This window comes from Oryctolagus cuniculus, chromosome 15, assembly GCF_051225735.1.
Source record: "Oryctolagus cuniculus isolate XC-2025 breed Fujian yellow rabbit chromosome 15, ASM5122573v1, whole genome shotgun sequence".
In the NCBI taxonomy this organism is placed as follows: domain Eukaryota; kingdom Metazoa; phylum Chordata; class Mammalia; order Lagomorpha; family Leporidae; genus Oryctolagus; species Oryctolagus cuniculus.
The window spans coordinates 32,048,133-32,308,614 of record NC_142881.1 but is presented as its reverse complement, the minus strand read 5'-3'; the positions used below and the strand labels follow the sequence as shown (position 1 = coordinate 32,308,614).

The window sequence follows — 260,482 nt, the reverse complement described above, 5'->3', positions numbered from 1 at the left end:
AATGGATTCCTATTGGTGCTCTGGAATTTTGGCTTTGGGCGGCAAAGCTCTCAGGGTCTTTATCACAGGTGCCCCCCACCCCCACCGCCCACCCCGATCACTCTGGACAGCTCTCCCTCCCTCCCTTCCTTCCTTTCTAGATTGATTTATTTATTTGAAAGGCAGAGTTACGAGAGAGGGAAAAACAGGTACAGGGTTGGGTGTGGTGGAGAGACAGAGCAACTGCTTCCATGTGCTGGTTCATTTAACCAATGGCTTAAACAGCTAGATCAGGGTCAGGCTGAAGCCAGGAGCCTGGAACTCCACCCGGGGCTCCCACGTGGGTGTGAGGGTCCCGAGTACTTGGGCCATTTTCTGCTGCATTCCCAGGCACATTAGCAGGGAGCTGCATTGGAAATGGAGCAGCTGGGACTCGAACTGGCACACATGTGGGATGCTGGTACCGCAAGTGGCAGCTTTACCCGTTGCACCACAACGCCAGCCCCTGTCTTTCTCCCCTGACTTTGGGGCCCTTCCCTGGGGATCGCCCCTGACCTGATAAATCTGGTCTCTCGCCTTCCTGTTCTTTCGAATGGTTTGCCTCACTTTCATCATCTGGAATTGGAAGCGGCAGGATGTGGGGGACTCACAGTGGAGCATCTTCCAGGTCTCTCCCAGCCCTAACACCGAGCATCACCCAGGGCATCTGCCTAGGGCATGAGCACTGTGCTAACTGCCTGGGTGTGTGGGTGTGCGACATGGCCCCAGTGTAGTCCCCAGCCTCAAGCAGATCTGATGCATGCATTAAAAAACTGACGGGTCCAGCGCTGTGGCATAGCAGGTAAAGCCGCTGCCTGCAGTGCCAGCATCCCATATAGGTGCCGGTTCATGTCCCGGCAGCTCCACTTCTGATCCAGTTCTCTGCTATGGCCTGGGAAACCAGTAGAAAATGACCCAAGTCCTTGGGCCCCTGCACCCACATGGGAGACCTGGAAGAAACTCCTGGCCCCTGGCTTTGGATTGGTGCAGCTCTGGCCATTGCGGCCATCTGGGGAGTGAGCCAGTGGATGGAAGACCTCTCTCTCTGCCTCTCCTTCTCTCTCTGTGTGACTCGGACTTTGAAGTAAATAAATAAATCGTTAAAAGTAACAACAGCAAAAAACTCTGATGACCCAAGGTAAATATCCTATCAGCGAGGTGCAAAGTTACTGGAGTTCGTCCAAGGAATTCCAAGGAGAAGGAAGTCTTTCTGGAAGCAGAGGAGGTTGCTGAAAGAAGTAGAATTCCTTCCCAGGGCTGGCCTGATGCCCAGAGTGCCAGTCATCTGCCTCACTCCCAACCCTGCCCACAGACCACCCCTCTCAGGCATGGCACTGGAGGAGAGGCCTGAACACCTCCTCCCAGATTCAAACCTCTGAATCAGCATCTTTCATTAAGTCCTGCTGCCTTCTAGACCACACTTTTTTTTTTTTTTTAATTTTAAGATTTTTTGGGTCTGGCGCTGTGGCACAGGAGGTTAAAGCCCTGGCCTGAAGTGCCAGCACCCCATATGGGTGCCGGTTCTAGTCCTGGCTGCTCCTCTTTCAATCCAGCTCTCTGCTTTGGCCTGGGAAAGCAGAAGATGGCCCAAGTCCTTGGGCCTCTGCACCCACGTGGGAGACCCGGAAGAGACTCCTGGCGCCTGGCTTCGGATCAGCCCAGCTCTGGCTGTTGCAGCTATCTGGGGAGTGAACCAGCAGATGGAAGACCTCTCTCTCTGTCTTGACCTCTCTCTGTAACTCTGTTTTTCAAATAAATAAAATAAATCTTAAAAAATTTATTTATTTATCTGAAAGAGTTGCAGAGAGAGAAGGAAAGATCCTCTATCCACTGGTTTACTCCCCAAGTGGCTCCAATGGCCGGAGCCAGGTCAGACTAAAGCCAGGAGCCAGGAGCTTCTTCCAGGTCTCTCACATGGGTGTAGGAGCACAAGGACCTGGGCCATCTTCTGCTGCTCTCCTGGGTACACTTATAGGGAGCTGGATTGGAAGTGGAGCAGCCGGGACTTGAACCGGTGCCCATATGGGATGCCAGCACTGCAGGCGGTGGCTTTACCTGTTATGACACAGCACCGGCCCCTTCTTGAATTTCTTGAGAGCAGGTGGAGGACAGAGGGACACAGTAAGAGTCAGACTGGGAGTACAGATTAGGACCGAGAAAGAGAGAGGGACAGAAAGTCCAGGCTCAAAGGTCAAGATTAATGCTGGGAAAGCCTGCACATCAGAGAAGGGTGACCGAGCAGCAGGAGCCCAGAGAGGGGACGCCCTGAGAGCGAGTGTTCTCCGAAGGCTTCCGCCTCCGTGCAGGGCAAGCCCAGAGCTTGGTCAGGAGCCCTGTGAGGGCACAGCCTGGGGTCCTGAGTCTTAGGGAGCAGCTTTGAGGTCTGAACGGCTTTCTAGTCATCCAACTCTATCTTTTTCCTGCTACCAACGAGGAGGACGACAGAGTGCTTAGCAGGTCATTGTGTTACCGGAGAATGGCAGGGTTCTTGTCTGCGCGCAAGAAAGAATTCAGGCGTGAGACAGAGAGTAGTGGAAAGTAAAATAGCTAGGTTTATTAGGGAAGGGACATCAGTAAGAGTGGATGGGCACCTCTCCAGACAGAGCCTGAGAGAGAGTGCCCAGTTGCTCAGACTGGGGTAGAGTGGGGTTACATGGTTGAGTGGAGAATACACCTGGGCAGGCCAGGCGGGCGACTCAGCAGAGAGGCAGAGGGCTGAGTGCGCTGTCTGGTTGAGGCTGGGTTTTTTTTTTTTTTTTTTTTTTTTTTAAGGGGATGGGTCTTTGTCTTCTCACCTCTGCTCCTCTTGGAACAAAGGACTTCTTGGATGTAAATAGAAAAGTCCTATCTGAGTTTTCCCCCTGAAGTTATCAGACAGGAGGAAGCCACCCCAGATAGAGGAAGGGTGAGCAAGACCCCCTGGAGGATCAGGATGGGAGACGGATATTTGAAGTGCAGATACTGGGCTGCATCTGGAAGATTATCAGGCAGAAGGGGCGGGACCCCACCACACCCTGGCAGGTTATCGGGTAGAAGGGCAGGGCAGGATGCAAACGCTGGGCTACCCCCCCCCCCCCCCCCCGCAAGGTTATGGGGATGACTTTGAGATGCATATACTGGACCCAAATGTCTCCTTAGGCCTTTGTCACACACACATAAGCTCACATCTGACTTCCTACCTAACAATTGGACTTCCTGGGTTGCAGTCTGGCTCCCCACCCCCTTCCTAGCTGTGACTCTGCACACAGTATTTCTCATCCATGGAATGGAGCTATTGCGGTACCCACCTTGTATGGATGGCTGGAGGCTTGAGAAAATGATTTAATTACTCTTGGCACACTAAAGTCTCACAAACAGTAGCCATTACTGCCACTTATCTTCAAACCAGGCGTAAGGGTTTCGGGTCACGTTGTCCCCAAATTGCTTTTTCTCTGCTTCTCAAACCCTCCCCTTTCTTCAAGGCTGATCAGTGCTTACAGCACAACAGAAATGTGCAGGCCACAGAGCCAGTGAGGGCAGGGCATGGGCTTGGGAGCCCCGGTTCCTGTGGCCTTGGGCAAAGTACCTCAGTTTCCTCATCTGTAAGTGGGGAAAATGATAGCTCAAGATATGAGGATTAAATGAGTTATTGTCTGCAGTGGTAACACGCCTGGCCCTCACAGAGGCCCTCTGAGTGCACATTAAAAAAACCTCCCCAGAGCAGCCTGCTCAGATAAGCAGGTACTTAACACGGCCAGGTCGGGCTACAACTCACCCCGCCCCTGCTCCTTTGAAGGGACCTGAAGTTTGCTCTGATTTTGGAAGCCTGGAAGCGTTAACCTGAGGCCGCCAGGGGCTGTGGCCAGAACTGGGATCAAACAGCCTCGTTGTTGCGATCCGCAGGGTCAGTCAGTTCCTAAGCAAAGATCACTGTCCTACTGAGAGGAGACAGCAACCGCGACCCTTTACCGGGGCCTTTCAAGCAGACAATATTTGATTTATTTTTCCCGTATTCCTCTAGTCAAGCTTGGCTGCCACAACCAAGCAGCCCCAAGGCTTGAGGACATTTTTCTTGCATCCGTAGTGCAGGTAAGAACTTACTATGTGCATCTTAAAACTGAGGTTGAGAGCGTGAAGCGTGGACCACAGGTGTGTGACCCAAACTGTACGGATGGGACGGGGACCCGGCGGAGCCGAACGACGGCTCAGACGCAAGCGCCCATCTTCCAGGCGGAAGCCGCCCGGCTGCACGCGCGCCGCTCGCGCGCCCCCACCCTTCGCGTGCTTACGTGCGCTCCGTGACTGCCGCGGCGGACGCGGCACCGGCGGCGGACGACGCATGCGCTCTGGCACGCCGGCGCGCGCCCCCTCCCCTCGGCGGCCGCCGCAGAAGGAGGGGGCGCATGCGCGCACTGGGCGGCGGAGGGGCGTCACCGGAGAGTGGAAAGATTTGGCAGAGAAAGTGCGCGGGAGCCGGGCGGCGGAGCGCGAGCGCGCAGGCGCGGCCGAGGGGCGGGTTGCGACTTCGGAATCTCAGCGAACCCCAGTCGGCGCCGCATCTCTGTCTCGCCGCCATGGCCGCCTACAAGCTGGTGCTGATCCGGCACGGCGAGAGCGCCTGGAACCTGGAGAACCGCTTCAGCGGCTGGTATGATGCCGACCTGAGCCCGGCGGGCCACGAGGAGGCGAAGCGCGGCGGGCAGGCCCTGCGAGGTACGGCGTGGCCGTGGGGGGTGCGGCGGGCCGCGCAGGGCCCGCGTGCGGGGACGACGCCTCGGGCAGCGCGCAGTTGGGAGCGTGGGCGCGGGTACGGAGTCTGTCTGCCGGCCCAAGGTCATGCAGCGGAACGAGAGGGCCCGCGCCGCGGGGCTCACCTGGGGCGGTCGCCCCGCCGCCCTTCGCGCTCTGCCGACGTCGCCAGTGAAATCCTCCACCTTTAACCCGACCATTTACTAACTCGGGGCCGCGTTGCCCTGGATGGAGCCACCTCTGGTGGCCAGGCCATTTTAGGTTCTCCTTGGCCAGAAGAGTTGGTCGCGGTTGGGGCCCCTGGAGCAGGATGGCCGATGTCTCAGCGGCCGTACCCAAGCCTGGGGGCGGCTGCAGACCCTCACGGTGGGCTGTTGTAGTGCGCTGGGGGGCCTGACGGGCTTCAGGACTGCCCGAAACCCACGTGCTTGTGTAGGGCTTTGCTGTTCAACCGCGTTCCCCAGGTAGCCTTCGAAACGCACTTACAGATGGGAATGAATGAATGAATGGAGTCGGTCCTGTCCACAACCCCACGGAGCAGGTTTTATCGTCCTCCCCAACCCGCCCTGGCCTCCTTTTCTAGTTGGTTACAGTGACGATTGGAAAGATGGTTTGTCCAAGGTCATACCTTTTCCCAGTCCGGTGTCCTTGCCCCAGTTCTGGGTGGAGGAACTTGTGGGCTGTTGGCCACGGAGGGGCAAAGGTGGAAGTGACCGAGAGAATGCCCATTCAGGCCTGCCCCTCCTCCCTCTGGGTTTGGAGGCTCCTGCACTGAAGAAGTGCTCCCAGCCCCGCCCTTCTGCCTTCTAACTTTGAACGGAGAAGCAGCTTCATGAAAGGGTCATTGATGCCTGGTGGGTGAGGCTGATGGTCGGCCTCGGGTCGCTTTCCCTGGCCTCTTGCCGTCATACATGCTTCGGAAATGAAGCGGAGCTTTGGAAAGACTGGGCAGTGTCATCCTGCTGGAGAGGACTGGGTGCGTTGCGATGGCCCGTGGTGACCCCACGCCCCTGGGAGAGGCCAGGATAGGGACGCACTGGTCAAGGAGGCCATTTTCTTTAGCTGTCTGGCAGGAAGGGCTGTGTGGGTCTGGTGGGTTGCTGATGACTAGCCCGGGACACATCTATTGCCTCTGTCCTCCAAGACAGAGCAAGTGGCTAAACTTGCAGTCTCTGTAAAATAACAGACTCTGTTTCTTTTTTTTTCTTTTTTTTTTTTTTTTAAGATTCATTTATTTGAAAGGCACAGTTACAGAGAGGCAGAGAGGGAGGTCTTCCATCTGCTGGTTCACTCCCTAAAATGGCCTCAATGGCTGGCGCTCTGCCAATCTGAAGCCAGGAGCCAGGATCTTCTGGGTCTCCCACGTGGGTGCAGGGGCCCACGGACTTGGGCCATCTTCTACTACTTTCCCAGGCCATAGCAGAGAGCTGAATGGGAAGTAGAGTAACCAGGGCTCAAACTGGCGCCTGTGTGGGATGCTGGCGGCTTTACCTGCTATGCCACAGCGCCAGCCCCCACCAACTCTTAATGCTGGGGTGAGGATAGAATTCACACCATAGCATCCACCTGGCTGTCCTTTTGTTTCGTGGGCAAGAGGCTTTATGCCTCTCTCCTTGAGCATTCTCTGGTAATAGTACTTAAGGGAACTGCTCTTCTCACTGGGGACGACTTGTGTATCCAAAGTAAGAGGCCCCACTGCGAGTGGAAATGGATGCCATGAAACAGCCTGTGGCCGCTCAGCATGGAGCTGGGGCTTGCATGTGGGTATCCCTCCCCGTGACGGGACTCAGCCTTTCCTTGAGCCATTCCTCCTCTTCTGGTTAGGGAGGCGGCCATGACCTAGCTACCAGGACTTGTCCCGAGGCTCAGCGACGAGCTTGGTGTCTTCCTCTTGTGGGTGGGGCTGGTGTTCCCTGGTGATTAATCCTTCCTTCCTGGACTGGTGTAGTTCTTAACTACCCTTGTTCTCAGTTGAATGACTGGTAGAAAAATTCACTCTACTTTTTAGAAAAGTTTGTCTTTCTTTCTTTCTTTTTTAAGATTTATTTATTTATTTGAAAGTTACAGAGAGGCAGAGGGAGAAGTCTTCCATCTGCTGGTTCACTCCCCAAGTGGCCACAACGGCCGGAGCTGGGCTTACTCGAGCTTCCTCCAGGTCCCCCCACGTGAATGCAGGGACCCAAGCACTTGGGCCATCCTCTACTGCTTTCCCAGGTCATAGCAGAGAGCTGGGTCAAAAGTGGAGCCAGCTGGTTCTTGAACCCGCACCCATTTGGGATGCCAGCACTGCAGGCGGTAGCTTTACCCACTACACCACAGCACTAGCCCCTCACTCTACATTTTATTACCATTGCTAACCTCAAGATGAAGCGATTTCTAGGAAAGCTTGTAAATTTTGAAGTGAGCCTGCTAGCCTCTTGTGAAGCAGGGAGGTTTCCTGGCTCGCTCCCAAAGGAAAGAGCCGTCTCCCCTTTAAGGTAGAGGGATGGTAGTCTTTTCTTGAAGCGTGAAATGAGACTGACTCATTGTAAGCTATGGTTGGGTCCGCAGTGACTACCACGTGGGGAGGAGAGAATCTGTGCACAGCATTGGTGCTTTCCTCATTGGGCATTGGGGGCTTCCCCTAACCTTGACTGAAGTGGGTGGGGAAACAGGCTGGTGCGATGACCCTTATAGAGAGGGACCGGGAGTTAAGAACTTGTGTGATTCCCACGCTACATGCAGCAAACTGTTTCATCCACACCCCCTGCATTTTCTAGACAGAGGTCTAGCAAATACCTATCAGAAGGGGCAGTGCACCCACATGGGTGACCGGAAGAAGCTCCTGGCTTTGGATCGGCGCAGCTCCTGCTGTTGTGGCCATTTGGGGAGTGAAGCAGTGGGTGGAAGAGCTCTTTTTCTCACTCTGCCTTTCAAATAAAATAAATCTTCAAAAAGTTGGATTTTTGAGGGCCAGCATTGTGGCACAGCGGGTTAAGCTATCACCGAAGCTCTAGCATTTGAGTCCCAGCTGCTCCGTTTCTGATGCAGTTTCCTGCTAATGAACCTGGGAAAGTAGCAGATGAAGCCCAAGTGCTTGGGCTTCTGCCACCCATGTGGGAGATGAAGCTCCAGACTCCTGGCTTTGGCCTGGCCCTGCCCTGGCTGTTGCCGCCATCTGGGGAATAAACTAGTGAGTAGATGAGCTACCCCCTCCCTCTCTCCATCTCCCACACCCTCCATGACTCTACCTTTTTCGCTAATAAATCTTTTTAAAATGTTGGGTCTTAGAATGACTTTTAGTTTACATAATCCTTTAATTCTTTCCTTCATCTGGTAAGATGGGTTTTGCTATGAGGAAGACTAAATAAAACATATAAAATATTTGGCCCAGTGTGGGACAGATGGTAAGCTTGCTATAGAAGTTAGCTACTATTATATAGGAAGAGATCCCAGGTTTTTAGGGTCATGTTCTCTATAAAGAATGGAAACTTTTTTTTAGCATTTTTTAAACAATTTTTTAGATTTTATTTATTTATTTGAGAGGTAGAGTTACAGACAGTGAGAGGGAGAGACAGAGAGAAAGGTCTTCCTTCTGTTGGTTCACTCCCCAGATGGCCACAATGGCCAGAGCTGTACCAATCTGAAGGCAGGAGCCAGATGCTTCTTCCCGGTCTCCCACGCGGGTACAGGGGCCCAAGCACTTGGGCCATCTTCTACTGCTTTCCTAGGCCACAGCAGAGAGCTGGATTGGAAGAGGAGCAGCTGAGACTAGAACTGGCGCCCATATGGGATGCTGGCACTGCAGGTGAAGGATTAAACTACTGTGCCATGGAGCCGGCCCCAACACTTTTGTGTGTGTGTGTGTGTGTGTGTGTGTGTTTTTAAGATTTATTTAAGTTACAGAGAATTTTTCCTAAAGAACAGATATGAGTTCACATTTCAAATTTTAACCATCTGTTTGTGATTTCTGTTGGAAGTATTTTGTGGTTTGGTTTTTTAAATTTTGAACAATATTGAATTGGAAATTTAATAGGTTTTAAGACAAGATCTAATAAATGAAATATATTCTGTTAAAAAAAGATTTATTTGAAAGGGAGAGAGAGAGAGAGAGATCTTCATCTGCTGTTTCACTCTCTAAATAAATGGCTGTAACAACTGGGCCTGGGCCAGGCCAAAGCCAGGAGCCAAGAGCTTCTTCCAGGTCTCCCATGTGGGTGCAGGAGTCCAAGTACTTGGGCCATCTTCTGCTTTTCTAGGCACATTAGCAAGGAGCAGTACTGGAAATGGAGTAGCTGGAACTCAAACAGGTGCCTGTATGGGATGCTGGCATTGCAGGCAGCAGCTTAACCCATTATACCACAATGCTGGCCCCAGAAATACTTAAACTATGCTTAAGAACAACATTCTGGAGGATAGGATAAGCAGCACAGGTCTTAGCTGTGCATTTAGGCTTTGGGGTAAATAAATGATTGGAAAAACCTCTAGGGGTTACTGTCATCTGTAATACATATCAACAAAAGTTCCATGTTCCTTGAAGGCAGGATATTGTACTTGTAAGAACATACAGAATTAAATATCTGGTCAAATGGCTTGCAGTTGAATTACCTATGTAGGAGATCCACATACAAGAAAATTCTGGCACAGAGTAGATCTGATGAGCTTATCACTTTGCACTTGTGATTTTCAGACGCTGGCTATGAATTTGACATCTGCTTCACCTCGGTGCAGAAAAGAGCCATCCGGACCCTCTGGACGGTGCTGGATGCCATTGACCAGATGTGGCTGCCAGTCGTGAGGACTTGGCGCCTCAACGAGCGGCACTATGGGGGTCTGACCGGCCTCAATAAGGCAGAGACTGCTGCCAAGCATGGTGAGGCCCAGGTGAAGATCTGGCGGCGCTCCTATGACGTCCCCCCGCCCCCCATGGAGCCTGACCATCCCTTCTACAGCAACATCAGTAAGGTATGGACAATGGCGCTTTCCCCTTGCCATGGCAACCAGCCTCGGGGCTCAGAGTCAGAGCTGCTAGGTAAAGTTTTTACAAAAGAGAGAGAGAATCTGTGATCCCATGGTTCAATACCCAGTTGCTGGCAGCAGCCAGGCCTGGCAAGGCTGAAGCTAGGCGGTGGGAACTCAGTCTGGGCCTCCCACATAGGTGTCACATACTTTAGCCATCATTTGCCTCCCAGAGTATGCGTTACCAGGAGCCTGGAATTGGGACTGGAGCTGGGGCTTGAGCACAGGCACTCAGATGTAGGACACTGGTCTCTGAAGCAGCATCTTAACCCGGTGCCAAATCAGCCCCGCAGCCTCTTTCTGTAGCTTTCATCTGTGACTTCCCAGTCCCATTGAATTTATAATCTATCACCAAATATTTCATTGTTACCTCCCCTTCTCCAAGGTTTGACTTTAACTTATTCAAGATCTAGTTGATAGTTTATGTTGTTTAATACCTCCACCACTATATTTTATAAAACCTATTCAGAGCCAACTGCATGTTAAAGTGAATTGGGAAGAACACTGCTGCACAGCTTTTTTTCCTTTTCTACAACTTTTTTTTTAACTCTGAATCTTCCCTGTAGTGAATAACAGGGGAGGCAGAGGCAGGCTAATGACGGTCTCCTTTCCCAAGTCCTCAGCTGTGTTCTGGACCCTGGCGGGACCCTTACCCACCCCTTGGGAATTGAGAAATGTGCTAACAGAGACAACTCTGAGTAACTGGTGATGCCGGGTTTTTTCTTGTTTAGGATCGCAGGTATGCAGACCTCACTGAAGATCAGCTGCCTTCCTGTGAAAGTCTGAAGGACACTATAGCCAGAGCCCTGCCCTTCTGGAATGAAGAGATTGTGCCCCAGATCAAGGAGGGCAAACGGGTACTGATCGCGGCCCACGGCAACAGCCTTCGGGGCATTGTCAAGCACCTGGAGGGTACGTACATTTGGTACAGTGCTGCCTCTGATCCGGGACTGACTTAGAAGGAAGGCGACCTGGACGTCCAGTGACGTATTGGTAGCCTTAGAGACAGTCAAGACAGACTCAGACCCTCAGGCGTCTCCAGGCCTGACTCAGTTGGCGTCTACCCCCAGGTGGTCCCATACACGGTCAAGTTGAGGTGCCCGCTCACCTCTGGACTAGGAATGCCAAGTGCAGCTGCTGATAAAAGCTTCCTATTACAACTGGTCTCAGCCTCACACAGGAATCTGTCTGTATCTGAAGTTTATAGGGCCTTGTGCCCTGATGCTGAGGTTTGGCAGGTGTGTAGATATCTAGATGTCTGAGATGGGTACTGGCTGCCTCCACTGTGGGCTGCTAGAACCCATGGTAGGGGACCAATGGTATACACCTTTCTGCACCTTGTTGGTGCTCCATGTTGTGCATTTTTCCTTATTTGCTTTTGAGGTGTAGAAGTGGGGTAATGTCTGGCCCATGGGCTGTATAAGCCTGTGAAATCATTTGATCTGGCCCTGCCAAGGCAACTGCAGGTGGGACTTAAATGTAATAAATCTATGGCAGGCTAATTTCTAAGTGCATAATTTAGGATTGCCTGCAGATGATGTTAACCGGAGCCCATATGGGATGCCGGTGCTTCATGCCAGGGCATTAAGCTGCTGCATGCACCACAGTGCTGGCCCCAGTGTTATAAATATCCAAATGCCCCCTGGCAGACTAAGGTTTCTCCACCCCTGGTTTAGTGGCTGAGAAATAAGTGTTGGCCATTCCTTCCATAGTGGATCTATTAATACACTACAGCTCAGAATTATTAATGAAGATCAGAAAGGGTATGTGTTCTAATTCTTACCAAATTCCATTATCACCTGCAGCATAAACAGTAAATCTAGGGGGGCGATGTGGATTTACACTTTTCATGGCTGATCATGGTGGGTGTTTTCAGGTCTCTCTGAAGAGGCCATCATGGAGCTGAACCTGCCGACTGGTATCCCCATTGTCTATGAACTGGACAAGAACTTGAAGCCCATCAAGCCCATGCAGTTCCTGGGGGATGAAGAGACCGTGCGCAAAGCCATGGAAGCTGTGGCTGCCCAGGGCAAGGCCAAGAAGTGAAGGCAAGCAGGCGGACCACAACCCCCAGGACCACCCTCCCTGCCTGCCCATCCCTCTGCACCTGTCCCCTGCACATGTCACACTGACCACCTTGTAGGCACCTTAGGTTGTAGCTGCAGGGGGGGACTGGTGGCTCCTGCTTTTCTTTTAGCTATTTTGTCTCTTGCACCACTCTCTTCACACAATCTAGTCAGGACAGCACCCCTGGGGTATGGGCTGTCAGCCCAAGCAGAGGGAAGGGTCCTCTCTCCAACAGAAAGGTTAAAACGCCCATGTCTGATAATGCTCTTCATTACGGGCCTGCTGGAGTAGGGAGAGGGAGGAGCCATGCTAAAGCCTGACCAATGAGGAGAGGGAGGAGAGTCTGCCTGCCATGTTCCTGGGAGCCAGTCCTGTGGCTTCCACAGTCAGCTCACTGCCCCAGGGGCTCTAGTCATTCCAATGGAGGCGAATGTAACTGCATGGGGATTTAAAAACACCACCGCCACTGCCTCCCTCACCCCAGAGGAGCTGGCTCCAGAGGTTGGGATCAAGCCTGAAGTTTGTGATGCATTTACTTTTACAAAATGTGTGTGTGTGAGTGAGTGAGTGAGAAACTGATACTAGACAAAAGCCCTTCTGGGTTCCTAGTGGCGGTCAGATAGTCCCCAGTGTGGTCACCAGAGAATTAGCCATTCCTCATACAGTATGGGATGAGCCTGGCCTCTAAGGGGTGGGAGCACCTCCTGCTGCGTCTTAGGATCCCTCCCCTGCCTGTTTTGTGGCAGTGAGATGCCTCTTGATCATGTCCAAGTGTGACTTTCGCTGTCTGATTCTGAATCATGTTTTCCAGTTGCTCGGCCCTGCCACGTGTGCCCAGTGCTCATTCTGAGCATAACTGTACTGAATCCTTTTTCCAGATCAGAGTAATAAAGGAGTGATGTGCAATATTTTCCTGTGTGATACTTCTTGTCTGAGGAAACCTTAGCGTCCAACTTGGAATGTCCCATGACCCAAGTCCTGTGTGACTGATTAAGATTTTTAGGAGTTGTCACAATTTTACACTTGGGTCTAAAGCCCAGGTCTCTAGGTTTCCTGCGGAGCCTGGAGAGCTGAGCAGGGCGGCCAGGCCCTGCATTCAGGTTGCTGCCCTGAAGCTCCTGCTCACAGGTCCTGGCTACTGAAAACCCCTCGACCACAAAGTCAGATTCTGAAACTCCATTCCCCTTTGCAGTAAGGAAGGGCTTCTCATTTAACCCTTTTCTGTCAATAACTTACCAACTTGGTTCACACCTTTCCTTTTGGGTCCTAAAGGTTTTTTTTTTTTTTAAATTATTTATTTATTTATTTATTTTTTGACAGGCAGAGTGGACAGTGAGAGAGAGAGAGAGACAGAGAGAAAGGTCTTCCTTTGCCGTTGGTTCACCCTCCAATGGCCGCCGCGGCCGGCGCGCTGCGGCTGGTGCACCGCGCTGATCCGATGGCAGGAGCCAGGAGCCAGGTGCTTTTCCTGGTCTCCCATGGGGTGCAGGGCCCAAGCACCTGGGCCATCCTCCACTGCACTCCCTGGCCACAGCAGAGGGCTGGCCTGGAAGAGGGGCAACCGGGACAGAATCCAGCGCCCCGACCGGGACTAGAACCCGGTGTGCCGGCGCCGCTAGGCGGAGGATTAGCCTAGTGAGCCGCGGCGCCGGCCCAGGGTCCTAAAGTTTTAACCTTGCCAGTCAACTAATATCCTCAAAAATCATACACCTCCCCAACATGACTTGGTGTAGAGCAGGAGGAGTTTTTTACATTTATATGTACCACCAGAAAGGGCATTACTCACATTTGCCTTCTCTTCCCCTAAGGCCTTGGAAGAGACTGCAAGGTAAAGAACAGGCCTTTCCTTTGCGGCTAGAGCAAGTAAGAGCCTCCATCTACGAAGCTCCTAGGAAGCTCTGTGCCAGCCATTGGGGGGTATTACATACGCTGCCTCCAACAGCTCTCTTGAGCAACCTGTGGAAGGGCTGGTAACTTCTTGATTAGAGAGGAAACAGGTTCAAAGAAATGTAGGTAGCAATGTGCAAAATGGCACACTGTTCCATACTGGAGCACAGATGATGGGTATTCAAAGTCCTTATGCTTCTAAATGCCTGCTACAGCCAGGGCTGGGCCAGGTCAAAGCTATGAACAAAGAAAGCAACTCAGTGGCGCTGGCCCCCATGTAGCATCTTAACCACCAGGTCAAACACCATCTAAAATGAGTCTCATTTGATCTGGACAGTAACCTTACAACCTTCAGTAAGTCTAAGAAGCCTGGTGGATGTTATTCTCTTAACCTGTGCTGAGTCCTAGACTAGAAGTTTGACCAGGTGTTCTCACCAGCTGGATCAGTTTGTTCACGGCATCCAACTCCAGCTGCGGACGTGTGGGAGCCTGGCCTTCCTCTGCAAAGGGCAGGTGTACTGCAGGAGTGGTGGATGTGTTGGTGAAAAACCCTCTGCTTGGCTGGCACCGCGGCTCACTAGGCTAATCCTCTGCCTTGCGGCGCCGGCACACCGGGTTCTAGTCCCGGTCGGGGTGCCGGATTCTGTCCCGGTTGCCCCCCTTCCAGGCCAGCTCTCTGCTGTGGCCCGGGAGTGCAGTGGAGGATGGCCCAAGTGCTTGGGCCCTGCACCCCATGGGAGACTAGGATAAGTACCTGGCTCCTGGCTTCGGATCAGCATGGTGCGCCGGCTGCAGTGCACTGGCCGCGGCAGCCATTGGAGGGTGAACCAACGGCAAAAGAAAGACCTTTCTTTTCACTGTCTACTCTGCCTGTCAAAAAAAAAAAAAAAAAAAAAGTAAGGCTCTGGACGGACTCCCTGTACTCCTCCATTTGGCAAAGAGCCTCAGGATTTGCTTCTTGTTGCCCTCTACTGCCGCCCAGAGTAGAGAGGTACTGGTGGGAAATGAGGTAGGGGTGTCCCATACATAGAGTTAAAAATTTGTTGAGTGTGAGTGAGGCCAACTTTGTTCCAGTGACTCAACCTATTTTTACAACCTAAGGTTTCACATGGAACAAGTGCTAGATCATGTTTTTTTTTTTAAAAAGATTGTATTTATTTATTTGATGAAAGAGTTACAGAGAGGAGAGGCAAGAGGTCTTCCAACTGGCCCCAACAGCTGGAGCTGCGCCCATCAGAAGCCAGGAGCTGCTTCTGGGTCTCCCGTGCAACTGCAGGGGCCCAAGGACTTGGGACATCTTCCACTGCCATATCCAGGCCATAGCAGAGAGCTGGATTGGAAGTGGAGTAGCCGGTGCTTGTACAGGATGTTGGCACCACAGGCGGCAGCCCCTTAGATCATGTTTTGAACTTAGGTCCTTCTCAGGTGACACCCAGGCCAGACTCCCCTGCTTGGGACTGCCCCACAGGGCAGGGGTACAGTTAGAAGAGCTATACCCACCAATTCTCCCAATGCTGAGGGCCTGCTGTCTGGCTGAACAGTGTGAAGCATGACTCCAAAGTGAGGCCAGCTCTGGAGGACACTCCACGTAATCCATGGTGTCGTTAGCTGGAGTCGGTCCTGCCACAGCCAAAGTGCTTTCCTGTAGGACAGCAGAAGCAGCTGAATGAAGTAATCCACGTCAGCTGGGAACTGCCTCATGTTTGGCCAGTAACAGTGAAACAATGGAGATGCTGTCGTGAATCATGGGAGTGGAAATCTGAGGTCAGAAGAGAGCAGTTAGAGAAAGGCTGGGGTTCATTTATCCAGCCCTGGAGGAAGACGGGCAGCTCCAGAGGAAGTTAAGCTCCTGATCCCTGAAAACAGCCTGTGCAGTGAAGCCGGTGGAGGCTCCAGCACAGGTCACAGGACAGAGCCTGCAACCCCCCGGACTCACCGTTTGTTCCCTGTCCTCACCTTTTTCAAAAACCCCGTGTAGTCACTACTGTTTATCACTTCCTTGACAGGTAGTGTCTTACAGAACATCGATAGCTGAACATTTCTTGCTGGGAATTAACAGAAATGTGTATTTTTGTTGTCAGTCTTGTGGAAATTTAGAGTGGATCAATTCTCTAAAATACGATTACCTCTAAGACATTTTTACTAGGATGTGGCAAACTGGGATGGCTCTTTAAGTGTGGGAGGTGTGGGCAGTAACACTCAAGGTCCGGACTGAGGCGAAAGACAGTACCCTGCCAAGTCCTGCCCAAATCTAGCCCACAGACTCCACCCCGTGGACCTAGGAGTCTGGGCAGTGTCTCGCGTGTTTACTTACCTTATGGATCCAAGCTGCACTTTACTCTCCAGATCAGCCTAACTTTGGGGAATCTGGTAAAATTAAGTTCTTGAGTGAACAAAATACAGGACTGGGCCTTGGAATCCACAGGTGACCTAAAAGGTGAAGCCCTCCCAAGTGCTCTCCACAGTCTGTAAACTTACTTAGGGTGTCTGTTAACCCTGGAGTCTGCTGTGTACCCTGCAACCATTCTTAAGCCCCAGCTGCTAACTCACGCTAACTCATGTTAGCAGCTCCATTCCTTGCAACCAAGAGCCCTGCCGAGCGGTAGGTCAAGTGGTCCGTCATAGCAGTTACGATGCTCATATCTCACATCTGAGTGCCTGAGTTTAAGTCCTGGCTCCACTCCCAATTCCAGCTTCCTGGGAGGCTCAAGTGGTTGGGTCCCTGCCACCCAAATGGGAGACCTAGAGTGAATTCCTGGCTCCTGGTTTTGGCCTGGCCCAGCCTGAGCCATTGCAGGCATCTGAGGCAGTGGGTCAGTGAATTGGAACTTGGTCTCTCTCTTTGCCTCTGAAAAACAGAAAAAGAGCCCTACCTAATGGCAGGAACACCACAGACGGCTAGCATCACCTGCCGTTGTCACTGAGACAGCAACCGACTCCGAGATGGCGCCTCTCTGCCACAGAAGCACATCAGGTCCCCCGGGAGGCTACAACACAAAGACCTACTCTGGGTTCACCCCACCGGATTCAGATCCAGAGGCCAGGAAGCAGGGCTGGGACACCTGCCTTATTTCTAAGTTTCACAGGCAATTTTGAAGTGTACCTAAACTAGGCATAAAACCTCCATTCCAAAGCACAGAAAGAACAATTTCTTCCTTGTTCTCAAAAATGAGTTTCTGAGCAGCAATCTGTCCTGTCACTCAGCCATCCCGAACTGTTCAGTCCACCATGAGAACGCCCAACACGAGTTTTATTGAGCAACTGCTACAAGTCTGTTAGGCACAGTTCTGGCACCAGTGAGTCAAAGATAAGTAACCCAGAATCCTGCCCTAAAAGGAGCAGAGGCTACTGGGGAGATGGGCACGTAACTAACTCACAATGCAGCACCCGATGGCAGAAGGGAGAAAGTCCAAGGTGGTCTGCACCCAGGTGCTTCAAATGCTCTTTGGAAACTTGCTTACAGGTAGCCATCCACGCTCTGCTTCTCCATCCCGACCAAAATGAGCCCATGCACATACAGGATGCCCTACTGAAGTCCTCCACATGCTAGCCAGAAATTCTCCTGGGATGGGGAACACTCTAGCTGGGTGCAATTTGCAGCCCGTTTGTGGTTATCTTTAGTACTGGTAGACAGGGAAAATACACACAGATAACACAGCCTGCTCCAATAAAGCATTACAGAACTGCTCAGGCTAGACTATGCTACTTGGGTGGCCCTCACGGGCCCCCAATAACTTTCTATCATCATGTTCTGCTTCACTTCTCTCGACAAATTTCTAACTTTACAAATTATGTCTTTCCCCACTAGACTGTGTGCTGTACAAGGCCAGAACTCTGTCGTTTTTACTGCTTTACCTCCCAGCTCCTGCAGTAGAGGTTGGCTGAGTTGCTCAGTATATACTTATTGAATGAACAATGTCCAACATGCGCTCATGACCAGGGAGCCTGTCTGACTATGAAGGCTCTCTAACGGCACGCCTCTGGTTCTGTTCAACAACGGCTCAGGGGAGAGAAGCTTGTCAGCTTAACCTAAGACTTGTTTGAATACAGCTCTGCTACTTGATGGCTAAGTGACTCGGGAGTAGATTCATTTGTGAAATGGTCTTTCCAGGGTCACTGTGAGGTGCAGAGGAGCATAAATACAATGGTTACCCTGATGTTCAGTTGCTAACACCAGGAAAGCACTGGAAAGAACTGAACTGAAATTTTATTTTATTTTATTTATTTATTTATTTTTACAGGCAGACTGGACAGTGAGAGAGAGAGACAGAGAGAAAGGTCTTCCTTTTGCCGTTGGTTCACCCTCCAATGGCCACCGCGGCTGGCGCACCACACTGATCCGAAGGCAGGAGCCAGGTGCTTCTCCTGGTCTCCCATGCGGGTGCAGGGCCCAAGGACTTGGGCCATCCTCCACTGCACTCCCGGGCCATAGCAGAGAGCTGGCCTGGAAGAGGGGCAACCGGGACAGAATCTGGTGCCCCGACCGGGACTAGAACCCGGTGTGCCGGCGCCGCTAGGCGGAGGATTAGCCTATTGAGCCGCGGCGCCGGCCTAAACTGAAATTTTAAGTGTCTACACAGTCTTTAATCAGCATTTTGCTTCTAGAAATTGTCTTGTGGAAGAATCACAGGCCCACACAAATAAAAATGGCTAAGGGTTTCCTCCCTAGTGCCATCTAACAAAATCTGTAAAGTCTCAAAATACCTATCATTAGGGAACTGATGAAACAGCTACATCAAAGCGGCACAAAGCCTGGCATTTAGTAGACACCTGAAAAAAGGCAATCAGACAATAAATATAACAAAAACAGTAACATGTCTTGGGTACTTTTTTTTTATTTTTTTATTTTTTTTGACAGGCAGAGTGGACAGTGAGAGAGAGAGACAGAGAGAAAAGTCTTCCTTTGCCATTGGTTCACCCTCCAATGGCCACCGCGGCCAGCGCGCTGCGGCCGGCGCACTGTGCTGATCCGATGGCAGGAGCCAGGAGCCAGGTGCTTTTCCTGGTCTCCCATGGGGTGCAGGGCCCAAGCACCTGGGCCATCCTCCACTGCACTCCCTGGCCACAGCAGAGGGCTGGCCTGGAAGAGGGGCAACCGGGACAGAATCCGGCACCCCGACCGGGACTAGAACCCGGTGTGCCGGCGCCACAGGCGGAGGATTAGCCTAGTGAGCCGCGGCGCCGGCCCACTTTTATGCATTTCTTCCTCATGATCATACCATTCAGATGAAGGAAAAGTCTTAAAGAGATAAAAACAATTTGCTCAAGTGTCAGCGCCAACATTCTGGTTGTTATGGAAAACTGGGCAAAGTGTAAGAGGGATCACTCAGTATTATTATTATTATTATTATTATTATTTTTGACAGGCAGAGTGGACAGTGAGAGAGAGAGACAGAGAGAAAGGTCTTCCTTTTGCCGTTGGTTCACCCTCCAATGGCCGCCGTAGCCGGCGTGCTGAGGCCAGCGCACCGTGCTGATCCGAAGGCAGGAGCCAGGTGCTTCTCCTGGTCTCCCATGCGGGTGCAGGGCCCAAGCACTTGGGCCATCCTCCACTGCACTCCTGGGCCACAGCAGAGAGCTGGCCTGGAAAAGGGGCAACCGGGACAGAATCTGGCGCCCCGACCACGACTAGAAACTGGTGTGCCGGCGCCGCAGGCAGAGGATTAGCCTAGTGAGCTGCGGCGCCAGCCAGTATTATTATTATAGATTTATTTATTTGAAAGGCAGAGGTATCTTCCACCTGCTGGTTCACCACCAAAATGGCCTTAATAGCTGAGGCTGGACCATGCTGAAGCCAGGAGCCCAAGACTCCATCCTGGTCTCCCTTGTGGATGGCAGGGGTCCAAGTACTTGGGCCAGCTCTGCTGCCTTCCCAGGTGCATTAGCAAGGAGCTGGATTGAAGCGGAGCAATTGCGACTCGCTGGTGCTCATATAGGATGCCGGCATCACAGGTGGCGGCTTAACCCACTGCACCATGACACCGGTCCTGCTGTATTTAAAATTGCACCTGGATCTATCATTATCACAATCAAATTTTCAATTAAACAAATGACCCAGCCTCAGCTGCCTGTGGCTAGCAACTAGGGGATGTGAGGACACACCCAGCAGGCTGACTCCAAAGCTTGCCCTCAGCCTTTGGGGGGTGAACACTGAAAACGCGGCCCCGAGGGATGTCCCCAGCAGCGCCACTTGAGGCCCGCCCTTCCCCTCCGCGCTGCAACCCCTCCATCCTTGACTCCATCCCTTCCTCACTAGAGCTGGGCCCTGCATTTCGGCTTCTGCACTTTGCTAGGGCTGCTGTCTGCCTCGAATATCTTCACTTTACTCCAAATTCTGTCATTCCTTTCCCGGCCACCTCACGTGAAAGCTCTGTCAGTCTTTTCAATTCCGATGGGTCACCCAGTCCTGGAGTACCCAGTACATCAGAAAACCTATTTTCTTTTTTTTTTTTTTTTTTTTTTTTTTTTTGACAGGCAGAGTGGACAGTGAGAGAGAGAGACAGAGAGAGAAAGGTCTTCCCTTGCCGTTGGTTCACCCTCCAATGGCCGCCGCTGCAGCCGGCGCACCGCGCTGATCCGATGGCAGGAGCCAGGATCCAGGTGCTTTTCCTGGTCTCCCATGGGGTGCAGGGCCCAAGCACCTGGGCCATCCTCCACTGCACTCCCTGGCCATAGCAGAGGGCTGGCCTGGAAGAGGGGCAACCGGGACAGAATCCGGCGCCCCGACCGGGACTAGAACCCGGTGTGCCGGCGCCGCAAGGTGGAGGATTAGCCTATTGAGCCACGGCGCCGGCTCTCAGAAAACCTATTTTCACCAAATACTCTGCAGACCTATTCACGTGCTACCTGGATGAGCCCATCCGTGCTACAGTTTTCACTGTGCCGTAATGTACTGAAGTGAGAGGTGTACCTAGAGCCTGGAGCAGTTAGCAGAAGCATTTAAAACAGAACTCAAAACAATGCAAAAGAGGCTGGTGCTCAGGCTTCGTCTAAGCAAATGACACCCGTCGATCAGTGGGCGCCATCGGCAAAGCCTTGCTCTAAACGTTATGACACATTCAGGGGTTTTTCCCAGCTCAAGACAACAGCAGCCTGTAATAAAATCCTTTTAGTAAAAAATGTTTTCTTGATCACAGCAAAATATACACATTTATAAAGATACACTGTCGGGAGGAACAGGCTATTTCCCACAGGCCACAGCTTGCAGTTTACTGAGCCCCCGGAGGAGGAATGTCATCACTCGAGGGAAGGAAATCCACTCACAGGGAGGCTTCATCTGCACAATGAGTTTCCTGGTCGAGTCTTCTCGGGCAGTGCTGGCTGACCCTGGCCTTTGACGACAGACAATGCATCCGGGTGCTGTTTTCATACCTATGCTCTCAGAAACAGCTGAGCCCTCCGGGGGGTCAACATGGCCTCCTAGGTCTGCAAGAATTCAGGCTGCACGCGGGCCACCTTCCGGAACTCCTTAGTGTGGGTCTTAGGGCACTGCATCTCACACCAGCTGATGGGAACCATCTGGACACCTGGAAGGGAAAAGCTGGGTTTGCAGCTGGGACCTCAGATGTTTGCTTGAAGCCCTTTTCTTTCAGATGGGTACGAAGCTGAAGTATTACCAGGCTACCAGCAAACCTCCCCTCATACGGGAAAACCGTGTTTATCTCATGATTTATGAAGTGAGTCCCACCTCCTTAGGGCTAGCAGAATCTCTCTCATCTCTGCAGTAAGCACAGCCACGCATCACCTGATGGGGGCATGCGATTTCATAGTTGTGTGAATATCACAGGATGTACGGCTGCAACATCACTAGGTGATAATCTCATGCGACCACCAGCCCAGATGCAGTCTGTCACTGACCAAAATGCTGTTATGCAGTGCATCATGGTACCTACACTTATATTGCTTCCCAAACAATGACAAACTAGGGAAAGTCAGAAAATTAATGCATTGATCCCAAACCATACCAGCCAAGGAAGAATCAGAATGTAGAAGTGTAGACCAACTCACCTGACTCACTATGGGCCACCACCACTCCCAGCTCATTTTCAGCTGTGGTCAGCAGGTAGTTGGACTGGGCGTCACCTAGAGAGATCTAGTCACACAACAGCGGTGAAGGAAAATGAGAGGTTACAAGTCTTCCCCCCTTAGCCACTTGGGTTGTTTCTCTAGTTCCATGTCTTCTTCACGAAGAACCAGAAGTCTGCTGGGAATAAAGGATACCACTTTGGCCAAGACAATGTCCCCTGGACGGAAACTCTTGTATATTTCAACCTGTGAAGAAAGCATAGTGGTGTTAAGTGAAGCTCTGGATCAGAGCCACACAGAATCCTTAGCCCCTCTGGGAGAGCTTGTCGCCTATCTAACCCCAGCGGGGAGAAGGCATCATAGCCTGTCAGTCAACATCATACAAATCAGATTTTGAATTCAGTAATCCAATCAGGAATCAGACTACTGAATTTACTATAAAAAGGTACTATAGGGGCTGGCTTTGAGGTGCAGTGAGTTAAGCCACCACCTGCAACACATATCTGTATCCCATTTGAGCGCCAATTAGAGTCCCTGCTGCTCCACTTCTAGTTCAGGTCCCGCTAATGTGCCTGGGAGAACAGCAGAGGATGGCTCAAGTATGTGGGCCCCTGCCACCCACATGGGAGACCTGGAGTTTCTGGCTTCTGGCTTCAGCTTGGGGAGTGAACCAGGGATGGAAGACAGCTCTCTATGTAGCTGTCTTTCAAGTAAATATTTATCTTACAAAAAAAAAAAAAAAAAAAAAAAAAGGGCGGGGCAAGCACTGTGGCGCAGCACGTTAACGCCCTGGCCTGAAGCGCTGGCATCCCATGTGGGCGCTGGTTCAAGACCCAGCTGCTCCATTTCCGATCCAGCTCTCTGCTGTGGGCTGGGAAAGCAGTAGAGGATGGCCCAACTACTTGGGCCCCTGTACCCGCGTGGGAGACCTGGAAGAGGCTCCTGGCTCTGGATCAGCGCAGCTCCAGCCACTGCAGCCATCTCAGGAGTGAACCAGTGGATGGAAGATCTTTCTCTGTCTCTAACTCTCTCTGTAACTCTTTCAAATAAATAAAATAAATCTTTAGAAAAAGAAAAGATATAAGAGGTACTGCAGTTGGTTCTGAAAGATCCAGGACTACATCTGAGGGGACAGCAATGAATAAATACTTGGCTTTAAGGGCAAACCTAGCCCCACTCAGGTCAGATGAATTAACATAAATGTGAGTAATTGTAAAGGATTTCAATTGCTTCATTCATGGAAGAGAAAAACGAACCAACCAACAACCTTGTCTTTTTCAGTGGCTCGAACATCTTCCTTCCTACAAAAAAAAAAGTTCACCAAAGGTTAATTATCTTCGAGAAAAACTGTCCTGAAGGTTCCTAGCAGGTGAAGGACTCTCAGAGCAGATGGAACAAGTCTTGACGGGAGCCAGCTGCCACCCAGAACGAGGGGGGGAGGCATCCTTATCTTCGCCCACGGGAGAAAGCACTTGCCCATTGTCAGGCCACGCAGAGCAGCAGGAGCAACACCTCTGAGTACAGAAAGAGATCAGAGGCGGCAGGAAAAGATAAGGAACTTTGCTGCTTCAAGAGGACTGGAATGAAATGCCACAGAACCACACCAGACCCTGCAAAATCGAATTATCTGAGGTGGGTGTTTGGTGCAGTGGTAAAGCCGCCACTTGGGATTGTCCATGTCCTATCCTGCACTGCCCGGGTTAAGAGTCCCCACTCCGCTCTCCATTCCAGCTTCCTGCTAATGTGCACCCTGGGAGGCACAGGTGATGGCTCAAGTAGTTGGGTCCTTGCTTCCTATGTGGGACAATGGATTGAACTCCTGACTCTCGGCTGCTGTAGGCGCTGGGGGAGTGAAACAGAGGATGGGAGATCGCTCTGTCCCTGTGTTTCAAATAGATGAAGCGAATAAATTTAAAAAACCCTGTTATCTGGCCTGTAATAATTGTTTGTCTTTTCTATAAGGAATCCATTGGAAAAAATATACCACCTCACAAACAAATCCTTTCATTATCTTATAACCTTTGGGATTACTCTATACTAAGTTCAAGAAAAAAAGTACTGGGGCCGGCGCTGTGGTGCCATGGGTTAACACCCTGGCCTGAAGCACCGCTGTCCCAAATGGGCACCAGTTCAAGACCCAACAGCTCCACTTTCGATCCAGCTCTCTATTAGGGCCTGGGAAAGCAGTAGAAGATGGCCCAGGTCTTTGGGCCCCTGTACCCATGTAGGAGACCGGGAGGAGGATCCTGGCTCCTGGCTTTGGATCGGCACAGCTCCGGCCGTTGCGGCCAACTGTGGAGTGAACCATCGGATGGAGGACCTCTCTGTCTCTCTCTCTGTCTCTCCTCTCTGTGTAACTCTGACTTGAAAATGAATAAATAAATCTTAAAAAAAAAATAAAGAAAAATACTTCTTTAAATGCTTTGTACTTTATTTGGTTCAAATCAGCCTAACATTGTCAATCTTCAGCTCTGCTTAATCTTTTTAAAATCCTTTTTAGTATCTTCCTTTCATCCTAGCTCATATAACATGTTCTTTGGATATTAATGGGGAGAATCAAAGTACAAAGAAGATAGAAAGATGGCATGAGCAGGTATTGTAAGTGTTCCTAAAAATTCCAGTTGTCCTGTCTATCCTAATCTCATTCCAGGTGTTGAGGCAAGTATCACAACAAGGATACTTCTTCTTACAGATTTATTTATGTACTTGAAAGGCAGCGTGTGTGGGGGAGGACAAGGATACTTCTTACCGGATAGTTCCTCGAAAAGAGTTCTTAAGAGGTGTGGATCCCACGTAGAGGATGTGTACTTTGGCAAAACGTGAATTGATGCTGGAGACCTGTGGAATTCAGAGAGGATCAGCACCGGAGTATTCACAATTGTCAGCTCAAGGAGGCAGCAATGAACAAGGCTTTACTAGGACTTCAGCCCAAGATTCTAGTAAACATACAATTGAAGACAAGCTAGCTTCTACTTATCTCTGCCTAAGTGAGATTTGTGGATTAAGAACAACTCTGGCCACCTGACAGGGTGACTATGGGAACCAAATGACATGTTATACAGATATATTTTCTTATATATTTATTTGAGAGAGAGAGTTAGAGGAAGACACAGACAGAAAGGTCGCCATCTGTTGGTTCACTCCCCAACTGGCCACAATGGCCGGAGCTGTGCCAATCTGAAGTTAGGAGCAAGGAGCTTCTTCCGTGTCTCCTACACAGGTGCTGAGGCCCAAGCACTTGGGCCATCTTCCACTGGCCATCTTCCACTGCTTTCCCAGGCCACAGTAGGGAACTGGATCAGAAGTGGAGCAGCTGGCATATGAAAACTAGCACCTTACAGAGAGGGCGAGAGAGAGGGAGAGAGGGAGGGGGAGGGAGGGGGAGGGAGGGGGAGGGAGGGAGAGGGAGGGGGAGGGAGGGGGAGGGAGGGAGAGGGAGAGATCTTCCATCTGCTGTTTCACTCCCCAGATGGCTGTAACAGCCGGAGCTGAGCCAATCCGAAGCCAGGAACTTCTTCCGGGTCTCCCTTGCGGGTGCAGGGGCCCAAAAACTTGGGCCATCTTCTTCTTCTTCTTCTTTTTTTTTTTTACAGGCAGAGTGGACAGTGAGTGAGAGAGAGAGAAAGGTCTTCCTTTTTGCCGTTGGTTCATCCTCCAATGGCCTCCGCGGGCGGTGTGCTGCGGCTGGCACACCTTGCTGATCCGAAGGCAGGAGCCAGGTACTTCTCCTGGTCTCCCATGGGGTGCAGGGACCCAAGCACCTGGGCCATCCTCCACTGCACTCCCGGGACTTGGGCCATCTTCTACAGCTTGCCCAGGCCATAGCAGAGAGCTGGATTGGAAGTGGAGCAGCTGGGTCATGAACCCTTGCCCATATGGGATGCTGGCATTGCAGGCAGTTGGCTCTATCCGCTATGCCACAGTGCTGGCCTCATTATTTTTAAAATTTATTTTTTATTTATTTCAAAGGCAGAGTTATAGAGAGAAGAGGAGAGACAGAGACAGAGAGAGAGAGAGGCAGGCTTGTTCATCTGCTGGTTCACTCCCCAAATGGCTGCAATGGTGGGGGCTAGTTCAGGCCGAAGCCAGGAGTCACTTTTTCTTCTGGGTCTCCCACATGGGTACAGGGGCCCAAGCACTTGGGCCGTCTTCCACTGCTTTCCCAGGCACATTAGCAGGGAAATGGATCAGAAGTGGAGCAGCTGGGACAGGAACCAGACCCTATATGGGATGCTAGTGTCACAGGCAGAGGCTTAACCTACTACGCTACAATGCTGGCCTGTTAGATTTTTAAAAGTCACAGTCCAACATAAATAGACACAGGGCATGGCAGCAAATCTAGACCTTTAGAAATCTTACTAAGAGGTATGTATAGCAAATGGCCGGCGCCGTGGCTCAATAGGCTAATCCTCCACCTTGCGGCGCCGGCACACCGGGTTCTAGTCCCGGTTGCCCCTCTTCCAGGCCAGCTCTCTGCTATGGCCAGGGAGTGCAGTGGAGGATGGCCCAGGTGCTTGGGCCCTGCACCCCATGGGAGACCAGGAAAAGCACCTGGCTCCTGGCTCCTGCCATCGGATCAGCGCGGTGCGCCGGCTGCAGCGGCAGCCATTGGAGGGTGAACCAACGGCAAAGGAAGACCTTTCTCTCTCTCTCTCTCACTGTCCACTCTGCCTGTAAAAAAAAAAAAAAAAAAAAGAGGTATGTATAGCAAATGGAAAATTTTTTAAATGTTTATTTATTTGAAAGGCAGAGCAACACAGATCTTCCATCCTGTCTCCTCAAATGCCTACAATAGCTGTGGCTGGGCCAGGCCAAAGCCAGGAGCTCCATCTGGGTCTCCCTGAAATGCCCTAAAGTCTACACTTGTGGCATGCATTGTGACACAGTGGGTTAAGCCCTGCCTGCAACACCGGCATCTCATATGGGTGCTCCTTTTGGGTCTCAACTGCTACCACTTCTGATCCAACTCTCCGCTAACGTACCTGGGAAAGCAGTAGAAGATGGTTCAAATACTTGGGCCCCTGCTACTCACATAGGAGACCTGGATGCAGTTTCAGGCTCCTGGCTTTGGTCTGGCCTAGACCTGGCCATTGCAGCCATTTGGGGAGTGAACAAGCAGATGCAAGATCTTTTCCCATCTCTCTCTCTCTAACTCTGCCCCTTCAAATAAACAAATAAAATCTTAAAAAAAAAAAAAGACTCGGCCGGCGCCGCGGCTCACTAGGCTAATCCTCCGCCTGTGGCGCCGGCACACCAGGTTCTAGTCCCAGTTGGGGCACCAGATTCTGTCCCGGTTGCCCCTCTTCCAGGCCAGCTCTCTGCTGTGGCCCGGGAGTGCAGTGGAGGATGACCCAGGTGCTTGGGCCCTGCACCCCATGGGAGACCAGGAGAAGCACCTGGCTCCTGGCTTCGGATCAGTGCTGTGCGCCGGCCGCAGCATGCTAGCTGCGGCGGCCATTGGAGGGTGAACCAACGGCAAAGGAAGACCTTTCTCTCTGTCTCTCTCTCTCACTGTCTACTCTGCCTGTCAAAAAAAAAAAAAAAAAAAAAAAAAAAAAAAAAAAAAAAAAAAAGACTTTACATTTAATAGGAATTCCAGAGAATAAAGTCTTTTGCTTCTCTGCAGAAAAAGGCCTCAGCCACAGATGTTCAAAATTAGGTCTCCTTTTCACCCATTTCCTAGATGTTGGAGGGAACCACAAAGTCAGGGAATCGGCTCAAATAACTATGCATACCCAAATTTTGTTCATTTTCCTAGAAATCTCCAGACCACTCAGTCCAGTGAGACATTCTGTGATGATAGAAATACCATGTGCTGACCAAATTAGCAACCACTAGCCACAGTAGCTACTGAGAGCTGGAAATGTGGCGAGTGGTTAGTATGCTTAATGAAATGTTAGTACTGTCTAGCATATTTTGAAATATTTATTTGAGAGACAGAAAGAAAGAGAGAGAACACTTCCACCCACTGATTTATTCCTTAAGTGCCTGCAGTGGCTGAGGCTGGGAGTCAAGTACTTAATCCAGGTCTCCCACATGGTGGTAGTAGCCTAACTACTTAGGCCACCACCTGCTGCCTGCCAGAGACTGCATTAGCAGGAAACTGAAGTCAGCAGATGGAGCCAGGGATCAAACCCAAGCATTCCAACATGCGATACAGGTACTTCAACGATGTCTTAGCCGCTAGGTCATATGCTTGCCCTGACACTGTTAAATTTAAATAGCCATATGAGGCTAGTGGCTATCAGACTGGACAATGCAGTTCAAGAATGATCATGCTCTGTGCACTGGGTTGGTGTCCTAAGCATGGAGACTGGTAACAACTTACCTTACATGTTACAATAGAGCCCACATCTGGAAGTAATTGGGATTCTGCTTCTCTCATCACAGACACTACCGGGAGCTACAAAGAGAACAGTAAAAAATGAATGTTCTGGCTAAGCCCTGAGTAAAGTGTGGCTGGAGAGTTCGACAGGAATGCTGTGGCAGAGTTGAGGTCACAAGGCAGATGGACTATGGATTCATTTACAGTCCAGGACAGAGGGTCTTCCATTAGGAAGAGCCCCGGGGGCCCTGGCAAGGCTGCTGTAGAAGACATAAGTTAACCATTCCAGAGCAGAGTTGGTTTTTTGGTGACTTGGAATTTCTCAGTACACCACTATATTACCTGTAGCCATGGATTTGATTCTGACCTCCAAAGTCGCACTGTTTCTATTTCTTATTTTATTGCCCGACTAACATTTCTAAGTGTTTTATAATACTGGATACTGGTTTCCTTCTATCTTTAGAGAATATCTGTAGGGCTTTCTTTCTGAGCAAGCACGTTCTAATTCTGAATCCTTTTTCTCCTGTGCTACCCATCTTTAGCTGCTCCTTCCAAGACTGCGTATCTGATCGGGAGCTGGTCCTGGTTTGATCTCTGGAACTGGCCAGGACAACATCGCTCATGTATTCAACTGACCATCTGCCTTGTGCCGGGCACTGCAGGTAAGGTGGGTGGTGCGGCCTGCTTGCGTGGAACTTTGGGCGTTTGCAGGCTGAAACAAGTGCTCGGAAGTGAGTTTAACAAAATAAAAACAAGACTCAACCTCCCCCACCCCCACCCCCGCCAAAATCCCTTCCAAAAAGTGATACGAGAGGCTAGTTGAACGAGGTCAGAGTTACATAGACCGAGGAGAGGCGCGCGTTCAGGCGGATGGCAGGAGACACGGGGGAAGCAAGCCAACTGCACTGCGGGCAGTGCCGCCGAGCCGGATGAAGACGGACAGGTCGGGGCTACTCGGGCGGGATTCGGCTGGCTGCCGGATTGGCCGGGGTCACTCTCAGCTCGCAGCTGCCCCTAGGGGTCGGCAGCCCCAACCGCGCGAGGTCCACACGACCGGTGTGCGGCGCCCACGGCCAACCGAGACCAAGTCGTTCTACAGGGACGCGCCTGCCCTACCCGGGCCTAAGGGCCGGAACTCAAGGGCAGTCCATGACAAAGAAGGGAGATGGCCAGCCGCCCCGCGTACCGCGCCGTTCTCGCTGGTCTTCGTTAGACAGCCGGCGAGGGAAGAAAAGATGTATCCGTGCCGTGTGTAGGTGCCGCTGCCTGGGCTGCCCTCCTCCAAGTTACACAGACGTTCGCCTGCGGAAAGAGCGCTGCATCGGTCACTGGTCCCCAGAGGCTGCTAGGCGTCCTGCCTTCCTGCCTCTGGCCCTAGCCGGGACTCCGTACGGGAGCCGTGCACTTACCGGGGATGCAGTACCTTACAGGTGGCGCCATGACTGCCACTGTCCCAGAGCCCGGATGGAAACGAAGCCGACGTCTCGTTGGCCGAACCCAGACACAGTGCTGCAGTAAGGAACGTGCCAATTGGCGGGCTTTGTCACGTGCCCGGCAGACACGCCTCCTGCAGGGCAAACTCCATTTCCCAGGTTTCCCTGGGAGAAGGCCGGGGGCGGAACTTCGGGCTCGTGTGCCTGCGCCTGCGCCTGCGCCTAGGGTTGAGGATGGGCAGGCGGCGGGTCCGGGTCCATTGGCAGGCGCTGCGGCTGGCGGGGCATGGTGGGACGGATTGAGCCAGGCCCGCCCGGGGCGCCAGGCTGGAGTAGGTGGCAGTGAGCTGCGGCCGAGGCTGCGGGGCGTGATTTCGATGATCGAGGAATTGGCAGGCAGCAGGTAGGGGCGAAGCCGTGGCCCTTGCTCCCTCTCATAGCCCCTGTTTTGTAGGGTCGGGCCCTGCCCCAGGGCCCTGTCTTGAGTCTGGTTTCTTGCTCTCCTCGCCCCGCCCTGCAAGGCCGAGCAGTCCTCGGGCGAGGCGCACCCTCTGGGCAACCATAACGCACAGAGCAGAAGTTAACCAACCCAACTTGCCCATTTCTCAGATTTGGAAATCCAACGCCAGGGTTTGACTTGTCCCGAGCCTTGAAGATAATTCAAGATAGAGCGCAAGCCGGATCCAAGCTTTCGGCTTCCAGTGCATCGCGGTTTGACCATGCCGCCCTACCTGAAAGATAAGGCTCGTTCTGCAGCTGTAGTTGTCCGGGCCCTTCTTTAACTTTTGACGAACTGACCCGTGAGAAAGTTGCTACCCTTTCTCTTAGCGGGTTAGCCAGGAAGGGAAGTGGGCACGTGAGTAAGTTGCTATTCTTTACTGACTTCTGACATCTCTTGCATGAGCTTGCACACATCCTGAGAGCAGCATCTTTGTCTAGATGAGATTGGCACGACTTTGATATTTTTTTAAATTTATTTGACACAGAGACAGAGATCTTCCATATGCAATGGAAGCAGGATTTTTTTTTTTTAATTAATTAATTTGAAAGGAAGACATGGAGAGGAGGAGAGAGATCTTCCATCCACTGGCTCATTCCTTAAATGGCCGCAATGGCCAGGGCTGGGCCAGCCAGGAGCCAGGAGCTTCTTCCGGGTCTCCCACGTGGGTGTAGGGACCCAAGCACTTGGGCCATCCTCTGCTACTTTCCCAGGCGCATTAGCAGGGAGCTGGAATGGAAGACTGAGAATGAGAGGCCAAGGAGGGTGTTAATCACTGCCAGACGCCTGCCCCTGACGTTGGCTGCTTCATCTCCCTTCCAGTGGCTTTGGAATCTGTCCCCTCGCCTCCCCCCATTGGTTTCCCCTTGGGAACAGATGGCGCTTTAGAGCCCTGGGAAGAGGGAGGTGCCTTGGCCTGTAGTCTCCTGTAATATGATGGCAGATGGCCACGAGAGCCTGTGGCTGCTGCTGACAGGAGGACTCCGGTTGGTGCTTGGTGCAATAGTAGAACTGCCCTTTGCTCTGTTTCCCTCTCTCTGCACTGAGATTGCCCCTTCCTCAGACGCACATGATGTTTGGAATTTTGCTTCGCCTCGGGGGAGAAGTCCATTTCGTGGTGGTCCATGGGTGTTTTCCCTGGCATCTTCCTACCTGCACACCCCACCAGCTACAGTGAGGAAGTGAGCAGGTTTCAGAGTTTGTGCACCCACCTCTGCATCCGCAAGCTCTCCGTTTACGAGTTTGGCTGATTTCTGGTTGGATTTGTTTTCTGAGATGCTCTCAGTTCTTCAGTGCTACGATTCTAACAGTGGTTTCTGTTTCTCTGTTCATCAGGAACAATGGTAGCAGCAGATACTTACTTAGTGTTACTGCATTGGCAGGAGTGTCTCTGTAGGTGTCTGTAGGACAGACAGACATCTGACCAGCCTTTCCGCTTCACCATCCCTCCAAGTCATTCATCCAACAAGTATTTATTGAGTACTTCCATGAGCCAGGTATTGTGCTAAGTGCTTTATGAATATTTCATTTGTAACTTGCTGAGTATGTACTAGAATCATAGAGGGTTAGAGCTGGGAGGAACCTTAGCATCTAATCCATTCGCTCAGTGAATGGGAGCACAAGGAGACTGAGTTCCAGTTGGGTTCAATAGTTTGCCCAGAGTCACAGGAGTCTGTAGGGGCACAGTTGAGCCCAAGTGAGTGGGCAGTTGTAAATCTAGTCCTGGAGGGAGGAATTTCCTGGAGAGCTCAGTTGAGGATAATTTAAAACGTAGTCTGACAAGGAGGGTATTTGTTTAAGAGTAGGAGTGATGGCTGTGAGGTGGCATATAGTTTATGCTTATTACAGATGAGAATTGCATGCTGTTATAAATATATAATTTTTAAAGATTTATTTATTTATTTGAGAGGTAAAGTTACAGACAGGGAGAGACAGAGAGAAAGGTCTTCCATCTGCTGGCTCATTCCCCAAATGGCCAACGGCTGGAGATGCACCCATCCGGAGCCAGGAGCCTCTTTCAGGTCTCCCACGCAGGTGCAGGGGCCCTAGGATTTGACCCATTCTCCATTGCTTTCCTGGGTCATTAGCAGAGAGCTGAATCGGAAGAGGAGTAGCCGGGACTTGAACTGGTGCCCATATGTGATGCTGGTGCACAGGTGGTGACCTACCTGCTACGCCACAGCGCTGGCCCCCCAGGCAGTATCTTAACCATGGAGCCCCCCTCCCACCCTGAGCTTTTTGTTTTCTTTTCTGCTCTCCTCCTTAACTCTTAACTTGCTAAGTGGTGATGGGAATGGCCAGTTTCTTTACCCGGTGCAGAGCATAGGTTCCTACTGAATTGTCTTCTCATTTTCTGTAGGCCTTGTCTGCTGGGTTTCTTTTCTTCATAGGGCTTGTGGAAGGCAGTAATTAAGTGTTTTGTTTGAAAGGCCTTTTGTGGGGATGAGCCAGGGTGCAAAGAGAGCACATTGCTCCAGTTACTGAACTGAAACCTTGCCTCCAGTGGAGCAGCCTCCTCCAGTTTCTGCCGGATCTGAGCTGCCTGTTAAATAAGTCAGTGGAGTCGCTGCAAACAAAGCAGCCCTCCCTGGCTGCCTTGTGGGAAAATGGGATAACTTCCTTCCCGGGAAGGACCCCCTCTGCAGGGTAGATGAGAGTGTCATCAGAGGATTCAGAGCCTGAGTGTCCTCTGTTCTGGGCACTGCCTGGGAAGCCAGTTTCCTCCCATGTCTGTTGAGTGAGGGAGGAACCAGAGAGATGAGTAGGAGGCACTCACAGAGGAGCATGAATGGGGCTAAAGAGCTGGAAGCTGGATGGAAGGCTTGGGACTAATGGCAGCGATTTGGAGGGGAGACCCACTACAGAGGGGCAGGCCCTAGGACCAACATGGAGACCCCTGCCCCTCCCCTGCTGCTCCGCTCTGAATTCCCAAAGCTGGCCACTCTATCCTTGGGGTGGAGCTGGGAGTGGAATTGGAGACAAAGCATCTTATATCCTGCAGCAGGGAGCTGATGTTCCTGCCGGGAGCCCGGCTGAAGCCTGCGGGCCTGTAACATCAGCCCAGAGGGAGCAGGAGGAGTATCTTTTGCCAAGACTCAGATAGTGCTGGGGAAGAACTAGTTGCAGGATCTGTAGGCTGTGTGCTCTCTCTTACACTGGCTGCTCCGTGGTGAGGAGGTAGGTCAGCGGGTCAGGGCAGGCTGGAGACCCTGGGGTTTGGTGGCTGAAGTGGCCATGCCCAGAGATGTAGAGGGCAGCTGTGTTGGCTATGCTTCACTCAATGGCCTGCCTACCCAGATAGCTCCAAAGACTGCTGTGGTGTGGGGCCACTTGCCTCTCGCCCCTTTACCATGGCCCTTTACCCTTGGATTTGCTATACACTCACATGCCATACCGCAGGCTCAGAATCTGCAGGCCCTACTCCTGTAATCTGGTTGGGACATTGGCACTGACATTCCATAAAGAGTGAGGGGAACTTGCTTCACACAGCAGGTGACTGGCCTAGCTGGACCTGTCTGAGGCCTTTGCCCTCCAAGCTGGTGCTGTGGGCCTTCTCATTGGTGGGGTACAAGGAGCTCAGGCTGGACCTTCACGATGGTGTGCTCTCCTAGGAGCCATGCGGGGCCAGCGGAGCCTGCTGCTGGGCCCGGCCCGCCTCTGCCTGCGCCTGCTTCTGCTCCTGGGCTATAGGCGCCGCTGCCCTCCTCTGCTCCGGGGCCTGGTACAGCGCTGGCGCTATGGCAAAGTCTGCCTGCGCTCCCTGCTCTACAACTCCTTTGGGGGCAGTGACACCGCTGTCGACGCTGCCTTTGAGCCTGTCTACTGGCTGGTGGACAACGTGATCCGCTGGTTTGGGGTGGTGAGTGACGTCCAGGGAGCAGGAAAAGGGGTTTGTGGGGAGCAGAGGGATGTGTCTGATGGAGCCACACTGCACTTGGGAGGCCTGCCCCTCCCCCCAGGGAAATGGGCGTCCTCTCTGGGTGCAGCCGGCTCACCCTCTCTCCAAACCTCCCTGGTGCTGGCAGGTGTTCGTGGTGCTGGTGATCGTGCTGACAGGCTCCATCGTGGCCATCGCCTACCTGTGTGTCCTGCCTCTCATCCTCCGAACCTACTCAGTGCCGCGACTCTGCTGGCATTTCTTCTACAGTCACTGGAATCTGATCCTCATCGTCTTCCACTATTACCAGGCCATCACCACCCCACCTGGGTACCCGCCCCAGGTGGGTCCATTTGGGGGAAAGGGAAGGGGAGGGCTGCAGGCTGTGGGAGGCTATCCCAAGAGTTGGGGGAGAGTGCCTTGATGTCTTAGAAGGTGCAAAACTGGTGCCACTAGTCGTGATACTCTTCTCCCTTTGCACAGGGCAGGAATGATATTGCCTCAGTGTCCATCTGTAAGAAGTGCATTTACCCCAAGCCAGCCCGCACACACCACTGCAGCATCTGTAATAGGTGGGTCTTGGTTTTGCTGTCTGTGAACCCCAGCTGGGGCCCTTTTATTTATTTGAGGGGCAGAGAGGTTGATCTTTATCCACTAGTTCACTCCCCAAATGCCCACAACAGCTAGGGTCAGGGAAGCCTGAAGCCAGGGCCCTGGAACTCAATCCAGGTGTCCCACGTGGATGGCAGGGACTCAACTACTTGAGCCATCATCTGTTGGCTCTCAGGGCGCCCCTTAGCAGGAAGTTGCATTTGGGGGCAGAACTAGGACTTGAACCCAGGCTCTCCAGCATGGGGTGCAGGCATTCCAGGCAGCATCTTCACTACCATGCCAAATGCTCACCTCTGCCTGTGGGCCTTTTGCTGTAGTCCTAGGGCAAAACATAGGCCTGGTGTCTTCTGACATCCATGAAGCCCCCAACATATCTAGGCAGTGTGTCCTGTACCTGCTGACGTGCAGTGCTGGGATGGTCCTGTGCTAAGGTATTATTTCCCCTTGTGAAGACTGAGGCTCAGAAAGATGAGTTAGCTTGTCCAGTATCATATAGCCAGTCACCTGCAGAGCTGTGGTTGAAGCCAGGCCTGGCCACCTTCAAAGTCTGTGCCCTTTCCACCTCAGCAGGATGCTGGTCCTTGTAGGAAAGGATTGGCACTGACATCTCAAGAACCTTGGCCACCATAACAGAGCCTGTGTCCCTCCCTCACAGGTGTGTGCTGAAGATGGACCATCACTGCCGTATCCTTTTGCTGTCTCCTGCCTGAGGCCTTCCTTAGCTCCAGAGCACTGTCCAGGGTTGATGGCCACAGACCCAAGGCTTCTAGCGTCACCCTGCAGAAAACACTGGGCTCAGAAGTTAGTAGAAAACTTGTGGGGGCTAGGCCCTGGGGGACAAAGGAGGTTCACAGGCTCGCTGGGCCAGATTTCCTAAAGAAAGGGAATCTTGGCCGGCGCCGCGGCTCACTAGGCTAATCCTCCGCCTAGCGGCGCCGGCACACCGGGTTCTAGTCCCGGTCGGGGCGCCGGATTCTGTCCCGGTTGCCCCTCTTCCAGGCCAGCCCTCTGCTGTGGCCAGGGAGTGCAGTGGAGGATGGCCCAGGTGCTTGGGCCCTGCACCCCATGGGAGACCAGGAAAAGCACCTGGCTCCTGGCTCCTGCCATCGGATCAGCGCGGTGCGCCGGCCACAGCGCGCCGGCCGCGGCGGCCATTGGAGGGTGAACCAACGGCAAAAAAGGAAGACCTTTCTCTCTGTCTCTCTCTCTCACTGTCCACTCTGCCTGTCAAAAAAAAAAAAAAAAAAAAAAAGAAAGGGAATCTTTAAGTCATGCTGACGGTTACTGGGTAGAGATGTTTGAGTTTCTGTGGTTGTCCAGTGGGTGCCAAATAGAACCACAGGTCCTGGTCCCCTTCGGCTATCCTTTACAGATGTCTGGATTAATTTTACTCAAGAATTTCAATTTTTAAAAAAGATTTAATTAATTTATTTGAAGGAAAGAGTTACAGAGAGAGGTAGAGACAGAGAGAGAGGTCTTCCATTTGCTACTCACTCTCCAGAGCTTGGCTGATCCGAAGCCAGGAGCTGGGAGCTGCTTCTGGGTCTCCCATGTGGGTGCAGGGGCCCAGGGACTTGGGCCATCCTCTGCTGCTTTCCCAGGTGCATTAGCAAGGAGCTAGATCAGAAGTGGAGCAGCTGGGACTCAGACAGACACCCATATAGGATGCTGGTGCTGCAGGCCGGGGCATTAACCCACTGTGCCAAGCACCAGCCCCAAGGATTTCAATTTTTATGATTTCCTGGTGACATGTGAGGGCTCTGAGAAGCATAGAGCACTTTAATTTCAACCTTGGGAAAGAGTTCTGTATTATTCTATGATGGAAAACAGTTCGCGGTAACTAGAAGCTCAAGGCTTGGGAGAATGTCATTATGAACCAGGGATGACCAGAGAGGTCTGGACATACTCTGAAATGATTGCTCTTGTCCTTAATCATTGACCCACCAGCCTGGCTAAACAACTGTGTGGGCCACTATAACCATCGGTACTTCTTCTCTTTCTGCTTTTTCATGACTCTGGGCTGTGTCTACTGCAGTTATGGAAGCTGGGACCTTTTCCGGGAGGCTTATGCTGCCATTGAGGTGAGCTCGTGGTTAGGAATAGGGTGGCTCAGTAGGGTCCAACTTTAGGGGTTGGAACCTGTCCTTAAGGAATGGGGCTGGTAGCACTCCTATATAGGGGCCTGAGAGTATAACCAGCACTGTTTTCCATCCCCTTAGAAAATGAAACAGCTCGACAAGAACAAACTACAGGCGGTTGCCAACCAGGTGGGCCGTCCCCACCCCACTGCCTCCTGCTGCTCAGGCCTGGGGGTACAGAGTTGCTCAGGCAACTGGGGCCCACCTGTTAGTTTGGTTGTAGAGACAGGAGTGTTCAGGAGGCTGTCTGTGTGGGTAGACTAAGCAGCCTGGGCGCATCAGGCACTTCCCTGGCATATGGGTTTTCCACTCTTCCATCACCATCTCTTTGGGCTGAGCAAGGACTCCGCCTTTGTGACGGCCTGAGCAGCAAGGAGTCTATGTTTGTGTGGTGGGATTCCAGGGTCAGAGGTCAGGCTGGGCCAGTCTGCTTGTTTCTTGCTCCTGGTCTGTCTGCATCTGGGTCACCCTCCCCCCACCCCTGTGCCTTGCAGAGCTCCATATTCTGAGCACATCTTGGGTTCCTAGGATTATACCTCTGCTGCCTTTCACAGTCCTCAGTGGAGCTCATGATCCTCTCCAGTTCATTTCGGGTGTGGGCCTGGTCTCTTGGGATCCAGCCACACAGTGAAGGAGTCTTGGCTGGGGATTGGAGTGGCTTCCCCTGGAGCCCCATGTGCTTTGTCAACCTAAAGGCTCAGGGTCAGCTCCACCTGTGCTTTGCCATCTTGTCCAGACCTGCTCTGCCCAGTGTTTGTCCACGTGGTGCCGCTGGACTTGGTTGGTCCCACCCATCTGGCTGCTGCCTTGACTCCTCTGTGGCTTTAGCCTTCCCCCTTCTCTCCACCTCGGATTGGATCACTTCCTGCCTGTAGGTGCTGGGGCTCCGGGGGTAGCTGCTGGAACCCAACAGAGCGAATGAGCCAGGTTTTGCCATTTTCTTCCTCTAGACTTACCACCAGACTCCGCCACCCACCTTCTCCTTTCGAGAGAGGATGACTCACAAGAGTCTCGTCTACCTCTGGTTCCTGTGCAGGTACTAAACTCTCACTGTGACGGTTTTAAGGGGGCAGGCAGCTTCAGGAAGACCTTTTGAGGTGCAGGCAGGAACCCACCCTAAGAGAACTGGCACTGTTGTGGTCTGACAGGCTGGCAAAGAGGCAGCACTTAGTTTTCTTCAGCATTTTGAGGCACAGTGTGAGCATATATCGGTCATGTGCCAAGGTGGGTTCAACTCCTTATTCATTTAATCCTCACAGCACCTATGTAATGGGTAGGCGTTGACTACATTTTATGGATAAGGAAAACTGGAAGTCAGGGGTAAAGTGATTTGTTCCACAACATACAGCCAGTACTGGCAGAGCTGGAATGGAAATTTTATGCCATCCCACTCCAATCTCTATGCTTTTACTGCCCTCCACTATTTCCCAAACATGGGTCTTAGGAGATACAGAACATTATTTTATTTTTTTTTTTTTTATTTTTATTTTTTTTATTTTTTGACAGGCAGAGTGGACAGTGAGAGAGAGAGAGAGAGAGAGAGAGGTCTTCCTTTGCCGTTAGTTCACCCTCCAGTGGCTGCCACGGCCGGCGCACCGCACTGATCCGATGGCAGGAGCCAGGAGCCAGGTGCTTTTCCTGGTCTCCCATGGGGTGCAGAGCCCAAGCACCTGGGCCATCCTCCACTGCACTCCTGGGCCACAGCAGAGAGCTAGCCTGGAAGAGGATCAACCGGGACAGAATCCGGCGCCCTGACTGGGACTAGAACCCGGTGTGCCGGCGCCACAAGGCGGAGGATTAGCCTATTGAGCCGCGGCGCCGGCCCAGAACATTTTTTTTTTTAATTTTTTTTTTTTTTGACAGGCAGAGTGGACAGTGAGAGAGAGAGAGACAGAGAGAAAGGTCTTCCTTTGCCGTTGGTTCACCCTCCAATGGCCGCCGCGGCCAGCGCGATGTGGCCGGCGCACCGCGCTGATCCGATGGCAGGAGCCAGGAGCCAGGTGCTTTTCCTGGTCTCCCATGGGGTGCAGGGCCCAAGCACCTGGGCCATCCTCCACTGCACTCCCGGGCCACAGCAGAGGGCTGGCCTGGAAGAGGGGCAACCGGGACAGAATCCGGCGCCCCGACCGGGACTAGAACCTGGTGTGCCGGCGCCGCTAGGCAGAGGATTAGCCTAGTGAGCCGCGGCGCCGGCCCAGAACATTATTCTTAATAATATCTCATTTCTTTTCCCTTTCCATGCAGTTTATTCCCAGCCCTTTCACTGATGCTATTTATAGATGCAGTGAAATAAAAGCTCTTCTAGGATATTTGCCTGGAGAGATGGGGCAGAGGGCATGAGCCAGCCATTACTGCTTAGCAATTTCAGACCAGCACCTCCAGATCTCTAACCTGCTCACCAATCTTTGCCCCTTTTCTTAGTTCTGTGGCACTTGCCCTGGGTGCCCTAACTATATGGCATGCTGTTCTCATCAGTCGAGGTGAGACCAGCATCGAAAGGCACATCAACAAGAAGGAGAGACGTCGGCTACAGGCCAAGGGCAGAGTGAGTAGGATTAAGGGCTTGGGATGAGCAGGTGGGTAAATGAATCTATAAACAGAGGTTATACAAGGTCAGAATTTGCCTACCTGAGCCTTAGCTTAGCTAATTTAGTCTCAAACACTAGAAGATTCATAGAAGAAGTTTGTAGAAATGTATGTTTTTCTTGGCCCTATAGATATTTAGGAACCCCTACAACTACGGCTGCTTGGACAACTGGAAGGTGTTCCTGGGCGTGGACACGGGAAGGTAAAGTAAGACATGTAGATCAATAGTGTCCAACAACTGTTGTGAGTAAAGTGTTCTGTGCTGGCAAGCTCTTGGATTGTGGCTAGTCACCTCCATGAATTTAAGTTGTAATATGGGCTAGTGCCTACTGTCTTAGATAGCATGTTTCCAGAGTTTAGAGTTCATTTGAGCCAAAGAAGCTTGAGGCCCGAACTGTGTGGTTTTGAGTCCTCAAGATGACTACAGAATCCTGAAAAAGCTTTTGTCAAAGGGACCACCAGGTAGGATATAGTGGCCACTAGTTGCCTCTCAGTTAATGGCAGTGTCTTCTTCAGTTCAAACCAATCATTCCTGAGATGAGGCTAGCCGTCCCACCCCAGGGGAGATCACTGCTTCCAGTGCAGTTCCAAGGGAGTGACAATCACATGACCACCAGTGCCTTCCAGCCTCCCTATCCCATCCTCATTACACTTCTGCCTACCACTGCGCTTGCAGCAGCCCCTTCAGAGCACCACACAACTGGATAGGGAAAAATAGGATTCTGTTATTTTTGTGCTTGGTGTTATTTGCTGAAGAATTTTGAATAGTAAGGATGACTGAGGACACTTGAAACTCATACATTTCTTTCTATTTTGCAGGCACTGGCTTACCCGGGTGCTGTTACCTTCCAGTCACCTGCCACATGGGAACGGAATGCTATGGGAGCCCCCGCCCTGGGTGGCTGCTCACTCAGCCTCTGTGATGGCAGTGTGAGCTGCCCTGTGTCAGCCTCCATTGGAGCATTCATCTTGCTTCCTACGTTGACCTTGTCTCATAGGCCACCAAGGGCAGCGTTTCTTGGAATCCTTGATCAAAAAGAGCCAATGGGCCTGCCTTAGTGTACCAGGCAGGGACACCTCCAGGACCAACCTTTTGGCCCCTGCAGAAGCAAGACAGCATGGAGAAGTCCTAGGAATGACACCCCTTTACTCAGGCAAACAGAAACTCCAGCCCCACACCAGGGGTCAGGCAGCTAGCTACCTTGCCGGTGCTGACCCTGACTGCCTCCAGGCTGCAGCGCTGGCCTCGGGCACCACCTCTTCCACTTGCTGTCTGAGAAAATATCTGACTGGTACAGCTGAGATTGTGGCTTTCAACAGGGCACATCACCAGGCCTGCCACTGGGATCACTGCCGCTTCTCACGTTGCCGAAGGGAGCAAATAAAGGTGTTTGGTTTGTAAAGATATGTAGCTTTTCACTCTGCCTCCCTCAGTGTAAGGCAGGGAAGGGGGAAGTCAGGGTCAAGGCCTGGTGAGCAGGTATCCTGGCCATGCCTTCTGTGCCTTTACTTGGAAGGGATGGATGGTCCAAAGAATTCTTTTGCTTTTGACAGGCAGAGTTAGACAGTGAGAGAGAGATCTTCCTTCCGTTGGTTCACCCCCCAAATGGCTGCCACAGCTGGCGCGCTGTGCCGATCCAAAGCCAGGAACTAGGTACTTCCTCCTGGACTCACTCCAAAGAATTCTTGTCTAGTCCTTATCACTATTTTTTTTTTTTTTCTAGCTTAGGTCACAGATGCCTGGTTATGTGATACTGAGGCATATGGAGGGTAGGGAAAATATCTGACAGCCCCATTACCAAAAGAAATGTTTATTCTCCAGCAGGTACACACATATCCACCATCCCTGGTCCTTGGGCCATGTTAATCTGCATTCACACCTCAGCAGCACATCTCCCTTTTCTTGACCTAAGACTTTTTCTCCAAACCCAAGTGGTTTTACACTTGGCTCCATCAGAAATCCATGAGAAACCAGGACTCTAGGTTTCTTATATAGCCATGCAACAGAGGGCCGGCATTTGTGCTGTGTCCTTGGGGAAGGCAGTCCAGTGGTCTCCCTGCCTTGAGCAGGATAGCCAAGAATTAGTAATTCCAGGTGAGATTGTCTGACAGAACAGTCTAGACCAGGACCAAGGGCTCAGCTGCCAGGGCTCCCCAGCAGAAACCTGTAAGCAGGAAGAATGGTGGCAGTATTAGCGTGGGGCTTCTTCTAGTCCCTTCTCTCCCCAGACCTAGAAACTCACCACTCTCCCCTGGCTGCTACGGCCTCCTTGCGCACCAGTCTCTTCTTATCATCCAAGGGTTTGGCTAAGGCTCGGATCACCTGTGGTTTGTAGGGGAGCAGCTGTGAAGACAGAGAGATAAGCTTAGCCTTATTCAATCAAAGCAACTGGGTGTCACTTCTCTGTCTTTATACAATGAATGTTATGAGGAAAACCAAATGTGATTCCTTAGTGATGCAGAGGAACAACATGGTCATTCTATTATGAGACAGTCAGGATTTACTGGGTCCATTCTAGGCCCAAGGAACAAAGTTCTTGCCTATCTAAATGCATTTGTGGTAACATGGCTAATCCCACTTGACTAAGGCAAAAAAAAAAAAAAAAAAAAAAGCTTTTCGGTTTCTCCTAAGACCTTGCCAAGCCAGGGAGGGATACATGAGGCGCTTACCACCGGGGTGGGCAGGCGAGTGAGAGCGTGCATGCACTGCAGAGCCGCGATCCGGACAGCCTGGAACACAACCACGAGGAAGGAGTGAGGGGAAATCGAGGAGAAGTGTAGCTGCCGGAGTTGCTGGGGCCCAACGCACCATGGAAGGGCTGGAGCTGAGGTTCAGAAACTTGGTGACGAGGGTATCAACATGAAGACTCATGACCTGGGGTGCTTCCAGCAGGAGAGGCTGAAGGCAGCTGAGCGTGGAGAGTTGGACCACACAGTCAGAGCAGGACAGGGCCTCCAGCAGCAAGGAGAGAAGCTAAGGAGCAATGGGAAGGGTACAGATGAGGATACTGTGCTGGCTGATTCTCTCTCCCCTGAGCCCCAGCTATGGGAAAACAGCTTTGTTGCCTGCTGCGAGGCTCCCACTGCAGGACTTACTGTGGGCAGCTCTGGCAACAGCACAGGCTTGGGCAGCCTGTTAAGGACATGGGACAGGCCCTTCAGGTAGTTTGGCTTCACATCTGTAAAATGAAAAAGTTGAGGGAAGAACCTGGGCTTAGACATTCAGCTTGAGAACTCAACTCCAATCTCTGACAAGGCTGGGCTATCAGCCTACAGAGACATGAGCTGGGAGAGGGGAAGCACTTGAGGTAGACGCACTCACCAAAGGAAAAAGTGGGACAAGAGTCAGGGTATTGTGCTTTCTCTGTAAACACTATAGCTCTAGGGAACCACTCAGGGCCTAACTTAAGTCAGGGGATGTGGCTGTGCAAAGAGGGCCTTTGAGATTCTCTTCACCTTGGGGAGCAGAATGGAAGCCCTGGACCAAAGCAGGCACGTTGTCTGTGAAGAACCGCTGGCGGAACATGATCCGCACCTCGGCGTGGCCAGCACGAGTCAACACATCAGTACAGTCAGACATGAGCAGAGAAAAGCCATCGGCTGCTGCTGGGCCTAGTTCTGGATCACTCAGGAGGCCCATGAGCTGAAGAAAAGAGAATCTTTGAGGTACGTCAGGGAGGACAATGTTAAATACCAAAGTGGAAGATGCAAGTTATTTCTGGGAAGAATAAGATCAACAGCAAATTCTGTTTAGGTCCTAGGTTCTCCTGTTGCAAGAGGACTTACCCGGGTTGTAAGGCAGGAGCTGAGAGGATGGTATCTGAGCACTAGCGCCTTTGTTACCTGCAGAGAGAACACACAGTTAGGGCAGGACATTTGAACTCCCTCCCAGCACCCCGCGAGGCAGCTGCTTATGGCTCAGGGTCAAATAAGGGCATTATATTGAATGAGATGCAACTGCCTGGGTCTAGCCAGAGTCCATCCCGCCTCCTTACCCACAGCAGCAGTGTGAAGGCCTGTCTACGCGAGGGCCCAGAGCCCAGGCTCGCCTCCACTGTGTCCATAGCCAGCTGGAGGAATTCGTCCAGCTGCTGCCCTAAAAGGGAGGGAGGGAAAGCTGATGCACAGGCTACAGAGTTTTTCCTTTAACAATGAAAGATATAAATTATTTAAATGCAGAGTCCCCAAGAAGCCATTAGAAAAAGAGAGCAGCATTTTGCCTGGACAAAATGATTGGATACCAGCAAATGCAAAGATGCTAGTATTCAAAAGGATTGTCTGCTTCCTAAAAAGCATTATCATAGTAGCTCCACCAGGATGGCCAATCTAGAGCATTTCTTCTCTCTCTTAGGTTCCATTATGCTTTGCCCACCCTGACTCTTGGTCATGACTCTCGACACAAGGGCTGTCCAAGGATAGTGCTTGAGCAGCTGATGTCATTAGCAAGCTCCTCTTTCAAGAGAATGAGAACAGAGCTTGAAGCTTTCATAGTAGACGATTCAGGAAGTCTCCTGGCCCAGTCTCATTGCAGTACCTGCAGGATGCTTGTTTAGGAGTCCTGCAAAACACTTGGCAGCAGCTGTGGAGGAGAAGGGGCAGCCGTGGCAACAGCTCAATTCCAACAGCTCCCGCATAAGTTGGTTCAGCTGAGGGATTTCCACCTGTAGAAAAGCTGGCCATGTAAAACAAACCCAGAGAACACTTGAACTCCAAGACCTACTCAGTAGAAAGTGGTAGCAGGAACCACAATGGACAAGATTTGACTTCTCTGGAGGATCAACTACAAGATCAGCTCAGCCCATGGCAAATTTCAGCCCAGAGATCACCTAGGATCTACCTCTCCTTGGTGAGGGTTAAACCAGGGACCGGTCCAAATGTGCTCACTCACCTCTCGAGGCAAGGAGCAGACAAAGGCCATAAGCAGTGCAACCAGCCGCCTTTGCTCCACAGAGCCATCCTAGAAAGGAAGAGTAGCCCCATCAGGCCTGTCCTGCCAGCAGAGGGCTTGTCTGACCTTATACCCAGCCTAGATTAGCCTAGGAGGGTTAAGTTTGAAAGATCTAAGTTCCAAGATTCTCCCCGATCTAACCCATCAGACTCACGTGGAATGGCTGGAATCTGCTTGGAAAGCTGTTTTCAGGCAGAAAGGAGGTGTTGCCATCCAAGAAGAGGGGTACAATGCAGGTAACACTCTGGGCAGCTAATCTGGGGTAGAGTACTAGGTATTATCAAGGAGCCAGGATTGGAACACAGCCCTCCCCTCCACAGCAGTGCTTTTCAACCTGAGTGGGAGTCACATTAGGGCCGCTGAGCCAGTGATCACTTGCGTATTCCACAAATGTTAACCTAGCTCATAGTATGTGCCAGGGACCACTCCTATACTAGACCCTGTTGATAAAGCAGTGAACTGAACAGATCTAATTCCTCTTACAGCTTCTAATCTAGTAAGAACTCAATGTAGTTTTAAAAATCCACAGCTGATTTTTAGGCACATCCACTGCTAAGAACCACTGGCCCATGGCTTACCACCCCCATGGTCCATTTTGATTTGTTAGCACAACTCGCAGAACAAGTAACTGCCTTCACATTTAAATGCCTGTTAAAGGACAGATGACCTTGCTAGTGCTTCTTCCCAGGAATGCCATCCTCCCTGGGTTCAAGCTGTGTTTAGGATTACACTCACTCAGGGTTCAGGTGGGTGGTGGCAGTGCCAATAACAGACACCATAGCGACCAACACCTCATCCTCCAGCAGCACTTTTCTCAGGACAGAGGGCTCCTTCTCTGCAAAACCAAACCAACACAACACATGTAACACAGAATCCTGTGGTGATAACTGTGGTTCAGAGACCCAAATTATTAGGTCCTGTCATCCTGATTTGGGCTCAACTCTAGCCAGAAGAGCAGTCTTCTTTTTTCTTTAAAATATTTATTTATTTATTTGAAAGTCAGAGTTACATAGAGAAGGAGAGGCACAAAGAGAGGTCTTCCATCCACTGGTTCACTCCCCAACTGGCCGTAACTGCCGGAGCTGCACCAACCCAAAGCCAGGAGCTTCTTCTGGGTCTCCCATGCAGGTACAGAGGCCCAAGGATTTGGGCCATCTTCTACTACTTTTCCAGGCCACAGCAGAGAGCTGGATTGGAAGTGGAGCAGCTGGGACTTGAACTGCCACCCATATGCAGGCAGTGGCTTTACCCGCTACACTACAGCGTCGGCCCCAAGAACAGCAGTATTAATGTGCCCCTGGTAGTCCTGAGAACCAGCAAGACAAGACACCAGAAGCAGAAGTGACCTGACTGAGGGCCAGATAGAGTTTTTGAGAACACTGAACACAGTCCTTAGATTAGGCAGCCAGGGAAAATAGAGTAAATCTGTTCCGAACATCAGAAACAATACTGTTAGTGGCAGCGCTTGGGATGCCTGCATTCTATACTGGAGTGCTTGGGTTCGAGTTGCAGGTCTGCTCCTGATTCCAGCTTCCTACTAATATGCATGCTGAGAGGCAGTGGTTGGGTCCCTGCTATCCATGTGGGAGACCTGGATTGAATACCTGATTCCTGGCTTCAGCCTGGCCAGCCCCAGCTGTTGCAGACAGTTGGGAGAGTGAACTAGCAGATGGGAGATCTCTACCTGTCTATCTCTCAAATAAATAATTTTTTTTAAACAAACTAGTAGTACTGTTAGTCTTTTGCAATTTAACAATAACATGGGTTTACCTTTATGGGTTCTTTTTATAGCGACCACCACACAGAACACTTACTGTGTGGCCAGGCACTACACACGATCTTATTTAATCTTTACTAACTACTCTGTGATGCACATATTACTCTAGCCTCGTAAGTGGGAAAGTGAAGCTTAGAAAGGCGGAGTTATCTTCAGTTGAGTTAGCAAATGGCAGAACTGAGAATAAACCCCAACTAGGTCCACTTGACTCCAGAGCCCAATTCTAACTAAACTAATTACGTTGCAATTAAAGGGAAACACAGTGTGCATCCTTTTGGATAATGCTAACACTAGTGGATTCTGGGTTTTTGCCATTAGTCAGGTTGGAATCCTTTGCTCTCAAATGGGATCTCACCCTGATAATAAGGGATTCAGAATGGGCCTCTGGTGGTATAAAACACAGTACTACTGATGCCCAGTGGGTTGCAGTGCTGCTTAATACCAGTGAAAGGCAGAAATTCCAGAGGATGGGAGGGAAGACAGGTGGAGAGTTACCTGGCATGGAAGCCTGCACAGCCAGGGCAAGCAGGCAAGGGATAGCTGTCTGGTGGAAATACCAGCAGCTCTCAGGGTCCTGCTGGCATTTTTCTGCCACCTGCTGGAGGCTCTGACAGATGGCAATAACTTCATTTGATCCTGCAACCATATTTCCTGTAGTGAAAAAGTCAATGTTCTTATATACGGTTTGCTTAAAAGCACTTACAGGAAATGAGAAAAATAATCAAAGATGAATGGAGAGACCAAGAAGATCTCATTAAACAGTTGAGTCATTTTACTTTCTTGGTTACTCTTCATCTATTCAGCAATAGAAGCATTCACATGCACATTCTCATTTTTCTTCACAACTCTAGAAGTATCATTTCTTTCACTTTAGAAAGGAGGACATGGAGGTCCAATAAAATATCAGTGGATTTTCCAGGGTTGTAGTAAGTGTAGAGTCCAGAATCAAACAAGTGTTCTTTCTACTATGTAACAGCTGATGAATCAAGTGCTGTGGAACTGGATCTACCATGAGGGCCAGGCATACAGAGCAGGGAGCTTAGGTTAGTGAGGACCATGGTGACCACGCATAGGTTCCCAGGAGCAACAACTATTTTAACTTTTGCCTGGGAGGAATGCTTCTCAAACTGGAGGGCACTTATACGTTAGCTGGAGATCTGTCAAATGCAGATTCTGATCAGGGAGGGCCTGCCCTTCTGCATTTCTAACAGGCTTCCAGATGAATCTCACACTGCTGGCTGACCAAACGTTGAGTACCACGGCCTTAACAGTGATGCTTTTCAATTCTGACCTCACAGGAAGATCACCTGGTCATTCACCAGTTATGGTTCCTAAGTCCCATTCCTTCTCAGAGACTGGCCCAACTTCACTTGAGGCCCTGGGATCAAGTGGTTTTTTTTTTTCTTCAGTTTATCTAGTAAGAACCAGATCAGGTTTATTTTTTTAAAGTTGACCATTCCACTCTTTACCTACAGCTACAATTAGAACCACTGTCTTAGAGCCATCAGCTTCAAACCTGGCTATAGCTTTCCAATTGGCCTAGATCCTTGCTTATTATTCCTGGGAGGTTACCTTTGTTCATCTGGCAGAGATGCTGCAACAGCAGAGGCAGTGTCTCCTTGACAATGCTGGGATGTGTTGAAACAGCTGACAGAGCTTGCAGACAGCGCAGATGCCGGCAGGGCTTGGTGGGCCCATCCCCTCTGGCCAAGTCTGACTCCCCTGAAAGCAACCAAAAGATAAGGCTGCATTGTGATTGCAAACCTGAGGGCTTCTGGAGCCTTGGTGGGAAGGGGTGGGCAAACAAAGCTTAGTGACACATACCTACGTGTAGCTCCTCAGCAAGCTTAGGTACTAGGTGGCTGCTGAAGGCCACAGGGTAGAGTGTGGCCAGGGCTCCTGATGCTTCCAGTGCTGCCACCCTGCTCGGGGCACAGAGCAGATGAGTGTTAGCTGAGCCTTGGCCACCATTCTCTTGCCTAGTCCTGCCATAGGCAGGGAGTGTGGGCTCCCAAGGCAACCTTGCTAAAGAGCAAGACTCAAGTACCTAGAGCTCTGAGTTGGACAGGGCTTCTTAATGCCCAAGAAAATAGAGAACAGTCCCACATCTCTCCAACCAGTTAGCAGCCAGAGCCAAACAGCCCACCTTCCTTAAGGAGAGACAAGGGTCAGAAGCACAGAGCCCTGGTCCTTGCTGGATTTGTTGGTGCCAACACAGAGGCAGGGAACAACTTGCTCTATCTCACTGCTTTAGATTCTCACCAACTCTGGGAATCCTCCTCCAGGAAACTCAGTCTGTACAGGTGACCCACTGCCAGCTCCAAGTCCTCAGAAGATAGGAGATCTATAGTTGGAAGGAACATGAATCCCACTTTTCTTCCCCTGCAGCCACCAGAACCCTTCCCAAAATCCCTTTAGAAATCCAAAATCATCCAGAGTTGCAGTCAGAATAGGGAATTGAGACTGCTCTTAAGACAGAAAATCGCAAGCAAGGGACCAATACGCTTATCATCTTCTTTCCGTTAGAATGTACCTGGCTGGGCACCCAAGACTGTGAGTGCACGGATGCCAACAAGCTGAAGCTGAGTGCTGGGGTCTGATAGGGCCATGAATACCAGTGAACACAGCTGGTCCTTGAAAGCACTCAGAGGCCTTTCATCTAGGGAGAGACAGAGGACAAGTTATATGGGATATGAGGAAGCCCTTATATCCCATACCCCTCATCAGCAGCGAGGCAAATAAAACTTGGGCCAGGCTTAAAGATCCTAATCCTTTGAGTGTCCAGGAAACACACTGAAATAAACACACATCTCTGATCCATTAAGTGTTGTCCGTGCTTCAACCTCAGATCAGCAGGCCCACTGTTCTAGACCACTCTGTAGCACGCTGCCTTGCTATCCTTTACAGGCAACAGTGCTCACCAGGACACCACAGCTTGGGGGGTGATCTCACCTTTGTCTTCATAGCTCCATTTCTGCTGCAGCTTCAAGAAACCCAGGATCATTTCCAGGATTGTCCGCCTCTGGTTGCTCTGTAATGTTTCATGAAGTACTGTAGTCAAAGAACGTTTTTTGGTAAAGGATTTCAATGCTGCTAATCCGGAAGTAGGGAGAAGTAGCCTTTAATCAAAGAGTGAGTCAGGGAAAGAGTGAACAAATGAACCAGGATCAGGGAATTAAGAGCAAAACTCAAGATCTACTGTCTGGCCCAAGCAAACTTAAGGCTCTCCTGGAAAAAGGGATCCTAGTATTGTGGTGCTGTCGCTCCCCGTGACACCTGATCCCCTTACCTGACTGTGCTTGTGGAACTGTTCCAGCAGTAAAGGCAGAATGTTGCTGGTGATGTGGTCACAGGCCCGCGCAGATGCACCTGCAGCTGCCTGCAACAGTTTGGCACTAGGCCACACCAATTTCATGTCCGGTTCACAGAGATGATGCCTGCAGTCTAGAGAGGCAGCAATCACAGACCTGTGAAGTAGGTCTAATATTGTCTGATTCCCCTAAAGGCCACAGTTTGAAGACTGATACTTGGGATAATTTGCTAGCAGTTGCCACTTAGATTATTTTCAGTTCAAAGGAGGACTGCAGCCCCCATATCATCGAACGTTTGGGAGCCACACATGAAAAGTCACTGGCCCCTAAGGAACATTAACTCTACTGTGGTCACTCCCCTCTCTGGCTGTCATGGCCCCGTTACCCTGTAGAATGTTGCTAAGGAAGGAGTCAAGGAGGTCCTCAGCATCAGCCCTCAGCACAGAGCGAGACAAACACGCAGTCAGGGAGTGGAGGGCCGCCAGGCCCTCTGCCTCCACCCGCTCACTTGCCGTCTGGAACACCTGTCAGGGAGGGATCCCATGGCTACTAAGATGACCTTGTACCAGGTGAGACCCCACCCATCCTATACCTATTTCCTTGGGGTGGGGCATGGGGTAGGGCTTTAGCGCATACCAAAAGAAATTAACATCCAGACTGAGGGTCTTTTCAAACTGGTATATTTTCACCAAGTCCTTAGTCCCAAGAAGATATACTTTTTGAAACAGAGAATGACACCTCTCAGCAGTGACTGTTGGAATCCCTTTTCCTAAGTCTTCTCTTCCCTTCTACTCAGCACAGTGCCAGAGGCACCATGACCTATGCTTCATGCCACAGAAGGGCAGGAAGTGGGCATTGTGCAAAGGTGGTGAAGTGCTTTCCCCAAGCAGCTGACCCTCACACTGGAACACTGCCCTTTGTCATTCAATTAGAAGCATGTCCCTTTGCTTACTGAATAACCAGGCCTACGCAGGACCTTGGCCCTGGAGACAACAAAGGGAAAAGGACAGGGTGCATTATTTCCCCTCATGCCTGACAATTGGGAATTAACAGAAGTGCGATTATTTAAGTAATACCTCTCTGCGGATAGAAGCCCAAAGGCTGGGGAGGAAGTCCTTCAGTTCCTTCTGTCCATACACAGCACAGCAAGCATTCTGCCAAGGGAAGCACAGGTATAAGCTGGCTACACACACAGACATGCTATATATGCAGGTACCTCAGTGCAGTGGCACCTGCAGGAGTTTGGCTCTCAGCAGAAAAACCAGCAGGACATCATCACAGTGCTACCCAGGGTACAGGAAAGCAGTTTAACCTGACTGATGAAAAGCTAAGAAGGAAGCCCTGTCAGCCTTTGCTTCGTTGCCATTCAGTTACAACAGGGCAATACTATGTGCAGCTGGAGACTTTAGCTCAACACATAGACCTAAATCGTGGGTAATCTTCCTGAGGCCCATGAACCATTTCCTGGCTGTCTGAGAATCTATATCCATAGAACTCTTTTTTTTTTTTTTGACAGGCAGAGTGGACAGTGAGAGAGAGAGAGAGACAGAGAGAAAGGTCTTCCTTTTGCCGTTGGTTCACCCTCCAATGGCCACCATAGCCGGTGCGCTGTGGCCGGCGCATCGCGCTGATCCGAAGCCAGGAGCCAGGTGCTTCTCCTGGTCTCCCATGCAGGTGCAGGGCCCAAGCACTTGGGCCATCCTCCACTGCACTCCTGGGCCACAGCAGAGAGCTGGCCTGGAAGAGGGGCAACCAGGACAGAATCCGGCGCCTCAACTGGGACTAGAACCCGGTATGCCGGCACCACAGGCAGAGGATTAGCCTATTGAGCCGCGGCGCCGACCCACAGAACTCTTAACTTGTTGAAAGGCAGCTGGATCCTCCAAGGAGAAAAATTACTTACCAGAGTCTGCAGAGAATCCAGCTTGGCACTGAGAATCTCAGAATCCACCTTCTCAATTAGCAGGGGCAGCAGGAACTGTGAGAGAGAAGTTGAGCCTGAGAGGTAGTGTCACAGTCATATCAAGGAGCTAAACTCCAGTCAGGAATTGTGTCTGTGCCAGAGCACCAGACACCAAAAAATGAGCAAGACAGCAAAGGTACAAAATTTCAAAAAGATTACTATCTTAAAGGAAGAGAAGATAAGTTTTCTATACCAAAGGCCTAAAGATACCTTCCACACAACACACTCGCAGGATGTCACATTCTAAAACATTACCAGATCTTTTGTTTACCCCCATGCTTTCACTGTTCTTTCTTAGAAAAACTTTTACTGTTCTTTCTTCTATGTGCATGGGTTAAATACCCTCACCCTGCCTAAACCCACCTCAGCAAATCGTGATGTAGAAGCCAGCACAGCTCGAAGACTCAGGATGAGATCCTCTCTCTGGATTCCATGGGGATCATTAGGTGGCTGGAAAAGAGAAGGGCCATGGGTTTGTATAACTCTTCAGAACACTCCTGGGCACAGACTTGAATCTGCCTACTCTAGCTCACACCAAACTCTGTCTTCTCCGAATAACTACAGTACTACTCATTTTGGTATCTTAACTTCATAGTGCTCCTTAAATGTTCCAATCTCCAAAGGCAGGGGCCATGTTTTATAATCCTATAGTGCCCAGCACTGAGTACAATGGTTAAGGAGCTTAAGGAGGTCCTCAAATACATGCTGACTTGAAACCTTCCACTGATGTCAAATACTTCTCCATGAGCCTGTTTCCTGCAATGTAGATTCACAGGGGCAGTGATTGTTGTTCACCTGGACCCTCAGTGCCTAGAACCGGGCCTAGCATATGGCAGATACTCAACTAGTATTTGAATGAATGCAGGATGGTGTTTACTTACAGGGGTGAAATCAACAGGGAAATAGCAAGAAGTCACTTCAAACAACTCCTCCACAAAGGGTCCTGTAGCAACAGAGAATGAGGCTGACTGTCTAGCTTCATTTATTTGACAAACCCTAATCACCTAATTCACATCTACCAAGACATACCCAGGCTATAGTCCCTGGAGATGAGGTCATGGACGATACGGAAGGCCACCAGAAGATTACGGGGATCTTTTTCCCCATCCATCACCTGGATGAAGCCAAAGGTGAAGTCAGCTCCTAGGCCCTTTAGCTCTGGGAAGGAGAGAACAAGGTCACTACTGTTTCATGAGATAGGAAGCTTGGGGTTTCTCCGGGCTTGTGCTGTCCCTCTGCTACCAGCCTTTCCTCTCTTGCCTTTCAGAGCAGATCCTTTTTGTTTTCCTAGTCCAAAAGAAGTACTTGGCTAGATGTGTAACGATGCACACACTGTTACAGAGGCAGGAGTTTAAAACAGTGCCTCAAACTAACTCTACTCTGCCTTCATTTCACCAGGGAGAGAGTGGTTCTCTAGTTTCTCTTTATCATTCTCTTGAAATCTCGGCTCTTCCATATAAACCCTAGACTAAAATGAGTTCCATTAATGGGGGAAAAGTATGACATGCTTGCTTTTGAGGTTTTCCAGAGAGCCCTGCCTCTTACCTTCTTCCCGGATTTGCATGAAGTTGGTGATGATGCTATAGACTGTGTGTCGGTCCACCTGTGGCAAGGACTTGGGGTGGGGACGGGGAAGTAGGTGAAAAACATGTTCAAGGAATATTTCAACTAACACAACTACTTTCTGCTTCACAGTCTCTAAGTATAAGGTCAACCTAACAGGAACTATAGACCTAGGGTATGGCTATTGCCTCAGCACTATGGTGGTGGTGCCAATAACCCAAACCCGTCTGAGGTTTGCCTTACTTTCTCTAAGTGCAAGACAAATGGCACACAGCCATCTCCGTAGCTGGTGGCAAGGAATAAAGCATAAATATGGCCACAAGGCCTACAAGAGTTCACAACTTGGAGGGTAACACTTTCTGCCATCTAATTCTAGTATATCAATGGGTTGGAGACAGAGAATATGAAGACGATTGTTAATCACTCACTTGTACGTGTACCTCTTGGAAGATGGCCTTAAGCACAGAGACGGCCAGCCCTGGGGGCAGGGTTACACACAGGCTCTGGAGGAGAAGGGAAGATAAATGAGCATGGCTTTCAAGACAAAGCTCTACAGTAGGCTTCACTAGCTACAGTGGGGAGCACAGCATCCTGGGTAACGAGGAAATGCTAATAGTGAGGGAGTTTCTCAAGCTGATTGGTCCTGTGCAGCTCCTTCCAGTTTGCTCTGAATTGCAGTGGCTCAAATGATAAAAAGCAGAAACAGTGCTACTAACATTAATGTAGTCCCACATTTGGTCCTCTACTCCTGTTGAGGCCTCACCTCCCCAAAGAGCAAGGACAGAACTGGACAGGGGGCCCCACTGTCACCAATAAGCAATGAAAAGAACTCACAAGTGCCCTCAAACCTTGCAGGACAGATGGGATCACAAGATGATGGTCCTTCAGTCGATTCTCATAGAACAGGATCAGGTGTACAACTGCACAAACCAGATTCAGCCGTTAGCTGACAAAGCCATGAGGAGGGCCCACTAGTTTGCTCCTTCCCTAAGTTTGTAAGGCTGTTTTAGTTTGGGATGCACTAAATTTTTCTCCTTCAAGAGATACCCCATGCCCCCTGAACCAAAGGTATTGACTTGATTAATCAGGAAAACAGAGGGACACCTCTTACTTTCCATTTTCACAAAGGTCCACAGTAAAATCAAACCCATTTGCAGACCCAGAACTGCCTAGCTACGGAACTGATGGCCACAAATTTCCCTCTTTCCCTCCCTCCCTCCGGAACTGATGCCCACAAATTTTCCTTCCTTCCTTCTTTCTGTTTTCTTTTCTTTTCTCTTCCTCCCTTCCTTCCTTTCCTTTTTCTTTCTCTTAAGATTTACTTATTTGAAAGGCAGAGTTGGAGAGAGAGAGAGGCAGAAGTAGTCCCTGAAAGCCATGTCGTAACGTCTTGATTCTAATCATCTGATACTTACACCAATGAGGAATGAAGACCCTGTGCCACCCCACCCCACCTTCCAAAATGGTTTGGATAGACACAGGAGGCCTTTGTACAGTAATCCAGGAAGCCATTCCTCCTAATGATGCCAGTACCTTCCTTCTCCAGGAGCAGAGAGTGACACTGGAGTAGCACCTGTGACAAAAGCTGGATCCCTCGTGCCCGAGTCCTGGGTTCTGGGTTCTCCAGAGAAGATCTGAAAATAGGAAGTAAAGAGAGAGTCTGCCATTACCCAGTTCAAACCTCTAAAGAAGTAAGTATTTTGCAATTAGTCAAACTCACCCTCTGCACATGGAAGCAAAGCCAAGTTCTGTTAAAAGAACAAGAGTCCAGGAAAAATGGTGCCCTCTAGTGACGCCTGATCCCCAGACTAACCAGGCATCAGCAGAGGCACTTGAGAGCCAAGAGAAATCTCACTTCCAGGTCCTCCCAGCTGGGTGCTGCATGGGCACTATGCTCCCTCTTTAACCCCAGTGCTATGATTGTGATGTTCTTTTGACACAAAGCTTAGCAGCTACACACAGCATTTCTGAGGTGACTGGAAGCTACTGCTTACCCAAGACAGGCAGAGAAGACATGTATTTTTGTAAGTTACCAAGGAAAAGATGCTGACAACAACCACAAAGGCCTAAGGGAAAAAGAAACAAACAAACAAACAAACAAAAAAACAAAACAAAAAAACCACAAAACTTTGCAACTGGAAGGTTACAGAGTGAGATGGCCAGAATAAAGGTTCTAACTGTGTTAGGCGATTGACATGGGGAATCCGGACTGAAGTGACAAGGTGGTTTGTCTTCAAAAGAGCTCTACAGAGATTATACTTTAACGTACTAGAAGTAGTTTAACCAGGAATGAGTAGGAAGCAGATTTCTGGAGGAGAGCTGGCCACACAGTTATGTTAAACCTCAAAGAAAATGCTAGATATCATCAGGAAAATTGGGGCCAAAATTAGATGACTCTAGTCAGAATGCTTAGGACATGAACTTATAGAAGGTTTCTACTCAGAAGTAGAAAAATGTGCATTCAGAGCATTTAAAAATGGAACAAGGCACATAAATGCTCATAGTAGCATTATTCAGAGTAGCTAAAAAGTGGAAATAATCTAGATATCCACTAACCAAGGAATAAACAAAAATGTGGCATATCTATACAATGGAATATTATTCAGTTAGGAAAGAAATGTAGCTGGGGCTGGTGTTGTGGTATAGCAGGATAAGCTGCCACCCATGACACTGGCATCCCACAGGAGCACAGATTCAAGTCCCAGGAGTTCTACTTCTGCTCCAGCTCCCAGCTAATGTGCCTAGGAAAGCAGAAGAAGATGGCCCAATTGCTTGGGTACCTTCCACCAATGAGAAAGACCAGGATGGAGTTACAGACTCCTGGCTTTGGCTTGGCTCAGGCCCTGGCATTGCAGCCACTTGGAGAATAAACCATCAGATGAAAGATCTCTTTCTCTCTCTGTCTCTCCCTTTCTCCCTTGTAACTCTGCCTTTCAAATAAAGAAATCTGTTAAAAAAAAAAAAAAAAAAAGAAATGTGGAACTGATATACACTTCAACATGGATGGACCCTGACAACATGTTAATTGAAAGAAGCCCATTATGAAGGTCATATATTATATGAAATTTCCAGGTTAGGCAAGTCCATAGAGATAGTAAATGGGCCATACTCTGCTATCTTCCAGATGCATTAGCAGAAAAATGGATTGGAAGCATGCAGCATCCAGGACTCAAATCAGACACTCCAATGTGGGATGCGGGCTTCACAAGTGGCAGGTTAACCTGCTGCACCACAATGCTCTTGCCAAAGCTGTTATTTATAAAAAAATGGACCTGGGGCTGATGCTGTGGTATAGCAGGTAAAGCAGCTGCCTGCGGTGCCGAAATCCCATATGGGCACAAGTTCAAATCAGGGCTGCTACACTTCCAATCCAGCTCCCTGGTAATACGCCTGGGAAAGCAGTGGAAGATGGCCCAGGTGCTTGGGCCCTGCCAACCAGGCAGGAGACCTGGAAGAAGCTCTTAGCTCCTGGCTTTGGCCTGGCCCAGCCTGGTTGCTGCAGCCATTTGGGGAGAGATCAAGTGGATGAAGATCTCTCTTTCTCTATCTCTGTGTAACTCTGCCTTTCAAATAAATAAATAAATCTTTTTAAAAAAATTTAAAAAATGGACCAAGGTCATAACAGTGTGAATAGAAAGGTAAGTCTGTTATGTGTCAGGAATGCACAAAAGTTTGTGTTATTTTCTCCCAATTTTCTAGTTTTCTGTTTCAGAAGACATGCTGGCTGTGACAGGGAACAACCCTTGCTAATAAGACTTGCCAGCTTCACTGGTCTACATCAAATGAAATGAGGAAAGCAGACATTAGCCTATAAGTGTGTATTTCCTCTGCTGCTCAGAATTCCAGGTTAAAATACTGCTCTTCTGTTTCTCACGCCTTCTTCCTCAGTGGGGATCTGGGACAAGGTCATCCTCCTGGCAATTCAGCTTATCTAAGTCAGCTTGGGCTGCCTAGACAAGGGGGCTGAGTAGCTCCCAGCTCTAATTAAATGACAGTTGATGGCCTTCACCCACCTGTCTCAACCCAAGTCTGAAGGCTAAGCCAGGAACTGACGTGGCTCACAGGCTGTGTGTTCCCAAATACTATCTGAAGGAACCTCGGTTGGGTGGTGTGAACCCTTCTTTGGGAGAAAAATAAAAAAGCATAGGTTAGACTGAGTTTCTGATATGGAGGGGGAGTGTTGGGCTACCAAAGAAATTCAGGCTCCAGGAAGGTAACAATGTAAAAGTAACTTATTTTCAGAGAGCACAATCAGGGTTGGAGAAGAACATTCTTGAACAGAGGCTCTTACCCAAGGGCTTCCACCACTTGCAACACTGAATAGCTGCCGGATTTCACATCTAGAGGAAACAAAAGGAAGAAATATGAACATATAGAAAAACTTCCCCCATCAACTACCTTCAACTACCAACGTTTCCTGCCTACCCTAAGCCTTGTGCTGTGGAGCCCGTTACGCTTGCCAAGATCCCCTCCTAAACAAGCAGCATTATTGCAACACTTCAAAAATGCGGCTTCAGGTATTAAAATTGAGAAGTTAATATACCACTTGTAAATGTGTGACTGTATATTTTCTCTGGAAAATATGAAAGAAACAAAATATTATAAATGAAATAACTTATTAGGTGGCTGGGTACAAAATTAATATAAAATCAAATACCTTCATATACATACACATAACAGTTTATAAAATGACATACAAGAAAAAAAAAGGTTTTATTTATAAAAGCAGAGAGAGAAAATATTTGGCTATAAACTTAACAAAAAATGTACACCATCTCAATAGTGAAAAGTTTAAAGCACTAATGAGCTAATACTCAAAGCTTGACGGGAAGGGTATTATCACAAACACAAGAGATAGCAAGCTCTGGTGAGGATGTGGGAAAAGGGAACCTTTGTACATCAGCTGCTGGGAATGTAAATCATTATGGACAACAGGTTTCTCAAAATCCTAAAAGTAGGACTACCATTTGATAACGCAATCCTACCTGTGGATCTATAGCCTAAGGAAATGAAGCCAGAATCTGAAGAGATGTCTGCAATATTATTCATAATTTCAAAAATCTAAAAAATACCTGTGTTGAACTCATCATAGAGTTCATAGACAACATGCATCATTAAAAAACTATGTATGGGTTTTCGTGAAATAATCAGACTTCTTGCATGCGTGGGCTTAAAAATTTTTGCACCAAAATAAGCTTGTTATTTCTATTTTCCACAAAATTTCTGAAGTACCCTCTGTGTAAGTGTACACAATGTAATATATAATTATGTATATATAAAATGCAGCCATAAAAAATAAGAAAATCCTGCCATTTGTGAAAGGATGAACCTAGAGAACATTACTAGAAGAAATAAGCCAGATATAAACAAATAGTGTAAACTCTTACTTATATGTAGACTCCAAAAAAAAGAAAAGATGGCCCAAGTCCTTGGGCCCCTGCACCTGCATGGGAGACCCAGAACAGGCTCCTGGCTCCTGGCTTTGGATTGCACAGCTCTGGCCAATGCACTGGGGCCATCTCGGGGGGTGACTGGAAGACCTCTCTCTCTGCCCTGTCTCTCTATAACTCTGCCTTTCAAATAAATAAATAAATCTTTAAAAAACAAAACAAAACAAAACAAACCCAAGTGAGTAGGTAGGCATGTCATACTCTTCAAAGACTTAAGATGAAAGATGACAAATCCCCCAAGTTAATATATAATTTTAGGGGCTGGCACTGTGGCATAGTGGGTAAAGCTGCCTCCTGCAGCTGCAGTGCCGGCATCCTATATGAGCACTGGTTCAAGTTCTGGCTGCTCTACTTCCAATCCAGCTCCCTGCTAATGTGTTTGGGAAAGCAGTAGAAGATGGCCCAAGTCCTTGGGCCCCTGAACCCACGTAGGAGACCTGGGAGAAGCTCCAGGATCCTGGCTTCAGATCGGCTCAGCCCAGGCCATTGTGGCCATTTGGGCAGTGAACCAGCAGATGGAAGACCTCTCTCTGCCTCTGCCTCTCTGTAACTCTGCCTTTCAAATAAATAAATCTTTTTTTTTTTAAAGAGATTAATTACAGACTTAGATAATTTTTTCACTTTTTTTTTTTTAAAGATTTGTTTATTTGAAAGTCAGAGTTACACAGAGAGAGGAGAGGCAGAGAGAGAGAGAGGTCTTCCATCCAATGGTTTACTCCCCAGTTGGCTGCAACGGCCGGAGCAGCACCGATCCGAAGCCAGGAGCCAGGAGTTTCTTCCTGGTCTCTCACGCGGGTGCAGGGGCCCAAGGAGTTGGGCCATTTTCTACTGCTTTCCCAAACCACAGTAGAGAGCTGGACAGGAAGTGGAGCAGCCGGGTCTCGAACCGGCGCCCATATGGGATGCCGGCACTTCAGGCCAGGGCATTAATCCACTGCGCCACAGCGTCGGCCCTCTTTTTTGTCTTTAGCCTTGCAGTTTCCAAACAAAATGCTGTCTCCCCAAATTATAAGGTCAATCCTTTTTCTCACTCTACTCCCTTCAGCGCAGGTATGTCTAACACTAGTGATATAGCAAGATTCCTGTCCCACCATCACAGTCCCATTCTGGGAAGCAAGACCTCTTTTAGAGAGAGGTCGTCCTTCTGCTGGTTCACCCCCCAAATGGCAGCAATGTCTGGAGCTGGGCCAATCCGAAGCCAGGAGCCAGGAACTTCTTCCAGGTCTCCCACACAGATGCAGGGGCCCAAAGATTTGGGCCCTCTTCTACTGCTTTCCGAGGCCATAGAAGAGATCTGGATTGGAAGTGGAGCAGCTGGGACTAGAACCGGCACCCATATGGGATGTCGGCACCACAGGCAGTGGTTTCACTCGCTACACCATAGCGCAAGCCCCAGCAAGACCTCTTGCTATGTGTCCTTTTGGACTTTCCCAATGTGTACAGGTGAATAGATCATTTGGCAATTTTAGCAGCACATCAGTAACTCACAAAGATCTAATAGATAAATAAATCTTGCGCTGTAATGTAGTGGGTAGAAGCCGCCGCCTGCAGTTCAGGCATCTCATATGGGCTCTGGTTCAAGTCCCAGCTGCTCCATTTTCGATCCAGCTTTCTGCTATGGTCTGGGAAAGCATGGGAGACCCAGAAGAAGCTCCTGGCTCCTGGCTTCGGATTGGCTCAGCTCTGGATGTCCAGGCCATTTAGGGAGTGAACGAGCAGATGGAAGACCCTTTTCTCTCTCCCTCCCTGCCTCTCTGTAACTCTACCTTTTGAATACATAAATAAATATTAAAAAAAAAAAAAAAAAGAAATAATGGTGAGTTGAGCTGGAGCACGGAGAAGTCTAATCAGAAGAGGAAAAGGAGAGCTCTAGTTAGAATTCACAGCTTGTGAATGGCATCAGTTTAGACATCAGGCACCCTTAGCCATACTTATACCAGGAAGTGGAAGGCCGAGCCGTTGCTCCAGCTCCTGAGAAACAGACAAGGGAAAAAGGAGCAGGCTATAGGTTGGAGAAAGGGGCAGTAGTCAGACCAACCAGACAAACACACCAAGGAACTGATGGTTGTGTTACATACGTAATTCCTTAATGGCAACCCTTTCATAAAAATAAATACCCGTTTCTGTGTTACAAACCGTAAGAATACTGCACCATTTTGGAAGGCAGAAAAAGGGCACTTCCTTGGAAACTTCTGGCTATAGCCTAGAAAGCTCTATTAAAAGATTTATCTAAAAATTATTTCAGTAGTGGCTTCAAGAGTTAGCAGTTGTACACAAGAAGCCACAGGGAACTGGTAACTGTTAATTGCAAAGGACAACACTGAACTGAATAATTTTTCTTCTGCAACATCATTAAAGTCTTCTGGATGGTGGGCTAGAGTCTATCTTTGGAAATACTTTGAGTGCTGTGCAACAAAGACCTCACAGGCTCCATTCGGTTGCCTTCAAAAAAAAAAAAAAAACCATAAACATGGTGAAATGCAAATATTAAGTGCACAATTAGATGAGTTCTAACAGAAGTGCACACCTGAGTAACCAATGCCCAGTCAAAATACGGAACATTTGCATCACCAAAGAAATTTCCACTACACCCCCTACTGGTAAAGTTCCATTCCCATAGGTCGCCTCAAACTTTATAATTTAAAATTATTTCTTCAGCATTTGCTATACATCAATCTGAAATTGGCTGCTTTACAATCACCAAGCAGCATCCATCTGCATGTGACTCCTTAAATCCTAGCACGTGGGCAAACTCCTGGTGCAGCCCTCCAGCATTCCTATTTTTCCTAAGGATCCTATCTTGAATTCATGTAGCACAAACATAAAAGAAATGAGAAATGTAAAAGCAGAATACAATTTTGGGGGAATACAAAATAATAAAGCCATCACAGAATAGTAAAGAAGAGTAAAGAAAATAGAATTGATTTTGGGGGATGTTTTTACAGAAGTGAGCAAATTGAACATCTTATTCTATTTCTGATGAGTTTGCCTCAGAAATGCCTTTCAAATCTTACTCCTTTTTTTGCAGTTTTTTTTAAGATTTATTTATTTATTTGAAAGAGTTTCACAGAGAGAGAAGGAGAGGCAGAGAGAGTCGACTCCTCCTTTTCATCCCTGTGACAATATAGTAACTGCCTTTAAAAGGCTTCCCACTTTTTGGTGTGGTGACAATGTTCTTGGGGCAGGCACTGTGGCATAGCGGGTTGAGTTTCTGCCTGTATCACATACAGCCAGTTGCAGTCCTGGCTGTTCCCCTACTGAACCAGGTCTCTGCTAATGCTCAGAAAAAGCAGCAGAGATAGCCCAAGCACTTGGACCCCTTCCACCCACTTGGAAGACCTGGTTGCAATTCTGGGCTCCTGGCTTCAACCTGGCAAAAGCCCAAGCCACTACACCCATTTGGGGAGTGAATCAATCAATGGATGGAAGCTCGCTCTCTCTCTCACTCTCTCTCTCTCTCTCTCCCTCTCCCTCCCTTTCTGTAACTCTGCCTCTCAAATAATAAGTAGATTTTTCAAAAAAAAGGTTTTGAATTACCATTGAATGTGGTAATAGTTGAGGAACACATTGAATATACTAAAAGCCATTCAACTACTTACTTAAGAAGGTTAAAATATTGAGTTTTACCTCAGTTAAAAACAATCAAATCTTTCAATCCATTCGTGCTCTGAGTACACAATAGCTCCCCGACTCACCAAGCTCCATTTGCTCCTTACTGCTTAAGACTTGACTCCTTGGCTTACTGTCCTTCACCATCTAGTCCCCAAATTCCCTTCCCCTTCCCCTTCATCGTGATTCCTGTCATTCGGTCCCATGAAATCCCAGTGTGCAACACCCTTGTCTGGAGATACACAGTCTGAGTCTGCAGTGGCCCTTCCCAGCCCTCTATCTCAGGGACTTCAGCTGTCCCTTTAGGAGCCAGATGCAATGCTGACTGACTTCTGCGATGCCTTCCTTGCATCCTTCAGTTACTTCCGCTTTGGGTTCCCTCCAGACTTCTCTATAAAGTCACTTATGTGTTTTCATTCAACACCTATTGGATACCTATTATAATCATACTATGTCCAGGCTTACAATAAAAGTACAGACAAGGAGCTTCTAATGAGCTCACAATCAAGGTGTCACAAGTGACACAGTGACAGAAACAGGCTGAGTCAGCATTTGAATACAATTCCTGGGTTTGTGGATCACAGGTCACTAACTTTCAGTGATTCTCTCTTTTTTTTTAAGAGTGAAAATCTATTTTATTTTTTAGAAAGCTTTTATTTAATAAATATGAATTTCATAGGTACAGCTTTAGGAATATAGTTCTTCACCCTATACCCGCCCTCCCAGCCTCACTCCCATCCCACCTCCTACTCCTTCTCCCATCCCATTCTTCAGTAAGATCCATTTTTTTTTTTTTTTTGACATGCAGAGTTAGACAGTGAGAGAGAGAGACAGAGAGAAAGCTCTTCCTTTTTCCGTTGGTTCACCCCCAAAATGGCCACTATGGCTGGCGTGCTGTGCTGATCCGAAGCCAGGAGCCAGGTGCTTCCTCCTGGTCTCCCATGGGGTTCAGGGCCCAAGGACCTGGGCCATCCTCCACTGCACTCCTGGGCCACAGCAGAGAGCTGGCCTGGAAGAGGAGCAACCGGGACAGAACCGGTGCCCCAACCAGGACTAGAACCCGTTGTGCCAGCGCTGCAGGCGGAGGATTAGCCTAGTGAGCCACGGCGCCAGCCAAGATTCATTTTTAAATATCTTTATATACAGAAGACCAACTCTATAATTCTCTTAACATTATAAATTCTCCTAAATAAAAATAACTGGAATATATGGAAATACTATGTACTTAGGACTCCTGGGATGAACAAAGAGTTAACTTTCCTAAGGATAGTTTCACTGGTATTAAGGAAAAATATGAATAAGTTCTTCTTCCTTTATAAGCAGGCCCAAGTTTTTCCAATGTATTCAAGATTTGCTCTCTAAAAATGGACCTCCTAGCACCTCCTGACCATCCACAATTTCCTCAACAGGGCACCCATTCGTGTAGGACACTGTAAAGAGGTCAAAGGGATATTTATATGAGCACCTTCACAGAATGCACAATAAGACCTCTGTCTGGTGGACTTACAGCCTCTTGAGAATCCAGAGTAGCTGCCAAAAAGGGCAGGGAGAGGGGGTGGCAGAGTGTGGGGTAGGAGGATAGGAAGGAGCTGGAGAGAAAATCCCAAATAAGACTAGATCCCAATCACACTCTCAAAATGCCCTTTCTGCTGTTGATGCCATAGACATTTTTCAAAACTATATTCTAGCAAACACTAAATTTTTCTACAATCATTTGGTTTCAGGAATAGTGATCTTCTCAGAGAATTGCAAATGTGGGGAAATACAATATAATAAAGACTGAAATGAGGCTGGCGCCGCGGCTCAATAGGCTAATCCTCCGGCTGGCACACCGGGTTCTAGTCCCGGTCGCAGCGCCGGATTCTGTCCCGGTTACCCCTCTTCCAGGCCAGCTCTCTGCTATGGCCCGGGAGTGCAGTGGAGGATGGCCCCAGTGCTTGGGCCCTGCACCCCATGGGAGACCAGGAGAGGCACCTGGCTCCTGGCTTTGGATCAGTGTGGCGTGCTATCCGCAGCACACTGTCCGCAGCGCGCTGTCCTCGGCGGCCATTGGATGGTGAACCAATGGCAAAGGAAGACCTTTCTCTCTGTTTCTCTCTCTCACTATCCACTCTGCCTGTCAAAAAAAAAAAAAAAAAAAAAAAAAGACTGACCTGAAAGAAAAATTCACATAACTAAGTAGAAAAAAACTGATATCCACACCTACAAACACAACATGTCCAAAATTTACTGTCCAAATCAGCTCCTTTCTTAATCTCTTTTTTTTTTTTTTTTAAATTGAGATAGGTCCCATTCATTGATTTACTCCCTAAATGTCTGCAAGGAAACAGGAACTCGATCCAGGTCTCCTAGGTGGGTGGCAGGGACTCAAACTACTTGGGCTTCTTTCCAGGGTCTGCACTAGCAGAAAGGTGGAACAGGATCTGGCTATCAAATCCAGGCATTTGGATTTGGGATGCAGGCATCATATCTGCCAGGCCAAATGCTTGTCCCTCAAATTTCATTTCAGGGCAAAGTACTTCCTTTTTCCTCATATTTTGTTCAAAATCTTGATATTATCTTTTGAGTCCTCCCTCTCCTTCAAGTCCTAAAACTACAAAGGTATTTCAAGTTGTGGAAAAAGGGAATTAAAAGGTAAGCTGAAGCAGGCATTCGGCAGTGGTTAAGATGTTGCTTGATGGGGCCAGTATTATATGTTAAGCTGCCTCCTGCAATGCCTGTATCCCATACTGGCGCTGGTGTGAGTCTCAGCTGTTCCACTTTTGATCTAGCTCCCTGCAAATGTGCCCGGAAAGCAGTGGAAGGCAGCCCAAGTCCTTGTGCCCATGTACCCATGTGGGAGACCCAAATGGAGTTCCTAGTTCTGGGCTTTGGCCTGGCCCAGCCTTTCTGTTATAGCCATTTGGGGAGTGAATCACCGGATGGAAAAATCAACTTTCTCTCTCTCCCTGTCACCTTTCCTCTCTTTTATAACTCTGCCTTTCAAATAAATAAATAAATCTTAAAACAACAACAACAACAAACAAACAAAAAAAAAAAACAAAGAAACAAACAAAAAAAACGCTGCTTGGGCCTGTGTCCCCTACCAGAGAGCCTGGGTTGGAACCCTAGCTGTGCTTCCAGTTCTAGCACTTACTTGTCAGTGCTGTGTTTCAACAGCATTAGGCTGCAGCTTGGGACACCCAAATCCAGTATCAGAGTGACTTGGGTTTAAGTACTAGCTCTGCTTCTGATTACAGCTTCCTGCTTACGCATACCCTGAGAGGCAGCAGATGGTGGCTCAAGGTAGTGGGTTCCTGCCACCCATGTGGGAGACCTGGATTGAGTTCTGGGTTCCTGGCTTCCACCTGGCCCAGTCCTGGCTGTTGCAGGAATTTGGGGAGTAAACAGATGGGAAAATATCTCTGCCTTTCAAATAAATAATTTTTTACAAGTTTACTTTGGTGTCCAAAACTTTAAAATCCATATAGATTTTCCACAATATGGATTTTTCATGAACTTTCTGAAGACCTTCTGTAGTTAGATCTCAAATCACAGAATCTTTCTTCAACTCTCTCAAGCCATTCACTTAAGTAGTTTTTATTGCATGCCCGCTTATGAGATTGTGGTAGAAATGGGAGGGTAGAATGTAGAGATGCATACAGACATAGCTACTAAAAATGTCTCCCTACTAAGTACAGGAGTGGTTGAGAAGTAAGTGTTACAAAGATTCTGAATTCTGAGGTGTGAGATGTTGGCTGCTGAAATAATCTGAAAACTCTAGGTGTGAGGGCACACTTAGTCTTGGCCTTGACACATGAGTCTATCTTGGTTTAGACAGAGCTAGTGGAGAGAACTAGAAAGGAAAACACTCAGGGAATAGGGAATAAAGGTGACTACATGCAACTAAAAGTTAGGGAGGAGCAATGGGGCTGGGACAGGTAACAGCAGCCTTTGAAAGCCTGGACTGCCAGGCCCTTTTCATTCTATCACCTGCACCTTCTTTACAGCTGAATCCAGATGTAAAACAGAGTTGGTGGTAGCTGCCTTTCTGATCACAGTGGTCTGTCTGCATTTACAATTTGTAGTAAGCTGCTGCTACTGCTGCATGTGGCCTGCACAGCTAGCTGGCCCCTTTAGCACTAACAGAGCTTGACTTAGGAAAGAGGATTAGAAAGCACTCCTTATTCAGGGGTGCCCCAAAACTGTGTCAGCCTTCAACAATTCTAACTAGGGCTGTGATCTAAAATGGAGAAAACTAACTTAATCCCCTCAAATTCACTTTCATTTTATGGCTCCCTTCCTCAAGGATCTACAATGACTCCTATGACCTAAAATGGGTCATTCAAATTCCTCTCCCTGGAATCCAAGGTTATGCATAGTCCAATCCCACTAAATCCTTTCAAATTTACCTGTTACGCTTTCTCTGTACAACCGTCTTTTTTTTTTTTTTTTTTTTTTTTTTAGGAAGGCTATATTACAACAGGGCTGTTACAATATCTTTGCTGAGCTGAGTTGAATTTAAAATTTACAATAGTTTAGGCCATTTTTTTTCAGACACGAATAAAAAGACAAATTTTTAAAAATGTTTTTCAGGCCGGCGCCGTGGCTCACTTGGCTAATCCTCCGCCTGAGGCTCTGGCACCCCGGGATTCTAGTCCCAGTTGGGGCGCCGAATTCTGTCCTGGTTGCTCCTCTTCCAGTCCGGCCCTCTGCTGTGGCCTGGGAAGGCAGTGGAGGATGGCCCAAGTGCTTGGGCCCTGTACCCGCATGGGAGACCAGGAGGAAGCACCTGGCTCCTGGTTTCACATCGGCACAGTGCCAGCAGTAGTGGCCATTTTGGGGGTGAACCAACGGAAAAGGAGGACCTTTCTCTCTGTCTCTCTCTTTCACTGTCAATTCTGCCTGTCAAAATAAAAAAATGTTTTTCACCTACTTGGAAGGCAGAGAGAGAGAGAGAGAGAGAGAGAGAGAGAGAGAGAGAGAGAGACCTTCCATCTGCTGGTTCATTCTCTAAACGCCTGCCAGGGCCTGGAACTCAATCTGGGTCTCCTACATGGGTGGCAGGGTCCCAAGCATTGGAGCCATCATCTGCTGCCTTCCAGGATGCATTAGCAGGAAGCTGGGTTGGAAGCAGAGAAGCCAAGTCTCAAATCTGCCGTCTGATATGGAATATGGTGTCCCAAGAGGAGGTTTAACCTGCTGTAGCACAGTGCCTGCCCCCAAAAATAAATTTCACAAAAATGTTTATGAGAATTTAGCAGTTCTTAATCAAGCTGCTTTCTCAAAGTATGTCCTGAACCAGAAAAAATTATTGTTTTCACAATGTACAAATGTGAAAGAAATGTTACAAATGACAGGGATATAGTCATGTACTATTTTCTTGATAGGAGATTGGATTAGACAGGCGGATGCCTTTGTTAGAATCAGTGAATGTACATTTAAGATTTGTGTACTTCACTGGATTTAAATTTTACACCAAACTATACGATAAACTCTGGTCAATGATCTGCATCTCAAGTTACTTAGAGGGAAGTGTATTGATATCTGCAACTTAAGTGGTTATCTACAATTTAAATGGATGATAGACATTTGATAAAGCAAATTCTATTAAAGTATTAATGGAAGTATCTAGTTGGAGAGTATGTGTGCTCCTTATAAAATTCTTTATAGACTGCTAAATGGTTGAAAATTTTAAAACATTGGGAAAAATGACACTGATAACACTACTTGTAATTGTAAGCACTGTTAACATAGTACACTTTTCATAGTTTTTTTTTTTAAGATTTATTTATTTGTGTGAAAGAGTTACACAGAGAGAGGAGGAGAGGCAGAGAGAGAGGAAGAGAGAGAGAGGTCTTCCATCCACTGGTTCACTACCCAGTTGGTAGCAATGGCAACGGCTGGAGCTGTGTTGATCCGAAGCCAGGAGCCAGGAGCTTCTTTCAGGTCTCCCACGCGGGAGCAGGGGCCCAAGGACTTGAGTCATCTTCTGCTGCTTATCCAGGCCATAGCAGAGAGGTGGATCAGAAGTGGAGCAGCCGGGACTCAAACTGGCACCCATATGGGATGCTGGCACTGCAGGCAGTGGCTTTACACACTATGCCACAGTTCCGGCCCCAATTGTAGAGTTTTAAGATGTTAAGTTTAGAGGCCAGCGCCGTGGCACACTAGGTTAATCCTCCGCCTGCGGGGCCAGCATCCCATATGGGCATCAGTTCTAGTCCCGGTTGCTCCTCTTGCAGTCCAGCTCTCTGCTGTGGCCTGGGAAAGCAGTAGAAGGTGGCACAGGTCCTCAGGTCCCTGCACCCACATGGGAGACAAGGAAGAAGCTCCTGGCTCTTGGCTTTGGATCGGCGCAGCTCCGGCCGTTGCGGCCATTTGGGGAGTGAACCAACGGAAGGAAGACCTTTCTGTCACTCTCTGTAACTCTACCTGTCAAATAAATAAATAAAATCTTAAAAAAAAAAAAAAAAAAAGATGTTAAGTTTAGGGGCCAGCATTGAGGTACAGTGGGTTAAACTGTCACCTGTGATACCAGTATCCTGGCTGTTTCATTTCTGTTTTAGTTCCCTGCTAATGTGCTTGGAAAAGCAGCAGATCACCCAAGTGCTGGGGCCCTTGCCATCTACATGGGAGACCCAGATGGAGTTCCAGGCTCCTGGCTTCGGTAGCGCCGGGCCATTGCAGCCACTTGGAGGGTAACCAATAGATGGAAGATCTCTCAATCAATCTCTATCTTTCCCTTTCTCTCTGTAACAGCCTTTCAAATAAAAAAATAAATAGGGGTAGCATCAGACATTTGCTGTGTGATGTTTGCAGACCACCTTGCATTTACCTCTTATAGCATGGCTGTCTCTCCCCCCACACACACGCACTGCAAGTTCTTGGTGGGCACAGATCTAATTTGTATTTATAGTCCTGCTCTGCATCATTTTTGGAGACCGTGTTCAATAATGGTGGAATGACTGGTTGAAAGTTTTAGATTTTTTTTTTCCCTAAATGAGCTAAGTCTCAGAACCCAAGCAAGTCTAGGATTGTTTTTATTCCAATCTTTAACAAACTGCCAGAACTAAGAGATTCCCTGAACAGGTCCAAAGCAGAGGAGACAGGGGATCTGGGAAAAAGATAAAAATAATGCCGCACAAAAGTCACGATGCAAAAGTAATCAAGAACTTCACCAAGACACAGAGGGAAAGTCTGGAGGAGGATGCGACACCACCTCCAGTTGCCCCGACTGGCCGCTCGGCTCGCTCCGACTACAGCCACTCCCAAGATGCCGCGCGCCGCGAGCGGACGCGCCCAGCAGTCACCTCCCCACGTCAATCTCCACAAACAACGTGGTCTCCCGGAGCCGGCAGCCCGAGCCACCTGAACTCCCGAGTCTGAGCCCCAGCTCCCCTCCCGCCCGCGCCGCAGCTCTCCGGGCCTGCGTCTCCTCGTCAGTGACATGTAATGACGGTCTACCGTTGGCTGTGAGGAGACGTCGAGAGTAAAAGCGCTGTATGGAAGATGCGCGCGACTCTCCAACTTGTTACGCTTCTTAAGCTCGATGCTCACTAAGCAGCCCTGAGATTGATCTCTCAAAGTCATCCTGCCCCTCACTCCCTTCCCGCCCCGCGCCTGTGCTGAGGCCGCTCCCTCCTGTCGGCCCCCAAGCGGAAGGGGCCCGGCGCTGTCTGCCGTACCTGCAGCCACCTGGTCAGCGGGGCCCTCCTGCTGACCCATGACGAAGTCTTGCACGAGTCCCCACAGGGGGCCCGTAGGCGCCGCCGCCTCCTGGGGAGCGGCGGCGGCGGCCATGACGCTAACGAGCGACCGTGGGAGGGGAAAGGCGGAGGCGCGAGACAGGCTTGTCTGCGCACGCGCCCCCTGAGCCAATCGCTGGGTGGATGCCGCGGGGGCGGGGCGCTCCCTGGATCACGTGGCCGCCAGCTCTCGATCGGGCAGTTCCAGGGAGGGGAGGGGAGGGGAGGGGAGGGAAGGCCCCTCCCCGAGGGGTGGGGCCTGAGGCCGGGGCGGTGGCGCGGAGAGCGAAGGCGGCTCGCTGGGCACGCAGCCGGGGGCCATTGAGGGCGAATAATTCCCGGCCCGGCTCCCCGGGAGACGGGCTGCGGGGAGGACACCTGGTTGGGTGGGGCCGAGGGGCGGTACGCACCCTGGGGGAAGCCAATGAGAAAATCAGGCCCGGCCCAAGGGGGCGGTGCCGTCGGTCACATGCGCACCTGGGGCGGGTGGCGGCGGCGGCGCGGGCACCGCGAGCCGGCGGAAGGGAGTGGGGCCGGGCTGGGGCGGGGTTAGGCAGGTGAGTGACAGGCTGCGGGGGGCCGGCCCCAGCTGGGAGCCCCAAGCGAGCCGGGAGTAGCTGCGGCGGTGCCCGCCCCCTCTCTCCGCCCCTTCAGCGGGGCTGGTCTCCGGCCGGGCACCGTCGCGGGCCCCCCTGGCCCGGCCACCTGGGACTGAGCAGGGGAGTCGGCCACCTCCCTCCCTCCCTCCCCGGGTCCGCAAAGTTTGTGGCGAGGCCGGCGCCGGGGCAGAGCGCGCCCCCCGGGGGGAGATCCGGAGCGTCAGATGCCGGGCGGCAGGAGCCGTTGACCCGGGACGCCGCCGTCCGGGGCAGGGGCGCGGAGCAGCCGACCACCCCGCCGCCTCCGGTGCATGGGGGCCGGCTGAGGAGCCAGCATGGGCAACTGCGTGGGGAGACAGCGCGGGGAGAGGCCAGCCGCCCCAGGACACCCCCGCAAGCGAGCAGGTAACCACGGGGAACGAGCAGGGCCACGGGCACCTCGCCGGTCGGCCCCTGCTCGCCGGGGCCCTGGGCTCCTGGCGCGACCTCCCACGGCCCCTGGCGCCTGGGCTCTCCCAGCGCAGCTCCGAGCCTGACGAGGCCGGGGACGCCGACCGGGCTGCGAGACCAACTCGCTCCAACTGGGAAGCTCCGGGTGGCCGGTGGGGGCGGGGGCAGGAAATGTTCGCAGACCGCAGCGGGGCCGCCGCGGGGAGGAGGGCCGGGGGCGAGGGCGCCGGCGGCCTGGCAGCCCGGGCCGGGGTCGGACGCCTGCCCGTCGGGGCGCGGCGCGAACTGCCGGGCGGCCCCACGACTCGGCACGGTCGGTCGCTCCTTCCCGAGACTGACTGTGTCATTCTCGGGCTGCGGATCGCGTCTGCCGGAATCCGACTTGCAAAAGCAGCGCAGGACTCTGGGAAAGAAATCTTTATTTTTTTTCCCCCCGCAGGGCTTTTTAGAGCCTCCTGGCCGTCTGGGAGTTGTGGCGAGGTGGGGTGCGGAGCGAGAGGCGCCCTCGGGTTTGCGGGGCTCCGCGCCAGCGCTGGGAGGGGGCCGCGCCCTCTGGGGATCCGCGGGACCGGCCGCGCCGTCTCACTCTCGCCGTGCGCCCCTTCAGTCCTGGCGCTCGGCCCCTCGGAGAGGGCCGGCGGTCATTCTGGGTCTCACTTCCTTCTCCGAGGGTGTTGCAAGGACCTTCTGAGAATGATAAAATCATAGACTGTAGTGCTCGGAGGAGCGCCGAAACTTGTCTGGGTTCCAGACAGATCCGCCTCCTCCGCTCTGAGTAAAAGGCTGGGTCCCGAAAGGCTGGCGGGTTTGTCCAAAGTCACACAGCGAGTGAGCCGTGCGAGTGGGGCTGGCGGCCAGCGTGCTCCTCCTGCCCGTTGCCACATAGCCCTTGGTGGAAGGGGAGCCGGACGCAGAGTTGTGAATGAAGTGGGAACTTCAGTTTCCCACCTGCTCCGACGCGGAAGCCGGGAAGGAGGATGGGAAACCGTCGGGGAGGCAGGGAAGGATGTCTGTGCGGTGCACAGGATGGCTTGTGGCGGAAGAGACGTGTTTTTATAGGATGGAGGGGTGAGACTTAACTCCGAAACCCCGGTGTCGGAGGGCAGCCCGGGCCATTCTTCTGACTGAGGAAAGTGGATGGGCAACTCAAGGGCTTCCTGCCTTCCTTCCGTTCTTTCATTCATCCCACAAATATTTGTTATTTTTGCAGTGAGCCCTGGTAACTGATTTTGTAGCATTTTCCTCTGTTGACACCTGCCTTTACTTGAAACTCTGCCCCCTTGCCTTCTTGGTTTTCCTGTCTGGTCACTCCTGCCCACTGGCGCTGCCACCTCAGAGGAGCGGGACTCCTGCGGTGCAGTCTGAACACTTTTTCTCTTACTATGCTCCTTCCCATGGCTTTGTCCACTGGGAAGACTTTTTTTTTTTTTTTTTAAGATCTATTTTATTTATTTGAAAGTCAGAGTTACAGAGAGGGACGGAGGGAGGGAGAGAGAGACAGAGTGCCCTTCCATCCACTGGTTCACTCCCCAAATGGCCTCCACGACCCAGGCTAGGGCAGGCGGAGGCCAGGAGCCAGGAGTTTCATTCAGGTCTCCCATGTGGGTGCCCAAGCACTTGGGCCATCTTCTGCTGCTTTCCCAGGTGCATTAACAAGGAGCTGGATCAGAAGAGGAACAGCTGGGACTCGAACCAGTGCCCATATGGGATGTTGGAGCGGCAGGCGGCAGCTTAACTCATTATGCCACAAAAGTCGGCCTCGACTGGGAAGACTCTTACACTTGATCTTCAGCTATTACCTCTCCCCTGTACCCCGGACCCACATCTCTAAAGGCCCCCAGATGCTGATGTTGACCTCAGATCTAATGCAAGTCTGCATCTCTCCCTGCCAGCCACTTGCGTTCTTTCCTTACATTCTTCAGCTGCCTAAGCTGTGCCTCTCAGGACTGTCTAGATGACATCTTGGCTTACTTGCTTTCTGTCTACCTGCCAGTCACTGAGGCCTGCAGGTCTTGCGAAGCTGCTCCTTCCCACTCGACTTCACACCCCTGTCACCGGCTCAGGTCCAACTCTTCTTCTAGGCTGAAGTGCGGTCTCCACCAAAGGCAAGTAAGTTTGTCTTCATTCATCCATTACCCACAGCTGGTAGTCCCCTCCCAGAAGGTGTTTGTGAAATCAGCCACATGGGAGACATAGGAGAAGCTCCTGGCTTCAGATTGGCCCAGTTTTGACCGTTGCGGCCATCTGGGGAGTGAACCAGCAGATAGAAGACATCTCTCTCTGCCTCTGCCTCTCTGTAACTGCCTTTCAAATAAATAAATAAAGTCTTTTTTTTTTTTTTTTAAAAAACCACCCTGTCCCAAACTCTGTAGTTTCTATCTTCAGAAATCTTTCTGCACCTTCTATTCATGCAAGAATTTTCCTTGTCAAGTCTGGCTGGGACTTTTAAGACCCGATTTCTTTTCCTTCCTGATGTTAAGGGCATCAGTGTTTGCTCTTGCCATTTCCCCTTCTTAAGGGTAGACTTTCTTCTTTTCATGGTCCACCTTGAATCCTGTGTCTTTCCTGAAGCAGCCTGCCTGACAGCCCCAACTCACCTACCCTTGCCCCAGCCCTAACCCCAGGAGAAATGAGTGTCCCTTCTGAGAACTCCTGCAGAACCTTAGCCATGCCACTTAACAATTACCTACTCTGTGTTATTAGTTATGCCTTTGATGTTTACAGTCTTGTATCGAAGACCTGGGTTCTCTCTTATCGTTGTGTGTGTGTGTGTGTGTGTGTGTCTCTGTCACTCAGCATACAGCCAAGTTCATACGTACTCAGCACAATATAGAGGAAGCACTCAATATTTGTTGATTTTTAGAAAGCTAACCAGCTTTATCCTTCCATCTTAATTTTTCATGTAGACGTTTTACTAAAATATATGTTTGCATTTTTTCAACCTGCTAGTATATTGTTATTTTAATTCTGTGGGTCTGGCTGTGAATAGCTTTATTCATAAAGTCCAAAGCTAAGAGGAGCTCTGTGTGGTGACAAATTTGGTAAAAGCGAAGGAATCCTTCTTAACTTCACAGCATGCACCTGGCATTGCTATAGCATCTGCAGCTTACCTTTGACAAGGACACAGTGTTATTTGTAAGAGCAATGCCCAAAACTCCAGCAGCTCCCCCTGTAACTCTTACCTTTCCTTTGTCACTGGCATGATGGGAAGAAGCCCTTTGCAGAGAGCTAGATCCTGAGTTCTAGTCCTGGGCCTGTAGCTCAGTGAGCCTGGGCAAGCCATCATATCTCCTTGAGTCATACTTTCAGTATCTTGGAAAGGCAGGGGGTTATCCAAGGCCATTAGAGGTGTTCTATCATCTTCACAGAGGCATCTGTTCAAAACTGGGAAAGTATTGAAACAAAATCCTACACCTTGTAATACCACCGTTATCCTTAATTCCCTGGTCTGAGTTACTTGCCGTCTGAAGCTGAGACTCTGGTTGGAGGATTCCCTGGTCCTCTCATCAAGTTTTGTGACTGTCACTCTTCAAAAACATTTTTTTGTTGTTACTCTTAATGCATCCCCAGGGGGTCTGTGTTCCTCCCCTTCAGGTTCTAGTGGTCCTTGCACAATTCAGAGAATACTTGCAGGTTTATCCCTTTGAATTGGCTCCTGCCACCTCAGAGGTATATATCGCTGTCCGTGAACTGGGCAAAACAGCCCCTCCCGCAGCCACTGCAGGGAGAAATGGAGGTGGTCAACTGGCAAGTCTCTAGCCCAGCTCCACCCTTTGAGAATGTGGTGGGGCTGAAACCCAAATACCTGACGCTGTGATGTGCCAGGCGTATCCACTTACAGGGTGGACAGTCAGCCCCAGGGCCCTGTTTTGGGCTGGTTGGGCTTGGCACTGTGGTTGCAGGAGTCTGTTTCTCGTGTGGGCTGTGTAGCTATTCTTGAGGGAGTAATTGGGCAACTTCTCCCTTTGCTCAGTAAATATTTACTGAGTGCCAGGCACTTTTTTGGCTGTGAACAGACATGGTCCTTGGCCACACGGAGCTTACAGTCCTTGCAGGGGGGACAGACAATAAAAATAGTCATACAGATTACATGTGATCATATACATGAGTGCTGTATGATTCTACGTACAATATTACAACTTATTACCTATGCTGGTGGCTCCCACATTTATAAGTTCAGCTCATCCTCTCCAGCCCTGGCCTTGTCTGTGTCTGCCACCTACTCAGCACGTCTAGTGTCTAAAAGGCTTCTTAGTTTTATGAGTCCAGGACAGAATGAACCGCACTGCTCACCCCGCCCCCTCCCATCTTTCCCATCTCAGTTAGTGGTGACTTCACCCTTCCACTTGCCCAAGGCCCCCCACACTCTGGAGTCATCCCTGGCCTCTCCCTTTCTTTCACATCCCACTTCCCTCTAATCAATAAATCCCGCTGACATTGCCTTAAATATATCGCGAACCTGACTCTCACCACCTCCACCGTTTTCACCCTGGTCTAAGCTACCATGAACCTCTTAACTGACCTTCCTGCTTCCTCCCTTGTCTCCCGCCAGACTATTTTCATCACAGCCGCCAGAGTGATGCTGTCAACTGTAAGTGAGATTTTGTTACTCTTGCTCAAACCTTCCTGTGACGCGCCATCGCGTTCAAAGTCCTTGTGTTGGTTGGCCTTTAAGACGCAATGAGGTTTTTGCCCGTCTACCTTTCTTAGGCCACCTCCTGCTCTTCCTCCCGATTATCCCCCTGGTATCTGAATGGGTCCCTTCTTCCCCTCCTCCCAGTCTCCTGTTTAGAGTCAAACCCTACTTAAAATTGATCTCTTCCCTCTGCTACCTGCTGTCAACGTCCGACTCCTTCTGTTTTATTTTTCTCCGTAGCCTGTATCATCTTCTGACTTTGGCTGTCTCCCTTTTCAGAGATTTCTTGTTCACTCCTTGGTACTGAATGCAGTGTCTGACATAGCTGGTGCCAAATATTTGTTGGATGAAATTAGTCTGTCTAAACAGAGTTGGTAAGCTGTATAGAAGACCAGGAAAGAGCACACCTGCTGATGGATCTCACACCTCGGATGGGTGTTAGGGCATTTATTGTAATGAAGGGACTTAAACTGCAACCTCAGAGTGATAGCTAGCTCTGTGCCTATGGCATATCTCAATACCCATTCTCCTAGCGAGCATTCAACCACAACAGATCAAACACTTAATTAGGCTAAGTCTTAGTGGTGTTTTTGTGCCCTAGGATTACCTTTTCTCTTGCCCCAGGCTTGGGTAAGGTCTAAATACCTGGGATATGATTCTCTGTGGTTTGAGAGCCTTTGGCTGGGAGATCCTGGGGCTAAAGCAGGAAAGTAGAATGATGCCTCTCCCTGCTTAGGGTTCTAACCGACAGTAGCCCTTTCTTGTCATTTTGTGTGTGCATCTACGTAAGAACACCAGACACACGTGATGTCCTCAGTCTCCAACGAGCAGGCAGGGATGAGGTGGCTTAATAGACCCTGAGGCAAGAAGTAGGGTCTTGTGGATTCTCGGGCTCTCATGGACTTGCTGGATAATTTTTAGAATCATAGAATTTTAGAGCTGAATAGGAACCTAAAGATTTCTTTAACCTCTTTTTCCCTTATCCAGCTTTTAAAAGGACAACAAAGATATATCCACTCCCTGCCTAGTTCACAGAGATGTGGTACAACCTATATAAAAACTGGACAGGCTCCTTTAAGTTTTGAGTGTGCTGAGGTCAAGATATTGTAGGCTAGTGTTCAGGGCCAAGGGTATTCAAAGAGGGAGGGGGTCTAGTCTCTTCTTTGCCACTTGCTTGGGTGGTGATCTTGGGCAGGTCGTTTGTGTTGTACTCAACTCATCCTCTATATAAAAAAATTATGATAGTATTTCCAGAGATGTTATGAGGTTAAAATAAGCTAACTGTTAAAATGGCTTTCATGGACTTCAAATATGTGGTCCCAGCCTGGAGTTTTGTCTGGCATTGGTGGGAAATGAAGCCTTGGTTTGCCACTCCTTCTAGCTGTTTGTGATTTTGGACTTGCCTGCAGATCTCTGTGTCTCGGTCTCCGCATTTGTACAGTGGGGTGACTGCCACCCTGCTCGTCTCTCAGATGGTGGGGATCAAGTAACTCTCTGGATGAAAAGAGTTTTTGTGAACTTGCAAAGTTTCTATTATTCAAAGCTACAGGATTTTTACACACAAAAGCCATACCCAGTGACGTGTCCCCCACCAGATCATTGAAGCTTTACTCTTTTTAAGAAACAAAACTTTAAAAGGTATGTTTTAAAACTATTTTTGGATGGGAATCTTTCTGAAACGAACGATATGCTTCCAAGCAAAAAATACAGAGCATGAAGAACGTGCTTTTTGTGAATCAGGGTTGGTGAGTTCATACGTGTGTCCAAAGGCCCTGCTTGGCTAGAGGGGGCCACAAAGGTTCTTCCTCTGAGAAGCAGTATCTCTGGAGGGAGAGAGGGGGGGGTGAGCAGGAGAAAATTGCTAGGGGCGACCCATTCCCAGAGTGCCCAGGCCGAACAGCCTGACTGACAACAAGGGGTGTGTGTGTGTGAAAGAGAATGAGAGGGCGAGAGAGACCAGTACTTACTGTGCTTATATTACTGTGAGCCCCAAACTAAATGACTCCTGGCTGCTGGTGCTTTGGGGTTCCTGTTTCCACCTACAATCATTGCTCTGTCTTTTCTTTAGAAGTCAGTGGTCACTTTCATTCCTTTCCCATTTAAAAAAATTGTGGTTAAATGCTGCACATAAAGCGTACTGTCTGAACTATAAGGGTACAGTTCCATAGCAAAATACATTCGTGTTGTGTAACAGCCATCACCACCCTCCATCTTCAGAGGTGGTTTTCCGTTTATCCCACTGAAACTACCCCTTTAACACTACCTTCCATTCTCCCCTCCCCTGCTCCCAGCAACCGACATTCGCCTGCCTGTCCCTTGACACCTGTGCACTTGACCACTGTGCTACCTCATGTGGGTGGAGCCCGGCAGTGTTGGTCTTCTTTCCCCAGCGTCTGTCTTCAAGGTCCATCCAAGCCGTAGCACAGATCAGTGGCCTTCCTTCTGGAGACTGGGTGCTGTTGCCCTGCACATGTCGACCGCGTTCTGCTTATCCTTTCACCCACTGATGGACTCCGCGGCTGCCTGCATCCTTGGGCTGTTGTGCAGAACGCTGCCGTGAACGAGGGGGCCCCTGCTTTCGGCGTCGTCGGGTATTTACCCAGAAGTGGAGTGGCTGGGTTGAACGGTAATTGTACTTCCAGCGACTGTGCTGTTTCCATTCACACCAGCAGGGCCAGGGTGGTGACTTCTGCACGTCTCGCTCGGCACTTGTTATTTTCTGTCTGTTTGCTGGGGTTTGGGTGTGAAGCGGTTTCTCAGGTGGCGGTCATTCCCACGGGGCACACACGGCAGCCCCTCCTCCTCTCTGTGGAAGCAGACAGCTGGGCTTGTTAGGGTCGTGTCCAGAGAAGGAGCACGTAAGTGTGAAGTGGCGCCTGAGGATTGTCCAGAGAGTGAAGTCTGTGAGCTCGGGTGGACCGAGCCTGCCTCCCTTTCTGGTCCGTCTGGTCCGTCAGTGTGGCCGGCGCCTGGGTTCTGCCCATAAGGTCGCCGGTGGAGTGGATGGATGCATGGCTTCTGCTCAAGCAGGCGTTCGGCTTGAGGCCCTTTGTCCTTGCTCCCACCGCATGCAGAGGCTGCTCTTTCAGCTCCCTTTTGCAGAGCTGGAGGACTGCGGCTCAGAGGGGAGAGTGCAGGGCTGTTACGGTGACATGGCAGCTTGGGGGGTGTCGGCCACTGGAGGCCATGTGCTTTTCTGTCAGCCTCCAGGAACACGATCTCTTCCTGCTGCCGGAGCCTGCAAGGAAAGGAGATGGAGCTCAGTGTGCCGCACCCCTCTGACCACCCTCAGCCCCTCAGCTCCTGGCCCTGTCGCCCTCAGCGGGGGAGCCTGTCCCAAAAGGGCTGGAGCACCTTCTGCAGGGCGTGGGGCCCAGGGAGAGGACGGCTCCCTGGTTCCCGAGTGTGAACAGTACGCTCTCTTAGAGGAATGGTGGGGCAGCCAGTCAGTCACGAAGCAGCCTGGGTCTTAGAGGTGTGCCCGTGAGCTTGGCGTTTTGTTGTTTCCAGGGACTGGGAGGGATGCAGCACACAGCAGCTCTCTTGCTGGTGTTTACTGTAGGTCAGAAGCTCGCAGGGTTCGTCGTCGGGACCACTGTAGGCGTAGATGTGCTTCTCACCTGTTCACAGATGAAGAAACCGAGCCTTAGAGAGGCCAGGAGTGCCTGCTGCCTGAGGCCACACAGTTTGTAAACTGCAGAGCCATTGCCGGACCAGGGGCTCCAAACTCTGAGCCCAGACTTTTGCCCACTGTACAGTTTATCCTCGTTAGAATGAAAGGAAGAGAACTTTTTTTTTCTTTAAATGAGAGTTTATTCACTCTTTTAGGCACCTTGCTCAAGCCATTGTAGTGCTCACCTTATCCTCCCCCTTTCCCTATGGTAACGTTTCTCACTGGTTTCCACTTGGCAAATCTGGTGGTCAGGAAAGTAAATTAGTTGCTGGGGGTCTCTGAAGCTGAGATGAGGCAGAAGCAGAGCTCAGCTTTAAGGACTTTGACTTGAATTCCCGTGCTCAGAGCTCATTCTGTTCTGTGAGCCATGCCCCGTTCTATGAAAAGAATCTGAGAGGTCTGCAAGCTGCCTGGGACTGTGGCCAGCCCCGTTCTTCCCGTTGCTGTCTCTCCCCAGCTTGCTTGCTTATTTATTCATTTATTTATTTGAAAGGCAGAGTTATAGAGAGGCAGAGGCAGAAAGAGAGAGGTCTTCCATCCACTGGTTCACTCCCTGAATGGCAAGAGCTGGGCCAATCTAAATCAGGAGCTTCTTCCAGGTCTCCCACACAGGTGCTGGGGCCTAAGGACTTGGGCCATCTTCTGCTTTCCCAGGCCATAGCAGAGAGCTGGGTTGGAAGTGGACCAGCTGGGTCTCAAGCCAGCACCCTTATGGATGCTGGCACTGCAGGCAGTGGCTTTACCTGCTATGCCACAACACCAGCCCCTCCTCCTGTAGTTTTCCCAGCACTCAGACCACAGCCTCCATACTTTTTTTTTTCCTTTTTTTTTTAAACAGATTTATTTATTAGAAAGAGAGAGAGAAAGAGATCGATTGATCTTCCCCAAATGGTTACAATGGCCAGACTAGGCCAGGCTGAAGCCAGGAGCCAGGAGCTTCATCTGGGTCTCCTATGTGGGTACAGGGGCCCAAGCACTGGGGCCTTCTTTCAGTGCTTTCCCAGGCACATTAGCAGGGAGCTGGATCGAAAGTGGAGCAGCCAGGACATGAATTGGTGTCCATATGAGATGCTGGCACTGCAGATGGCAGCTTAACCCACTGTGCCACAGCACCAGCCCCCAGCCTGCATACTTAAGAGCCATGTTGAGTACATCCTCTTGGATCAAGATGCTTGGCACATAGTAGGTGCTCAATAAATAAGTGTTGGCTGTTATTTGAGGGCCAAGTGTACTGCAATAGAATTCCAGCCAAGGTTGTATTCCTAAAGAGAAACACAAGTAGAATGCAAACAGCATCGTCCCTCCTCTGTCCCTAGAGTGAAGCACCACTTTCCAGCTCCCCCATGCCAGGCACTTGCAGAAACGAGTGTCCGTGCTCTGCAGGCTTGGAACGATCAGCACCTTCCCCGGGGGGAAAGAGGCACCAGAGAGTCACGTGAGCAGAGTGCTGGCAGAATCAGGTGTCACTCTTTGTAATTAATAAGACTAGTGATCCCTTGCTTTGCTCAGCACTTTGTGGCCGTCGGAGTGCTGTCTCGGGTGTTGTGCATCAGCTCTTCCCCACAGCCATCCCGTGAGACAGGGCCGCCATGGTTTTTTCTGTTTCACAGATGAGGATCCCGAGACGTGGTGGGGGTGTTAAGCTGCCCAAGGTTGTTGCCTAATAAATGGCAGAAGCTGTAGGGAGGCTGTGGCTCTGCTATCTTCCGGTGCTCAGAGCCTCAGTTTCCCACCCTATAAAATGGGGACAAGGATACACCACTTAGAGTAGTCGAGGGCTAAATGTGATGTGTGCCAAGTGCCTAGGATGGTGCCCATGCTCAGAGCAGATGCTAAGCAAGTACTAGGAGTGGATTGCTAAAGATAATAACCAAGGCAAAGCTCCTTGTCCCTTTAATAACTTGCCTTCTACCAACCCTCATTCAGCACAAGGTCGCCTGCCCTGTTGTTACCTGGGTAGTCTGGTTCTGGCTACCTCTGGCCCTTTGGAATCAGAGTGTACAGAGAGGGCTTGCCTTGAGTTGCTTTTAATCCACAAACTCTGAGGTCCTTGAAAGAGGATGTTTCTAAGATAGTATTCCCTTGGTGACAGGTAATTACACCAAGTATGTGATAAAGAATTTTATTCATTTGGTATCTATTTGCATTTTGTTACCCCAGTGCCTCGAGCTTATTAACTCTCTAACCTTGTTTTGAATTTGGGAGCCCTCAGTTTCCTCATCTGTAAAACGGAGACAACAGTACCTGCTCCATAGTCGTTGTGGGGGTTAAATGAGCATCTGCATGTAAAGCATGGCACCCGGGATGTGTTGTAGATTCACTGGATGTTGGTTATTGTTGCTTGCTGTTGTCACCTTGCATAGCACTGTATTTCAGCCCACTCCCAGTTGGGATGTATGGCCAAAGAACTTCAGACACAAGACCTAACTTCCTCAGTGCACCCTGGGTTATCTACGATTCTTACAGTTCCTTTCATTCAGGAAGGTGAATCGGAAACAAGTAACAAGACAGTGATGTTTTTATAGAGATAGCCTTGAATCCAGCTCCATTTTTTTAAAAAACTGTGAATCATTCACAAAAAATGTGAGAACTGCCAGTCTCATTAGTAACAGATCACTTGCAACACAGCCCACAACTCTTGCTGCTGATTCAGCAACAACCAGTGGCAACTTTTCCAGGCTGTCTCCAACCAGAGTCCCACGTCTGTTGCCCACTGGGTCAAGGCTGGTGAGTGCTGGCAGCTTGCTGTGGCCCATCTTCAACTGGACAGAGTGTCTCTGCATCCCCTAGGACTCCCTTCCTGAGCTGTCACCCATGAACTCCTGCTCTGTGAACTGCCAAGAAGCTGATGATGATGCTGTCTGCCTGTGACACTGTCGCACACGATAAGCTGCCCTCTTGCACCCAGGCCTGAAAGCTCTTGTCTTATATTCACTGTATACAGCTGTTGATTTTTTTAAAAAAAGATTTATTTATTTATTTGAAAGAGTTACACACAGAGAGAAGGAGAGGCAGAGAGAGAGAGAGAGAGAGAGAGAGGCTTCCATCCACTGGTTCACTCCCCAGTTGGCCACAACCGCCGGAGCTGCATGATCTGAAGCCAGGAGCCTGGACCTTCTTCCAGGTCTCCCACACGGGTACAGGGGCCCAAGGACTTGGGCCATCTTCTGCTGCCTTCTCAGGCCATAGCAGAGAGCTGGATTGGAGGTGGACCAGCCGGGACTTGAACTGGCGCCCATATGGGATGCCTGCACTGCAGGCTTTATCCGCTACGCCACAGCGCTGGCCCCACAGCTGTTGATTGAGTGCACATCTGACCCTCCTCAGCAGCCACCCAGCTGCAGCCCTGGCTCCCCTTCCTTCACTGAGAGTCCCGGTGCCATTCACTGACGGGGGGGTCACCAGCATGAGGGTCACACGCTGAAAAAGGGAAGATTGTGCATTGCTGACCACTGTTTGTAGCTCTCAGCCTTGGGATCTTTCCATGCCATACCTACCTCATTGTGAATTTCAACTAAGTGCTCACTGGGCCCTGAACAGGTACGGCTGGTTTGCTGACGTCATTGCCACCTGTGACTGGCAAGTGAGCTACTTCTGCCAGTGCTTGCACTACACATCCTGAATGTGCCAGAAAGTACACTTGGGACAACCTTCATGCGTTTGTCCTTCCTCTTGCTTCTCCCCACCCACTATGCAGTATCTGGGAAACGGACCACACTGTTCTCTGTAATATAAGATAGTGCACATAGTTGCATTGGTTTCTGTACTTAGTGAAAATGCTCTCTTCCCCCTGAATAGACTGCCACACGGCACAAGCATTTCATTCCATAAGCCCTCACAGGAGTGTCAGGGATCATTGTCATCAAGACCAGAATCATTTATTGATCTCCTGCCACGTGTAGTAGGTATTTGACCTCACTGTCTTCAGTTTTTATTCAGTCTGCAGTGTAGGCACAATTCCCTTCACTTTAATCAAGGCCTGGGCACCTCCATTTTACAGATGAGGAAACTGAGGCTCGGGAGGTTCAGATACTTGCCTGTTTGAAACCTGGCAGTTGTGTTTTGGGGAACTGTACCTAACAATGGTGAACCCCCTCTGCATATTTATTGCATTTGCCTTGTCCCAGGCATGATGGTCAGCCAGGGGAGCACTATGTGAAGTCAGTTTCTGTCCTCAAGCAGCTCATGGTGGGATGGACCAAATTTGCAGTCTCTGTGATTCTGGTTTTTCCAAACCCCTTTCCACCTCTTATCCCGCCCCCCTTTCCACAGACCCGTCACACACGATGCCAGGGTCCAGAGCAGTGACTGCTGTGCGTGGCCGTCTCCTCTGTCTGCGTTCTGCCCTGCTGCCTCTGTACCCTCACAGCAGCTCACAGAACCCCGGTGCATCAGTGGGCTCAGTGTGACGTGCCAAGTCCAAACCTGGCTTCCGAGGGAGGAGACGGGCAGCCTTGTTTGGCCAGCAGTTCACTGCTACTGGGAGTTTTTATAAGCCCCAAGTGAATTCTTTAAAAAATCTGGAGTTGGTGTTGTGGCACAGCGGGTTAAGCCACCTCCTGCAACACCTGTATCCCATATTGGAGCATCTGTTGGTGTCCCAGCTGCTTCACTTCTAATCCAGCTCCCTGCTGACGTGTCATGTGGGAGACCGGGATGACATTTCTGGCTTCAGCTTGGCCCAGCCCTGGCCATTGCTGCCATTTGGGGAGTGAACCAGTGGCTGAGGCTGCCACCTGCAGTGCTAGCATCCTACATGGGTGCTGGTTCGAGTCCCGGCTGCCCCACTTCCCATCCAGCTCTCTGCTATGGCCTAGGAAAGCAGTAGAAGATGGCCCAAGTCCTTGGGCCCCCCTGCACCCACGTGGGAGACCTGGAAGAAGCTCCTGGCTCCTGGTTTCTCATTGGTATAGCTCTGGCCGTTGTGGCCATCTGGGTAGTGAAACAGTGGATGGAAGACCTTTCTCTCTCTGCCTCCGTCTCTCTGTAACTCTTTCGAATAAATAAGTAAATCTTAAAAAATAAATAAATAAAAAGTTCTATGTGTTGGAGTTGGAGTAGAAAATGTGCCAGGAAACCCAGAGAAGGAATGGTTCCCACCCCAGGGAGAGCCTCTATTCTCATTTGGTGTTTATCCTTCCAGTTTTTCTTTTATTTTAGGCACAAGGATCAAACAAAATGTGTGCATCAAGAATATGGAAGGGCTTGAATAGTGAATGGGGCCAATTAGGTAAAGGGAACCTCTCTTCTGTTTTTTAAAATTTTTTAAAAGATTTATTTAGGTGGAAGGTAGAGTTACACACACACACATACACACACACACACAGAGAACAAATATAGTGGAGCTGGTGCTGTGTTGTAGCGGGTTAAGCTGCCACCTGCAGTGCTGGCATCCCATGTGGACTCCGGTTCGAGTCCCAGCTGCTCTACTTCCCATCCAGCTCTCTGCTATGGCCTGGGAAAGAAGTGGAAGATGGCCCAAGTCCTTGGGCCCCTGTACCTGTGTGGGAGACCTGGAAGAAGCTCCTGGCTCCTGGTTTTGGATCGGCCCAGCTCCAGCCGTTGCGGCCAACTGGGGAGTGAACTAGTAGATGGAAGACCTCTCTTTCTCTCTGTCTGTAACTCTGACTTTCAAATATATAAATAAATATTTAAAAAATTTTAAAAAAGAGAAAAAGAACAAATATAGTAATCCACTGATTCACTCCCCAAATGGCCCCAATGGCCGGGGCTGGTCCAGGCAGGAGTTAGGAGCCAGGAGCTTCCTCCAGGTCTCCCATGTGGGTGCAGGGGCCCAAGGGCTATCTTGTGCTGCTTTCCCGGGTGCATTATCAGGGAGCTGGATCAGAAATGGAGCAGCCAGGCACTCGTGGGATGCTGGTGGCAGCAGCTGAACCCGCTATGCCACAATGCTGTCCCCCCCGCCCCCCCCCCTTTTAAAGATTTGTTTATTTGAACGGCAGAGTGATAGACATAGGGAGAGACAGATTTTTTTTTAACCACTGATTTACTCCCTAGAGTCTTACAATAGCCAGAGCTGGGTCAGGCTGAAATTAGGATTCAGAAATGGCATCTGGATCTCCCACGTGGGTGGCAGGAGCCCAAATACTTGGGCCGTCTTCTGCTTCCTCACAGGCACATTAACAGGAAGCTGGATCGGAAGCTGAGACTCGAAGCAGTTCTCTGATATGGGATGCAGGGTTCCCAAGTGGTGGCTTAACTGCACCACAATGCCCACCCCCTCTGCTGGGTACAGATGAACTGAAGTGGCATGGGGAGAGGCACCCAGCATCCGTGGGCAGGCAGGGTTGGAGCCTGTGCCTCTCGCCCTTGGAGCCCATTTCATCACCTACTGTGCCAGTGTCAGGTTAACTCTTCTCGGGGGAGGCTCGGGGAGGAATTTCTCCTGGGTTGTGGCCCAAGCTTGCTCCCCACCCGCTACCTCCAACCTCCCCTGCCCCAGACTCTTGTCTTTCCCCTTCACCACCTGGGCTCTGAACCAGTTCTCCTTGGGCCGAGACGCGGAGCCAGTTTTGCCACGCCGCAGACCTTTGCCGCTGCACAAGGACGTTCCGGGGGAGAGGCTATATATAGCGGAGGACTAGCATCAGGACGGCTGCACATTGTTCAGGCCGGGTAGCATCACCCTTCCGCTGATGCAGACAGGGTCGCCCCGCACTGAGCATCCGCTGGTGGGGGTGCGGTCAGGAGCAGTGGGGAGCCCGGGGCAAGTCCAGGGCAAGTCAGCTGTATCATCGTTGCCCTGTCTGCAGACGCCCTGGGCATCTCTGGTTCCCCGTCTGAAAGTGGATCCCTTTCAGATACAGGCTTGCGAGGCAGCCGAGCGTGTTCAAATGGGCACTGTGCTGGTTGAAGCCAGGGAAAAGCACCCCCTCCCCACTGCAGGGGTTCCATTTAAGTCTTGCAGGAATCCTGTGGAGCACACAGTTTGAAAACCACTGGGCAGGAAGAAGCTCTGATGTTTCCTCCAACCTTAGAATTCGTGGGTCTGGCCTCACGCGTGGTCTCTGGCACCGACGATGCATCAGCAGGATTGCAGGCTTTGTGACCTCCTGGAGAATCTGCTGATCGTCTTGGGTGGACTGGGAGTATGGCAGAGGGCAGCAGTCGCAGGGCGAAGTCGCCTGGAGTGGGGAAGTGGAGCATTTGCAGATAAACTTTGACTTACTGGCCTGCGCTTGGAAAAGCAGCTTTTTCTGGCCTGCTTCTGCCTACCTTTCCTTTTGGTACTGGTTTGCCCAAGGAAGAGATGAAAATGAGGATATAATGCATTTTAGGCCAGGGAAGTGCATTTCATTTAAGTTGCCTGGGGCTGAGTTCTAGGGAGCGCACTTGTAGAGCGTGAGTATGCCTTAGGCAGAGTAGGAAAGCTGGGAGCTGGGGCCAGTTTTCCTTCACCCAGCAAGTGTTTGTTGAGTACCTGCTTTGTGCTCATGGAGGAACACGAGGGAGACCCCAGCTGTGGAAGGACCCCTGTTGTCAAGTAATAGAAACCACCCAGCAAAGGAGGCGTCTGCTACAGGGCTTCAGGGGGCTCGGGAACCCACAGGCAGGTCGGCCTTAGGTGGGCAGTGGATTAGCCTTTTTAGATTCTCCTTCTGGCTCTCAGCTTTTCTCTCTCTCCTTTAAAAAATATTTATTTAATTGAAAAACAGTTACAGAGAGGCAGAGAGAGAGGTGTCTTGCATCGCTGGTCCATTCCCCAAATGTCCACAATGGCTGGAGCTGGGCGAATCTGAAGCCAGGAGCCAGGAGCTTCTTCCAGGAGCTTCCATGTGGGTTCAGGGGCCCAAGCACTTGGGCTATCTTCTACTGCTTTCTCAGGCCATAGCAGAGAGCTGGATTGGAAGTGGAGCAGCTGGGACTCGAACCAGCACCCCTATGTGATGCCGGCACTGCAGGTGATGGCTTTACCCTCTACACCACAGTGCCAGCCCCTTTCAGCTTCTCTTTGGGTTTCCTTTTCTGCAGCCTGGCTCCCTCCCTCTTCAGCTTACAGGATTGAGCCAGACTGAGATGGCTGAGGTCTCCCAGCCCCAAAGCTACATTCGCAGGCCTGCCCATCCTGAGTCACGCCTCTGGCTTTCGTCTCCTCAGCTCTAGCCAGGGGAAAGGGTTACACAAGAAAAAGAAGGCCTGGGCAGATGGGGGCAGCCCCAGAAAAGGAGAACTTTGAGCTGCACAGACAGCCCAAACTGTCTACTTCCCTGGGCCTTAATGCGTAGCTCTGGAGGGTCCCAGGGAGGAAACCAAGCGTACCTGGAACATTCTGTAGCTGCACAAGGAGACGACAGAAGAAGCGATCCTCAGCACAGCCTGTTTGTTGTCAAATACGCGGCCTCTCCAGTTAGGGTAGTCGGACAGTAAGAACAGGGCTCCCACACTTGGTGTCAGCAGGTCCCACAAGGGGGCAGAAGCCCATCCAGGTTAGCTCAGGGAAAGTGGCTTTGTTGAAGGATTAAGGCAAGGTGGCCTGCCTCCCGTGAGCTAGGGCTAGAAGGCAGTCAGGATTGGAGGTGGCTCTCTTTTGGGGGCATGAAGCCTCTCTACTTTTATCTGAGCATCTGCTCTTGGCTTCTGTCTTGATAGACCCAGCCTTCTCCTCTCACTCATCTGCTCAGTCCATGGCCAAGCACACCAGGATTCTGGCAGTCAGCAGACTGGTGTGTCTGCATCTCAGGCCACCACAGCACAGGCAATGCATCGGGGCTGGGTCACGCGCTGTGCAAGGCTGCTGCTTTCTGGCTTTTGTGCAAGGTGGGTGCTGAGGCACAAGCAGAGCCTTGAAGGATGGCCTAGGGGAGAGATTGTGGGAAGGCTACCACCCTGAGCAAAGCAAAGGTGCCAGGGGAGAAGGGGGTATGTTGCTTCCAGTAAGGGGAGTCAGAGGTGACACCTGAGATCTGAGCAGCGCCTTGACTGCTGAGCTATGGGGCAGGGCTGTGGAGGTGATGTGGAGACACTGGAATCATGACCAGGGCCATGTATGGGGCATGGAAAGGGTGGCTTGGCAAGCGACAGGGCAGGATGGAAGACAAGGATACCAGCTAGGAGGCGTGGGCGTTCCAGGCAGACAGGGAGGGATCAGGAATGGAAATGCAGGGGGGTCCTGAACTCCCTCTGAGAAAGAGCACAGGGCTCAATGACAAATTGGCCAAAGCACAGGGTGGGCCAGAGATGTCAGAGGTGGGTGGTCGGAGCGTTAGGGAAGCCCAGCAAACTGGGGGTGTGGGAAGAAGAGCAGCTGGGCTGCTGCAGAGCTGGTGGTGGTTTGCACTGGGAGAACTTTGAGTTGGGAGTGGACTTAAAGTGGAAAGAGAAGACCTGGGGTGAAGGAAGAGACTGCGGAGAACAAGTCAGGAACCGTGACCCTGGCCAAGACTCCTCAACTTCCTCATCTTCAAAATGGGAACTACAGCTGCCCAGTGCCCTTGCACTGGGAAAAGTCAAAGGTTATGCATATGACAATGCTGCTTTTTTAAGGTAAATAACTTCTTTAAAGTTTTATTTATTTTTATTTGAACAGCAGAGTGACATAGAGAGATCTGCTGGGTCATTCCTCAGATGTCTGCAACAGCCAAGGCTGGGCCAGGCTGAAACCAGGAGGCTGGAACTCAACCTGAGTTTCTCATGTGGGACCCAAGTACTTGAGTTCTCATCTGCTTGCTCCCAGGTGAACATTAGCAGGAAGCTGGATTGGAAGTGGAGCAGGGACTTGAATTCAGGCACTCTGATATGGGACACAGGTGCCCTATATGACATCTTAACTACAACCTGTGCCACAACTCCCTCCCTGACTGATTTATTTATTTATTTATTTGGGAGGCACAGACAGAACCCCCATCTGCTGGTCCACTCCCCGGATGTGCACAACAGCCGCAGGCCGAGTGTTAGAGCCAGGTCCGAGGAACCCGTCCCCAGTTTTCCAGGGACCCAGCCAGCCACATAAGCCATCACCTGCTACATGGGAACAGCAATCTGGGCTTGAGAGCTGAACTGGGATTAGAACCCAGGCACTTTGATGTGGGGTACAGTCTCCCAACTGCTTGGTCAAATGCCTACCTCCCTGACAGTGCTTTGTGTATCAGCAAGTGTCACACAGACACAGGTGGCACCATTGTCATGGCCTCTGTGGGTGGCAGTGCACAGACCCTCTGTGGGATCAAAGAGGCTTTCTTGGGCCTGGCATGTGAGTCTGGCTCCGCCACTGCTGCCCCAGGCTCCTGGCAGGTGACATTGCTGCTGGCTTGCAATTGCCCCGGGTGAGGTAGATGGAGAGCAGCACCCATCTGTCTGCAGCTCACATGCAGGGAAATCCGAGTGATCTCCCCAAGTGACGTCAGAAGCCCCTGCCCAGTGCTGTGTGTGTAGAGACCAGTGGGCAGGCTGAGGAGGAGGAAGAAGGCTGAGCTCTCCTTCCCGGGGGAAACAGAGGCAGCTGGGCAAGGGCCTGGGTGTGGGCCAGCTCACTCCACTGACACTCCAGAGTGGCACTGGGTGGGCTTCAGCCCCCACACTGCCCTCCTTGGCCTGTTCCCCACAGAGAAAACCGTGGAGCACTTGCTTCAGAGACACCAGGAAACAGGATGATGAAACCTGTGTCCCGTTTTGCCTCTGCCTGGGGAAGAGAGCCCTGAGGGGCAGTAGGTGGTGGCCATGACTAGAATCCTGGCTAAATCTTGGGGCCATGGAGGAGCCAGAGAGTTTGAGGAGGAGAACCTGTGGCCTGCCTCCTTGGTCTTTCCTGACCCTTCTCTGTCCAGGAAGGCACAGCAGCCTGGTTCTTCCCCATAGCTGTCCTCCCTCTGGGATGGGGCCATGCTCTCTTCTGTGGCTCACATCCTGTGGGAGCCAGTGGCTGGGGCCTGCCATCTGGGTCACCAGTAGCCTCCTTTCTCCAGGAGGCTCCGCTTCGGGGTCCCTGCCAGTTTTCCGTGTGTGACTTCCTCATCCTCCGGCCCCTGTGGACACCCCATATGTGTCCATTTTCCTTCCCAGAGCCCCTCTCCCGGCTACTGCTTCCTTGGTATTCTGCCTGCGCATTTCCACTCTCAGCCCCTCTGAGTGTTCCTTTTCCTGAAACGGGGCAGCTGTACATTCCCCGGGCTGTCCAGCTGCTCTTGTGCTCAACCACAGAGTCCGTGTTGCTGAAACAATAACGAGGAAATGGGAACAAGAGGGTTGCCAGGTGCCTCTCGCCTGCCCTGCCAGCTGCCAGAGCTCCTCCTGGGAAACGCGCTGGTGACAAACATTGTGAAGCCGGTCCTTACAAATCCCTCCTGTGTTCACTTGCTGTTCTCTAGACACTGTGCTAAACAGCGTGCGTTCGTTATCTCGTCTTCATCATAGCCCGGTGAGGCAAGTTTGTGATCATCCTCTCAGAGTTGAGGGAGACTGAGGCATGGAGGGAGTCAGTGGCAGAACCTGTGTCGTGGCCTGCCACGCCCATCCTCCTAGCCAAGGTGAAGAGGAGAGCTGCCATAGGCCAGGCATCTCTGAAACCTAAACTTGAAGTTCTCCTGTCCCCCAGCGACCTGTTGCAAGGAGGAATCAGCCCAGATAAGGAAACCCCACGGTGTCGTCCTTGGAGCTGTGCTTCGTGTGTCTTCTCCACACCCCAACAACAACAAAAAAACTTTGATGCTAAGGCTCCTAAGGGTGTCTCTCTGCTGTGGGCTCCCCCGTACTAGTGTCACATTCTGTGGCTGGGAAGACAGCTTAACAGCCTTAAGCACTCACTGGACACAATGCTTGTAAAGGGACTCAGAAGTAGAACTAGTAGTCTACTCTCTCGACTTAGCTTTGATGATCTTCCCTCTTCGGCTGCAGCTCCGTCCTGTTCTGAGTACCTGAAATGGCCCAGGGTGGTCTGTTCTACACGTTCTGTATGGACTTGGAACATTTCCACTCTTTGTGGTGGGTTCTTTGTGTTTATTATTGTCTAGCCATGGTGATTGTCAGTCAGGGGGACAGAGAGAGAGAGAGAAAGAAATCCTGGATTGGGGTGTATGCAAAGCTTGAGAAGCATATTTAATATCACAATCACATTTTAGGTTTGAAAAAAATACTGTGGTTTTTTTTTTTTTTTTTAGAATTAGTTAATTATTTGAAAGGTAGAGTTACAGAGAGAAAGGGAGAGACAGAGAGATCTTCTGTCTGCTGGTTCACTCCCCAGATGCCTGCAGTTGCTGAGTCTGGGCCAAGCCAAAGCCAGGAGCTTCATCTGAGTCTCTCATGTTGGTGGCAGGGGCCCAAGTACTCGGGCCATCTTCTGCTGTTTTCCCAGGCCATAGCAGAGAGCTGGATCAGAAGTGGAGCAGCCAGGATTCGGATGCTGGCACTGCAGGTGGTGGCTTTACCCACTATGCCATAGTGCTTTTTAAATATAAACATTGCAAGTGGAATTTGACAGACTCTTGAGTGTGTTCCAGTAATTCTCCAGCAGGGCATGGCGGCTTTAAGTGGGGGTGTCTGTGTGAAGTCTATGTGTTTATCACTGTGCTTTAAAACATTGTCTCCCAACCCTGTGTGTCCTGTCATTCTGTCTCCTACAGCCCTGCAGGTGTTGACTGGTGGTCTTTGAGCATGATGCCTACCATATGGGGTCCAGGGAAAGGGGCAGGAGCTCAGAGCAGGTGCAGTGAACACTGCATTGCTAATGGGGACCAGAATCCTCTAATGGAAAATCTTGTGCCTTGATGGTTAAGAGAACAGGTTGGATCAGACTGAGGCAGAGTTTGTTTTGTTTAGTTAATTATTTTAAATTTGCATTTATTTTCATTTTTGATAGGCAGAGAGATAGAGATCTATCTTCCATCTGCTAGTTCACCCCCCAAATGCCTACACCAGATAGGTCTGGCCCAGACTGAAGCCAGGAGCCTGTAACTCAGTCTAGATTTCCTACATGGGTGTCAGGGACCCAAGTACTTGAGCCATCATCTGCTGCCAGGTGTGCATTAGCAGGAAACTGGATCAGAAGCTGAGGAGCTGGGGCTTGAATCCAGGCACTCTGATATGGGATGCAGGCGTCACAGGCAGTGGTTTAGCTACACCAATGGGCTGCCCTGCCCTGCCCTGCCCCTGGCAGAGTTATAATCCCTGTTTTACTACTTAGTGTAGTATTCCTTAACCTCTTTAACTAAACCCAAGCTCCTTCATCTGTTACGTGCGAGGTGGGTAGTACCTACTTCATAGTGCAGTTGTGAAGGCTAAATAGAATAATGCATGTTGCCTGGCACCAAGCTGAGACTCAGTCAACCAGGGTGGTGGAGGCTGTTCCTGCCCACCCTGCTTGCCTTTTCTGGGATGAATCAAACCCTCTTGGAGCTCTGGGAGGGCTGACCCAATAGCTTTGCCACTTGCTTTGCCATATGCTCGGGTGAAGGTATTATTGGTCCTGGAGAGGGCAAAGCTAATCTGAAGCATATGCGTCATTATGTAAAAGCCTCAGAAGCTCAGGCGTGCATTGAGTTCCTACACTCCGGGCTCCATGCCTGGTCCTGTGTGTGCAGCTGAACGGAATCAATGTGGCCCAGCCCCAGTGAAATGCACAGGACCGTGGGGAATAATCAAAATGTAATATTTGCTGCAAAGGAAAGAATATTCGGGCAGGAGAAATGAATTGTTTTGGATGAAGGGTCAGGAAGATGACCCTGAAAAAGAGACAGCTAAGCTGGCACCTGAAGCCTGAGACTGGGGCAGCTCTTTTCTTATGTACCCTCCCCACCCCTCAGCCCTGATCAGGGCTGCCTGCTGGGCCATGCGCCACCTTCGAGTGAATTGGAAAACGGTTTCTCAGGGCAGGGCAGCCCTGCCAGGACCCAGGGGGTGGTGAGAGAACATGAGCCAGCCCCTGGTCCTGGTTCTTAACATGCTAGGCATGGCCTCAGGGGTGGTAGGTGGAGGGAACTGTGTGAGAAGAAGCCACTGGCAGAAGCTGGAAGCCGCCTGAGTTTTTGCCTTCCTGGTGAGGAGGTGATTGGCCTTTTGAGGAGAGGAGGCCACATCTGGAGTTCTGTCCAGAGCTGCTGAGCTGGGAGCAGCAGGCACCCAGGGGCTGGTGTCCACGGGGCTGTAGTTGGTGACTTTTCTGATCGTCTTCTCACAGCACATGTGCCTTCCTCATGTTCAATGAACAGAGGGCCATTAGGAGGGAGGGAAAAGAGAGTTCTGCTGGGGAAGCTGGGCCTAGACCGAACCTTTGGTCCTGGCAGCTCCTGTTCAGCCTTCCTAGAAGAAGTACTTTGTGCTAAGTTCTGTGCTAATCTCGTTATTTAATCTGGAAAATCGTGGCCCTTTCTTTGCCTTCTATTTTTTTTTTTTTTTTTTTTTTTTTTTTTTTTTTTTATTTGAAAGAGATCTTTCATCACTGGCTTACTCCCCAAATACGTGCAACAGTTGGGGCTGGGCAGCTTGGAATTCCATCCAGGTCTTCCACGTGGGTGGCAGGAACCCAAATATTTGAGCTATCATCTGCTGCCTCCCAAGGTTCCCATTAGCAGGAAGCTGGAACCAGAAGCAGAACCAGGAATCAAAACCCAGCACTCTGATATGGTGTGCAGGTGTCCTGAGAAGCATCTTAACTGCTATGCCAAACACCTGCACCAGTCAAGGGGTCTTTCTAGCTTTTTGTTTGTCTTCTCACCTAGGGCACACAGCCTTCCATTCCACAGGCAGGGATGATGGGCACAAATGCGAGTGATGGTTAGTAAAGGAAGACTGCTGGACAGACAGGCCTCTTCCTGGGGGAGGGTAACAGGGCCTGCTGGAGTTCAGTTCTAGGTTTTTGAGTGCACATGAATCCTTGGGTTATGGCCTAAACTCTAAGCCGTCTTGTTCAGCAGTGAATCTGCAGTGTGTGGCGCGGTGCCTGGCTCATCATAGGTGCTCAATACGACTTGGAGATTGCAAAGCCAACCCCCTCCCCCAGCACCTCACCAGGAAAGATGGCCAAATTCTGAGGTTTTCTGTCCCCTTTCCAAGGCCTGCCATTGTGCTGCAGCTGCCTAGTGACAGAGCAACCAAGCAATGTTTAGGGAACTTGGAATCAAATCATGAAGAACTGGGACTGCTTAGCAAGAAAGCACAAAGGCTTGGGGAGAGCAGGAAGCCTGTCTCGAAATCCCCAAAGAACCGTCATCTTGATGCTTTTCCATCTGTTACCTGGTACATGGGACGTGCCCTTCCTGCGGGTCAGGCACGGTGCCGGGGCTCCACGACACTACCTCATTCAATCCCCTCGATGGTCCAAGGAGGAGGATGTCCTCATCTCTGCTTATTTAATAAAGGAGGCAACTGGGGCTTAGATGAAATGACCCGCCTAGGATCATTGACCTGGGATTTGAAGTAGGCCTCCTGGGCTCCAGGGCCTGCGGAGCACTGGAGTGAGTGATTGAAGCCGCCACACAGCGCTTGCTGCCTGGAGATCCGGCATGTCATCTCAGGAGCTCGAGCTGGCATTCACAGGGAGGAGTTCCAGGAAGTTAGTTTTCTGCTCCCCATAAGGGAGGCAGCTCTCTCTTGCTAAAGAAGAGCTGTCGGAATGGGAACGGGCTGCCGCTGAAAGCCCAGCCTCCAGGGAAGGCCAGGGTTGGCATGGAGGGGATGTGTGCGGCAGCCAGGGCAGAGGCGCGGGCCTCCCAGGGGCACTTCGCTCCTGCGGGATCTGGTTCTGCAGAAGGTAACTCTTCTGCCATAGCCTGGATCAAATTGGGAGGGCTGCATTTTCCAGACTGCCCAGGTCAGCCCATCAGGGTTCTGGTTCCTTGTTCTTGAAGCCTCAGCTACAGGCCTTGGTCCAGGTTTCCCCCAACAGGAGCTCAACAGCAGTGCATACCTAGCCTCCTTTGGAATGGCTCACGCCACCACCTGGCCAGGTCTCCAGACCCTGGCATGGAGGCTGGCCACTGGTGTTTGCTTTGTTAGACTGATGGCCCTTGACTTTGGCTTTGCCTCACTGACTCTCTGTGGCCTCTGGTTGGCTCTAGGTGTAGAGGGGTGTGGTAGGGTCCCAGAGCCAGCCCCCACCGTAACATCAAATGCGCTGGGAGGAGTGGGAGCCCTTCTGCAAACCTCAGAAGGCTGCAGGAACTGGCCTGGCAGTGATGGACTGAGCCCTGCAAGACATAGATGAGATGGCCTCTTGAGTGCCAGGGTGCTAGGGCAGGACAGCAGGGCTGGAAATGCCCTCAAGCTCATGGTGCCCAGCTGCCTGTTCAGTGTAGAGTTCTCCTACTTAGCACCCTGGGCAGCTGGCCAGCCAGACTTGCCTTGCACGAGACCAGCTTGTGAACCTGCTGGAGAGTAGAAGGGCTTCCTTGTGTTGGACTCTACACAGCATGTTTCTGGGCGCCTCTTTGCCCCACGCCATTGCCATGTGAGAGCAGCTCCTACCATTCATAAAACTTGGGTGAACCCAGAGTGCCACTTCCGTGTCTCCCACACACTGGTCCTGCACGAGCAGCTCTGTTTCCCTGGGTGAGGTTTTCCTGTTCCTGCTCCTGGGATCCAAGTCAGGATGAGCTTTGGTGACCTGACAGCACGGTGAGGGTCAGAAAGGGTGTGTGACTTACCCAGGTCATCTCAAGTTTGTGGCCAGGCCACAGACACAACCCCAGAGACGCTCAATCTTTTCCTTTCACTGCTTGTACATATTGTGCCTCCTTCCTGACCTCTAGAATGTTTTATGGGCAGGATTCTGGGAGCTCTCCCCTCCCCTCCCCTCCCCTTCTCTCTCTCTCTCTCTCTCTCTCAGAAAGCTTTTATTTAATAAATATAAATGTTATAGGTACAGCTTTTGGAATATAGCAGTTCTTCCCCCCATACCCACCCTCCCACTCCAACCCCACCTCCTACCCCTCTCCCATCCCATTCTTCATTAAGATTCATTTTTAATTATCTTTATATACAGAAGATCAACTCTGTACTAAGTAGAGATTCCAACAGTTTGCACCCACAGACACACAAAGTATAAAGTATTGTTTGAAGACAAGTTTTACTGTTAATTTTCATAGTACAACTCATTAAGGACAGAGGTCCTACATGTGGAACAAGTGCACAATGACTCCTATTTGGGAGCTCTTTCTAACAGCAAGGTCAAAGCCTTTGCCATTCTTCCTTTTTAGAATTGTATGCAGCTGGTGGGGTGGGGGTGAGTGGGGAAGGACAACTAGGAACCATCTGGCTCCAGGAACAGGACATGGAACTCGGAGCAGGGACCCTGGGGGCCAAGATGCGATGGCTGAGTGCCAGGCACTGGGCCACCGTGGCTGCTCCCTCCTTTAGAGGCCTTTTCCCTCCCTCCCTCTTTCCTGGTCTGCTTTTCTCCTTTCTCTCTCCCAGTGAAGCATCCCTGAGCTTCGCTCCCTGCCAGCTTCTGCCGCATCTTCAGCCCTGCCCACCTGGGGCCTCCCAGGCCCTGAGATGCAGCTCCTGACAGGTCGTGTGTCTTCCTCAGCTAGACAGCCAGACCCACCACTGCCGAGCGACCCCAATGCACTGGCAGCAGACACTCTGGGTGCCCACCTGCCCAGAACACTTACTTGCCTGTCTCAGGAGGTGACAGCTCACTCCACAGGGACATTTTATAGACAGTGCCTTAACCCTGAAGGACAAGTCCAATGGCAGGAATTTCATGGCTCATGGCGGCCAGCAAGGAGGACATTGGCGTTGGTGCCAGGCATATCCTGTGTTTCCTCCTAACACCATGTGAGGTGGCACCATCATCCCCGTGTGACAGATTCGAGGGTCGCAGGGCCCGTCGCAGGGCCGGTGGGGTCAGAACGTGGATCATGTTCTGCTTGGCTTGTCTGCAGTCTTTGCTGCCTCTGCAGGCCCTCTGCCTTCTTCACCATTTCCTACCTTGTGTGTTACACATGTCCTGCCTTGTTACAGTCCCTGCTGTGAGCAAACAGTGATGGTTGTGGAAGGTGGGCTGGAGCTGTCAACTGGGGGCTTGATGAGCCAGATAGAGCTGCCGTGGTTGGGCAAGGAAGGGCAGTCACTGTCCCCCGTCCCTGCCTTCTGGTTGGTTGTGTGCACTGAAGGAGACAGCAGACCCAGAATTAAGGCACAGCTGTAGCCCTGCGTGGACTTCTGATGCTGCTGAAGACACAGCTTGCCTGAGCCCTACTTCCTGCTTCCTAAGTGGGAAGAGGCATGGGTGGGGTGGTGCCCCCTCCCTCCGGGGCCAGCGCCTTCCTTTTTCTTTTGTTTGGTGAGTATGAGGAGACCCACCAAGTGGGCTTGTGTGCATTTGCATTGTTTCCTTAACCCTTTCTTTTTTAAAAGCAATTTTTATTTATCTTCATTTATTTGAAAAGGCAGAGTAACAGGAAGGGAGGGAGGGGGAAAGAGAGAGAGAGAGAGAAAGAAAGAGAGAGAGAGAGAGAGAGTATCTTCTGTCCTCTGGTTCTTCCCCAGTTGCCTGCAACAGCTGAGTTGGGCTGGTCCAGGTTGAAGCCTGGAGCCCGGAGCTCCATTCAGGTCTCCCGTGTTGGTGACATGGACCATCCTCTACTGCCCCCACTCAATAATGCACACATTAGGAGGAAGCTGGATTGAAAGTGGAGGCAGGACTCGAGTCTTGGCCCTCCAATACGGGTGTGGACATCCCAAGCCAGGGCTTACCCACTACACCACAATGTTTGTTGCTCTGTTCAGTGACAGGCTTCTGTACCCTTTCCTGGCTCTGATGCTACCTTTCCCCCTTCCCACAGCACCCTGCGCCACCCCCTCATGCCCCTTACAGGTTTCGCCCCAACATGTGATCCCTCTTCATCTCCCCTCCTCTCCTGACCCTCCCAAAGCTCAGTGGCTTGGCTGGGAGCTGGAACTCCCCAGGCCCTCCAGCTGGCACCGGGAAAGGCTTTTGTGGACAATGACGACTTCAGTTCCATTGGCACCCCGCTCACTCTGTGAAGGCAAAGTGTGTTCAAGCTACACTGCTGTGTCACGGAGGCCTGAGGACACAGTGGCCTCAAGAATGGGAAGGTTTGGGGGGTTTTCTGTCTCATATAATATGCCTGATGTCCTTGATGTGAACAGGTTAGAGGAGAGGTAGCTCCACTTCTGGTGGTAATTTGGAAATCCAGTTCCTGGGAGTTGTTGTTCCGTCATAGAGCATTGTCGTCCACATGATTGAACCCAGGGTGCTGCCATGTATGGGTTTCAACCGAGGGAATGAAGAAAGAGGGGGAGGAGGCATGAATAATTAGACCCCAGGCCTCTGTGGCTCCCAGCCCTTCAGCTCACATCCCATTGGCAGGAAGGTAATCACATGGCCACCCTGACTGCAAGGGAAGCTGGGAAATACAGTCCATGTGGGCTGGTATGTGCTCAAGAAGAAGAGGGAAATCCATCTGGGTGGACAGCTAACATCTGCAAAAGGTGGGAAGTGGAGGCCAGTGCTTTGGTGCAGCAGGTAAAACTGCCTGTGATGCCAGCATCCCATATGGGTGCCAGTTCAAGTCCCAGATGCTCTGCTTCCTGATCCAGCTCCCTGCTAGTGTGCCTGGGAAAAGCAGCAGAGGATGGCCCAAGTGCTTGGGCCCTGCACCCATGTAAGAGACCCAGATGGAGTTCTAGTTCACCCATGTGAGAGACCCAGATGGAATTCTAGTTTCCTGGCTTTGGCCTGTCCCAGTCCCAGCTGGCAGGGTGAATCGACAGAGAGACCTCTGTCTCTCTGTCTCTCTTTCTCTCTATGTAACTCTGCCTTTCAAATGAATGAATAAATAAATCTTTAAAAGAAAAAAAAGGAGAAGGGATATATTTTCATTTGCACACACTGAGACAAGAATGTATCCCCGCCAGTAATGTGCCTGCTCTCTGGGGCAGCTTGCACACACATCCCCTCCTTGGCAACTATTTGTATGCCAGACTCTACTACACAAACCCGGTGAACCTGAAGCCAAGTACGGCAACTTTTGCCTTTTAGCAAAGGCAGCATAGTCTAGAGAGGTGCGTGTGGAAAGCAGACAGTGTGAACATGCCAGAACAAAGATTCTCCTTTGTTGTGGGCAAGGCAGTACAGGTACAGAGCAGGAAGACCTCACCAGGCCCTTGGTCTGCTCGCAGCCATGTGGACTGGAATGTGGAAGGAAGTGCTGACAGCAGGTCTGCCTTGGGGATTCAGGAGGGCTTCTCAGAAGCGGCGGCATTCAGTGGGTGCAGCAGAGGGGGATCTTCACAAGGGAAGAGCAACAGCAGACGCAGGGAGACTTGGAAGCCATGGTTGGTGGTCTGAGCACTGTGGAAGGGAGTAAGAGAGGCATGTGGCTCCCTCCCTCCTCCCTCTGCTCTGCACCTGTCTCTGTGTTAGAGGCCTTCCTTGGTTGGCCTTTCTAAAACTGTGTCCCTGACATTGCTTTATTTTCAGAAGAACACATCTAGATACCTGGCACACTCTGTCTCGACTTGTGTGTTATCTTTACTCCTGCCAGACTCTGTACTCCATGACAGCAAGGACTTTGCTTTGTATGGCAAATAGTAGGTACTCAAATATTTGTTGAATGAATAAGAATATGCACTGGCCATCGTATTTTTGGAAAGTCTTGATTTCCATGTCAGGGAGTTTGGCTTTTATTTAAGCAGCAGGGGAGTGAAGGAGGTTGCGGGCAGCAGCGAGGAAGACGGATTGGACCAGGGAGAGCGTGGGCCTTCCTTGGCTCTGGTCCTACTCCAGAGGACTCCCCCTTCAGCACAGGGTACTGTCTGTGTGGTCTGGTTATGCGTTGATGGGCACAGTTATTTGGAGCCAAGTGTAGGATTCCATCTCTGACAGATCTTTGTCTCTAATGATGGGGTGACTGGGGGCTGACCTCTGCTCTGCTTATTTGGGGCCCAGGATGATCTAACAGGCTCTCCTGTGTGGAAGTGAATATTGATAGTCTTTCTGGAAAGCAGTTCGGCAAGAGATACCAAGAACCTTAAAAATATCCCTACTCTTTGGCCTAGAAATTCCACAACGAGGGCTTTATCCTAAGGAACCAAGCCAAAGTGTGTGCAGAGCTTTATGTACAAAACCTTGCATCCCAGTGTGAACAATTGGAAACAGCCTGTGTGACTCAGATACCACGCACATCCATCCCCTCCTCTCTGTCCCCAATAACACCCTGCCTGCCACAAAAGAGCCCCTCCAGAAGATCTGAGTCCAAGCCTGTATCATTGCTCCTTTACTGATGCAGCAGCCTCCTAACAGGTCTTCCTGTCTCCAGCCTAGGTGCCCTGGCCCCACCCTCCACCTGAGGTCCGAGGTGAGCCATCTGAAATGCCTGTCTTCCTCCACCTCTCCTCTGCAGAGGTTGTCCCTGCTCCAAGGGGACAGAGTCCCAGCCGAGTCACCAGCTTTGGGGCCCTTCCTGCCTTGCATGGAGCGCTGTCAGCTCTCCAGACCCAACTTGCCTAAGAGCACCCACGGGCTCCCACTGTTCCCCTTCCTGTGAGTGCCCCTTGCCCTCTGCCCGGCTAAGCTCTCCATTAGCACCAAGCAGACTTCAGGGCCCTCCACAGGCTGAGACCCCATCGCCTGTGGTCCTTGTTCTGTTGTACACTGGTCCCTCAATGTCCACATGGAATTATTTCAGGAGCCACTGTGGATACCACAGTGAGGATTCCTGAGTCCCTTGTGTAAGGTAGCATAGTGTTTGCATATATATACGTACATCCTCCAGTGTACTTAAATCACCTCTAGATTACTTACAGTGCCTCACACATTGGAGATGTATTCAGTTGTTATATTGCATTGTTCAGGGAATAATGTCAAGAAAAAACCTTGTACATGTTCAGTTCATTGTCTGTTAATGCTTATTTATTTTCATCTGCTTGAAAGGAAGAGCAACAGAGAGAAAGAGAGAACTTCCATCCTCTGCTTTGCTCCCCAGAAATCCACAATAGCCAGGGCTGCGCTGGACTGAGGCCAGCAGCCCAGAATAGCGTCCAGGGGCCCGAGCACTTGGGCCATCATCCTCTGTTTCCCAGGTGTGTTAACAGAAAGCTGGGTCCGAAGCGGCACAGCTGGGATTCTAATCAGCTGTACCACAACATCAGCCCTTTGGTACTTTTTAGAGGCTTTTTGATCCACAGTTGATTGAATCTGTGGATACAGACAGAACCCAGGCATTGGGGCCATATATTACTATCCTTGTACATTTTTAAAAAAATACTTACTTATTTGAAAGAGAGGAAGAGACAGAGACATCTTCTATCTGATGGTTCATTCCCCAGGTGGCTTCAACGGCTGGGCTAAGCCAGGAGCCAGGAGCTTCATCCAGGTCTCCCATGTGGGTAGCAGGGGCGAAAGCACTTGGGCCATCTTCTGCTACTTTTCTCAGGCCATTAGCAGGGATCTGGATTGGAAGTAGAGTAGCCGGGACACGTACAAGCTGGGACGCCAGCATTGCAGGTGGCGGCTTTACCTGCTGAGCCACAACACTGGTCCCGTACATTGGTTTCCAACTGTTCCTTTACTTCTTGTCTCTGTTCCCCAGTGTGGGGCCTGACACACACTAAAAGCTTGATACATGTATCTTGAATTAATGAACAAATGAATGATAAGAAGAGATGCATCCTGTACAGTTCCCAGCACAGAGTAAATGCTCAGTAAACCTTTATTGGATGGTTCTGTGTGACGTAAACAAGCAGAATTTTTTGAAGTTTCTTATTTATCCTGGATTCCTTTTCCTGAGTCAACCTCTAGGGCAGAACCTGGGCATCTGAATTTTTATGAAGCTGCCGCAGGTGACTCTGTTGAGAGTCACTGGTATAGCAGCTGGTGTAGGATTAAAATAAAAATGGGGGTAAGGCTGTGTGATAATGGTGGAAGCTCCGATCGTACCTATCATATGATCCCAGCAATGTGTATGTGCATTGAGATGAACAGAAAATACTTCCACGTGCTATTGCTGGTTATTTTTGGGTGATGGGATATGAATGACTTACTTTTTTTTCCTCTCTGTATGTTTCTATTATGTAATTTGTCTCCATTTTAGCATATGTCATCTTCTAAATAGCATAAAAGAAAGCAGCAAGGCAGTTAGGCCAGGGGTTCCTGATTGAGCTTGCATTGCTAGGTCGTGGCGTCAGTCCTTGGGCTGCAGCCTGAGCCTCTGGCCCTTTCTGAGCGCCGGCCTTCTGGTGCTCCAGGAACCTGCTTGGTGATGCTGGAGACGGATACTCCCTAGGCCCAGAGCAGGCTGCCCATGGTTTCCAAGTTCTCAGGGGAGGGAGGAGGTTGAGGAGTATGATAGACCTTAATGAGATGAGATTTAAAAAAAAAAAATTATTTTTATTTATTTGAAAGAGTTACAGAGAGAGGTAGAGACACACACACAGAGAAGTCTTCCATCCGCTGGTTCACTCCCCAAATGGCTGCAATAGCTGGAGCTGAGCCAGTCTGAAGTTAGGAGCTGGGAGCTTCTTCCTGGTCTCCTACGCGGGTGCAGGGTCCCAAGCACTTGGGCCATCATCTTCTACTGCTTTCCCAGACCATAGCAGAGAGCTGGATCCGGAGAGGAGCAGCCGGGACTAGAACCGCTGCCCATATGGGATGCCGGGGCTTTAACCTGTTGTGCCACAATGCCCACCCTGAGATGGGATTTTGCTAAGAATTTGCCACTACCAGGTAGCCTCTAACTGGGACCCAGAATAGCAAAGCTGGCCTGAAGTGAGATACGGGGAGACCCCAGATCTGGGCCTCAGCCAGCAGGAAGGCTCAGCCAGCAAGGTACTGTGATGCCGGGGCTGGGTGTTCCACCACCCTGGCAGGCATGTGGGGCAGGGTGGGACAGCCAAGTGGGACGCTGAGAGTTAGAACCGTGAGACAGATGAGAAGCGGACAGTGAGAGGCAGCCAGCCAGATGGAGCCCCTTGAAACTAGGTGCTCAGGCTGTGATCCTGGTGCTGGCCTGGGGACATGTGTTTACTTGTTTGTTGTTTTGGGCCTTCTTCCTCCCAGAGCCTGTTCTGAGTCCACCTAATTGGGAAGCTCTTCCCCTCCTTTAAGCCCTGCTGGCTTTTATTCATGCCTCCGTAGCCCTCATCCTTTTCTGTGTTCTTGTTTCCCTGTTCTGTCTTAGGCCCCTCCTGAGTGCAGAGTGCAGACTCAGGCCCGAGCAGTGCCCAGCCCGTGGCCGGAATCCAGGGAAGGAGGAGGGCTTTGCGTTCACTCTCCAAGCTGGAAAGGTCAAGGCCCAGTGCTAGAGCAGAGAGGGCTCTGCTCCTGGCCTTGTGGCTGGCTCTTGCCTGGTGCTTCCCTGGGTCACCATGGCAACGAGATGCTCACTGGCAAGCAAATAGCATCCCCCATGCAGGGCTGCCAGCCTCAGCAGTTCTTGACCTCCAGCTGAGCTGAAACTGAGCGGATGCCTTTTCACCAGCTGGGAGCTGAGCCCACAGGGCTCTGTCCCTGTCCCTGTGGTGGCTGTGCTGAAAACAGATACCTCCTGCTGTCCCGGGTTTGCCGCCTCCTCTCCCCACCAACCTCCACGCTGCCAGAGCCTGTCTGGCATCTGTGGGGGGAGGAGTTTTGGGGCAGAACAGGTGGTCTCCTAGCTGGTCGCCTCCTACCAGCTCCATCCTGTCTGCAGGGAAGCCTTCTTCCCTGGGTCCAGCTTTCTCCTGGGTTGTAGCAGCTTGGGAGGCCGCCTTTCCCTGAGCTCCTAGGAAAGCTGCCCCTGCCTGGCACACCTGAGAGAATGAGGCCTGACCTGTCTGCTCTGCCTTTTTACAGCCCCACCCCCCACACCCCAAGTCTGACTCAGCTCTTGCTTGACACAAATCTTAGGCTCTCGTTGGACTGGTCTCAGGAAGGGCAGGTGATACAGGCCTTGGCCCAGCTCTGCCGGGCTAACCAGGCCTTGCAGCCAGGACTTGCCTGTCTGCCTGCGTTCCCCTGAGACAGAGGCCTAAGGAGTTCCACTCTTTCCTGCCCTTTTGTGGATGTTCTCTGTTGGCCCCTTTCTCACACTCACCTGTACCTTTTTTTCAAAAGCCTTGAGCTGATCCACTCCCTGGTTCATTCTCTTAGGTTTTATTGAACCCCTATTGCGGGCTGGGCACTGTCCTGAGTCCTGGAGCTCCTGGCTTGGGTAAAGCCTGCTTATTTTCAGTGCAGCTCACACAAAGTGGGTTCATTTTGATTCAGAATAGCTAGGGACAGTCTTTCCTTAGAGGTATCTTGTGAGAAGACAGCCAAAGTCCCAGCTGAGCTGTCTGAGCCTTGTCATGACAAGGATCTCTTATTGCCTTTCCCAGTAAGCTTCAAGATTTTCTGCCAAATGACATTTAAAGAAAAGTTTAAGGAACACATGTGTGCATACATACAGACAGTTCCTGCTCTTCAGAAAGGCCAGTACATACACAAACCCGTATCCTAGAGAGTCAAAGCCCGCCACCCTCCCCTGGCGGCAGAACTGGTGTGTATTCCTCCAGGCCCTCCTCTTCATGGATGCTAACGCTGTCCTGGCAGCCTTGGGCGCCTGCAGAGCTGCCAGTTTTCTTGAGAGGCGCCCTGGCAGTTACTGCATCCAGACCTCTGGCCAGTGTAGACATGGCGTCTGGTGCACAGGCATCCTTGCTCACTTCCCCACCGCATCGCGCCAGGTCAGCAAACATAGCCCTCAAAAGCTCTGGTTGGCCAGGAGGGGTGGCCTTTCTCCCTCCTCCACACTGAGCCCCAAGCTCCACTCCATTGGAAGAGGACTTGAGTGGGGAGCTCTTACCTGACCACCCAAAGCGGGGAGACTTCTGGGCATTTCTGCCTGTTTACTCCCACTCTGGCCGTGTCTCTCACCTCTTTTTATCCTGCCCCATCTCCTGGCCTTGAGAAAACAGTCCCAGAGATGTCACAACCTTCCAAGTTTACTACAGCGTCTCCTCTGGGCCGACCTCCTATCTGCTTGCTGTGAGCCCCCGATTTCCACGTGCTGGCTGGAGGTTTTCATTGATAGATATGCCTTAGCATTTCCATATTTTTTAAAAAAGATTTGTTTATAGATTTGAAAGTCAGAGTTAGGGAGAGAGAGGTCTTCTGTCTGTTGGTTCACTCCTCAGGTGGCTAGGGTTGAGCCAGGGGAAAGCCAGAAGCCAGGAACTTCTTCTAGGTCTGCCACATGGGTGGCAGGGACCCAAACACTTGGGCCACCTTCCAGTGCTTTCCTAGGCCAGTAGTAGGGAGCTGGATTGGAAGTGGAGCAGCCAGGACTTGAACCAGCCCTGTATGAGATGCTGGTATTGCAGCTGGGGGTTTTACCTGCTGTATCACAATGCCGACCGACCCCCAGCATTCCTGTTTTTAAAAAATGAATCATCTAAATGTAGTTGGAAGAAAGTTCTTTGGAGACCTAGGGAGAGGTAATAAGTCTTCGTTGTGACAGTGTTGAGAGCGGCTCTTCACTCCCAGCGTGGCACAGCTAGGGAGAGCTGGAGCCCATCGGCCGGGGCAGAGGGGCTAGAGGAGAGCACAGGGCTGTCCTGTGGTGCCACAGCTGCAGTGTACTTTAGAATGACCCCTGCCCACCACACAGAGCCTTGTGTTCAGTGTTCATGTGGTCCCGACTTGGTCAATGAAGAATGAAGACCACTGTTCAGTGGGAGGCCTCGACAGGATCTCAGCCTGTCCTGCCGGCCTGCACTCGCCGTCCCAGCCCAACTGCAGGCCTTTGCTGCTTCCATACCTGCCAGCTGGACCACCTCCTTTCCCTTACCTGCTTCCAAGGCCATGCTCACAGGTCATACATCCTCCAGGAAGTCTCCCCATGTGTGCTCTCTCCCTGTGTTGCTTCCCCACATCCTCTGGAGTCCCCTTGATGCCATTTCCTGCTTGGTAGCCATTCATTTAACTAACACTGAGCCCCTACTCTGTGTAAGGCAGCAGATGTAACTGGAGGAGAGTCCCAGGCCCTGCGTGGAGAGACTGGCATTCTAATGGGAGAAACAGAAAGGCAAAGAAACACCTGCAGAGAGGGACTCACCAGACAGAGAGCTGGGACTGTGTAGGGAACGGAGGAGCCTGCTTGAGTTAGGTTGGCAGGGAAGGCCTGTCTGCACAGCTGCTTGTTATGCATTGAGACACACGTTAAAGTAGTGAAAATGACCCTCATTTTCTTAGGCCCCTTGAGTGCCCGGCAGGGCCTTGGGCACAGTGGGTGCTCAGGAATTGTGTGTTGAAATGAAGCTGGGCTTGAGCAGCCTGGGAGCCAGTAATCCTTGCCCTCTCCCCCCTTAGGGCTCGCTAGCCCCGCCTCCAGCTGTCATTTGACCCTGAAGAATTGGGTTACCTTGGGGGTGGGGTGGCAGGGTCCTGTGAACTTGAGCATGGGCCAGCACAGCTGCTCCAGGGCCAAGCCCATCGGCACTGGGGTAGGCTAGCTGGAGAGCAGACAGCCTGGAGACTGCCCGGGACTGGACCTCTTGCATCAGAGCCTTTTTCATCACTGTCATCATTCCAAAGGGAAACTGAGGCCCTGAACTCACACACCATCCCCCCGTCTAGCAGCCACAGAGGCCACTGTCCATGGGGAGGATAAGACGGGAAGCCTGTGCAAGGGTGAAGGGGACGTTTGCTGCTACCCAGGCCCCGCCAGCCCTATCGAGCCTGTTTATTCCCAGAGCCCTCACCCAGAGGCAGCCTTGGCGATGATCTCGCCCAGCTCCCTCCCACCCCTTTGGCAGCTGCATAAGTGAGTCCTGGCAGGTCTGGGTGTGTGCACCCAACAGACGCCGCACGTACCTGCATTCTAGGGCACCAGTTTGCCTGCTTGTTTTGTTTTTTAATTTGCATATTGATTGATTTACTATGTATTATTTGTGTACTTTAAAAAATGTACCATGGAGTAACACATTACAAGGACTTCCTGAATCATACACTGGAATATTTTCAAAATAGTGAGCATGAACAGAATGTATCGGAAAACCAAAAAGGGATGGTTCTACACCCTTAGTGTGATTCAGCTGCGGCACAGACAGTGACATGAGTTCGTCTGGTCAGGGCCTCGTCCTGCTTGGGTGGGCGTCCAGCGTGCCTGGCCCAGGCATTTTAATGGTGAAGAGTTTATGAATGACTGTGGCAGTAATTGGAACAGTTTCCCCTGTAACAGGGTCCCCGTGGATTTGGGAGCGTCTCTCCCTGCTGGGTGCCGAAGCATTTTTTTTTTTTTTTTTTTTGCATGGAATCATGTATCCCTCCTGGCTGCGTGTGCACGTAGCCTGCCATAGCACATGCAGCTCGTGCCTCCCGGTTCTGAGCGGAGGCTGTGAGTGTTGGGAGCTCCAGGCTCCTTCCCGAGCTGCCTTTGTGCTTTTAGAGCACCACACAGTCTCTACAGAGTGGGTCAGAGCCCAGAGGGGCCCTGGGACCCCTTGTTCAGAGAGGGCCCAAATGAGGGGCCCCTGGCAGAAGACCTGCCCTAGTCACATGGTGTGGTAAGGGCCCTGCCAAGCTGGACTCCTGCTGTCCTGGCGTAGCTGAGCTGGAGGCGTCCCAGGCCTTTTCCCATGGGTAGCTTTCTCTGGGAGGCTGTGGTGGGCAGTGCCTGGTAGGGGCGGAGCTGGTCCTCCGGAGCCTGGGGTCTCATGGATGTGTGGACAAGGGTGGGCATGCGGTGTGGTACTTCCCCTCCCCCCAAGAGCTACACTTACCTGCCTCAGGGAGTGGCCTCCTTTGAGAGCCCTCACTACTTCCTTTGAAAAAGTTTTGCTGTTTAAGAAAAAGTTCAAGATTCATCATTACCACAGACCATACCTTTCTGTGGGGAGACCGCAGAGGTGAGGAGACCCCTCTGTGTTTAGTTGGGGGTCCAGCCTGTGGCCTGGCTGAGGATGTGCTGTGCAGGAGGGCTCTGGAAGCACCAAGGTCAAGGCGTCCAAGAGGCTGCGCAGCCGCTGTTTGTCCCTGGCCTTCCAGGTCTACCTGCCTTGTCATTGGCAAAATAAATAGCTCAGGACGCCTGGGCGGTCCCTGAGGCCCTTCCATGCCACCCCCGGGGGGCCCAGCTTTTGGCCATTTCTGCCCCCTCCTGAGGCCCTTCTGGAGGAAGGAACTGTCTCTGAGGACAGAGGAGGCGCCACCTGCACCAGGCAGCCTGCAGCCTGCTGCCCTCCTGTGCAGGGGGCTTGGGTTCTTACTTTCTATTCCACAGCAACATCACATAACTCAGGAAGGCCGTGGAATGGGACTCAGTAATAAACGCTGGCGGGTGGAAATGACACTCGCCTGCAAGAGTCTCACTGAGTCACCTTGAAAATGCCTCCTGGGCACTGTGCACCGAGCGCTCACCACCTTCCAGGCTGCACCTGTGGGGGTCACGATGCGGCTCTCAGAGCCAGCCGCCTCCTGGCTGCATGACGACTTCATACATAGCGGGTGCTGAGAGGGTACCTGTGTGTGTCGTGAATGCTGTAAATGTTGTTAATGTGGTTATTGCTGCCCTCCTCATTGCCGTCCCAGAAGGCAGTCAGTTACTGTCCCTCTTGTCTTTCTTTTTTGAAGAGATATTTATTTATATGCAAGGCTGAGTTAGAGGAAGTGAGACAGAGCGAGCGAGCGCTTCATCTGCTGGTTCACTCCCCAAATGGCTGCAGTGGCTGGACTGGATCAGGCGGAAGCCAGGAGCCTGGAACTCCATCTGGGTCTTCCGTATAGGTGGCAGGGGCCCAAGCACTTGGGCCATTTTCCGCTGCTTTCCTGGTTAGAGCAGCAAGGAGCTGGATCAGAAGTAGATGGCCAGGACTCGAACTGAGGCTCATACAGGATGCTGGCGTCGCAGGCTGTGGCTTAACTCCCTGTGCCATGATGCTAGCCCCTGTTTTCCAGATGAAGAAACTGAGGTTCTCAGAGATTAAATAATATGCCCAAATCAAGCAAGTAAGTGGCTGGCAGAGCCAGGGCTGTTTCAGGTCTGGAATCAGAGGCTTTTGGCAACTCCAAATAGCACTTATCTGGCCCTAGACTAGGAGCTGGGCAGCCAGGCACCAGCACTAAGGGGCTGGGTGCTGCCTTGAAGAGCTCGCAGCCTGGCGTGGAGGCGACTCGGGCCCCAGTGGGTTTGAGCCGAGCCAGGTGTTGGGAGGCGCGGCAGGACTGGCGAGCAGCATCAGCGCAAGCTTCCCTCCAGGGCTGGAGGCAGAGGTGGTTCTGTGCCTGTCATCTCTGTCTGTGTCCAGGGTGGAGGGGCACCGGGGAGTCTCTGCCCTGGGCACATGGCAGGCAGGACAGGATCTGGACAGGCAGCTGACTGGCAACGAAAGGATCTGAGGCCACTGGATTCTTGCTGCTGCCTTGGAGTCTCTGAACCTCAGTGTCTACATCTGTAAAATGGGAATAATAATACTTGCCTCACAGGGTTGTTGTAAGGATTAAGTGAAATAAAGTATGTGAACAAATTTCTTGATAACCCTAAAATTAGTTCCTTTTAAAATTTTTTTTAAAAACTTTTAAATTAATTTTCTGCATCTCCAATGGACCCAATTATTTCCAGTAAAGAATTCTATTTTGTTTTCATTTGAAAATTTCTTCCTCATTTTTTAAAAATTTATTTAAGTTATACAAGTTTCATGTATTTCATAGATACTGTTTTTTTTTTGTTTTTTTTTTTTTTTTTTTTTTAGAGAGAGACAGAGAGATCAATCTTCCATCCGCTGGTTTATTCCCCAAATGGGCACAGTGGCTGGGGCTGGGCCAGGCTGGAGCCAGGAGCCAGGAGCCTCTCCGGGTCTCCCATGTAGATGTAGGGTCCCAAGCACTTGGACCATCTTCCGCTTTCTCAGGCGCATTAGCGGGGAGCTGGACTGGAAGTGGAGCAGCTGGGTCTCTAACTGGTGCCCATATGGGATACTGGCATTGCAGGCGGTGGCTTAACCTGCTATGCCACAGTGCCGGCCCCCTAAAACTAGTTCTTACACAACTGGTAATAATGGCTAGCAGTTTTGAGTTTCTCCCCTGTGCCCCACCCAGGACTAGATGACATACAGTATCTGCATCGTCACAGTTTTCTCAGGTGGGCAGAGTTGTTCCCATTATATGGAGGTGGAAACTGAGGTCCAGAGATTCAGCTGCTGCCCAGGGTCACTTGCAGGTCCTCTTGGATTCCAAAGCCACTGCTCCGTGCTTCAGATCCTCCTACGTTTTCTCCTCTTCCCAGCCCCTCCCCACATGGCGGGGTGTGGCTGAGTGAGGCGCTCCTGACCGGTCAGCCACCCAGGCCTGGCAGCCAGAGGGAGGGTGGAATGGGCTTCACCTGCCCGCGGACTCCAGGTTGTGAGCCCCCGGCAGGCTCCCCTCCCTACCAGTCAGGCAAGTCAGTCTTGCTGGCCTGTGAGTCACACCAGCACTGATGAGTCAGGTTGTTCCTTGCTAGTGCCCACAGCAGCTGGGGAGGGGACAGAGGGTTTCTTAGGAAGTAGACCTCCCTTCCTCTGCTCTCCCACTCATCCCTGTGCCTTAGGGCTGCTCATTTTCCATCCAGAGGGCTGGTGCTCAGACACGGAGGAAGAGTACTTTGTGTCCTCACACGGAGGGTGTCCTGGTGCTGACCACACTGGGCACGCGAGATCAGGCCTCGGGCTGCGTTGAGTCAGGAGGTGGGAGGGGTGAGGAGGCCTTCCTTGAGAGTAAGGAGCATACCAGGCCAAGGCTGCCTGACTGCAGAACCCGTGCACTTGGCCTCTGGGCCTGGCTTGCCCTCTCCTTTGTATGGAGAGGGGGTTTTCTCTGCACAGTGTGGCGGGGCTCCCTGTGCAGAGGGTCTGCTAATTCATCTCCGTCTTGCCTTCTGAGCAGCCTGGCCGCCAGCCTTCCAAGGGCTGTCCAGATGGTCAGCTGCAGGCAGCACGGGGTTCTCCCTCAGCAGCCTCTGCCAGCCTCTCAGAGGCCTAATTAAACGCAGCCAAAGCAGCCAGCCAGCTAGGCAGGGCAGCCTAGTTCCAGATCAGTGCCTCTCGGCCCAGGCCACTGTGAGAGTCACCTGGAGAGCTTTTAAACCCCTCTGATGCCCAGCTGCCCTCCGGAGCAATGCAGTCTGTCCCCGGGGGCAGGGCCAGGCCCCATGTGTTCACTGCACCACGCCGTATTGCCCCTCAAGAGCCTGCCCTCCAGGAGTTGACAGTCATGTTGCAAGGCCAGCACAACACAAGGGAGCACACATGTGAGGCAGCGTGAGACTCGGGGCCAGTGTGGGACGGGTCAGGGCGGCGGGTGGGGCACTGGGGCCAGAGGGCTCGAGTCCAGCATCCTGATGGCTGGAGGTCTGGACCCTGCGGTGCAAGGGCAGGAAGCCAGGGAGGACACTGGCCTGCCAGGGCTGGTGAGTCACGGGCTGTAGAGGAGGAAGGGGAAGGGATGAGTCAGGCACAGCTGCCTGCAAGGCCCAGGCCAGGCTTGGGAACATGCATGTGCCCAAGCGCAGAGCTCTGTGGATCCGCAAGGCGAATGCCGAGCGTCCCGAGCTGTGCCGCATGAAGAAGTGGGCAGTGAGCCTGAAAAGCCTGGCGTCCAGGTCTCGAGAACGTCGGGCATCTATTTGTGCTCTCTGCACCGCCCACAGAGCTCCCTGGGCATGGTGGCACCTTCGTGAGGTGGCGAAGCCAGTGGCATTGGCACCTGGCAGATGTCGCAGAAGTCAGGATGGAAGGGACCCAGGTCCTCTGACTGCAGGTGCAGCCCTGGGAAGACACAGGCCAGGAAGACAATTCCTCAGGGCCCCTTGCTGGGGTGTGGACTAAGTGACTGCTCTTGAGAGAATTTGGAGCCACAAGCAGGGCAGAGACTGTGGGGCCCTTTCTCACTCCAGCTGTGGGGCCCTTTCTCACTCCAGCTGTGGGTGCTGTACTGCCTGCTGTGGGACAGAGGGCTGATGAGGTGGGGCATGCAAGACCCCAGGGGCGTGGTGCCAGACAGACCCACCTGGACTGGTGAGTGAGTTAGGTTGAACACAGACAATAGGTTTCAGGTCAGAATAATAATGAAGAAATAACTGCCTAGTCTGGAGCAAGAATGGTGCTCTTTTTAAGAAACAAGACAAAACAAAAAAGATTTTATTTATTTTTCTGAAAGGCAGAGTTACGGAGATGGAGAAAGCAAGATCCTCCATCCACTGGTTCATTCCCCAAATGGCCGCAATGGCCAGGGTTGGGCCAGGCTGAAGCCAGGAGCTTCTTCTGGGTCTCCCTTGTGGGTGTAGGGGCCCAAACACTTGGGCCACCCTCCATTGCTTTCCCAGGTACATTAGAAGGGAGCTGGATCTAAGTAGAGCAGCTGGGACTCGAACCAGCACCCTTATGGGATGCCAGCGTCACAGGTGACAATTTTAACCCACTACACCCAATGCCAGCCCTAAGAACAGTGCTCTTGTGTGTGAATCTTCAGATTGAGGAAGCAGGAGCCTGGGGGTTCCATGCTAGGAGACCTCCTATGTGCTTCATAGGTGGTACCTTCTTGGCCCTATGAGAAGGCGTGCATATGTATGTCTATGCATATTTACAGTCATACCCCGGTATTGGTAGGGAATTCGTTCCAGGACCACCCCCCCATTCCAAAACCTGGAGGTGTTCAGGTCCCTTATATAAAAGGCTGTAGAGTTTGCATAGCACCTGCACACATCCTCCTGCGTACTTACATCATCTCTATTCACAATCCCTAAAACAGTGTGAATGCTGTCTCGTTTAGAAAATGACAAGGGACAAGTCTGCACATTCGGCACAGGTGCACGTTTTCTCCTGAAGGCTTTAGACCCAGGCTCACTTGACTCGGCCCAAACAGAACCCACAGATGCGGAGTGCTGGCTGTATGTAGACGGAAGAGTAGAGGAATCTATCATGAGAACATGATAGAGTGTACTTAGACTAAGATAGCTGCAGCGTGATCTTAGAGGCCACTGTCACAGGCATCCCCTCCTTGACTGAAACATCACCACACAGCGTGTGGCTGTGTTCAGTCCTCCTTGCCTCCCTGAGAGGTGGGGCTGGGCCTGTCCCCAACCTCCTGGAAGATGGGACTAGAAAGCTTAAGGCATTTGCCCAGGGTTACTTAGCAAAGTAGTGAGGGAGCTGAGGCACAAACCTAGGTCGCTCTGACTGCAAACCTGTACCCTCAGCTTCTGTGGGCCTCTGTCGGGGGGCTTGTGTTCCAGCTCAGGGTCTCCATAGCTACTAGTACCTTTCAAGGGCACCACAGGCTGCCTCGTGGCATAGCAGGTACATAGCAGTGTCCCAGCTCAAGAAGTGCCCGGAAGCTGGATTGTCCCCAGCAGGGGTGTTGGTCTCCACCACTGAGCCCCACACTAGCCTTACTGAACCAGAGTCGTGGGCAGGTGCCCAGGTCTGTGTTTCTGTGAAGTCCACAGGCGACGGCCCAGGCGACCTGGGAGGGTGCTACTCTGGGATTCTGTCTGTCCCTAGTGGGCGCTGAAAGGTCAGGCTGGACTCGTAACCCCTGTGCTCTCGTTCCCTGCATGTTTCAGCTCCCGCTTTTTCTTTCAGCATAGTCGTCACCTCCGTGTGTTCAGCTCCTGACAGCATCTAGTTCTGGTTATAATTCAGCTGTCTCTGGTAGTAGAGTGGCCTGGTGGGCAGAGGTCACTCCCTAACCCTAGCACACGTGTGCGCACACACACACACACACACACACACACATGTGCTTGGGAAAGAGCCAGGGGGTCTGGAGCAAGTCTGCTCACCTCTCAGCCTCAGTTTCCTCATCTGTGGAGGGGAGTGGCGAGACCCAAGGGCTTTAAGGTCCCTTCCAGCTTCAAGATTGTGCAGTGCCCAGGGGCACATGCCTGATGGAGTATAGTGTCCGCCTGTAGCAGGGAGGGGCTCTGGGCCCCACATTCGGCCTCTGGACACTTGGCTGCCAGCTGGTGCTCACCCGGTCCTCCTTGACAGCCCGGGTGGCTGCTGTCTCTGCCTGTGGAGGCACAGTGCCAGAGAACCTGACTCCCCGCCCCTTGGAGTCTTGAGGTAGCGAGGAGGCTGCTTGGAGACAGCAGACCTTTCTAGCCACCTCCGGGGAGTTCCTGTCTCATTCATCAGCTGCCGACCTCCCTCTTGTGCCCCAGGAAAAGTGCTGACCCTATGCTGTGTGGCCGGCACCGGGAAGCAGACATCCATCAAGGCCACTCTTTGTCCCTGTCGAACTTAACCTCATTTAACCCCTGCATTCTTCCGCACACTGAGATAAAGACCAAGATAAGACCAGCAGGACTTTTCAAAATCTGAGCAACTCCCTGCAAAAGCAAAAAGATGGTAGTGAGCATTCTTACCTCGGCTTGGTTGTCAGTGACAGTAGCTACTGACCGAAGCGCCAGGCCGAGTGCTCTCACTTATTCCTGCTGGGGGTCCTTGAGGTGGGGTTAGGTCCTCTTTTTACTGATGGGAACACTGAGGCTGAGGTCCCGCGGCTGCCTTCGTGAAGGTGGTCCCGGCCAGGGAGAACCTGTCCGTGTCGGAAGCCCCGGAGGGAGGAGCCAGATCGCAGAGAGAGACCACAGCATCCCTTTATTCACAATCATCCGTGTGCCACGTTGCCAGAAAACACGTGCAATCAGTTCCCAGCCAGAGCTGCCCACACCAGACCTGTCCACGGTCAGGCCAGAACCCTCGGGCCTGCTCGGGAATGAGTGTGTCGGTGCCTGGTGAAGATAAGGATGTGCTCACTGCAACGAATGGGCTGTGCTTCAAAACAAAACAAAACAAAACAAATGATTCAGGGTGGGTCTTGGCACAGCAGTCAGGTCACTGCTTGGAGCACCAGATCTGGCGTAGGGTGCCTGGTGCCGGTCCCAGCTGCTCCGCTGCCAATCCAGTTTCCTGCTGCTGCACAGGCTGGAGGGCAGTGGTGATGATTCAAGTACTTGGGTCCCTGCCACCCACATGGGAGACCCGGATTGAGTTCCCAGCTCACAGCTTCAGCCTGGCCCAGCCCTGGCTGTTGCAGGCATTTGGAGAGTGAACCAGCGGATGGAAGATCTTTCTCTCTCTTTCTCTCTGGATTTCAAATAAAATGAAGATAAATAAGTAAATAACAATGTAAAGAAAAGAGCGATTCATAGGAGCTTAAGGACTGCTGGCCTGTGGCTACACTCTGGGGGTGCAGATCCTATCTCCAGCAGCCTCAGGACAGGGGTTAGAACCCCAGCATCAGGCCTGGGGTTCTCTCTTACCATCAAGAGCAGGTAGGCCAGGAAGTGGCTGCGGGGGCGGGGGGAGGGGTGCTGGGTTGGTCAGCAGCCAGCCCTGGGATGCCACCCTCCCCGCTGCCCGGTGAATGTGCACGTTGTATGCGGTGCCGTGAAAGCACACCCTGTCTCTGCACTCTTGTGTGCTCCCTTGTCCTCACCCTCCAGGGTTCTGCCAGAGTCTGTTGCTCTTGGCGACACTTGGCCTCCCTTGGCCACACAGGTACCGGGCCCTCGCGGGGCTGGGGTTCTGGGCTGCAGCCCCGCATCCGGAGCCTGTTTCCTGGCTGCACACCTTGGTGACAGGTTCTGTCCCTCCCTACCCACTTCACTTTCAGTGAGATTTGTTCACAAAACGGAGTGCCCTGTTCCTCGCTGGCAGGGGCTTCTTCTTGGCAGCTCCCCTGCTCTCTCACCTGACCTGCCTCTCGCCTCTCTTGTTGGACATCAGCTGTTACCAGGACCTGCAGTATACCAGGCCCTGGCAAGGGGAAGATGAGCTGGAGGTGGTGAACCGGAGGTGGTCCCAGCCTCAGGCCCACAAACGGATCCTTGCTGAGAACTGTGGCTGCCCTGGACTGGGCACCATCCCAGAGGAAAGGCGCCAACCTGCCTTGATCCTCAGCTCTGCCCCGACCACCTGGGACCCAACAGCCCCAGGAGGGCATACAGGTTAATAAGCCCTGCCTGTCGCTTAGCAACTAGCCTCACCCCTTCACCTCCCTGAAGCCTGGAGCTGGGGCCCCAGGGACTGCAGGGGGAGGAAAGGCCACCGAATCCCAGGGTGTGGGAGGTCCCCCGCTGAGCAGAGCTGGGCCAGCACTTTCCCATGGAAGGTTACTCAGGCTCTGAGGGTCATCCCGGGCTAAATCGAACTATAAATACCACGCTTCCTGAAGGGATTACCTGGGCCCCTTGTCCCCTGGCTGCACCCGCCCCGGCTGCTGGGCTCATCCTCTTCTGGGGCCTCTGACCTCTTGTCCCTTCTGCCAAGTGGGGCCCTTGTCCACCTGCATCGCCCTCTGTGGCTGCTGGCTGTGGGAGGAGGGGAGGTTGAGCCTCACCCTGGCCGAAGGGCACTGAGACCCAGGTTGTCAGGCAAGCCGGCCCTTGTTCCTGCCTTCTTCTGCCTGGAGCCTCATCCCTCACATCAGCAGAGCAAGCTCAGACTTGTCCCTCAGTCAGGAAGGACACTGCTGACCCCATCTGCGGAGCAAGGCTGGGGACAGAGCTGGGGAAGCAAGTGTGGAAGCAGCATGGGGATTTGCTGTGGCTGTACCTAGGGCCATCTCCTGGCTGCGGTGGGTGGACCGTCTCAGGAAATTGCTGCTCCCTTTGGCTGCTCCCAGGCCTCCTGTCACATCCCTGTGGCTGAGTTAGGCCAGTCCCTGAAGCCGCAAGAAGGGTCTCCTGGGTTCCCAGGCCAAGAAATGAAAGGACTGCCTGACTTCTCCCCCTGCAGACCCCGCCCCTGCTGTCAGCAGTGCGTTCACCGCTCCCCGCCCACCCTGTGCTGTCAGCTCCTTCTCCCTTCTGCACACACATGCTGAGGCCCTGCAGGGGGTTAGGCAGAGGGAGTCCTGCCTTCCGTGTGGTCTTTCCCAGTGAAGCCCTGTGAGCCTCTCTCTCACACACTACACTCACACTCACACACACACGCTTAGATGCACACCCGCTCCTGGCAGCTTGGGAAGGCCCTTCGGTGCTGTCTCTCCCACTCTCCTGCAGTGCACTCCCTGGGGGTGGTGTCGCCAGACACCATTCATTACTGAGGCCAAACCCCTGCGTCCTCCATCATTATCCTCCCCCAACCCAGATGCGGTGCCCTTTTGCCCTCAACCCTCCCTGTCCCCTCCACGTCAGCTTCCACAGCAGCTTGGGAGGCCATAGGCTGAGCTCCTGGGTGTGAAGGCGTGCTGGAGTGTGCCGTTGCCACTTGGGCCTCTCTGTGTTTATGCAGGGTCTCAATCTGGGTCAGGCACGTACCCCAGCTCGGCCCCAGGACTCAGTGGATCTAAGAATCTGCCTTTGAACCCTCGCCCTGGGAGACCCTAATTCACACTATCCTTGGCGACCCCTACCCGGATGCATGTTCTCTGCTCAATGCAATAAGATCTTTTGCCACCCTCCCCACCCCCACCCCCGTTGCTGTCACAGAAACTCACACTTTCGGTGGGTGCTTTGCCCCCTAGCCTCTCCCTGTAGGTCGTGTACCTTGACTGCAGAAAGATCTCCTAACTTTTTTAGTTCTCTCTCATGCCAGCTTCCTTAAGGACAAGGACCAGAGGCTTATCTAGGACAGGACAGGCTTATCTAGATGTCAGTCAGAGCCCAAAGGCTCAAGGCTGCCAACAGCTGACATTCTAGCGGCCTCGGGGGCTTTGGGCTTCCCAGCCCCACTACCCTCAGGCCCTTCTCTCGGTTCTCCAAACCCTTCGGGCTCTGCATGGCTGCTCCCAGAACTGGCCCCCTTCCTCATTAATACCTTCTGTTGTGTTATTCTTAGTACTAAAGTATTAAGTTCCCTTTGTAGAAAACTTGTCCAACAGAAGCCCTCCAGAAATCATTGGTAGCTGCCCATCAGAGGTACTCAACTGGTGCCATTTTGCTATAAATCCTTCCAGTGTTTCAATTATATTTAATCATACATACTTTTTAAAAAAATTATTTTGAAAGGCAGAATGACAAATATAGAGATCTTACATCCACTAGTTCACTCCTCAAATGTCTACAATAGCTGAGGCTGGGGGCAGACTGAAGCAAGGAGCCCAGAACTTCATTCAGTGTCCCACGTGAGTGTCAGGGACCCAGTTACTTGGGCTGTTATCTACCTCCGAGGCACATTAACAGGAAGCTGGATCAGGGGCCTATGTTGTGGCACAACAGGTTAAGCCATCGCTTACAGCGCTGTCATCCTGTTTTATAGTGCCAATCCTGGCTGGTCTGCTTCCCTTCCAGCTTCCTGTTAATGTGCCTGGCAAAGCTGCTGCTACTGGCCTAAGTCCCTGCTACCCATATGGGAGACTGGGATGGGGGGACAGAGTTCTAGGCTTCTGACTTCAGCCTGGCCCATCCCAGGCCATTGCAGCCATTTGGGAAGTAAACCAGCAGATGGAAGATCTCCCTCTCTGTCTCCCTATTATTCTTCCTTTTTTTTTTTTTTTTTTTTGGAAGGGGGGCTGGTGAAGGGAAGCTGGATTGGAAGCAGAGTAGCCAGGACTTGAACCAGGCACTCCAGTATGGGATGCGAGCATTCCAAGGGTGCTCTAACCCACTATGCCTCAACACCTGCTCCTATTCATACTTTTCTAGAAGGGAAGCTGGAGCCAAGAGCACTTGCTGTTCTGGAACCTTTTCGCAGTGTGTTTCAGGCATCTCCGTGTTACTCGGCACCCTTCCTCATAGTCACAGAATGGCTGCTAACAAGTGCCTTTGACAGATCTTACAGCCTCGTTCCGATGCATTCATTATGTTTTCTCTCCCACACCTGTTAAAAATCATGCTGAGTCAAACACAGTTGTGATTATTTTCTTAGAGTAGATTCTTAGAAACCAAAATAGCTAAGCCAAAGGGGGATACCTTTTTCAGTGTTCCACACCTTTCCAAAAGCCCTCCCAAAAGCTCTGCGTTTGTGCGGCCTGTGAGTTTTCAGAGCCTCCCTGCTGCCCAATTTGTTTTGACTCAGCTAACCATAAATTATTTTTAAGTGAATGAAATTTATTGTTTTTTAATTTTTTATTTTTGACAAAATTTATTTTTTAAAGATTATTTTATTTGAAAGAGTTACAGAAAGAGGGAGGGAGAGAGAGTAAGGTATCTTCCAACCACTGGCTTACTCCCCAAATGGCCACAACAGCCAGGCCTGGGCAGCGCTGAAGCCAGGAGGCTGGACCTTCATCTGAGTCTCTCTCTCTCTGAGAAGTGGCAGGAGCTCAAGCACTTGGGCATCCTCTGCCGCTTTCCCAGGTGCATTAGCAGGGAGCTGGATCGGAAGTGGAGCAGCCGGGACTAGAACCAAACCAGCACCCCTTGGGATGCTGGTGTCGCATGTGGTGGTTTAACCCACTATGGCACTCTGCCAGCCCCAAGTGAATGAAATTTAAATGTTCATCATCAATTTGCTTATAGGCTTTGATTTTCTGTGTATGTGGCCAAGATTGTCAGCCACAGTGCATAGGGATCAGATGTTTGCCTGGTGTCTTCTATGGGCTTTCCGCTGGGGCTGGAGAACTGGGTCTGATACATCCATGCTGCCTTGGCCCCTGCATGAAGGGGCCAACACCAGCCCAGAGGTGCCGTGTTGCCCTCTGCTGGCCACAGGTACATTGAGAACTGAGAATGAAGTGGTTGGGCTCCTGCTGTTTTCTTACATTCACCCTGCCCGTCCCCTGCCCCCTGCTTGCCATGCCCATTCTATTGTAGCACAAAAGGCTCCATATCGAAGGTGAGGATTTCTTAAATCATTGTGTCCTGGCTCCCTGCAGCTGCTGTCAGTACTTGAGGTGGCTCACTTGCAGCGTGCCCGGCTGTGGGTGGGAAGTTTATGAATGGCAGGAAAGCCAGCTGCTGTCCATGTGGCAAGGGAGGTGACCTTGCAGGCTGCCCCGAGAGATCTGTGAGCAGAGGGAGTGTCCCTCAGGGGCATGCCCAGTGAGGGGATGGCTTTGAAAGGGGCCTCCATTTTAAGATCAGTTCTTTTGCTTTCAGGAGAGAGTGAGATGTGCGTCCACACGGTCACAGCTCAGCTGTCCTTGGAGTCACAGTCCAGCAACCTCAGTTGTCAACAACAGAGCCAGAAAGTGAATATTTAAAAATGTCCCAAGGCCTTGTTCTCTTTCCTGTGGGAAGTCTCTCAGACGGCGCCACCTTGTGTCCTGTCTCAGCCCTCAGGTTAGCAGAGGTCACTCTACCTATGTTAGGGGCAGCAGACAGGAGACCAGCGAGAAGGAACATGAAAGGAAGAGAGGCAGGAGGCAGGAAAACAGCAGAAATCAGCTCCATTTTTAAAAAGCTGTGTGTGGAAGGGCCCCTGGGGTGTCACTGTGTAGAGACGGTGATCCGATGCATCGGAGCCCTTGCCTGGACGTCAGGCCGACTGAGGAGCCAAAGAGAGGAGGAGCTCAGGGGTCAGTGTGGACCTGCGTCCCCGGGCGAGGCGGAACCCCTTCCCCGCCTCCCCAGGCCGGCGCGGATGAAGCTGGGATGTGTTTCTTCAGTGCCTCCTTTTTGCCTTTCACACTCTGGTCCATCTGCTGTTGATGTGTGTGGCTGGTGTGAGTGAGGGACTTCCTGTATGAGAACCCGCAGCCCAACACCTCGATCGAGTGGCTCCCATCCCAGCCCTGCCGCCCCGTCAGCGATGCACGTTCCCATGGATGCGCCGTCCGTTCCCTTGGCTCGTTGGGCCCTGCTCCAGCACTGTGCTAACTGCATAGCTTTGTAAGTAGTGTTGATAATGGCAGGACAAGTCCTCCTACTTCATTCTTCTCTAGGAATATCTTTGCTCTTCCGTATAAATTTTAGAATCATCTTGCCAGGATCCTTGGAGGGGCAGAAACAACTCCCAGCTAAGAATTTTATTGGAAGCACGTTACATTGGTCTGTTGAGGGGAGAATGGACATTTTGGGGATTGAGTGCTGCCTCATTCCCTTCTCACTGCGCCCTTCTGGAAACCCACTCCACATGTTGGACCATCTGAATGTCAGTTACTGTATTTTTTTCATTTCTGAAAGTTCTATGGGGTTCTTCTAAAATCTGCTTGGTCATTCTTTATAATCTCTTCTTCCTTACGGTTTTAAGTCTCTTATTTCTCAGACTTGTTACTTCATAATCTGTCTCCAATAAACCCCATGTCTGAAGTCTTGTTAAGTCTGATTCTTCTGCTGCTGTTTCTGCTGGCTCTCGCTCATATTGACTTGTTTCCTTGCATGTTATGAATTTTTTTAAACTATGACCTTATTGTTTATTTTCCTTGAAGCTGTATTTTGGGAGTTTTTAAAGGCCTGGTTTGAAGTTGTTTTCCTCCAAAGAGGATTTGCATTTCTTCCTGCCAGCCCAGGAACACTTGAAATTAAATGTTTGGCTGCAGTTTTCTGCCCACACAGGTAGCTGTGAACTCCAAGGGCAAAGCACAGGATGGAGTCAGGCCTGAGGGTGACCCCTCCCTGTCCTTCCTCATTACGTGACCATGGGGGAGTCATGTGACCTCTCCATATCTGTCCTGTCATCTGTGGAATAGCCATCCCCATGATGAAATGAGGTGACTTAACAACAGCGAGCCTGTGTGGGCTCACCGTCGCACAGAGTAAGCTGCCAGGGAGTGCCGTTCTGTTCTCGTTCTCTCGGGCTGAGGAGCCCCCTCCCACCTGGCCAGTGGGAGCAGCCTGGTGGCAGGCCCTCCCTCTCGTGGGTGTGAGTTGTTGTGGAAGCAGAGTGGCCTCGCTCCCTGAATCACTGGAGATGCTTCTGGCCTCTGTTCATGACCACGGTCTGGAGTTGTCTTGCATGTCACTTGGAGCTGGATGACAAGGAAGATGACAGTACACAGAAATGTTTTTCTTCTTCAGATGTCGCAGAGTTGTTTGGTTGGTCATGATGTCTAAAAATATACATACGGTATAACACTAGTAGACGTTACAATTGCTTATCATATTTAATCATATAGGAAGTTGACAGTAATACAAAGGTTACTTGAAAAAATTCATAAAAAATGGAATTAAATGATAAGTAGTTTGGGCAGTTTTGAGCTCTGCATTACTTCTTCATAATACATGTTTTTCATTAACTTTTTTTAAAGGATTTATTTATTTATTTATTTGAAAGTCAGAGTTACATAGACAGAGAACGAGAGGCAGAGAGAGAGAGAGGTCTTCCATCCGCTGGTTCACTCCCCAATGGGCTGCAATGGCCGGAGCTGTGCCATTCTGAAACCAGAAGCCAGGAGATTCCTCAAGGTCTCCCATGCGCATGCAGGGGCCCAAGCTGCTGCTGCTTTCCCAGGCCATAGCAGAGAGCTGGATCAGAAGAGGAACAGCCAGGTCTTGAACCGGTGCCCATATGGGATGCTGGTGCTTCAGGCCAGGGCTTTAACCTGCTGCACTGCAGTGCCAGCCCCTTTCATTAACTTAAAAAAAAAAATAGATTTATTTATTTGAAAGGCAGAGTTACAGAGAGAGAGGGAGAGACATACAGAGAGGGTCTTCCATCTGCTGGTTCACTCCCCAAATGGCCTCAATGGCTGGAGCTGGGCCAATCCGAAGCCAGGAGCCAGGACCTTCCTCCAGGTCTCCCACGTGGATGCAGGGGCCCAAGAACTTGGGCCATTCTCCACTGCTTTTCCCAGGCCATAGCAGAGAGCTGGATCAGAAGTGGAGCAACTAGGACTTGAACTGTCACCCATATGGGATGCTGGTGTCACAGGCGGCTGCGGCTTTACCCACTGCATCACAGCACCAGCCTGTCATTAACTAGTATGGATGAATTTCAAAATTGTGTACAGCAAGATAAACATCTTGTAATTCCATTTTCCATGCACTTTTGGAAATACCCTCGAGTAAGTGTGACTTAAGCAGAAAGTTGCATGTCAGCGTGAAGATATCTTCCATCCTCTCTGGAGCCAGGAATGTCAAGAAATACATTTAATGATGGGAACCCGACCCTCCTGAGGAAAACAGGGACAGAGAAGCTGATGGGACATGGATCATGGGGTGATGGGGGTCCCTTCTGAGGGATGGGCTCTGAGTCACACTTTCCCCACGGGCAGTATGGCGACAAACTGCGGTCCGAGTGGAGCTTGTGGTCAGAGTGCTCGCACCTCCGTGAAGCCGGTGCCGCATGGATTTGGACAAATGATGGGCTCTGCGCCCCGGTTTCCTGGCTGCTGGGTTGTGCTGGGGAGCAGGTGAACAACGAGCCCCAGGTGCCTCCCCTGTGACCTGGCACAAGCCGGCTCCCTACATGGAGGCAGTTAATTTTTATGCATCCACATCCTTCCCAGGATTTTTATACTGCACCCATGCTGCTTTGCAATCAAAAGTAAAATTAAAACTTCAGCAACAAAGGCAGTCCAGGCGGTCCCCGCTTCTGATGATTTGATCTGTGGTTTTTCAACTTCTCTGGCAGGTACTCCTTCAGGGGAAGCTGAGCTTCGCATCAGAATGTGTCCCGTTCCCAGGGCTGGCCGCGGGTGCTGCAGTCCTCTCTCATCACACCAGGCGGCAGCACCCGCAGTCCCAAGTCAGCCGAGGAGGGTGACAGCTGCCACTCTGCTACCATGTGCTGTGTTGTTGAGCTAGAATGTTCTGTAGGCGAAGTGTATAAATGTATTTCCAGCTTATAACTGATAGTGTATTCTCAGGACATAACCTCATTGTAAGTCAAGAAGTACTCAGGTATGCTTTGCTGGCAATATAATTTGAAATACTATTAAGATGGGATGCTACGTACTTCCCTGTTACTGGAAAGGGACCCCAGAGACCTAAATATTTAGGGGTCAGCACAGCAGAGTGCCAGGCAGGCCAGGGCCCAGCCCAGGGAGGTAAGGGGCTGGGAGAGGGCAAGCCGCTGCTCTAATCTGGCCTTGGAGATACTCAACTGCCCTCTCTGTCCCACCCAGGCCGCAATGAGCCCCTGAAGAAGGAGCGACTCAAATGGAAGAGCGACTACCCCATGACCGACGGGCAGCTGCGGAGCAAGCGAGATGAGTTCTGGGACACAGCCCCCGCCTTCGAGGGCCGCAAGGAGATCTGGGACGCCCTCAAGGCCGCCGCCTACGCTGCTGAAGCCAACGACCACGAGCTGGCACAGGCCATCCTGGATGGAGCCAGCATCACCCTGCCTCACGGTGCGTGGTCGGGGCCAGTGCCTGCATGTCCCTGGTGCTGGGGGTGATCAGCATGGCTTAGGGGTGGAGGAGAGCTGGTGGCCAGCCACGTGCCAGGAGTTTCTGTCTGAGTTGGAGTTTGGGGCTAGTGGGTGGCTATTCACTGTCCGTTCAGACAATCCTTTCTGAGCATAGACCAGGAGTGAGGGCACAGAGGACAAGTAGACTTGGGCCCTGCTTGCCTAATGAGGGAACAGGCTGGCACTAGCAAGGCTGTGAAGTGGTGTGGTGCCTGCAAGCTGAAGACCTGCTTGGGGCCCTTTGGGCTCCCAGAGCATCTAAGACACTGACCTCCTCTTGGGTTACTATGTGCTGGGCGCTGACCTAGAAACTCCCACTGAGTTATCTCATTTAAGTTCTTAGCAGCCTTACGGAGCCAGGTAAATCAGCTGTGACCATGTGGAGCTCTAGAGTCATGGATATGGGTCTTTTTGTTTTAAGATTCCTTTATTTTATTTGAAAGATGGAGGGCAGAGAGAGAGAAAGGGAGAGATCTTCCACTTTTCCCCCTGCTGGTTCACTCCCCAGATGTCCACAAAGTAGGGCCAAGGCCAGGATGAAACCAGGAGCAGGAACTCCATCTAGGTTTCCCAAGAATTTGGGGCATAATCTGCTGCCTCCCAAGGCACATCAGCAGGAAGCTGGATCAGAAGCTGAGTAGCTGAGACTTGATCCCAGGCGTGCTGTTACAGGATGTGGACCTCCTAGGCCATCACCTTAACCCTCTATGCCTCAGCACCCACGCCACAGTCCTGGATCTAAACTTGAGTGTTTCCATTTCTCAGCGGTGTGACCTTGAGTAAGGAGCTTTGTGAATTTAGAGCCTGAAAATCTTGTTGAGAAGAGGAGGTGGTTTGACAAGATGTGCAGTGTTACCTTGTCCAGTGCAGCACTTAGGACATGCTCCAGGCACAGACAACACTTCCGCATGCACTGCATAGTACAGTAAGGGCCCTGACTTCTAGCTCCAGTGTCCAGGGCATGTGCTCAGGAAAGATGTGTTGAATGAACCAATGAAAAGTTAAGGATTAAGGGGGCTGGCATTGTGATGTAGCAGGTAAGGCTGCTGCCTGTGATGCCAGCATCCCTTATGGGCACTGGTTCAAGTCTCAGCTGTTCCACTTCCAAGCCGACTCCCTGCTAATACACCTGGAAAAAGCAGTGGAAGATGGTCCAAGTGCTTGGGTCCCTGTATTCACATGGGAGACCCAGAGGAAGATCCTGGGTTCTGGCTTTGGCCTGGCTCAGCTCCAGCCATTGCAGCCATCTCGGGGAGTAATCAGAGGATGGAAGATCTCTTTCTCTCTCCCCGCCACCTCCCCCCCATAACTCCGACTTTCAAATCTAAAAAAATCTTAAAAAGAAAAAGTTAGGAACGAGCTAGTACCTGCTGGAGCCAGGATGCCAGCTCAGGTCTCCCTGACACCAGCCCTGTGTTCCTCTGGTCACAAGGCTGTAGGGTGAGCTTGGAGCCTGGGGGCCGCATGGTGGGTGTCCAGGTCTGCTGAGGCTGCCGTAACAGACACCACAGGCTGGGCGCCATCAGCAGCAGAGGTAGGTTTGTCAGCTGGAGAAGCCAGGAAATCCAAGATCAAGGCGCCCACTTCGGGCTTGCAGATGGCAGCCTTCTTGCTCTGTCCTCACACAGTGGGGACAGCGAGCTCTCTGGTGTCTCTTCTTACAAGGCTGCCATCCTATGCACGCATAGCCCTACCCTTGTGACTTCATTTAACCTTAATGAGCTCTGCATGGGTCCCATCTCCAGATTGGGGGTTAGAGGCTCAGCATGTGAGATGGGGAGACAGGGACATTTGACAGCAGGTCCCCGAGCCCACTCTGACCGCCCTGCCTTTCCCGCAGGCACCCTCTGTGAATGCTACGACGAGCTGGGCAACCGCTACCAGCTGCCCATCTACTGCCTGTCGCCGCCCGTGAACCTGCTGCTGGAGCGCATGGAGGAGGAGAGCCCGGAGCCCCCGGAGCCCACCCCCAGCGTGCGTCGCGAGTTCCCACTGAAAGTGCGCCTCTCCACGGGCAAGGACGTGAGGCTCAGCGCCAGCCTGCCTGACACAGTGGGGCAGCTGAAGAGGCAGCTGCACAGCCAGGAGGGCATCGAGCCCTCCTGGCAGCGATGGTTCTTCTCCGGGAAGCTGCTCACAGACCGCACACGGCTCCAGGAAACCAAGATCCAGAAAGATTTTGTCATCCAGGTCATCATCAACCAGCCCCCGCCACCCCAGGACTGACGGGTGCACGGACTCCTGGGAGGAGAGGCTCCGGCCCGGAGCACTAAGCCCCGACCCTGCTGCTGCCTTTGAGTGCTGTGATTTTTCCTGAGGGTGCCTCCCTGCTGTAGGGCTGCTGGGTGAGCGAGAAGGGACCCTGCCTCCCAGGGGCGCTGTGGGCCATCAGTGCCTGGCGCCCAGGGAGCAGGACTGCCGCACACGGGCCTTGCCAACCTTGTCAGAAAGAAGGCCACGCGGGGCCTGCCACCCCGCCTGTCTCCCGCAGCAGGCATGAGCCACCAGGGCAGCCTGGAGGCCTCGGAGCCCAGAGCCGTCATCTGCTGCCGCCAGCCGTGCTCACTCCAGTTTTCTGCTCAGGGTCTGACGCAGCTGCTGTCTCCCTCCTCTGCCCCGGACATGGTGCCAGTCCCCTGGAGGGGAGGGAACCACCGGGGATCCCCAGGGCTCGGGGAGCCTGAGGCGGGCCTCTGCCTCTCCCTGCCCCAGCACAATTGGCAGAGGTGAGGCGGGTGGCTGGGCTTCGCGGCAGGGTCTACACAGGGCTGTCTCCTCGCTGTAACCCAAGCGGTGGGGGAATCTGCAGCCTGCTCGTGGCCCCCACGGCAGGTCCTGTCACAGACATATCTGCATATTTATCAATAAAGCCTTTTGCTCCTTCCCTTGCGCCTGATGTGTGACCTCTGGAAGCCTCCTGCAGCTCTGTTTTGGGTGGGAAAGGGTGGGCACAGCCTCCCAGGTGCTCTGGGCACAGCAGAGTGTACAACAGTGTAAGCCTTGAAATGCTCGCCTTCTGGGCCCTGAGGCCAGCTCCTGTCCTGTTGTCACGGACCCTTGGGAACAGCTACCTAGCCTCAGAAGCCCCAGACTTCTCTTTAAAGTGGAGGTGATACCACCTGCCTGGCAGCCTCCGTCAGTTGCCAGGAGGGCTAAGTGGGAAGGCGATGGCAAAGTGCTCTGCAGGTGGAGGTGGCGTGCCAGGAAGGTGCACCAGGCGCTGCGCTCTGCTGCTGCAGCAGGAGGAGCCTGGCTTCCAGCTGCATTCTGCAGGCCAGGCCATCCTGACGGCGGCCTGCGGGAACCCTGGAGGCACACCCCTGTGCTGCTAAAGCAAAACCCCGACAAACTGGGACTGTAACCATGTGTCAGGCTTCTCTCCACTCACCGACAAGGGACCCGGTGGTGGGGGGAGGGGGGCAAAGGAAGTGCTCCCTGTGCTTCCTTAGGGGTGGGTGTGCGCTTGGGCGGGGACAGGAGTCCCGGGGAAGGTTGCCCAACTCAGGACAGCCAGGTGAGTGTCAGCGAGGGCAGCCGCTGTTGCCGGGCAGGATCAGCCTGGGTCAACCTGGCTCGAGCCTCCAGGTTCCAGGTGTGGTACTGAGCAAGTCCAGGTCTGCTTTTCCTCCGTGTGGGAGTGTCTTTCTCTGTGGGCATGCCAGCCCCTCTCATGGTAGTCTGGCACTGCCTCGGCCTGAAAGGGAAACCCGGGGAGGGAGGATGATCAGGAGCAGCTGGGGCCCCTCATCAGCTGGGCTTGGCACTGAACCCGGGCTTTCTCGGAAGACCCTGCGAGTCGTGCCAGGCCACCTGCAGAAGCTGAGGCGCTGAGGGAGTTCATATGCCTGACAACCGTGACAAAACGCCCTGTTGCTTCACCAGGGGGCGCTGTGGGGCGCAGGGAGGCAAGGGCCACAGGAGCCTGGATTAGAGGAAAGCGGCTGCCCATAATCCCACCAGTACCCTGGTTCTCCAGCCTGGACGAGGCAGAATCTGCCCCCTCCCCAGAGCCAGCAGGGCCTGTCCAGGTTCCCTGTGTTTGGTTTTCCTTGCACTGGCTGGGCAGGGTTTCCAGGCATCCAGCAGGTGGCGGTGCCGTCCAGGTTAGGGGATGCATCTGGCGGGTCCCTTGTGCAGCCCGGCTGCCAGGGCGGAGGTCCAACCAGGCCCAAGCACTCAGGACACAAGCTGGACAGTCTCTTTCCTGCAGCCCTGATCTGCGGGCGCTGTGCCCTCCAGCTCCAATAGGCCAGGGGTTGGGGAGGGGCCACTGTTCCTATTCCCTGGCTCTGGCCTACCCACCCCTGCTCCCTGGGGCTGCCCGAGGTGAAGGTGACAGGTGGGGGAGGCAGGTGGAGAATCGGGCCAGTGAGCTCATGGCAAAAGCTCCCAGCTGGGCGGGGTGAAGGGGCTCGGGCCTATAAAGCCCCCAAGGCCGCGTGGCCGGGAGTGGCAGTCATGGACGGCACCATGGAGGGCTCCGAGGCTGTGCAGAGAGCCACGGCGCTCATCGAGCAGCGGCTGGCGCAGGAGGAGGAGAGCGAGGTGCGGGCAGGGGCTTGGGGGTCTGTTGGGAAGGAAGAGCTTGACTACCACACCTGGGTGGGAGGACAGGTGTCCCCCCGAAGGGCTCACCTGGCCCCATTCCCTCCCCAGGTGGTCCTGGCAGATGGCTGGTGGTGGGAATCTGAGGCTTGAGCCCTTAATACTGAGAGTGTGGGGAAAGGGAACCCGGTTGGGCTCCCCAGACCCTGCCCACAGCACTGGCCTTCCAGAGATGGGCCATGCAGGGCAGACAGCTGGGCGCCGCCTAGAATGTCAGGAATGTGTAGCCCTGAGATCCCCCAGCTGCCGGGTGGGAGACTGGGGCTGGGGCACCTCCAGAGGTTGGTCATCCAGGAAGAACATGGACAGGGAACAGAGTGAGGAAGGAGTGCTGGGAAAGGAAGTGTGGATTTCCCCAGGACTGGCGGTCGCACTTGGGGAGGCCTTTGGGGTCGTATTTTCTGGGGCCGTTGGCTTGTCTTACTCACCATATGATTTAAAGCAACACTTGCCCAACTGCCTGCTCTGCCAAGAGCCGGGTGCTGTGACGAGCCAGAGGACCCGTGAGGGCCAGAGCGTGCTTTGTTTTCACCAACCCAGCATTCGTTTTTGTCAGTGTTTGTCAGCTGCACAGACAACCAAGGAACAAAGCAGATGGAAGACACAGGCAAAGCAGGATGTGGATCGCTCCCACGGTGGGCCCAGGACCACTGTGGGCAGGATGAGTTTTAGGTGGAGAGGGGGGCAGAAGCTAAGGTTTCACGGGTGAACAGGGGGCCGGTGTGAGAAAGCCCGGAAGCAGGGGATCAGGCTGGAGAAGGGAGGCAGGGGCCAGGCCAGAGGACCCTGTAGGAGACACACTGTGGGCCGTGGGGAGCTGCGCCGTGTTGTCAAGGGAGGGATAGCAGTGCCATCCGACCTATTTTAGGAGAGCAGCTCCGATGGCCCTGAGAAGGGCTTGCTGGAGAGGGAAAGGTTATCCTTGGCAGGAATGGGAGGGAGAGATAAATCAGTATTAGAGGTAGGCGCTGTTCTCAAAAACCAAGTGTGGCTGAATGAGGGGGCAAGGAAGAGGGAAGGATCAGGACTCCAAAGGAAGAAGAGGTCAGGTTTGTCAGGGGAGCACCTGGGCTGCACCTGCTGAGGCATCCCTGGATCTCCAAGAAACCCAGCGCCCACTCCCCCAAGGGCGTGTGTGCATGGGCCAGGCATGGCGGTGTTGTTTCTAGAGTGCTGCCACTTCAGCAGTGGACACAGAACAGCCCGCCATTCATTCATCCAGCAAATACAGCCATGGGACCGTTAGGACACAGGGTGCCCCAGAATCAGCCTTCCCATAGTGTCTGCTCCATGCCAGGCACTGCACATGTACCACAGTCTACCAAGTAAGGTGGAAGTGTGTTTTGTGAACTAACATCCAATTCAACAAATACTTATTGAGCCCCTACTGTGTGCTCGCCCACACATCTGCAGTGAGGGTTTATAGATCCTGGTAAGACCTGAGTGGGCATTCCAGCCCCCAGTAGTTTCCACCAGGCCCCAGCCAAGCAGAGTTCTTGGAGGAAAGCCCCTGCTGGTCTGCACCCCTGCCCTGCCATGGGAGGGTAGGGAGGGCCGCCAAGGCCAGCTCAGGGGCTGGAGCGCACATGTGGGGAGAGCACTTGGTTAGGGTGAGTTGAGAACTTGGGCCATCTTCCGCTGCTTTCCTAGGCCATTAGCAGGGAGTTGGCTGGGAAGAGGAGCAGCTGGGACTTGAACCGGCTCCTGTATGGGATGTCAGCACTGATGGCAGGGGCTTTACCCCTACGCCACAGCTCCAGCCCCTCGAGTCATCTCACACCCCGGGAAGAACAATGTTTCAGGAGAGACCAGCACCGGGAGACCCGCAGCCATGTGCAGCCGGCGTGCAGGGGAGAAGACCTGGGAAATCTGCCCTCAGGCCAGTGCTAGAAGAGGCTAGTGCCAGAGCCCAGGGAGCAGCTGAGTGAGCTGTGGGGGACATTCCTGCTGGCCACCATCTTGGCTTGGCCCCCTCTAGCCTAAGCAGATGTCCCTGGACTCACATCCATACAGGAGGACTTCCAAGAAGGTGAAAGAAGCCAGCCTTTCACCCACAGGGACCCAGAGCAGCAGGTGGAGAGGGACCTGGCAGGCAGCGAGCAGGCTGAGAACAGGCTGAATCCCCTCACTCTGGAAAGCAGCTCTTGCTCCCGCCCCTTGGCTTCCCAGGAGCCACAGTCTGCAAGCTCTAAATGTCACAGATCAGTGAAATTGGGGCGGGGGTGGGGGTGGGGGTGGGGGTGGGGGTGGGGAGGCTGTGCCTGACAAAGCTGCCAAACTTTCATATTGCCAACTACAGCCATTTTTAAAGCTATCCTCTCCAGTTACAATTATTTCATCAAAGCGACATTTAAAAAAATTTATTTGAAAGGCAGAGTTACTGAGAGAGGGGGAAAGACAGAGAGAGCACGCAAGGTCTTCCATCTGCAGGTTCATTCCCCAAATGACCACAACGCTGGAGCTGGGCCAATCTGGAGCTAGGAGCTTCTTCCGGGTCTCCTACATGGGTGCAGGGGCCCAAGCACTTGGGCCATCTTCCACAGCTTTCCCAGGCACATTATCAGGGAGCTAGATCTGAAGTGGAATAACTGGGACTCGAACTGGTGACCATATGGGATGCCCGTGTTACAAGCAGTGGCTTAATCCTCTAGGCCACAATGTTGGCTCCCAAAGAGAATTTTTAATACTAAAAAAAAAAAAATCATCTTGGTGCGTGGCAAAAGGAATATACTTACTGGCAGGAAGCACTCACTCCAGGTCCTGGTAGGCTGGGGACCCAGGGTTGGGTTTGAGGCAGAGATGGGGGGCTGTGACAGCTGCCTCTTTTTGGGGCTGGGGCCTTGGGGTGGTCGGGGCAAGGGCCACCTGCCTCCCCTGGTGCTAGATTCTGGTGCTCTGTTTGGTCACAGAAACGGCGAGGAGCCACCACGCGGAAGCTGCCCATGGACTTGCTGGTGCTGGAGGATGAGAAGCACCAGGGCGCGCAGAGTGGGGCTGTACAAAAGGTTAAGGTGAGTGCGGGACAGCCCAGGGATGCACAGCTCAGCAGCTCAGGGATGTGTAGCACCGGGGAACTGCAGCCCCAGGCCCCACGCGCAGGACGGCCCCAACCTGAGGCTTCTGTTTCCTCTCTCGAAGGTCTCCCTCCCCAGCCCACCCCTACCTCCAGCGTAGCCAAACAGTCCCCCCCCGCCCCCCAGTCTCTGGGCCCCACGCGGGGGTTGATGGGCCATCCCCACGCAGGGCCAAGAGCGCGTGCGCAAGACCTCCCTGGACCTGCGGCGGGAGATCATCGACGTGGGCGGCATCCAGAACCTCATCGAGCTGCGAAAGAAGCGCAAGCAGAAGAAGCGGGAAGCCCTAGCCGCCTCGCAGGAGCCGCCCCCGGAGCCCGAGGAGATCGTAAGGGCCCCGGGGAGCAGCCGAGTGTGCATGCGCCCGCGCGTGTGCGGCGGGGTGCGGCCGGGGAGGCCACGGGTCACCCGCGCGGCCCTCGGTGATGGGCTTCGTGCCGGCAGACCGGCCCTGTGGACGCGGAGACGTTCCTGAAGGCGGCTGTGGAGGGGAAGATGAAGGTCATCGAGAAGTTCCTGGCCGACGGGGGTTCGGCGGACACCTGCGATGAGGTGATGCCTCCCTCGAGGGGCTGCCGTCGGTGCCCCACCCTGCTCCAGCCTGTTCCAGCACAGGCCGGGTGTCCTTTGGGTGAGGCGGCAGAGTGTGCAGAGTGGGATTTACCTAACTCCTTCTCAAACCTGCTCCAGAGCAGCAAATGGCCCTCGCCTGTTTAGAGAAGAGGGGCGTGGAGTCAAATAAAGAGCCCAGGACCAGGAGACTGGACTCAACACCCATCTCTCCCACCCACTAGCTGTGCAACCGTGTGGGCTGGGCACGGCTCTGTGCCTCGACTTCCCCCGCTGTGACATGGCCTTCTTTCCTTGCAATATGTTAAAAATGGAGTATTAGCACCTTGATTAGTATCACTGAATGAATGGAAAAACTGTAAATTAGCTTGTGGCAAAATGTAACGGGAAATATGCCATTCTAACCGTTTTAAAATGTCCAATTCGGTAGTATTAGTTACATTCACGATGTTGTGCAATATTTGCCATTGTTTTTTAAATGTCTAGATTTTTCTCCCTGAAACTGCCTCTTTCACACGGCATGGGGTGCTGTCTTAAGCACACGTGGTTCCTCACCTTCGGTTTGCATTGCTACAGGCTTTGAGCTCGTGTCCTTTCTGTTCCTTACACCCCAGGGTCTTGGTCCTCTTGGCCGGTCCAAGCACTGCCTCCAAGTACCATGCTAGGTGGGAGTACAAAGAAGAAAGAGAGGAAGCGGGGCCGGGGGGGGAGGGTCTTGGGGAGCTGTCCCCAGAGCAGTAGAGTTATGTGCTGTGGCCTGCGTGTTTCGAGTCCAAAGCAGGAAGCAGCTGCCCTAAGAAGGGCGGAAGTTCATTTCTCGCTCGCGGCTATCATCGGTCATCAGGGAGCAGCGTGACCTCATCCTGGCCCTGTGCTAGGCACTCGGCAGGACTTGACTTGCCCGTGAACTCTCTCGCGCACTCAAGGTCACCTGAGGCCCTAGGGCAGCGCTGGCCTAGAGGTTTCCAGTGAATGATGCCCATGAGCTGCAAATTGAAGGAGAGCACATTTTCCTCAAGCATATGGGGTGGGCGGAACGGGCACGTCCAGCGAAGCGAAGAGCCTGTGCCACGGCATGGTTTGATGTGGAGGTCAGAGTCCTTGGGCCACACGGCTCCAAGACTGGCCTGGATAGCACATAAAGGAGCTGACAGAACACAGAGGACGCAGGGACCCAGCGCGGGGTCAGAATCAAGCCATGGCAAGGCCATGGGAGATGGGCTCGGTCCTGGGGTCAGAGGCCAGGCCCTGAAAGTCTCTCTGGGGACAGTTCCGCCGGACAGCACTGCACAGAGCATCCCTGGAGGGCCACCTGGAGATCCTAGAGAAGCTTCTGGAAAGTGGGGCCACTGTGGACTTCCAGGATCGGGTAAGTGAGAGGGCAGGTACTGAATGGAAGGCGGGAGGTGGACCCAGCACCAACAAACCCATTTCCCTGCAGGCCTGGGACACAGACGGGCTGCACAGGGCCAGGTCCCACCTCTAGTGGGTCGTGGGGCAAGCCCCAACTCCCCCTTGTGCCTGCTGTGCCTCTGGCTTGGACAGGCGGGGCCCTGCAGGTTCCTCTGCCTCACAGGAGTGCCTCTGCTGATCCCCAGCACCTCCCCTCGGGCTGTCCCCCATCCTCATGGTGAGGCCCCATTCTTCCCTTCTAGCTGGACTGCACAGCCATGCACTGGGCCTGCCGCGGGGGCCACCTGGAGGTGGTGAAGCTCCTGCAGAGCCGAGGAGCAGACAGCAACGTGAGGGACAAGGTGAGACAGCGCCGCCAGGTGCAGCAGACACCGGGCGGCTATGGGGAGGAGGTGTGGGCAGAGAGCAGGAGAGCCCAGCGAGCAGGGAGGAGGTGAGCAGGGCTGCAGGACAGGGAAGCCAAAGCCATGAACTGCTGGGCCTCTCAGCCAGGGACGGTCCTTGTCATCGCTGCAGCCATGAGGGACCACCATCTGGGCATGGGGGCAGGAAGAGCCGTGGCCAGGACGGCAGCCCCACTTTCCTGGGGGCTTTGAGACCCTGGAAAGATGCGGGATTGGTTCATCCATGCAGTCCTGCACCATCTGCTGTCTGTATGTGTCCAGCCATCCTCCCACTCAGCCGTCTGTTTATTCTCCATTCATTTGTTTTTCCACCATCCTTCTCGTGTAGCTTTAAACAAGTGACTTAGTCTCTGAGCCTCTAAGCCTCATCTGCAAAATGTCTTGCAGAGTTCCAGTGTAGATTAGGTGGGAAAACCCATATAACAAATTATTTATTCAACATAAGGCTGAAGTTTTTTTTTAAAGATTCATTTGTTTATTTGAAAAGCAGAGTGAGAGTGAGAGAGGGAGGGAGGGAGGGAAGGAGAGGTCTTCCATCTGGTGGTTCACTCTCCAAATGACCACAATGGCTAGGGCTGTGCCAAGCTGAAGCCAGGAGCCAGGAGCTTCATCCGGTCTCCCACGTGGATGGCAGGGGCCCAAGCACTTGGGCCATCTGCTGCTGCTTTTCCAGGCTGTTAGTAGGGAGCTGGATTGGAAGTGGAGCAGCCAGGACACAAACACATCCCATATGGGATGCCAGCACTTCAGGCAGCAGCTTTACCTGCTATGCCATAATGCCAGTCCCCAAGCTAATGTTTTATAAGCTTTTGTCATGCCCATCAGATATCATCTCTCAATAAATGGTGTTTATCATAATTATTAAAAGAAAGATGGAGGAGTGAAGACTTGCTCACAGGTGGGTGAGAAGGGAATCACAGACAGCTTCCTGGAGGAGGTGGCATTTAAGGTTTTAGAGTTCAACGACTGGGCTGGATGATGGGAAACAGCACCAGTCCCTGCTCCTGCTTGGCTCAGGCTTTGGCATAAGAACTTGGGAGCTGGGTTTAGAGCAGCCCCTATCCTGGGGCTCCGTAGTTTGGACAACATCGGCCAGCAGTTCCTGCTTACCCCTCGTCCAGTTGCTGAGCACACCCCTGCACGTGGCGGTCCGCACAGGGCAGGTGGAAATTGTGGAGCACTTTCTATCCCTGGGTCCAGACATCAACGCTAGAGACAGAGTGAGTGCCGACACCCCCTGCTTGGCCCCCTCGTGGGTGTGGTCCTTCTCTTCCCTCTGGGGCCCGCAGGGTGGGGTCTCCCGTCCCTTTCCCGTTGCCCCGTGCCCCATCCTGCTGCCCCCAGGGGCCGTGCTGAGTGTCAACACGGCTCTAGGAAGGGGACAGTGCCCTGCACGATGCAGTGAGGCTCAACCGCTACAAGATCATCAAGCTGCTGCTCCTGCACGGGGCTGACATGATGGCCAAGAACCTGGTGAGTTCACTGCTTCGCCGATTCTGTGATCGGTGTGGGCCTTTGCACACTGGCGGGTCTGCTGGGCCCGTGTCATTGGCTCTGGCTCATCATCACAGTACTGAACTCCTCCTCTCCAACAGCAGCCTCCCAGCTCTCCCCGGGTGTGTCTGTGTCTGGAGTACACATGCAGAGAAACAGCAAGAGGGGCAGTAAGAGGTCCTCCTAAAGGCCCCACAGAGAGGCCAAAGGGAGTCCCGCCGGGCAGGCCTACCGAGGCCAAGGCTGCGAGGGACACAGCTGGCAGGAACCCAAGAGCTTGAGTGCCCCACCATTCCTAGCTCACCATGTTGGTTCCTGGTAGCCCTATAGGTCCAGCTCTTCTTGGGGACCCAGAGCTGTCACAAAAGACAGGGGTGTGTGTGTGGGGGGGGAAGGGGGCTCACTCTGGCTTAAGAAAGGCTGACAGGAGCCCTGAGAATCAGGGAGCTGTGGAGTGGGAGTAGAGGAGGGTTTTCAACCTCAGTGGGTGGACACTTGCAGCTGGATAACTTTGTTGTGTGTCCAGCAGCATCCCTGGCCTCTCCCCGCTGGGTGCCAGCAGCACCCACCCTCTGTGTGACCACCCAAAAGTCCTGACACATTACCAGCTGCCTCCAGTGAGAGCCAGGGATGTAGCAGAGGGCCCCTCCTGGAATAGCCTTCGCAACAGAGAACAGATTTTCTGTTGGTCCCCCCCCTCCCAGGCAGGAAAGACCCCCGCGGACCTGGTGCAGCTGTGGCAGACTGACACCAGGCACGCCCTGCAGCACCCCGAACCGGGACCCGAGCAGAACGGGCTGGAGGGGCCTGACCAGAGTGGTCGAGAGACTCCCCAGCCTGCCCCGGCCCAGCCCGAGGGTTCTGAGGCAGCCCCCAGCGCTGTCTGAGGACCCAGTGCAAGCTTAGTGCACCCACAAACTACCATAATAAAGGCATTGTTTTTGCTACTTGTGCGTTTCCGTTCGTCCGGACTATTCTGGAAGGAATAGGGTGGTCCTGGGGCAGGGGGAACGTCGATTCCTGCTTTCCCTGCTATGGCTTCTCCTTCCTGCTTCTTCCCGGCCCTTCCCAGTACCCCAGGGCCAGCCTCGGCCCCTGCATGAATGAGCTGGGCGAAGCACTCGCCCTGGGTCCCGCCCTCCTGGTGACCACTGCTCTGTGGGGCTCTGTGCCACCCGCCCAGGCCCGGCAACACGGCCACCTCCGCAAGAGCAGCCTGCCAGGCCGGCGAGGCAGCTTCTGGCTGGGTACGCCCCGCCTCCCACGGGGCGGGCCCTGCTCAGCCAATCAGCTACCTCCAGCCGCCGGGCTACCCGGAAGCCCAGCCAGGCTCCTGGCTGTGGCGCTGGGAATTGTGGGCCCAATTGCCTGCTAGAGACTGTGTGTGGAGTCAGGACCTCAGGAACCAGCCCTGCATCTGGCCAGAGGGCCGCTGGGTTATGGCATTTCTCCACCTGTCCCCTGGGGCCTTCAGGCCTTACAGCTGACCCTGGGGGCGGTGGCTCAGGCCTGCCCCGTTGCTCAGGAGTCAGAGGGGCGGCAAATTTTTAACCAGATGCATTGATCATTAACAGTGGGTAGGAAGGAGGCCGGACTCATCCTCAGCCGAGGGCACAGAGCGGCTGGGTCTCGGGCCTCCTGCGGAGATGCTGAGGCCTCAGCTGTGGTCCTGCATGAGGCAGGGGCTGCGCGGGGGCTTGTCCAGGAACGGGAGGGGCTGGGCCTCGGGGGCCGGGAGGAAGGTGGACGTGGCGGGCATCTACCCTCCTGTGACCACGCCGTTCACTGCCACGGCAGAGGTGGACTATAGGAAACTGGAGGAGAACCTGCAGAAGCTGGGTACCTTCCCGTTCCGAGGTAAGTGCGGCCCATCCAGGGCGGCAGGCAGCGGGTGTGAATGACCCATCATCCTCTTAAGCCCCTCAGAGGTGGGTGCAGGGCATTTTATTACGGGAGAACACGGCGGGCCCTGGTCTGGAGTCAGGACTGTGACCCTGAACTAAACTACCTGCCTCAGTTTCCCCAGTTGCCACCTGTAGTGTCTTTTTTCTTTTCCTTTTCCTTTTTTTTTTTTTTTTTTTTTTTGAGCAAAGTAAGATTTATTTAAGTCAGAAACCTGCCGCAGCAACCAGGTACAGGTTACAGCTGTAAGGTGTCTTCTTAGTTCTCAGAATTAGTGTGGGGCTCAAACTGGATGATGGGTATGAAAGTCCTCTCCAGCCAGGCCCTCTTGGCAGGTGTGAGGGCCTACAGCCTGCGGCGTCAGCTCCCTTGGAGCCCGTTTGCACTCTCTCTTCTGGGCACAGCCTCTCTTGGCAGGACTAGTTCTCCATGTTCCAGCTTCTCTGATTTATCTTCCCCTTTATGTGGAGGTAGTCCCACTCTGAGGTCAGAAACCAGGTCGTATTTGTGCTGTTCTACATGAATTGCAGCCATGTCCCTCCTGCCCTCATCTAACAGCCATGGCAGTCCCCTGAGCTGGAGTAGCACCATCTCACAGATGGGAGCCCGGGGCTCAGTGGTGTGGTCACTTGCCCAAGGTCACTCAGCGAACCCGTGAATGAACATGCTCTGCCTCACTGCACTCACTCATTCTTGCTTCACCCACTGAGCCACCAGGCCAGGCCAGGCCGTTTCAACAAATGGTGCTGCGTGGGCACCAGCTTTGGGAACAGGTAACTGACTGAACAGTGCAGTGTAGCGGGTACACCTGTAGACAGACTGGTTTCAAATCACAGCTCTTCACTTACTACGGGGTAATCTCTCTCAGCCTCACATGGACGTGACAATGCCCACCTCATGTGAGGGTTGGGAGGAGGTCTCAGGGAATGCAGGTGAAAAGCGGAAGCTGTAGGGTGATGTATGTGAGGAGACACTGCTTCCCGTGATCCTAATTATTCAGATGACAGTGATTGGCTTTGTGACAATGCTACTTTAGGACAGTGACTGCTGGCCACACTGCGACCCCATTCATGGCTCAGTGCTGAGGTGATGTGACCCTTCCTCCCCTAGGAGACAATGAATGCCCATGGACAGCCACACTGAGCAGGGACACAGTTTCTAAGTTTCTGCTGCAGCTCGGCTCACTGGGGGCCTGCAGGTTTGGGCTGAGGCCTGGTTCCTTTAAAGAGAAGCCAGAAGCTCCTTAACTGGTTCTGCTTCAGGTTCCAGGACACTCTCCTTCGGTGTTGGGGAGGTGGACTTTGCATCTGCAACTCCAGAGACCTTCGGCCTCTTCCTCAGGTCTGCTCCCTGCCGACTCCTGCAGAGGGCACGGGATGCTCAGGAGACCGCCAGGAGGACCACACGTGCTCCTCGTCCGTCTCCCTTGCAGCCCATGCAGGCTGCGTGTGTCAGGGGCTCTGGGAGAAAGCCCTGCATCTGGAGTCAGAGGAGCTAGGAGAGCATCCTGATTCTGCCCGATGCAGTGACCTTGGAGAAATCACAGCCTCTCCAGTCCAGCCTCCTCGTGTTAGCTGGGCCGCGGTGCTCAACATGTTCCCCCAAGGAGTCAGCCCTGGGGCACTGGCACAGAGAACACAGAGCCAGAGAGTCCGGCTGCTGTTCCCATACACAGGCAGATTGTCCAGGAAGGAAGCAGTGAACCATGGTAGCTCTAAAATCTGCCTCTCTTGTCCGGGCCTGGCCCCTGGGATGGACTTTGGCCCAGCACTCAGAGGAGAGGAGGGAACCATCACATACCACACTGCAAAGCCCTCCTGCGGTAGGTTACAGGTTCTCTAGAGCTGTGAGCCTGCCCTCGATGCATTCTTGAAGGTCAGAGTCCTCTGGAAAGCGTCGCCTGTACTGTGTACTCCACCCCCCCCCCCCCCGGCATTCCCAACTTGTTACTGCTCATTTGAATAAAGAGTATTGTTTTAAAGTAAAAGTTGTATCAGAGACTGCAGGGAAGGGCTGTGCTGAAGGGCCATTTGGCCATGAACTCACAGCCATAAACAACCCCAAAGATGGACTTTGAATTGTTTTTTTTCCAGATGAGTTTGGTGACAGCCATAGGCCAATCCAGCAGGACTGGGGAGATGATGTTTCCTCTCAGACTTTAACCTTATATCTTTACTCTTTTGGTAGCTAAAGTGGACCATGGCTTCTTGTGTATATTGAAACCATTGCTGTTAAAGGAAACGTATGTTTTAAATATCCTAATTTATACAGCCTTCGCATGGCATTTCTTCATTTTTTTTTAATGGTTAGATGCCTTTGAGGGTGAAAAGAGAGTGGTCCAGGCCTGCTTCTACCCGAGAGACCCTGGGTATTTACTTAGGACCCTGAGAAAGGCTTCCATAGAACAGCCTTTATGGAAAGCCTGACCAGTAGGCCCACTGCTCACAACCTGGGCCCTTGAGTCGGCACAGGAAAAGCTGATTGCCACAAAACAAAGAATGACAGCTGCAGGGCCAGCCTTGGGGGCATGGCAGGCTAAGCTGCCACCTGTGATGCTGGCAGCCCATTTGGTTGCTGGTTCAAGTCCCTGCTGCTCTACTTCTGGTCCCTGCTAATGCAACTAGGAAAGAGTGGAACATGGCCCAAGTGCTTGGGCCTCTGCACCCACTTGGGGGACCCAGGTGAAGCTCCTATCTCCTGGCTTTGGCTTGACCCAACCCTTCCTGTTGTGGCCATTTGGGGAGTGAACCAACTGATGGAGGATTTCTTTATCTCTCCATCTCTCTCTCTCTCTCTCTCTCTCTCTCTCTCTCTAATACTGCCTTTCAAATAAAATAAATCTTTGGGGAAAAAAAAAAAGAACGAGACTGCATCCAATTAAGCACATTTAACATAGGGCAAATTCTGGATTTGCAGATGTATCACCAAGGCAAAAGGTAGTAGCCTCCGTCCCATAATGGCCCCAGGGATCTGAGACCCAGGGTGAAGTCTGCTGTCCTATTCACTCTGCCTTCTCAGCCCCCTGCTTGCCTTTCTCCATTGTGACCTCACTGATTCCAGAATGAGCTCCTTCCTAGGCCCATTTCCTTCTGGGCTCTGCCCTTGAATGGGGCCAGAGGCTGCAAGTGGGGTTGGAATAGGCCAAGCTGCCAGCAGAGATGGACCCTCAGCCCCAGAGAAGGAGACACCTCAGCCCCAGATGACCAGGACTGGATGCCCCTGCAGTCAAAGGGGCCCTCTGCCATGGCCAGCCTGAGCCAGCCTGTGCCCACAGAGGGCCACCACATGGGGAGTGGGGGAAATGAAAGACTGGAAGATAAAGACTGAACTGCAGAATGGGTTCCAAGCAGAACACATAAGGGACTCAGAGTTGAAGAAGCTGCCCTTCCTGAAGTTGAGAACAGCTATTGGAGTAGAAGATAGGCCCCAGGCCAGGCTGGATGGGAGGGATGCTGTGGTCCCTCCCCACCCCACCCACAGCTGCCTTCCTCATAATAGGGTTCATTGCTGATGTGGGAGGGGCATCCCAGGGAAGACACAGTGGGGGCCCCTGCCTGCCAGACACCCTCTGGGAGCATCCCCTTTCAAGCATGAGCCACACCACCTGGGCTCCCCCAGTTCCAGTGTGCTCTTAGCTCTGCCTGCCCTGCGTGGGTCCTGGAGACCTTCTGGGAGCTCATCCAGCAACCATCATGCAAGGTGGTGCTGGGGACGGCCCTCCTGCTTGGGGGTGGAGGCCTGATGCTGTGGGCACAGCACAAATGGAGACAGAAGACAGCCCTTGAGTCTGCACAGGCCAAGCACAAGTCCCCAGAATGCCACAGAGCAAAGAACGAGAGCTGGATCAAATCTCATTTTAGTCGCCTTTCCGAAGAGAAGCTAGTCCCCGACCTCTGTGCCAGCTCCATCAGCGACGCTGCGCAGCCTGAGAGTGGGAGCGGCGAGGCCAGTACCACCGTTCGCATGGAGACTTTTACCACTAAACAAGGAGGTGGGGGTGCAGCTCTGCACCGGGAAGCCTTCACCAGCAGGCAGAGGATGTCCGGGGCCTCGGCGACCAGAGAGACCCAAAAGGAGTCTGGAAAATCTCCATCCACAGATGAGGCCACGTGGGCTGCTGTGGCTTCCTGCACCAAGGAGATCGACACCAAGGGGCGGCAGCTGGCTAACTCCATGCTGCAGCGGGCCACGGCTCACCAGCACTCGGGCCACCTGGAGTCCAGAGACATCAACCAGGAGGAGCTGAAGGCCTTGGAGGAAGTGGAAATTAAGCTGAAGGGCAATTTCCTCACCCATCGGGAAACCACCATAGCTGGTGCCAACCACATACACACTTTCCATGGCCACCAGAACCAACAGGGTCATCCCAGCCACCCAAGCCATCAGAGCCACTTAGGCCACCAGAGCCACCAGGGTCACCCTGGCCACCCAAGTCATCAGAGCCACAGTTTGCCCAACCGCAGCCACTAGATCTGTGACTCCTTTGAAGCCACCTAACCATGGATGGACTTGCCCCTTCCCCGAGCAGGGCTGGCCCACACACGCAGGCTCGTTTTCTCCCATGGGACAACCTGTGGGGCCCAGGGTAAGCTGCTGCCACCCAAGTTCCTTCTTCCTCAGGCTCCCTCTGTGGTCCCTTCAACTCCATGATGGCCCTGAGGGAGGGAGAATGGGAAGGAAGCAAAGTAGCCCAGATGGACTCTGAGGTCCCTGAAGACCCACCCAGAGAAGATGGAGGAGGCAGACGCCAGGAGCAGCTGAGAGCCCCCTGCTGATGCCAAATGCCTGGAACTGAGCCAATAAAGCCTTGCATCCCCTCACTCTGACTCCAGGGCTCTGCAGGCGGCCTCCGGTCTGGGCAGGGGTGGAGGGAGAAGGTCCTTGGCTGGCCCTGATTTCAGGCTCCATAGAACAGCTTTCCTGGCCTCCGAGGCTGGGGATGAGATAGCTCCAGAGCCCTCAATACCCACCTGCCTGTTGCCAGGGAAGCGGGAAGTGGCTGGTGTTGGGGCAGTCGGGCTGAGAAAAGGGCTTTCAGAAGCCAGTGACCAAACCAGGTCGGGACTTGGGGCCCCTCTTCTGGTGCTGTCCTCATTTTGTGTCTTCTCCAGTCTGTGGCGCCGCTCCCTGCAGCTCTGTCACCTGCTTCCTGGGGCCCACTGAGATCCATGCTGGCGTCTCCCCACCACCCACATCTGTGGCTACTCAACTGGGATAATGAGTGATCCCTCCTTGTTTGTGCTACCGTAGCCGGGGCCGGGACTGTGGCTGCTGCAGCCTCTTCTCTGTGGAGCGTGTGTGTGTGTTGGTACGTGCCGCACCCTGTGTTAGGTCACGGGCCCAGAGGAAGGGATTCCATTATCTCAGGCATCTGGGATTCAGAGGCATAACTTGCCTGGGACGTGGCTGGGATTAGAGCCCGGCTCTGCCTGACTCCGACATCCATACCCTGTCCCTTCCCTGTGCTGCCTGCCAGTCCTCTTCCCACCATCCCCAGATGGTTCTCCCTCTCTCATGCGTGCCCTGACCTCGTCCCACGTGTCCTGACACGTTCTCTGCTCTCCTGCAGGCCTGGCACTCTCCCTGCCTCCTCTTCTTGGGTCCCAAGAAGCTATTTCTGGGGCAAGGGGTGCCACCCCCCGGCCCCCACCCTGAGTCAGGCAGTTAAAAAAACTTCTTACTGTTTGGATCTCTTATGGAGTTACTGGTGGTTATCAACCTGTGGGCCTTAAACTCCAGGGGCTCAGAATCGCTGCATAGGATGGATAAATCAACAAGCCCCCTAAATGTTGTAATTAGTTTTATCAAAACCAGGAAGGAGTATTTGCATTTTTTGGCCATTACTAATAAGTGACTATAAGCAAAAATACATGTTTACATATGTTATAAATAAACATTGTATTTAAAATAGTTCATACAAATTTTAAAATATTTTAGAGAGAGAGAGAGAGCTCTTCCATTTGCTCGTTCACTCCTCCCTCAAATGGCTACAACAACCAGGGCTGGGCCACGCTGAAGCCAGGAGCCTGGAATACAATTCAGGTCTTCCATGTGGGTGACAGGGACCCAATTACTTGAGATATCACTTGCTGCCTCCCAGGTTTCATTAGCAGGAAGTTGGATCAGAAGTGGAATAGGGAGGGAACTGGCACTCTGATACTTGATGCAGGCATCTTAACTACTGTGCCAAATACCACCCCCATAAATAGTTTAATTGGAAAAAATGGTGTCAATCAAACTGGGAAATGTTAGAGGTTGCTAAATTAGAAAAAAAAGTGAAAAAGTGGTGAGGTTTGGTTCTGAAAGTGAGTAATAAAATATATACTCAGATCTGGAAGACCTTAAATTCTAATTAGCTAATTATGACTTTGGAATCTTAACTTTGACAAATGCTTCAGGCAGTAGACTAGCAGTTAAGTATTGGCCTCTCACATCAGAGTACCTGGATTTGATTCCTGGCTCTGGTTCCTGACTCCAGCATTTCTGCTAATGCAGACCCTGGGGGGCAGTGGTGACAGCTTAATGAATTGGGTTCTTGTCAACCATTAGGAGATTGCATTCCTGGCTTGGCCCCTGAGCATTTGAGGAATGAACTAGAAGATAGGCACTCTCCCTGTCTGTCTGTCTCTTTGTGTTTCTCAAATAAGTAAATAAATAGTATTTCAAACTGGAAAAATTAAAAGTTTATAATTAGTGGTATTGTACCAATGTTAATTCTCTGGCTCTGATCACTGTACCACAGGTAGATAAGATGTTATTCATGGAGGTCGGGTAAGGGAATGTGCAAATTCTCAGTCCTGTAAATTAAGAAAAAGTTTTCAGCAGCAGCACTTGGTGTGGCGCTGTGGCATAGCTGGTAAAGCTGCTACCTGTGACACAGCATCTCATGTGAGTGCCAGCTCAAGGCCAGGCTTCTCTACTTCTGATCCAGCTCCCTGCTAATGGCCTGGCCCAGCCCTGGCCATTGCAGCCATCTGGGGAGTAAGCCAGTGAACCAGTGAACAGAAGATCTCTCTCTCTCTCTGTAACACTGACTTTCATATAAATTTTAAAATCTTTGAAAAAAAAGGATGCCCACATTCCATTTCCTGGATTTGAGTCCTGGATCTCTCCAGATTCTAGCTTCCTGCCAATGTGCACTCTGGCAGAAGGTGATGGCTAAGGAGTTGGGTCCTTGTCACCACTTGGGAGACCTGGATGGAGTTCTAGGCTCCTGACTTTGCCATGGCCCAGTCCTGGCTGCTGAAGGCATTTGGGGGTGAACCAAATGGGGAAGATCTCTCTTTTTTCTTCTTTTAATGATTTTTTAAAAAAATTTATTTGAAAGGCAGGGTTATAGAGAGGGGGAGGGGGGGATAGAAGATCTCTCTGTCTCTCTAACTCCGCCTTTCAAATAAATAAATTAATCTTTGAAGAAAAAGAGAGAGGACGTGGGTAACTCAGTGTTAGCCTCATACAAAGAAGGGCAGCTGATACCTGCCAGACTCCTAAGAGACTCAGCTATGAGAGTGCTGGCTTCCCAGATCAAGGCTAAGTCCCACTGAAGTTCCGTAGGAAACTATGGAACAGGAAATGCTCATTTCTTCCCAGGGGGAGGTTTGAATCACATCCTGCGAAAGAGTTCTGTCTCAGAGCAGCCTGGGGGCCGTCCTTTTGCACAGCAAGCTGTGACCCCCACCTCAATGGGTGGAGGAATGGAGGCCAGAGGAGGGACTAAAACAAGCCGAGGAGAGCAGAACCAACTGTGGAGCCCAAAGGGAAGAGGAAGTGAAGAAAGCCTGGTGGGCTCCCAGGCGTCTGAGAAGCAACCACTCGGGAGGCAGAAGGGAACAGCCTGAGCAAAGGCGCAGGGGCAGGAAAGTGGCTGGGGGAACCCCGACAGGCAGCAGCATGGAGGCAGCCCTGGGCCAGGAGAAACAGCCAGAAAAGTAACTCTGAAGCTTAGAGCCAGGGAGGACTTTCAAGACCCTCCTCCAGTCCGGTTTCTTACTTTATATGAAAGACCATATCCCACAGGTGAGGGGGGCGATTGAAGGGTTCTGAGGACCTCTGATTTGTGAGTTGGTAACAGGGAAGTACAAGGAATAGCTAATGGGGGTGTTCAGAGGAGAGAGGTCCTGGGGAGGGTCCTGGAAGACTCCTTGGAGGAGGTGACAATTGTTGATGGACCAAGAGGACAGAGAGTGGCAGGGGATACTCCTTTTGTGAGAGACTTGATTCCTTTTGGCTGCAGTGAGTCATAATGTTGCTTGTATGTCCCTGTCTCCAAACATCCATTCCCCTTCCCAGGCCATCCAGCTCCCCAGAGCAGCTGGTGTAACCACTGAGGCAGGGGAGAGTGAGCCTCTTGTCTTCCAACTACAGGGCCCTCCCCTCCACCACCCACCTTGGTTTTAGGCTTGCACACCCTCTCCTGACTCCAGAAGAATTCTTGCTGATGCCGACTGAGCACCAACTTCTGAGGACTTTACCAATAGCGTCTCATTTAAATGACAGAGCAACTCTTTGTAGTAGCCCATGTTTCAGTTAAGAAGCCGAGGTCCCGCAGCCGGTGGGAGTGGGCGTCCTGACTTCAGAGTGATGCTGTGCTCACGCTGCTGCACTGCCCCACTGCCTGTCTGCCGCCTCACTTTCCTCTGACCCATGGGGACCCTGGCCTTTCCCTGTCCTGTGGCCTCCTCTCCCACTGAGCAGGGGCACAACAAGCCTGGAACCAGGCACTGAGCCAGGGTGACAGAGGGGTCCCTTTGTGGCACTAGTTCACAGATCCCGGAGCACTTCCTGGTGTGTTTTCTGAGCCTTTAAAACAGCCCTAGAAGGTAGGCTTGAAATGATCTGTCTGTCGTTCCACTACAGAAGGAAATGGAGACCCGGAGATGCACTGTGACTTGCCTAATAGCCAGGGACGACTCTTGACTCTAGTGTCTCCGATCTATACCACACCCACGCTTCCCTGGCCTGGCATTGCTTCCTTCTCGCGAGGCAGGGTTGGGTCGATGTCCTCCTTAAAGAGACGAGAGAGGGTGGTGCCAGGGAAGCCGGGGGCATGGGATCTGTGGCTGCCTCCCAGAGTACTAGGCCCTGCTGTCGTGCTGTTGAGGCCAGAACCGCCCGTGGGGCCCCAGGGGCCTCTGGAACTGACTGCCAGGAGGAAAGGTGACTTGGGGAGTGAGTGACCGTGGCTGGGTCAGTGGCCAGGGTGGCAGGCAGGGGTGGGGAGGACAATGTCTTTGGCACTTGAATGGAGGAAGCCGCGAGAGCTTGATCTTTGAATCTTTAGTCAGATGCGCTGGTCCAACGCCAGCCGGGCCAGGCAGCTTTGCAAGGGGGTCTGAATCCCAGGAAAGCACGGGAACCATCAGGCAGCAAGACCCAGGGAGGCTCCCAGCTTGGTGCCGAGTAAGGAAACTTCCAAGGGCAATCAAACAGAAGCCAAAAGCTATTTGCCCCTGTTCCCTGTAATGTTACCAAGATGAAAACTGAGAAGAAAAAGAAAAGCAAGTGAAGCGAGAAATACTTTGGCCGCTGGCTCAGGGGATGGTAAGGATGTTGTAGACAGCGTGGAGCAGGCTTTGCAGTGAGAAGTTGAGTCTGCATCACGCCGCGTCCCCATACGGGTGACTCATAGGAACAATATCTCTTGGTGCCGGTGCCAGGAAACTCTGCATTTTCCAGCGCAGCTGCTTTGCTTTTATCTTCTGGGTTCTGCATATCTGCTAGCTGACCATGTTTCCCTTCTGGCTGTGACTGTCGGGAAACTCCAAGTCAAATACGCAGTCCGTCTCCTCCAGCTGCGTGGCCAGCACTGCTCCTGCTTCATGTTCCCCCAAATCACTTTCTGTTCACGCACAGTCCTGTTGCATTGTGTGCTGTATCTGCAGACTACTTCAGTTGTCTTAAAAGTACAGTGAGGTGGACAAGAGAAGGAAAAAGAAGAGGAAAGGGGAGATTAAATGAAAAACACCTAAGGGGAAAAAGAAACCGAGAGGAAAATGGAGTCTACCGACGTTCCCTATGTTCAGCTGATGAGCACCAGTTCTGTCACAGTTTGTGCTAACTTGCCTGGGCAAGAGAAGCCTCACAAATAGAAAATGCAGAATAAAACAATGAGATATCACTTTGCACGCAGGACATTGGTTAAAAATTAGTTCTGATGGCACCAAGAGTTGGCACAGACGGACACCAGCAGGCTCTTCCATGCTGCTGAAGAGGTAGACGCTGAGTCATTAATGTGGCACCCGTGATGCTGCATGTGGACATGACTCAGCAATTACACACCCAAGTATCTGAACTCCAGAGGAACTCTTAGACTGTGTACTCATACCCAAGATTTTTTTTTTCTTGTGCGTCCCTGCGTGTGGTACAGCAGCAGATCAAGCCGCCGCCTGCAATGCCGGCATCCAGTATGGATACTGGCTCAGGTCCTGGCTGCTTCACTTCTGGTCCAGCTGCCTGCTGATGTGCCAGGGAAGGTAGTGGAAAACAGCCTGAGTACTTGGAGCTCTGCCAGCCGTGTGAGAGACCCAGATGGAGTTCCAGGCTCTTGGCTTTGGCCTGGCCCAGTCCAGGCCATTGTGGCCATCCGGGGAGTGAACCAGCAGATGGAAGGTTTCTCTGTGTCTCTGCCCTCTGTCCGTAACTCTGCCTTTCAAATAATAAATAAATCTTAAAAAAAAAAAAAATGCTTGCTGTAGCATCTTTTGCAGGAGCAAAAAGAGGGAACATTTTACATGTCCTCAGCAAACAGATGAAAAATAAATTGTGGCTTAACCAGACAATCAAATGCTAAGTAGCAATTATAATGAATGGATCATAGTTAAGTATGGTGCTACAGCCAAAGCTCAAAACATAATGTTAGGCCGGCGCCGCGGCTCACTAGGCTAATCCTCCGCCTTGCGGCGCCGGCACACCGGGTTCTAGTCCCGGTTGGGGCGCCAGATTCTGTCCCGGTTGCCCCTCTTCCAGGCCAGCCCTCTGCTGTGGCCAGGGAGTGCAGTGGAGGATGGCCCAAGTGCTTGGGCCCTGCACCCCATGGGAGACCAGGAGAAGCACCTGGCTCCTGCCATCGCATCAGCGCGGTGCGCTGGCCGCAGCACGCCGGCCGCGGCGGCCACTGGAGGGTGAACCAACGGAAAAAGGAAGACCTTTCTCTCTCTGTCTCTCTCTCTCACTGTCCACTCTGCCTGTCAAAAAATAAAAATTAAAGAAAAAACATAATGTTAAACAAAACCAACAAAGTGCAGAAGGTTATAGAAGATGGATTCCATTTCTATAAGGTTGAGAACTGCAAAAATCATGATGAGAATTCCCAAAAGTGTGTGGAAGATGATGATTAGAAGATGAGTTTATTTGGTGCCAAAAATATTGAAATTCCTGCATAATTCATCCATATATATATTTTTAAAAGATAAATTATTTGAAAGGCAGAGCTACAGAGAGAGGAAGAAACAGAGAAAGATCTTCCATCTGTTTGTTTTCTCCCCAAATGGTGGCAACAGCCAGGTCCTGCTCAGGCTGAAGTTAGGAGCCAGGAACTCCATCTGCCACATTGGTTGGCAGGGGCCTAAGCACATGGGCCATCATCTGCCACCTTCCCAGGCACATTAGCAAGAAGCTGGATGAGAAGTGGAACAGCCAGGACTAGAACTGGTGCTCTGATATGGGAGGCTGGTGTCACAAGCAGTAGCTTAAACCACTGCACCACAATGCCAGAGCCACATAATTCTTCACAACACACATTTTCCATGAACTTTTTTGTTTTTGTTTTTTTGACAGGCAGAGTGGACAGTGAGAGAGAGACAGAGAGAAAGGTCTCCCTTTTTCCGTTGGTTCACCCCCAAAATGGCTGCTACAGCTGATCTGAAGCCAGGGGCTAGGTGCCTTTCCCGGTCTCCCATGCAGGTGCAGGGCCCAAGGACTTGGGCCATCCTCCACTGCCTTCCCGGGCCACAACAGAGAGCTGGCCTGGAAGAGGAGCAACCGGGACTAGAACCCAGGGTGCTGGCGCCGCAGGCGGAGGATTAGCCTAGTGAGCCATGGCGCCGGCCAAAACTTTTTTAAGAAAAGATTTATTTATTTGAAAGGCAGAATTAGGGAGAGAGAGGATTCTTCCATCTGCTGGGTCACTCCCCAGAGGGCCTCAATGGCCAGGGCTGGACCAGGCTAAAGCTGAAGCTTCTTCTAGGTCTCCCACGTGGGTGCAGGGGCCCAAGGACTTGGGCCATCCTCCACTGCTTTCACAGGTACATTAGCAGGGTGTTGGATTGGAAGTGGAGCAGCTGGAACTTTTTTTCTTTTTTGACAGGCAGAGTTAGACAGTGAGAGAGAGAGAGAAAGGTCTTCCTTTTTCCGTTGGTTCACCCCTCAAGTGGCTGCTACGGTCAGTGTGTTGCAGCTGGCGTGCTATGCTGATCTGAAGCCAGGAGCCAGGTGCTTCCTCCTGGTCTTCCATGCGGGTGCAGGGCCCAAGGACTTGGGCCATCCTCCACTGCCTTCCCGGGCCACAACAGAGAGCTGGACTGGAAGAGGAGCAACCGGGACAGAATCCGGCGCCCCAGCCCAGACTAGAACTCAGGATGCTGGCACTGCAGGCGGAGGATTAGCCTAGTGAGCTGCGGCACCGGCCAACAGCTGGAACTTAGACCAGTGTCCAAATGGGATTCTGGTGTTGCAGGTAGCAGCTTTACTGGCTATGCCACAATGCCGGCCTCTCCATGAACTTTTTGAAGACCTGCATGTCTTGTTCATGTGTCCATATGTCTGTCTGAAGTACATAAAGACACAAATGGAAACAATAAATACCTGAGTCTGACAGAGAGCTAAGAAAGGAAGGTGATCAGGGAGGGTTCCCATGGGTGCTGGGAACACACTTGTGACATATTATTGTCTATTCTTTTTGGTGTGGCTGAAGCACTTCATTAAGGCAAAGAAAAGGGGCCATTGTTGGGGCATAGCTAGTAAAGCCATTGCCTGTAACACTGGCATCCCATATGGGCACTAGTTCGAGACCTGGTTACTTCACTTGCAAACCAGCTCTCTGCTAATGGCTTGGGAAAGCAGTGGAAGATGACCCAAGTGCCTGGGCTCCTGCCACACATGTGGGAGACCTGGAAGAAGCTTCCTGGCTCCTGGCTTCAGCCTGGCCCAGCCCCAGCCATTGCAGCCATTTGAGGAGTGAACCAGCAGGTGAAGATTCTCTCTCTATCTCTCCCTCTCTCTAACTCTGCTTCTCAAAGAAATAAAATAATTTTTTTAAAAAAAGACAAATGATATGAACACTAGCATTGCACATGCTGGCATCAGGGAAGAAAATGTGTTGAGAAACGGGTGTTGGGGAGGTAGGCACTTGGCGGGGGGGTTGTTGAACGCCAGTGTCCTGGTGGTTTGTAAGGGGATAAGACGGTGTCAGTCGCTGTGATGGGTGCTCTGTTGCAGGCTTCGTGGTCCAGGGCTCCACCGGCGAGTTCCCCTTCCTGACCAGCAGCGAGCGCCTGGAGGTGGTCAGCCGTGTGCGCCAGGTTATTCCCAAGGACAAGCTCCTGCTAGCTGGCTCCGGCTGCGAGTGTGAGGCCAGGATGCCCTGGGTCCTGGGGGTGGGCTGTGGGGCTGTGGAGCTCCACGCTCCCAGCCTGTGGTTGGGTTCCACCTACTTGTTCTGCCCCTTCTGGACATGCCTAGACCCCGTTGCTCACCCCAGTGTCCCTGGCACAGGTCTCGTTCCTCTGCCCTCACCACCCTCCTTCCTCCTGCAGCCACTCAAGCCACAGTGGAGATGACAGTCAGCATGGCGCAGGTCGGGGCTGACGCCGCCCTGGTGGTGACCCCCTGCTACTATCGTGGCCGCATGGACAGTGCTGCCCTCATCCATCACTACACCAAGGTGGGTGTGAGGCTGGGCATGGGGCAGAGGCCAGGGACCAAGAGGAGGTGGATGAGGCAGCAGTTCTGCCCCAGGAGAGGAGTGAGAAAAGTTGGGAGGGGGGGGTGGTGAGCCTACTTCCTGGCAATGCAGCTCAGGAAATGGTGGCATGCCAATTGTATCGCTGTGTGCCGTGAGACAACTTGCCTAACCTCTCTGTGCCACAGTTTTCTCCCCTCTAATATGGAAGGGATGACAGTATCTACCTCGCGGGGGTGTTGCAAGGAATAAATGAGGTCATAAGTGCATAGGGCTTGGAGCTGCCTGGTTTACAGAAGGCACTTGATAAGAGGGGGCTTCAAAACCGCTGTGGAAAGGTGCAATGAAAAGATAATGTGCATTTCCCATGAGCCTTCGGGGACCCCTCATAGACATCACCCACTTTCTTACTTACAGTCAGGGTGTGCAGCACTGTGGCTTACAGGTGGGAGGTAGAGCTGTCCAGGTGGCCCTGCAGTGCCGTGGGCCAGCACAAGCAAGCCTCTGGCTTGTAGGACCTGGGGCAGCTGTCCTCTCCCTCTTTTCTCTGCGCCCCTAGGTTGCAGACCTGTCCCCAATCCCTGTGGTACTATACAGCGTCCCAGCCAACACAGGGCTGGACCTGCCTGTGGACGCGATTGTCACACTTTCCCAGCACCCGAATATCGTGGGCATGAAGGACAGCGGTGGTGACGTGAGTGGCAGCAGCTCCCGGCCGGGGCCCCGCTCCTCCGTCTCTGGACTCTAGCGCTTTGGCTGCCAGCTCCAGGGCAGCTCTCAGGTCTCTGTCAGCCCCTGGCTCCTGCTTGAGTTCTTTCCCAGGTGCGGGCTCTCTGTGGCTTTCACCTTCAGGGCATCGCTCAGGGAACCGGGCCCTTGTTCTCCCACACGTGTCTGGGCTTCCTCTAGGCGGAGGCGGGGCCCAACTCTCACATGGCGTTTGCTGTTGCAGGCCACCAGGATCGGGCTGATCGTGCACAAGACCAGGAAGCAGGACTTCCAGGTGCTGGCTGGATCGGCTGGCTTCCTGCTGGCCAGCTATGCCTTGGGTAGGCTGCCTGCTGCTCTCAAACTGTCGTGGGTGACCAGGATCCTGCCAGGCAGCTGGGTCAGCCGGGAGAGACAACGAGGGCTGGGGCTGGGGCCGCAGAGTGCGGCGGCCAGCCTGCCTGCTCTGAAACCCTGGAGCCCTGGCCACCCTGCTTGCTTGGGTGCTTGACTGTGACCACATTGGGTGGAAGAAGGTGGCTGAGTATAATTCCCAGCCTATAGGAGGGACACTTGCAGTTTGCTCTAAACCTTGAGCCCCACTCTTGGATGACAAACTTGGCTGCTCTAATCTCACCATGTAAATCAATCTCAGAGGGCAGAGACGTTAGGGACGCCCTCCCTACTCCAGGAGTTCATCTTCCTCTCTCTCAGTCCCAGGCCAGAATAAATTGTCAGGTGCCATTCCAGGCCAGGATCCTAGAAATGTCACTGAGACCACCTGCTCTTGTCTGTTGGGGTCAAGGTCCTAGGGTTCAGGTTGTTCCTGCCAGCTGAAGCCCCACTGAGTACAGGTTTGAGTGACTTTTTCAGTCCCACAGGAGATGGGGCTGCTTCCTGTCCCCTCTGGTCACTGCAGACTTCAGCTTGTTGTCTGTGTCCTTGCACATCTCCTACATCCTTGCAGGGTTGAAGAGAGAAGCCATTTCCACCTTGCTCCTGAGAGCAGAGCTGCTGGAAAGAGCACAGCTGTGGAGGCAGGGGATCTGAGCTGGAATCTCAGCTCGGCCATTTGTTCACCGCATCACACTGGGCAAGCACCCAACCTCTCTGGGCCCGAGTTTCTACCCTACAAAGCGAAGTATCGTGAGGACTAGAGAGCGCCGGCCCTGGGTAGTGTCAGCTCATTCCATATCCTCTGCTCTCGCTCCAGTCTCGAGGCCGCTCCTGCCTGTCAGAGGTGGCAAGGCTTTCTGAGATCCCAGCATGCCCATTTGCCCGGAAGAGAACAAAGCAGACTAGAGAGGATCTGTGACTTGTCCAAGATCACACAGCCAGTGGAAGGAAATGCCCAGGCTCCCAACCCTGTGCCCAGAGCTCTTTCCACCCCTGCCCCCACTGCTGTCCCAGGCTGTCCCAGGCTGAATCTCAGAAGAGCAAAGGCTTCCAGTCCACTTCACCTTCTTCCAGGCCAGAAGACTCAGGGGACTACTGGGGAATGCTGGAGGGGTCAGCTGACAGGTGGGACTGGCCGAGGCAGGTGATGGGGGTGCGGGGAAGGACCTGGCCTTGAGCTGCCTTCAGGCCCTGCTCCCTGGCCTACCAGAGCAGCTCTGGGCCTGCAGGCAGCATTCTCTCTGGAAATGTGTACTCCGCACTCACAGAACATGCCTTCGATGTGGCCAACCAGAGTAGAGAACTCCATATCCTGAGTCCCCAAGAATGAAGGGGCGCAGGGACCAGGGCTCGGGATCCCCTATGGGAAGCATTTCTGGCTGATGTTCTGTATCTTGCTCCGGCAGGCGGTGTGGGGGGCGTGTGTGCCCTGGCCAATGTCCTGGGCGCCCAGGTGTGCCAGCTGGAGCGGCTGTGTCTCACGGGACAATGGGAAGAGGCACAGAAGCTGCAGCATCGCCTCATTGAGCCAAACTCTGCGGTGAGCCTCCAAACAAGGGCAGCAGTCGGGGAGGGGGTGGGGAAGGGGGGCCATCTGCATCCTCACTGGAGCAGGAGCCAGGGCTGGTACGGAGTCCCCACTCAGTCTCTTCCCTTTCAGACCACATCCCAATGTGTTAACTCCTTGTGCCTCCTCCAGAAAATCCTGGCTTAAGACAAAGTTGAGCCCTGTTGGTTCTTTTTTTTTTTTTTTTTTTTTTTTTTTTTTAAGATTTATTTATTTATTGGCCGGCGCCGCGGCTCACTTGGCTAATCCTCTGCCTGTGGCGCTGGCACCCCGGGTTCTAGTCCCGGTTAGGATGCCAGATTCTGTTCTGGTTGCTCCTCTTCCAGTCCAGCTCTCTGTTGTGGCCCGAGAAGGCAGTGGAAGACGGCCCAAGTGCTTGGGCCCTGCACTTGCATGGGAGACCAGGAGAAGCACCTGGCTCCTGGCTTCGGATCAGCGCAGCGCGCCTGCCGTGGCAGCCATTTTGGGGGTGAACCAATGGAAAAAGGAAGACCTTTCTCTCTCTCTCTCATTGTCTAACTCTGCCTGTCAAAAAAAAAAAAAAAAGATTTATTTATTTATAAGTCAGAGTTACACAGAGAGAGGAGAGACAGAGAGAGAGAGGTCTTCCAGCTGATGGTTCACTCCCCAATTGGCCGCAATGGCTGGAGCTGTGCCAATCTGAAGCCAGGAGCCAGGAGCTTCTTTCGGATCTCCCACGTGGGAGCAGGGATCCAAGGACCTGGGCTATCTTCTACTGCTTTCCCAGGCCATAGAAGAGAGCTGGATTGGAAGTGGAGCAGTCAGGACTGGAACCAGTACCCATATGGGATGCCGGCACTGCAGGAGGTGACTTTACCTGCTAAGCCACAGTGCCGGCAGCCTGTTGGTTCTTAAGCTTAAGGGAATGTTAGAATTCTCTTAGGTATTCAGTTACAGCTGGAATCCCTTGGGCCCAGGAATATGCACTGAAAGAAGCATCCTGAGTGATGGTGCTGTGAGTGATCCTGGACCATCCTTAGAGAGAGTGAACCAGGGACGTGTCAGCTTTCAAGAGGCCAGAGTCTGAAAAACAGAATGTTGAGGGATGCAAAGGACAGAGTAAAAGGCTGAAGGCATTCAGAGCCCAGGCTTTCCCAGAGAGTTCTTTCTTCACATAATCTATGTACAGTCAGGCCCTGATCCCCAGTTCTTGGCTGGACAAGCCAAGAAGAATTTGGGATGAAATGATGGTCAAGTTCAGAGCCATTCTGAAGCCTAAGGCAAACAAAAAAGTGTGTGCTCCCATATACTGTTATTACATATGTTTTAAATTGTTTTTTTTTTTTAAAGGCTCTATTTATTTATTTGAGAGGCAGAGTTACAAAGAGAGGGAGAGACAGAGAGAAAGGTCTTCCATCCACTAGTAAACTCCCAAAATGGCCGCAATAGCTGGAGCTGAGCTGATCTGAAGCCAGGAGCCAGGAGCTTCTTCTGGGTCTCCCATGTGGGGGCAGGGGCCCAAGGACTTCCACTGCATTTCCAGGCCACAGCAGAGAGCTGGATCAGCAGAGGAGCAGCCGGAACACAAACCAGTGCTCATATGCCACAGGTGTAGGGTTAGCCTATTACACCACAGTGCCGGCCCCTAAATTAAATTTTTTACTTTGAAATCATTTTTGGTCCACAGGAATTGTAATAAATGTAATACAGATAGATCCCATGTATCTGTTAGCCAGTTTCTTCCGAATGGGAACATCTTACAAAGCTATACACTGATTTCACAACCAGAGTATTTCATCGATACGGTTGCAGTACGGAATAGTCCCAACACCACGGAGGCCCCCTGTCACCTTTTGATGGCTGCACCCATACCTTTGCACCCCGTGAAACCACATATGCTCACCATTTGTATAATTTTGTCAATTGAAGACGCTGTGGATACAGTTTATATAGCTTTTGGGGATTAGCTTTTTTCACTCAGCACAATTCTCTGGAGATTCATCTAGGTCACTGCATAATCAATACATCGTTCTTTTCCATTGCTGAGTACCATTCCATGGGATGTCTGTACCATGGCCAATTCAATTATTTACCTGCTAAAGGATAGGTTTTTCATGTTTTGTGTGTGTGTGTGTGTGTGTTTTTTTTTTTTTTTTTTTTTTTTTGACAGGCAGCATGGACAGTGAGAGAGAGAGAGACAGAGAGAAAGGTCTTCCTTTGCCATTGGTTCACCCTCCAATGGCCGCTGCAGCCAGCGCGCTGCGGCCAGCGCAATGCGCTGATCCGAAGCCAGGAGCCAGGTGCTTCTCCTGGTCTTTTTTTTTTTTTCTTTTCTTTTCTTTTTTTCTTTTTCTTTTTTTGACAGGCAGAGTGGACAGTGAGAGGGAGAGACAGAGAGAAAGGTCTCCTGGTCTTTTTAAAAAAGATTTATTTATTTTAAAGGCAGAGCTTCAGAGAGAGAACTTCTATCCTGTGGTTCACTCCCCAGATGATTGCAATAGCCAGGTCTGGGTCAGGCCAAAGCCAGGAGCCAGGAATTCCACCCAGGTCTTCCACATGTTGGCAGAGGCCCAAGTACTTGGCCATCTTCTATTGCTTTCCCTAGTACATTAGCCGGGAACTGGACCACAAGTGGAGCAGCAGCTGGAACTCAAACCACACTTTGATAGGGGTTTCCTGTGTTACAAGTCGTAGCTTAACCCACTGTGCCACAACAGTAGCCCCAAGGACAGTTTTTGGCTGATAAAAACTGCACTGGGGGCCAGTGCTGTGGCATAGTGGGTAAGGCCACCGCCTGCAGTGCCTGCATCCCATATGGGCACTGGTTCTAGTCCCGGCTGCTCCTCTTCCAATCTAGCTCTCTGCTATGGCCTGAGAGGGCAGTAGAAGATGGCCCAAGTGCTTGGGCCCCTGCACCCACATGGGAGACCTGGAAGAAGTTCCTGGCTCCTGGCTTTGGATCGGCACATTTCCGGCTGTTGCAGCCAATTGGGGAGTGAACCAGTGGATGGAAGACACCCCTCCCCCCAGCTCTCCTTCTCTCTCTGTGTAGCTCTGCCTTTCAAATAAATAAATCAATAAATCTTTTTTAAAAAAAGCTGTAGTGAACAAGTTCTTAGATGGGCTCAGTTTTTATCTTGGTAGCATAAATGTACAGCAGTGCTACTGGAGGCCCACACGATGCTCAGTGCTTTAAGAAGCTGCCAGCTGCTCTCCGGAGTGCCTGTGCCATTTCACATTTCCACCAGTGTAAACACATGAGTGATCTTCATTCTTGCCAGATTTTGGTGTTGTGACTATTTTTAATTTTTAGCTATTCTGATGGCTTAGGCAGTAACATCTCCTTGTGGCTTTAATTTTCATTTCCCTGGTGGCTAATGATATTGAACAGCTTTTTGTGTTTTTTTCTGGTTTTTGTATTTTTACAATCTGTATTCTCTTAAGTCAAACATGTTTTTGTGTCTTGCCCCTTTTCTAACTGAATTTTTTTTTTACTGTTGAGCCTTGAAAGTTATTTATATCTTCTAGACACGTCCTTTTCCAGATATATGGCATGTAAATATTTGTCTCCCATCTGTAGCTTGTCTTTTCATTCTCTTTGCCTTTGTGCAGTAAAAATTTTAAATTTTGACTTCACCCAATTCATCAATATTCCCTTTTTTTGGATTGTACTTTGAGAGTCAAGTCTCAGAACTCTTTGCTTAGCACTAGATTGCAAAGATTTTCTCCTATTTTTTGCTAAAAGTTTTCTAAATCTGTTCTGTGAACCTGTGGCCCATTTTGAGTTCATTTTTTGTATAAAGTGTAAGGTTTAGGTCAAGGTTCATTTTTCCCCCTAGGGATACCCTCTTGCTCCAGCACCATTTGTTGAAAAAGCAATCTTTCCTCCACTGAATTGCTTTCATACCTTTGTCAAAAATCAGTGGGGCACAGGTGAGTGGCTCTATTTCTGGGTTCTCTATTCTTCCCATTGATCTGTGTGTCCTTCCCCGGTACTACCACCCACACTTGATTGCTGTTGCTATGTGGCAATCTTAAAATAAGTCTTATCAAAGACTGATTCCTTCCACCTTGTTCTCTACCCCCCAAGCAAAAAAAATTCTTTACTCTCTTTCCATGTGAATTTTAGAATAATCTTGTTTGTATCTACAAAAGAATCTTGCTGAGATTTTGAAAAAAATCGTGTTAAATTTGTACATCAACCTGGGGACAGTTGTCATCTTTACTATGTTGTTTTCCAGTCTTTCAGCATGATGTGTCTACTTAACCAGGTCTTTATTTATTTCTTCATCATTTTATAGTTTTCAGCAAAGCAGTCCTGTACATGTTTTGAGAAATTTGGGGGGACTGAAAATGGTATTATGTATTTAATTTCACTATCCATGTCTTCATTGCTAGCTTAGAACACACTTGGTTTTTGCAGGTTTATACTGTGTCCTGTGACTTACTGGTTCTAGGAGGACTTTTTGGACAGATACTTTGTGACTTCTACACAGACGGTCCTATCATCTTCAAATAGGGACAGGTTTATTTCTTCCTTTCTGATCTCTGGGTGCCTTATTTCCTTTTCTTGCCTTATTGCACTAGCACTTCCTGCACTGTGTTGAATAAGAGTACATAGAGCAGTCTTTGCCTTGTTTCTAATATTTTCTTTTAAAAAATATTTATTTATTTAAAAGGCAAAAGGCAGAATGAGAGAGAGAGAAAGAAGAGAAGAGAGATATCTTCCATCTGCTGGTTCACTCCCCAAATGGCAGCCACAGCCAGGGCTGGGCTAGGCTGAATCCAGGAGCCTGGAACTCCATCTACGTCTCCCATATGTGTGGCAGGAACTCAAGCACTTGAGCCATCTTCCACAGCTTTCCCAGGCCCATTAGCAAGGAGCTGGATTGGCAGTGGAGCAGCCATGACTTAAACCCATGCTCATATGGGATGCTGGTGTTGTAGGCAGTGGCTTAACCCCCAGTACCACAATGCTAGCCCCTATTTATGATATTAAGAGAAAAAAAAATCAGCCTTTCTCCATTATTTATAATGTTAGCTCTAGGTTTTTCTAGATGCTTATTATTAAGTTGAGGATGTTTCCTTCAAGTCCCAGATTTTTAGAATTTTTAAAAATCACAAATGGTGTTGAATTTTGTCAGATACTTTTGGGCATTGACTGATTTCTTCTGTTAAAACTGTGGATTACATTAATTTTCAAATATTTGATCTAGACTTCTTTTGCTAAACACCACTTAGTCATGATATAGAATTATTTTTTAAAAATTTATTTTCATTTTATTTGAAAGGCAGAGACAGATTGTGTATCTGCTGGTTCCCTCCCCAGACACCCATAACAGCCAGAGCTGGCCAGGCCAAGGCCAGGAGCCTGGAAGTCTATTTGGGTCTCCCACGTGGGTGGCAGGAACCCAAATACTGGAGCCATCACCCGCCCTTCCCGGCTGTGTATTAGTAAAAAACTGGACTGGAAGCAGAGTAGTTGAAACTCGAACCAGGCACTCTGATATGTGATGCGGGGACCTCGAACAGCAAGTAAACTGTACCCAAAGCCTGCCCAATAATTCTTTTGATACATTGCTGAATTCCACTTGCTGATTTGCTGAGGACTTTTGTGTCTCTGTTCATGAGGAATATGGTCTGCAGTTTTTCTTGTTTTGCATAGCTTTTGTCTGGTTTTGGTATGAGGGTAATAATTAGGTTCATAAAATAAATTGGGAAGTGTTCTCTCCAATTCTGGAAGAGACTTGTTGATTTGGTATTAAATCTTCTTTTGACATTTGTAGAATGCTCCAGTGAAATTATTGGAGCCAAGAAACTTCTTTCTTAGGAGTTTGTCTTTTTTTTGTTTGTTTGTTTATTACACCTGTGCACCAGGCTCTGCACTCAGCCTTCACTGAGAGCTCCCCACTGGAGGGACAGGAGTGTCTCCCTGCTGCTCCCCTGCCTGGCCCATTGATGTCACCCATGTATCTAGGAGGGAGTCGGGATGAGCTGGCCTGGGGTGGCCTCCTTAACGGTGGGCAGTGGTGAGAAGCATGACTGTCCTCGCTGGGGCCTCTGTCACTGGCCAGTCAGGACTGAGCAGTGGAGGCTCAGGCTTCCTTGTTAACCCATTGCTGGCCTGCCTGGAGAGAGGTGATTGTCTAGAGTTCTCCATCTTGTTAGGCTTCCCCTTTCCCAGTCCATTGGCAGAGAGAGCAGCCTGGAGTTGGGGCCTGTATTGTCTGTGCCCATTGGCATTTCATGGTTGCTGGCTCCTTGTCTAGCCCCCGGGGTTGTATTGGTCTTTGGGGGGTCCCTGGCCGATCTTCTACCTTCCAGAGCCTTCTTATGTCTGTTCTTACATAACATCCAGGATTTTAATTGTACTTACTGGGAAGAATAGGGGCAGGTACTTCCACTCCATCTTCCTGAAAGTTGTGTTGTTCTCAGCGGTGACTCCTCCAACCCCTTCAACATTAATGTAGTTGAAAAGCTAAAAAATTGGTAAGTGGGTACATTAGAACTCATAGCACTATTTTAAGTTTAAATATTATGTGTATATCAAAAATAGAATTTATTATAACTTTACTTCTCTGACTTTAATAGGAGCAATCTTATCACTTTTTCCCCCAAATCTAGGAGAAAAAATAAGCATTAAAAAACAAATAAAATCTTGTGTATAGGGGCACACATCTTTACTTTTGTCTGAGGCTACAGTTTGGCAAGACTTAGCTCTGTCAGATCCTGTCTTTATCTAAAACTTTATTCTTCATGGATTTTTAAAATATTGCATTGATACATTATTCATCTTGATGGGTGAGGTTTTTGGCACTCCCGTATGTTTTGCATGTGAGGCTGAGCCAGGCATCACCACCACAGCAGATTCGCTCGGGTCGGGAAGTGAGGGCCGAGGAGAAAGCACGAGTCTCCCGAGATGGGAAGCTCGTCCTGGGATGGGCCGCTCTATAACAGGTTGGAAGGACTGGCCTTAATGAGGCCTCTTAGCTGAACCCCACAGGGCACAGGCTCTGGGTAAAGGGTCTTCAGCCCCCACCATCTGTGAAGGAGAAGGCCTGACCCCGCATCCTATCAGGACAGGAAAAGGAGCAGCGTTCGGGACCCTGGGGACTGACCTGGTATTCGCAGTGCTCTCTTCACTGGATCCTGTGACACCTCTGTGGCGTCACTGCTGTCACCACCTCGTTTTTCAGATGAAGTAGCTTGGGTTGCCCACTGGGGACAGCAGACGTCCAGCTGCCGTCCCCTCTCCCTTCACTCTGTCCTGTTCCTGTGCCAGCCCGGGCACTTGCTCAGGAATGCCTGGAACACCTTTCTGCTGCCTGAATTGTAGGCTCAGACACCCCAAGAGCACTTTGATGTCACCCTCTTGCCCTGCCCTGGTTGAACACTGTGTCCTTCCCGCACCTGCCCTGCGCTCGACCTCTGGCCCTGGTGTACTTAGGGCTTTCCACAGCCTCTGCGGGAAGAGGCTGTGTCCACGAGGTCCTCGGAGGCCCGCAGTGGGAGCAAGCTCTTCTCCAGGTGCCGCTCGGTTCCTTCCCCTGCCCTGGGTCTTTCCCGCCCACTCAGGTCTGGGGTACAAGCCAGGCTCTCTGAACACCCCAGGTGGGAGCAGGCCTGGGAGGAGGGCCCAAGCCCAGGCTGGCTGAAGTCTACTGGCCTCTAGTGGTGAAGAGTTGTTAATTATTTACCCCAAGGTCCTCTTTTTATTTATTTGTTAGTTTTATTTTATTTATTTGAAAGGCAGAGTTACAGAGAGGCAGAGGCATAGAGAGAGGATAGAAGGAGAAAGAGAGAGAGAAAAGAGAGAGAGAGAGGTCCTCCATCTGCTGGTTCACTCCCCAGGTGGCCACAACTGGGCTGATCCAAAGCCAGGAGCCAGGAGCTTCTTAGGGGTCTCCCACACTGGTGCAGGGGCCCAAGGACTTGGGTCATTTACTGCTTTCCCAGGCCATAGCAGAGAGCTGGATTGGAAGTGGAGCAGCCAGGACTTGAACCGGCGCCCATATGGGATACTGGCACTGTAGGCAGCGGCTTTACCTGCTGTGCCACAGCACCGCCTCCCCCTTTTAATTTAAGCCCTCTTAATTTTACCCTACATGGAGCCCATATTTCTACCTTCCCTCCAAATAAAACTTGATTAAGAACTGGTTACTGTCTTAGTTTTAGATAGTCAAAGATTAATCTAACATTACTGATCAGCATGCTATAACCAATTGGTATACCCAAACCAAAGAAACGTGGTGCCTCATTGAGTTGGTAAAATTCCAGGCCTGATTTTAAATTAAGACAACAGCTTTGAAGTCCCCTAGGCCCCATTCATGGAAAGGCCCTTAGAGCCCCCTCATGTTTTAGACAAGAGAACTTGCTTAGAAATAACGAGTCAGTAACCCATGGCGGCACAGCAAAATGTCTTTGGGTGGTAGCATTTCCTCTCCTGTGAGAGCGTGCAATTCAGAGCCAAGGGAAGAGCTATGGCTATGTGGGTGGGGGATCTGCTAGGCCAGGGGAGCAGGGGTCTGAGCTGTGTGGGAGGCGCTGGGAGGCCCTTCTCCTTCCTGGGTGAAGTACCAGGCACTAGGCCACAGCCTGGGGTTTTTGAGCCCAGATCTGTAGCCTTGCTGCCTTCTGCCATCACAGCCTGAGGATGGAATGGCGCCCTGCTCCCTGTTGGGGTGGGTTTCTCCCTCGAGACCAAAGGAGACGCCTTCCTTCCTCTGAGCTTTTGACGTGTGGCTCTAATACTGACAGGTTTAGGTCTCTAGGTCTGGATTCCATTCTACCCCATGTGTCACAGAAGTGCTAGTGTTGCTTTACTGGGGCAGGGGTTGGAAAGTCTGAAAGTGACAGATGTCTGGGCCCCAGGGGTGTGCACGTACGTGCGGGGGATTCCCTAACCCTTCTAACAGGCCCTGCTTCTTAGGTGACTCGGCGCTTCGGGATTCCGGGGCTGAAGAAAGTCATGGACTGGTTTGGCTACTACGGAGGCCCCTGCCGTGCCCCACTGCAGGCGCTGAGCCCTGCTGAGGAGGAGGCCCTGCGTGTGGATTTCACCAGCAATGGCTGGCTCTGAGAGCAAGCGGGGGACCTGCCTGGCTGAGCTCGTTGGTCTCCTGCCTTGCACCTGCAGCTTGAAGGCGTGTGGGAGAAGCAAGGGTACTGACCTCTTTTCCGTCTGGGGTCTTCCGGCACTCTTATCCTCATAGCCCCGTGACTTCCCACGTTATTGTATCCTGCATCTGAGTCTCTGAGCCTTCAGGCTGGGAAGGAGCAATGTCTCACGGTCTCTACTGCACATGTGTTCCTGTGACCCAAGGCACTTGAAGCCACAGCAAGAGAGGAAGGGTGGGGGGCATCTGGGCACAAACAGGTCTTACTGACGGGATCACTACCTAGACTTGGGGCTACAACCCTTAGGCTTAGGTAGCCAGGGCTACCCTAAGAGCCTGCGTCTGGCTCCTTCCAGGGGTAGCGGTAGGTTGGGAACCTGGTTGGAGAAGCTGCTGGTCTTGGAAGGGCCAGCTGCTTTCTACCCATCACACCCTTCCCCATCTACCTGCCTTCGCCACACATTCTTGTCCCCAACTCAATTCAACTGTTAATGCAGGGAGACGGCCCGGCTCCTTCAGACTGCTAAACCACGACACCTGGTGGATAGACGTTACAGTCTAGAGACTGCAGTGACCGGCCCAGGTCCAAAACAGTAGGAAAGGGGCACTTGGCCTTGAGACAGGGCCACATTTTGCCTATAGGCTGTCTTCTTTTATTATTAAAAAGAATCACTTCGTTACTCTAATAAAGTTTAAAGTAAAGCTGGTGTGGCTCTGCTCAGATGGACACTCCGCTGCTCTGCAGACCTTGGATCGCCTGGCTGCGTGTCAAGAACCTCTCCGGAAGTGCCTGAGCTCTCACAGCTGCCTTTCTGCAAGTCTGAGAGAGCCCTAACAAGACTGGGCAAACAGGCATTAGATTAATGGTGGCCTAGGAAAGACTTAATGAATTTTTTAGTGGGAAACTGTAATAGGCAAGGAAGCACAACTGGGATATTTGGAGACACACAGTATGTTAACCAAATAGCTTCTCCAATGTGGTTAACCCTCTTCCATAGTAGTATCTATGTAATGGCAGAAAAACTGAAATAATTTTTTAAGATTTCACATTATGTTTTAGTTTTTTAAAAAATTTATTTGAAAGGCATAGTTACAAAGAGGGAGGAAAAAAAAAAAAAACAAACCTGGGCCAGGTTGAAGCCAGGAATTAGGAGCTTCTTCCAGGTCTCTGACGTGGGTGGCGAGGGCCCAGGGACTTGGGTCATCTTCCGCTGCTTTCCCAGGTGCACCAGTAGGGAACTGGATTAGAAGTGCAGCAGCTGGGATTCAACCAGTGCCCATATGAGATGTAGGCACTACAGGTAGCCGCTTACCTGCTATGCCACAGCACTGTCCCTGACACACACACACAGTTTCATTTGCTGATTCACTCTCCAAATTGTTGCAGTGGCCAAGGCTGAGCCAGGCAGAAGCCTAGAGCCAGAAATTCCATCCAGGTCTCCCACATGGGTGGCAGGGCCCCAAGTACTTGGGCCATCTTTCACTGCCTTTCCCAAGCACGTTAGCAGGGAGCTGGATCAGAAGTAGAGCAGCCAGGACTCAAACTGGCCCTCATATGGATGCTGGCATTGCAGGTAACAGCTTAACCCACTGCACTATGATACCAGCCCCTAAATATATTTTAAGTGATTTATTTATTTGTCTAGGTTTGAGTTTTGGTTCTATCAATTCCAGCTATCTGTTACTGTGCACCCTGGGAGGCAGCAGTAAAGGTTCAAATAGTTGGGTCCCTGCCACCCTGCTCCTACTTTGAGCCTGACCTAGCCCTGGCTGTTGTGGGCATTTGGGGAGTGACCCAGCAGATGGGAGATCTCTCTGTCTTTCAAATAAAAAAATTACTAAAACAAAAGTATAAAGTTAAGAGTTAAATAGGAGTGAGTGTTTGGCCTGGGTTAAGGTGCCTGCATCCCATGACAGAGTGCCTGGGTTTGATACCCAGCTCTGGCTCTTGACTCCAGCTTCTTGCTAATGCAGCGATGGCTCAAATGACTGGACTCCACCCACCAAAGTGGGAGATGAATTGAGTTCCTGGCTCCCAGTTTTGGCCCAGCCCAGTCCCAATCATTGCAAGCATTTGAGGGTGTGAATCAGTGGATGAGAGATCTTTCTGTCACCCTTTCTGATCCCTCTGACCCTCAAATAAAGGGGGTGTATGTGAGGGAAATGGACCCTGGCTTAGGACTGAGGTTAGAGAATAACACACACGACATCAATTTTCAATGGCAAGTAGACAGGGCTGGCGCCGTGGCTCACTAGGCTAATCCTCCGCCTTGCGGCGCCAGCACACCAGGTTCTAGTCCCAGTTAGGGCGCCAGATTCTGTCCCGGTTGCCCCTCTTCCAGGCCAGCTCTCTGCTATGGCCCAGGAGTGCAGTGGAGGATAGCCCAGTCCTTGGGCCCTGCACCCTCATGGGAGACCAGGAAAAGCACCTGGCTCCTGGCTTCGGATCAGTGCAATGCGCCAGCCGCACTGGCCATTGGAGGGTGAACCAACGGCAAAAGGAAGACCTTTCTCTCTGTCTCTCTCTCTGTCCACTCTGCCTGTCAAAAAAAAAAAAAAAAAAAAAAGTAGACATCTGGGTGGCACTAAAGGTTGGGGCTTAGCCTCTGGGCTCCTTTCATGGCACCTGTCAGGAGACTCAGGCTTAGGGCAGGGAGAAAGACAAGGTTGGGGAGGTAGGCTAGTGCACTGGTTAAGAGCTTTGCCTTTGGGCTTAAACAGACTGGATTTAAGTTCTGGATCTGCCCCTTAGTGCGTCTGCCAGACTTGGGAGAATCCACCTAACCTCCCTGAGCCTCATCAGTAACACAAAGATGATAATAAGAGGCCTTCCTCTAGGGCTGTGCCGAGGACTGAGCAAGATCATGCACCTCAAAGGCTCGGCGTGGCTGCCGAGCAAGGGCGCCCTGGGCAGGAGCTGACTTGCCTGAGGCAGCCCAGCAGGACTGGTAGCAAAGTGGTCTCAGGGCTTAGCACTCTGATGCTTAGGTTACGAGGAATCCAGTGGAAAGGGAGTTGGAGTCAGGGAGAAAGGGACACAAATCCCATCTGGCTTGGCACTTGCTCATTTGGGTAACCTGAGCCTATCTGCATAAAAGAAAAGTTCACTTCACACCCCCACTCTGCAAAGGTTTCAGAATCAGATGATATTACATCATTCAGTGTGCAGGTCAGTCCCAAGCCCCAGCCTGATGAACTTTTAGAAACATCAAGCCCAGGCCGGCGCCGCGGCTCACTAGGCTAATCCTCCACCTTGCGGCGCCGGCACACCAGGTTCTAGTCCCGGTCGGAGTGCCGGATTCTGTCCCGGTTGCCCCTCTTCCAGGCCAGCTCTCTGCTGTGGCCCGCGAGTGCAGTGGAGGATGGCCCAAGTGCTTGGGCCCTGCACCCAATGGGAGACCAGGATAAGTACCTGGCTCCTGCCATCGATCAGCGTGGTGCGCCGGCTGCACCGCGCTGGCCGCTGCGGCCATTGGAGGGTGAACCAACGGGGAAAGGAAGACCTTTCTCTCTGTCTCTCTCTCTCGCTGTCCACTCTGCCTGTCAAAAAAAAAAAAAAAAAAAAAAGAAACATCAAGCCCAAGGACGAGAAAGGAAAGCTAAGTAGAGGCAGTTCTTGTGATCTGTTTATTCTTCATAAACACTTGCTCTACAGTACAATCCAGAGAATAAATAGAGAGGCACACGGCTATCGTTTTCACCACAGTCTGCTGTGGAGGGACAGGCGGTGTGAGGATAGGGACTGGGCCATGTGTCTGGGTCACAGGGTAACTGGAAGCCTCCGTGTAACTGTGCAGGGATCCTGTCTGTCAGGAGTGATACCAGGTCTCATGGCAGAAAAGTTGCAGTGAACCAGATGCACAGAGTCACATGCTCCTTAGTCCACCACAGTCCTGGAAGGCCAATTCCACTTAAACTTAAGGGGTGTGGTTGAGTCTGACCCACGGCACACTGGGAAAGGCCGTTGTCAGTCCACACCATCCGCAGGGATTCAGTTCCCTCCATGGTGGGCAGCCAAGTGAGGTGCTTACATGTACTAGGCCCTGGTGTAAGTAAGAAGTGCAAGTTCTGTAAGGTGACTGCGTGTGCGAGTCTTTCTTGAAGAGCCCATGAAGGGGTCCTGTTTGACATCTAAGGAAGGAGAGGCATGGATGGGGATCACCTGCAAGGTAAGGACGACAGCTTGGACAGTCAGGGAGGAGCACGCCGCACGCTTGCCGGGTCCTCACGGATTGACAAGCAGAGAGGAGGATCGTTCTGGCTAGAGAGTGTGGAGCAGGCTCCAAGCAGCGGTGAAGAAGGCAGTAACAGAAAAGCTCTGCCAACTGTACTACGTGCCCCTGTTCCTCTCCTTACTTCTCCAGGGTAGCACAAAGCACAGGCCCTACGTAGAAGTTAGGATCATCCGCCCCATATGTAGGCAGAATGAAGAGATTATTCTCTATCACTCAGCAGAAAGGGGTAGCAGGCCCCATCTGGTCTGCACTGGCTAAGCCTAAGGTGTAGGAACAGAGACAACGAGTGAGATGAGGCGGCTTTCCCTCTGTCCTCTTGCACCTAAAGATGAAGAAACAACAGACTGCTGGCGGCTGGGGCAGGGCCCGTGAACAGATGCCCTGGCATTTCCTGCGGCTGGGTTCCGACTGGCAGGTGCCGGGCAGAGCACAGGGCTGCTGCTCCGCAGTCCTCTCGGCTCAGCTCGGCTCAGATCTGGTCCGACTGCTCACCTCGGCTGAACCACGGGCCTTGGCCCTTCCCAGTCCTCGGCAGCTGGTGCCCAGCCCCGCATCAGGCGGTGAGGCTTCTGGCTGACTTGGAGGCGCTCTGGGCCCGCTGGACCACGGCCGAGCACTTCTCCCGCCGCAGCAGCTTGTTGTTCTCAAACAGGCCCTCGTTGCGCGGGATGCCGTGAGAGCCATCAGGGAAAGTCAGCAGGCCTTGGGGAGGACAGACAAATACGGAGTGATGGTGACACTAACGCTGCAGAGGCTAGCTTGGCGTGCCGAGGCCAAAGATGCGAAAAACTCGAGGCTCTGCTCAGGAGTCCTCCGCAGGGGGAGGCATGGGGGCACAACCCCTGCGGCTGTGGGGTAGCCAGGGGAGGGGCTGCACTAAAAAGGTATTTCCACCCTGCTGTGCCCACCCAAGGCACCCGTCCCGTTGGGCTGAAACTTACCAAAACCATCTACTCTGCCATTTTTAAATTCCCCCTCAAAGGTCATGTTGTCGTGTCGGATGAAGACTCCGACGCCGTTAAACTTGCCCTGAGCAAACTCCCCCTCGTACCTGCGGAAACACCAAGATGTTAGCCTTTAGTGGGCATGTTAGCCATCTGGGTTCACTGAGGCCAGCAGCTGCCGCTATGTGCTCCTCACTAAGACCCAGGAGCAGAGCAGAGCTGTCGGCACTGAGCCTGGAGCTCGACCCAGCCACACCCACCCCATTCGCAGCCAGCAGAGAAGGGTCGGCGTGTATGTATGATGTGAGGCCCGAATCTCAAGGAAAGAATCTAGCAAGTAGAGTGCAAGGTCACTCACTCCTTGACATTTCAAATTTTAGATTGATTTCAAATGTCACCAACAAAAGAGCTGCTCACTCCCTGCCTGCCCCACTTTAGAATCAGAGCCTCCCCAGTGGAAGGCTAGGAAAGCAATGACCTGATACCCACCTTGAGCCATCTGAGAAGGTCAGTACCCCGAAGCCGTTAAAAAGCCCATTCTCAAAATGACCCAGGTAGGTGCCACCATCTGCAAACATCAGCTGACCAAAGCCATGCCTGCGGCCTGAGCAAAAAGATGGACAGGTGTGAGGTTGGAAAGGGGCAGCTTCTGGTCCCTTCTCACTCGCCCAGCATCCCTTACCCCCCATGCCCTGGGCCCCAGAGGAAAGAAGAAAAGCCAGGGCATTCGCAGGGCACAATGTTACCCAGTCCAGGCACCAGGAAAATATTGCTCCTTGGACTGCCCATCCTAAGTCACAGCCATCACCTATGGAGCAGGGTCCCCCAAGTATGAATGGCAAGTGGGCACTTGAAAATAACCCTACCTGGGCAGGAGTCTGGCCTAGGGGTTCAGATGCATGGGCTGTTTGGGCCTTTGGGGAATGGACCAGCAGATGGGAGCTCTCTGTCTACTTCTCAATAAATACATAAGTAAATAAAAACAGCTAACATTTATAGTAGCTTTGCTATGAGCCAGCCAGTCTTCTGAGCACTCTGTATTTATCATCTAATTTAATCTTCATGAAAACCTTATGAAGTAGGCATAGTACTATTTTTATTCCATTTGCCAGATGGGAAAATCGAGGCAGGGAGAAGCTAAATAACTTGCTGGAGATCACAGAGCTCTGAGCAGGGGAGCAAGAATGCAGATGCAGCGGGCAGCCCTACAGGGAGCCCTCAACACTCACCTTTACACAGGGGCCTCTCTGAGAAACAAACAGACATATCCCTTAGACTGGGAGGCTCCTGGGTGAACCTGACACCCTCCCTGGCAGCACTGGCTGAGCTCTGTCTGCTGTGCTTACCATACTGTCGTGCTTACCCACTGAATGGACCAGAACACAGAGCAGTCATGTCCTTCAAACACAGGTGAGGGTGTTCCTTTGGTGGACAGAGACTGCCCCCAGCAGAGCCTCAGGCAGTCTCTCCTCCAAAAGGCCATCTTTGAGGGGACAGCAGGTGTTTGGGAGGCAAGAGAAAAGGCTTGGGATGGGAAGAGGCAAGGTCACGCCCCATCTGCACAACTTCTGAAGGCTCATGCATTCATCAGCCACGGGGATCTAATGTGAGCAGAATGAGGCGAGTGTCTGGTAACAGCTTGAACTGCCCTTCACCTTCGAGAGGGCAGGGAGTCCAGCCCCTCGGGGCACTTCCTGGCTTGCTAGCACTGGGCCTGCAAGACTTCAAAGCAGCCAGACTGTGCTTCCAAACTGAATGTCATTAAACTGCTTCCTGCATAATGTCAGGCTCCAAAGAATTTGACTAGTCCTATGAATGGACACTTCCAAAGGTAATGAGCTGTGTGTCACAGGAAATTCAAGGCAATGAATCTCATTTGTTCTTGAGTGTCTGCCCTACTTTTCAGATCGTCCTAACATTTTTTTTTAAGATTTATTTATTTGAAAGGCAGAGTTACAGAGAGGCAGAGGCAGACGCTGAGGCAGAGAGATCTTCCATCTGCTGGTTCATTCCCCAGATGGCCACAACAGCCGGAGATGGGCCGATCTGAAGCCAGGAGCCAGGAGCTTCTTCCGAGTCTCCCACAAGAGTGCAGGAGCCCAAGCACCTGGGCCATCCTCCACTGCTTTCCCAAGCTATAACAGAGAGCCGGATCAGAAGTGGAGCAGGGGCCGGTGCTGTAGCGTAGTGGGTAAAGCTGCCACCTGTAGTGCCAGCATCCCATATGGGTGCCAGTTCAAGTACCGGCTGTTCCACTTCAATCCAGCTCTCTGCTATGGCCTGAGAAAGCAGTAGAAGATGGTCCAAGTACTTGGGCCTCTGCACCCAACGGGGGGACCTGGAGGAAGCTCCTGGCTCCCAGCTTTGGATCATCGCAGCTTCAACTGTTGCAGTCAATTGGGGAGTGAACCAGCAGATGGAAGACCTCTTTCTCTCTCTGCCTCTCCTTCTCTCTCTGTGTAACTCTGACTTCCAAATAAATAAATCTTAAAAAAAAAAAAAAAAAAAAAGTGGAGCAGCCAGGTTTTAATGACGGCACTGCAGGTGGTGGCGTTACCCACTACGCCACAGCGCCAGCCCCCCTAACTTCTTAAGATTCATTGGAACCAATTCATTGCACTGAACTCTGTACTCTAATTTATGGACACTTAAAATGATTCACTATACTCTGCTGGGTACATTAGCATTTATTTTTTAAAATTCCCAAATAATATTACTGAAGGATGAAAGGATGTTGAAACATCCTTTCAAATTTAGAAATGTAAGGACTTAATTCACTTGTGGGGGTTTGGGTGAATAAGAGCATTTTCTAACTGTTATTTAACCCTAACATAGAACAAAGGAAAGGCACTCTGGAATCAAGTCCTGGAGTGGGAAATAGTCCTGAAGCTCCAGAGAGTTGGCTGTCTAGCCTGGTGCCCTGAGATTCCCCCAGGGGTCCTTCTCACCCTCCTTCCACTCGCCACGGTATTCTTCCCCACTGGAGTAGGTGAAGGAACCCTTTGTCAGGGTCATGGTGACAGCTTACAGAAGAAAAGGGTGAAAGCTGTAGGAAACAAGCAGAGGAAAACAGTGTCATACCACGCTGGAGGGGTGCTCCGCAAAACATCACTGCCACACTCTCTGAGGCCGCCAGGCCGCTCATCTCCACTGACTTGGATACTTTTAACAAAAACACCCACTTCTCCAACCACCGCCATCATCACCACCTCTACCCAAGCACAATTATTCTCCTCTTGGTTTTAAAGGTTTCAGTTAGTTCCAGTTCTCTATGACCTGGCAGTGGAGGATTAATCGACGAAGATTTACTCAACACCTACTATGTGTTTAGTCAGCACATCGTCTCTTCCCTCAGTGAGATTATAATCTAGTCAATTCAACCAACAAGTAAAACCTGAATTATACTAGAGATAATGCAATCAGGTGCCAGCTTGGCTGGCAGAGATGAATGAAGATGGGATGGGTGGGGTTTAAAGTGAGCAGGGAGAAAGCAGAGAGCAGCCCCAGATTGGGAACACACGGGGAATGGGACGAACCCCAAATGAGCAAGGGAGACATGGGCAGTTCACAGGGAACACAAGCCTGGTCTCACTGTAACAGGTATTTGGGGAGCAATAGGACATGAATTGTCTCGGTACAGTCTGCCAACATCTGAAATCTGAAAATAACCTACTGGACTTAGTTGTCCAAATACTGTCATTTTGTGGCTGGAGGGACAGAAGCGCAGAGAGGTTAAGGGGTGGGTTGGTGGCTGAGCTGGAACAAGCACCTGCCTCCCTGACCGTGGCTGGCCCTTTGTCTCCCACACTCTAGCTACCACTGTTAGGTCAGGCTAGTTTAAGGAGACCCATGAAAACCAGGCAGAAGAGCTTATAGCTGACATTGTGGAGAAAAGAGGAAGTTTCTGGGGGAGGAGTTGTGAACAGGGATGGAATACGATGAAAGCAGTGTTCTGAAAAAATGATTGCGGCAAAGGGAGCAGGAGGGGTGGGGTAGACAAAGCCTACAGGGAAGAAAGTTTGCAGGGAAGATGTGATAACTGAATAGACCATTAAAATGGGCACCGTTTTTCTCCCTCCATTCATGCCCATGCCATATGACATGGCAGATCCTCCCATTAAGAGGCAGTATTTATTTATTCCCGTGCCCACTGGATCTGGGTTGGCTGTGTGAGTTGCTCTACTAACGGGGCATTTGCAAAGGTGATGGAGCACCGGGTTTGCATTTGGACCTGATCAGCCCCCAGGATGATGAGTGGCTACACGGAGCAGCTGCTCCAGCTGACCACAGAGGGGTAAGTGAGCTCAGGCAAAACTAGAGACATTTAGTGGCTTTTTCTGTATCCTCAGTGATGTGTGAATGAATACATTATTTGATTTCATTTCACAGTGAACTTTACCGGATGGGTATCATCATTATTTCTACTTTCCAAGCCCAGCCTCAAGCTAGTTAGTTACAGAATCATGGGATAAATCAATGTGTGTTGTTGGGAGCCGCTGTGTTTCAGAATGGTGCATCTGTATACAGCAAAGCTGCTGATACAGTCAGGTAGGAGTGGGTGGTCTGTGGGATAACTGGGTAGTAAGAGCAGAAGGAATGGCCATCGGCCATACCCCATAGTGGAGAGAGGACAGCCTCTAAATGGCTTCGTACCGATGGTACCAGTGGTACCAGAACATTGTGTTCAAGGAGGTGCTGCAGAGTGAGAACACCCAAAGCAGCATTCACTACAAACAGAACGCACTGACGCGCACCAAGCACTCAGTCCTTGCTTCTCTCTTAATTCCAGAAGCCTTTTTATTCATTCCTTCATCTTTTCCAAACAAAAGCAATGCAAGGTTTTCAAGTGATTGTGGCAATGCAGAGTCGTAGGCCCGCACCAGACCACTGAATCAGATTCTGCAGTCAGAGCTTGAGGATCTGCAGTTTTGTTTAAGAAGCGCACCATTAGGCCGGCGCCGCGGCTCACTAGGCTAATCCTCTGCCTGCGGTGCCGGAACCCCAGATTCTAGTCCCGGTACCCCAGGTTCTAGTCCCGGTTGGGGTGCCGGTACAAGTCCCGGTTGCCCCTCTTCCAGTCCAGCTCTCTGCTGTGGCCCGGGAGGGCAGTGGAGGATAGCCCAAGTGCTTGGGTCCCTGCACCTGCATGGAAGACTGAGGAAGTAGCCGGCTCCTGGCTTCGGATCGGCACAATGCCGGCTGTAGCAGCCATTAGGAGAGTGAACCAATGGAAGGAAGACCTTTCTCTTCTCTCTCTCACTGTCTATAACTCTCTCTCTCTCTGTCTCACTGTCTAACTCTGCCTGGCAAAAAATTAAAAAAAAAAAAGCGCACCATTGGATTACTGCAAATCTGTGAACTGCCAGTCTGAACTATAAAGCATCCTTGACAAATCTCCCAAGATGAACAACTGACCCACAGCCTGACCCTCAGGCACAGGAGACCTGTAGGAAAAGTGCACCTTCTCTTCCAAGCACAGGAACCAGACCTAGTGCACTCACTGAAGGGGATCCCTCAGTTCCTGAGGCCTAGGACCAACGACTCTCTCTCTCTTTTCCTGTAAGTCCCAGAGGTGCTGAACCCACACCCACTGTTAAAGGTTACAGTGATGCTCCACTATGAAAGCCAAGATGGAGTTGCAAAGAGTGGACTCCACAGCACAGGAAGGGTCTGGTATATTTTAACAAAAAGGATGCTTTACATGTTCAACTAAAACCACCAGGACATTAAGTTTGTCTTTTCCAAATCGTAGTGGGTTTTGGTGCTGCATTATTTACACTCCCATCCTTGTGGCACAACCCTCAGAGATCAACTGGGCTGACGCCAGAGAAGCCACCTGGAATGTGTAGCAGGAACCAACACTTACTGTGTGTGTGAATATGTGATCTACTTTCACTTCCAAGAACTTTATGAGGCAGGTATCAAGATCTCCATGTTACACTTGAGGAAACGGAAGCACATAGAGGACAAGCAAACTAATGAAGGTCACCCAGCCAACCTGTGTGATCAGAGCCCTGGCAATTGGACTCTGGGGCTCCTCTAGGTAGTGCACAAACTTACGTTATCCTATCCTATGTTGCCTCCCAGTATAATGGAGCAGAAAGACCTGAGTTCAGTTCCTGACAGCAGAAAGACCTGAGTTCAAACCTTAGCTCACCATGTAACCATGGGAAAGTTACTTCAGTGTTTCTAAATCTCATCTATAAAGTAGAGTTAATACTCAAATACCTACTTCACATATTTGGCAGGTGGATCAAATTAAACAACATACATGAAAGTACCTAGAGGGGCTGGCGCTGTGGTGCAGTGGGTTAACACCCTAGCCTGAAGCGCCAGCATCCCTTATGGGCACTGGTTTGAGACCTGGTTGCTCCACTTCCTGTCCAGCTCTCTGCTGTGGCCTGGGAAAGCAGTGGAGGATGGCCCAGGTCCCTGGGCCCCTGCACCCATGTGGGAGACCCAGAGGAGGCTCCAGGCTCCTAGCTTAGAATTGGCACAGCTTTGGCCGTTGCAGCCATCTGGGGAGTGAACCATTGGATGGAAAACCTCTCTCTCTCTCTCTCTCTCTCTCTCTCTCTCTCTGCCTCTCCTCTCTCTGTGTAACTCTTTCAAATAAATAAATAAATCTTAAAAAAAAAAAAAGAAAGTACCTAGAACACCGCAGGGCCCTGCCCACTACACATTAGTTTCTTCTCCTTCAGAAAGAGACCTCTAGGGGTGGACATTTGGTGCAGTGATTAAGTCGCTACTTGGGAGGCCTGTATCCCATATCAGAGTACCTGGCTTAAGTCCTGGTTCAGCGTCCACTCCAGCTTCCTGCTTATGCATACCCTGGGAGGCAGCAGGTGGGGACTTGAGTACCTGGGTCCCTGCCACCCATGTGAGAGACCTGGACAGAGTTCCAGGTTCTTGGTTTTGGCTTAGCCCAGCCCTGGCTACTGCAGGCATTTGGGGAGTGAATCACTGATGGACTATCTCTATGGGTTTCTCTGCCTTTCAAATAAAATTAAAATAATACAAAATTTTAAGAAAGAAAAACATATAAGCATGCATCTGCTTACTTAAATGGAAATTTCTCTCAAGTCTTTGCTCAGTATAAAAATGCTACCAATACAATTCAGGTAACTTTTTTTTTTAGAAGATTTATTTTATTTACTTGAAAGGCAGAGTTACAGAGAGGGTAGAGAGGGAGAGACAGAGAGAGATCTTCCATCTGCTGGTTCACTCCCTACATGACCACAAAGGCCAGAGCTAAACCAGGCTGAAGCCAGGAGCTTTTTCTGGGTCTCCCACATGGGTGCAGGGGCCCAAGGACTTGGGCCATCTTCTGCAGCTTTCCCAGGTGCATTAGAAGGGAGCCGGATTGGAAGTGGAGCAGCTGGGTTTTGAACTGGTGCCCATATGGGCTGCCAGTGCTGCAGGCAGCGGCTTTACTTGCTATGCCACAGTGCTGGTCCCTCAGGTAACATTTTGAAATAGAAAAACTCATCAATTTTGACTAATGAGGTATGTACTAAGCAGAGAAAAATCCAATTAAAGCTGTCACCCCTTCATTCTATATCCACATCCCATGGGTATTGTACGTGTGGCCTTATTGTCACACCAGGTTTTGTAACAGACACCCAAAGCCCAGAGATGATGTGACGGGACGACAGTCTGGCCGGGCGTGGGGTGTGGGGTGGGATGCAGTCACATCGAGGCCCTGGCCCTGTCTCAGAGCTCCAGTTTCTTCATCTCTCAGACACAAGGGCAGATGAGTTCTGAGAATTCCTGTGCTCTAGCCCATATATGGAAAAAATTCCATTTCTAGCCCATAATGAAGCCTGCTTAATGGAGCCTGTTTGAGAGATGTTTGGGGGTCATTTGTCTGGGATTTTTGCATTTCTCCAGATAGCAGTCAGGAGCTCCAAGTCCAGGTTCTCTGGCAAGGACCACTTTCTTCCCATCCTAAAGCCCCCTGCTGAACCTCTGGGGGCTCTCAGAGGAGTGATGCTGGCGCCTGCTGTGCCATCTCTGCCCTATCAGTGTCCCATAAGGTCAGCATCTCATTTCAGGCTCACAAGGCTCTTATCATCAGCCCAGCATCAACGTGTGCTGGGGTTGAGGTCAACGTGACTCTGCTGCAAATACAACTTTAATGAGGGGAAGAGAAGCAGTTTTCCATCAGAACTAAAGAAGGAAACTATTTCCAGTCCAGATAGGCATTTTGATAGCTACAGACCATCTTCAGCTCTTCCTAGAACTAATTAAGTCACAGCACCAAAAGTCAGCTTATGGTACAGAACTGTTTCTTCCCTTCAAAAAACACATCCGCTGGAATCTGAAGGGCTGCATCTTCTGCTAAAGCCCCCATTCCAATACATAAGCATGAAATCGTCACTTACACAGATAAGGGCCTTTCCTCTATGTGTTTGGCAGGGGTGGGGGTGTGGACATTTGGCCTAGCCCTTAAGTTACAAGTTAGGACTTCTATATCCCATATTGGAGAGCCTGGGTTCATCTCTGGGCACCAGCTCCTGACTCCAGCTTCCTGCTAAAGCAGACCCTGGAGACAGCAGAGATGGCACAAGAAAGTGGGCTCCTGTCTCCCACAGAAGAGACCTGGATTGGTTCCTGGCTCCCAGCTTTGGCCCCAGCCCAGCCCTAACAATTATAGTGCACCAGTGGGTGGAAACTCTTTCTTTCTCTATCTGTCTGTGTCTCTCTGCCTCTCAAATAAATACAAAATAAATTAAAAAAAAATTTTTTTAATGGCAGCAGATAACCAACTTGCCTTTACTCAAACTTAGGAAAAAGTTAGTGCAGTGGGAATTGAGTAGCCACAGTGATGACACAGTATTTATTTACTTTTTTAAAAAATTTATTTACTTTTTAAAAAAATTTATTTGAAAGGCAGAGTCACAGAGAGAGGGAGAAGCAGAGGAGAGAGACAGAGACAGAAAGAATCTTCCATCTGCTGGTTCAGTCTCTAAATGGGTGCAATGGCTGGGGCTGGGCCAGGAGTCAGGAGCTTCATCCAGGTCATTCATGTGGATGGCACTCGGGCCATCCTCTGTTGCTTTCCCAAGTGCATTAGCAGAGAGCTGGGTCAGCAGTGGGGCAGCCAGGACTCGAACTGGCGTTCATATGGGAATGCTGGCCTCACAGCCTTGTGCTATACCACAAGGCTGGCCCCTATTTACTTTTTCTTAAGCTACACAAAACTTCCAGAGTGGTATTTCTCCTTACTCCAGGGAACCCAGTAGAAGGTCCCTTGAAAGGGGATTTTTCTCCAGATTGAGAATTATCATGGACAAAATATTCTCTGAGACATCAAGTTGTAAACCCAACTACTATTTTTGGTGTGTGGTTAGCTCTTGGGAGTATATCCAAAATATCTAAAGGAAGTCAATACAATTTGTATGATTATCTTATTATCAAACATGGTAGACTGTATTTTCCAAATATGTATGCAATAATACCCTTTGTCTCACATTTCTTCTACAATCTGACCTTGCTACTGACCCATCAAAGGGTAGAATCTAGCTCCCCTCTCTTGATTCTGAGGAAACTCATAACTGCTTTGACCAATAGAACAATTTGGATGTGATGATGTGCTCTGAGATTAGATCATGAAAGGTGACACAACTCCCATCTTGCTCTCTGGTACGCTCGCACTGGGAGATCTGGCCACCACAAAAGAAGTGCAGCTACCCTCAGGCTACCACAGTGTGAGGAAGCCAAACCACACATTGATGCTCCAGTGGGCTGTCCATCAGTGAATCATCCTAGCCCAGGCAACAGGCATCTCTGGAGGAGCCTCCAGCCCCTGAGCCTGCATACCATCTGTAATATCATGCAGCAGGGAGAGACCAACCCTGTGTTGACAGGTCCAAATTCCTGACCCAGAGAATCCATGAGCATCATATGGTTGTTTTAACCTGCTAGGTTTTGGGATAATTTATTATACAGCAACTGGAACACCATCTCTCAGCCCAGCCCTGCCACTGTCTTCTCCCATTTGTTTTCAAAACTACATACTACATGGGGAGGGCATCGGGCTTAGCAGTTAAGGCTCTGATGTCTCACATCAGAGTGCCTGGGCTTAATTCTCAGCTCTAGCTTCTGATTCCAGCTTCCTGTTAACGCAGACCTCAGGAGGCAGCAGTGATGGCTCCAGTAACTGGATTTCTGCCATCACATGGGAGACTGGATTGCATTCCTGACTCCCAACCTGCCATTGTGGACATTTAGGGAGTGAACCAGAGTATGGGATCTCTCTCTCTCTCAAATAGATAAATAGGCTAACCATTTTTTTTTTTAAGATTTATTTATTTATTTGAAAGGCAGAGTCACAGGGAGGCAGAGGCAAACAGAGAGAAAGAGAGAGAGAGAGAGAGAGAGAGAGAGAGAGAGAGAGATCCTCCATGCACTGGTTCACTCCCCAGATGGCCACAACAGCAGGAGCTGTGACAATCTGAAACCAGGAGCCAGGAGCCTCTTCCCTCTCCCACATGGGCTAACCGTTTTTTTAAAGTACATACTATGCATTTGTATTTCTGTTTTTCAAAAATTTCATTTGAAAGAGAGAGATCTTCTATCTACAGATTCACTCCCCAAATGCCAGCAATGGTCAAGGTTAGGCCAGGCCAAAGTTAGGAGCCAGGAGCCAGTGCTATGGTGTATCGGGTTAGGCCGCTGCCTGTGGTGCCAGCATCTCATATGGCTGCTGGTTCTAGTCCTGGCTGCTCCATTTCTGATCTAGCTCTCTGCTAATGGGCCTGGGAAAGCAGAGGAAGATGCCTCAAGTGCTTGAGTCCCTGCACCCACATGGGAAACCTGGATGAAGCTTCTGGCTCCTGGCTTCGGCCTGGCCCAACCCCAGCCATTGTGGCCTTCTGGGGAGTTAACCAGTGGATGAAAGACCTCTCTCTGTCTGTCTTCCCACTCTGCCCCATCTAACTCTGCCTTTCAAATAATTAAAATAAATCTTAAAAAAAAAAAAAAAAAAAAAAGCCAGGAGCCAGGAACTCCATCTAGGTCTCTCACATAGGTTTGGTGTTGCCTCCCAATTACATTAGCCAGAAGCTAGAACAGAAATGCAGAGTGGCCAGGACTTGAACCAGGCACTCTGATGCGAGATGCAGGCCTTTGAGGAGGTGGCTTAACCTGCCATGACACAATGATAACCTCTCTATTCCTTTCTGAGCTAGGGAAATATAGCATATTTCTTTCAGTAGTTGCTTTTTAAAATGATGTCTATTCCCCAGACCACAACCAGAAGTACTAATTAAGGGGAACCTTAGGTAGAATGCATGGGGTCTACCACGTGGATGGCAAGGGTTCAGTCCAAGCACTCCACCATCTCCCACTGCTTTCCCAGGAGCTGGATCAGAATTGGAGCAGCTGGGACACGAACCAGTGTCCATATGGGATGGCCTGCAGCCTATTGAGCCACAATGCCAGGGACCTCTTTTTAGGCATTTTTGAATGAACTTGAAATAATTCTTGGGCCCTGCACTGTGGCATAGCAGGTAAAGCCACCACCTGCAGAGCCGGCATCCCATATGGGCACCGGTTCAAGTCCGGGCTGCTCTACTTCTGATCCAGCTCTCTGCTATGGCCTGGGAAAGCAGTAGAAGATGGCCCAAGTCCTTGGGCCCCTGCATCCAAGTGGGAGACCCTGAAGAAGCTCCTGGCTCTTGGCTTCAGGTCGACCCAGTTCCAGCCATTCCGTGAACCAGGAGGTTGGAAGACCTCTTTCTCTCTCCCTCCCTCCCTTCCTCTATAACTCCTCCTTTCACATAAATCTTTAAAAAAAAAAGAGAGAGAGAAATAATTCTTACTCTAACCTTGTCTACTTCCACTCGAAAAGTCAACAAACGTATTGTTAGTGTATAAAGGTATTATTTAGGAAGGCTGTGGGATGGTTAGGTAGAAGAAAGTGGAAAGAAAATACTGGCAGTAGAAAGAAGGTCCAAAAACGCTGACGACTACGAAGCCTTGGACTTCTGGAGGGCGCTGGACAGTGGCACTGTCAGAAAAGTGTTCTATTTCAACGGAAAGGAGAACGACCGGGGCCTAGCAGAGGGGCGTGATTGCTGCTGGCGCCGGAGTAGCCTGGAGATGCCAGAATGCAGGATGTCACCCATCAATAACTGAGGCACCGCAATTCCCCACGCAGGGCCGTGTGGGACGGCCCTCCACCGGAGCGTGACGCGGGCGGGCCCAGACCCCGAGGGCAAGCCCCTCCACAGCCCACTCTCGCTTCCAGCCCCGCCACTCCCCTCCACGCGCGTCTGCTCCCCGGCCCGCAGCGTCTTCTGCGCACACAGGTATGCCTGCCTTTCCCTCCCAACGCAGCCCCGGAAGCTGCGTTCGCCCACCTGAGGGCCCAGGCCATCCCAGGCGTCCACCCCGCCGGCGAGATGGGAGGCCTGGGTCTGGGACCCCAACGGGCAAGCCGCCCACTAGGTCGGCGCGTCAGGGATGGAACCGCGGTCCGACGATCTGCCCGGCCCCTCAATCCCTACCCGCGGCACCACACTGTCCCGGCCCACATGCACCGTCTGCCAACCTGGGCTCAGCCTTTCGGGACGACCGTCACGCCCCGATCCTGGGGGTTCAGCAGCGGGGACCCTGGGGGTTCAGCAGCGGGGACCTCCTCTCAGCCACTTCCACCAGTGCCTGCCCCACTTGACGCCGCCATCCCGGGCAGCGGCACTGGGCACAATCCCCGCTGCCCATTGGCTGTTGCCTAGGCGACCGGGAGCAACGCCACTCCCCATTGGCCCAGCCCGCCCCCCACGCCATCTTTGTGCGGGGCAGAGTGCTCCGAGAGCCGGGCAGAGCCTGAGAGAGGGGTGGGGCCTAGCGAGTGGTTCGCACTCCGCACCTCCGCGCGAGCTGTAGGCTCCGTGTGAGGCTCGCCCACCCAGAGTCCGCCTGGCCGAAGTGTTAACCTCAAACGAAACCAACAGTGACCACCAGCCAGAGCGGCTGCGATCCCGCTCGCATCCCCACTGTTGTAAATGGCCCGGCCGTGGAGTCGGAGGACAGCACCGATACCCCGCTTCAGAGGCGCGGCTTGGTCGTCGTAATGCGCCGGGGAGGGCGCCTGAATTTGATAACCCTGTGCCCGGCACTGCGATGGGAAGGCAATACCTGTGCATTCCTTGTCGTTGTCACTACCCAGATCCTCTGTGTTGATAGAGTGCCGAGACTGGACTCATCTGCCCGAATACTACGTCGCCCGCCCGCGAATCCACGTGTTTATCCACTGGGCGAGGGGAACGCAGCACGCCGCGAGGTTCTGTCGGGCTCGGGAAGCCGTGGGCGCTGCTCCCGTGGGACTGCCTTACTCCATGCACACGGAAAAATCAGACTGTATTATTAAGAGAAGTGCATATTGAGAGTCGGCAAATTGCTTCTCTGGATTGGGGTTTCCTCGCCTGTAGGACAGAAATGATCGTGATAATAATAATAATGCCCCCAGGTCTTGTGTGAGTATACAATGTAAAATAAATGGAGATTAGGCTGGCGCGGCGGCTCACTAGGCTAATCCTCCGCCCTGCGGCGCCGGCACACCGGATTCTGTCCCGGTTGCCCCTCTTCCAGGCCAGCTCTCTGCTGTGGCCAGGGAGTGCAGTGGAGGATGGCCCAAGTGCTTGGGCCCTGCACTCCATGGGAGACCAGGAAAAAGCACCTGGCTCCTGGCTCCTGCCATCGGATCAGCGCGGTACGCCAGCAGCGGCAGCCATTGGAGGGTGAACCAACGGCAAAGGAAGACCTTTCTCTCTGTCTCTCTCTCTCACTATCCACTCTGCCTGTCAAAAAAAAAATTAAAAAAAAAATGGAGATTTAAAATTGTTTCTCAAAAGACTTGGGGTTGGGCATTTAGACTAGTGGTTAAGACCTACCCCTCCCACCCCCGCCCAAGTCAGGGGCCTGAGTTGTAGTGCAGGGGGCTAAGCCACTACCTGGGACCCCAGCATGCCACAGTCCAAGGAGCCCCGCTTCAAGTTCTGGCTGCTTCCGCTTCTGATTCAGCTCCGAGCTCCTATGTCTGACTCCTTGCTTCCAGGCCATTTGGGGGAGTGAACCAGCGGCAGATGGAAGATTTTTATCTCTCTGTCTCTATCTAATGCTCTTCCTTCTTAAAAAAAAAAAAAAAAAATTCCAAGTCCCACACCAGCGTGCCTGAATTCCATTCCTGGTTCTGGTTCCTGACTCCAGCGTCCTGATACAGACCCTGGGGGGCATTGGTGATGGCTCAAGTACTTGGGTTCCTGACACCATTGTGGGAGGCCTGCATTGCTTTCCTGACTTGGCCTAGACCCTGCTTCCCCACTCCTATTGCGGGCATTTGGGGAATGAGCCAGTTAATGGGAGTGCTGCCTCTCTCTCTCTCTCTCTTCCTCTCCCTCTCAAATAAATAAAACAGACAAGACTTGGATTCTGTGTTAAATACCATCTCTGCTACTAACTCTATGTGACTTTGAGCAAGTAATTAATATCTCAAGCCTATTGATATTGGACTAGCAGACCTAGAAGATTCAATCCAATGTGAACACTGGTTACAGGAATGATGGTTACATGCTAATATATGTGATATTGACTAGAGATATAATTGCAGTCACTGAAAGAACAGAATGTGAGGAAGCAGATTTTGTTAGAATGAATATATGTTAGAAAATACCAGGCGGGTGTCATGGCATAATGGGTTAAGGATCTCATATGGGCACTGGTTCAAGTCCCAACTGCTCCACTGATCCAGCTCTCTGCTAATGGCCTGGGAAAGCAGTGGAAGATGGCTCAAGTCCTTGGGCCCCTGCACCCATGTGAGAGACACAGATGAAGTGCCTGGCTTTTGGCTTCAACTTGACCCAGCCCTGGCTATTGTGGGCATTTGGGGAGTGATCCAGCAGATGGAAGATCTCTCTATCTCCTCCCTGTTCCCATATCTCTGTCTTTTAAATAAATAAGGCCCCCTGTAGCCCTGCCCATGTCAGGTACCGCTTCTGCCCTGGTAACCCAACATGACCCTGGTGCCCCAAACCAAGCAGGCTGCTCTCACCTTCTTCACAGCCAGCTCCTTTCCTGTCTGCACCTTTTTTTTTTTTTTAAACCTGCCACCTTTTTTCAGTGATCTAAGGCATAGCTCAGAGCAAGTGCCCCACTTAGACTCTGCCGACTCTGCAGCCTACCCCCAAATCAGTGAACTCCTGTTGCGAAGTTTTCAGCTCCCTCTGTGCACTCTTTGTCTTTAGCTGGAGGGCAGGAGCTGTATCTCCCTTCCTCTTTCCAATAATAAAAATGTGCCATGGGGCACACGTATGGTGCAGTGGTTGAGTTGCTGCTTGGGATGCCCACATCCCGTGTCAGATGTGCCTGGTTGAAGTCCTGGCTAGTCCATTTCCTATTCAGCTTCCACCTAGTGGGCACACTAGGATGGCTGATACTTGAATTTTTGCCACCCAGAAACCCGGATTGAGTTCCGAAGCCTTTGACTTCAGCCTTGCTGGACCTGACTGTTGCAGGTATTTAGAGGGTGAACCCACAGGTGGAAGAACTCCTGCCTTTCAAATAAAATAATCTAGATATTAAGGCTTTACGGTGGCGAATAAAAGTCATGAACCTCATGGAATTTTAAAGTCTCACGGGACCACATCTTTCCTCAGGACCATATCTTTCCTCAATTAACAAATAAACATTGACCATTTGGGCCAGCGTGGAAGCCGCATGATTTACCTATTTATTTGAAAGGCAGAGTTACAGAAACAGAGGGGGAGAGGTAAAGAGAGAGAGATCTTCCATCCTCTGGGTCACTCCCCAAATGGCCACAACGGCTGGAGCTGGGTGAAGCCAGGATCGGCATCCAGGTCCCCCACGTGGGTGCAGGAGCCCTAGCATCTGGGCCATCCTCTGCTGCTTTCGCAGGTGCATCGGCGAGGACGCGGGATGCGAAGCGAAGCGGCGGAGATTCGAGCAAGCGTTCCAATGAAATGTCCCAGACTGGGCTTTTTAAAAACTTCTGATGGAGGTAGCACCGGGGATTTTGTTTCTTTGCTTTCCTGCTATCTCTCCTGCACTTACAACATAGTAGGTGGTCAATTAATGACACAAAGCCTCACAGCCAGCCCCCAGTTAATGAAGGACTGATAGGGAGGTTGCTGTTTTGAAAACGTCCTCAGACCTGTCAGCCAATTGGAAGCTAAGGGCGGGGCCGAGGTGGTCGCGGCAGAGGGCGTGTCTGACCCTGGGCTGGCTCCTGGAGCATGCGCAGTCTCCACTGAAGGTGACGGGAGAAAAATGCGGAGGCAGCGATTGCGTAGGAGTAAGTTCTGATTGGTTGCTGTCGGCGCGCGAGGGGCTGTGCCTACTCGTCGCCAAGTAAACAGGGCAGGGTAGGGGCGGGGCCAAGGAAGCGCCGCGGCCTGGTTGGCCGGGAGGGAGGTGGGGGGTGTCGCGGATTGGTCCCGGCCGCGAGCTCAGCTGTGCCGGGCGCCCCGGGTCCCGGAGCCGGCGGCCTGAGGGATGGACGAGACGAGCCCACTGGTGTCCCCCGAGCGGGCCCAACCCCCGGAGTACACTTTCCCGTCGGGCTCCGGCGCTCACTTTCCGCAGGTGCCGGGGGGCGCGGTGCGAGTGGCGGCGGCGGCCGGCTCGGGCCCTTCTCCGCCAGGCTCGCCGGGCCACGACCGGGAGCGGCAGCCCCTGCTGGATCGGGCCCGGGGCGCGTCGGCCCAAGGCCAGACCCAGACCGTGGCGGCGCAGGCCCAAGCCCTGGCGGCGCAGGCCGCGGCGGCGGCGCACGCCGCACAGGCCCACCGCGAGCGGAACGAGTTCCCGGAGGACCCCGAGTTCGAGTTTGTGGTGCGTCAGGCCGAGTTGGCCATCGAGCGTGGCATCTTTCCCGAGCGCATCTACCAGGGCTCGAGCGGAAGCTACTTCGTCAAGGACCCTCAGGGGGTGAGAGCGGGGCGGGAGGGCTCCGGGGGAGTGGAGGTTTCGCACCGCGGGGCAGTGGGGAGGATTGAGGGGTTGCGGGGTGCCCCTGAGGACTGGAGGCGGGGAGGCTCTGCGGAATGAAGAAACAAATCAGAATCTGGCGGGGGAGGACCGAGCGGAAAATGAAAAGAGGAAATTGCCCAGATAGAGGCCAGGGGCCCCGCAGTGTGGTGGGGGGCAGTGCGCCTCTGGACGGAGTCGAGTCGCGTGGGGATAGTCTGCCTTCTGCTAGGGTCCTTCCAGCCCTTTAAGCTGCGGGGACTGCTGCGTGGCCGTTGATCTGCAGATGTGCAGGCTCTGGCCTGTTCTCTTTCTGGACGAAGCGCTGTGCCGCTGCTCTGGAGGATGGTGAGCCATCCGGGGCCCCGAGCGCTCACCTGCAGCCTTGTGCCGTGACGATGTCTCATGCCACCGTCCCGGGTCGCCTGTTCACAGACGTTGGTGACAGAGTGGGCGGCCTGCACGATGTCATCTGCCCTGGTATTGCTCACTTCTGTGAAAAGATTCCAAGTGGACTTTTGGAAACATGGGGGCTGTGTGCTGCCTTTTACTTTCGTTTCTCCCAGCACTGTCAGCAGCAGTTGGCTTTTCAGCGAAGGGCGAAGTGTTTGTGGTGACCTTTATTTGTTTCACCTGCGTGCCTGTTAAGGGGGATGGGGATGGGATGTGGAATGACCAAGGCAGCTGAGAACCTTTAAGCTTTTTGAGAGCTGCAGAATTTAAGGCATTTGATCAAACCAGGGCTTTCATTGAAAGATTGGTGGGTTAAGAAATATCAGCCTTCCCTGTCGAAGTTTTCAGATGCACCAGAATGTCTACTGGAAGAGAATATTATTGTAATACTTAACTAAGATGATGGTGTTAAATTTTCCCTACATCTCTTCTGTGTGAACCCTTTACCTGGGCCTTGTGTTTTTTTTTTTTTTTTTAAAGATTTATTTCATCTTCTTTTTTACATTTTATTTGAAAAGTAGAGCTACAGAGGTAGGGGGGGCGGGGGAGACACAGAGAGATCGTCCATCTGCTGGTTCACTCCCCAAATGGCCGCAATAGCTGGTGCTGGGCCTATCTGAAGCCAGGAGCCGGGAGCCTCTTCTGGGTCTCCCAAGTGGGTGCAGGGGCCCAAGCACTTGGGTCATCCTCTGCTGCCCTCCCTGGTGCACTAGCAGGGAGCTGGATCAGAAGCGGAGCAGCGGCCGGCGCCGTGGCTCACTAGGCTAATCCTCCGCCTAGCGGCGCCGGCACACCGGGTTCTAGTCCCGGTCGGGGTGCCAGATTCTGTCCCGGTTGCCCCTCTTCCAGGCCAGCTCTCTGCTGTGGCCAGGGAGTGCAGTGGAGGATGGCCCAGGTGCTTGGGCCCTGCACTCCATGGGAGACCAGGAAAAGCACCTGGCTCCTGGCTCCTGCCATCGGATCAGCGAGGTGCGCCGGCCGCAGCGCGCCGGCCGCGGCGGCCATTGGAGGGTGAACCAACGGCAAAGGAAGACCTTTCTCTCTGTCTCTCTCTCTCACTGTCCACTCTGCCTGTCAAAAAAAAAAAAAAAAAAAAAAAAAAAAAAAAGAAGCGGAGCAGCCAGAACTTGAACCGGTGCCTATATGGGCCACTGGCTCCTCAGGTGGTGGCTTTACGTGCTATGTCATAGCACTGGCCTCAAGATTTATTTCTTTATTTGAAAGACAGAGTTAGAGAAAGAGAGAGAGAGAGAGAAAGAGAGAGAGGTCTTCCATCTTTAGGATCACTCCCCAGATGGCTGCAACCAGGCTGAAGCCAGGGAGCCAGCACTACATCTGGGTCTCCCTAGTGGGTGTCAGGGGTCCCAAGTACTTGGACCATCTTCTGCTGCAAATCAAAAGTGGAACAGCCGGGACTGGGGCTGGTACCCATGTGTGACGCGGGCTTGATCAGCTGTGCCATGACACCAGCTCTCATGTGCCGCTTTGCCAGGAGTCCTGAGAGGTCAGGATAGGCTGTGACTTGCTAGTGTGGTTACGTTCATTGAATGATGCTGTTATTCACCCAGAGTGGTCCCTGTGTGAAAAAATCAGAGAGCAGTTCTGCCATGGACTGAGTTTATAGTACTGAGTTGGGGAAAGCTTTGAGATAGTCTTTCCAAGGCCCTCGAATAAGGGCGCTTGAAAGCACAAATAGGAGCCATCATTCTGGAGGCAAAGAAGAGTGTTTCCTGAGCTCCAAATGTGAGCAAGATGCTGTCATCTTTTTTGTTTGCGAACAGCATGAGATTTGAGATCTGAGTTGTTTTCTGTTGTCTCTTTGGAGGGTTTTCTTTTTAGCTTGTTGGCTGAGGTAAGAATGGGCTAAGATTATCTTGGATAGGTACAGGAGGAGGGTTTTTTTCTTGGTGACACTGTTACAGCTCCCTTGGAAGTGTGTCAGGTCAGCTGAGAGGTGAGCTGGTGCACTGGCAGGCGGGGATGATGTGAGCTCTCATTTTACCTGGCAGGTCAAGTACCAGCATGTCAGAACATGGGCCACGAGAGTGACAGACCCTAGGGGTGATTCTCGGTGATTTTTAGGATCCCAGACTCTGGAAGAGCACTTTCCTTTGTTGGAGAGGAAGCTGAGGCACAGGTGCCTGGTCAAAACTTCCCAGTGTAGCCATTGTGCTCCCACCAAGGAAAATGTGGTTTCCAGCAGAAGACCACTTCCTAAACACCGCGGAGGCTTAGCCTGGCCCACGGACTCAACTATAGTTGGTGTTGTCATCTTTGGCCCTGATACAAAGGTATTTATTGATTTTGATTTCAGCAAATACTTACCACATGCCAGGTACTGTTTTAAATGCTTTGCAAATAATACCTTCCTTCTCGTAACCACTTTTGGAGGTAGGGTCTGTCCTCCCCACCAGTGACAACACTGAGGCACACACTGTGGCCCAAGGTCTCAACAGTTAGTGAAGGGTGGAGGTGGACTGGACTGGCCCAAGGGGTCGTGCTCCTGACCACTGTGCTCTGCGGCCTCAGGGTTAGTCATCTGAATTTCCGATTTCTCTTTTCGGCAACTGTATCGGTTAGTATTGAAGTTGGCTACGTCTGATAGAGGTTTTAATGACTTGAAGAAAAGTCCCCTCACAGGGGAGATAGATGAACCTACAGACTGCGGTGGCACTTCTGTTCGCTGGGACACAGGCTTCTTCTAGCTCATCAGCATCCTGCGTCTTCCTCTTCATGCTCCAAGACGACTGCTAAGGCTGTAGACATCTTGCCTGCTTTCCAGCTGGGGGAGAAGGAAAGTATGTCCCCGCCCTTTAAGGTACTGCCTAGAAGTTGCCATTGTTCACTGCTCTAGTAGTGCTTGTGAACGGTAGTCTTCATGCTGCTCTGGTAAAAATCAGGGATTTTGTTTTCAGGCAAGAAGGGGAACGGAGATGGAGGGAAGCAGCAGTCTCTGTGACAGCTCTTTCAGAACTTAGACAGTGTGAAATGTTCTGGAAGCTGACAGCCGTGATTCCATTCCCCAGCTCAGGATGGTTTCCGTCGCAGGGTGAGCAAGGGGCCTGGAGTAGTAAGATGGAAAATGCTAGATGAGAAGCCGTGGTGGAGAGCGCTCGCGTTTCCCTCCTCACTTTCGTCCTTGCACTGCAGGTCTCATGCTCACTCAACTACAAAAGAATTCTTTGAGCAGTTTCTCTTTCAAGTCGCCGGGAAGACTAGATGTTCATATTGCTAAGAATCACAAACAGCATGTGACTTGCTAGTTTAAGAGGATTAGATTAGGTATCACATGTGGAAGCCCATGGCATAGTTCATGGTGGTTAGTGGGAGCTCAGAGTTTAAGTACTGTATTTACTGACCTCTGGATTAGACTTTCTTGGATACTTTTTTTTTTTTTTTTTTTGACAGGCAGCGTGGATAGTGAGAGACAGAGAGAAAGGTCTTCCTTTGCCGTTGGTTCACCCTCCAATGGCCGCCGTGGCCAGCGCACCGTGCTGATCTGAAGCCAGGAGCCAGGTGCTTCTCCTGGTCTCCCATGGGGTGTAGGGCCCAAGCACTTGGGCCATCCTCCACTGCACTCCCTGGCCACAGCAGAGAGCTGGCCTGGAAGAGGGGCAACCGGGACAGAATCCGGCGCCCTGATCGGGACTAGAACCCAGTGTGCCGGTGCTGCTAGGTGGAGGATTAGCCTATTGAGCCGCGGCGCTGGCGGATACATGGTTTTGAATAAGGCAAAAGTGGTATAATTTTGAGAAGGTGTTTTCATACATTGAGACAATTCATTAGATATGCTAAGTGTTATTTGCATCAAAACATCAATTATGATTGTAAAGATACAACCTACATGGCCTCAGATCAGTGATTGTCAGTCTTTTCAAAATCTGAGCGTGTAGGGGCAGGTATTTGGTATGGCAGCTAGACCCTGGTTGGAACACCATGTCCCGTGCCTTAGTGCCTGGATTTGTGTCCCAGCTCCAGTTCCTGACTGGAGTTTCCTGCTAATGCAGATTCCAGAGGCAGCAGTGATGGCTCAGCTTGGTGGATGATTTTTGTCACCCATGTGGGATACCTGGCTTGCATTCTGAGCTCCCAGCTTTGATCCCCGACTGGGGTCTTTGTGGGCATTTAGAGAATGAACCAGCAGATGAGAGCTTTCTCAAATAAACAAATTCTCAGATATATCAAAAAGTTTGTGGAAAATACATATGTAACAGCTGTGCCTGGGCTTGAGAAATTTTTGCAGTGAAATAACTTGTCTTTTAATTCATTTTTTCAAAGAACTTACTGAAATCCCTTCATACTTTATTCATCATCAACATCGTTTTCCATGTTTCAAATGTAAAATTGTTACTTTTAAAATTTTTTTATTTTTTTGACAGATTTAGACAGAGAGAGAGACAGAGAGAAAGGTCTTCTTTTTCTGTTGGTTCACCCCCAAAATGACTACTACGGCCGGCGTGCTGCGCCAATCTGAAGCCAGGAGCCAGGTGTTTCCTCCTGGTCTCCCATGCGGGTGCAGGGCCCAAGCACTTGGGCCATCCTCCACTGCCTTCCCGGGCCACAGCAGAGAGCTGAACTGGAAGAGGAGCAACCAGAACAGAATCAGGCGCCCCAACCAGGACTAGAACCCGGGATGCCAGCGCTGCAGGCGGAGGATTAGCCAAGTGAGCTGTGGTGCCGACCATAAAATTATTACATTTTAAAATATGCTGCTTCCAGCTTCCTGTGCCCATCAGGAAATTCTGATGTCCATCCTCTCGGTGGAGAATCACAATGATACTTGTCACCAAATAGAATTTCAAACAGAAAAAGATTTTTTTTTTTTAAACAGCATAGAGTGATTTTTCTTTTTCTTTATTTTGGAAGCAGAGAGAGAGGGATAGAAGCAGAATGTGAGTGAGGTCATTACATTCCCCAAATGCCCACAATGGCCCTGAATCCAAGAGCTGGGAACTTAATTCAGGTCTCCCACATGAGTGGCAGGAACCCGATCCCTTGAGCCATCACTGCTGCCTCCTAATGTCTGCATTAGCTGGAAGCCGGAATCAGCAGCCAGAGTTAGGGCTGAACCCAGCTACTCTGATGTGGGACATGGGTGTCCTAACTGACAACTTAACCCATAGGCCAAATTGCCTGCTCCTAAAATTCTTTTTCTGAAATGTTAAGAGACAGTCACGTTTGTATCTCATATACTGATGTAGAGCTTGAAATTTTAAGCATCGTCTACCATCCATTATAGGAAGCCATCCCAAGCCACAGTTGTAATGGGTGAGGCAGATTGGGTCTGTACCATGGGAAGGGAAAATCAGACTCATCTCTTTCACTACATTCTGTCTGTTTGGACCTCAGCTTCTTTCAGGTTTCATATATTTGGAGTAGCCTATCCTTTCCTTTTGTAAAAGTTAGCATGTAAATAAATCTCCACCTGAATAACTAAGTCAAGCTATTTCTTTCCAACCTCTTAATACAGAATACAGCAGTTATAGAGTGTGGCCCAGGGACCCCTAAGCATTCCTGTATGGGAGCCATAGTCAAATTATTTTCATACTAATTCTGATTCTACTTGCTGTTTCCATTTTCATTTCCCTCCTAGTGTAGAGTGGAGACTTGCAGAGACCTCATGATGTGTGATGTCAAAATAGATTGACTACCAAAGATGTGAAGATATAGTTGTCTTTTCTTAAGCCAAACACTAGAAACATTTGCAAAAATATCTGCTCACTAAAGTAGCGTGTGAAAATATTTTTCATAAAATATTTTTTAAAAATTTTTTTGACAGGCAGAGTGCACAGTGAGAGAGACAGAGAGGAAGATCTTCCTTTTTCCATTGGTTCACCCCCCAATGGCTGCTGTGGCCGGCATGCTGCGCTGATCCAAAGCCAGGAGCCAGGTGCTTCTCCTGGTCTCCCATGAGGGTGCAGAGCCCAAGGACCTGGGCCATCCTCCACTGCACTCCTGGACCACAGCAGAGAGCTAGACAGGAAGAGGAGTGACCGGGACAGAATCCAGTGCCCCGACCAAGACTAGAACCTGGGGTGCCAGCGCCGCAGGCAGAGGATTAGCCTATTGAGCTGCAGCGCCGGCCTCATAAAATATTTTTATGCTAATATGTAATAGGTCTGTTTTTATTAATTGGATTAATAAATAGCTTTCACATGTCAGTTTGCATTTCAAATTCAGCAGATATAGCATTTTCCCACATAAAAGCTTTTGAGGGGATCTTTAAAAATTTTTAAGAGTTTAAAGCAATCTTGAGACCCTAAAGTTAGAAAATGATGCACTTAATGTTTACCAAATTTTAATCAAAAACTGTTATTAAAGGTCATTTCTATACATTTGACCATGAAAGTTCTGTATACTTCAATATGATATTGATGTGCTCAACTGTCTTTTGGGTCTTGGAGGAAAGGGCCGCTTGTGGCATGGCCTAATATCCTCCTTGTCCCTGCTCGAAGGGTATAGGGAATTCTCCAGGTTCCAGGTTTCAGTAACTGGTTGTGGGTCCTGACACCAGCCAGTAAGTAGCTTCTGTTTCCTTGTGTGGCTGTTTTTATCTCTGACTTTATGGGCTGTTGCTGCTTAAGCCATCTGTACCTTACCTGCTGCGTTTATAGGGTGAATAGTGAGTGCGTGTTAAGGAACATGTTTTTAAAATATCGACTCCAAACAGAAGCTTTCTGCTGGATATAATAAAGAAACTGTCAGTCTGTTAGGGAAGAGGGAGGGTGGTCAGACAGATGAGTCAGTAGTCATTTTCTCTCAGCTGAATGTGGGTGGGTGTCTTTCTAATTTGAGTGGCTTTAGAGTTCTCCATGAATGAGGAGAGTATTCTTGAGTAGTCGGGAAGGTAGCCGATCCTATGAAGTGAGCATCAGCTTTGGAACTGGGGCCGGAGGCTGTTTTAGGTCTCTGTCTAGGAAATCTGTCCAGTGGTTGCACATTGTCTTGCACAAACTAGATGTTGAATACCCATCATCAGAGTTGAATTGAACTGAGGCTTCTGCTTAGTCCTAAAGGGCGCTTGTCTTCCTTTCTGTGTCAGTGGCCTTCTGTCCACCCATCCTTCCTACCCTCCCAGTCCTTCATTTATCTAGTCCAAACAGTGGTCTTCAACAAAACCCCTGTACTACGGAGACCACTGAAATCATGAATGCTTTGAAGAGTCAGTGAAATGCTTTCTGATTCTCTTCCTCGTGCAGGAGAGTTGAGAAGTTTGAGGGGTCGGTCTATAAATGGCATTGGCTTCAGTCTAGCTCTTCAAGTTCTGCTTTCTTTAAGTGAAGTAGTTAAGCCTCAGCCCTGGCTGTGGGAATGTCTTGGTCTTTCACGGAGAACCAGTTTGCTGCAGTCCACATTGTGTTTCTCCTGGAACTGACTGTTGTGTTCTGGGATGTGTTTCAAGCTGCGCCGTGGTTTTGCTGTGCAGGTTCCAGAGAGTTACAGTGGACGTATCCATCATTCTCTCAGTTGTGAGCCTGCGGGTGCCACTGCTTTGTTGCTTAGAGGCTGGAGTTCCAGGGGAGCAGAGACAAAGTCAGCTGACTGAGGCCTCTTGGTAGCTGCTTAGGGTAGGAGAGTCGTTCTGAAGTCTTGGGATATGAATGTGTACACTTCATTCTTCCCAGTAAATAAGCAAGTTTGTTTGTCTTTTTGGATGAAGGAGAGTTCTGTGCTTCTCTTTGAAGGAACTGGCCTCCTTATTTATTGACCAATTACTGTTAGAGGCACAAGCCTAGGCAGTTCCTAATTGAGTATGAACTTAATGGAGCCAGATGGGTGTATGTTATCTGCAGTGACCTGCCACTCAGGAAGTGACACCCACAGCAAGATGTCTTATGACCCAGATTGGCTTGAGTTGGCAGTGGAGTGAGGGGAGAAGGAGTCATACAATGCGAAATGAATCACTTGGAGAACATGTTTGCTTCTCTTCCTTTGAATTACCAGTTTGGGGTTGGAGAGAATGAGATCAGTGCAAACCTCAGAGGGCTGAATGGCTTGTGGAAGAAAATGTTTGGGAGGGAGGGCCTTGGTTTCCAGGCATCCCGTATTTCTGAAGACCTTTGAGAATTAAATTATTGTCTGCTAGAGAAAATGAATCTAATCTTTGTGGCAGCTCAAGTCCTGGTCTCTTGCCTATTAGAATTACTTAGAAGAACCTGTCTTAACCAAGTAGCAGATTTTTTTTTTCTACTGTGATTTTTCTCTTTGGTTGTTTTTTCAGCTTGTTGTGCCTAAATGTTTAGTTTTTTTTTTTTTTTTTTTTTTTTTTTTTTTTTTTTTTTTTTAAGAAATTACTTATTTGAAAGGCAGAGTTACAGAGGCAGAGAGAGAGAAGTCTTCCGTACACTGGTTTACTCCCCAGATAGCTGCAATGGTCAGAGTTGTGCCGATCTGAAGCCAAGAGCCAGGAGCCTCTTCTGGGTTCCCCCATGAGGGTACAGGGGCCCAAGCACTGGGCCATCTTCTACTGCTTTCTCAGGCCATAGCAGAGAGCTGGATTGGAAGTGAAGCAGCCAGGACTTGAACTGTTGCCCATATGGGATGCTGGCACTGCAGGCAGCAGCTTTACCCACTACGCCACAGTGCTGACCCCCGTTTAAAGTTTTGTTGACACCCAGGGGAGTGAGATAGTAAGGATGACAAAGGAAATCAACCACTAATGAAGGAGTTTCCTTAATTTCATTCCATAATGCCCTCCTTACTTCCTTTCAGTTGATAATTTTTAAGTCTTTACATGTTTGATGCAGAGCAACAGTGTGTCTGTATATTGCTAAGAAGTTGGAATTTATTGGTGTTAAATTTCTGGCATGCCATATAAAGGAGTATCCTGTAGTTTAAAAGGGGCAGATAGACGTGTGAAGAAAGATGACATAGTATCCATGATAAAGTATTCCTCACTCCTTGGGGAACAGATTACTTTGGTATCTTCTGTGTGTGTGTGCATGATACATTGTGTGTGTGTGCGCACTCCCTGCAGCACCATACTGACAAAAGATTGTTGCCAGTGACTGCAGATATGCCACTGAGTCGGCTTCTGTATCTTGCTCCTAGAAATATAGAAATCCACTTACCTCGTTTGAGGCACCAAGTAAGAGGTGGGTGCGTTTCTGAGGGAAGAGAGGTGGTGAAAAGGAACCAGGCAGCAGGAGGAACAGAGACTCACACTCCACTGGCCACACCCCTTTCTGGCAGTGGTTCTCTTAGCTGCACACATGATTTGGTGTCTTCCCCTTACAAACTGGGGAGGAGCCTGCATCTGACTGGAAGTAGGGATAGCTTGTCCCTTCTCATGCCCTTCTAGATTCTTCCTGGCTTAATCAATGTATTACTGTTATCAACTTGCCTTTAAGGTTCTCTTTTTCTTTTGCCTATATAGAAGATCATTGCTGTATTCAAACCCAAGAATGAAGAGCCATATGGGCAGCTTAATCCCAAGTGGACCAAGTGGCTGCAGAAGTTGTGCTGTCCCTGCTGCTTTGGACGTGACTGCCTTGTCCTCAACCAGGGCTATCTCTCAGAGGCAGGGGCCAGCCTGGTGGACCAAAAACTGGAGCTCAACATTGTACCCCGTACAAAGGTCAGTGCCCATTTCCTGGGAGCCTCAGCATCTGGTCAGTTACTTGGGGCTAGTGGAACCTTGGGTCCAGTGGGGACTGTTTGTGCTTGGATGCTGAGTTTCTCAGCCTTTTTTTTTTTTTGATAGTAGTAGGGATTTATTTATTTATTTATTTATTTGACAGGCAGAGTTAGACAGTGAAAGAGAGAGAGAGAGAAAGGTCTTCCTTTCATTGATTCACCCCCCCAAATGGCTGCTACGGCTGGTGCACTGCGCCGATCCAAAGCCAGAAACCAGGTGCTGGTCTCCCATGCTGATGCAGGGCCCAAGGACTTGGGCCATCCTCCACTGCCTTCCTGGGCCACAGCAGAGAGCTGGACTGGAAGAGGAGCAACCAGGACAGAATCTGGAGCCCCAACGGGGACTAGAACCCAAGGTGCTGGCGCCGCAGGCGGAGGATTAGCCAAGTGAGCCGCGGCGCCGGCCAGTAGTAGGGATTTAAGCTCATTATTTGATCATCTGATAAAAACTATACTGAGAGGATACACAATTTTTGCATGTAGTTTCAGGAATTTTACATGCTGCTTTTTTTTTTTTTCTAAAAAAAGATTTACTTATTTATTTGAAAGTCAGAGTTACAGAGAGAGAGAAGGAGAGGCAGAGAGAGAAGGAGAGGCAGAGAGAGAGGTCTTCCATCTGCTTGTTCACTCCCCAATTGGCCGCAACAGCTGGAGCTGCATTGATCTGAAGCCAAGAGCCAGGAGCTTCCTCTGCGTCTTCCCACATGGGTACGGGGGCCTAAGGACTTGGGCCATCCTCCACTGCTTTCCCAGGCTACAGCAGAGAGCTGGATGAGAAGTAGAACAGCCAGGATTTGAACCGGCGCCCATATGGGAGGCCAGCACTGCAGGCGCAGCTTTACCCGCCACACCACAGCGCTGGCCCCTTTACATACTTCTAATTATGGGCTCCCTCTGCTCTTGGATCCCGGGTAAACCCAAGCTAGTTAGAAATCTAGCTGCTTTTGCAGCTCACTCTTTTAGACTTCTGAACCATTCCACCATTTGGATTTGGTCAAGAATGGACCAGCTGATGTCAGCTAAGTACTTAGGCAAGGTCTGGCAAGAAGGTCTAGGATGGGTTGAAGGTTGAAGTAAGGGTCTGAAAGTAAGTTCCCTTACCTATTTTTTGGCTATGGAATTATGGGACTTGTCTGAATATATCAAAATAGGGGTCCCAGATGCAGGCAGATGCTGGCATAGGATGGATTTGCACATACCTTGTTTGTGCTACAGACTTCACTGAGGTTCTGATGAAAGGTTTGGACCCTTCTCCACTCCCCCACCCCCAGATAAGCTTCAATACAGAATCAACTCAGAGTTTTATGGACACCAGGGTAAGAATTTCTGTACTGCGAGGCTATAGGGGGAGGAATCTACTGGGCAGCTATGAACATCTGGGGACACACCAGCACTGTTGAGTCTGTGGCTCCCTGAAGTTTGGCAACAACTGCAGTGGAATGCTGCCCTAAGGCTGCAGAAGTGGCTCCAGGTCTCACCTGTCTTTGAGAACCTGATGAAAGCTGTAGATCTGGTTCTCAGAGGAAAATACATGTGTTTCCAATCAGTGATTTGTATACAGTTTCAGGAAGATGGTTCATAGACCATCTGAGGTCCGTCCATGGACCCTCTGGGGACCATGCCCCTGGATCAAAAACCCCCGCTTGAGGTTTTCTTCACAGGTTTTAGATCTCAGACTCTGTGAGCAAAGTGATTGATCAGCAGATAGGAACTTCCCTTCAAACCCGTGTTTTCTGTTTTCTCAGGGTATTTTAGAAGAACATGTGACTATCTTAGATGTTTGACAGTATTTGCCCCTTTACCAGTAAATTCCAAACAATTAGCCAGCTAGTTTGTAAGTGTGAAGAGGTCAGGGACCTCTCCTGGAGATTTCCTCCTCCAGTGTCAGTACTGGCTGGGTCAGTGAATGCGTGTCTCGATAGCTGTGAGAAATAGTATCAAAATAGCCCAGATTAAGTTCTGTGGAGGGAGTGTTCACCAGGCTGTAGTTCCCATTTGACATCTCATTCGTTGCCTGGCCATGCAGCTGATTCCTTCCCTTTATGCTTTAGTTTTCTCTGCGTGTGCTCAAAATTCAACAGCATACTTTGAGCACCTAGTTTACGTAATGTTCCTAAGTTTCCTGCCTAAGCTGAAATCCTCCTACTAGGCCTCTCCTGGATTCCAGAAACTCTTAAATGCTCCTTGCTCATCACTGTGTAATTTCTTCATTTGCTAGGCAATAGAAGACTGCCTCCGGCGCCAAGCTGCCTGCTGCACTGCTGCTCCGAATTCAGTGTCTGAGAAGCAGCGGGCTTGAGTTTGAATTCTGGCTCTGCAGCTTTTTGTTTGTGCGATCCTTGAGCAAGTCACTTAATGCCCCAGCCTGATTCCTCACTGTAAAAATGGGGATATAGTTACTACTTTGTAGAGCACCCATCAAGATTATACAAACTAGCCTGTGTAAAGTACACAGCCCAGTGCCTGGCTCAGTGTAAACACTCTATGTGTAGCCTGTGGAAGTTTTATGAACAATTCTAATCACGAATGTCACTCCCGCAATCCCCATCTTCCCATCTCCAGTCTTCCTTCCGTGTTAGAGAACCTTAATGAGGCCTAAGGTTCCCTTGCTTCAGAAAGTCAGCGACAGCAAGTATACTTGTCTTCCGTGAGACTGAGATGGGACAGAATTTTGCAAGTTTAACATGCAGCTGCTGGGTAGTAGGAGGACTCTGACCTCTTCTTGTTTCTCCACCCTTGTGGCAGGATTCCTTCTGCTTGATGAGAGCGTCTGTCACTGTGGAAATGGGACTCACCTTACAAAGCTTCTAATAATAGGGCTCTTAATTCTCATGGGCTGTTCCTGTGAGTTTGCAGGTTTTGATAGTTTCATTAGTCATAGAGAAAAAGTGGTTTGTTGGGAAGAATGATCACAAACAAATCTGAAAAGGGAAAAAATGGTGGTTTATGCCTGGAGAGAAACCAAGGTTTTCACTGTGGAATCTGGCAAGGGAGCCTTGGGAAGGCCCTTTGTCCTGCATTCCTGTGCCTGAGTGCTCTGATTTGTAAGGCAGGAAGGGCCTACTACAGGGCTCTGCATATCCTTTTTACATACCCTGTTACCTCTGGGTGTATGGATGGGTGGTAGAATGAATAGGAGGGAATTGTTTTGCCTCAAATGTACATGGGCAAAATGATTAGTTGTGTTGGACTTAGGAAAAGAATTTTCTTAGAAATTTGATTTTAGATATTTATTACAATGAGGGTAGTTCAAAAAGTTGTAGAAAATGGAATTAAAAGATAAATTTACTTTGTGCAAGAAATTTTGCAATTCATGCATATAGGGGGTCTTCAAAAAGTTCATGGACAATGCACGTTATGAAGAAACTGCAGATTCTTCAAGACATGCGTTGGGAATTGGAGGTGAGACTTGAACCCAGGCTCTGGGATATGAGATGTTTGCATCCAGAGTGGTGTCTTTTTTTTTTTTTTTTAAAGATTTGTTTATTTATTTGAAATTCAGAGTTACACACAGAGAGAGAAGGAGAGGCAGAGAGAGAGAGAGAGATAGAGAGAGAGAGGTCTTCCATCCGCTGTTTCACTCTCCAGATGATCACAACAACCGGGTCTGTGCCGCTCTGAAGCCAGGAGCCTGGTGCTTTTCCAGGTCTCCCATGTGGGTGCAGGGGCCCAAGCACTTGGGCCATCTTCTACAGCTTTCCCAGGCCACAGCAGAGAGCTGGATCAGAAGTAGAGCAGCTGAGACTTGAACCAGCACCCATATAGGATGTCAGCACTGCAGGTGGCAGCTTTATCTGCCACGTCACAGCACCAGCCCCCCAAAGTGGTGTCTTAATGCCCCTCATTAGTTTTTTTTTTTTTTTTTAAATTTTTTTTTGGACAGGCAGAGTGGATAGTGAGAGAGAGAGACAGAGAGAAAGGTCTTCCTTTGCCATTGGTTCACCCTCCAATGGCCGCCGCGGCCAGCGCGCTGCGGCCGGCGCACCGCGCTGATCCGATGGCAGGAGCCAGGTACTTATCCTGGTCTCCCATGGGGTGCAGGGCCCAAGCACTTGGGCCATCCTCCACTGCACTCCCTGGCCACAGCAGAGAGCTGGCCTGGAAGAGGGGCAACCGGGACAGAATCCGGCGCCCCGACCGGGACTAGAACTTGGTGTGCCAGTGCCGCAAGGTAGAGGATTAGCCTATTGAGCCGCGGCGCCGGCCCCTCATTAGTTTTAAGAGAGAAGTTAGATATGCAAGTGGATAACATGGAAGCACGTTGGATTACAGTGATATCACTGCGGCGGGACAGTTGGGTGTAATACTGATGAGCAGTGAAGCAGTTGCTTTTGAATAGGCAAAGCAGGCCTCTAGTGAAAACCAGAGGGCACAGAAGGGGACACAGGAAATCCAGCCTCCCTCCTGCTGCTGACTTCTGTCCACTCAGTGTCTGCTCAAAGGCAGCTACTATTACTAGTTTGTTGTGAAGGTTCCAGGTACGGTCTCTGCTGAAATAGGGCAGTCCATTAAAAATAAATACTAATTATAATATTTATTTTTCTTTTTGGGAGTATGAGTAATTGCAGAAAGTACAAAATTCAAAAGGACATAAAAGTATGTAGAGTAAATTACAATTTGTTTTAAATCTGGAAAGAAAATAGGCATTAGGCTTAGTCTTCTAACTCAGGAGGTGACTGAATTTGTCAGGGAAATTCACTAGCTCTCAGTGGCTTAATACAGCGGGAGTTTATTTGTTGCTCATGTCTCAGGTTCATGTCCATTTGGCAGTTCTCCTAGGTCCCATGTCACTCATGTAGTGACAAGGCGGGGATCTTCTGTGATGAGACTCTGCACTCAGAACCCTTCATTTCCACCTGCACAGAGTGGGAAATATGAACTAAGGGTCATAGGAGATTTTTGGGGCAGGCCTGGAGGTGATTTGCCTACATCACTTTATCAGCATCTTATTGGTTGGAGCTATTCCCTATTCTAGATGCTAGGAAGGCTGAGAAATGCAATCTTTCTTTGTGCAGTGGAAGAGAAACAATATTGATAAGCATGCAGCTATTCACTGCCATAGTGTTCTGGTTCCTTGGGCTTGACTCTAACACAGGTATCTCTTTTCTTTCCACTGTAGGTGGTACACCTGGCCAGCGAGACCTTCAACTATAGTGCCATTGACAGGGTGAAGTCCAGGGGCAAGCGGCTTGCACTAGAGAAAGTGCCAAAAGTGGGGCAGCGGTTTAACCGTATCGGGCTACCGCCTAAGGTATAATTTATGCTTCTGTGGCTTATCAGTGGTGATTTTTTTTTTTTGCCATGCAGAGACAGTGAGAGAGAGACAGAGAGAGAGTTATAGACAGAGAGAGAGAGAGAGACAGAGAGAAAGGTCTTCCTTCTGTTGGTTTACCCTCCAAATGGCCACTACGGCCGGCGCGCTGCACCAATCTGAAGCCAGGAGCCAGGTGCTTCCTCCTGGTCTCCCATGCGGGTGCAGGGCCCAAGGACCTGGGCCATCCTCCACTGCCTTCCTGGGCCACAGCAGAGAGCTGGACTGGAAGAGGAGCAACTGGGACAGAACCGGCACCCCAGCCGGGCCTAGAACCCGGGGTGCTGGTGCCACAGGCGGAGGATTAGCCTAGTGAGCTGTGGCGTCGGCCTGTCAGAGGTGATTTTTTAGTGGCATAGTCATCCCAGTGGTAACAGAAGGTGTGTCCGGACTTGGATGTGGATGTGGGAATAGCCTGCCTGAGGCGCTGTCATCCTCATTTCTGTGAAGGGCCTGAGGTCTGGGGAGTACTCTCTAGCGACCCCGCTTCCTCACTTTGCCCCTGTGGACCCATAGGAGGGACTTCTTTAATTTGGATGGATGACCACCGCCATACCCCCTTTTCTTGTACTGAAAAGGTAGTGAACAAGTATGGATCTTGAAAATGTTCCTCTTCTATTAAGAATTCTTAGTGCCTTAGTGAGCACCTGGATTACTCCTGGGGACTGTGGATGTGGGCTGTAGGGAAAGACTTTTGTTCCTTCGCCTTGGTTCCAGGTCGGTTCATTCCAGATCTTTGTTGAAGGCTACAAAGATGCAGACTACTGGCTACGGCGCTTTGAAGCAGAGCCTCTCCCGGAGAACACCAACCGGCAACTCCTGCTGCAGTTTGAGCGGTTGGTGGTGCTGGATTATATCATCCGCAACACTGGTGAGGAGCTGCCGGTGATATCCCATGCCCTCGGCTGGGATCGTGGGGGCCACAGGGGACTGGAGGCTTTTGGGGCCTGGGAGGCAGAGGGACTTGTCAGCATGTATTTCTTCCCCAAGCCAGAAGGGTCATGGTCATTTGGGGCAAGTCTCAGATAATACTTTTCTGGATTGAGCTTTGTCCAGACACTTGTGTCCAGACACATGTAGTTAGGCTACTAGAGGTGGTGAGGCCTGGAGCCAGTGTTTATATATATATATATTTGACAGGCAGAGTGGACAGTGAGAGAGACAGAGAGAAAGGTCTTCCTTTGCCGTTGGTTCACCCTCCAATGGCCGCCGCTGCTGGCGCACCGCGCTGATCCGATGGCAGGAGCCAGGTGCTTATCCTGGTCTCCCATGGGGTGCAGGGCCCAAGGACTTGGGCCATCCTCCACTGCCCTCCCGGGCCACAGCAGAGAGCTGGCCTGGAAGAGGGGCAACCGGGACAGAATCCGGCGCCCCGACTGGGACTAGAACCCGGTGTGCCAGCGCCGCAAGGTGGAGGATTAGCCTAGTGAGCCACGGCGTCGGCCTAGTGTTTATATTTTATCTTAGCCTTTTTTCTGGCCCCAGAGAGGAGACACGTGGCTCTTCACAGAATCATGAAGAGTACGTTTGTCCCGTAGTCTCCACTGAGGTTTGGTTCTGGGACCCCCATGGATGCCAAAATCTGTGGATACAAGTCCCTTATATAAAATTGTGTACTATTTGCATATAAAAACCTATGCATACCCTCCCATATATATATATTTTTAAAGATCTGTTTATTTATTTGAAAGGTAGAGTTACAGAGGCACAGGCAGAAAGAGCTAGAGAGAGGTTCACTCCTCAAATGGCCACAGTGGCTGGAGCTGGGCCAACTCAAAACCAGGAGCCAGGAGCTTCTTCTAGGTCTTCTCTGTGGGTGCAGGGGCCCAAGCACTTGGGCCATCTTCTACTGCTTTCCTAGGCCATAGTAGAGACCTGGATTGGAAATGCAGCTGCTGGGACTGGAACCAGTGTTCATAAGGGATGCTGGCACTGCAGGCAGCAGTATTACCTGCTACACCACAGTGCCAGCCCCCCTCCCATATATTTTAAATTGTCACTAGATTATTTGTAATACTTAAGAGAATGTAAATGCTACTCAAATAGTTACGCTGTATGGTTTAGGGAAGAAAAATCTGTACATGTTCGGTGCAAACGTAATTGTTTTCCAAATACTGTTGATCTCTACCTTGTTGAACCCATGGATCTGAAGCCTGTGTGTGTGGAGACCTGCTTGTCTTAGTCCCTGGTCACTCCTGGCTTTTCCAAAACAGTGCTTCCTGAGGTAGAGGTGTAGATAAACGATTTAAAAATATTTTTTTTCCAATGCAAAAAATCTACATGTATTGAGGACAAAGTCTAAATTCATGCCTTATTGGAGCTGTATTTTGTCTTTTTTATTATGGTAAAGTACACACAGCATCAGATGTACTATCCTAACCATGTTTAAGTGTACGGTTTAATGACAGTAAGTTCATTCAGACTGTTGTACAGCCATCATCACCACCCATCTCTAGAACTCTTTGTATCTTGTAAAACTGAAACTCTATACCCATTAAATAATAATTCTCCATTTTCCCTTTCTCCGGGCCCAGCAACCACTATTCTCCAGAAACCACTATTCTACTTTTTGTCTCTGTGATTTTTTTTTTTTTTTTTAAGATTTATTTATTTGAAAGGCAGAGTTACAGAGAGGCAGAAGCAGAGAGAGAGAAGTCTTCCATCCACTGGTTCACTCCACAGATGGCCACAATGGCTGGGTTGCGCTCATCTGAAGCCAGGAGCCAGGAGCTTCTTCCTGGTCTCCCACGTGGGTGCAGAGGCCCAAGGATTTGGGCTATCTTCTACTGCTTTCCCAGGCCATAGCAGAGAGCTGGATTGGAAGTGGAGCAGCTAGGACTTGACCTGGTGTCCATATGGGATGCCGGCACTGCAGGTGGTGGCTTTACCTGCTGTTCTACAGAGCCAGCCCCGTCTCTGTGTTTTTGATTACTATGAATATGTCATATAAGTTGAATCATAAAATATTTCTCTTTGCATGATTTGCTTGTTTTGCTTAGCATAAAGTCCTCAAGGTTCATCTGTGTTGTAGGCTATGTCAGAATTTCCTTCCTTTTTAACACACTATTTGTGTTCCATTTTATGTTGCATACACTTTGCTTGGATGGATCAGTGGGTACTTGGGTTGTTTCCACCTTTTTGCTCTTATGAATAATGCTGCTATGAACATGAGTGTACAAGTATTTCTTCAAGACCTTGCTTTCAGTTCTTCTTAGTATATACCCAGAAGTGATATTGCTGCATCATATGGTATTTCTATTTTTAATGTTTTGAGGAACCATCATTCTGTTTTCCATAGCAGCTGTACCATTTTGCTTTCCTACCATATAAGATTTATAAGGGTTCTAGTTTCTCTACATCTTCACCAATACTTACTTTTCTTGGACAGTAGCCATCCTAGTGGGTGTGAGAGGATGTTTTGTAGTTTTGACTTGTAGTTCCTTACTGATTAATGATGATGAGCATCTTTTCATGTGATTAATAGTGTATCTTTTTGGATAAATGATCTGTTCAAGTCATTTGCCCATTTTTGAATCAGTTTGTTTATTTTCTTATTGTTGAATTTTTGAAGTTTATTCTTAGATTCTGCATATTAATCCCTTATCAGATCTATGATTTGTAAAAATTTCTTCCCATTGTTTTGCCTTTTCAGTCTGTTAATGATGCTTTTGATGTACAAATTTTTAAAATTTGCATGAAATCCAATTTTATTTTTTCTTTTGTTGCCTATGCCTTTGGTGTTGTATCCATGAATCATTTCCAAATCCACTGTCATGAAGCTTTTACCCTGTGTTTTCTTCTAAGAGTTTCACTTCTGCTTAGGTTAGTTTCCCTTTGATGTGGAGACTATTTTAGTCTTTGTCTGCTGACCATGACTTTTTGTTTGTTTGAAAGTATCTTTATTTCTCCTTTAATTTTAAAGGATATTTTTGCTGGGTATAGAATTTGGGCTTGGTAATTATTTCAGTAATTTTTTAAGCCTTCCATTATCTTCTTATTTCTATGGGGTTTCTATGAAGTCAGTAATGTTGTTGCCTCTTTGAAAGTGTTCTATTTTTGTGTGTACTCCTTTTAGGATTGTTTTTCCTGTCTTTGGTTTTCAACATTTTGACTATGATATGCCTCAGTATTTTATTTTTTTATCCTTTTATGGATTCATGGGGTTCTTTGAATCACTGATAGATTTTGTCAGTTTTGGAAATGTCACAGACATTATCTCTTTGACATTACTTCGGAGCCATTTTTCTCTGTTCTCCTTCTGAGATTCCAATTACATGTTGTTAGATATATCCTTTTTTCTTGTATGCTTTATTTTGGCTATTGTCTCCCAAATCACTACTTCTTTCTTCAGTGTGATATGCTGTTAAATTCATCTATAGAGTTTTTTTTTTTTCAAGATCTATTTATTTATTTATTTGATAGTCAGAGTTACAGACAGAGGGAGAGACAGAGAGGAGAGGTCTTTCATCCACTGGCTTACTTACCAAATGGCTGCAACAACCAGAACTGGGCTGATCAAAGCCAGGAGCCAGGAGCTTCTTCCTGGTCTCCCACACAGGTGCAGGGGCCCAAGGACTTGGGCCATTTTCCACTTCTTTCCCAGGCCATAGCAGAGAGCTGGATGGGAAGTGGGGCAGCCAGGACTCGGACCGGCATCCATATGGGATGGTGGCACTGCAGGCGGTGGCTTTACCTGCTGTGCCACAGCGCCAGCCCCCAGAGTGAGATCTTCTATCCACTGGTTTACTCCCCAAATGGCTGAGACAGCTGGAACTGGGCCAGTCCAAAACCAGTAGCATCTTCCAGGTCTCCCATGTGGGTGCAGGGGCCCAAGCACTTGGGCCATCTTCTACTGCTTTCCCAGGCCATAGCAGAGAGCTGGATTGGAAGAGGAGCAGCCAGGACTCAAATTGGTGCCCCTATGGGATGGTGGCACTGCAGGTGGCGACTTTACCCACTATGCCACAGTACTGGCCCCTTCTTGAACATTTTAAAGTCTGTATATTTCTGTTCTTTGGAGTGTGCATAGATCTGTATTCATTTTGTGTTGTTTATCTTTGTTTTTATTTTTATTATATTGTCTCTTTGTTTATATGTTTCTTTTTTATTATTGTAATGTGTCTACCAGAAATTATAGACCTATCTGAAGGCCCAGGTTGCTTATATAAATCCTAAGGGTTATATTTTTGACAAGCAACAAAGACACTAGCAGTGTAGCCACTCAGGGTGATTTCCCAGGATCTCCTTTCCCTTATCAGTCACTGAGTTACAGTTGTGTCTCACTTGTGCCAAGGGCAGTTAGAACATGCTTGCTCCTCTCATCCATTTCTTCCCAAGTCAGCAGATGCTCAAAGAAAAAGAAGTCACAAGTGCCAGGTTCCTTTCTCTGGATTACTGTTCTCTCCCAGCTCTATTTTAAAAAATTGTTTTAAATTAAATTTAACAGGCTTTTTGAAAATTGTGTGTATACACATGTGGGATACCGTGTGATGTTTCAATATATGTATACATTGTGCAGTATGCAACCAGGGTCTCCCAGCTCCTTATTCTTTTTTTTTTTTAAAAAGATTTATTTATTTGAAAGTCAGAGTTAGAGAGGAAAGGCAGAGAGATAGAGAGGGAGAAAGAGAGGGAGGGAGGGAGGGAGGAAAGAGAGAAAGAGAGAGGGAGAGAAAGAGAGGTCTTCCATCTGCTGGTTCACTCCCCAATTGGCCAGAACGGCTGGAGCTGTGCTGATCTAAAGCCAGGAGCCAGGAGCTTCTTCCAGGTCTCCCATGTGGGTGCAGGGGCCCAAGGGCTTGGGCCATCTTCTGCTTTCCCAGGACACAGCAGAGCAGCTCTTGACTCTTAAATTCTTTATGGTCTTGTAAAAGAGCCCTCAAGAGATTTTTAAGTATTTTTAACCAGATTTTGCAGTTGTTCTTAGTGGTAAAGTTGGTTCAAGTGTCCAAAATATTTGATCTACCATTATTTAAATGCCAATTCCTCCCAATTTTTCTTACTAATTTTATATTTCTGTTCACAGATCGAGGCAACGACAATTGGCTGATTAAATATGACTGTCCTATGGATAGTTCTAGCTCTCGGGTAAGAGGTTGATCCATTGTTTTGAAGAAGATGATGAGGAGTATCTGAATATTATCAAAACACATAAGATGGTCCACAAAATACATTGAGAATATATACATTGAGAACAATCAAAACAGCATATGTGTTTAAAATTAATAGGTTGTATTTGATATAGTTTTTCCCAGTCTGTGTTTTAGGGAATATTCTATTTGATGTTAATAAGAACAGCATTTTGTCTTGACAGTTGAGGCACTGATTGAGGCATCATCCTCCCAGGCTAGAGTACCTGGTGTGATACTAGGCTCTGGTGCCTGCCTACAGCTTCCTGCTAATGCAGACTCTGGGAGGCAAGATGATGGCTCAAGTAATTGACATGAGTTGAGTTCCTGGCTTTGGTCTAGCTCAGTGCCAGCCATTGTGGGCATATAGGGAATGAACCAGTGGATGGGAGCCAGCCATTCTATCTGGCTGTGTGCCTGTTCCCCCCCCCCCCCCACCCAAATAAATGGTTGTGGGTTTTTTTTTTTTTTTTTTTTTTGGACAGCCAGAGTTAGACAGTGAGAGAGAGACAGAGAGAAGGGTCTTTTCTTCCGTTGGTTCACCCCCTAAGTGGCCGCTACGGCCGGCGCATTGCGCCGATCCTAAGCCAGGAGTCAGGTGCTTCTTCCTGGTCTCCCATGCGGGTGCAGGGCCCAAGGACTTGGGCCATCCTCCACTGCACTCCTGAGCCACAGCAGAGAGCTGGACTGGAAGAAGAGCAACCGGGACAGAACTGGTGCCCCAACTGGGACTAGAACCCAGGGTGCCGGCACCGCAGGCTGAGGATTAGCCAAGTGAGCCGCGGCGCCGGCCAATAGTTGAGTTCTAAACAGCAGCATGAAGGAAAGATAAAGTAAGTTTGGAGCATATGTGTTACATGCTGTGTTCCTCTGTGTTTCACATTGTATAGTAGCATGGTAAAAATCTGAAGAGTACTGCATTGAATTAACCTGTCTAATTTTGTTTGGCACAGTGATTTCTACATTAAAAAATTTTTTTATTCATTCATTTGAGAGACAGAGAAAGCAAGACAGATAGAAAAAAAGAGAGCACTCCCATTCATTGGCTCACTCCCCAAATGCCCACATGGCCGTAGGAGCTGAAGTTGTGAACTGGGAACTCAGTCCACGTCTCCCACATAGATGGCAGGTACCCAATCACTTGAACCCCATCACTGCTGCTTCCCAAGGACTGCACTAGCAGGAAGCTGGAACCAGGAGCCAGAGGTGGGTATCTAACCCAGGCACGTCGTTAAAGCATCCGGGCAGCCTAATGGCTAGGCCAAATACTTACTCCTCTACACTTTTTACCCATGGATTGTTTCCTCACAATGAACCACAATTCCATGGAACATAAATTAAGGGAAAGCTGCTTCTGAAACTTTTCTCTCATTATTTTTATCTTCCACCACTTTTCTCTGTCACCGCTCAGTTTATACATTTTTAAAAATTAGTGGGCAGGCTACCTGGAGGAGAGTGAGCTTGGTTTTGATTCCTTACAGTGTTTTTACTTCCTTCTGAAATAGTGGCTCTCAAGTTTTGTATCTGAATGATATTAAAATTAGGCACAGGTGTTTGGCACAGCAGTTAGGATGCTGTTTGGGATACCGGCATACCATGTTGAAGGGCCTGGGTTTGAGTCCTGGCTCCACTTCTGATTTTGTTTTGTTGATGTGCACTCAGGGAGACAGTGGATGGTGACTCAAGAACCTGCGTCCCTCCACTCCTGTGGAAGACCCAGACTGAGTTCCAGCTCCGGCTTCCACCTGACCCCGCTTTAACTATTGTAGACATTTGACATGGAGACAGCGGATGGGCGATCTCTGTCTCTGCCGTTCAAATTAAATACACAGTTCTTAAAATAGTACAGATTCTCCAGATCTTTTACTCAGAAATTGATTCATCAGGTCTGAGGCAAAACTTGGGATTCTGCACTTTTAATAAAGTGTTCCTGGGGAATTCTGTTGGCGGCATCTGGGAACCACAGTCCCTGTTCTGTGATGGGTGACACCAGTGAACTTGAAGCGAGCAGCCTGGTAGATAATGAGCAAGTTGCTCTGACATGGGCTGTCGCAAGTGACCTGCCTACTCCGATATTCAACTCTTATTTTTATCTTCAACTCTTTTCTTAAAAAAAGATTTTTATTTGAAAGGTAGAGTGACAGAAACAGAGGTAGAGACAGAGCGAAAGATCTCCTATCCACTGTTTTCACTCTCCAGATGTCTGCAACAACTGGATCTGGGCTGGGCAGGAGCCAGCATCTCCATCCTGATCTCCCAAATGGGTGGCCAGGGACAAGTACCTGGGCCATTTTGCACTGCTTTCTCAGGTGCCTTCACAGGTGGTTGGATCGGAAGCAGAGCAGCTAACACTCCAGTATGGGATGCTGTCACTGCGTGTGGTGCCTTAACCTGCTGTGCCACAATGCGGCCCCTCAATTCCTGTGTCACTGAAGCAGAACAGACTCCCGTGGGGAGAGCAGCCAGCTGTTATCTTCTGTGGTTCTCTCTTCTCATTGGAGGTATGGCCAGCTCCAGTGAAGTGGACTCAAAGTTAAGGCCCACGCCGAAGGGCCCTGGCTGAGAGATAACAGACTTTTCTTCTCTTCTGTGCTCAGGATTCTGGTTGCCTTTCCCTGGAAGGAATGGCTTATAGTTATCTTTGTTCTTGTCATTATCATTCTTACTGAGAACTGTGGCAACACCTAAGGCAGTGTTCCTTTTCTAAGATAAAAGGACTCAGAACCTTCTATGAACTGGTAAGTTTGCCATAAATGGAGGGAACCTCTGGCTCAGTGGTGAAGATGCTGCTCAGGGCACCTGTATCCCATTCAGAATGTCTGGCTTAAGTCCCATCTCTGCTTCCAATCCAGCTTTCTGCCAGAGAACTTCCTGGGAGGCAGCAGCTGATAGGTGTCTGCTACCCACGTGGGAGACCTGCACTGGGTTCTGGGCTCCTGGCTTTCATCTGGTCCAGCCCCAGCTGTTGTGGGCATTTAGGCAGTAAACCAGCAGATGGGAGATCTTTCTCTTTCTCTGTCTCTCTGCCTTTCAAGTAAAACTGAAAAGTAAACGTGATGCCGTAAATGTACTAAGTGCAGAGCACAACATGGAAGCCACTTGAGAGGGCAGCTCCAAGTAAGCTGAATAAGGATTGTGTCCGAGGGTGCTGAGAGGCCTGCGGCAGGTGGGCTCCTCACTAACCAGCTTTCTTTGCTCTGCAGGACACAGACTGGGTGGTGGTGAAGGAGCCTGTTATCAAGGTGGCTGCCATCGACAATGGGCTGGCTTTCCCGCTGAAGCATCCCGACTCCTGGAGGGCATGTAAGGCTCCAGACTGCTGGGGACAGGCTCTGTTCTTCTTGCTGTGTAATGGGGATAGGAATATCTCTATCATGGGATTGTTTTCAGAATTAATAAAATGATGCAATTCAGGCACTTCAGCGCTGTGGCCAGCAAATGGTAACTGTTCCATAATGTAGGCTATTACGATTTTACCCTCTGCTGTTCCCTTTAGCTGTATAAAGGTGATTCAAAATTAGAAGCATAAAGATGAGTTTTTTCACCTCCACCTTGCATTCTTCTCATCCTGTGTAAGGACTGTCTTCGTAATTTATCCTGCTTGTGTCTCCACAGACAAGCTGCTCCTAGTGTTCTGTCTCCCTTGTTGACATTTCTAACCCATTATACTTGAGAGATTTTTGGAAAGCATGAGAGGGGGATACAATGAGGAGGTCTCTAGCCCCCTTTCCAAAAAGGATCATCCCAGGGTCAGTGGCAAGTGGCTGCTTCTAGATGGGCCTGCAGCCTGGAAGGTCATGTGGTATCTGCAAAGGAGCTCGGGGATGGGCAGATCTGTGTTGCACGCTGCTACCCCAGCTTGCTTGTTGTGCACTTCCGAGTTTTCTGTGGTGTAGCAGGGTCTCCCTCTGAAAGTGCCTTGATGGTAGAAGTCTCAGAGACTTCCATTCCAACACCAGCTTTGCTTTGTGTCTTTCCTCTTTTCAGATCCCTTTTACTGGGCCTGGTTGCCCCAAGCAAAAGTCCCCTTCTCTCAGGAGATCAAAGATCTGATTCTTCCAAAGATATCGGACCCTAACTTCGTCAAGGACTTGGAGGAAGACCTATACGAACTCTTCAAGGTCAGCCCTGGGAACCCCAGCATTATTAAGGAATACGGGGAGGGATTCCTGACAGTTTTTCTAATTGATCCTGACACAAGCCAGAAGGAATGGTTAGCCTGTGAAAAGCAGGACTCCCTGGGGATGTGGTCTGGCTAGGGTTGAAAGAAAGGAGCAGCCATGTGCATCGCCCTGCTGAGTATCCTGGGCATCATGTGGCTGCAGGGTATTCTCAGAGCTCTCGTTTTCAGCGGAGCGTTGAAGCTTGGAGTTGGAGACATGGAACAAGATATGTACTTGTTCTCTGTTTCCCCACCTGTAAAGCAGAAAGTTCTTAGGGTGGTGACTCACCAAGCCCCACATGCCTTATGTAAGTTTTCTTTATCAGGGTTTTTAATTAGGGGAGAAAATGGGTTCCTGTGAGCCTTTCACACGGGTCCCCTCTCTTCTTATTCTTTGTTTGCAGAGAGATCCTGGTTTTGACAGGGGCCAGTTCCATAAGCAGATTGCTGTCATGCGGGGACAGGTAAGCCGGGGACACCCTCTAGGGGTTTTTGTGCTCGCTCTGGGAGGGTTCTGTGCTCCTGTTGAGCAAATGGGCAAAGCTTGTGTTTTGTACCCTTCTCAATCGCGCAATATGTACATGTTTGTGATCTGCCCTAACACATGGTAGAGGAAGGGTGGTCATCCCAAGTCTCCTACCTCTTCGATGGTACCCAGTGCTTGTTGTCACACTATGTGCTGGATATTCATTGGTAGATAAACCAGTGCTCCCTCTCCTCAAGTTGCCAAATCAGACCCTCTCAGCCTCTTACTAGCTCTGTGGGCTTGGGCAGGAGCCTCTGCTTCCTGTTTGTAGAGAGAGTTGGGATTGCCAGTCTCTCATCAGTGTGTCTGGATTTGAAGCCTGGCTCTGCCATTTGCCAACAGTGAGTCTTGGGCGGGTACTTAATCTCTCCTTTCTTTAGTTTTTCCATTTGTAACAGGATTTGGTTCATAGGGTTATTGTGAGATAAATTAGTTCAAACAGTTGGAGTAGTCCTGGCATATTGAAGAACTCAGTAGTGATAGCTATTATGATTCTGACTTTTTATATAGAAAAGTCAGCTTCTCACATCTTTAAAGGTCTAATGGGTCTTCCCAGCCATGATACAGTTACTGCTTCCTACCGTTTAGCTGAGACTTCTGTTGAGGGCACCACTTGGGCTTGCTGAGCCCATTTTCCCCCAGAGATGGGATGTCAGAGGTTTTGGCTTTAAGAGCTGCTGTTACAGGGCTGGCACTGTGGTGTGGCAGGTCAAGGCACCGCCTGTGATGCCAGCATCCCTTAGCACCAGTATGAGTCCCGGCAGCTCCACTTCCATTCCAGCTCCCTGCTAATGCATATGGGAAAGCAATGGAAGATGGCTCAAGTGCTTGGGCCCCTGCCACCCTTGTGGGAAATCCAGATGTTCCAAGTTTCTGGCTTTGGCCTGGCCCAGCCCTAGCTCTTGTGGCCACCTGGGGAGTGAACCAGTAGTTGGAAGATCCATCTTTCTCTCTCTTTCTCTAACTCTGCCTTTCAAATAAATAAAAATAAATCTTGAAAAAAAGCAGCTGTCTGAATGCCAGTAACACGGTCTTTCTGCCTTTCCCCAGTAATGTAAGGGCCCAGCGCTGCTGGCCGACTTTTTGGAAACCTCAAAAGTCACATGATGTTCTCTGGTATTGTACAGCTCAGGATAAGGGACTAAACTTCCTTCCAGGCTTATACAGACTGTGTGTCTGTATTGTATACCTGCTGGAATCCTTTGCCAACATCACAGCAGCCATCCCACTCGATCCAGCTAGGGCTGTTACCAGAGTGGCAGGGCTAGAAGAGGTCAGAGGAGTACGTTTCTGTCTCTTTCCATCTTGTGCTCTTAGTGCCTTCACAGGGGCTTTTGCATCTTTATAGCTGTCACCTAAAAAAGAAGCAGGCTGAAATATAAGCTAAGGAAACAAGCATTCATTCCAGAATAGGCATTGCAATCTGGCCACACAGCCAAGGACTAACCCAAGGTGTGTTCCAGCAGGGCCTGGGGAGGAGGAACATTTTCAGGAATCAAGCAGAAAGGTAATCTGAGGTTGTGCCGCTTGTTTTGAAACCTTCTAGGTGGTTTGCTGGGTCTGCAGGTGCAAGATCGCAGGTGGGGTTGTTTGGTGGCAGTCAGCAGCCTGGCTCTTGATGAGCTGACTCGTGGACGGTCAGGGAGTTTACATGGTCACGCACACTCAGCCAATTTGCCTTTCAGGATGACAGGGAGTGAGATAAGATGGAGTCTGTCTGCTTTTGAGTAAGTTCCCAGAGCAGCACCTACCTCCTGACATCTTAAGGTTCCATGATCATCCAGCTCCTCCCAATGCAGGTGACTGGTATCTCACTCAAATCCTTACCTGTCTGCCATTGACACAACAAAGTAGAGTGAACCTCTATCCGGCAGAGACCAGCACAGGGAAAGAGACCATAACCTCTGCTTAACTGAATGGAGCCTTTCTTTGCAACTTCTGTGTAAATCTAAACTTATTCCAAAGTTAACATTTTACTCAAAGGAACAGTGATGAGACAGCATTGGAGGCAGAGACAGAGTAACATGCCACCCGCTGACTCATTCCCTAAGTGTCCGCAACAGCCAGGAGGCTGATTCTGGGAGCTGGGAACTCAGTCCAGGTCTCCCACATGGGTGGCAAGATCCCAGTTACCTAGCCATCACTGCTGCCTCCAGGGCCCACATGATCAGGAAGCTGGTCTCAGAAGCCAGAGCTGGGGGTGGAACCCGGCTGCTCCGGTGTGGGACAGGAGCATCCCGACTGCCATCTCAGCAACTAGGCTGAATGCCCACCCCCAGAAATTCCATTTTTAAGGAGTGAGGAGCAATCATGGATATGCACAAAGCATTTAGGTAAAAAATACAGTGCAGTATGGTTTATAACAGTGAAAATGATATAAATTAAATTAGTTAGTGGATAAGAAATAAGCAATTAAAATATATAGAAATAGAGGATGGGTGTTTTGATTAGTGGTTTAGATGCTACTTAAGACACCTGCATCCCACACAGGAGTACCTGGGTTTGATTTCCATATCTAACTCCTGACTCGAGATTCCTGCTGATGCAGACCCTGGGAGGTGATGGCTCAAGTAATTGGGTCCCTGCCACCCATATGAGAGACCTGGGTTGACTTTCCAGCTCCTAGCCTCAGTCTGGCCAGCTCTGGCCATTGCAGCCATTTAGGAAGTGAACCAGCAGATGGGAGGGCTCTCTTTATGTATCTGTCTCTCAAATGAATTTTTTTAAAAAAGATTTATTTATTTATTTGAAAGAGTGGCAGAGAGAGGGCTTCCATCCACTGGTTCACTCCCCAGATGGCCACAGGGGCTGGAGCTGCGCCGATTCGAAGCCAGGAGCCAGGAGCTTCTTCCAGGTCTCCCACGCAGATGCAGGGGCCCAAGGACTTGGGGCCATCTTCTACTGCTTTCCCAAGCCATAGCAGAGAGCTGGATCAGAAGAGGAGCAGCCGGGACTAGGACCAGTGCCCATATGGGATGCCAGCACTTCAGGCCAGGGCATTAACCTGTTGTGCCACAGTGCCGCCCCTCAAATAAATTAAAAAAAAATTTTTTTAGAGGAATTGCTGAGTCAGAGAGTCCGTTCATTTTAAAGCTTTTATTGTCAACTTGCATATGTGAAAGACTGTTCAACAGCCATGTGGGAGGGTGCCTATTAAATCTTGAAGCTTGGGGCCGGCGCTGTGGCATCAGGTAAAGTCGCTGCCTGCTGTGCCGGCATCCCATATGGGTGCCAGTTCAAGATCCGGCTGCTCCACTTCCCATCCAGCTCTCTGCTATGGCCTGGGAAAGCAGTAGAAGATGGCCCAAGTCCTTGGGCCCCTGCACCCATGTGGGAAACTTGAACGAAGCTCCTGGCTCCTGGCTTTGCATCGGTGCAGCTCCGGCCATTGCGGGCATCTGGGGAGTGAACCAGCGGATGGAAGACCTCTCTCTCTCTCTCTCTCTCTCTCTCTCTCTCTCTGTCCCTCCCTCCCTCTCTCTTTATCTCTCTGCTTCTCCTCTCTGTGTGTAACTGTGACTTTCAAGAAAAATAAATAAAATAAATAAATCTTTTTTAAAAAAATCTTGGCGCTCTGGCAGAGCCATATCTTTACTAACTGGAAGGGCAAACAATAGGTGGCATTTGTTTGTGTTTTTTCAAAGATGTATTTATTTATTTGAAAGGCAGAGTTGCAGAGAGAGAGGTCTTCCATCTGTTGGTTCTCTCTGCAGACAGCTGCAATGGCCAGGGCTGTGCCGATCTGAAGCCAGGAGCCAGGAGCTTCTTCTGGGTCTCCCATGCAGGTGCAGGGGCCCAAGCACTTGGGCCGTCTTCTACTGCCTTCCCAGGCCACAGCAGAGAGCTGGATTGGAAGAGGAGCAGCCGGATCTCAAACTGGCGCCCATATAGGATGCCAGCACTGCAGGTGACAGTGCTGGTGGCTTTACCCGCTACACCATGGTGCTGGCCCGTTTGTGTTTTTTTAAATGACTAGAGAGGCTTCTACCCTCTCTTTATTGCCATTTTGAATGCCTACTCTGCCTGTTCATCTGATTTTCCCTTGAAGTGTTTGGATTTCTTACCGATCTGTTGGAGCTCTTTCTGCTGATGTCCCTTCAGAGGCAGACCTGGGATGCCTAGGCTTTCCCTTACCCGGCTTGTTTTTCTCACTGCAGATCCTAAACCTGACCCAGGCCCTGAAAGACAACAAGAGCCCCCTGCACCTCGTCCAGATGCCGCCCGTGATCGTGGAGACAGCCCGTTCTCACCAGCGGTCTGCCAGCGAGTCCTACACACAGAGCTTTCAGAGTCGGAAGCCCTTCTTTTCATGGTGGTAGCCCTAGAGGCAGGCAAAGGAATTGCTGTCTGAGACTCGGGCTGGAAGGAAGCCTGGGGAGCCAGGTGCAGGAAAAGCAGAGGAGCTGGTGGAGAGTGGCGCCCTGAAGAGCCCTCCCTCCCTGCTCGCCACCCCCAGGGCTTTCCCACGCACAGGGAGAAGCACAGTCAGGGACAGTGAGTGCCCTTGGGTGTGAGTGCTGGGTGCCGCTGAAGGGCCGTGCACGCAGTCCAGGAGCCTGCAAAGGAGCATCTCCCTTCCAGTGTCTCCTGGTGGCAGGCTGGGAAAGTCCCTTCCTTCCCTGACACCTTGCTCTGTTGCAAAATTCCCTGTTATATTCTGCATCAGAAAAACCAACCAACACAAACAGACTTAAATGCTTGTAGCAGGTCCCCAGATCCTCCTATGTAGAACCTTTAATCTAGACCTAAATTTGCAGAGAGACATTCGGTACCTCGCAGTTGCTTATGTCAGAGGAGCTCGCAGCGCTGACAGACAGAAGGCCCACCTTTCCTTTGGGTTTTTGCCAAATCTTCCCTTTCTCCTCTCACCACTGCTGTGGGCTGGCTGCAAGCCTCCATGTCCTCACGGCAAGGAGGCGTTGGTGTGTACTGCCCCGTGGTTCTGCACACAACCGAGGCCCAGGCCTCTGCACTCTGCCCTGCTGCAGTTCGCCTGCCACTCAAGCCGACACCAGAGGGCTGGACAGGATAGCATTCCTATCTGGACAGGAAACTGACGCCCGGCCTGGAAGGGCGATATGCACAGCCCAAGTGTGTGCCGGAAACAGCAAGTGCTCTCTGGGTGGACTTGCCCAGCCCTGCTTCTGGAGTCCTTGGTTCCAGCCCTCTGATTTGTTCCCCTGTTCTTTTAAATGTTTGTCTCCCCAACTCTCAGCTTAGGAGTTCAGTTCGGGCTCCGGAGTGGGTCCCTGAGAGGACCCTGGGGGTGAATCTCGGCCCGTGAGAGGACAGGATGTTAGGTTTTTGCATTTCTTCATGTGCTACCACTGTGGCTTGGTGGAAGAAACAGGGCATTTATGCTGCCCTCGGATGGGCAGTTTCCCCTTTGCTTCCTGACTTCTTGTCCCATGCTGGTTTTCTGTGGCCTCTCGAGCAAGGCAGGGCCCTGAGGACAGAGGCCTTCACACTGTCGCCAGTGCCTGTCCCCTCACAGTGCATATTCTCACTTCTCCCTGCTCCCCACCCCTGCCGAATGGTCAAGCCCTTTCCACACCAAAGCAAAGAGTGGCCTCAGGAGGGAGTAAAAGGGTATATTCCCGTGGCTGTGGGGCAGCTGGGTTTATGCCCTGTGGTTCTGGCAGCCTGCGACTGGGCAATCAGCCTTGGAAAGAAACTATCATGAAGGTTTGAAAAACAACCAAAGAAAGGGAGTGAGAGTGATGGCTGTGTCTGCTTGCCTGGCTCCTGCCACCCAGGATGCAGAGCAGAGACGTAAACCTTGTCAGCTGGGCCTGCTGCTCCCCTTCCATCCCCTCCCCCAGGAGCCAGCTTGTCCTGGGCTTCCACCCAGCTGACAAGAAGATCTGCAAGAGCTGGACATGCATGCCCTGTGGACAGAGGCACGGTCCTGCCTGCCCAGTCCTGACAATCCCATCCAACTGACCTGAACTCTGGCCTTGGGAAGCATGTTTGAGAGAGTACCTGCCTCCTGACCGCAGGAGCTAGTGCGGGACCCAGCACATCCAGGAGCTCCAGGGTCCTGAGGAGCCTGAAGAGCAGCCTGGTGGCTTCACACAGCCAAGCCAGGTCTGCACATTGTCCTGGTCCAGACCAGCTCTGTGATCAAAAGGAAATTGGGTCCAGTGTAAGAGGGAGCCGGTCCCAGACCTGGCAGGCAAAAAAGTGTGGGACTTCCTTCCCTGGCCTGTCTACTCTCTCCTGAAGCTTGTGCTCAGGTTGCCTTGAATGTGGACTTTGGGAGGGCCAGGGGCCCAGGGTGCCAGGGCGCCAGGGCAGGCTTCTGGTGGCACTCCCGGAACGGCTCATCCCTCTGCGGCCCTGGGCCCTGTTCCCTGGTGTCAGGGAGTAGAGGCTGGGCTGCGAGTGCTGCTGCCCCTGTGTCACTCTTCTAATGCACTGTAGAAATTGTATGTAATGTATTTAAATCAATGCAGATGTATGAATAACAAATCCAATTCTGACCTTTTTTGACCAGTTTTCTTTGGGGGAAGGAAGACCAAGAAGGGAGAATGTAATTTTAAGGACAAAGTAGGGAGGCTGAGACATGGCTCCCAAGGCTGTTCTCATCTCGTAGAGAGACTCATGGTTCTCCATCCAACGTCCCAGTGCTCTGAAAACCAACAGTATTTTCATAACTCATTTGACACCAAAACCTGAATCTAAACCTATACTGATGTGAAACTACTGGTAATCATTGGGTATCCTTCTTAGTGTATTCGTTACCTGTTATCTATTTTGAGATGTTCCCCTAAGAGGGATTATATAGTATCCTCCTACTTTGTAAAAGTAAAAAAATTCTGAATTCCAAAATCATCTAGCCCCAAGGGTTTGGGTTAAGGCTGTAGACTGACAGCGTCTGACAGTGGCTTCTCTTCTTGGCCAACAGAGGGCATCACTGCCTAGGTTTGGACTCTGCCCCCTTTGATGAACAGTCAGATAGGATGGGAGGAGAGAGGCAGAGAAGCAGACGAGCACTACAGTGCCCTGCTTTTGAGGTGGAGGCAGACTAGGAAGAGAAAACCTTCATTTCAAGGATTTCCAGGCCATAAACCTATGACAGTGCAGATGGCTAAAGAATGATTGGTCCAGGCCGGCCCATGAGGGTGAAGAAGCCACATGAGATGCTGGAGCCCACTACTTTGACTGCAGATTCAGCCAGCCAAGGAGCCAGCACCCACGGTGCAGGGCTGGCCATCATGGCCCCCCTTGGCCTCCTGCAGATGAGAGCTGCCCGCACAGTGCTCTCCCACCCTTCTTCCTGGTCACCCCTGCCAACCCTCGTTTCTAGATCCTCCCCTTCTGTGACAGACACAGTTCTTGATGCAAATGTTTTTATTTGCCACTTAATACCACAGCTCCCTGTGCTGACCTGATGGAGCTGGGCTATGGGACAGGCTGCTAGCCCGTGCGTTACAGTAGTAGCAGACGTGAAATGCTGTGTCGGGGAGCCTGTCACTCGACTCCCGGGGACTATCATGCAGCCAAGTACAGTGTTAGGTGGGAAAGGGCTGAGGCAGGAACAGGCGCCGTTCTTCCTCCTTCAGGTAAGGAATGGGCCCCACACAACAGAGCCAAACGGACGTCTCCTGTTCTCAGTGGAGCAGGCCGGGCAGCTCTCTTCCCTTTGTTTCTTGTGTAGGGCTGCCTCCTCAGGCCTCTGGCAAAGGTCCCTGTGGTTCCTGGGGCGGACACTGCCGTTCCCCGCCCCGTCCCTGCATCAGTGTCTGATCTGGTGGAGGTAGCTTGTGGGGTCCGGCTTCCTCCAGTTCTGGCGGATCCTGGCACTCGTCCGGGAGGCCAGACGCTGCTGGCTGGAGGCAGTCTCTGTGGCACGACGCTGTGGGTCGGCCAGTGGCGTGCGGGGCTCTGGGATCCTGCGGGAAACAAGGATGTGACAAAGCAACATTAGGGGAAGGATGGGACAGAACTTCAGAGACGTTCATCAAGTGGACTACAAAGCACCGTCGAGGGCAGGGTGGGACCTGTACTCCTGGGAGACATGCGCAGGTGTGCTACGAAAGCATGCTTGAGCAATGAGCACTGACTGACTGGGCTTACTGCAAGCAATGAAGCGGACTCGGATCCTGGGACCTACTGAGGCCTAGTCGGACCTGATGCTCTGACTGTGAGCCCCAGAGAAGGCAGTGGGAAGAGGATCCCCGAGTGTCATAACCCACAGTGACTGATGTGGGCCATGTGGTTTGGCCAGGGCTCTTGGGGCTGGCTGTTCCTGGCTGGCAGTGAGCTATGCAGAGGGTGGATGACCAGGAAGCTGGGAGAGATGCTATCTACAGGTCAAGTTTCTCAACAACCTTGAACCCCTGATGCCACTACAGTACCTTTCTATGATATAGTCTCTGGAATCCCATAGCCAAGATTCTAACCAGGCTTGCTTTTGAATGTTACCTGGTCTACAGCAGGGAGAGAGTATTCTTTCTTGCAAACCACATTTCCCTTCCACCTGGCTGAGAACCACTGCAAAATGAGAGTTGTGGGGACCCCTTTCCACGGGGGGTCCCTGTGCTAGCCACGTGGTGGCACCATGTACCCCTTACAACTACCCCATGGCAGGCCAAGAGAGGCCACCGCCAGGCACTGCCGGGACAGGCCTCAGTAGTGCTTTCCATCTCTCAGCCTCCCGGCAGGGGGACGTACCTGAGCCTGCTGCAGGGGTGCAGCGAGTGGCCCAGCACTTTCTGCCGAGGAGGCCTCTTCCGGCGCAGCTGCCTCAGGGCCTCGGCCACTCGGTGGTCCCCCGCACACTCCCAGATGATCTGGGCGCGCTCTTCGGCCAGCTGGTCCCCGCTGCGTTGAAACAGGCCCTGGATCTGCAGCAGCTCCGCGTCCTGGAAGATGTTGGCCGAGGCCTGCTTGCGGCCCCGGGCCTCCGTTGGGGCCTGCCACGGGGGTGGCTCGCTTACCACAGAGGCTGGGGTGCCCATTGTGGGTGCTCTGAGGGTGAAAAGCAGGAGATGAAAGCAGCTCAGCAGGTTCTTCCTGGCTAACCCCAAGGCTCCTGGGGTTTCTGTTCTCCAGGAGCCAGCCTGGAATAAGTCTCACCAAGGGCACCCTGGAGAACAACACTGACTTTGGCAACTGCCTATGGGTCAGACTGCATATTATCTCATTTAAGATTCATAGCCACCAGTGAGGCACGAATCATTGTTAGTCCGCATTTTACAGATAAAGACACGTAACTATGCAGTCACGAAGCCACATGTGAGGGGCTGGTGCTGTGGCATAGCGGGTAAAGCTGCCACATGCTGTGACTGCATCCCATATGGGCACTGGTTCGAGTCTTGCTGCTCCACTTCTGATCCAGCTCTCTGCTATGGCCTGGGAAAGCAGTAGAAGATGGCCCAAGTCCTTGGGCCCCTGCACCCACATGGGAGACCCTGAAGAACCTCCTGGCTTTGGATCAGTGCAGCTCCAGCTGTTGCCTTTCAAGTAAATCCTTTTTTTTTTTTTTTTTTTTTTTTTTTTTTTTTTTTTTTTTGACAGCCAGAGTTAGAGAGAAAGGTCTTCCTTTTTCCGTTGGTTCACCCCCCAAGTGGCCGCTATGGCCGGCACATTGCGGCCGGTGCGCTGCGCCGATCTGAAGCCAGGAGCCAGGTGCTTCTTCCTGGTCTCCCATGGGGTGCAGGGCCCAAGCACCTGGGCCATCCTCCACTGCACTCCCGGGCCACAGCAGAAAGCTGGACTGGAAGAGGGGCAACCGGGACAGAACCAGCGCCCCAACCGGGACTAAACCCTGGGGTGCCGGCGCCACAAGCAGAGGATTAGCCTCGTGAGCTGCGGCGCCAGCCAATAAATACATAAATCTTAAAAAAAAAAAAAAAAAAAAAGCCCCACGTGAGTGAGGAGCCAGGAGAGCCCAGGTGGGTGTGGGGCTAAGGGCCAGGCAGATGCCACATCAGGCGCTGCTGTGCAGCTCTCAGAGGACACTGATGCAGTTCCTAAGTCCACGGCCCCAGGCGGGGCATGCTCCCACCCTCACTGCACAGAGGAGGATCCGAGGAGCAGGACGGAGTCCTCCACGGTCATGCCCCAGACTCCAGGTAGCCCACATGCGCAGCTGGGAGGCACGGGGCAGACGGGAGGCATGGGCTTGGGAATCTCGCTCCTACCCACCTCCGCCACTTCTGTGCCTCAGCGGCTCCCTATGTGGGGTGGGCAGCTGGTAGAGGGCAGCCTGCTGGTGTGAGGGCAGAGTGATACGTAAGTCACCCAGACCAGCGCCCAGTGTGCTCCTGCAGGTTGAGCCCCCTACCCCAAATGCTCAAGATCACTCGTGTTTCAGAGTTTGGATTTTTCAGTTACAGAATATCTGCATGTATATAATATGTTCTGGGGCCAGAACCCTAGTCTAGGACACAGAGCTCCCTTATGTTTCACATAGACCTTATATACATGGATGGAGAGCAATTTTATTCAATGTTTTTAATAATGTTGAATCAAAATTGCGTGGTGAGGGGGCCAGTGTTGTGGCACCGTGGGTTAAGCCACCACTTGCAATGCAGGCACCCCATTACCAGAGCACCAGTTTGAGTCTGGACTCCTGTGTCCAGCATCCTGCTAACGAGCCTAGGAGCGGACAGGAGTGTGTGTGGCCCCCTCCTTTGCTCAGCACAGGTCTGTGGAGCCCCCTAGGCCCAGGCCTGTGGGGGAGGAGGGAGCAAGTCCTGCTGCTTCCCCAGAGTCTGCCGCCCGAGTTGGCGACAGAGACAGCAGGCAACCAGCTTCAGAAGGGGAAAAGAAAGTGAAAATAATGAATGCAAAGACTGACATGCTCATTGTAAGACAGGCAAGCAGTAGCTTAGAAACAAACAGCACCTAGGGTTCCCAGCCTGAGGCACTGGCAGTCTTGCTCCCATTAAGACCTCCCAGCCACAGCTCCTCCCCTCCTCCTCACCCCAGTAGCCATCCTCATTATTCCAGCAATTTCCACTCACCCTGCCTGACTCAGTTTCTCATCTGCTATCCTAAGAACCCCACTCTCTTTTCAAAAGTATTTGATAACTAAGATAAACCCACAAATGACATTAAGATAAATTAACTTTATAAAAAAGTATATTTTAATCTGGAAATTAAAATCGTAAAATCTGGGAGTAATAAAGTCTGCCTCTCCTGGGCACTGTGAGGTGGACACATGATCAGCCCCCAGAGTGGGATGACTTCCACACCCAGTGACCAGAGGATGACCATCACCAAGGAACACATTTAGGCTGATAACAGGAATGAACCCCAACTCTATGGTGGTTACTCAGTGTCAGGTAACTCTTAAAACAATCCTGGGGGGCTGGCGTGTGCAACGCTGGCATCTCTTCTTAGAGCTATGGTTGGAGTCTGACTACTCCACTTCCTATCCAGCTTCTGGCTAATGTGCCTGAGAAAGCAGAGGAAGAAGGCTCAAGTCCTTGAGCCCCTTCACCTACATGGGAGACCTGGATGAACCTCCAACCTCCTGAGTTTGGCCTAGCCCAGTCCCAGCTGTTGCAGGCATTTGGGGAGTAAACCAGTGGATAGAAGATATCTCTCTCTCTCTCTCTGTCACTCTACCTTTCAAATAAACAAATCTTATTAAAAGAAGAAGAAACAATTCGAAGAATCAGAGTCCTCAGCCCATTGCATACAGGATGAATGGAAGAAGGGAAACTGAGCCACAGGCATGAGGACAGGGGCTCAGCCCAGGCCAGACCTGGGAGACTCCAGCCACCAAGTGGCCTTGGCAGCCGGGCTCAGAGCATGTTTTTTTTTTTTTTTTCTTCTAAGATTTATATTATTTTAATGGCTGGGGCTGGGCCAGGTGGAAGCCAGGAGCATCTTCTGGGTCTCCCAGGTGGGTGCAGGGGCCCAAACACTTGGGCCATTCTCCACTGCTCTCCCAGGTGCATTAACAGGGAGCTGGATCAGAAGTGGAGCAGCCAGGACTTGAACCAGTGCCCATACGGGATGCTGGTGCTGCAGGTGATGGCTTTACTCACTATGCCACAGCGCCAGCCCCAGAGTACATTTCTTCTACGGGGCGCTTCAGAGTTCCCACCTGATTCACCAAGGGGAGCCCCCAAAGAAAGGGAAGCCCATGAATTAGCCCGCACGGTGGAGTCCATCCAGCCACATCGAAGCTGCTTCCTGCGTAGCAGTGACAGCTACCCCAGTCTTGGCCCCCTGACCCCGAGGAGGTAATCGAGCATCTGTGACACAGAGCTCTGGGCTCGAGCCCTGGCTCAGAGGCCCAGGCAGTTCATGGGTGCTGCGGCCCAGATGCCCTGCCCTCACTGAGAAGTCCATTGGTGCCGATGGTGTCTGGCGAGGCTGGGTCTGTGTGGCAGGGGATGGGACTGCTGACGTGCCGGGGCCTGGAAGCCAAGGACAAGACTGGCTAATTAGGAACCAGGAAACTCCCCAATGCAGCGGCCCCTCCCCTCCTTCAGTTTCCCTTGGAAGCCAAACCCTGCTTTGCTGCAGTGGGCTGTGGGGTCAGGATTTGGTAGAGGACAGAGAACTCACTGCTACTGCAAAGCACCCTGGTGACCTAGACTGGCTACAGCACAGCCCAGGGCAGACTGCTGAGCTGGGCTGGGGTGGTCCGAGAAGGCATGATGTCCCTTCTCTCCGACTCATGCAATATCACCTCCAGCCAAAGGGTGGCGATGAGGAGCACACAGCAGCACTTGTCCTGGGGAGGAAATGGCTGGAACCTGACCCCTGAGAGGGCCAGCAACTTCTGAAAGGCTGGACTGGACTGACGGCCTCCAGCCAGTTACAGACACGCCAACAAGAAGCCGGCTGCACCTCCAGCCTCAGCCACACCTCCACGAACCCTGAGGAGCGCTGGGCCCCTTGACTTTTTTCTTAAATTTCTTTAATTTTATTTATTTGAAAAGAAGACCAAAAGTGAGAGATCTTCCATCTATAGTTCACTCTTCAAATGCCTGCAGCAGCCAGGGCTGGGCCAGGCTGAAGCCAGGAGCCAGCGGCAGGGACCCAATTACCTGAGGCGTCATCCACGGCCTCCCAGGATGCGTTAAGCAGGAAGCTGGATAGGAAGTGGAGGAGCCTTGAACCAGGCACTCCCATATGGGATGCGGGTGTCCCAAGCGGCAGCTTAACCCTCCACCACACCCACCCAGCCCTTCCAGATTTGGGGGACCCTCGTTCTTGGCTCCACCTCCCACCCTGGGATTCAGACAGCTGAGTGGGGCTAGGGGGGAAAATGGCTGGATTCCAAGCAAACTTTGGTAAATCTCGGGGAAACTCGTGAGTGGTAAATCAGAGCCTTTCACTATCAGAGGAAGCTGTTCCTGTCTCATTTAATGCGTTCGGCAGTCACTTTCCCCCTAATTTCCTGGACGAGCCCTTAATCCAGGAAAGCTGGTGTGTATTTGAACAATGGCAATTTTAAAGTGGCAAATGAAACCACGGGGCTGCGAAAAGAGCACAAATGGGCCTTTCATTTCAGCGTGGACATGAAGATAAGTGTGTCTGCATAGGTGCATAAAGACCAACTGCAGTGTATTTCTTTTTCTTTTCTTTTTCCTTTTCCTTTTCTTTTTCTTTTTTTTTTTTTTTTGACAGGCAGAGTGGAGAGTGAGAGAGAGAGAGAGAGAGAGAAAGGTCTTCCTTTACCGTTGGTTCACCCCCCAATGGCCGCTATGGGCAGCACGCTGCGGCCAGCACACCACGCTGATCCGAAGCCAGGAGCCAGGTGCTTCTCCTGGTCTCCCATGTGGGCAACTGCTGTATATTTCAACTGGCATAAACTCGGGGTAAAAATGGCCCCCCAAAGTAAATGCTCAATGTTGAAAACACCTGAATTCAGCGTGTCTTGCAATGGGCAATGCGTGGGGAGCTGCAGAGCTCTAGCAAAGACATGCACTCAGGGAGCAGCTCACCAGGCAGTCTGCTGGGAAGTGCAGCTCAGGCAGCGGGGCTGGGGCTGCGGGAGCATCTCTCTCAGTGGTCCCCAGGAGGCCTAGGTAACCCGGAAGGGGAGTGCGCTCTGGGGGAGCTGGGAAACTCCTGTTCCCACACCCTGCTGGCCCCCTTTCCACAACCCTGATGACGGCAATAATCTCTGTAATCACAGGCCGAGGACCTCAGAAAAATAACTGGAGGCTCTGGCCCAAAGCCCGCCCTGGCCCGCTACCCTGCACACACATGCCACTGATCGGCAGCCAGAACCTGGGGCCCAGTCCAAACGGCCCACAGGGTCTCCACCTCTGTGCCCCGGGATGCAGAGAAAGGCACTGAGCCCTTGGCCCACACCACAGCGCAGCGAAGACCTGGACACAAAGCAGGAGTACAGAGATAACCACTCTTCCAACAGGAGTTCAAGAACCCCGAATTCTGGCTGAGTTCCCGAGACCTGGGTGTCCCTGGGCAAGTCTCAGCTCTCCCTGCCTCAGTTTTCTCATCATCAAAATGGTGAGGAAAAAAAACCTCAATATGGAGTCCTGGCATAGAGCAGACACTGCACACGCTGTGTGTGGGATAGATGGATGGATGGATGGAGGGATGGAGGGATGGATGGATGGGTGGATAACAGCGTAAGGGAAAGGCTGTCCGACAGGACCATCATCATCACTGCCATCAGCAAACCCCAAGAGGGGCCCTCACTCTTAGAAGGCAGCAAAGGGCGATGGGTTCCTCTGTGCGCTCCTAAATCATTGCTTTCTGGGGGAGGTATTGTCACCCCCACGAGGAGACACGTTTTACAGATTGAGATCACAAAGGCCACGTAACTTGACCAACGCCACACAACTGCCGGGATGGAGTCAGGGTTGGAACCCGGGGAGTCTGTCCGGTCCTGCCGAGGTCTTCCGGGGCAGGCAGGGCCCAGGGGACTCGCCATCTGAGTCCTTGGGTTTTGGAAGGCGCAGGAATCCCGGGCAGGCCCCACTCCCTAGCAGCGTCTGTGCTCTCCGCACCCCTCCACCCGCGGGAGTGACAGCGGCCACCCCACGCCGAAGGGCCGCAGATTCGGACAGGGCAAGCCCGGGCGCGCCGGCCCCAAGCCCTTCCACGGCCTCGCGGAGGGCCGGCGCAGCTCTGAGGTCCCGCCGTCGAGGGGCTCCCAGGGGCCAGGCGGCGTTCACGGACGGGACAAGAGCTTTGCGGAGGGCATCCCGGCCGAGGTCACACGGCCACATCCCCGCCCAGCGCCGGCTGACCCCGCGGCTCAGAGGGAGCCGCCTGGCGGAACCGGGGGCCCCTCTCCGGTTCGGGGGCGCGCGTCCCGGCGGCCTGGGCTCCCACCACAGACCCGAGCCCAACCGCCCACCGACCTACCTGGTTGCCAGCGGCGAGCCGCACACAGCGCCAAGCCGGCCCAGGCCACCTCGGTCTCCGCCACGGTTCCTCGGAAAAAACGCTCCTGGGCCCCAGAGCAGCCAATCCTTGCCCCGAGCCTCTGGGAGAGCTCCGGGCCGAGCCTCCCGAAATCGAACGCGAATCTTCCGCGGACCAATCAGCGGTGGGAGAGGGGAAGCGGGGCGTGTCCGACTCCGCCCCCTCCCTCCGCCGGCCTAGCCAGCAGAGTGCGGAGATTCCCCGAGCCCAATCAGCGGGGGCGCAGCGGCGAGGAGGCGTGCCCGCCTGGGCCCCGCCCCCCACCCGGCCGCCCTCGCGCGGCGTCCCGGAGGCGCCCCCTTCGTTGACGTCAGTCCTCCGGGCCCGCGCGGTTTCGCCGGCGCGGAAGCCGGGCGGGGCAGCATTCCTGTCCCTGGGTGCGGTGGCCGCGGCTGAGCCAGCCGGGTACACGTGACTGATGCCCCTGCTCCCGGGCCACAGGCCGGCGCTCGCGTCTCCGCGGGCCGAGCTTTAAACTGCGGCTCCTGAAACACCTCCCCGCCCACCTGTTTAGCGTTACGGGCCGGGATGAGGCGTCAGTGCTGCGGTCAGACCCCGGGCTTCAAAGCCTTGACGTCAGGGTTCGAAGTTTGAACCAGCTGTGCCACATCGGGCCAGTTCCCTAAATAGAGTTTGTATTCGCTCGGTATCCATCGGGGACCTGGTCTGTGTCGGTTCTTTGACAGGCAGTAAACAGGGGAGATTACAGCCCAGGAGAGATTACAGCCCCAAGGGGGAGGCAGACACCCAACCACGGTAACCGGTTTGCGACTGAAGAGGGTAGACTGGAGGCGTCGGAGCTCCCTTTGGGGGGTCCTGGAAGGCTGGAAGCGGCATTGAAGCCGAGCTGAAGGAGTCCCAGGTGGGGGAATGCAGAGGAGTGGGGCTGAGAAGGGCGCGCCAGGGCCAGGCAGTCAGTGGTTGGGAGGAGTTAAACAAGGGTGCACGTGGAGGAAGCAGAAGGCAGAGGCAGGCTAGGAAGAGGTTTGCGTTTGATCTTCCGAGGCCTTGAACCGGGCGGAGTTCTGTGTGTTCTTGTAAGAGGCCCTCTGTGGCACTTAACTAAAGTGCCACTCATGCCAGTCTGCGCTTTACCACACTAGCTCGGCTCACCCTGGTGACAGATTTGTTTCCAGAAGGTCGCTCTGGCCAAGCTTGCAAGTTGGATTTGGAGGGGGCAGGAGTGGATACGGGGGAGTGTCCCGTAGGCTCCCCCGAGATCAGATGAGATCGGGCACATAGGGTGGTCGGGCCGTGGACTTCCCATAGGCTCTTTTTTTTTTTTTTTTTTTTTGACAGGCAGAGTGGACAGTGAGAGAGAGACAGAGAGAAAGGTCTTCCTTTGCCGTTGGTTCACCCTCCAATGGCCGGCGCGCTACGGCCGGCGCACCGCGCTGATCCGATGGCAGGAGCCAGGAGCCAGGTGCTTTTCCTGGTCTCCCATGGGGTGCAGGGCCCAAGCACCTGGGCCATCCTCCACTGCACTCCCTGGCCACAGCAGAGGGCTGGCCTGGAAGAGGGGCAACCGGGACAGAATCCGGCGCCCCGACCGGGACTAGAACCCGGTGTGCCGGCGCCGCTAGGCGGAGGATTAGCCTAGTGAGCCGCGGCGCCGGCCCCCATAGGCTCTTGATGGATGCTTGTTCATCTTCCTTAGAAGATGAGAGGTTGAGGCCGGCGCCGCAGCTCACTAGGCTAATCCTCCGCCTAGCGGCGCCGGCACACCGGGTTCTAGTCCCGGTTACCCCTCTTCCAGGCCAGCTCTCTGCTGTGGCCAGGGAGTGCAGTGGAGGATGGTCCAAGTGCTTGGGCCCTGCACCCCATGGGAGACCAGAAGTACCTGGCTCCTGCCATCAGATCAGCGCGGTGCGCCGGCCGCAGGCCACCGGCCGCGGCGGCCATTGGAGGGTGAACCAACGGCAAAGGAAGACCTTTCTCTCTGTCTCTCTCACTGTCCACTCTGCCTGTCAAAAAAAAAAAAAAAAAAAAGATGAGAGGTTGGCCGGCGCCGCGGCTCACTAGGCTAATCCTCCGCCTGCGGCGCCGGCACACCAGGTTCTAGTCCCGATTGGGGTGCCGGATTCTGTCCCGGTTGCTCCTCTTCCAGTCCAGCTCTCTGCTGTGGCCCAGGAAGGCAGTGGAGGATGGCCCAAGTGCTTGGGCCCTGCACCCCATGGGAGACCAGGAGAAGCACCTGGCTCCTGGCTTCGGATCAGTGTAGTGCCGGCCATAGCGGCCATTTGGGGGGTGAACCAACAAAAGGAAGACCTTTTTTCTGTCTTTCTCTCTCTCTCACTGTCTAACTCTGCCTGTAAAAAAAAAAAAAAATGAGGGGTTGTTTGTGCAGTTGCTTAGAACCCATCAGGAAGGGGGCCTGGGTCTGGGCAGCTGGGCCCCCTGGCTTTTCACTTCAGAGCTGACCGTGTGATCATCGCAGTTTGATGTCTCTTGTGTAAAAGTTCCAAGGGAGAGGGGTAGGAGCCAGCGCCCTGGGATTTGGGAGTTCCTTCTGGATGGTGAAGGGGATGTCTGAGCTTCCTCATGCCACGGGCTGCACTTTCTCCTTCGGCACGAAAACAGCCTCTTCCCATTTCCTGAAGCTCAGGGAACATGTTGGCAGGAACAAAGACATCAGCAATGTGGCTGCGCGGGGGTAAGTATTGACTGCAGAGCCTTCCAGCCCACTGCTGTGTGCGTTCCCAAGCCAGAAATCTGGGCTTCTGAGCCAGGCCTGGAAAGCCGACCTCTTGGCTTATCAGTGCCAGGAAAACCAACGCATTCTGATGCCTTGAGCTCAGATGACTGCCAACCTACGACCGGGAATTGTGGCTTCTGGGTCAGATGTGATTAAGGCTGGGTGGGGAGTATCTGATGTCTCCAAACATTTTTGCCAACATGTGACCGGGTGCTTACCACACAATGGAACCACTTCTGTTGTTTGTTACAGCTGTATGAGTCAGTATTTCTGATAAGGAGCGACACATCCACCGTCCTCTGGGCCATGTGAGGCCTCACCAGGAGTGGGGCCATGTGGGACCCACAGAATGGAGCTCTGGGGCAGTAACCACCCCTGCACGACAGCTGGCTCTGGGCTGTGGACACTGGCATAGCTCAGGCCAGGCCAGCAGCTGGGTTTACTCAAGGCCCCGATGAAGCTGGGATGACTGAGGAACTCCAGTCTGGCGAATACTTTACAAAGTTGTTTAAAGATTTTGTTTCATTTGAAATGCAGTGGAGAGAGAGGGAGAGGGAGACAGAGGGAGGGAGAGGAAATCTTATGTCTGCTGGTTCATTCCTCAAATGGCTGCAACAGCCAGGACTGGGCTGGGTCAAAGCCAGCATCCAGGAGCTTCATCCAGGTCTCCCATGTGGGTGTCAGGGGCCCAAGCATTTGGGCCATCTTCCACCGCTTTCCCAGGTGCATTAGCAGGGAGCTGGATCAGAAGTGGAACAGGGGGACTTGAACTGCACCCGTGTGGGATGCGGGTGTTGCACAAAGCAGGTTAACCCATGGTGCTGGACCCCTGACAGACACTTCAAGGGGACCAAAAACTCAGTAATCAAGATAGATGTTATCATAATACAGCATTAAAAACCAAAGGTAATGTAAAAAAATCTATGATGAGCACAGTATCAGTTTTAAAAATAAAGACAGGCTACTGTTTGTTTTATGACTCTGCATTATTTTGGGGTAGAACAGTCACTTCCAAACAGCCCACAGTCCCCCGCAGCCTGCCATGGCAGGCCCTGACAGGTGTCTCTCTGAGGGTGGACAATAGCGTGCACACAGCCTGGGCACTGTGGGATTTTAAATGTACTCATGCTTGCTTTCTGACTAAAGTGCTTTTAGCTACTTTTTCCATTTGGTTCAAAATATGGAAAGTTATTTACCCTTCTGTTGCAAGCTCCAATATGGTTGAACCCAGGGTTGATTTTTCCCGCTCAAGGGAAGCAGAGTTGAGGAAAGGGGTTCTAGCTGGTCAACCCTAAGTAAATAACTTAACCTTTATGTCTGTGTATAAAGAATTGATCAAGAATATATAAAGAAACACACACAGTGGAATATTATTTACCCTTAAAAAATAAGGAAGTCCTGCTATTCACAACCAAATGGATGAACTTAGAGGACAATATTCTAAGTTAAATAAACCAGATACTGAAAGACAAATATTGCATGATGTGTCACTTATATGTGTAATCTAAAGCCGCCAGACCGGAGTAGGCACTTAGCCTAGTGGTTAAGAGGCCCATGTCCCATAGCAGAGTACCTGGGCTCGATTCTTGGCCTCAGCTCCTGACTCCAGCTTCCCACCAATGGGACCCTGGGAGGCGGAGCTGATGGCTTAAGTAATTAGGTTCTTGCCAGATTTGCAGGAGACATGGATTGAGTTCCTGGCTCTTGACTCTGACCCTGGCCTAGCTCCAGCTAATGCACGTATTTAGGGAGTGAACCAGCAGATGGGAGCGTGGGCTCTCTCTCTCTCCACCTCTCAATTAAATAAATAAATAAATCAAGCTTAAAACAGCAAAGTAAGAGGTTGGGGCTGCTTGAGAGGTGTGAGCAACATGGAGATGCTGGTCAAAGAGTATAAACTTTGAGTTAGAGGATAGGTAAGTTCTAGAGATCGGATATATAGCAATGCAGCGTAGTTAACAATGTGTTGTGTACTTGAAAATGTTTGTCGGAACTGTGTAGGCCTTTTACTTTGGAGAGAGGGTGAGAACTTCACTCTTGAAAACGCTACTTGTACTTCTTCAGGTGGAATCGTTGCCTGGGAGTACCGAAGTGCAGAGCACCTGGAGGAGTGTGTGTGGAAGCCGGGTCTCTGAGCAGGTGGGCTCTGGCAGTGGGCAAGGTATCGCCTCGCGGCACCCAGTCTGCACTTCGCTGTGCTTTGGGATAGCGAGAGCAGACCTAGAAGTGTTTTTTCTGTTTCAGCTGGGCCCATGCTCCGCTTTGTCAGCAGAGGGAGCTGGCAGGACGCTTTCAGAGGCAGGCCCACAGGCTTCTGCCTTGTGGGCGACTTCCGTGCTGGCCTCCTCCAGGGTGCGGCCGTCAGCGACGTGCGGTGGCCCTGCCTTCCTAACAGCCTCCTTGGTTTCCAGGTGCAATACCTTACTGTGGACAGCGGACCCCAGCACTGCAAGTGGCAGATTCCCAGGAAGTCCCGGAAGCATAGCAGCAGCCCGTGAGCCACAGCCACATCTCTAGTGAGATCCGGACTCCAGCCCTGCTGGGAGGGCCAGGAAGGGCGCTCGCCCTGAGGGTCCATCTCAGCCCAGGCGGTGGTGGCTCCTCCTTACAGCTTCTGTCCTCTGCCCTTCTCTCCTCAGTAGCCACATCCTTCAGGACTCCCAACCCTGTTATGGACGCTTCTTCAGATTGAACTTTCTGTGCTCAAATTATTGTGTGGTTTCTGCCTCCTGTTTTGACTCTGACGGATGCAGTAGAGAGCGGTGAGTCTGGTAGGATGTGACCAGCAGCGAAGAGGGGCAGGTGTTCGGCGCAGTGATGACACTGATGGCGCACCTGGAACACCCACCTCCCGTATGACTGTGCCCTCCAGCGTGGGTGGGCCTTGTCTGATCAGCTCGAGGCTGAGCTTCAGGTGAGCTGGCGGGCACTCCCGCTCTGCTGCCTTTAGCTGAGACATGGGTTTCCTCCTGCTGCTGGGTCTCCAGCCCGCCAGCTTCAGACTGGAACCTCCACCCCCCACCCTGGTGGCTCTCCTGGGGCTCCCGTTCGCCCATGGCAGGTCTGGGGACTTGACAGCCTCCATAACTGCTTGAGCTACATCCTTATCAGAAATCAGTCTATCTGTCATCTGTCTGTCCATCCATCTATTCTCTCAGCTCTGTTTCTTTGGAGAACCCTGACCGCCCCTTTTCTCTTGTCCGTAGACCGGCTTCCTCCACTCACTGAGAATTTCTATCCCTGGAGCCAATGTTGTAGTGCAATGGCTTAAACCGCCTCCTAAAACACTAGCAACCCATATGGGCGCTGGTTGGAGTCCTGGCTGCTCCACTTCCTATCCAGGCCCCTGCTAACATGCCTGGGAAAGCAGCGGAAGATGGTCCAAGTACTTGGGTCCTTGTCACCCACGTGGGAGACCTACATGGAGTTCCAGGTTCCTGGCTTCAGCCTGGCCTAACCCTAGCTGTTGTGGCCATTTAGGAAGTGAACCAGAGGATGGAAGCACCCACATGTTCTCTGTCTCGCTCTTTCTCTCTAGCTCTGCCTTTCAAATAAATAAATAAATCATTAAAAAATAACTTATACCCCCCACAAATTTGCTTTATGTACTGGCTTTGGCTATCCCAGCATTAGTTCTATTCAGGATTGACTGTTCAGCTGGATTCCAGAAGGAATTTTTAAAATCATTTAATTATTTATTTGTTTGTTTTTAACTTGAAAGGCAGACAGAGAGAAATCTTCTATTCACTAGTTCATTCTCCAAATGCCTGCAAAAGCCATGGCTGGGCCAGGCTGAAGCCAATAGCTAGGAACTCATCTGTGTCTCCCACATGTGTGCCTGCTGTCTCCCAGGGGGAGCATTAGCAGGAAGCTGAATCGGAAGTACAGCGAGGACTCAAACCTAGGTACCCCAATATGGGATGCAGGCATCCCTAGTGGAGTCGTAACTGCTGCACCAAATGCTCACCCCAAGAAATGGAATCTGATAGGCCCAGCTTTGGTCAGAAGTGGAGCAGCGGATAGGGGCTGGCTGTAAACTATGACTCAACTGTCTCGAACCACCAGGAGTTGGGGTGGGGAAGGCTCCCATGGTGGGAGGCAGGCCTCCCGCGCATTTCCACTCTAATGAAGATTCCTGTTGCTTCTCTATTTTTTAAAAAAATTATTTATTTGAAAGGTAGGATGACAGAGGGAGACACACACACACACACACATATCTTCCATATGCTGGTTTCTCTCCCTAAATGCTCCCAAGAGTTGAGCTGGGCCAGCCCAAAGCCAGGAGACTGACTCCATCTGGGTCTCCCAAATGAGTGGCAGGAACCCAAGTACGTGGGTCATCAGCAGCTGCCTCCCCAGCTGCATTAGCAGGAGCTAGATCAGCAGTGGAGTGGCCAGCACCTGAACTGGCCCTCGGACATGGCATGCAGGCACCCCCAGAGGCAGCGTCACCTGGTGCACCATGATGCCTGCCCTTCCTGTTGCTTCTCTTGATCCCTGAATGCCATGCTCTTGGCTACTTGGGTAAGGTCAAGGTGCTCTTGGGTCTTTGGTGACTTCTGTGACCTTTGACCTCTGTGGACCACGGACACATGTCCCGCTCTGCCTGACCAGGTTGGGGACGGAGGTGCAGATTTCCTGGCAACAGTTTGGGGAACTCTCCATGATTTGCCACATCTCTAACAGACTCCAGTGGTGATGGGCGTTTGGAGACTCAAGTGGTAGCAGAAGGGAGACCACATGACTTCTGCACTGTGTCTTGAGTGAGCAATGTCTGGTAAGGAGAGTCTTTGTGCGGCTGGAACCTAAGGGGAAAGTTCATGGTTAGAGTGGCTTCAGAGAATGTAAGGCAGCACTGGCCTTTCCAGGGACGGAGATGGAATGTGACAGCAAGGTTCTGCACAGCGCCTCGACGCAGTGCTGGAGACCCCCAGGTCCTGGCCTCCCAGGGTCCTCCCCCCTTAGCTTATGGTTCCCTTGTCTCCTTTTGTGGTTGCAAATCAGCCTCTTACTAAGATTGACTCAACTGAGGGAGAGATGCAGCCAGCCCCCTGGGTCCCTGAACAGAAGATCCCCAGGGTCATTTATCTCCTCTAAAGATGTCATAATATCTATAATTTTTTTTTTGACAGGCAGAGTGGACAGTGAGAGAGAGAGACAGAGAGAAAGGTCTTCCTTTGCCGTTGGTTCACCCTCCAATGGCCGCCGCAGCCGGCGCACCGCGCTGATCCGATGGCAGGAGCCAGGAGCCAGGTGCTTTTCCTGGTCTCCCATGGGGTGCAGGGCCCAAGCACTTGGGCCATCCTCCACTGCACTCCCTGGCCACAGCAGAGAGCTGGCCTGGAAGAGGGGCAACCGGGACAGAATCCGGCGCCCCGACCGGGACTAGAACCCGGTGTGCCGGCGCCGCTAGGTGGAGGATTAGCCTAGTGAGCCGCGGCGCTGGCCATAATATCTATAATTTAACATCTGATGTTTTGTCTTATCATGAAGGGCCTCTTTTCCAGGGACCCCGGGTCCTGAGCAAAAAATAACCATCACCTCCACGTATCCCCCAGACTGACTGGAGCCCACTTTGCCACCACTGACGTTCCCTAAAGAACATGATATTCCTGACTAGTCAAAGGAGGGACCCGAGCACTACAGACCTTTCAGGGACTTGGACGTGAGCTAAACACGCACGTGTCAATCCCAACTTCATTCCGTAGGAAGCTTTACCCCTTACCCTTCAGGGAGCCCAGGAATTAACAACAGCTGTCCAGCTCTTTGCTATCTGCACTTGGAAATAAACGCCTGCTTTCATCTCCTGGTGTCAGTAACTGTTGGGCAGGCAAACCCAGTTTTGGGGGTGGCATGGCAATTTTGAACCAATGTTGGAGGATGTTTTATAACGACAGTTCCTTGCTCTGTCATTGACTAGCCCGTCTCTGAACCCCACTGTCTTCATCTGTCAAGTGCAGATGTTAAAGTCCCTGGCTTCCCAGTGTTGTTGGAAGGGCTGAGGAGGAGACACTGGTAAACGTTGTCCTCGAGGTCCGCCTCCAGCTTTGACGGCACCTGGGTCTCACCTGGCATAGCTGGGTGAGAGCTGGAAACAGTGCACACGAAGTCACTCTTCCTCAGTGTGGATGTCAGGGCCTGTACCAACCACCCCCACTCTCAGCACCTGCTGCCCGGCCCCTCCCTGCTGATCTCTCCCATAGGATGGGGCCATTCTTCTCCCCACCTCTCAGGGGCAGACCTCTGAGGTTTCGGGTCCTCTTGGGCCAAGGCTGACACTCCAAATAGATGCACATGTTAAACTTGGATTGGGGGGCTGGCGCTGTGGCGTAGGGGGCTAACCCTCTGCCTACAGTGCCAGCATCCCATATGGGCAATTGTTTGTGTCCCAGCTCCTCCTCTTCTGATCTAGTTCTCTGCTACGGCCTGGAGAAGTAGAAAATGGCCCAAGTTCTTGGGCCCCTGCACCTGCATGGGAGACCCAGAAGAAGCTCCTAGCTCCTGGCTTCGGATCAGCCCAACTCTGGCCATTGTGGCCATCTGGGGAATGAACCAAGGGATAGAAGGTCTTTCCCTGTCTCTACCCCTCTCTATCTGTAACTCTACTTCAAATATAAATAAAATCTTCAAAAAAAAAAAAAAAAAAACTTGGATTGGGAAATGTCTGAACTCCATTTCTATCTCTATGAGCTGTGTGATGCTGGATGATTCACAAAACTTCCTGTGCCTCAGGTTTTTTTTTTTTTTTTTTTTTTTAAGGTTTATTTATTTGTTTATTTGAAAGTCAGAGTTACACAGAGAGAGAAGAGGCAGAGGGAGAAAGGCCTTTTATCTGCTAGTTCACTCCCCAATTGGCTACAATGGCCAGAGCTGAGCTGATCTGAAGCCAGGAGCTTCTTCTGCGTCTCCCATGTGGGTGCAGGGGCCCAAGCACTTGGGCCATCTTCTACTGCTTTCTCAGGCCATAGCAGAGAGCTGGATCGGAAGAGGAGCAGCTGGGACTCACACTGGCACCCATATGGGATGCCAGCATTGCAGGCAGTGGCTTTACCCACCACGCCACAGTGCCAACCCCAACCTCAGTTTCCTCATCTTAACAGCCCAGCAGGTAGAAAGCAGCTGGCACATGCAGATGGTGGTGATGTTTGGTGAGCTACTTCCCCTCGTGTACCCTGGTGGTGACTTCCCAGTCCATCCTGCCTCAGGGTGTCCACCGTGTACATGAGGTCCCTCCTTCCCCTGGGAGTGTGGTCCGCTAGGATCTGTAAGTCCCCAATATAGGTCCCAGCAGGAGGCACCCTCAGCACCTCATGGGCATCCTCTTGATGGCACAGCTTTAGGGGCAAAAGACAAGCCTCAGAGGGTACCTGTGGCTCCTGGTCTGGTTCTGGCTGGCATCCCCTAGGGAGTGAGGGCTGAGCCAGTCAAGTACCTTCACTGCTGGCCGAGGCCCTGACCATGCTTCTGTTAGCCCTGCTTTACCAAAACCTTCCTAGAGTCCAGGCTGCCTCCCAGCTCAGGCAGAGGCTCGCGTATTCCTCAGGGGTTGGATTCAGAAGCTCACGAACCACCTGGTGTCCCATGCAGCATCTTCCAGAGGGGACTTCCTGCACCAAAAATGTAGCCTCTGTCCCCACAGCCTGGTAGTGGCCATCTTGGCCCAGCGATGAGAGTTCATGTACTGACCCTGACTCCACAGCACTCCTGCAGGGCCACTGTGGGGAGCAGGGCCCGTCGCCCGGGAGACAAATAAGTACTAAGACTGTGGACAAATAAATACTGAGGACAAATACTGAGATTACTGAGACTAGACTAAACTACTGGAACTGCTAAGACTAACTCTATGCATCTGATCTCCCACCATATGGTGCTGAGAGAGAATAAACAACTTCCACACAGCTGCCTCACCAATTCGACTAACAAGCTGTAGGAGCTGATCCTGCCCCTGACTGGAGGAGAGCAGCGTGCTCAGCCCGTGGGGAGAGAACGCCAGCAGAGTTGGGATTGGTGGAAGAGGATTATAAAGGAGGAGAGAGACAACATGCAGGAGGAACATCTGAGGAACCCCTGAGAGAGCCGGCTGGTGGTGTGCCGCCCCTCCGCGGAGGTGGGGGTGTGGGGGTGGTGGCAGCAAACCTGGGAAGGGCCGGGCAAAGAGAACAGCGCAGGGTCCGGTGTCGTTCCTCCGCGAGTGGGGGAGCGACAGGCCACCTGATCCACAGACTCTTAATGTCTGGGTGCTCTCCCAATGGGGTCATAGAGTGAGCTCTGGATCATGAGTCAGGAGACCTAGGTGCTACACTTGGCATTTCCCTCAACAACCAGCTGTGTGACCTGGGGCAAGTTATTTCTCCTCTCTGGGTCTTGATCACCCTTTCCATAAAATGTGAAGCCTGGAATAAATGATCTTCAAGGTGTCTTCCAGCTCAGGCATATAATTGTGGCAGGATGCCAAGTCTATAGCAGGTGTCCAGGGAATGTTTAGCAATTGAATGATAAGAGTCCAGGCAGAAGTATGCATAAGAAGGGTTACCTTCCTGTTATATTGTTTCGATTGTCCACCCATTGTTATATACATGCATTTTAGTTAACATTGCTCTGTATTAAAGATAAGTAACTCTTGGGGCCGGCGCTGTGGCATAGTGGGTAAAGCCGCTGCCTGCAGTGCCAGCATCACATATGGGCGCTGGTTTGAGTCCCGGGTGCTCCACTTCCAATCCAGCTCTCTGCTATGGCCTGGGAAAGCAGTGGAAGATGGCCCAACTGTTTGGACCTCTGCACCCATGTGGGAGACCCAGAAGAAGCTCCAGGCTCCTGGCTTCGGATCAGCTAAGCTCCAGCCATTGTGGCCAACTGGGGAGTGAATCAGTGGATGGAAGACCTCTCTCTCTCTCTCTCTCTCTCTCTCTGCCTCTCCTTCTTTCTGTGTAACTCTGACTTTCAAATAAATCTTTTTAAAAAAAGATAAAATAATTCCTAATGCCCAAAATATGTTAAAAGTAGAGGTAATAAGATAATCCCTGGGGCCGGCGCTGCGGCTCACTAGGCTAATCCTCTGCTTTGCGGCACCGGCACACCGGGTTCTAGTCCTGGTCGGGGCACCGGATTCTGTCCCGGTTGCCCCTCTTCCAGGCCAGCTCTCTGCTGTGGCCAGGGAGTGCAGTGGAGGATGGCCCAAGTGCTTGGGCCCTGCACCCCATGGGAGACCAGGATAAGTACCTGGCTCCTGCCATCAGATCAGCGCGGTGCACCAGCCACAGCGCGCCAGCCGTGGCGGCCATTGGAGGGTGAACCAACAGCAAAGGAAGACCTTTCTCTCTCTCTCTCTCTCTCACTGTCCACTCTGCCTGTCAAAAAATAAAAATAAATAAATAAATAAAAAGATAATCCCTGGGGCCGGAGCTGTGGCGCAGTATGTTAATCCTTCGTGTGCGGCACTGGCATCCCATATGGGCGCCAGTTCTAGTCCCGGCTGATCCTCTTCGGATCCAGCTTTCTACTTTGTCCTGGGAAAGCAGTAGAAGATGGCCCAAGTGCTTGGACCCCTGCACCCCCATGGAGACTGGGAAGAAGCACCTGGCTCCTGACTTCAGATTGGTGCAGATCTGGCCGTTGCAGCCATTTGGGGAGTGAACAGAAGGAAGACCTTTCTCTCTGTCTCCCTCTCACTGTAACTCTCAAATAAATAAAGATAAAATCTTCAGATAATCCCTATGTAAATGTCCCTTTTAGTAGTTTTTTATGAAGGACTATCTGTGGAGTGACCCTTACTAGCCCTCCTCTGGGAGGGAGATGTCACAGTTCTGGACTTGGTCACCGGAATGGTGGGAAAGGAAGGGCTCATTACTAGTATCTCCATATCTAGAAGATGCTTTTAGATTAAACCAGGAGGTGTATATGTGCGTTTTTGGGTAAATACCCATGTTTATTATGGACAAAGTTTATTCTCTACCACAGCCATACTTTATAGATGTCTTGGAGTGGCAATGTGTGATAAAAAGTAGAGCTGGTGAATATCTTTTTGTTATAATTGATAGGAAAGGTGCATCCTGGACCTGGAATCGTTAAGCCACCTCTGAGCAGTCGGCGTGTATCAGAACTTCCTCACTGGGCCGGCGGCAGAGGGGCAGAAGGAAGTACAACGCGAGGGGTGTCCTGTCTACATGTTGATGACAGCCATCGGTGGACATGCATTTCTTCTTGGCTGTGCTGTGGGAGTACGTTCAGCAAGTGAATGCAAACATGCCTTCTTGCTGATATTTGGATGATACCATTCTTATTTATTTATTTATTTATTTTGACAGGCAGAGTGGACAGTGAGAGAGAGAGAGAGAGAGACAGAGAGAAAGGTCTTCCTTTTGCCATTGGTTTACCCTCCAATGGCCGCCACAGCCGGCGCACCACACTGATCCAATGGCAGGAGCCAGGTACTTCTCCTGGTCTCCCATGGGGTGCAGGGCCCAAGCACTTGGGCCATCCTCCACTGCACTCCCTGGCCACAGCAGAGAGCTGGCCTGGAAGAGGGGCAACCGGGACAGAATCCAGTGCCTCGACCGGGACTAGAACCCGGTGTGCCGGCGCCGCAAGGTGGAGGATTAGCCTAGTGAGCCGCGGCGCCGGCGATGATACCATTCTGATCATGAATTCTCCTAGAACACTCAGTATGCACCGTTGCTGTGTGTGTCACTGTAAGGGAATGCAGCGTCTTAATTGTAATTCAGCCAAAACTTGTATTTAGAGGCCTGCTGCTATTTTTGTCTTTTACAAAATTTTTGTTCCCAAGAAAATCAATTACATTTTTTCCTAACAGACTGAGTTGATGTAGTATATTTTTGGTTAACAAAATACTCATACAGCTTTGGGATTTGGAATCGGTAAATATTCATGAAGTGTGAAGAAACATGATCCATACATCCCATAGCTCAGTCACATAAAAGCGGATGTTGTGTGTGCGTGCACGGGACCCAGAAGAACATGTTGAACTCAACTGCTTGTGATTGCGGATGACTTTGTACTGTGTTCCTTGTGTTTTTCAGTTTCCTGTAATGCACTTATTAGCTTTGAGAAAATGAAGGTAATTTTTAACCCCTCCCCCCTCAAAAAAAAAAAAAAAAAAAAGTCCAGGCACCTTCTGGTATCCAGCTGCTTTCTTGCCATGCACTTTTTCTCTGCTGTTAGCAGGTGTGTCTCAAGTGGCAGCCCAGCGCCGGCTGAAGGCCTGGTGCATCAGAGGTGTTAAACAAATGTACACAGACTCTGTATATTCAGAACTTGCACAGTGGCCCAGGGACTGAAGCTAGAACAGGATCTGACTCTGGTCAGTGCTGATCCTGGGATCTGAGGTCAGGCCACACGAACCCTCTTCCAAGCTTCCCTTCTGGCAACACTGAAAGTCGTGGCACCAGGGCTTACCGCACGGTTACCCGTCCCCTGGGCAGCCTAGGCCCTGCTCTTCCTTTTGCCTACCTTACAAGCTGATGAGCGGACCTAGTATGGTTTCCCAGAGGCTGGGAGAAGACACTTTCTGGAGTCAGAGCGGCACGAGCCTCGGAGTTGTGCGCTCCCCCTGTCCCCAGCTCTCACGGGGGCCCAGGTGCACATTTCACCAGCTGGGGGCACTGAACCTGGAGTCCCACCCCCGTTCCCACTGCTACTGTTTTTTATCATAAGCAAGTTTGCTCTTTGGAAGATGTTTCTCATCTCTCAAGGCTGCAAACCCAGCCCTGAGAAACAGTTGGGTTAAGAGTGGCCATGGGGGCCGGGGCTGTAGCACAGTGGGTTAAAGTCCCTGGCTGCTCCACTTCTGGTCCAGCTCTCTGCTGTGGCCTGGGAAAGCAGTGGAAGACGGCCCAACTGTTTGGACCTCTGCACCCATGTGGGAGACCCAGAAGAAGCTCCTGGCTCCTGGCTTTGGATCAGCTCAGCTCTGGCCATCGCAGTCATTTGGGGAGTGAACCAGCAGATGGAGGACCTCTCTCTGGCTCTACTTCTCTCTAACTCTTTCAAATAAATAAAATAAATCTTTAAAAAGCAGCCATGGCCTGGCATTATTGGCTATACCTAGTGATAGCATCCAGGGGCGTATAGGACCCACAGGGACTGTGGCTCCCTCCAAGGCTTGTTTGTCATCACCGCCTGTGGAAACTTATCCACCTCAAATGACACCCTGTGCTTACGGATTGCCCAGGCCTCCCCTCCCCGTCCCCACCTGCCCTTTTGCGTTTCCCTGTTCCCCTCACCTGCATCTCTCCCAGCATCCCCAGGCACCCTCCACTGCCAGCAGAGAGCAGGCACTCGCCGCCAGCCGGGCCTGGTCCTCTGCTGAGGCCTCCCACATCCGGATTGTGCGCATCAGGCAAGTGCTTTAATCATATTTGTTGAGTTAGATAGGTTCAAGATCTTTCTGCATAGTTACATTTTTCCAGAAAGTCTGCTGTATCACCCCTTGGAGTGTTTTCAGAATTCCAGAGGCTAAAAATACCATCCCCAAAGGCAAGGGAAGATGCTTCCTTGTAAGGACCAAGACTGGACTCCTGAGGCTGGAAGTTTGTGCCCAGCAGATGGCGCCCTGACGTGCAGTCTCCAATGCCTTTTTTAGAAGAGGGGAAGGCTGCCCCATCCTCCCTCCCAATGCCAGCCCAAGTCCTCTGCTCCCAGGAATCCCCTGCCAGCAGTTTCGCACCCAGATCCAGCCCTACGCAAGACAGGCAGGGGTGGGGGTGGGGAGCATTGAAGAGGTCAGTCCAGGGTTGCTAAGGGATGCTGGGGGAAAGCCCTGGAATTGGGTTCAGAACACTTGGTTTGTGTCTCAACATTAACACAGGTTATGTTTCTATGGTCGAGGCCTCAACCTTCCTGGGTTCCTGGGAGAGCAGCTGATGGACTTTGCATGTGGATGCAGAGTCCACTCCTCGGGGATCCTGTTTAAACTGTCACAAATGGCTCTGTGAACAGGGCCAACTTTTTATTTATTTTTTAAGATTTGTTTGTTTACTTGAAAGGCAGAGAGAGAGAGAGAGAGAGATCTTGTATCTGCCGTTTACTTCCTAAGTGGCCACAATGACAAGTGCTGGGTTGGGCCGTGGTCAGGAGCCAGGAGCTTCCTCCCAGTGTCCCATGTGGGTGCAGGGGTCATCTTCTGCTGCTTTCCCAGGTGCATTAGCAGGGAGCTGAATCAGAAGTGGAGCAGCCAGGACTCGAACTGGCGCCCATATGGGATGCTGGCATCGGAGGCAGAGGCTTAACCTGCCATGCCAAACGTCAGCCCCAACTTTTTTTTTTTAAGATTTATTTATTAACATTTAAAAAAAGATTTACTTATTCATTTGAAATTCAGAGTTACAGAAAGAGAGAGGGAGACATAGAGAGAGGGATCTTCCATCTGCTGATTCACTCACCAAATGGCCTCATTGGACGGAGCTGGGCTGGGCTGAAATCAGGAGCAAGAACTTCATCTGGGTCTCCTAGATGGTGGGAGGGGCCAAGCACTTAGGCCATCTTCCACTGCTTTCCCAGGCCACAAACAGGGAACTGGATCAGAAGTGGAGCAACCTGCACACAAACTGGCATCCATATGGCAGATGGTGGCTTTATCCCCACGCCACAATGCTGGGCCTCCAAGATCAACTTCTTTAACCTTTTAAGTCCCAGTTTTCCCATCAATGAATAAGAGCTAATAGCAATCATTTTCTCGGGTTGAGGTAAGGATCAAGTAGAATAATGAATATCAAGTGTCCATAGTAACGTCAAGCGTGTAGTGAGTATTCAACTAATAAATACCACATATACAGGGATGAGCATTGTGGCACAGCAGGTTAATATACCACCCGGGACATCTGTGTCCCATATGGGAGCCCCTGGATTCAAGTCCAGCACCCACTTCCAACCCAGCTTCCAGGTAATGTACACCCCAGGAGGTAGCAGATGATGGCCCAAGTATTTGAGTCTCTGCCACCCATGTGGGAGACTCAGATGGAGTTCCAGGCTCCTGGCTTTGGCCTGGCCCAGCCCTGGTTATTACAGGCATTTGGGAAGTGAACCAGTGGATGGATGGAAGAGCTCTCTCTCTTTTGCTCTGCCTTTCAAATAAATGAAGCAGACTTTTAAAATTCCCTAGGAAACATATTATATCACTTCCTTAAAAAAAATATGCCTTATATATCACTAGACCTTAAAACAGTGCTTAGCACTTAATTGGAGCTCAATATGTATTTGCTGAGTAAAAAAACTTTACCAGAGAGGGAATAGAAGCACTAAGAGGCTTGGTAGTCCCTGGGTCCAGGTCCCAGCACCGAGTGGTGAAGCCGCAGTGCAAGGCCGGGCAGTCTGACTCCCAGGCTGGTACCCAGGCCTCCGTGCCCCACTCTTAGGTGTGGATGTTACACATCCATATGTACTTATTGCAGATATGTGGTCGGAGCTTTTTCGAGTACTGCTGGCAGTGAGTGGCATTCCCAATCTGAGATGCCCCATAGCTTTTCTCCCCTAAGGATGAAAGCCAGGCTGCCCAGCCAGGGCAGGGGCCAGTGGATTCTTGTCATGACCTGCAGATGAAGGACTAGCCCTGCAGCGTGGGCTCTGCTGGAGGTTTGGTGCATACACCGTCCCCAGGGTAAGAGGAACCCTCTGAGTCACCCGCTCCGCTGACAGTTACCAAGGTCTCCTTGGTGCCAGCTGCGCTGCAGCAGACTGGGAACCACTGCAGAGGGATGCATTTAAATTGGGCATCCACCGGCCGGCACTGTGGTGCAGTAGGTTAATTCTCCGTCTGCGGCCCTGGCATCCCATATGGGATGTGGCCATGGGGCTCGGGGCTGTAGCACAGTGGGCACTGGTTCTAGTCCTGGCTACTCCTCTTCCAACCCAGCTCTCTGCTCTGGCCTGGGAAAGAAGATGGCCCAAGTGCTTGGGCCCCTGCACGCACGTGGGAGACCCAGAAGAAGCTCCTGGCTCCTGGCTTCGGATCAGTCCAGTTCCCGCGGTTGCAACCATTTGGGGGAGTGAACCAGTAGAGGGAAGACCTTTCTCTATGTCTCTCCCTCTCACTGTAACTCTGCCTCTCAAATAAATAATAAAATCTTTTTTAAAAAATAAATTGGGCATCCAAGGATAAGTAGGCATTTGCCAACCAAGTGGGGCCTGAGAGTATTTGGGAAATTGAAAAGGATTGGGAGGGTCGGCTTGGTGGGTGAGAGCATCGGTAAAGGAAGTGGATAACCAGGAAGTTAGAAGTTGGGGCCAGATTGTGAAATACGCCGCCACGTAGAAGAGGCTGAATTCATGCTGTGTCCCCGAACGAAGCTGGCTCTGAAGGGGAGGCAGAACCAGCTGTAATTACAGTTGTTTGGTCTGAACCTCTCCCTTCTCACTAAAACGAGGATGATTGTATGTCTCTCTGGGTTGCACTGGGCTTGAGCTAGAATGCACGGAAGGCATTCGAACCGCGGGGCTTCGCGGGGCATAGGGCTCCCGCGCAAGGGGCCCGGGCCCCCCAGGTAGCCCGTTTTCAACCCAGGCCAGACTGGGAGAGGCCGGTGCGCTTCGTGGGAGTGGGACGACGCGGTCCCTTCCTCCGACACCACGAGGGTCGCTGGATGCCCGTCCAGGACAAAGTCTGAGCCTACCTCTGGGCAACAGGAATTGGGGCGGGTTGAGGGCGGTGAGGAGGACGGGCAGGGTAGGCCATTGCGGACACCCTGCGGATAACGGCTGTGGGTTCAAGACCAGCACCTCTCCCTGTCCTGGCCAAGGAAGGGCCAAGAGACCCCGGTAGCGGCGAAGGCCCAGGCCGAGGCTGGGAAGCCGCGCTCTTGAAGCCAGGCGGGAGCCCGCGACTCAGGGCGCGTCGGGGCGGCCGTGGCCGTGGCAGACAAGGCCCTGCAGGGCGCGGCCGACCGCGGGGTGCGGGACCGCCCCCCGGGGCCGGAGGATGAAGGAATCCGAGCGGCGGGGAGAGGGGTAGCCCGGGCGCAGAGCGAGGCGGAAGGAGAGATGGCAGGAAGCCGGGGGGAGCGAGCAGGGGAGGAGACGGGAAAAGGGCGGGCAGGAGGGTGGAGAGAGAAAGAGACAGAGAGGGAGAGAGGAGGGCTAGGGGCGGAGAGAGGGGAGGAAGGGTGCGGAGCGCAGCGGAGGAAGAGAAGGACCGCGAAGGGGACCCGGCGAGGCGGCCGCAGCGGGCACCCGGGCCGGGCCGCCCCCGCGAGCAAGGCGCCGCCATTCCGCTGCTCGGGCCGCCGCCGCCGCCACCGCGCCCGGGGGCCATGCTCCCGCCGCCCCCGCGCCAGCCGCCGCCCCAGGCGCGCTCGGCCCGCGGCGCGGTGCAGTTGCAGCGGCCGTTCCTTCGCGGCCCGCTGGGCGTGCTGCGGCTGCTGCAGCTGCTGGCCGGCGCCGCCTTCTGGGTCACCATCGCCACCAGCAAGTACCAGGGCCCCGTGCACTTCGCGCTCTTCGTGTCGGTGCTCTTCTGGCTGCTGACCCTGGGCCTCTACTTCGTCACCCTGCTGGGCAAGCACGAGCTGGTGCCCGTGCTGGGATCGCGCTGGCTCGTGGTCAACGTGGCGCACGACTTACTGGCGGCCGCCCTCTACGGCGCGGCCACGGGCATCATGATCGACCAGACGCAGCGCCACAGCTACTGCAACCTCAAGGATTACCCGCTGCCCTGCGCCTACCACGCCTTCCTGGCGGCCGCCGTCTGCGGCGGCCTCTGCCTCGGCCTCTACCTGCTCTCGGCTCTCTACGGCTGCTGCCGTCGCTACCAGGGCAAGTTGGAGGTGGCGTGAGGCCGCCTGCGCCCGCCCGGGCCGCGACCTGGGCGGAGGACCCCGCCACATCCCTCCCGCAGCCGTGTCCCTGGCCCCCTCCCCGGCCCTGCGTTCCCACCGCCGCCTGCGCCCAGGAATCCCGGCCCGTAGTTCCTGCCCGACGGCAACGCCGCCGCCCAGCGCGTGGTCTCCAGGGATCTGCGCAGGCTGCGATCCGAGGGGCGGGCGGATGCGCACTTGGAGAGGGGCCTCCTCGAGGCGAAACTTAGCGATTCTTCTTCCCCTTCCCGGCGAAGAGCGAGACGTGGACGGCCGCTGCGTAGATCCGGGGGAGGCTCCCAGATGGAAACCAGCCTCACTGCTGCGCCGCGGCCACCTCCCTCCCTGGCGCGCTCGGAAGGGCACCCTCTTACCCGGCCCCCTTTTCAGCCTTGGGAGCTGTAAAAGGTAGACGCGCGGCCTCGGCTGGCCCCGGGCTGGGCAACAGGTTTGAATTTGGCTTGGGGTCGTGCGGGCATCTTGGCAGCCTGCCCTTGCCTATCCCTCGGGGCTCTGATGCCTTGGCGGTGGGGCCCTGCTGCAGAGGTGGGGATGGGTGAGAAGGGCCCCTGAGCTGTGCCTGCGCCCCCGTGGAGTCCTCGCTCGCCCCCGCCTACTCACAGGCCATGCAGAGGGACACTCGAACCTCGCTGACCTCGTCCTGACGCGGCCTCCTCCCCGGCCTCCTCTCGCAGGCTTCTGCCGCACTCCAAATCCCAGTATCTGTTGCCTTAGGATCTCCCTATCGCGGAAGGTTAGGGTGAGCCCACCCGTTGTTTCACAGTGGGTGACTCACAGCCTGCTCTTGGGATCAGCCACAGTAAGATCAGAGCACGGTCCCAGGACCATAGGTCCAGCGCTGTGACATCAAAGCAGAGGGTGTTCTAAGAACCCCAGCTCAGGAGCCGCCTTTAAAAGTTTCATGGCCAAATGAGTTCGACGATGGTGCTAGCTCCCTTTCTTGGAGATCCACGACGCCCATAAGTGTATCAGAGACTGTGGAAGGTCCGGGTGTGAAAGCAGCCCAGGGATCAACTTTGCTGTGTTAACGGCCTGGGGCTGGACCGTATTCCAGCCTTCAGGTTCCAAGCAGCCAGGCAGTTTCTGTGTAAAGCGAGCAGAGCAGCTGCCCCTCTGCAGCCAGAGACTTTGGAGCTGGTGAACTTGAACTTTCCTTTACATCATTGGAGAAAAGAAGCCAATGCTATCCTGATGGTTTCCTAGTCTGGAGCAAAGTCAACTGTACAAGATGCTGGCATTGACCGTGGCAGCTGGCAGAGAAGGTGTGGAACCAGGGTGAATGGCTCGCCAGGCCTCCGTGGTAAGATGCTTCTTGGTTTTCCAGAAAGGGGTCATAGGCCTTTGTAGAAAGGATGGCGTCTCCTCCTTTCCCAAAAGTTAAAGGGCTTTTCTTGGGAGCAAGTTGGAGGGATGACAGTAGCAACCACAATGGGGAAATCTAACCTTGGGGAACCCTGCGGAAGTCTGCTCTTGAAAGAGTGCAGCCTTTTTTGGATCAGAAAGGATGGGTGGGGGGCATGTGTTCTTGAAACTTTGTATGTTGTAGCCGTGTTGGCATCTGTTGTGACTGTGAAGGGGGTGGAGTGGAGAGCGGGTGTGTAAGTCTGACTAAGCACTAAAGGTAGGCCTGCCGCCATGTATCCACATCTCTTCCCCATCAACTGTAGTGAGGTGTGGTGAATGTAAGCCCCAGCGCTCCCAGCCAGTACCATATACAGTAGGGGTCATAGTTGTTCGAGATAATCAGTGTGGTGAAATACACATCACACACACTTTACCACTTCGCCATTATTTTTAAAAAATATTTATTTATTTATTTGAAAGTCAGAGTTACACAGAGAGGAGAGGCAAAGAGAGAGAGAGAGAAGGGGGGGGTCTACCATCTGTTGGTTCACTCCCCAATTTGCCACAATGGCCGGAGCTGCGCCAATCCGAAGCCAGGAGCCAGGAGCTTCTTCCAGGTCTCCCACATGGATGCAGGGGCCCAAGGACCTGGGCCATCTTCTACTGCTTTCCCAGGCCATAGCAGAGAGCTGGATTGGAAGTGGACCAGTCAGGACTTGAACCAGTGCCCATAGGGGATGCTGGCACTGCAGGTGGTGGCTTTACCCACTACACCACAGTGCTGGCCCCAACTTAGCCATTTTTAAGTGTACAGTTCAGCAGCATTAAGCACATTCACATTGTTGTACCACCGTCACCACCGCCTGTCTACAGAACTTTTGTCATCTTGTAAAACCGAAACTTTGTTGCCCATTAAAGTGTTGGTAGTGTCTTTCCTCTGGGAAATCCCAGAACACGGAGCCCCCAGGGTCCCCTGAGCACTTTAGTGTCTCGCCTAGGCTGGGTCCCACTGCCATGCTCCAGGAAGGACAACTGTTCCCTCAGCTCAACCATTGGTGCCACCAGAACTGGGGTGGGCGTTGCTAGGATGCGCAGGGACCTAGGAAGCCCAGTGACTTTGCTCTTCTGTTGCAGGTTTCTGCGTTGCTGGGCCCATGGAGCTTCCCAGGGCTGATCCTGCTCACCTCCGCCAGGGCCCACTTCCTGGGCTGGAAGCACCATTTCGGCCAGGGCCAACAGCAGGAATCCGGGTCTTCCCTGGCAGCAGAGGCAAGGGGAGAGGAAATGCCCTCTGCCCAGCAGCTTCCTTGGCTTCCATCAGATGGAAGAGCCACGATGCATGAAGACTGATTGTGCCTGAACCCAAGAGAATTCCTGATTCTTCCTGTGCTCTGATTTGGACACAAGATCTCAGACACCCGGGACTGAGCTGTGCACCCTGCACCCTAAACAGTGGGTTTCATTCCAGCTTTTGTTCTTTTTCCTTTTGTCTTTTTGAAAAATCACCATCTAAGTTACATCCTCAGCTTGGCTCCAGTCCCCCCAGGACCTCCCTCCCAGCCCTCAGCCCCCCCCCCCCTGGTGTGCTCTTAGTGGTCACGTGACTTTCCTGGGCGGCAGGAGTCTCTTCCTTCCAGATGTGCCCATAGCACGCCAGAGCCCTCTGTTCTTTCAGATGTGCCTTCCCGCTTGGCTTCCAGTGGCTTGGTGGTGCTCGCCGCCACGTGTGAGATGGATACACAGGACTGCCACCATCCCCACCCCATCCCCACTCCAGGCCCTATACCCTAGAGAGGGTCACTTGACCCAGCCCAGGACTTCTGGATCCTGGGAGTGGTCTCACAGGCCTCCCCCTCGGAACACCAGGACTCAGGCCAGTCCAAGGTCACCCTGGGTAGCATTTCTACAGTGTTCTACAAAGAACATCAGAGGGAGGGGTGAGGATGGTGAGGGAGAGGATGCCAACGTGCCTTGTTCTCTAGTTTAGTGGTGATTACTAATATGCTTTTCTGAATAAAGTTTGGTTTATGTAACCTTGGCATATGTGTCTTCCATGTTGGTCGCTGCAGTGACCCTCTGTCCGGGTGCCCCCGGCACCCACCCCACTTCTGCATCCACACTGCCCTGTGGGCCACCGCCTCTGTCTCCCTGCTCTCCTCTTCCCTTCTGGGAGGGAAAGAAGAGTGAGTTCACAGATGGCCGGTTCGGTAGGGAGCAGGGGTTGCCTGAGGCCAGGACCCGGGAGGAAGGAAACTGCTCATGTCTGGCCCTGCCCGGGCTGGAGGGAATCCCGAGGCTGGCGTCTGCCTCTCAATGGGCCTCTGTTTGGGAGCCTCGCTGTCATTCTAAGCTCACAGAGACTGTGGTTGTGGTGCCAGAAGGGTCCCCATCCTTTTGCAGCAGGGGAAGTAGAGCCCAGGGTGGGGAGGCAACCTGATGCCACGCAGCTGATGGGGCAGTGTGCAGTGTCCTGGAGCCCAGGCCCCGCACACACTGTGCCGGCTCTGACCCGGCTGCCGCCTGATGCCCCAGAGGTCGCTTGCCCAGCCCACCATGCCTGCTGGCTGAGATGCCCTGGGGAGGGTGTGAGGGCAGAGCGAACAGGCAGCTCCTCCTTCCTGTGCCCTGGGCCCCACGTCTGCAGCCAGGAAATAGGATTCTCCTGGCAGATCTCAAAACTCACCGGGAACAGATCCAGGCTGGGATCTGACGCTGTGTACTTGCCACAGCCACTCTCTGCCAAAGAATGTTCCCCGGTGCAGGGCACTGCACGCACACACACCACGCCCCTCCTTTTGTGGCTTGCTTCGGGATTTCCATGATAGAGGAAATGCTACTCTGCGGAGGCCCCTTTTCCTGCTCGTGCCTACCCACGAGTTTCACACAAAGCTTAAAACAGTGGCTCCACTTCAGGCAGAGGCTGGTAGCCCTGCTGTGCTTTCCTGTAGCTCAGTGGAGCTTCCTGCACCAGAAAATGTGCTGCTATTTTATTCCCTCTCCCCAGTAGCCTTTGAAGTTGCCATGGTACCTTGGAGTCACAGCGCCCCAGGGAGGAAAGGCCCTTACCTGAGTCACCGCCTGCCTGTCATGGGACGGGGCCGGAAGGCAGATGTTCCCGGTCCTCTGCGCCTCTTTGGCAGGCTCTGGAGCTTAGGGTGGAGTTGGGCTTTCTTCCTGTAGACCAGGTGTTCAGAAATAGAATCTAATCGGGTTTTTCCCATTTAATGAACGTGTATGTGTGTGTGTGTGTGTGTGGGGGGTTACAGGCTGAAATAAGACACTGCCCCTAAGGGATGTAATGAGCCCCCTCTAAGTCTGAGAAACCCAAGGGGCTGGCTCACTGATGCCTGTTACTTTCTTGCTTTTCCAGGGGTACCGTGGGGGTGGTCATTGGTGAGAGCAGAGAATGAATGCGAGTCTGTGCAGTGGGGCTGTGGGCATGCAGGCCCCTCGGACACAGGTGGAACTCCTTCACAAGCAGGCTGCCTGTCCAGACCAACCGGCATCTCCCCCACTACCAGCTTCTTGTGCTGGTGTGTGATCTTGTGGCTTTAGATCACGCCTCCAGGGTGGGTGCAATCTCTCACTCAGAGCTGGCAGGGGAAGGGGCTGAGCCCCTGGGGAGAGCCAGACTGGTTCCAGGAGATCCAGGCTATCTTGTGTGACCTGACGGCTTTAAATCACGCTCCAGGGTGGCTGCAATCTTTCACCCAGAGCTAGCAGAGGAGAGGAGGCTGAGCCCCTAAGGAGATGGCCAGTCTCCAGAGACCCCCACTATCTCCATGAGCCCTGAGCCAATCAACATACGTATATGAAACCCCTGTCCAGCCGGCACTGTGGCACAGGTTAATCCTCGGCTTGTGGCACTGGCATCCCCTATGGGCGCCAGTTCTAGTCCCGGCTGCTCCTCTTCCGATCCAGCTCTCTGCTATGGCCTGGGAAAGCAGAAGATGGCCCAAGTGCTTGGGCCCCTGCACTTGCATGGGAGACCTGGAAAAAGCACCTGGCTCCTGACTTCAGATGGGTTCAGCTCCGGCCATTATGGCCATTTGAGTAGTGAACCAATGGAAGGAAGACTTTTCTCTGTGTCTCTCCCTCTCACTGTAACTCTACCTCTCAAATTAATAAATAAAAATCTTAAAAAAATAGAAAAAGAAACTCCCATCCAATGGGCACCCCAAAAGAATGATCCAATGAAAAAAACAAAATGAAACAGTAATGCCTTAAAACCCAGGACACTTCCTAAAAGCCAGTGTCCTGCTCGGGCACTCTGCCTGGTCTCCTCTTGGACCAGACACTTCTCTGTTGCTTGCCAATCAAATAAAAGCTTCTTTTCTGTGTAATAAAAGTTTTTGCCTCTTTGCAAATTGTGTCCCAGCTTTTTATTTCTATACTAAGCTGAGGAAAAGAATCCACAAGACTTGCTCCAGCAGCCGCCCTCCCCTCCGTGACCCGTAACAGAACACCTTCAGAGAGAAAAGAAAAACTCAAAAAGTCTGGCTAGTGTGATTTATATGTGCTTATTGTTTTGTTTGTTACCACGCTTACTTGTAAAATAAAACAGCAATATACAAGATATCCATTAAAATATAGCAAAATACACTCATTTAAAAAATCCAAACAGTACAAAGGTGCACAAAGTAACAAGAAATCATTCAACCATTCTCATCTCCTGGCCCAGAGATAAGCCATTGTCAACCATTCAGTCTCCTTCCTTACCTTTGTAACTAATCAAACATGAGCGTCACCTATGGACGCACGCATGCTCAGACACTCCTACAGCTTGCTCTCCAACTTTAACAATAATATCATTCTAACTCTGTACATCCATATGAACAGAGCTCAGGGAACGCAAGAATTTTACCAGCTCTCTTTAACTTATCTTTTAGTTCCATTTCTCTGCAAACTTTAAAAAAAAGTTATTTTCATTTTACTTGCTGGTTCACTCCTCAGAAGATTGCTATAGCTGGAGCTGGGACAGGCCAAAGCCGGGAGCCAGGAACTCTATCCAGGCCTCCCATGTGGGTGGCCAGGGACTCAAGCACTTAGGCCATTTTCCTCTGCTTTCCCAGGCGCTTTAGCAGGGGCTAGCTGGATCAGAAGCAGAGCAGCCGGGACTTTAAGCAGACCTCTGATATGGGATGTGGGTGTCCTAAATGGTGACTTAACCTATGGTGCCACAATGCTGGCAGCCCTGTGGGCTTTGAACTTTCTTAGTTCCCTTGGCTAGGGTGGGCTCTTTTTGGTGACAAGAAAACAGGCTTAGTGAGGCAAAGTGGTACACTCAAGTCTGCACCCTGCCTACTCCTATCTAGCCAAGAGTAGTAGCAAGGAAAACAGGGCCCCTGGGGTACCTGTGTCCCACTCCATAGCCAGTCTTGGGAAGAAGAACCCTGATGACTGGGACTGGTGGGGGCAGCAGGAATGAGGCAAAGAGGCCTGAGATTTGGAGTGAGGTATGCTGGGGAGGTGTCCAGAACCCACGAAGAGCCATATGGGAGTGGCCAGCAGGAGGTCTGCAAGCCCGTCTGCCTTCCCTGTTCCATGACCCCAGTCTTTTTTTTTTTTTTTTTTTCCAGGCAGAGTTAGACAGTGAGAGAGAGAGACAGAGAGAAAGGTCTTCCTTCCGTTGGTTCATCCCCTAAATGGCCACTATGGCCGGTGCTGTGCCGATCCCAAGCCAGGAGCCAGGTGCTTCCTCCTGGTCTCCCATGTGGGTGCAGGGCCCAAGTACTTGGGCCATCCTCTACTGCCTTCCCGGGCCACAGCAGAGAGCAGAGAGCAGCCGGGACAGACTGGCGCCACGAGTGGGACTAGAACCTGGAGTGCTGGTGCTGCAGGTGGTGGATTAGCTTAGTGAGCCATGGCACCAGCCGACCCCAGTCTTTTGAACTGGGTGGCTATCTGGGATTGCACGGCACCAGGGCTGTGCTGTTCCGTCCCAGCTCCAAGGGTGACAGCACCCTGCCAGAGGCAGCTCCTCTGCTCCTGCCTGCACCACCCCCTGGTGGCCCAGTTGGGAAGAGGGGGAAAGGGAGCTGACTTTCACCAGTGAGCCAAGGACACATGGGTGCCTTCTGTAACATCTCTTATCCTCTCAGTCCCGTGAAGTACCCTGACTCAACTGTGGCGGCAAGAGGCCCCCAGGGGCTGTGCCCAAGGCACTTGACTCTCTCGTGACAGAAACAATGCATTTATCCACATGTCTTGCAAATTGCTATTCACACACCAAGCCTAGTCAAGGACTTCCCAGTAGACAAACTTTTCCCGAGTCATCCAAAGACTTCATCCAAAGCCAGCCTGAGTTTTTCACAGTGAGGCTGTCCCTCTGTCCATGATGAGAAGGATGGGGAAGGATGCATCCCTCCACTCGGAGCCTCCCCCTCTCCAGGCCCCGTGCGGCACCTGACCTGTCGTGGAATTATACATGCAGAACCTGCATCTTTTGCAGTCTTGCCCTGTGCTCTGCCCCATCTCCTGTGTCTCCCAGGCAGTTAGCACAACTGGCTGATTTGTAGGTAAGGCCGGCCTGTGATGTTGGGTGAGCCTCATCTGTTATTAGTTGTCTGGTCTTGGGCAATTTACAAAAAACTCTGCACCTGCAATCTGCTGCATCCTATCCAGGCACAGCAGTGCCTGCCTCAGCAGGCACCGAGAGGCTTAGGAGACGGTGCAGAGAGCGGAGTGCTCGCTAGGGGTCTGCTGCTCTCTAGTGTCCAGGCTTCGTTTCCTAAGTCTGGTTTTTTTAAAAAGAAATATTTTATTTGTTTGTTTATTTGACTTATTTGGTAGGCAGAGATGGGGGAGGCAGAAGGAGGGAGTGAGGAGAGAGAGAACTCACATCTGCTTGTTCAATCTTCCTATCTGTGGTTCAGTGCCTGCAACAACAGGGGCTGGACCAGGCCACAGCCAGGAGCCAGGACATGAATCTGGGTCCGCACGTGGGTGGCACAGACCCATCCACTTAAGCCATTCACCTGCTGCCTCCCAGGGTGTCCATGAGCAGGAAGCTGGAACTGGGAGTGGAGCCAGGACTCGTACCCCGGCACTCTGACACGGGATGCAGATGTCCCAAGAGGTGCCTGAACCATTGTGCCGAATGCCCGCCCATCCTGAGCTTTTCTGCCAAGGCAGCGCCGCAGGCTTGCAATTCCTGTTCGCCTTGGATCCTCCCTGAGGTCCTTCTGTGCCACCTCCCCTTACAGCCTGGAAACAGCTGGCTCTTGCCATCATGTCTGGCAGCTCCTGGTCTACCTGTGGAGGCCTCGGGTGCTTAGATGTCTGTAGCAGAAGGTTTGTCCCCGATTGTATTTAGGCCAGAGTTAACCCAGGCAGAGAGGGTTCCCGTGACCGGTGAGTGCTTGCTCCGGGTCCCCAGCAGGCAATTGTGTACCTGGGCCTTTCACAACCTGATTTGCCTCACTTCCCGGAACACCCTGGGCTGTTTATCCGCCTGATGCCCTCTCCTCCCAGTCAGGCTAGGAACTGGAGAGCTTACTGGATTTGTTTGTTTTCCTTTAAGTTAAATGGACGCAGCATCCTGGCGACCTCAGTGTGGGTTGCCGGCAGCCAGAGGTGGTCCTGACTGTGGCTGTGATGACAGCATTGACGACATAAACAGTAGTGAAGATTACACAACGTCCCTGTCCTCTGGTGCGCACAGTTTACAAAACAGCTTTACATTCATGGTTTCATCTGATTTGCCAATCAACAGATGATGATAACTGCATTCTGTAGATGAGGCTCAGATGTGGTGGTCCAGATATTACCTTGTGTTAGCAAACTGATTTAAGAGGGTCTGCTGTGGGGGAAGGTGCAGGGCACTGCAGTTCAGGTGTGGTTTGGGACACCGGCACCCCACATCTGGGTTTGGGTCCTGGCTCTGCCCCAGCTTCCTGCTAATGCACACCCTGGGAGGTAGCAGGTGACGGCTCAAGTAGTTGGGCCCCTGCCACACAAATGGGAGAGCAGGACTGGATTCCAGGCTCCTGGCTTCAGCCTGGCCCAGATCTGGCTGTTGTGGGCATTTGGGTGTGAATTGTCCGATGGAAGTTCTTTCTCTCTCTTGTTTCTCTCCCTGCCTTTCAAATAAAAACAAAATTAGTAAAATGAAGCATGTAATGTGATGAGTGGTGACACAGGTGGACATTGTGGAAATACACAGCCTCGCTCCCAGGGCCTGCTTGGCCACTGGTTCTGCCTTCCCTTTCCTTCCCATCTCCCACCCCAGGTGACCCTGACCTGCTCTCTGCGACTCCCAATTAGTTTGTGTCTTCTAGAATTTTCTCTGAGTGGAATGATTGTTACAGTTTGTGCTCTTTTTGGAGGGAAGGTGGCTTATTTCACTCAGCATAATTATTTTGAAATTTATTTTTGATATTGTGGCAATAATAGATCATGCACTTTTTTTTTTTTTTTTTTTTTTTTTTGGACAGGCAGAGTGGATAGTGAGAGAGAGAGAGAGAAAGGTCTTCCTTTGCCGTTGGTTCACCCTCCAATGGCCGCCGCACCGTGCTGATCCGATGGCAGGAGCCAGGTGCTTCTCCTGGTCTCCCATGGGGTGCAGGGCCCAAGCACTTGGGCCATCCTCCACTGCACTCCCTGGCCACAGCAAAGAGCTGGCCTGGAAGAGGGGCAACTGGGACAGAATCCGGCACCCCAACCGGGACTAGAACCCGGTGTGCTGGCGCCGCTAGGTGGAGGATTAGCCTAGTGAGCCGCGGCGCCAGCCAGATCATGCACTTTTATCACTGAGTGTTATTTCTCCGTGTGGATAATTTGCTTATCCACATATTGGTGAACATTGGTGCTGTTTCAAGGTTTTGTTATTGTAAATAGAGCTGTTGTGAACATTTCTGTACAAATCTTTGGATAAAACTTGTACTTCTCCCAGGTCGATTACTCACATAAGTGTGGTTCAGTCATGTGGTAGGTTTCTTGTTTTTTTTTTTTTTTTTTTTTTTTTTTGGACAGGCGGAGTGGACAGTGAGAGAGAGAGAGAGAGAGAAAGGTCTTCCTTTGCCGTTGGTTCACCCTCCAATGGCCGCCGCGGCCGGCGCGCTGTGGCCGGCACACCACGCTGATCCGATGGCAGGAGCCAGGAGCCAGGTGCTTTTCCTGGTCTCCCATGGGGTGCAGGGCCCAAGCACCTGGGCCATCCTCCACTGCACTCCCGGGCCACAGCAGAGAGCTGGCCTGGAAGAGGGGCAACCGGGACAGAATCCGGCGCCCCGACCGGGACTAGAACCCGGTGTGCTGGCGCCGCTAGGCGGAGGATTAGCCTAGTGAGCTGCGGCGCCGGCCCGGGTTCTTGTTTTTCTTTTTAAAAAGATTTTATTTCAGGCCGGCGCTGTGGTTAATGCCCTGGCCTGAAGCACTGGCGTCCCATGTGGGCGCCAGTTCGAGACCCCAGGCTGCTCCACTTCTGATCCAGCTCTCTGCTATGGCCTGGGAAAGCAGTAGAAGATGGCCCAACTCCTTGGGCCCCTGCACCCACGTGGGAGACCCGGAAGAAGTCCTGGCTCCTGGCATCAGATTGGCACAGCTCCGGCCATTGCTGCCAATTGGGGAGTGAACCAGCAGATGGAAGAGCTCTCTGTCTCTCTGTCTCTCCTCTCTCTGTGTAACTCTGACTTTCAAATAAAATAAATAAATCTTAAAAACTTTATTTCTTTATTTGAAGATCAGTGTTATATAGATAGATGGCAAGAGACAGATCCTCCACCCACTGCGTGTTCACTCCTTAGATGGATGCAACAGCCAGGGTTGGGCCAGGCTGAAGTCAGGAGCCAAGTGCTTCATCCAGATCTCCCACATGGGTGCAGGAGCCCAAGCACTTGGGCCATCTTCAGCTGCTTTTCTCAGGCCGTTAACATGGAGCTGGATGGGAAGTGGAGCAGCCGGGACATGAACTGTCACTCACACAGGATGCCAGCACCGAAGACAGTGGCTTAATCCTGTACACCGCCATGCTGGCCCCAGGTTTCTTGTTTCTAAACTGGTCATATTCCAGATGAGATTTGGGGTGTGTGTGTGTGGTCTTGCCTGATGTTTATAACAGGGAGCATAATTTTAAATTCATAGGATAAATTAGGAGTTTTCCATATTGTTTTTTGCTTTAGAATAATGTAACTATACTATCATTTTATTGATGGGTTTGCTAAAATTTGCCTACAAAATAATCTGGGCCTGATGCCTTTAAAGAAATCTTTTATTTTATTTAAGATTTATTTATTTATTTATTTGAAAGGCAGAGTTACAGAGAAGCAGAGGCAGAGAGAGAGAGAGAGTCTTTCACCTAATGATTCACTCCCAGATGGCCACAATGGCCAGAGCTGCGTGGATTCGAAGCCAGGAGCCAGGAGCTTCCTCCAGGTCTCCCACGTGGGTGCAGGGGTCCAAGGGCTTGGGCCGTCTTCTACTACTTTCCCAGGTCATAGCAGAGAGCTGGATCAGAAGTGGAGCAGCCGGGACTCAAACCGGCGCCCATGTGGGATACTCGCACTGCAGGAGGCGGCTTTACCCACTATGCCACAGCGCCGGCCCCTTATTTGTTTTTATTTATTTCTTTTTAAATATTTATTAGTTTATTTGAAAGGGAGAGAGAGAGAGAGGGAGAGAGAGAGAGAATCTCCCATCCTCTGGTTCCCACACCAAATGGTTGCAACAGCCAAGGCTGTGCCAGGATTTCCATCCTGGTCTCCCGCATGGCTAGGGCTTGGGTTAGGGTTGTCCACTGCTGCCTTCCCATGTGCATTACAGGAAGCGGGGCTGGAAGTGCAGCATCGGAGAGTGGAATCGGCGCTCTGATGTGGGCTGCTACTGCTGCAGAGACTAAACCTGCCGCACTACAGCGAGCAGCGTCTCACCCTGTAGTCCCAGCTGCTGTCCCTACTTGTTTTGTAAAAGATTGATTTGAAAGGCAGAGTGATGGGGTAGGAGAGGGGGGAGAAGAGATATATAGAGAGCTCTTCCATCTACTTGTTCACGACCCAAATGCCCACAGGAGCCAGGGCCGGGCCAGGCTGAAGGCAGAAGCCAGACCTCAACCTGGGTCTCCACGTGGGTGGCAGGAACACAACTACTTGGGCCATCGTCTGCTGACTCCCAGGTGCATTAGCTGAATTGGAAGCATGCAATAGCCAGGATTCAAACCAGCACTCCATTATGGGATGTGGGCGTGCCAAGGGGCAGCTTAACTCACTGTGCCACAAAGCCTGTTTCTTTTTAAATTTCTTTCTATTTCTTCAATAGCGATTGGGGTATGCAGGATTTTTGGTCACCAACTGCTCTTCCATGGGTGGTATATATATTCAGGCTGTCCTACTGGAATGCAAATTTTTGAGGAAAGAATTCTAGGTTAGTCATCTCTATAGTCCCACAAAAGGCACAGAATCCTTAGTTATCTGCTGCCATGAATGGATGTCGATGTTTAGTTGCTGTAACAAATGCGCCCTAACATCTCAGAAGTTTAATATGTTAGACGTCTGTGTTTTTCTCATACTTGTCCCCTGTGGGCGTTCTGGATAGTGGGAAACGTCCCACTACCAGATGATTCAGGGACTCAAACTCCACCTGGTGGCCTGGGCAGGAGACGCAGGAGCAGGTCTGACTTGAATGCCTTGGTCTAGAAGGGACACTCAACCCTCTCACTTCCTCGGGAGACACATGACTCAGCCCACATGCAAAGGGGGCTGGACAGCTGCTGCCCAGAGACACTGGTAAGCCATGGGAGGGAGGAACAAGACTTTCTGGGGTGGGGAGTTAGCGGTGTCTTTCACGGGAGGAACAAGGTTTTATTGCTGAGGTTTTCACTGCCTAGCTCTGAGGCTTTTTCTGTGCCAGTGTTTGATGAATGGTCGTTTTCATGATTGCCAAGAACTGTTGAGTAAGAATGTCACTGCAGACATTCATTTCCTTGCTGTGTTTGTCCAACAACTCGCTGTCTCGCAGCTGGAAAACCCATTACTCATGAGTACTGCTTTCCCAGGTACAAGAATATAAAGATGTATTTATCAGGGCAACAGCAGCGAGCTATTAATCCAAGAATATTTGCTAGTCCAGTATTAAGCTGAAATTCTATAAAACACCCAAATAGTAAGGAAAATCTACAGATACATACTGGTCAAGTATTTCTGTCATGTAGTCATCCATTTTGAAAGTTGAAACAAATTCATGTAACATAAGATTTTGTGTGACACTTTCTGATTTTTTTTTTTTTGAAAAGATTTATTTACTTGAAAGGCAGAGTTATGGGGCCAGTGCTATGGAGTAGAAGGTTAAGCCTCTGCCTGCAGTGTTGGCATCCCTTACGGGCACCAATTCAAGTCCCTACTGATGTGTCTGGGAAAAGCAGCAGAGGATGGCCCAAGTACTTGGACCCCTGCACCCACGTGGGAGACCTGGAAGAAGCTCCTGGCTTCCACCTGGCCCAGCCCTGGCCGTTATGGCCACTTGGGGAATGAACCAGTAGATGAAAGCTCTCTCTCACGCTCTGTCTCTTTCTCTCCTCTCTGCATTTCTGCCTTTCAAACAAATAAATCTTAAAAAAGAATTCTGTTGTTTTTAAAGAAAAAGGAAAGGCAGAGTTACAGAGAGAGAGAAAGAGAGGCAGAGAAAGATCTTACATCTGCTGGTTCACTCCCCAAATGGCTGCAATGGCCAGTGCTGGGCCAATCAGAAGCCAGGAGCCAGCTGCTTCTTCCAGGTCTCCCACGTGAGTGCAGAGGCCCAAGGACCTGGGCCATCTTCTGCTCCTTTCCTAGGTGC

The 260,482-nt window shown here is 51.6% G+C and overlaps 12 protein-coding genes and 1 long non-coding RNA gene across 93 annotated transcripts; 9 read left to right on the top strand and 4 right to left on the bottom strand.

The window, feature by feature from the left end:
• Positions 1-4,518: 4,518 nt before the first annotated feature.
• PGAM1 (phosphoglycerate mutase 1) lies at positions 4,519-12,719 on the top strand. The gene is made up of 4 exons (XM_051824040.3): positions 4,519-4,710; positions 9,416-9,690; positions 10,476-10,656; positions 11,621-12,719. The coding sequence occupies exons 1-4, from the start codon at positions 4,572-4,574 to the stop codon at positions 11,788-11,790; spliced, it is 765 nt and encodes a 254-aa protein (XP_051680000.3). The 5' UTR covers positions 4,519-4,571; the 3' UTR covers positions 11,791-12,719.
• An 8,069-nt stretch (positions 12,720-20,788) lies between these two features.
• EXOSC1 (exosome component 1) lies at positions 20,789-29,510 on the bottom strand. Of its 7 annotated transcripts, none has more exons than XR_016222068.1 (8): positions 29,458-29,510; positions 29,235-29,350; positions 28,052-28,126; positions 24,473-24,561; positions 22,980-23,024; positions 21,919-21,969; positions 21,706-21,790; positions 20,789-21,224 (listed from the first exon to the last, which is right to left on the bottom strand). XR_016222068.1 is itself a non-coding variant. In XM_002718613.6 (8 exons), the coding sequence occupies exons 1-8, from the start codon at positions 29,486-29,488 to the stop codon at positions 21,118-21,120; spliced, it is 588 nt and encodes a 195-aa protein (XP_002718659.1). In that variant the 5' UTR covers positions 29,489-29,510; the 3' UTR covers positions 20,789-21,117. The 7 variants fall into 7 exon arrangements, 4 of the variants coding, with proteins under 4 accessions (XP_002718659.1, XP_089170750.1, XP_089170749.1 ...); XR_016222070.1 differs by having other exon boundaries at positions 22,984-23,024; XM_002718613.6 differs by having other exon boundaries at positions 22,991-23,024.
• Positions 29,511-29,662: 152 nt separating this feature from the next.
• On the top strand, positions 29,663-40,596 carry ZDHHC16 (zDHHC palmitoyltransferase 16). Of its 48 annotated transcripts, none has more exons than XM_017348466.4 (13): positions 29,680-29,884; positions 30,091-30,341; positions 31,316-31,476; positions 33,592-33,839; positions 34,006-34,200; positions 34,341-34,429; positions 35,125-35,153; positions 36,417-36,550; positions 36,689-36,736; positions 37,558-37,643; positions 39,029-39,152; positions 39,325-39,395; positions 40,013-40,596. In XM_017348466.4, the coding sequence occupies exons 4-13, from the start codon at positions 33,597-33,599 to the stop codon at positions 40,125-40,127; spliced, it is 1,134 nt and encodes a 377-aa protein (XP_017203955.1). In that variant the 5' UTR covers positions 29,680-29,884; positions 30,091-30,341; positions 31,316-31,476; positions 33,592-33,596; the 3' UTR covers positions 40,128-40,596. The 48 variants fall into 48 exon arrangements, 47 of the variants coding, with proteins under 47 accessions (XP_069913535.1, XP_017203955.1, XP_089170741.1 ...); XM_070057433.2 differs by having other exon boundaries at positions 29,684-29,884; positions 30,091-30,337; XM_070057435.2 differs by having other exon boundaries at positions 29,696-29,884; positions 30,091-30,337; positions 31,363-31,476.
• A 392-nt stretch (positions 40,597-40,988) lies between these two features.
• Positions 40,989-69,682, bottom strand: MMS19 (MMS19 cytosolic iron-sulfur assembly component). Of its 11 annotated transcripts, none has more exons than XM_089314587.1 (32): positions 69,482-69,654; positions 57,047-57,095; positions 54,750-54,821; positions 54,289-54,389; positions 53,590-53,675; positions 53,184-53,258; positions 52,738-52,807; positions 52,222-52,350; positions 52,074-52,135; positions 51,556-51,642; positions 51,133-51,207; positions 50,306-50,383; positions 49,615-49,753; positions 49,208-49,362; positions 48,871-48,949; positions 48,452-48,577; positions 48,181-48,262; positions 47,743-47,840; positions 47,491-47,640; positions 46,414-46,569; positions 44,877-44,976; positions 44,296-44,398; positions 44,082-44,150; positions 43,728-43,854; positions 43,189-43,289; positions 42,980-43,036; positions 42,650-42,836; positions 42,290-42,372; positions 42,003-42,167; positions 41,864-41,923; positions 41,437-41,537; positions 40,989-41,358 (listed from the first exon to the last, which is right to left on the bottom strand). In XM_089314587.1, exons 7-32 carry the CDS (start codon positions 52,754-52,756, stop codon positions 41,331-41,333), a joined length of 2,616 nt encoding a protein of 871 aa, XP_089170713.1. In that variant the 5' UTR covers positions 52,757-52,807; positions 53,184-53,258; positions 53,590-53,675; positions 54,289-54,389; positions 54,750-54,821; positions 57,047-57,095; positions 69,482-69,654; the 3' UTR covers positions 40,989-41,330. The 11 variants fall into 11 exon arrangements, with proteins under 11 accessions (XP_089170713.1, XP_089170719.1, XP_051679991.1 ...); XM_089314593.1 differs by having other exon boundaries at positions 48,871-48,969; positions 69,482-69,605; XM_051824031.3 differs by lacking the exon at positions 54,750-54,821 and having other exon boundaries at positions 42,069-42,167; positions 69,482-69,682.
• Positions 69,683-70,070: 388 nt separating this feature from the next.
• Positions 70,071-126,873, top strand: UBTD1 (ubiquitin domain containing 1). Of its 3 annotated transcripts, none has more exons than XM_089314622.1 (4): positions 70,255-70,545; positions 72,235-72,695; positions 123,703-123,930; positions 125,830-126,873. In XM_089314622.1, exons 3-4 carry the CDS (start codon positions 123,756-123,758, stop codon positions 126,213-126,215), a joined length of 561 nt encoding a protein of 186 aa, XP_089170748.1. In that variant the 5' UTR covers positions 70,255-70,545; positions 72,235-72,695; positions 123,703-123,755; the 3' UTR covers positions 126,216-126,873. The 3 variants fall into 3 exon arrangements, with proteins under 3 accessions (XP_002718712.1, XP_089170748.1, XP_069913551.1); XM_070057450.2 differs by having other exon boundaries at positions 70,263-70,545; positions 72,235-72,699; XM_002718666.6 differs by lacking the exon at positions 72,235-72,695 and having other exon boundaries at positions 70,071-70,545.
• Positions 126,874-128,176: 1,303 nt separating this feature from the next.
• ANKRD2 (ankyrin repeat domain 2) lies at positions 128,177-136,496 on the top strand. The gene is made up of 9 exons (XM_008270301.5): positions 128,177-128,534; positions 131,504-131,605; positions 131,838-131,996; positions 132,113-132,220; positions 133,509-133,607; positions 133,894-133,992; positions 135,177-135,275; positions 135,430-135,528; positions 136,254-136,496. Exons 1-9 carry the CDS (start codon positions 128,448-128,450, stop codon positions 136,434-136,436), a joined length of 1,035 nt encoding a protein of 344 aa, XP_008268523.4. The 5' UTR covers positions 128,177-128,447; the 3' UTR covers positions 136,437-136,496.
• A 666-nt stretch (positions 136,497-137,162) lies between these two features.
• HOGA1 (4-hydroxy-2-oxoglutarate aldolase 1) lies at positions 137,163-163,798 on the top strand. Of its 6 annotated transcripts, none has more exons than XM_089314584.1 (7): positions 137,163-137,406; positions 150,886-150,968; positions 151,203-151,330; positions 151,908-152,042; positions 152,301-152,397; positions 153,859-153,992; positions 162,910-163,798. In XM_089314584.1, exons 3-7 carry the CDS (start codon positions 151,223-151,225, stop codon positions 163,057-163,059), a joined length of 624 nt encoding a protein of 207 aa, XP_089170710.1. In that variant the 5' UTR covers positions 137,163-137,406; positions 150,886-150,968; positions 151,203-151,222; the 3' UTR covers positions 163,060-163,798. The 6 variants fall into 6 exon arrangements, with proteins under 6 accessions (XP_089170710.1, XP_002718623.1, XP_017203960.1 ...); XM_002718577.6 differs by having other exon boundaries at positions 150,886-151,014; XM_017348471.4 differs by lacking the exon at positions 150,886-150,968.
• C15H10orf62 (chromosome 15 C10orf62 homolog) lies at positions 141,043-144,127 on the top strand. Its single transcript, XM_089314585.1, has one exon. It carries the CDS (start codon positions 141,193-141,195, stop codon positions 141,919-141,921), a length of 729 nt encoding a protein of 242 aa, XP_089170711.1. The 5' UTR covers positions 141,043-141,192; the 3' UTR covers positions 141,922-144,127.
• MORN4 (MORN repeat containing 4) lies at positions 154,191-181,557 on the bottom strand. Of its 7 annotated transcripts, none has more exons than XR_011382331.2 (7): positions 180,832-180,992; positions 171,224-171,321; positions 168,765-168,879; positions 168,273-168,382; positions 167,824-168,033; positions 160,357-160,458; positions 154,191-155,063 (listed from the first exon to the last, which is right to left on the bottom strand). XR_011382331.2 is itself a non-coding variant. In XM_008270303.5 (5 exons), exons 2-5 carry the CDS (start codon positions 171,288-171,290, stop codon positions 167,885-167,887), a joined length of 441 nt encoding a protein of 146 aa, XP_008268525.1. In that variant the 5' UTR covers positions 171,291-171,321; positions 181,419-181,557; the 3' UTR covers positions 166,710-167,884. The 7 variants fall into 7 exon arrangements, 2 of the variants coding, with proteins under 2 accessions (XP_008268525.1, XP_002718638.1); XR_011382332.2 differs by lacking the exon at positions 154,191-155,063 and adding an exon at positions 155,315-155,625; XR_011382333.1 differs by lacking the exon at positions 154,191-155,063 and adding an exon at positions 155,315-155,537.
• Positions 181,558-184,701: 3,144 nt separating this feature from the next.
• Positions 184,702-217,962, top strand: PI4K2A (phosphatidylinositol 4-kinase type 2 alpha). Its single transcript, XM_051824042.3, has 9 exons — positions 184,702-185,225; positions 195,094-195,294; positions 200,473-200,604; positions 201,382-201,535; positions 206,690-206,751; positions 209,996-210,095; positions 210,780-210,913; positions 211,359-211,418; positions 215,638-217,962. Exons 1-9 carry the CDS (start codon positions 184,791-184,793, stop codon positions 215,797-215,799), a joined length of 1,440 nt encoding a protein of 479 aa, XP_051680002.1. The 5' UTR covers positions 184,702-184,790; the 3' UTR covers positions 215,800-217,962.
• An 856-nt stretch (positions 217,963-218,818) lies between these two features.
• Positions 218,819-226,926, bottom strand: AVPI1 (arginine vasopressin induced 1). Its single transcript, XM_002718601.6, has 3 exons — positions 226,793-226,926; positions 220,157-220,453; positions 218,819-219,375 (listed from the first exon to the last, which is right to left on the bottom strand). The coding sequence occupies exons 2-3, from the start codon at positions 220,441-220,443 to the stop codon at positions 219,219-219,221; spliced, it is 444 nt and encodes a 147-aa protein (XP_002718647.3). The 5' UTR covers positions 220,444-220,453; positions 226,793-226,926; the 3' UTR covers positions 218,819-219,218.
• Positions 226,927-227,122: 196 nt separating this feature from the next.
• Positions 227,123-232,255, top strand: LOC149121948 (uncharacterized). Of its 5 annotated transcripts, none has more exons than XR_016222064.1 (4): positions 227,123-227,714; positions 229,433-229,505; positions 231,612-231,686; positions 231,959-232,255. It is a non-coding gene; the product is annotated as an uncharacterized LOC149121948 (long non-coding RNA). The 5 variants fall into 5 exon arrangements; XR_016222065.1 differs by having other exon boundaries at positions 227,159-227,714; positions 229,453-229,505; XR_016222062.1 differs by having other exon boundaries at positions 227,237-227,714; positions 229,312-229,505.
• A 13,336-nt stretch (positions 232,256-245,591) lies between these two features.
• Positions 245,592-249,747, top strand: MARVELD1 (MARVEL domain containing 1). Its single transcript, XM_008270305.5, has 2 exons — positions 245,592-247,670; positions 248,849-249,747. Exon 1 carries the CDS (start codon positions 245,807-245,809, stop codon positions 246,326-246,328), a length of 522 nt encoding a protein of 173 aa, XP_008268527.1. The 5' UTR covers positions 245,592-245,806; the 3' UTR covers positions 246,329-247,670; positions 248,849-249,747.
• Positions 249,748-260,482: the final 10,735 nt, after the last annotated feature.

What these genes read in the sequence shown, in the direction of transcription:
- PGAM1 (XM_051824040.3), top strand. Translation starts at nt 4,572, where the DNA reads ATGGCCGCCTACAAGCTGGTGCTGATCCGGCACGGCGAGAGCGCCTGG. An exon ending in CGGCGGGCAGGCCCTGCGAG is followed by an intron (nt 4,711 to 9,415) that starts GTACGGCGTGGC and finishes TGTGATTTTCAG; the next exon opens with ACGCTGGCTATGAATTTGAC. An exon ending in CATTGTCAAGCACCTGGAGG is followed by an intron (nt 10,657 to 11,620) that starts GTACGTACATTT and finishes GGGTGTTTTCAG; the next exon opens with GTCTCTCTGAAGAGGCCATC.
- EXOSC1 (XM_002718613.6), bottom strand. Translation starts at nt 29,488, where the DNA reads ATGGCGCCACCTGTAAGGTACTGCATCCCCG. An exon ending in GCTCTATTGTAACATGTAAG is followed by an intron (nt 24,562 to 28,051) that starts GTAAGTTGTTAC and finishes TGAATTCCACAG; the next exon opens with GTCTCCAGCATCAATTCACG. An exon ending in ACATTGTCTTGGCCAAAGTG is followed by an intron (nt 21,791 to 21,918) that starts GTATCCTTTATT and finishes TTGTGTGACTAG; the next exon opens with ATCTCTCTAGGTGACGCCCA.
- ZDHHC16 (XM_017348459.4), top strand. Translation starts at nt 33,597, where the DNA reads ATGCGGGGCCAGCGGAGCCTGCTGCTGGGCCCGGCCCGCCTCTGCCTG. An exon ending in AGGCTTATGCTGCCATTGAG is followed by an intron (nt 36,551 to 36,688) that starts GTGAGCTCGTGG and finishes CCATCCCCTTAG; the next exon opens with AAAATGAAACAGCTCGACAA. An exon ending in TACAGGCGGTTGCCAACCAG is followed by an intron (nt 36,737 to 37,557) that starts GTGGGCCGTCCC and finishes TTCTTCCTCTAG; the next exon opens with ACTTACCACCAGACTCCGCC.
- MMS19 (XM_008270296.5), bottom strand. Translation starts at nt 69,596, where the DNA reads ATGGCCGCCGCCGCCGCTCCCCAGGAGGCGGCGGCGCCTACGGGCCCC. An exon ending in GGGCTTCTATCCGCAGAGAG is followed by an intron (nt 49,754 to 50,305) that starts GTATTACTTAAA and finishes CCTCCCTGACAG; the next exon opens with GTGTTCCAGACGGCAAGTGA. An exon ending in ACCACCCACCTGAACCCTGA is followed by an intron (nt 44,399 to 44,876) that starts GTGAGTGTAATC and finishes ACTCTACCCCAG; the next exon opens with ATTAGCTGCCCAGAGTGTTA.
- UBTD1 (XM_002718666.6), top strand. Translation starts at nt 70,476, where the DNA reads ATGGGCAACTGCGTGGGGAGACAGCGCGGGGAGAGGCCAGCCGCCCCA. An exon ending in ACACCCCCGCAAGCGAGCAG is followed by an intron (nt 70,546 to 123,702) that starts GTAACCACGGGG and finishes TGTCCCACCCAG; the next exon opens with GCCGCAATGAGCCCCTGAAG. An exon ending in CAGCATCACCCTGCCTCACG is followed by an intron (nt 123,931 to 125,829) that starts GTGCGTGGTCGG and finishes CCTTTCCCGCAG; the next exon opens with GCACCCTCTGTGAATGCTAC.
- ANKRD2 (XM_008270301.5), top strand. Translation starts at nt 128,448, where the DNA reads ATGGACGGCACCATGGAGGGCTCCGAGGCTGTGCAGAGAGCCACGGCG. An exon ending in CCCCGGAGCCCGAGGAGATC is followed by an intron (nt 131,997 to 132,112) that starts GTAAGGGCCCCG and finishes TCGTGCCGGCAG; the next exon opens with ACCGGCCCTGTGGACGCGGA. An exon ending in ACATGATGGCCAAGAACCTG is followed by an intron (nt 135,529 to 136,253) that starts GTGAGTTCACTG and finishes CCCCCCTCCCAG; the next exon opens with GCAGGAAAGACCCCCGCGGA.
- HOGA1 (XM_002718577.6), top strand. Translation starts at nt 137,196, where the DNA reads ATGCTGAGGCCTCAGCTGTGGTCCTGCATGAGGCAGGGGCTGCGCGGG. An exon ending in TGAAGGACAGCGGTGGTGAC is followed by an intron (nt 152,043 to 152,300) that starts GTGAGTGGCAGC and finishes TTGCTGTTGCAG; the next exon opens with GCCACCAGGATCGGGCTGAT. An exon ending in GCTGGCCAGCTATGCCTTGG is followed by an intron (nt 152,398 to 153,858) that starts GTAGGCTGCCTG and finishes TTGCTCCGGCAG; the next exon opens with GCGGTGTGGGGGGCGTGTGT.
- C15H10orf62 (XM_089314585.1), top strand. Translation starts at nt 141,193, where the DNA reads ATGCTGTGGGCACAGCACAAATGGAGACAGAAGACAGCCCTTGAGTCT.
- MORN4 (XM_008270303.5), bottom strand. Translation starts at nt 171,290, where the DNA reads ATGACCCTGACAAAGGGTTCCTTCACCTACTCCAGTGGGGAAGAATAC. An exon ending in ACCTTCTCAGATGGCTCAAG is followed by an intron (nt 168,383 to 168,764) that starts GTGGGTATCAGG and finishes GTGTTTCCGCAG; the next exon opens with GTACGAGGGGGAGTTTGCTC. An exon ending in TGGCAGAGTAGATGGTTTTG is followed by an intron (nt 168,034 to 168,272) that starts GTAAGTTTCAGC and finishes GTCCTCCCCAAG; the next exon opens with GCCTGCTGACTTTCCCTGAT.
- PI4K2A (XM_051824042.3), top strand. Translation starts at nt 184,791, where the DNA reads ATGGACGAGACGAGCCCACTGGTGTCCCCCGAGCGGGCCCAACCCCCG. An exon ending in ACATTGTACCCCGTACAAAG is followed by an intron (nt 195,295 to 200,472) that starts GTCAGTGCCCAT and finishes TTTCCACTGTAG; the next exon opens with GTGGTACACCTGGCCAGCGA. An exon ending in TTATATCATCCGCAACACTG is followed by an intron (nt 201,536 to 206,689) that starts GTGAGGAGCTGC and finishes TTCTGTTCACAG; the next exon opens with ATCGAGGCAACGACAATTGG.
- AVPI1 (XM_002718601.6), bottom strand. Translation starts at nt 220,443, where the DNA reads ATGGGCACCCCAGCCTCTGTGGTAAGCGAGCCACCCCCGTGGCAGGCC. An exon ending in CACCCCTGCAGCAGGCTCAG is followed by an intron (nt 219,376 to 220,156) that starts GTACGTCCCCCT and finishes TGTTTCCCGCAG; the next exon opens with GATCCCAGAGCCCCGCACGC.
- MARVELD1 (XM_008270305.5), top strand. Translation starts at nt 245,807, where the DNA reads ATGCTCCCGCCGCCCCCGCGCCAGCCGCCGCCCCAGGCGCGCTCGGCC.